The sequence below is a fragment of the Anser brachyrhynchus genome (genome assembly GCF_964034855.1).
Source record: "Anser brachyrhynchus genome assembly, chromosome: 9".
Lineage (NCBI taxonomy): Eukaryota > Metazoa > Chordata > Aves > Anseriformes > Anatidae > Anser > Anser brachyrhynchus.
In genome coordinates, this window is record NC_137703.1 from 1,294,994 (window position 1) to 1,535,301 (window position 240,308).

At 44.8% G+C, this 240,308-nt stretch overlaps 5 protein-coding genes and 2 long non-coding RNA genes across 24 annotated transcripts; 3 read left to right on the forward strand and 4 right to left on the reverse strand.

Annotated features, from left to right (window-relative positions):
• Positions 1-30,924: 30,924 nt before the first annotated feature.
• LOC308199914 lies at positions 30,925-33,473 on the reverse strand. The gene is made up of 2 exons (XR_013955090.1): positions 32,505-33,473; positions 30,925-31,790 (listed from the first exon to the last, which is right to left on the reverse strand). It is a non-coding gene; the product is annotated as an uncharacterized lncRNA (long non-coding RNA).
• Positions 33,474-44,678: 11,205 nt separating this feature from the next.
• On the forward strand, positions 44,679-86,571 carry MME (membrane metalloendopeptidase). Of its 8 annotated transcripts, none has more exons than XM_080604731.1 (23): positions 44,679-46,784; positions 50,165-50,334; positions 51,790-51,825; positions 55,119-55,280; positions 56,554-56,634; positions 57,386-57,481; positions 57,587-57,705; positions 58,740-58,805; positions 61,403-61,537; positions 63,661-63,762; positions 65,791-65,927; positions 66,027-66,120; positions 67,460-67,588; positions 68,541-68,639; positions 69,688-69,768; positions 70,717-70,820; positions 74,004-74,062; positions 76,702-76,821; positions 77,159-77,292; positions 79,517-79,582; positions 82,807-82,902; positions 83,086-83,162; positions 85,148-86,571. In XM_080604731.1, exons 2-23 carry the CDS (start codon positions 50,175-50,177, stop codon positions 85,245-85,247), a joined length of 2,253 nt encoding a protein of 750 aa, XP_080460857.1. In that variant the 5' UTR covers positions 44,679-46,784; positions 50,165-50,174; the 3' UTR covers positions 85,248-86,571. The 8 variants fall into 8 exon arrangements, with proteins under 8 accessions (XP_080460857.1, XP_080460858.1, XP_080460859.1 ...); XM_080604732.1 differs by having other exon boundaries at positions 44,680-46,067; XM_080604733.1 differs by lacking the exon at positions 44,679-46,784 and adding an exon at positions 46,904-47,454.
• A 5,994-nt stretch (positions 86,572-92,565) lies between these two features.
• On the reverse strand, positions 92,566-187,040 carry PLCH1 (phospholipase C eta 1). 11 transcript variants are annotated; one of them, XR_013955086.1, is made up of 28 exons: positions 185,106-185,934; positions 176,945-177,062; positions 155,608-155,754; positions 154,455-154,698; positions 152,182-152,311; positions 150,292-150,462; positions 144,438-144,531; positions 142,407-142,610; positions 140,739-140,859; positions 139,288-139,459; positions 137,003-137,110; positions 134,754-134,915; positions 132,589-132,660; positions 129,656-129,747; positions 128,826-128,926; positions 127,876-128,055; positions 127,672-127,779; positions 126,492-126,616; positions 125,956-126,040; positions 125,208-125,354; positions 124,740-124,819; positions 122,994-123,354; positions 114,720-114,815; positions 106,275-106,348; positions 104,454-104,687; positions 97,984-98,057; positions 92,839-92,938; positions 92,566-92,755 (listed from the first exon to the last, which is right to left on the reverse strand). XR_013955086.1 is itself a non-coding variant. In XM_080604716.1 (24 exons), the coding sequence occupies exons 3-24, from the start codon at positions 177,021-177,023 to the stop codon at positions 117,804-117,806; spliced, it is 5,094 nt and encodes a 1,697-aa protein (XP_080460842.1). In that variant the 5' UTR covers positions 177,024-177,062; positions 185,106-185,219; positions 186,095-186,145; the 3' UTR covers positions 116,671-117,803. The 11 variants fall into 11 exon arrangements, 10 of the variants coding, with proteins under 10 accessions (XP_080460842.1, XP_080460844.1, XP_080460845.1 ...); XM_080604716.1 differs by lacking the exons at positions 92,566-92,755; positions 92,839-92,938; positions 97,984-98,057; ... (1 more) ...; positions 106,275-106,348; positions 114,720-114,815 and adding exons at positions 116,671-119,914; positions 186,095-186,145 and having other exon boundaries at positions 185,106-185,219; XM_080604718.1 differs by lacking the exons at positions 92,566-92,755; positions 92,839-92,938; positions 97,984-98,057; ... (1 more) ...; positions 106,275-106,348; positions 114,720-114,815 and adding exons at positions 116,671-119,914; positions 186,095-186,116 and having other exon boundaries at positions 185,106-185,215.
• LOC308199915 lies at positions 186,953-188,379 on the forward strand. The gene is made up of 2 exons (XR_013955091.1): positions 186,953-187,086; positions 187,294-188,379. It is a non-coding gene; the product is annotated as an uncharacterized lncRNA (long non-coding RNA).
• Positions 188,329-192,752, reverse strand: LOC308199909 (protein C3orf33). The gene is made up of 5 exons (XM_080604769.1): positions 192,561-192,752; positions 192,424-192,483; positions 190,955-191,108; positions 189,887-190,047; positions 188,329-189,476 (listed from the first exon to the last, which is right to left on the reverse strand). Exons 1-5 carry the CDS (start codon positions 192,639-192,641, stop codon positions 189,210-189,212), a joined length of 723 nt encoding a protein of 240 aa, XP_080460895.1. The 5' UTR covers positions 192,642-192,752; the 3' UTR covers positions 188,329-189,209.
• A 2,314-nt stretch (positions 192,753-195,066) lies between these two features.
• On the reverse strand, positions 195,067-205,834 carry SLC33A1 (solute carrier family 33 member 1). The gene is made up of 6 exons (XM_080604739.1): positions 205,023-205,834; positions 201,188-201,378; positions 200,352-200,536; positions 199,294-199,411; positions 198,939-199,154; positions 195,067-197,300 (listed from the first exon to the last, which is right to left on the reverse strand). Exons 1-6 carry the CDS (start codon positions 205,762-205,764, stop codon positions 197,133-197,135), a joined length of 1,620 nt encoding a protein of 539 aa, XP_080460865.1. The 5' UTR covers positions 205,765-205,834; the 3' UTR covers positions 195,067-197,132.
• A 198-nt stretch (positions 205,835-206,032) lies between these two features.
• On the forward strand, positions 206,033-233,029 carry GMPS (guanine monophosphate synthase). The gene is made up of 16 exons (XM_080604772.1): positions 206,033-206,193; positions 209,462-209,643; positions 212,931-213,045; positions 214,634-214,731; positions 215,620-215,723; positions 216,677-216,870; positions 217,175-217,340; positions 218,884-219,035; positions 219,659-219,832; positions 221,469-221,574; positions 222,618-222,733; positions 223,242-223,367; positions 224,510-224,625; positions 226,282-226,412; positions 228,101-228,273; positions 229,807-233,029. The coding sequence occupies exons 1-16, from the start codon at positions 206,167-206,169 to the stop codon at positions 229,906-229,908; spliced, it is 2,082 nt and encodes a 693-aa protein (XP_080460898.1). The 5' UTR covers positions 206,033-206,166; the 3' UTR covers positions 229,909-233,029.
• Positions 233,030-240,308: the final 7,279 nt, after the last annotated feature.

Below are 240,308 nucleotides of genomic sequence, written 5' to 3' on the forward strand. Positions count from 1 at the left end.
TTAGAGAGGCTAATGTTGAAATGTTCTGGATTTGCTACTATGCTATCACTTGCCTAAAAGTTTTGGCATTACACGGGTATCTCTTCTGCTGGACAGGGAGAAGGGATAGAGGTGAATGGCTGATCTGCAATGCCCCTGCTCTTGAGCATCCACAATGGTGGGGGAGGTGGGGAAAGATGGACATCGGCAGTTATTTCAATTTGTTTTGATTTCCTTCCTAGTTTGGTAGCTGGTGAGCATCAGGTTAATGCAATGTTTGTGCTTTTCTTTACGCACTACCAGGACTACTGGCACAGAATATGTGCTAATTTTCCAACTTGCTTTTCTGTTTTCTCATCTCTCTTAATTACCTGTAAATGTATACTGCCAGTATAACCTTTCCTCACTAAATATCTCTCAGTTCTGACTTTACTGCTTTCAGCAGAAAGCCTGGCAGCAGAACTATGTTAGATAATTGCATGTACATACAAAAATAAATAGATATGACTCACAAAAGAAACAGATCTTGCTCAAACACCCCATGGTATGAACATCAAGTTCTGTTTTTTGTCTCAGACAATGGAGTTCACATTAAGTTTCATGATTAAATAGTAAAATTGCGTGGAACTGATCTGGCCGAGTAAGGCAGGAGTGACAGTTAGGAGAATTTCTTCACTAGAGACAACTTGTTCTTAAATGAAATCCTCCGGTCACAACTGAGATGTGAAGCCAGCAACTACCTTGGAAAACAAACACTATTAATAAGCACATTAGAAAAATGTTCCTAATTGGGACATACTAATTTTCCAAGTGCAGATTTCCAATTGACCATAGTCATCTGACGTTCTGCATGCAGTCTCATCTCGCCAGTTAAAAAAACCTTCCCACATGATACAGCCTCTGCAAATGGAACAACTGCCTGTGAAGTCATGTGGATGACACAACTCCTAGATGTGCAGTCAATAAAGAAGCTTTACTTCAAAGGGCTGGAGAGTTGGAATCAGTTTAAAAACTTACAAGTGACAATCAAACTAAAAATGCTGCTCAAATCAGCTGTTTGGCCTAAACACTTTGATATTTCCGCAGAGACAGATAAAGGGATATGGATATTAGCCACGTTCATGTTGCACTGCATAAGATGTGCATGGGAAAATACCCCCCACCTCCCAGCAGCAGTGTGAAAAATAGTGTGATGGATTAGTAAAAGTTGTCTGAAGAAATGGTGATAGCGATGTCAGGACAGCCATATGCATGCCCTCTCCCAACTCATCTAGCTACCTAATTTACTAAGTAATATATTCATTATATTGATTGACATAAAAACTAGGTATTTTCCCCTTATTAAAAAATTGTATTACTGTAATGAATCACATATACTCACTTTCAGGCAAAACTAGACTCACTGTGAAGTTTCATCCTGTTAAATTCAACAGAATTACTTAAGTGATTCCTCTGAAGTTAGTACTAGTTATCAGTATGTCTAATGTCAAGTGCTTCCTGACTTATGCTGTGCTTTACATAATGAAATAAAAATTAAATTTTTACTTAGTATGAGGTAAAATGCTGCCTTCCCCAGTCTCCACTCAATTTATGTATTTCCTGTGTGCATTTTCCAGAGCAGGTATTTTTCTCTTCCATATCTGGTTTCCAAAACCAGATCTTCCTGCTGTTTAACAGTGAAGACTGGCACACCACAGAAGTAGAATAGCAGTCACAGCAAAGAAAAATGATGCTTTAAAGGACCACTAATAAGTATATTCAATATGGAGGAAAAAAAAAAAAAAAAAACTGCTTTGAATTGGAAGAAGCTAGGATAAGTACTGATCAGTTCCTGTGGATTTCAGACAGCCAATTTTGTCAGACATAATTCCTCCAATATTCATGATAGAACACAGAGAAAGGGGCTGGCAGCAGAATATTTTTTCTCATCTACCACCAGCAGCCATAGTTCTTGTTATGCTAGGGATAGAGACTAGAACAAAAGTATCATCTTCATGACAGCGAACAAGTATATAAGTACTTAACACAAAATCTTACCATCATTTAACTCTATGCATTTGAAAGAGAAGAAATTGAAAAATTAATGTAGAGTGAATATAATTTCTATTAAACAAAAAAAACAAACACAAGTTTGTACTATGACTTAGAGCAGAAAAACACCAGCAAATAGAAAAAAGCCACTATAATAAAATCCGGAAATGTTATGCATAAACTTATGTATCCCTTCCAAGCAGTACTGACTTGATCTTGAAATGCTCAAGGTTAAAACTTGCTATACAAATTATTTTTGAAACCTCAGACATGTCAACATTAAGGGCATTTTAAGAAAAAATAGAATTTCTGCATAAGAGGAAAAAGATCTCGGAAGAAAGATCCACACGCTGTCTGTGATTATCATTGTTAGTCACAACCGTGTTCACCATGCGCTCGAAGTTAAGCACATGACAAAATCAAGCGGCACCTTACTGCTTTGTTGGAACCAAGCAGAATGCCTGGCACCTTACAGCACAAAGTCCTCAAAGGTTCTACAGCTCTTCTTAAAGGACAGACTGGGCTCCGTGCCCCATGGAAAAGGTGGAATGGTGATCACAGGCAATTTTAACCTCAGCAATTTGTAAAGTGAGCAAGCTTAGCAAAACTTGTCTGGTTACTTTCGCGGCATGAAGGAGTAAAACTAGGAAAGCAAGTTCATGAAAATACAAGAAAATAGGAAGTACAAAAAGCATTAAAGATTTTTGTCCTAATGCTAATCCAATTAAAATTCCACGTTAAATTATCTCTAAAATTCCATAAGCATTGCAGTATTGTTCTAATCAACAATAAAGAGCATAAGCTCCTGGGTTCCAGTTCCAGCAGGGCACTTAATCAAACGCATTTAAGCAACCTACAGAACTTAACATATCTTTGAATGAACTATATGTACATCTGTGGAATCAATGTCACAACTTGCAAGCTTTTTTGTTATGCCATTGTATTTGCATCAGAAGGATGGAAATTATGAAAGTTTCTCATCACTAGAGGGAGCTACTTTCACATATTAATACACTGAGCTAAATGCAAACACCGAAATTTAAAATTAAAATAACATAACATAACATAACATAACATAACATAAAATAAAATAAAATAAATAAAATAAAAACTAGATGCTCTTTGCATAAATTGCACAGTCATACTGTCTGGTTCATATGGTCCACCAGAGCTGGGGTTAACTTGCAGGTCCAAGGATAGAGTTTATGTTCTCTGGCTTTGAAAGGAGGCTTTAGGAAGGGAAATGTGTTTGTTTTGTTTTGTTTTGGTGTTTTGTTCGTTTGTTTGTTTTTTGTATCAGATGTCTTTTCTGTTTAGATTAGTTTAGCAGGGAGTGATGTACAATGGTTGTCTGTCCTTACGTGTTACACAGAAATTTTTCTTAGACTTGCTGCACCCAGATTCCACATGGAACAACATAATAACAACAGCAACAAAAGGAATTGGCCAGTTATTCATAGCTAATCACATAAAACTACATCTTCCTAATTATTCTCATTTTCTGTAATTCATACTTCCGGGTCAGATTTTTCCCTTCCGTCTCTTACACAAAAGCCGTACTTAAATTCAGATCCCCCTCTATATCCATTACAGCAAGAAGTCCAAGGAGCCTGGGGTGAATCACTCTTTTCAACACAGGCAATAACAGAATGTATTAGTAGTCTCCATCACAGCACCCAGCACAATAAGCAAAACAAATCCACAAGATAATTTCAGCAGGACTGTCAGCTGCTGCGTTATTAAAGATGTTTTAAAAGGGTGTAGTTTCTTTGCCCAACAAGATGCTTTGGGGACTTCCAAACATGTAATTAAGATGTTTCAAAAAAAAAAAACAAAAACACTACTATTATACACATTTCTCAACCTGTAGCCTGTAGCTTAAGGCCTGGCTCCAGCTGTTCCGATGTGGGCTGTCCCTGAGGTCAGAGTCGGTTTGTCATCACCTTATGGGGTTTAGTCTGCACTGTGTGCACACAGTATCTTCACTGATATGCAGATGACATTCAGATAATCACCAAACTTTACCCCCCAACTACTTGAATTTAAAAAACAAAACAAAACAAAAAAAAAAACACTTATACAATGTTGGCATGAGGTGAGTAACTGACCTAATTCCTCAGAGCCTCATTACACAAAGTTGGGTTGCAGCAGAAAATCACTCGACGTGGGCTGGGAGGATTAGAGACCACACATAAGGCTTCTGTAGATGCTCAGGAGTCCTAACAGCAGCCCTTTTTTCATCTCACTGTAACAAGGATGAGTAAGTAACCTGAAGATACAATGCCTATACCCTCTCTTCCAGTGACTTTATCAGTCCAAATGTGACACTCAACTGGCTTTCCACATCCACAGATAAGCAGATCATTTATTCAGGTTCCAGCTCACCCAAGGAATCAAGAAGAAAGGCTGGATTACTTCCTACCTCTTAGAGGTGACATTATGATACGCGTATTGTGACACATTTACTTAGATTGCAGGTATCTTGCGTCATGATTCATGTTTTCTTTCACCTTATTTACAAAGCAGACCAGCAGACTGGCTCTGCCCTTGGTTGCAGTGGTGTTAAATTGCTGGGGAACAGACTAACCCGGGTTTTGTTGGTAACACCTGACCAGAAGCACAGTGAGACTCGGTGGTGCTTGGCCCCTCTCTGCTTAGACCAGTGAACCACTTTCTGTCCCCCTCATTCTGCCAATGGTACAAAAACTGCAGGGATCTCCGGAGCTAAAACATGTTTGCTCAGTTCTGCTGCTGCTGCTACCGAGTTGGCTTGAGTGGGTTTGCAGGGCTGCGAGAGGGAATTTGGCTGAAGGCGTTTTCTTTTGTTTCAGTGTGGCATTCATGCTGCTCACACCATAGCAAGAGCAAAACAAAACCAATTTGTGAAGTCAATTCTTAAAAAATCATATCTGCCAAATCAGAGATGCCTGTGTTGTGCAAGTTCTGAAGGCAGCTGGGGGAGTTCAGCGACACAAAACGCTGTTTGTTTTGAACGCACTCCCCTTTGGTTAAGGGAACGTCAGAGATCTCCCCGAAGGCTCTGACAGGAGAAAGCAGCTTCTTGTCGCCTTTGGGGCTCAGCGGGAGATTAGAGATGCCCAGGGACCGTGTGATTCAAACCAGGTCTCGGTCACCTCTGGGACACCTCATGCATTTCGGTTCCTAAATCAAAGTTCAGATGACAGAATTTCTAGATGGACTGCCTCTGCTTGGGAACCCAGAAGAGACTGTGTTTTGTGACAAAATCAAGTATACACACGGACTGAACTAAGGCTGAAGAGTACAAGAAATTAGTCTGAAATCAACATTTTCTGTGTATTTTTTTTTTTTTCTGCGCATTCTCTTTATTCTGGATGAGCAGATGGGAAACGTAATTTTCTGGACCTTTTCTCAGAAACACGCTGTCTGATGGAGTCTCTTCTCCTTTTTGGCATGATATCTACTACTCGCTAGTATTTTTTCTCCATTCTTTTTTTTTTTTTTTGAGAGGCTTTACATGCTACAGGCGTAAACCTTAAGCCTGAGCTGAACCTCTCGTGAGAATGGGAAGTGTGGGGAATGACAGCTTTTACACCCAGCTTCTGGATTCGCATACCTCCTGGCCTGAAGGCTGTCAGGCCTCACTCCAGCTGCCTTTATGGTCTTCTGAGTCCCCAGGAGGAATAAACACAACACTCCGAACATCCCTGCTCCCACTTCCCCTTAGTCATAGCACTATAAGGAAACCACTCTGTGGGGTGGAATTAACACATGGGTTGTAGAAATTGTTTGGACCCAGGATGGAACTGGGGTCACAATTCCTGCTCTGACAACCTTCAGTTTTTTCATGTTGGTGAGTTTTGAAGGCAGCAGGTAGTAAGTGCTAAGCATAAAACCACAACAGCAAAGAAATGCTGCCTAAAAGCAGAAAGTGTTTTAATTGGTTGTCCTCAAGCTTTTGTTCAGAGACTGAGTCTTTTCTGAGATATTAAATCTACTGACTTGATGGCTATCAAAATGTTTTTTAACAGCTGTCTGCCTCAAGTCACCTCCTTTTCCTCACCAAAAGAGGACACGCTGTCACATTAGCATTCTTCCTAGCTGAAACACCAGCTGCAAACTGCAGAAGTTAAAAGACGTGGCTGCAGCGTGAGCATTAAGGGCAGATGGAATATTTTGCTTCTCAGCAATGCCTTGAACAGAGTAGTGCTTTTCCCACCTCTTCTGTGATTACACAGGTGACTACTGATGATCCTGCTCATCTCTTTATGTTCATTACTGAACATCGCTCATAGTTAATGCTGGACATCACAGTGATGGCTGCTGAACAGACTGGTGTCCTTGTGCTTGAGGAGATTTCAGTGTGACTCCCAACACAGATTTTTGTTGACCCAGGTAAATAGAATTAAACACTTTTTCACACGAGAAGAAACCTAGATATTCTTGTACTTTATCATTCATACGCAGGCGAAGACTGACAACCACTACTAGGCCTTATATTCCAAAATAATCAGTGCTTTCTTATGCTGTCAGACAGAATTCAGCACGGCCACAACAAAGAGACAATGAGCTAACTGAGAAGGAAAAAACACTCTTCTTTTTAAAATATCCCCTGACCTCTGGAAAGATGGAGTACTCACCACTTCGATTCGGTCAGCATTATTCTTGTGTAATGTCAACTTCATGAGCTTACACAGATTTTCTTAATGATTCTGTATGTTTATTATTTTTAACAAGGAATCTTAGGATCTATCATCTACTTTTAGGCCACTGTGTTACTTTTTTTTACACTTTATTATGGAAACAAGTAATTGTTTCTAATAAAACCTTGGAAATTTCTGCATGTGCTTTAACCTAGCCATAAAAAAGTTACTTAAACACTGGCAAGGACTAGAAGAGATCAAAAAAGACAATAAAAGACTTAAAGATTCTGCATCTTTGCAGAATTGGTCTCAAATAAATCTCTAAGCTACAATACTAAATTAAGTCTAACTTATATGCCAAATACATGAAATGCTGTAATCAAATCAAGGTTAATATCTATGAAAAACACATTCTATGATTCTTTTTTTTAACTGCGTGCTCTATCAGAAATAAATAAAATCCTCCCCCACCTGATTCTAACTTAATTCTTTCTCCCTCATCTGCAGTAATCAATGAACACTCAAAGTTACCTAAATTCTTTGTAGGCCATCAGTGGTCCATAGATACTTCCATCAGGGCTGTGGATTTGTTCTTCTAAAGTATTTGTCAGGGTTTGCTGTAAAAAAGGCATATCTAAGAGTGTCCAAGAGGTTTTTTTGATAACTTAAGCTCTCCCTGCTTGGCAGCTCCAAGTCCTGTTCTCCTGTGTGTTTCTCACCTGCAAATTTAATCATATTAAAATTTGCTCTTGCAGGGAGGGTAACATTGCACAGAAGAGTATCACTATGTACAGATGGGAGCAGCTGGAGCTGAAAACAGCACCAGGAGGACTCAGTGCTAATAAGCATAAATCCTGAAAGAAGAAATAAATATCAGTGAGAGAATGTGTGGGAGATAACTCTGCACTTCCAGATTTTCATGTGGGAGCCAGCTTATTTTACTCCCTCTTAATGTAATGATCCATTGCAACTTAATACTGTATTGGTACCAAATGAAGGGAAAAGATAAAAGGAAGGGAAGTGCCACTTATTGAGAGAATACGTATCTAAAATCTGTTCCATTTCTTGTCAGAACAGAAGGGACTGTAGCATAAAGGCTGGAGGTACCTCATGACCAGCATGGTCACATTATGTGTAGTGAATGTCCCCGAGAGAAGCAGTCTTGCAAAAGAGAACTCTCAGGTGAATTTCTGCATGGAAATCATCAATTCAGACTTAGGGGGGACATGTCCAGAAGTGTGTCTACTCCCTATTTCGTTCACCTCACAATCCATAGTAAACATATCCCTGCTCTTTCCTCAGCGTGCACTTGGGGGCTCTTCAGGTATACATACACTCACCTCTGCTGAATGCAGCAGAAAGCAAAAGCAGAAGAAGTTTTCAAAGCTGCTAAACTGAATTAAGTTGTTTTGAAAGTTAAACATAAAGTAATTTGGGTAAGAATGACTCTTACCTATAACACTAGTTCAAACAGTGACCCTCCTTGTACATTTTCCAACATTTCATCTGCACAGAGATCCACACTGCTGCCAACTGCCTCAAAAAAAGACGAAAAAAACCTTTAGCTTGTCAGAAGGGTAAGGACAAACCTCTCGTTATTCTCTCTACCAGTCCCGGTTACTCCTGGACTGCGCAAACACGTTCTTAAATTTTCCACAACCTTCCAAAGGTGAAAGGAGATAAAACTAGCAGAGAGAAAGAGCAAACATGGTTACAAGACACTGAAAGAGCTTTGCCCCTTTCCTTTCCTTTCTTTTCCTTTCCTTTCTCCTCTTTTCTTTTCAAAAGAGAGATCTAAAATGGCATTTAATGGCCAAATGTACATGGAAGGAAATGGAGTGAACTAGGGCCAAGCACGTGGGAATCTGGATGTGGGAGAAAGGTGAAACCACCGAGTGGTACTGCTGGGGAGTCCTTCATGGGACGGGCAGTGAAGAGAAGAGATGGCAAGAGGCAGCTGCAACATACGATTAGCAAAGGGCCAGAAGTGCATCCCATAGCCAAATGTCTCAAGTTATAACAGACACCTTGATCTCTGACCCCAGGCCATAATATTCTCACGGGGGTTCAGCTAGGTCTCTGCTTCCGAACTGCTGCTGCCTCTCTGGAGCGTCTTCCAGCAGGAACTCCTACCACTGCTCAGTGGCGAGACGGGGAGCAGAGGTGGTTGTTGATCTGTGCAGCTCTGCAAGCGGGCGGCAACACGTCCAGCTGGACCAATTCCACCACTGCCGCTGGGGGATTTTTGATGTTCTAGCTGGATGGTTTCATTCTCTTCCTTGCATTAATTCCCACAGCCCTTATGGGTATTTGCAGGAGGTCCTAATGACTAGCTGGCATAATTATAATCCTTCTTTTCCATAGATATTTGTTGTACCAGCCAGAAAGTAAAATTTAATTCTTTTTGACATCTTCCAAGCCAGATTTTACATGTCTTTCATCTACGTTTCAGCCCCTGGTGTGTGAAAAAAGTAAGGTAAGCTGAGCAATCGGTATCCCCTCAAGTACCTTCGCACAGTTCCTGTGTCTCAGGAGTTACATGGGCTTGCACAGTTTGGTTTAAACTGAACACATCTTTAACTGCAGTGCATGGACACATTATATCTTGAGTATTTTTTACGACAGAATATCACCAAAATTCTGTGGGAGTTTGACCAAATCAGAAATGAGTAAGGGCTGAATAAAAACTTCAGGACCTAGTTCATCGATCATGAAATCTCTGGAGACTTGAAATGCAGAAGTGGCATCCATGAGTTCAAACAAATCTAAAGTTAAACATTGATGTTTCCAGTGGAAGTTCATGTGACTGACTCAATCAAGTAGGTCTTCTCATCTGCCAGTACCCAAACTAATAAACCTGTACTGACTGCAGATTGCGCAAAGACTGCTCCCCTGACCTGAAAGCGGCACCGTTAGCTCTGTAGGTACGGCATCTTCAACTTCAGTGTGAACTGCAAAACCACCTGAGGACTCAGACATTCTGCCTAGATCATTGCTGTTATCTCTGCTAGCCACATTAAGCTCTAAACTGTATCCACGTATGTTTAAATGAGTTGGAATCACAGGAATATTCTCAGTTACATTACTTTTAATCTCCTATTTGATGGCTCTGGAAAATCTAGTTGAAACTGAAAGCCTTGGCAGCTTGTTACAAGGAATCTCCAGACTTCCAGAACTCTGTCTTTCAGGATTTTCTGTAATACCAGCTCAATTGAGGAAAATGCCTTCAGGTTCTAGACATCTTTCTTAGGAGGGAATTTACTGCGATTGCCACTTCCCCGTAACTCCACAGGTATCCTGATTGCTGTGTTACAAATTCAAATGCACAGCTTCTATTTGCAGCAACATTCACGAGTATCTATGGTTCTACATTTTTCCTGTTATTGGCTATCAAAACTTCCAGACATGAATTAATTCCTGTCTGTGAGGAAGAGAAAGATTTATGATCCTCATCGATAGATGGGGAAACCGCATCTCAAAGCATGATGAGGTCAACACAGCTGTGTGCAAACAGAAACTGAGCTTGCAAGCAAGGAATGGATGCAATACTTTCCAAAAGCTATTCCTTATTACTGCCCCATTGCCATTATCATCTAATTGGAAAATTTCTAAGGGGCAGTAGTCCCATTTGGGACAGCTGGATATGCATTTCTATACAGGTGATGGGGAAGACAAAGAATTTTTAGAAAACTTTTTTGCCATCACTCACTTATGAACAGTGTGGCCACATAAGGCTATTTTCCAATAGGCAATAAGAGCAGTGCTAATCAAAATTGCTAGATTTTGAAGTGAGAATTTACAAAGAAAGGAAAAATGCTGATGATGATTGTGTGCTATCTTTTTGTTCTCCCCTATTTTGATCAGCTTCAAATGGGGACAGACATGAATCTAGATGACCTTAGCTGCACCCTAGACTACACTGCAGAGGGATCATGTCTCTCAGTGTTTTTTTTTTGTGGAATTCCAGCTAAGTACACCAAGGTCTACCCCACCTACAAATACATGCAAACTTACATTCTAACATGCCCTTCTGAGTCCATTTCTGTGCAGACAGTGACTTAAAAGGAAACCCTCTGGCTCACTGTTACACAGACAAGGTCAGAGTTACACCATGTACTTCTTCCTGCACCTGGCAGCTTTGCAGGAATGAAAGCCAAGAAACTAGTGCAGACAGCTCTAGCAGCAGCTATCCACACTGTGAATGTCTTGGCACAGGGGGTCCAAGCTAGAAGGCACCTCAAGCTGCAATATGACCCATTTATGTGTGGCCCAAGAGAGTACTGTCTTTGATTAAATACTCTACACTGCTGCAAAGTATTTATACTGCAAACAGGGATTTCTTCAAGAATGTGTACATATATGGGAGCTGGACTGTAGAAAAACGTACACGGATTTGAAAACAGGATGACTTGACTTTACTATTAATTCCAGCTCATCACCACTTGCCAGAAGTCAGTGCCCCTTCAGCAGCTGTTTCAGGACCCAGATGAAAAATAGCTGGCAATTTCAAGCCAGCCAATGTTGACAGTGCTAACTGCCAATATTACGGGCATGACCTTAGCTGGCAGATCCAGTGGATGCTCAAAAATCTTGTGTGTGGAAGTAGGGGCTACTCAATTTTTCACTCAAATATTAAACAAAAAAATTTCAGCTGATTTTGATGTTAGCCTGTTTGAGGAAATTTTGAATAAAAGCTTAAAAAGGACTGTGAACATAGATTCCACGTAGTCTCACAGTTCAAAGAGATGCATATTGATTGAATTATGAGAGAAATACTCACCAAAGCTGTTCACTGCATAAACAGAATTCTGGTATCCCAGGCTGTAAAATCACCCTTTCATTAGCATCAAATTCACTCCACTGTTTTCTAGAAGCACAAAAAGAAAAAGAAAAAAAAAGTATAAGTTCGAGAACAATAAATTTTGCAGTGAGCTCTGCTAGTGTGAGTGCTTCTCCATCAATCCCTCTTTCTAACTGTTTCTAATAATGGGATGCATATTCACATCTATTAAGTTACAGAGGTAATTTGCACCCACTTAGAACTCCATTTGGAGAAGTATAAAAATAGCTTGGTAATAGGAATCTGGACCATTTCTTAAAATGATGATTGGAAATATAACCAGAACAATTATTTTAGTTTCACTAATAACATGAAAATCAGGCAGAAATGTGCCTTTGAACATTCTGTGACAATCTCTTTATTTATTAGGGATGTGAACATGGCTCCTGCAAAAAGTTTTTTCACTCTTATGCTACTCCTTCCCTCCTCAGCTGATCATTACAAAAGAAAGGAATGATTTTGAAAGAAAGCAGAATCTCACTGTGATTGTTCCAAGATATCTTACGATTCAAGATCATTGAACTTTCCATTTCAATTACATGCTCAATGATAGCACCTGCATCTCTGCTACCATTATTTCACCAGGATGTCAGCATGTATGCTTGTAGTATACTAGAAAATAAACACAGAATATTATGGATAAAAAAAATACAGCACTTGAGAGAAAGGGAAGCGAGTTATAGTCTTCAGCACATACGGTCTGTTTGTATATGTCAATCCTAATTGGGTTACTAGATCAGAGAAATAGTTCACATGCCTTTCACTTCTGTATTGCTTCACAATAATGTCCCAGAATTTTGATTTCTGGAACCTTCATTTATTTTCCTTATAGACTAGTGAATATTTTACCTCTAATTGTACACATACGAAATTTGGTGATACATACACTTCATCTGAAATAGAAGGCATAGTCTGCTCTGCGATTTCTAGTATCTACTGAAGGAAACTGTTATCATCAACTTTTATAATTTCAGCCCTGTAAACTTTCAGCTGAACTTATTTCTTCACACAATGTCCAGCTTCAGTGCAACATTGCAGCCCAACAGATTTTCTATATTTAAAAGTAAGATTTCTTCCTTGTTTAATACTTTTTGTGAGGATGTATGAAAGGAATTTCTTCTAAATAATAAACAATCACAGAATTAGATTTGTATGTCTTCATTGCGCTGTATGATAGCTTTTCAATATTTGCACCAACTTACTTAAAGATTTTTCTGCTGAAAACTAGAAAGCATTTGTATTACATTAAAACCCAAATGAGGGATTTATTTTGCATTCCTCTTTTTTTTTTTTTCTCAAAGACTTTGCAGAAAAGCTAGGAAGAGTGAAACATCTTTGCAAAAGGTGAACTAGCATTGTCTGCTTAAGGCTATCAATGAGAGCATCATAGCATTTTGTATGTAAATGCTTGCTTTATTTATATACAAATGTTGCAAAAATATGCATCTTAATTAAAATGTTAAAAATTAACAAGTTCTAACTTTTCATAAAGTAAAGACCGAAGGACAATAGAGCTTTTCCCCAGGGATTCCTCCACATCCCTTCTGCAGTACTCTGGAACAATACTAGAACACTTTGGCAGTGGCAGTGGCTCCCTCTGTAAACTTAATTCCAAAAGTTCTTTGACTGCCAAGCTAAATATACAACCATTAAAGATTTTTTCAGTGGTGGGAATCATTCCACCACCCAAGCTTATCTTTAATTCACATGTTCTTCCTCTACAGAACAACAAACAGCCTGGTTGGTCTTCTCCGAACAAGAAGGTTTTTCCTAGTTAAAGGAGCAAAAATAGGAGGATATGGCTTGGTTGAAGAACTTTTGTTTAGTTTCATGACAGTGTTGCCTCCGTAAGTCCCAAATGCAAATTCCAGACAGGAGCTATCTGTCCTTTCCCTCCTTGCTGTTGCCCTTCTCTTTGCAATCAACTAGAGCCCAGGGACAAAATGGCCTTCCAGGCAGCGCTGCTGAAGGAGGGGCTGAGGATGTCTCAGCCTTGCTGCAGATGGAGTAAGTGGCACCAAAGTGTGGCAGGACCCTAAGTGCAATATAGTGATGCTTGTATTCGAGATGCGGCATCTGAACTGGTGCCGCACCCAGGGGGTACAGCTGAATCAGCAAATGAAAAAACAGATAACTGCGGAAGGTAACAGAGGAGATGCCCGCAGGTTGAGAAGACACAACCAAGCAGGAAAATTAAAGGGTTTGAAGCCAAACCACTTGAATCACACCTCTTTGCAGCTATAGTTGTCATCATCCGTATGATTGCTACAACTTAAAAGTGTTTGAGCTTGATTTGATCCCTGCATGACAATCTATCAAATCCAGGAGTCAGTACTACCACTCTATCATAACTTCCCATAAAATTCATGGGTATCAGACAGTCACAAGTTCTCCTAAATGAAAGGGCATGAAATTAAAACCTTCCACAATTTTTGGTAATTCTTTCAGTAAGAATGCAGTACTTCAATAAGCAGGTGTGCATACCATATGAACAACATTCATATACCCTGAGTTATAGCACTGTAGTAGCACTGTAGTTTTACTTACATCTTTCACCACGTCCCAAAATTTTCTTTTTGCTCTCCTCATTAATCATTTCTTTCAGGCATGCCAGTGTGTCTTCGTGTCTCTCCAAAAGAAGTCCTCTTTTCAGGACATATCTGTAAAACAATTAACAAATAATTGTAAAAATAGTAAGAGTCATTTCTGTACTTCAGTAATAATTTTCTTCTTTCTGCCATCCAAACTTCAACACTACCATCAACTTATCCTCCAACAACAGGAAGCCTACAAAGAAAACCCATCAGGAGAAATGAATGGCAGAATGAGGTGTTTGCATGCAGGTTGCTCTTTGTCTAGAAAGCAAAAATGCAAACTGTCTTCTACATAGAGAAGCACTTAAAAATATGATATGCAAGTGCGAGGCCTCACAGGAATCTAATGTTAAATAAGTTAAGAGCTCAAATAAAAGATTTAAACAACATCTGTGCTGCAGAACAATGTAGATGCTGGTTAATCACAAACCTGAGCTAACTGGGATGGCAGTTTTGTTACAGCCAACACCCCCGAGCCCGCTGTGCTGCTTGGAGTCTGCTCTGCTTGCCAGGGCCAGGAATGCTCTGACACTGGAGCATTCACAAGAGTTTCTCTCCTCTCACAGCTCACGGTCACAGCTTTGTGAACACATCTCTGATTTAACAACGTGCTGTGGTGTAGAGGGATTGGTTTAGTGGTTCTGTCTCAACATCACTACAGAAAAGTGGGTGAAAACAGGTCCTCAGAGGTCCCTGTCCACAGCAGGGCCACACAGTGCTTAACCCAACCTTGCCATGTTCACAGCGGGGCCACACAAGGCCTAACCCAATCTTGCTGTTGCCGATAACTAAGCTGCATTTCCTGAAGGGTGGCTGACGCGTCCCAGAGAAGACTGACCTTCCTCCTGGGCAGTCAGCTCCTTGCTCGGTGGGCTTATTGTGCGGAGCACTTGAACCGGGCCGCGCTTCGCTATTTGAGGCACCCTAAGCAGTTTCCTTTGTTTGCAGCGAACAGACCTTTATTATTTCTAAGCAAAGGGCTGTCTTTGTGCTCTTCTGGAGCACCGCATCCCTGGTGCCTCTGGCAGGCGGAGCAGGGCAGGTGCCGGAGGAGCACACCGCACCTCAGGCCGCTGCCCTCGCAGCGCTGGAAACACTCAGGCTCTGAAGGGATGATCTCAAACGAACATGACAGTACCTGAGGCCAGATGCACGGGAGGGGAGTAGGCACAGGTTTCTCCTTAGTCCTATACATATATTTTTTTAAATAAACCATTCTCTTGCATGCTTGCTTCAGGTTCAGACTGTCAGTCATGCTACAGCAGCAGTGCCTCAAGCTGCTTGTGGCTCTTCCAAGCAGGTACTTCTTTTGAGACTCCCAAGATTACCAGTCCCTTTGCCTGTTACTCCATTCCCAGACCTCTTATGTTTTCCAGCTTTACTTGTTTCCATCTGACATTACATTCTCAAATTTCAGTGGGCAAACCAATAATCAAGCCTTAAAAACAAGCAAAACAACAACAAAAAAAACACCTTTGCTTCAACTCCATAACTACCCAATATACAGTGGATGTGCGTAACGCTCATCTTGCACTAAAACAAGAAGCAAACCCATTCACAACAATAGACCATGATAAGTGTACAATAAAGGTAGTAAGGGAATCAAACTTAATTTTAGCCCAATTAAAAGAAACCTAAATTAAGAATTTCAACTACTGGAAGTTATATGTGACAGTTGTATTACATCACTGCTACTACCACGCTTGACTTGTAAAAACAAAAAATAACATCCTCAAAATCCATGCTTCAAAATAATAAATATATGAGATCACATCAAATTAATTTGTTCTCTTGAAATACACCATTGCAGTGATAAAAAGCGGTGGAAATAGTCTTTTATTGCAGCTTACAAAAATGTTCTTAAACATTTTTTATTTTTATTTACTTGTTGGTCCAGGGTACATCAAATGCATCAGCTTCATCAACCACAATTCAATAAAATGGAAGCTGGAAGCATTACAGAAATCAAAATCCAATCCCTTGGCAACAGCAGAGGAGCAAATGTCCTGCCCGGACTTCTATAGGTGGTAGTACTTTATATATTTTTACTGTCACCTGATCACCATGAGAGCAAATTCTGGGATCTAGTTTTATGCCATATATCATTCTAACATCATAAAACATCTGGTTTAATAAATGCACTTCTGTGCACTTCTGTGGTCGGTGGTATCCATGTCTTTCAGAGGAAGAGTCCCTTGTCAAACGTGAAGGGGAATCTTCTGAATATATACTGCCAGGGAATGATTTAAAACAAAAAGGATTCCATCATATATTTAGCAAACTATTCAAAAAGATCACCTGCCCAGATTTAACTCTAGTTTCTGCTTTTTTGGGCTTTAATATGAAACCCAGAGATAGCATTAAAGAAAAATCTAAACTGCTGTCAAAGTAAATGGTTTAACTTCTTACAGTTATGGAAGACCTACTAGATTCAGATACAGATTTAAGACTTTTTAACCTGAATAATTCCCGCTCAGAAAATATGCTCAATGTTTTAAAACCAAATGCTGCTAATTGGACTGCTATATTGCAGGAGCAAGAGGTCTGTGATTAGCTTGTAATAAACTTCAGAGGCTTTCTTGTGGAGGAATGCAAAAATGCATCTAATTTCATTTACTCTGAGCTTTAGATCTAAATTCAGCTAAAAGCTTACAGCTCTATTCAGTCAATTTAAAAATCACATCAGTTTGGTTGGGGAAAACAAAAAACAACAACAACAAAACTCTGTTTGGTTGCACACTAGTAGAGATGCAGAAAACACTGCATTGCAGCCCACTTAAGGTTGAGCTAAAAAAGAGAAAAGATTTGTGAAGCTTCACAAAACTTCCATAAAGCATGAGCTAAATACTGAGCTGGTGATAAAGTCTCAGAATATGTTTGTGGAATGTGACTTAATGGAACGAGTTTTACTGGGAGCACTATGGGCAGTCTGAGCTATTATTTCACAGGGTTTAGAAAGCTGAACACTACTCGGATCTCCAGGACGTAAATGCATTAGCAGAAGTTTGTGAGAAAGCTTTTACAGAGATTTCTATACGGCAATTAGCTACCTCCCTTAGTCTTTAATGTCTATAGGAAACAATTATATACAGTTAAAGAAAAAAAAACAATAAAGAGTGAAAGTGAAAAGCATTATTAAATGATTTTCCTTCTTAGTGATGGTGTAACAAAAATCCTTCAATATTCAATTCTTACTGGATTCATGGAGGAAATTCAGCACAAAGCAGGGCCCAGCTTTAGGCCCTGAACTCCCAGTGCATGTGAAGTTCAGGATGTGAACTCACTGGCCAAACAACACCAACACACACGGTAATTAAGGACACTAATTAATTCCCTCTCCATGAGGGAACATTTCCCTTCCACACTCAGAACTCACCTTGATGTACACATGCTACTCATGTGACCTAGGTGGCCTGTTCTTTTCTCAGACCTAAAAGATAAACCTTATAAAAATCATCCTAATGCTAAATAAACATTTACAATGAAGTTTTTATTTGGAGGAATCTAACAGCAGTTCTATACCTATAGACAGAAGATGTAAGAAAAGATTATGGAAGATGGAAGTGAGGGACAGGCCTGAGAACGTTCCTCCCTAAGCTTTTGATCCCAACCTCAGAAGCACTGGCCAAGTTAGCAGTGCTGTGCTGAAGAATCAAACAGAAAATTATTTTCTCTCCCCATCCTGTCTAAACAGTTGAATGAAGTAAAATACCAAGAATAACCAAAAATGTCTTTTCTCAGGTCACTGTGGCTGGGTAGTAACTAACAGACACAAACACGTCCTGCAGGACAGCAGCAGGGAACCATTCCACATTCTGATTTCTAAGACAAGTCTATTTGGGCATTTTTTCCTCAAGAAAACTCTTAATCTGGTATTTCACTTTTTCCAGGTAACAAACTGCTACTGATTCCAGTGAAGAGAGGTAGTGGTAGCCCAAAGTTAGAAATAAAACAACAACAACAAAGAAACCAAAGGGGAAAAAAATAAAAGAAAATAAAAATAAAAAGCATTGGATTTAACTTTAAGAAGGAAAGGTAATACGTGATGACATCCAGGAGGACAAACGCATCGCCTTTGATAGACATGGGGCAGAGGGAAGATGAAATCTTGTTTAATGGCAGCGAAGGGGAGTATTTCACTCTGAAGGGCTCAAGTTCTCTATTTATAGTGCAAATAAAGTAGATGCAAGCATAATGTGATGCCTCCTTAAGTGCCTGCCAGTGACGTCCGCAGCCACCCTGAAGGGCTTTCCCCCAAGCGCTCCCAAGCCCGTCCCCACTTCGTCCCCTCCTCAGCACCCCAATGGAACCAGCTCAGGGGAGCAATCGTCCATACCTGATGGGCTGAACTAAAGCAGAGGTGCAGCAAACTGTTGATCAACATAAAACAGCCCCCAGCGCTCTCATAAAATGAGCTTTTTGAAGTCAGTCTTTAATAATAATAGGAGCTGACAGAAGAGGCAAACACGCTGTTTATTACAAGAAAGTCTCCCACTCCCTCTCAACTTCATGCCTCCCATCTTTTTCCTGTACAGTGCACAGCTGCATATGTAAAAATATCCAGATGAAGAAACAGGAAAATACTACTCTAAGATAAATGTGCTCACCTCTGTGACGGTTTCTAAGCATGGTATGATGCAGCTAACCATTTCTACCCTTATAAAATGATCATGAACTAACAGCTGCAAAAATAACCTGATTTTTTTTTCTTATGTGCAAGACTTTATAGTAAAATTATCCTTGAAACCCACAGTAAAGCACTGTAGTTTGCCATATTTCAAATACGTATGAAGAAAATTCTTAAATGTTCAGTTCTTGCAAGCACAAATATTCCCTTTAAGTCCTTGGGTGTAAAAATAATGTTGCTTTACCAGTACATCGAACATTTATTTAAGCATTTGAAAATAGCCTCTGGTGGTAACAAAATTATGGTCTTTGCCTCACTCTTATTTTCTGTTTGTAAGAGGAGTTTATTTCCCTCTGCAACATGAAAGTGCTGAAATCCAGCTCCTTCATAAGCCAAAAAGTCTATAACAAGAGCAACTGCCAAGGACTAGGAACAAAATTTGAAACTCATCCACACTGCCCTTATCAAGGGCCTGATTCAAAGTTTCCTGAAACTTAGTTTTCAGTGATTTTAGTGGAGTTCAGAGCAGATGCCAAAAAGCAACAACAAAAACAACAGAAGAATAAGGCATACACATCCTATAAATACTTCTGGCACTGAGTAGTCCTTCTATAGGGCGTAACATCTGTAGGATTCAGAGCAAACCTATAAGCCCTCAAAGCAAATGACACAAGGATATGAAACTCTCTCCATTTCCACCATCACCATAGTATTGCTTCATATGATGTCTTCTGAGACAACGTGTCAGTGCATTATGCAACAGAAAAATTAAACATTCAAAGGTTCCTTTTCCAGACTGGCTGCGTCTCTTAATTCATTTAGCAGCAATGATCTCCCAGGATTCTCTTAAAAAAATAAATGGGTTAAACTGATGAAGTAATTTTAATGTGTGTTGACAAAGGTCCAGAATTAATGTACAATTACATTAGCTAAACTGGGGACTACTCTGCTCATCCCCCATAGAAATGTTGTCTTCTTTTATTATTTAAAGCTTCTATTAGTATATATTTATGTGCAGAGGAAAGAACTATATCAAATGCTAATTCACTGAGAAAACATTTCTGCATTTTCTACAAAATGACACTGGAAAAGCCATGGAAGATGTATTCGTTTCATTTTGAAGTTTCTTCTACACTGAATTTGTACACAATCTTTTTCTTCTCCCCTTTTATATCACTGCTTTTTTTTTTTTTTTAGGGATGGGTTTTTCTTTCTGCTTTTTCTATTTTTTTTCCTTCTTTAGGGATGGGAAGTGGCATCGGTTTTGCTGCTTTCTGCCAGCAATGTGACCGAAGGCTGCAGCAATGTGACGAGCTGCTCTGAGGCCCGCTCAGCCTTGTCAGCCCCACTCTATGCTAAACGCTTCGGCCTGTGCTAAACTAAACGGGACTAATTTAGCTAGTTCTGAGTTTATTTTTATATATATGGATCGCTGCGCCAGTAAATTGTGAATCCCACCCAGAGTGCCAGAATATAGGTAAGCCTACTCGCTAGGCCTGTCGTTTCAACATATGCAAGCAGGTATTGGTAGGGATGGGCTTGCTCTTGAAACATTGCTTTCTAATGACCGAAGCCATGGAAAAGCAGATAACAGTCTCTCTGGTAAACTAGGGAGGTTTTGTTAAAGAAATCAATACCATCTTGAAAAGAAGTTTGGACAGAGCATTCATTTATGTCAATGATAAAAATCAGTTTTCAATCCCTGTGCTTCTAGCCCCACAGTGACAAGCAGTGAAGTACAAGCTAGAACAAAACCTCAAATTCTGATCTTTCTCAGTGATAAATTGCCTATCTTCACTTAAGAGTACAAGGTCACATGGATTTTGTATCTGGTACTGGAAGATAAAGCAATGCTTTAACGGTCTCACCAAGGAACTGTTTTCTTAAGGTCAAAAGATGCTTAAAGAATATTATTTTCAAAGACATCTGGTGAGCCCCCATTCCTTTCCCAAAACCCCTCAAAGCACTATTTCACCTCCCACAGTACTGCAGTGCTTTGACTACGCCACTCTCACTGCAGATACGTTGGCCTATTTCTTGACTATAAATTGCAACTATACTTTAACTGAGTTAGGAGGCAAATGTGTTGTAACAGTCTGCCAACAGCATGATATTTGTGGTGTAAAGGGATTTTGAGCTGACCGCATAAGGAGGAATTCCATTTTGGGGACCTCAGGTTTTAAACTGTGACACCAAAGGCTGCCCCAAAACCCTGTGATGGATACAGACAGTGTCATGATTATGGGGAGAAAATAAATAAATAAAAAAAATAAAACACATAGGAAAAACATTACTCATTCCAGTAGCAACACAATATAAAACAGCCCAAAACTTCCAGCATTTTTACAGAATCATGCAAATTTCTTAAGGAGTGGGGTGAGAGGAGAACCAACCCGGTTCGGACAGCCCCCCTCCACACACCACGAACAGTATGTTTTTTACTTTATCAGTGACAGGACCAATTCGACCAACATCTTCTCAACAAGTTTGCAAAACGTAGCTTAGATTCTTCTTCCCCTACCTCAGAAAATGGCAGCAGGCAAGAAAGAAGAACCCCCCCCACCCCGTGTGAGCTTTGTGCTCTGGGTCAGAGCACAGCCAAGGACAGGAGCAGTGAACGGACACCTGAAGAGGCTGCAGCTGTATGAGCTGTGTGTCCAGGAATACCCCACCCACACATCTTCATGGGGAGTTAGCAGGAATTCGTCTCAGCAAAAGTCCGTGACACTTACCTTGTGTCCAGCATCATTCATGCCACTGGTTCTTCTCCATTTAACCCAGAAATGGTAAAGAAAAGTTAAATACATTTGTTTTTCTGAAGTTCAAAGAAAGAAAAAAAAAAGAAAGTAAAACTTTTTGACCTTGAAGAAGGGCTTACCCCTCTCCTAGTAATATATAAAATAAAATCATTACTACAGAGTTAGTGACGTCTCAGACAGGACTACACGATCTCTCCCATAGGATTGAAGACCGATCTACCTCAAATTCTGGGATAATACTAAAAACTGTCAAAAAGATGCAGTAAAGATATATCTTTATAATAAACGTATTACATGCTTGCAATGACTGATGGCAAACAGAAGAGTTGGATGTCAAATGACATGAGAAGGTTGAAGAGCTTTCCTTTATGAATCATCAATCCAATTTAGAATATACCGTTTCAGTTTATTTCAAGCTGATGTGTTATTGTCTTGTACCTTAGCACACTCTTCCCTTGTTTCAATGCAGACCGAGAGTTTTTGTGAAGATAGAAGTTTCATTTTAAGAGCACCTATTTCCATTTCCTGTATTCTTGAATTGAAGCTCAGGTTAGTAAATACTTTTATATATGTATATATACATATACATAAATATATATATATATATATATATATTCCTGAATATTAAACTAGGCCCTGACTGCTGCTGGAAACACCAGGAATTGCTAGGTTGCCATCAGAAACAATGAACTGGGATTTAATTCTGTATCACTTTTCCCTGTGTCCATACCGCTTTAGTCTATACTTCTTCCCAGATAAAGTTTGGAAGAGTGGAAAGAAGACTTTTACTGATAAAATGACCCATTTACGTGTACTATAAACACAAAGTTACAGGTTGAATTCTGATCAAGACAGCTCTTCTAGGTAGAAATTTCCTGGTGAAAGAATGCATCAGTCTTGTATTACAAATAATCTGAACATAAACAGATTTTATTGTTATTGCTTTAGATAAAATCTTTTTCCACTTTCCAACAGTTTATATAATTTCACACTTACAGGAAAAAATCCAAAAGTTTTTCAAATGGGATTCAGTCACAGCTGCGCTATCATAAATCCAGAAAACTAAAATGTGCTGTGAGACAGTTTGGTTAAACATCATTTTATTTTCCTTCACACGAACCGGCTAGTATAAACATTAACAGCAGGGCTAGGGAACTTTTTCAGAACATGTAAATGGACAGAAAGAGACAGCAAAGACACGAGGAAATGCAGCAATAAAGGAGGCTAGAAGAGGAGACTGCAGAGCACTGCGGAGCCAACGATGGGAACGAGCAGATGAAGGGAACTGATGCTCTGGAGCCGGATGGGCACTGGGGGAAGGAGGGAGGGAAGGAGGGAGGGAGCGTATTCCATGCAGCCAGCTGCGATCCCAGGCTGATGGTAACGAGAGGAACCCAATGGAAACACTGAAGATAAAGATGGGAGCAGGAAGAATGTTTCACAATTGCATCATCTGTGTAGTTGAGAGGGACTTACATTTTCCAAGAAAAAAGTGGTAGTGAGCACCTTGTAGTCCTCCCAAATCAGTTACAGCATTTAAGCACCATCTTCTCTCTCAGAATGCCATTCCTCAATCCTGATCAAATTCTCTGTCCTTCACGGAGCACCTCGCCTTGCTGCTGCTCCGAGTTCTGCACAAAGCACGCGCTCACAGAGCAACGCTGCTCATTTATGGCTAAATAGTTTGAAGCACCTAGAAAAAGGGCAAAGCCTTTGCTTCATTTTTGCAAAATGATCACCCTGGTCAGTGACACTTTGACACTGCTGCAGCTGTTCTATCTGGTGCAAACAGAAGGAATAAGATGTCATTTATTGCTCAACAAAAGATGTTCTGTGTGACTGTACGTTTGGGGTCTGTGATAGTCTTGCTGCCAAACACCTGCATTTATTCAGACACGTGTGAAAGAATTACATTGTGATTCATATTTATCTTCTCAGACACCAACCACAACTAGGTAAACCAGTGAAAATTAATTGGGAAATCTGCTTCAACATTGCAGGTGTAACATTCTTCACGCATCACATACAAGTCTAAATAACTGAGTTAAAAAAAAACAAACACAACAATTTAGTTCAACATTTGGGCAACTTTGCTATAGCAAATACATTGCTTGATGTATTGATGGATAATTTTGTACTTTCTTCAGTTTTGTCTTTTCTTTCATATTTCTCATGTCAGTTATTACTTGCCTCCTTTCATATGACTAGCTAGATTTGCCCCTTGGTTCTGCTTAAAGTGGTGTAACATTTATTATCTTAAATAACTGGTAATCTATACAGGTATTTTTATAAGACTTCTTCTGACTCGTTCTGTTTAGATCAAAGCTATCTTATCAACAGAGAAAATGAATAGAAGAGCTTCCAATGAGAGCAGTAATAAAAGAACTTTCAAAGAGAGCAGTGCTGTGCTCTATAACTGTAAGAGTGGCCAGGTGTGATTATCCACCTTAATTTACCAGTTTACTTACACTGGATGTTTTGTTCAGTTAAGGCAAGAGAGATTAAGCACAGAAGTGAATCTACATCTTTTGCCATTCTTCCCTGTAAAACTGCTGGCATACTAATGCTGCTAGCCATCTTGCCCTTCAGTTTTTGGAATTCCAGTTGAGCCCTTCCCTGCCACTGGCACCTAAGCCATCTTTCCTAAAGCTACCGAAAATTATTTGAGCAGTGGCCAGCTGCACTAAGAGCGAGAGGCTGAGATTTTCCTCACAGCAAGCAGCCCCAGCCAGTTAACTGGCGGCATTCAGCCTGTTAAGAACTACCCCAACCCAATCATCCTTTTTCTATGGTATACCGAATGACTGGTCACCCAGAACCGCTCTTGTATGTGAAATGAGAAAACAACTTGAACAGTTCACCTGGCTGAAAATGAGAAAAGTTTGAACACACATTATTAAACTCAGTTGGTGTTCAAGGACCGTGAAATCATATTGCATCATTTCTGACATTTACACACTTCCTCTTGTTTTGTTCATTGTGTTTGATAAATGACTTCCATATGTATTTTGAATTTAATGAATGCATCAGAGACTGTTTATTTTCCATAGTAATTACTCTGCAGTTTAAAAACACAATGCAATTCTTATTTTTTCTCTTAAATAGAGAGAAGGAACGAGTACTCTGGGTACCAGCTTCTGCTATGTTTGGTCATTTGTTTTATTCAAGAGGTTTTCCAAGAGAAGCAGAATGTAAGATTTTGCACTCCATCTGTAATACATGGTAGAACTAATTCCAACATTTTCTTTAGGAATACCCATGATGCTGTGAAAATTTCAGGGGAAAAAAGCTAGAAAACAAGTATTGTTTAAGTCTATTAGACAGAAATTTTTTTACTCCTAACAATCATGGTCAATTTACAACAAAAAGGCTAAAAACTTGTATCTTCTATTTTAGCCTAACGTACTCTTAAAGTTTCCCATTACTCTTCACCAACATTAATCTTTATTTTGAAGCCCTTATAATTATGTTTTAATAACCACTTCTCTCATCAATGGATACAATGAATGTATTACGTTGCTGAGAGAGACAGAGAGCAAGCGCGAAACAGCATCACCAGAAAGCTTCGTAATTTTTGTTAATATTTGCCTTCATTATTTCTGAATGTGTTGTCTTCAGAGTTTTGTTCAAGTACCAAAAATTTACACCAGCCTAAGTGTAAAGGAATGGGAACATTGAAAGTCAAATTTGGCTTCTAAAATCAGAATAATGTAAGACATGAATACAAAAAATAAGCACAGAGATGAAGAGGAGGGAAATTACTAAATCTATTGCTAGAGCACTGTCAGAAACAAAAAAAAAAAAAAAAGCCTTTTCATCTAGTACTGCTCTTCCAACACTGACTTCATTGTTGGGGATAACACTGCCAGAGGAAAATCCTTTCCAAGTATTTTATTAGTAGTCCAGTACTTTAGTTACCAAGCAATCTTTCATGAAAATTTCCTTTCCATCCTATATTTTCTAGGAATAGGGCTATGACCACTTTATCTCAGTGCACAGGTTATTTTTGAAACAGCTGCTGAGGTTGACATGGCCAAGAGTGACTCTTTCAGCCACCCCACCTTTCATGTAGTCACATGCTACTGATGTTCACGCTTATTTTGTGTGTCTCCACTCTTGAGTTACACACATAAGAACAACCACATTGATATGCCTGTCTTTTCCTTAAGTGTCACAAAGCTGCCAGTGTTTCAGACAACACAGTCCAACAACAATTCCCATCAAGAAAAATGCTACAACTCTTGCCATATTTGGGAGCACTTTCTTTGAAACTGAACCTAGGTTTGTCCCAGGGAAGCACCGTACAAGGAATGTATATTGCCTGATATGGTGTGCTCAATTGTTAAGCACAGCAGTCATTTTATATCTGTATTTAATTGGGCAGCTTAAAAAGAAGCACAACTACTGAGCAATTTTGGCAAAAGATTCAGTGTACTGTCAGTATTTATGGTATATTTCCATTCTTAAACATATTGATTTATATTTAAAAAGACCTTTGAGTTCACCCATGTCATTTAAATAGGATTTTCACAGCAGCGATGCAGATTCCATAAGCTCGGACGAAGCTTACCCAGCAGTTGTTACAGCACAAGTGTGGGAACGCCTGTCAAAACAAGTTCTCAGGTAGCATATGAAAACTTTCCCTTCATCCTCCCCAGGGCCATGCTTCGTTCCTCCTAAGAATCACATGAAGATATATAGGAGACTTAACAGATAGAGAATATTTAACAGCTGCTTCACATACATTGGTTCTTTTTTGCACTTATCCTTTTCAAATATCTACAGAGCAGCCGTGCATAGACTAAACTTCAATTATCAAATCCAAGTATCTTCAACCAGACCAAATAAGAAAAGATTCAAGACCAAGTATATCCTTACACTTCTCCATTAAAAATTAACTTTTAAACAGGACTTCAGCATCTGAGGAATACACAGCAACATACAGAAATTTCTTGTGTAAAGTGCAAATATTCAACCTAGGAGCAAGAGCTAACTAATATAAGAAAGCTAACCAGAATTTTGTACTTATTTAGTCTTTACTCTCTCCACTCAACATGCTAGCTAGAATGCCAGGTATGGGGTTAGGTTTTAACATAATAAAACCCAACTACAAGGAATTTAACTAGCTTAGATTGGACCTAAAAGAATCCTCTTACAAAGACATTGGCAAAGCCACTTCATCACTGACATAAGCCAAATTTGTACATGTAACCCCAGGGCTCTTAATCTAGTTTTATGATTTTGTGTTAAAAATCCATAATACATCTACAATCATTTGAGTGTCTGGATTAAAGTCAATTATGTGGGAATTAATATAATTCTGTCAACTTCAATGAATTCACATCCACCTTGCAGTAATCCTGAATTTAACTGAAAGTACATAACTGGAACATGAATCAGGATGCAGAGCATATGGTACACTTTCAGCTGTATTTTGGAAAACTAAACGACTCAGATATTTTCCCCTCTGATTTTGTTCATCACTTGAGTGCTTTTTTCTCGGTTTGCTCACAGAAGCAGAATTTATACATCTGTTCAACAGAAGGCTGAGGGTGTTGGCCATTTGACTTTGTCATTCCATTTAGAAACCACAGTCCACTATCCAGTAACTCAAACGAGCTTTCTATTAACTATCCAGATACGTGGCATCTGCTGCCCAAACCATATCACAAGGCTTTTCACCTGTGTACATCTACCTCTACTCTGCTGCAACAGCTGCTCATGCTGAGATTTGTCTTCTCAATGTTGTTTTATTCCCCACAATAATCTAAGCCAATTAGAAAATCAAAGTTGTATGAAATAGAATACTTTTTTTTATTATTATTATGTTTTTTAAGCTGAGCACATACTGAACAGAAAACTCGCAGACAGTAGTGGTTGACTGCAATTTAAGACACTATCTTTAGGAACTGAGGCAATAGCTGTGGGAACTCTCTCCAAATGTCACCATGTCCATGATCTGAGGCACCTAGTTGGGAAGTTTCTCAGCTGCGAACTTTTTCGCAGTGTACCCTCTATGCCTTGAATCAGGCGTTTATACTTCCCCATCTTCCAGTGAGCCAATTTCCCAATGTTCCAGGCAGACTGAAAAGCCCGGGCACTTAAAGGAAGGATGGGTGGAAGACTAAAGGATTGAGCTTCATCTACTTTGTCACTAATTGTCTGGTGTGAAGATTGAAGGGTGTTCTGCACCAAAGCTGATTATACTCAATACTGATCGTGACAACTACATAAAAGCTATGAGTGCATGTTATAAAGGTGAGTTCCATGAACAGTCAAAACCATGTCATTTGAACTATTGAATTTTTAGAGTTCGAAGGATGTTCACAGATATATATATATATAAAGAAATTTGAGACCTTAAAATAATGCTTAATATCATTCAAAGTACCATGTTTCCCACATCAAAGATCAGAGGATACATGATCAACACATCCAAGTGGTCGAGCATTTAATACTGCCTCTGTGAGGATTCAGATTCACAATGTGGACAGAAAATATACTGGGAAAAGGAACATGACATCTTCAAAAATAACGTTACCAAGCTGCCTGAATGTTTTATTATTTTGCACACACAATGATCAGAAGTGCACAACAAATTTAATTTGTTACCTCATAAAACCAGCTATAAAACTATCACTATGAATTATGTGTATGTAGAAATCACAAACATTATCAAGGATGTGTAATTTTAGGTAGAAGCTTATTTTTAAGATTCTTTTGGCAACATGCAAATGTCTTCCTTGGATAAACATTCATAAAATGGCTAATAAATTAATACCATATAGTAAATGGGGCAGGTGGGCCATTTTCAGAGGCTCAAGCGTGAAAATCAAGAAAGATTTACAACAAAAAGCCATGACAAAGGTATGTATAGAATAACTATTTGGACAAGATTGTTAAAGTGAGATTAACAACCAATCATCAAGAAAAGGTAAGAGGAGGAGAACTTTTTATTTCTGAAGATGCCAACAGCATCTAGTGTCACTGGACAAAGGCAGACGTTATGAAAACTGTTCAAAACCCTTTCTGGACACTCCACTAAAGTGCAACCAGGCGAAACTGCTTACTAATAGACTGTGCTGTTATTTTTTTTTCTAAAAATAAATAAAATAATAAAAAAAATCACACTTCAAATAACTATTTGAATGCTAAGCGGTCTTCAGCTTTTGTAAGAGAATTTGGCTGAACTGTTGAAATGGCTTGCTGCACTTATGCATCAGTTCACATCCCAAGGCCATCATCTCACAGAGTGCATAACTAAAAATACAGTGTCTCACAGACGGGGAAAAGGGTCTATCTGAAGAGATTATCACTTACAAAGTTGACACAGAGCACTTGTGCATACTGAGACTCTGAACTTAATCTCGTCTCTAAACCACAGGAGCCTGGTGCATGGTAATTTAGTACTGTCTGGAAAAAGAAGTCCACCCCATGCAATGAAAGCGAGGCTTGTAATCGTCTGGCTCAGTCTTTATAATGTCACCAAGATAAACCCCTGGCTAGTAAGAGTCAGACGCTCACACAGCTGGAATCCTGGTCCACTCCAGCACGTCACCCCCTGTGTTAGTGACAGGGCATGGGCTGAAGCGCTAACCCTCCAGCAATGAGAGCCAGAGCAGTTACAGTGCGAGTCAAACGGCTGAGGATCCCTAACCAGAGCTCCGGGAGGAGCAGTGCAGTTAAGGGTACACGGCCAGAGGATGTATGTAGCCTCCCAGCTTTGGGAGGAAAAAAGTGTAATGAAAATGTAAGTATTTCTTCAGCTCCTTTTAGCAGTCATCTGGCACGTAAACAACATAGACAGGTATTTAGCAGTCGTAACTGACTGAAAAAAAAAAAGAAAACAAGCTATTTCTGCAAGCATTCAGATGACTTTGTCACCACTTAATATATTTTAAGTATGACAAAATCTATTAAAGGCTCAGAAAATTAATATCCTCCCTATTACAGAGGCACAACAGAAATCACATTACATTTCGTCTCGGTGAGCTTTCAGACACCCTCATTTTAGTTTTGCTGAAGATCACTCATATTTATCTCAAGCACAGACAAATACAAATTATTCTGAAAAAAACAGAGGGGGTGAATGTTAAAGTCTGCAGACACTTCTGTTTTAGGTTTCAAAGAGTTCAGCCCTGAGAGCTTTCACTAATCATATGTAGTAGAGTTGGAAACAGGCAGCCTCTAAAAAAGGCTTCATAGGACAAATGCACTAACTTCCATTCAGAAACCAGGAAGAATTAAATCTTCCACTCATTTTGCCAATACATTCTCAACTCCTCATTATTTGAGCAAGGAAAAGTGTTACAAAGCCAGCCTCACAGTGGTCCATGTGAGAATGTGATTGTGACAGGAAGGAAAAGACACCTCTAGCACAAGCTCTCCTAATCAGAAGATCTTATCCGTCACAAACAGAAGAACAACTTTTGTTAACTTTACAGTCATGGATGGAAATTTTGCAGTTATCTGCATTATCAGTAGATACTCAAAAAACAAGAATCCTTCAAAGCAGTCAGCAGTCTGGTCTCTGCAAGGAGTCAACAATTTCCACCAACAAAGCTCTCAGTTCCTTCCTGCACTATGAACCGTGCATCTCAAAAGTGACCAGACTGGAAAGAGCTTTTGTTCACTCTGTGCAGTGCCCGGCTTTGTGATTTACACAGTTTGCCTGCAACTAATGAACTGTTTGCAAAATAACCAACAGTGACATGAACTTACATCAAAAACTAAGGCAGCTAAGATTGCTAACTGGGGCACCTACTTCTAATGACACCAAAACGCTGATCCAAGCGTCACAGATACAAAAGAGAGAAAGGGATTAACAATTGCAACTAAATCCTGTGCTTGGTCATAGAGAGAAAACAGACTGTGTGACAGCCAAAAAACTGCACTCTTTCTCCAAGGAACCAAAAAACACCTTAAGACAATTGTGGAATTTCCACCTGAAATATAAAGTTGCAGTGTCTTTTTGTCTGGTTTTCATGGGACAAAATCACAGCATCAAACTCAAGCTTAAACATCAGATATTGAGAAGAGGGGGGTCTGGCATTTACTTGAACTGTATTCAGGACAATGATAAACAAGCTGTTGTGGTCTCTTCAGTATAAATGTCAAGTAAACAAAAATAAACAGCATAAAACTCCAGCAGTTGGGAGCGGTAGATATTCTCCAATGTCCAAAAGAATGTGAGGCACTGAAGGGGCAATGAAGTCATTCATATTCCTTATACCAGGATGTGCACCGGGGAAGGAAAAAAAAAAGCCAGAAAAACAGCTCAATTAAAATCCCAGAAAGCCTAAACAAATGAGAAATGCTTTTGTGTGGCTGAACTAACACTTCGACAAAAGCTGTCGCTCTCCACTAGCTCTTCTCTCAGTCTGAAGATGTTAGGAGATTGCACACCCACAGGAATCATTCTAGAACTTGAGTCCTGCCTCAGCACTGCCCTTTGTATTTTAACAGTTGCTCCTTACGCTAAGAACAGTCTAAAACCACTTGGCACCACCCCCTGGTTTCACAGAATTCAGGTATCTACAAAAGAACTTTCTGCAATCCTAGGCCCGGTGACATCAGCTTTACATAGCGTAGTTGGTCAGACGGCAATGCAATACTGCAGAAAATCACAGTACAACCAACAGCATGAATACAGCTCCTGAGGGAAGCTCTGAAGGAGAAGAATTCCAGATTTGGACTATCTGGAGCCCTAACACCCTGTACTTCTCACCTCAAAGTTCAATAGTCTGCTGTGCTCTGCAGAGAGGTAACCTGAAAAGTGGTGGTGGATGTTCATCGGAAGAACCGCGGATTTTCTGTACCAGCATCAAGTAAATCTCATCCTGAAGTCATAAGGCTTCAAGTCATTTTAGGCCTGACATTGATTTTTATGTAATTTTTGCATTCCATACCAGTGGTCAACAATATCTGCAAAGCTGCGGCTTTTGTTGTGTGACTTCCTCAGTTTCTGAACCCTAATGACCAAGAACTATGGTTTTCACACACTTGCCACGTCAGGCCTTTGTGATAAGGAAAAAGAACCAATGTTTTGGTCTTTGATTGACATGAAAAAGTTTCATACCAAAACACACTTTACTTTGAGGAGCTGGTAAAAATGAGCTCAGGCCAGCTGTTCTCACTGGTAGGAGTTGCATTAACTTATTTGTTATTATTTACACTCCTGCCAGCACTGATCACATTCAGCTCTTGGAGACAGTTTGGAACTTTCTCATTTTTAAACATGCCCTCCTTCTATCCCAGACATGAGCTCAGCATTGTTTACTTGTGTTCCTGAAGACACTGGAGCCTGTGAGTGTGCTGTCAGAAAGGTGACCAAGTACCCTGGGAAGACAGAAGAATTTTGTTTTCTTCAGAGGATATTTGGATGAGTGCTTTTTTATTTGCAGTGTGACTTGAAGCCTGTTACCAGTGCAAACACGGTCTCAATCAGTTATAAAGAGGGTCTAGAAATCTTTGGTGGCAATACTGGATATCACGCTCAGGATTTGTTTTCTTTGTGCACCGGAGTGCAACTGGAAAACAGTATTATGCTTAATTTCTGTATTAGTTTAGTATCCACTCTCACTTCCCTAAAATAACATCCTTTATTTCTAGTCCCTAACTGTCACCCTGGGGAAAAAACCTCATATAGTAAATTATGTTTGGAAAATGTATTTAAGTGGCTGTCAGAAGTGCATAATTTTAAAATAGTAAGAGCAAAGGCAGAGTGCTGTGGCATTTGGCAAGAAAAAAAGTTCACTCCGAAAAAAACTCTTTCTTCGTACGCACAATAATTTCCCCAAATAAATAATGCCATTGTTATTTATGGGATGATACAGATCTCTTCTGAACACTAGCACAAAAATTACAATTAACTGACATGAAGCATAATTTAGCTTGCATTCTCTTGATTAAGCACCCATTGGCAACTGCTTCTGAACTATGAGGATTCATAATTAACTTGAGATAGAAATCCTAAATCTAAATGAAAAATACTAAACCTAAAAGCAGCAAAGAGAAGATTCTTTTATAACAAGATATATTCAACTTACATACCTGGCATCTTTAATTTAGGAACATGGGCTCGTGAGGAATGGCAGAGATTTGGCTAGATTACAAAGTTAAATATTTCTATATTCATCAAGCTTGATCACGAGCAGCCCAAGGTTGTACCTTGTTCCTTCTCTTAAGTTTCTGCACAGGGAATCTTAAGCAGCTTCTCAGTTGTACGTACACCTCTCCCACAGATCCATCTCACCCCACATTCCACTGAGCCTATTTTCCTTCCTAAGTTTTCCAAACAATCACTCCCTCATCTCCTGGAGAGGCAACCAGGAACAGGGCTTGAAACTGGAACAGAATAACACCTGATGAAGTAAGCAGCTTGGCAAGCAGGCCTGTAGTTTAACACACACCTTTCTCTCGGAACTACAGCTGGCTTTTTATTAGCAATACAGGTAGCACAATTCACTCACAGAGTACAGACCAGTGAGAGACAAACACCCACATAAATATACACTGACAGAAAATAATTAAGACAAAGCAGTCACCCTGTTAAGCTGAAGCTCCCCGAAAAACATCTTTTAATTAGGAAACTCTTATTCATCCTTCCTGAGTGCAATTACTACTTGACACATTGTTTCCCTAAACTTCAATTTACTTCCCCACCCACCTGCCTGCCCCAACACAGTTGAACTAGAACAAGAAGCCCAAAAACATGTATGCTGCAACACTGCCTAGCCAGATGTTCCCATTTTAAGGTTTTTCTCAACAGACAGAACTTAAAGTTTCCTAGACATATTTTCTCCACGTACTCCCTGTAAACTCCCCCCAAAATTCAGATCTAAGCAAATCACGCACAAAGAGACAAATACTATCTACCAGCATGCCCTGACCTAGCTCCAAGAGCCCAACTCTCTTCCTTCTGAGCACACCATCTTTCTCTCTTTTATGAAGGTTGAAGTTTAACTACATTCAGATGTACCTGTTTCATCTCAGGAGGTACAGCTGACATTCTCAACTCTCCCAAACCCCCCACTGCTGTGCTGCACAGCAGGATTACTTCTACAGTCACAACCAGGACAGCACAGCTGAGAAAACTTCCCTTAATGGAATGAACTGGCCTAGACTCTCACCCCATTTCTTCTTCATAGGAGCCGTTAAGCAGCGAATTACCATGAAAAGTTACTGGCGTAGGGCAGGGTAGACTACATCAAGGTATCATCATTCTACATCTGCTGCTTTATCTGCATGGCAATGTCTAGCTGCAGCCTACATTTCTACAAAAGCAGTTCCAGAAGTACACTGTTTTCTTTGCTAAGAACATCAAATGTACCAAATGCTTATGTGGATATGACAGAGAATGAGAGCGGCATGTATAACCAAGTTATATCAAATTCAAGTATTGCCATATTTTATTTATTAAAGCTTCAACTTATTGATACCATTACAGCAGTCTGTATTATGCACACAGCAAAAAGCAAGGCACATGTGTTACCCACCTCCTGTGTGGGACAGTCCTGAAAGGCTCGGTGATATTCAAACATGTGCCAGTAGGACCTTACTAGGAGAAAGAATGGAAACATTCCCAAGTCAGCCTTTTCTTTTTTTTTACATCTCTTAATGTTCCGCCCGTACGATGAGCAACTCTATTGTATTTAGTAGTAACAAGAGAGGGGTTTGAAAACTATTCTCTTCTTCTGGTGGAGATTACAATACAGAAAACACAGGCTACGTACTTATTTTAAAGTACATAAAACAGGAGAGCAGCTCGCAGGATTCCTTTCACCTTACTGAAAGGCACTAATATATATATGTATATATATAAATCACTAAAGCTCCATTTCATTAGTTCATCAGTGGACTTCATATAAATAAGGGCTAATTCCTCAGTTTGTATTAGTTGACTTAAGACTCAGCTTTTATGTCTTGGACTTGGGAATTGCATGGTGCACGTCCCACCCCAAACCACTCTTTCTGCTTTAAAATGTATTAAAATTTTATTCTGAGATTAAGTTCTTGCATTTTGAATTCATCTATCCCAGACAAGCTTTGAAGATATGCCTTTGATGGTCTTGGGGCTGTTTCTCAGTCTTCATTCTTCTAATGCTGAATGACTCACACTTTACCACATGAGGATGTCCTTTAACATTCGTGTTGTTGTGGCAGCACTCCGCATTTCAGAGCATCCATTTCATCACAGGCATTGCTCTGTTTCAAATAACTTCCATTTCAATCCAGTCAATGATATTTCACTATTCTATTATATGTGGTCATCTCACATTTAGTCAAAATACACCATTTCAGCAGGTCACATAGGAAATGACATAAACTAAACAAAAAGTCCTAGTAACAACAGCAACTGATTGATAAGGAACCAGTATGTTCACAGGGCCTTATTTAAACCCATTTTCCAGTGCATTAAGGCAGGGAAGAATTTAAAGGACAGACCAGATTTTTCCAAAAGCATATCAATTATTTATGAGTTTGAGTTCCAATTGAAAGTAGGTGGGAACTCTGCTACAAATGGCTCCAGCTCTAGAAAATACAAATGCTCACTGAATATACCATCAAGTAACCATAGAAAATTCTTCAGAAGACACAAGATCCAGAAATGTTAAGTTCTTCTGGGAAAGAAATAATTCCAGTAGGTTATACTGCATCATCTTAAATGGTACCCAGAAAAAATAGTGGAAGCATACACAACATTAGAAGCATAGTACTTCAGACCCTCTTGCATTCTTTCTTTTTACAGTAAAAATGCAGCTAGCCCAAGTGAGAGTATCTTAGAAAAATGCAGCAAAATTGCTCGCATGCAGAGATACGATCAAAGACAGGTTTTCAGATGGACATCATGCTAATGTGAAGGAAATCCACTGAAACTCACTGTAACCAGTATTTTCAAACTTTGAAATTTTGTTTTCAGTACTTCTGTGCAATCAGCTTGCGGTGACTTCAAGGACACCTCTGCCCATCTACCACTTATTTGAATGTTAACTTGGCTTCCTGTGTCCTGAATTTATTATGCAGAGCACTTGAAGAATTTCACAAGGGGTAGAATGGAAAAAGGCTTCTTCTGTCAAGAATAAAATATTAGCATTTCAGAACAAAGGATAACAATGACTGTGTTTCCAAAAGTATGCAAGCTTCCATTTGCTTCAATCTTGTATCTTATTTTGGCCATCATTAGAGAAGAGTATTAGAATTTAAAAAGGATATGTGCCAGGAGCTCCTTTTACCACAGTATTTTTTAAGTTATTACTGATAGATCATCTAATTGGCCCCAGGGAAGTCATGATTTCACAGCAGGGTATTAATGCACTTTTCCATTAAATCAGAAACACACAAACAAAGCAGGTCACAGCTTAATAAAATGAACAGTACAATTGCATTTGTAACACAAGTGTAAACTTTGACTGAAATTTTCTATATGTATTTTTTCAGCTGCAATAAATGCAGTAAACATTTTCATTAATTTTATTTTAGCAAAACTTAGTCATAGAAAGCCAGTGGTGTCATCTCCTCAGGCATTTTCTTATTTAATCAGGATGTTCTTATACCAGCAACTGAACTCTTTAAATTTAGCAAATGGTCCAGGGAGGTAAACTTAAAACTTCAGAGCTTCTGAAAGAACTTCAGAACTTTTAAAGTTTCAAACGTTCAAAGTCTTTTGAGTCAGCTGCAATTGTGTGGGAGAAACATAGCTCAAAAAGGAACAACACTGAATTGCATCTGTTCCTGAGCCTTACCAACATCAGAGAAACCCCTCTTCTTATTGTTTTCAAAGCTTTCTGTGCATCTCAGCTCAAACAAATGAATTTTACGTGCATTTTTATTTTATTAGAACCTCATACAGAATACTAATTATCATTACTATGCTGGAAAACCATACTGTGCTCCTCCACAATAAGATGAGAAGAAATTTTGAAACAAAATATCACTTGTTTGTACCTTTAAAATAACTAACACTGGAAACACAGAATTCATCTTAACAAAGCTATGAATAGCCTAAATGGATAACAGCTAATTCAAATCTCTAATCTCCTACAACGCTGCAAGCAGAAAAAGCTAATTTTTAAATCTCAAACCAATTTGGACTGTTCTCTCTAATTGCTATTAAATCGTATGAAAGATTAAACTTTTGTTTTAATCATAAAACATCTTAGCATTTTTATCCTTCGATCTCCACATAACTGAAACATCATGACCTCTACCTCAGCAGCGGTTTTGTTATAACTGTCATAGGCTTCGTTCTCTCAAGCCTTAAATAGGCCGGCAATAGGAAAGCTGTAGCCAATACCACCACTGTCACAGATTGTTTCAGTGTTTATGTGAACTCTAGCAAGTTTTCTCCAGTGAGTAGGAGGCTCATCACGGGCAAAATAAATAAATAAAAACTGACCATGTTAGTATACATTTAGGTCTTGTCTTACACACAGTTCTACATAGCTGATCTTATAAAACATATAGCACTGATCCATTTATCATTCCAGCAGAATCAACCACCTTTAACACTTCATCAGCTTATTAAGAAACCAATATCCACATCAGGCAATGTTTTAAAAGAATAAAATAAAACTTTAAGAGAAAAGGTAAATAGCTTTTCTTTGCCACCACCGTCCCATACCAACTAGGATGATCATCCAGGATATCTACAGTTAAGCTATCCAAGACACAGCAGGGTGTCCAAAGCTGTCCCACAGAATGTAATAGACAAAAGCCGGGAAAACAGGACTATTTACAAACATGCATATGAATTTTATTTTGGCTCAGACGTCTCTATTGGACCAGAATATTATTTACTTAAGAGAAGCAAATAATGATCTGTAACCAAAAGTTAATAATGAGGGCACCAGCATACATGCGGACAAATAAATTTTGTCTCAGGTGAAAACAGATTTTTATAAGATTTTCTAAATCTTCACAAATCATGTGAAGCAAGAGAGGACTTCCACCCACCCACAGCAGGTAAGTACTCTTACGGCCCTTAACACCAGTTTGCTCTTGTTAGTTTTCTCCGTCCATAAGACCTCTGCTTGACAAAGGCAGATACGCCATGTACCATCATTGTCACCACCAGGGAAGAAACGGAGACAGTTGAATTATATTTCTCCATGCCCGCACCATAAGACCGTGGCAGCCCCCAGAATAATACAAAAGCATCTGCACAAGTGTGCGCGTGCGTCTACCAGCTTGGAGCGATTCCAGTCACCAAACTCACGCGGCACAGTGCGGCAGAACTGAACTGGGAACTTTCCCTGAACTCCTTCACCCCGGCTCCAAATCACAGCGCAGCTCCTGCAGCCTTCTCGCGGCGCGGTGCTGAAAGGCACGCTTCCTTCGGCAGTTCGCTGCTTCCTCTTGCTCGCGTGTACCCGGCCTCCTTCACCATCACATACAGCACTTCGTATGTGCTATTTGCTCTTTCTTTTTGGATAGGAAGGGAATATATTTAGCTGGTCAAGAAACCAGAAGTCTTTTTTAATTTTAACATGGCATTCCCTGGGGGGCTATCCCACTGAATGAGAGAGAATAATAACACGCTTCTGGAAGGGGCTTGGTGCTTCAGCCAGATTCTCCATTCTCACTTCCGCCTGAGTCACTCTCTGATCCCCCAGGCTTCCACGCAGCTGGGTGTCAGATTATTTTGGCTGGGAGTTGTACTTGCACAGTTGGTACCACCTGCTGTAAATTCTTCAGTCCTTGTTATCTCTGCAGCAGCTCTTGGCCTTTCAAAAGCTAATTCCGTGAAGAAAGAGGAAAGGACAGTTTGTGCTTGATGTTTAAACAGCAATTTTGTTTTCAGAAACTCTTCAGATTAATAGTTTTGATTATATTTTAAGAACTCACAGCATGACACAATGAACTATCAAATCCTGTTGCTGCTATCAGTTAAAGAAAGCCAAACTCCATGCTGTTAGGTCGGATGATCGGTGGTACAAACCTAATGTAGTGCCAAAGACTGCAGTGGAACTGCTTTACCTGCAGGTAACAAAGCTACTCTGAAGTTGTGTAAATAAGGGAATAAAAGTTCATTGTAGCTCTCTATATAAAGAGCAAGCTGTTAGGCGCAAGGCAGGCTGTAGTACATTTCTGTTATCCCACCACTCAGAACAGTCAGCATTTTTTAGAAACACGTTTTTAGCACTGAGGATACCATCAGTCAAGTAATTAGGGAGGTAACAGAGATAGCGTCGGAGTAGTTACAGGAACAGCTGAATTTATATTCCTTAACAAGACGTACTCAAGCTCACTGTAACTGCAGGACCTGAGTATTACACAGGACTGAACAAATTAAGTATCTATGAGTGCATTCAGATTGCTGCAGTCAGGAGATAAGGGTATGGACCCAAACTACTTTGAGAGAAAAAGGTATATTTTACAGTTAAGAGAAAATCTGAATTCAAGCAAACCAAATTTCACAAGTCAAACCCACTGCTAACCCAAAGTAGATCCGAACAGCTCAAATTTAAAGAAAGTTCTGCACTCACTTGGCTGTACAGGTAAGTGGACCCAATTTAATACTGTGTGGTATTTACAGAGAAATCATTGAATGAAGAAGAAACTCATCATGCTTTGGGCATCTTTAACCTGGTAAAAGGAACAGCAGCATTATGCTACTGTGAGAAAACTGACCATTTGTTCCCTGCCTTCCCATTCCCCTACCTCCACCTTGTCCAAAGTTTAACCAGAAGCACTGAGAGGTGGAGAAGGGGGAGGAAGGTATTTTTGGTTATATGTAGTTTGCCCTTTCTCTGTGGAAAGTAAGCAACAACAAAAAAGTTAGCATCTGTCCTAAGAGTCCAAGCAGCTACGAGTAAGAATAAACCGTTACTTCATAATTACATCACCTGGCATTTAACTGATACCATTTCATCTCCTCAGAAGACGGAGATGTAGTGCCTCAGAATCTTATAAATGGCAAACAGGTTGGATTAAGGAAAGCAAATACTTTATGATTTTTGTTTAAATACAATTATGTATTCTAGGATCAGAAAGTAGTGCTAGCCATATATACCTACAGTATGGGGCACATATAATGCCTGGTTAATATGTATTTTAACATTCATGTATCATTAAATATGCAAATAAGGTCTCAGAGAAAACACATCATACGATTTAAACTAGTCACGTGTTACCACAATAGATTTTTTTTCCAAAATGTATCTCTGCATTAAAATTATAAAATCCTTGAAACTTTTCCTTCTTCTCTGAAAAACAGGCATTCTTCTACTCCTTATCTCTCAGTCTTGTGTGTATTTAGAGACACCCTTGTCCAAAATCTTTCCCTGCCTAAATAGGTGGTGTCGTTAAAACTTCTAAAGGAATTTAATAGGTCTGAAAACTCTTAGTAGGCTACTAAATCCGTCTGTAAATCCTAGTAAATTCTCAAACTGCCCATTCTCACAGGGATAGATGGCCTAATTACAAATCCATTAAACACTGAGTTCAAGGGTTTGCTTTAACCCTGAAATTATTTGATCTGCATAACACTAATAGCTTCAGTGAAACAGAGCATTTAAAAAAAAAAAAAAAGACAACCAATAGGAAAATAAAGTGAAAAGAGGGTCAGAGAGTACAGTAACTAAGCATATGAGAAAAGTAAATGGAAATTGAAAAACACTGTGCAGTAAGGAAACAAACACTTTCAGATACAGGGGAAGACTTTCAGCTAAATAAATAAATAATTAAATAAATAAATAAAAGAATATCACTTGCATTGTGTAAGCGTTTTTTAGCCAAGTGTAAGTAAATCAAGGGAAAATATTGAGCTGTTGATGCCATGCCACCCCTCTACACAACAATACAGGACCAGTTCTTTGTCGCTGCGCCCGTGTTTCCCAGAGGTAGTGTGCTTCATCAGGGGCCAGACCCAGCCTCTGTAAGTGACCAGCTGTCACTGCAGAACTCCACCAGAGGCACGATGATGCCTTTTAAGCTGAACGTAGAGCAGGTATTTGCTTTCATGGTAGGTGCTGTGTTTTATGCATGCTCAGACATATGGTACTGCACTTATGCAGCTAAATACCACACTCAGGCACCTAACTAAAGGGCAAAATTTTTCAGGGCTAAATGATATCCTATGACTTGACCTCACGGTTACAGTTATTAGAAGCTTTGCCACGGGCTTCAGTGGAGGCAGGACGAGTCCTCACTGAAACAATCAATAGAGATTTATTTGCCCACTTTCAGACTCATGCATACCAAAGTTTTGCTCCTCCTTACTTCAAGGCACTCCACAAAAGCTACTGTATACCATACAGAAATAGAAAAACTAATCTTATTTGATGTGACCCAAGAAGGATGGTTTGGAGCAGGACAAATCTCACTGCGCTCTGACAGTCCAGAGTCAAGGTGTTGGTTTTTTCCTCCCATTTTCTATACAATGCTTGTGTTATGCAAGCCTTGTACTTTGCCATTGATGATTAAGAAAAGACCAAAAAGAGACATTTAAGTAATGGACTTTGTTCAAATTATCTCATTGTCCAGAGACGTGCAGCCAGCTAATCTGTGACATTGAAACAGAACTTATTTTTCTTGCAGTCTATTTGCTTATGTCATTCAGATGGGGAAAAGAAACTTTAACCTAGTATGCAAACAGCAAGAAAGAAGAGAAAACTGACTACTAATTTCCTGCTATGCCAGGCAAGGTGAGGTTACTTACTGTTGTGATGGATTGTTTTCCAGTGACTTAGACAATATTTATGAATATTTTTAATCTCTCATCCTAAATTTAGACATTTCTTTCCTCTCATTTTAAATACCTTCCAGCCTTAATAATCCTCTTGATTATAACTCTACTCAACACTCTGAGCAAACATAGCCTTCAGTGTTTAGTATGTTTATTAGGTTTGCAGTATGTCAACGGCTCATCTTTTTAACATAATGACAATGAGAAGAATCACACCCTTTGGTGAGGTGTAACCTCATTAGTGGCTGTACCAGTCTGACATTTTTCCACCGTACTGATAAAATACATACTCCAGGATCTGTTCTTCAAAGAATTCATCTCTCCTGATAAAAGGCTGCTTGTCTATAAATGGTCAAATGTGGCCAACACATGATACGGATGTGCAGTACTTCAGCAGAATGCCATCCTATACATAACACCCATGAGCTTGCCAGGATGCTATATTCAAGCATCCACATTAACAAGGCTCATTTAAGACTTTACACAGTATCACTCAAAATTTCTAGTGCTAAATGCAAGGCCGATTATTGCCCTTCAGACCACTTCAGACCACTCAGAATCTGTTCTTTTCCTGGATATTATTAAAAAAAGTAGTCTGTCTTTCCCAAGTACCACACATAAGTTTTCTTCACCTGTTGGTGCTTTTACACCTTGGTTCTGAATCAGAACAGTTCCAGGCAGCACCGAGCCAGCACTCGGGTAAGGTATTCTAAAAGTACCGTTATCACAACGAGGACAGTTCAGCAGGCACATACCCTTACAAAATTCACCAGAGCTTGGAGAACACACTTGATTTGAAACTTGGAGGAATCCAAAACAGCCCTCTGTTTTCTTTTTCAATAGAAGTACTTAATTGCACAAATCTGTTCCAACTCACGTACCCTCTGTCACCAGGATAGGACCTTTCGTAAACTCACTCCGTGCCTTCCAGTCTGAAGCCTGAGTAAGGCTGGTCAAATAACACTTCCTAGATGACCAAGACATATGTGGACTACAGAAAAGATCAAAACAAACAAACAAACAAATAACAACAAAACTAACAACCACACACCGCCAAGACCTGTGTTCGTATATTTTGTGGGTTGAACTTTAATTATCTTGTACGGACTCACTAGGCATTTCAACTCTGCTTCAAACAGTCCAATATATTATTAGCCTTCATCTCATTATTCAGTAGAATCTAGCTTCTATCATTTAGCCTGGAGAAATACAAAGCATGCATACGCTTTTCAAGTTTTTAACTCAAAATATTAGCCACCATCGTGGTCTGCACGTATCTCCCCGTCCGTGACTTGCTCTCTGTCCAGTGCCTGCTGCTGCTGTTGGCATCTCCTGCAGGAGCACACCCTTGGCACCCCCCGCGCCGCCCGACCCACACAGGCCCCATCTCTTGGCGCCTGCCTCCACTTCCCTGCCCCGGGGCTCCTGGCAAGATCCAGCTCTGCGAGAAAGGCAGACAGGAAATTACCAGCCCTGAGGCCTGAGAATAATAAAGATGATGTAAATTCTAACAAAACAAAAATCCAAGTTTAAGCTTTTGAGGTGATGCAAGCAGCTAACTTCTCCAAAACACAAGTGTTTATGTTTAAACATGAAATACCTCCTCACGAACAAATACAAACAGGCAAGTAGGGTGGGTTGTTGTTTTCCTGTCGGCAACGACGCTGCGCTGATTCCTCACCAGGACTGACTCCCAAGGCACGTTCCCTGCAGCCCCACAACCCCGCCACATTTAAGCGCACCCGAGGCAGAGCCACCCCGCTGAGGGGTGACCTGAAGGGCCCTGCTCCTGTACCGCGGTGCATCCGGAGCCCTCCTCCGACGCGGGAGAATGGGCACAGGAGTCACTTAGCTTTGCTGCACTGGGCACCTCGGCCTTGGCCACCTCAGCCTCTGCCTCAGCCTCCGCCTCGTCGGCCTTCCAGAAGGTTCGGGGTGCAGCACGGCATGAGGTGCGAGCTGCCCACGCCTTGGCAGAGGCAGCGCCGCCTCCTCCTCAGCGCCACGCAGCCGCTGCCCTTTCCTTGCTGCTGAGCACAGCTTGCAGCAGCCGGAGCAGTCACGCAGCTCGCCGGCAGCCAGGCCGTGCTGGCGGCTCCCTGGGGTAAGCACAGCCGAAGGGCACCGCGAGGGAGATGCTGGGCAGAGCCCGGAGCATCGCTGGCGCGGCTGGCGCTGCATCTGGGGGGCTGCCACGCTTGGAAGCCCAAACACTGGCGACTACTCGGAAACATCATGTGCTATTGGCAGCGTACGCGTTGTACGTCCGTGGTAGTCTCTGCTCCAGTAGCTGCTGGACTGAAGGCCTCTCTGTGCTTGTATGCTTTTTGCAAAGCTGTGGTTTTGAAGTGAACCGGAAAAGCCCAAGTGTGACTGAGCTTTGCAAAGTCATACTTGAACTGTGCAGGAAACATGGCAATTAACTCATCCAAATCCTGTCTCTTACCTCTTGCTTCTGTGCATACATTACTAATAACTTTTATGTGTTAGCAAATATCACATACAGTCTTACCTTACTTTATTTTTTACCCACTTCTTCCACAAAAAACACGCACTGTTTTCCAGTACCACAACTATGATCGCCAGTGTGGCGGGATCCTAGGACCCCCAAAAGCCTATTAGACTGTATTAATTGAAGCATTGTGCTTTTAGGCAGGCTCAAAAATAGCAAAAAAAAGCACTGCTTTTTGGACAAACATTTTTTCAGGCTTGCGAACACCTGCAAATCAGTTACGGTACAAAGACTGTCAGCTACAAAGACAAAGCTTTGTAATACAATACAATTAGACCTGAATAATTTAGGCACTGAAGCATATATGTGAGGCCTAGGCTGTTTACTTTCCTAAATGAAAAATCACCCAGACTTGGATTCATTATAAATGTACCCAAAGAACCCTGCCTATATTCCCAGCGTGTTAGACTCTGGCATCTACATTCTCCCACAGCCCCACCGCGTTCACCGTGCCCCAGACCAGGGACAGAAGGCAGGAGATTTTCCATTTTCTTTTGCTGCCTACAACATCGGACTTGACAGGGAGAAGAATGTAACAGGATTAGGATGGGCCGTCACAGTCACATAGGCAGCATTAAAGTTGGCAGCTGTCTGCTTCTTGAACGTTGACTTTGTTACTTTGGGAAAGTGAGCTTTCCCAAAAGGAAATACAACGAGTATCATCAACTCTGTTTCACAGTAATGTAAATGAGTCCTAATTTCCTAAGTGTCATCCAGAGGTCATACTGAGAATAAGGTCTTACTGCTGTCAGTTATTGTGACGCAGTTTGTTTTGCTCAGGGCCGGACAGTGCATTTTGTGTGTTCCGAACTACCCGCGGGCACAGTTTTTGGAGAAGCTTTCTTCTCTAGCCACTGATTTTTAGGAGGTAGTAGTACCACTATGTCATCTTAAGTTAGTATAGACCAGAAACCTTTATTTTGCAAAGACGCTGATTTAATGACACTGTGTTGATTCATTAACTGTTTTTTTTTTTCATTTTCTGACTCTAAATCGTCCACTGAGTATTATTTGGTTCTTTAAATTTACCACGTATTTGTTTCAATTTGGTGGTTGTCCATCAGAAGTACAGAGAACTGTCGGCAGTAGCACCAGACTCCATTAAACTTATCCCCGAAGGACGGACCTGCACACGCTTAATCCTGCTGTCTTTCTCACCGAAAGCAGGAAGATTACTCAAGCATAAGATAACTCAGAAGGGTCATAAGGACAAACCATTTATTATCATCTCTAAGTGTGAGGGTTTCATTATGTTTTCAGTTTTGGGGTGAGCTTTCTGTTGTAGGTTGGGGGGGGGTGTTTTTATTTTTTTTTTCTCATCTTTGTGAAATTATAATACCAGAAAGATGACAAAGCTGAATAAGAAGAAAGAAAATACTTAGAATTTGACAGTAATTAATGCAAGCTGTGATGTGCTCTTTGGTTCATCTTGGCATGAGGGTGTACCTTATCAATGCACAGAGTATTTCCATTAATAGAATGAGGCTGTACATCTTCTCTTATCTCTAAACTCAGAGGGCATACAAAATAATCACATACACTCCTGATCTCAGCTAGGAATTTGTAGAAGCTGCTCACAGGCAGAGCCTGAAGGTCACTGCAAGAAGGAGCTTAGTGTGTACACCACCTACTGAAAGCGCGCGAGGCAGCTGAGGCGCACCTTGGTGGGTGGCAGGGGGACAGTCCCGCGAGCCAAGGAGCGCACGCGTTCGCAGGGAGCTGTCAGCAGCGGGCAGCTGAGGGGCCAGCCTGCAGCAGGAGCGGTGTGGCTGTGCTGACCGAGGGATTTTCCAGCTCTATCGCAGGCTTACAACATAGTCTGCGAGTACAAGCTTCCTCTTTCTCTGATTGTCCGTGGGAGCACAGATAATGGGTTTTAGACAGGATACTACACTATTTACTTGGTGGGAGTTTTCCCTAAAGGAGGCCCACACAGGAATTACAGTACTTGAATCACAGGTCATACCTCCTTTAGCCTTCAGATATACCGATGTCCGACTGCTTTTCCAAGCACGAGGTTCTCCAGGAGTGGAAACTCTCACACTGCACGTCAGGCATGTCAGTTCTATCGGACTATTAAAAGATTTCCAGTCGAGTGTCTCCCTTTTCTCTCCCTTTGCGGTGAATAAGGCAGGTTTTTGGTTTACCTAAAAATTCTGAAGGAAGTCCTTTTGTTGCCATTTTAGTTGTCTGTCCACACACATTACCCTCTGCTTGTCCAGCTTTGCCGTAATTAGGGCCGTACAATAGTCTTAATGACTCATCTGTCCTTGCATTGATTGGTGAGATTTTGCACTGGTTGTGTCGGGGTGACTTGAAGGCAGCAGGTAATGTCAGGACTGACCTGCAGGAGCAGATGGCTTCTTCCAGTCGCTGGAGTGGGACTCTGCAAGAATTAATGCAGGAAAGGCTGCAGGTGAGATGCTTACATTAATTTGAACGCTGATTCTGGAAATGGTAGAACCAGCATTTTTCCCACTCTTAACTGTAAGAAAATGCAACGTTTCTGTTCTCTAGACTTTTTTTCTTGCCTACTTTGGGTACTTACTATTGCCTTTTCTGTTCAGGGACTAAACCCTTTTTTGTTCTTGTTCCTTCTTCATATGCTCATTTTGCAAAAGTGCTTCATTTTTACCTGCTCTGCTCTGCTGATACCTGGTTGCCCTCCCCTCTTCATTGCATGCGCTCCGTGGACCACTCTCTGTGCAGTTCCAGCACGAAGCCACTTCTCGGTTTCCACTTTTCTAAGAGCAGGGGAAGGTTGCCTCTCGCAAGCAGTGGATGTTGCAGCGTGTGTAGTTGGTGATAAAAGATTTCAGAAATTTCAGCTGCCGTTCGTGCCTTAGAGGCAATATGGGTGCCTTTAGGGAGGCAGCAAAAGGGAGCAGGGTATCTGGCTCGAGAGAGAGGAGTGGCAGCGGCTCGTACTGCTTCTTCTGGCGTTTGCCTCTTCATTAGTAAAAATGAAACTATTCGCACGAAACTTAGTAAGAAGGAAACGAGTATCTTTTGATATTGGCTGCCTGATAAATCCGACGGTAGCTCAGAGCTGCCTCTCCGGGCACGAAGTTGCAGCTGCCTCTCTCGTGAGCAGAAATCCTTGGGTGAGCGAGGACCTCAGAGCCTGCGGAGGGTACGTGCCTGCTTTAACTTGGCACAGGCACCGAGCGCGCACGGGAGCGAGCCCCGCGGCCGTGCAGCCGCTCGCCCTGCCCTCCCCCCGGCAGCGGCCGGGGCCGGCGGCGGGGCGCCGCGGGGGCTCCCCCGGGCCGCCGGTGGGGCAGCCCCGGCCCGGGCCGCGTGGGTCGCGCCGCCCGCCCGCCCGCGGCCGCATCCTTCCCCCCGCGCCTCCACCGCGGCGCCCGGGGGAGGCTCGGCGAGGCGAAGAGCGCGGCTCGGTGCCGCCGGGGCGGGGGGGAGCCTGCTCGCTTGTTCCCTGCCCCACCGCGTGCTTATGAGCGCGAAGAGGAAGGAGCCTCCAGGTCACCCGCACAACCGCTCGGCCGCCGGCCACACCACGGCTCCCCCGCTCCGAGGCGGCGGGCAGCGGGGAGCGCCCCCGGGCTTTGATGTCCCGGCGATGCCGGCGCCCCGCGTCCCCGCCGCTGCCCGCGGGCGAGCCGGGCGCTGAGCCCCGCCGGCGGCCGCCCGGCGCCCCGACGGCCTGAGCCTGCCTTCCGCCGGACCGCCGCTGCCCGCCGCCGCCCCGCCGCCGCCCGCGGGCCCGGGGCGCCCCTCGCCGCCGCCGCCGCCCGGGGATGCGCGTGGCGGCCCCGCGGCCGGACCCCTCCGAGCGGCGCCCGGTGAGTGCGGGGACGCGGGGCGGGACGGGGCGGGCGCCCCGCGGGGGGCTCGGGCGGGCCCCGCGGGAGCACGGAGCCCCCCGGCGGGGCTCGGGGCTCGGGGCTCGCCTCCCCGGCCGGCAGCGGCCCCGGGGCCGCGGTACCGACCTGGCGGCCCCTCCCCGCCCGCGGCCCCTCCCGCCGGGCCCGGGGCGCCCCCCGGCGGCCGCCGTGCCCCCCTCCCCTGCGGCACGGAGCCCCGAGGGCCGCCCGCCGCCCCGAGGGCCCGGGGGCACGAAGGGGCCGGGTGCTTTGGGGACGCTCTGGAGGCTGCCCTGAGAGCCGGGCGTGCCACCGGCCAGCTTCAAGCGTGCGCGTCCCCGAAGGAAAAGGTGGCTAATTAATCCCCCGTGCCACCTAGACCGGGATCGGACAAAGTAATTTCGGCTGTCTGTTGTATCCAGGCTTTAGTTGGTAGAGGGAATCACGGGAGCACTAAGAAACGTAAGAAAACCGTAATACCTAACCTTGTATCTGCTTAAATTAGTCTTATACTTTTGCTGCGCTTGCAATTAGCGCAGAAAGAAGCTTTTGCCTGGTGGTCGTTGATGCAGACGGGATAAGTTCTCTAAATAACCAGAGGTAAAGATTAGTCAGTGGGATGCCTTTAAACACGAGGAACACTCCTGCAGGAGCAGAAAGATTAGCTCACTTGGAAAAACTTAGCTGACTGCAAGGAACATATGAGCACATGAAAGGTACAGGAGTTCTTGCTGCCCTAATAAACTGCGTTTTCAGTGCTTTAAAGACACTTTCAGAGGCAGAAGGCAAACATCATTTCTTACATTAGGCTCCAAGTATTCAGAGGATTCTGGGCACTGGTCAGCATTCAGTCCGTAGAAATAACATTTTCTGCTGCTTTGTATGATCAAAGAGAGAAGGGTATCATGGTTAACTTGTCGTTACATTACTTACAAATTTCTAGCTCACAGTTAATGCAGGGCAAGTTTCTGTACATAGCTCTCACTTGTGCATGGTTCTGTGGGGTTTCAGTCCTGTGTCTCAGAAACCACTTGCTGATTTGGCCAAAAACCTACTCTTCAGAGCAAAATAGCGGCCCATGAGGAAAGTGCAAGTGGCTGAAATGGTACCTGTAGATGTGGAAAGGCAGAGGCTGGGCAGACCTTGCGGGACACCAGCCTCCGGAGCTACAGAAGACCCCTGATCCTGGCCCTGCTGGTCACTTCCCACATCCTGCTGGCACCAGGCGGTAGTGACAGAGGTGGAGATGAGACACTCAACTGAAATGTTTTCTCGTTCATTTGGATAAACAGTGTCAGTGTGATAGTGTCCAAGGATCCACTGAACCAGCTATTGCATAACCACGTGGAACACAAAGTCTCTGTTTACTTAGGTCCATGATACTGCATTATTTAATATTTTTGTTTTATTCATAAGCATACACACTTTAGTGACATGTTTTTGCAGAGGAGGAGCTAGCTTGTGAGGTGGGCATGAAAAGGGGGGAAGAGATAATTGAAACCAAGGAATAGAAATCAGAAACAGAAGGCGCTGAGAAGAAAAGACTGGATGTCTGAAAGATTGTAGCAGCTTGAAGAGACAAAGATGAATCCAAGCCAGCAATACACAACTTGAAACAGCTTCAAATAAATGAAGTACAAGTCTTGGGCTTGAATGGATGTAGAAGCTGAGAGGGGTTCCCTTACTGCTGTTACCCCTGCGTACAAAGAGTAGGGGGGAAAGGGTGTGAAGAATACAAGAGGATCTCCAGGAAATGCTGCGAATAGAAGCTGTCAAGTTTTCATTGTGAGATACTGAGGACAACAGCATTGCTGTGTGTATAGGAATACGAATCTCTGCCAGCAGAGAAAATGACCTGGCCCTAAGCAAATGGGAGTATACGAAGAGAGAGAGCAAAGAATTATACAACAGCAGCGCTGCAAAAGGTAGCCAGGTGATCTTAACGAGCGACAGAAGTACAATCTTAAAATCTACGACGGCATTCACATTCCATGAGTGAGGATGAGTCTAGTCGCCCCCGGTTTTGCATGTACGTACCGCAGTTACTTCTAATTTACAGTGTTCTAACCTCAAACGAGAGGACTTGGTTGCACTTCTTTAAAGATCACTGTAAAGAGTCATTATCTTCAGTGTGAGTGTGGCAAGCTCCCAGCAGAGCCTGAGGGTTTATTTTTTTATTTTTTGCTATTTTCGGTGACAGCTGTAAAGCTGTAGTCAAGAATTGCTTACACGATATTTTAAAAGATGACAGCGAAGCACAATGGCATATTTTGACCTTTGGCAGCAGATAAGTAATTGGCAGATTAAGTTAATTTTTATTCAAGCAGGGAAGACTTGCTTTTGCTTGCTTGTGAACTCCTGTACCATCGTGCAAGATTAAATTACATAGGGTTTGGTTTGTTGGCCTTCCCTTTCTGTTTGGTGGCCTCTTCATGTGAAGGAACACCACTCTTCTGTTCTCCATAAATGACAAGTAGTACATGGTATGTACCGTGTGTGTGTGTGTGTTTGTCTATGAGAAAAGGATGTCATTTTTAATGTCATGTCTTTCTAGAAATGTTACAAATAAACTGTGCAAGTGTGAAAATTCACCCAGGAAACATCTTTGTTACTGTGCTGTTGAGAAGCCAATTTCAAGACCCATGATTCAGCGTAAGTCCTCCAGAGAATTTTCCTTTTTCCTTTTCAGACACTAGGTTATGGGCAAGTCAGAAAGCCAGATGGATATAACTGAAATGAATACTCCAAAACCAAAGAAGAAACTGCGATGGAGTGGCCTGGAAATAGGGCTAACTGTTGTAGTGATTCTGCTAGCTATTGTAGCAATCACAATGATAGTTCTGTATGCGACTTATGATGGTGAGTACATTTAAAGTGTCTTTCAATGTACAAATACATACTAATGTAAAAGTATTTTAAGTAATTATGCAAAAGTGCTTCATCAGATAGAATTCAGCTGTTCATACTGGAAAAAATACTGAAGATTCAATACATTAAAATGTTGTATTAGAAAAGTCTATGTTGCATGGTATATATAACTGCTAGACAGAAAACATTAAGAAAAAATTTTAAATGGTCAGCTCAGAAGTATTTGCCTGATAGTGGAAGACTGTACCTTGCCCACTGTATAAAATTAAATGATTAATAACAGCTACATCATAATTGTATCTCGTACATATGTGATTAACAGTATGACACAATTACATGAAATGTAAAGCTGCATCCCCACTCATTATTGCTGGGCACTGACACAAAATTGCTATTTTTCCAACTAGGACTCTCTAAGTTAATTTGTTCATGCAAGGTTGTGGTAAACACAAACCATCTGCTTGTTCTGTCTTAGCAATATTTCTGTTTGTAATTAATGCGTCAGTAAGCAGAAAAATACAAAATACAATGCTTCTGAAGAAAACCAAACTACAGTGTTTCTTCCATATTCCTGTATATGTACAAAAATCCTATTTTTTTCCTTTTTTTTCCTATTTTTTTTGCAGCTATTGCTGCAAAAATTCTTAATGGGTATAGTCATATGAAAAGGTTTTGTGGTTCACTGGTCATACCAAAATATTTGAAAATAATTCAGTTCAGGCAGAAGTACTCTGATAATTTTTGGAAAAGACAATGCAAGGAAACTCAAAATTCCTTTTTGTGTCAAATTAAAATGTTTCGTTATATCAGCAATGAAATGCTTCATTTCATTTTAAAGTACATAATAATTTTAATTTAAGCTTTTTATTATAGTATTATTTGATTATGGAACGGCAAAATGCCGTTTTGAAATGAAAAATAAAAAATGCTGTATTTCTGAGGTCTCAGAAGGAAGTATCTTCATGTTCTGGAACCTTTTGTTTTGTTTAAAGGGCTTCAGAATGAATGTCTCAGGATTTTCATATAATTCTTCCAAAATGTTTTTGTCTTTGTTGGGAGTTGCTAAATTCAAACTAACTTTGCAACTCTCTTCAGCACGTGTTCTTTCTTTCCTCCAAACTTATTCTTTCTTTTTTTTTTTTGTAAAAATAATATTTTTACCATCTCTAATTGAATGATAGAATATTTTCTTCTGACTACAAAAATTGTGCATGATGGGTGACTAGCACTGAGTGACCCTAAAGGGATGAAGGTAATGGTATTTTTAGAACCTGATCCTATAAATATTCGCTTTCTGAATATATGGTGTCCTTTTATCTTTATCTTACTGTACACTGCAGTTAAATGCAATTTCTAAGGTGACTGCCCATGGAAGTAAAAATTACAGGAGCTTTTATTATATTGACATTCAGTAGAAATTAAAAGTATGATTGTATCCTTTTTTAGATGGGGTTTGCAAGACATCAGACTGTATAAAATCAGGTAAGAATGAAAATATATACCTTTTAAATACATTTATGTACTTAAATATATATATATATAAGCACATAATTTTCCCAGCTAACTGCAGTCAAATATGGCACATTGAGGCATGAGATCTGCTCACCCAAAACTTTTTCTTAGCATATTTCTTCTACAAATGTAAAATCTTGTGATGTGATTTGTCAGATCTTATAAAGTCATTGGGGTCAGGCTAGTTCAAGACTTAGACTCTCCAAGGAATGCTGTTAAGACTTGGTATTTGTACACCATACTGTAGGATTCTGGGGAGGCAACCAGTGTATCTAATGAGTTATAATCTCTATACTTAAGTTTTAGCTGTTGCGCTATACCTAAAATAAGATAAAAACAGATGCAAAAGCAATGACACCAAACTAGAACACTTCTGACCATATCATAACCTGCAGCATTAAGACGTGTTTCTGCCTAGCAAGGGTCAATCACCAGAAGCACCTAAAAATCTGTCCGGTCTATTACACTGCTGTAGCAATGATGTCTTTGTTTTCCTTACAACAAAGGGAGCAGTTAGGATAAGGGGCCCCCCACATGATGTTCAGGTGTGTTAGCCATTACAGAACTGTAATTCAATTCCAAATACTGCATCTGAGTGTAAATTATTTAGAATGCATAGCTCTAAGCAAAGTTTGGAGTGACCAGCTTGAATTTTAAAGTGTTAGATTAGTTATTTACTGAGCCAGGTTTTCCCTGTCCCACCGTGGTATAATGCATTTAAGGCAGAAATTGCTATAGAAGTGCTGGGCCTCCTCTACACCTATATGATCATTAAATTCTTTAAATGGGAGTGTTGATAAGGAATTACTCACAGAAAAGGCTAATTCAGTTAGGTGGTCACTACAGTGAGTGAGTTCTTGACTCCAGAATCAGAATGCTGCGAACCAGGGGTCCAGAATGGTTAGCTAGGGGCTGCTCAAGCCTTCAGCGCTCAAAGAATTCACAACAGAGTTCACAAAGCTTTTCAGAACTGTATCATTTAATAACAAAATTAATCAACTTTAATAATAATAAAAAAGTCCTTAAACAAGAGAAAACTGTTTTTTGCTCCTTAATCTTACTGGGATGAATCCGTAAGTGTAATATTAGTTCAAATCAGGATTTTGTTCCACATTTAATTTGAGTTCTCCTTCCAGACCATGTAGGATAACAGACAGCCAAGTTAAATACACATAGAAAGCAGGAAGTATTAACTTTCAGGAAATATAATTAGGTATAGGCATTAAGTGAAATGGTAATGCCTTACACCAGAATTGGCCAATATTGTGATTTTTTTCCCAATGTATTTCAAAATTTTGCAATAGGAACAAGCCACTGAAAAAGAATAAAGTGCAGATACTGACAGAATTTATAGTACATTTAATAGAGGAGCTTCAAATAAATGACCAGAAGAAAAAATGCAATGTAAATTCAATTGGTTATATACAGGGTACAATGTGAGTAACTGCATGATAACGTTATCAAAGTTTGTGAAATCTATTGCAGTGTGGCATTTAAAGTTACCATGTAATTTGTACACCTAAACATTTTTTGAATATGCTGACAAACTCTGCTAATTTTCCTGAGCTCAAACAACACAGACTGATGAGAATAGGAAATTTTGATCTCTCATATAAATTTTGCCTAGGTAAGCACATAGTGTTTCTCCCATACCCTCCCCAGGTCACTGGTTGTTATGCCAGCTTTTATTACTTTATTTGTAAGCTGTTAAAGCAACAACTGGCAATCATGAGTACTACAATAAAATTAATCATTAAAAGTAATTGAGAAGGCTCTGTATTCTTTGGTCACAGTTAGGAAGTCAAATAAACAAGTAAGAATATGAATCAACCAACACTGGTTCATCAAAGCAATACTGAGGACGAAGGAAATGTGTACTGTGTATAAACTTTATTTGTAAAAGTATGTATTGCCCTGCGTTAGAATTAAAAAACAAAATATTCATCAGTCTCACACTTAATATTTGCAGGGCAAAAATGTCTCAATGTACAGCCTTGAACTTATCATAAATCTCCCCTGGGCACAAGTATCAACTCATAAATAACTTAGAGCATGTTTAGGATTCTGTCCAGCATAAGTGGTCCCACTTCCCCTTCAAAGGGGCAATTCACGTGTCGACACCAAGCATATGTTTCAAGGCTTCATTGATAACAAAATTACATCAGATGTTGGCCTCAAATATAACTTTCTTTAGCCAACTGAAGATCCCAAGAAAAGCAGGTGGGAAAAAAAAAGCCAGTCAACATAAATACTACAGGCTGCCCACACCTCTCATTTCCACCAGCATAAGAGACACGGAAAATATTGAAAATACTGGAGAAATAACTATAAATATTTGACTCACCCATGTGGGAGGAATGAACACTTATAATCACAAGCCTCACCATTTACTAAAAATAATGTCTGAAAAACGGGAAGGATATTCAGTATTCTGGCAAATCAGAGGTCTCACTAGCTGTTGCTTGGCTCCTAGCATCTCTCCTTCCCTTAGTGCTAGCATACTAGTGGTGAAAACAAGCTAGGTGGAATAAGTAGACAAAAAAGAAAAAGTGCAGTAAGTTTATGAACAGCAGCTGGGAAACTGTCATCAAGAAAACAGGTTTAAAAAGGGAATCCTGTGTCACGATCAGTCACTGACCAGTTAGTCTTTGACCAGCCACTTTAATAGGGTCAAGAGGGACATCAAGAGGCAGTGTCAGTTCTAGAAAAACTGTAGAATAGGTCTAGAAAATCAAATGTCAGTTCAGGAAATCATTAATAGGAAAACTTTCCTGACAAGAATTTAAACAGTGAAAAAAAAAAATCATTATTGTATTGAAATAGATTAGATTCAGCTAAGCCAGCATCATACCTAATTACTTAAGTTACATCACACTGGATACTTAACCTATATGTCTTGTGCTTTTAATTTCTCTTTTCACCACGTTTCAATACAAAGAAGTATAAGTCAGTAAATTCAACATTTTATAACCAAGTAACCACTCACAATAAGTAGCAACATTAGAGTCAGTTTACCCATCAGCAAACACAGGCAATAGAAATGTATGTGTGTTGTGCGCAGTAAAAGAATAGCAATTTTTTGTTTACTGACTAGTACTTTGCTTGGTCTAGAACACGATAGTAAACATGAGCCTATTCTAAACTAAAGGAAAACTACTTGTTATTTTCCCCATCAGAGCAAAAAAAGAAAAAAAAAAAAGGGGGGGGGGATTCACTGCTTTTGTCTAAAAAGTCTTCACACCTTGATTTGTCTTATATTACAGCAGCCCGAATCATTGAGAACATGGACACGACTGCAGAGCCTTGTCATGATTTTTACCAATATGCCTGTGGAGGATGGCTTAAGAAGAACGTCATTCCAGAAACCAGCTCCCGTTATAGTAACTTTGACATTTTAAGAGATGAACTAGAAGTTGTTTTAAAAGGTCAGTAGGGTTTATGTTTGTGGACTATATAAAGTTTCTTCTTTGGCTTACATGTAATCCTAAGAAGATGTGGTTATCTAGCAAAGCTTAAAATACTACTAAATATTTCAGTTTCTTTATGTTCAGTTCAGGATAAAACCACTACAAACTGTTTGCTCAGAGAATGCTTTGGAAGTTAAGCTGTTGTGTCTGACACTGGGGCAGAGCTGAATAGACCTGACCTTTCTGATATCTGAACTCTGTGTGCTCATCTGCGTATTATAACTGAAATCTGTATCATTACCCCCATGAACTAACAGGAGCAGTGAAGCTAGGTGACAAAGAAAGAGGTCTGCCTGTATCCAAGTCAGCTGAAATGCTGGAAATTGCTCTCTGGCAGCCCTGTCCTCCGTATCTGTATTCCATCAGCTACATCCTAAATAGCAGGCAAGCGTTTTTATAAAGAATCACAACATAGACTTACAAATACTTCATTTTCCACAAACTAATACCATCAAATTATCCACATTCGCCTTTTTCAGACACAAGTAAGTCAAAGAAATAACTGAGTTTATACTCATGAAAGATTCTTCAAAGCACTCTATGGACTCAAAACCCGTTCTCTCCTTGCAGAGCTTTTAGTTTTGCCAGGCTTGCAATTCGTGAATGTCGCGGTCTTCCTGAGGCTTCGGTTCCTGTGGAACAAAGCAGTTGTAAAGGAGAGGCAAGAGTGGGCTGCCCCACAGGGGAAGGCGAGCCAGAAGCCAAACGTGACCGCAAGGCAGGCAGGGACAGAGGCCTCATAGAAAGGAGGCAGAGTCCCACAGGACCCAGACCAGACGAGAAGAGCAGGTGCAGTGGCAATGGCCAGGTTCAGCCAACAGCTCAACCCACCGTTGACGCTGTGAGTCTTACAGGCTGCTGGTCAGTGCAGTTGGGGCCTCTTGGTACACTTAGGGCCCCAACAGCAATGCTCTTCTCCAAACAGATCGGTCATCTAAAAACTATCACTGAAAGGTCAAGGCAATTCTCTTTTGCAGAGGATGATGTACAGAATATCTATTTCACACCTTTACGCTCAACATGTTATCACAGGCTGACATAATTGCAAGGCATGTCATCTCCAGAGCTTTTCCCCCCTATTTTTCAAATAGTGAAGCTTCCCTGGAATTTGAGATGGAACAAAAGCCCTGATCTTCCATCCTCTGGTGCTCAGGATGGTGTCCTCTGTGGTTCTTTCAGTTATCTTTCCCATAAAGATCAGATATTAAGATGTATGTGCCATCTGTTTCAGATGTCCTCGACACACCAAGAAGTAATGATATAACAGCAGTGCAGAAGGCAAAAACTCTGTACAGTTCGTGCATAAATGAAAGTAAGTTCCTCCTGAATTTAGTGCATATAGGATACATAAATATAATCTAAAGAATGATATCCAAGAAACCTATCTTTCAAAGTCAGTTATACCTATATACATATAGTATCTGAGCAGAATTTTTTAGAAATTCTTGGTGAGAACTAAAATATACCAGGTAGAGGGTCAAATAAGAACGTCAACAGTAAAACTAGTACCGTATCTCCTATTTTACTTACTTTGATATTTTAGGTTTGATTACATTACTCTTGAGTTACCAGTTTGCTTCAGATATTTAAACTCAAATCCTTTCAGTTAAATATTAATTATTTTGTAGAAATTATCAGAGATGAGGTGGAAAATAGCCCGTATATTATGTTTCTTTAAAGACACAGAGATAATTTATTTCAAGAATTTGAGCTAAATGCTGTCACTAGAATGAGGAGCAATAAAACAGCAGTGCTACTAATTTGTTTTTATAGTTTCCATAAAATTATTAATATTTTTAAAGCTATTATTTCAAGCTCTTTGCAGAGTCAAAATAACATTTTTTAAATGTCATCTTCCCAAGGATTTGCATAAGTTGTTTTGCAGTCATGGCTGAAACATATTTTAAAAATTAAAAGTTGAAGAAGAGTCATACATCAGAACATAATCCTATTGTGGTGATGGAGAAAAGATAGCTCAGGTTCAGAATTCTGAACACATTATAATAGTATACCATTCATATGTTTTAAAATGTCATGCTAATTCATTTTATTTTTTCCAAAAGCTACCATTGATAGCAGGGGTGGAATGCCTTTAATCAGACTGCTGCCAAATGTATCTGACTGGCCTGTAGCAACAAATAACTGGGAGTCTTCCTATGGTAAGATAATTGGTGTTTATTTCCTTCTCCATTAGAATTTCTAAATGATTGTACTTTCCATTGTTTACCAAAAATAGAGATTGAGTATACCTTCCATTTGCCTAGGTGCTTCTTGGACAGCTGAGACAGCTATTGCAGAGCTGAACTCCAGATATGGGAAAAAGGTCCTTATTAATTTTTTTGTTGGCACGGATGATAAAAATTCCACAACACATATCATTCATGTAAGTCTACCTGGGTGGCATTGCCTTGCTGATCCTGTAAGTGTAGCGAAAGAACCAGAAAGCACAGCCGTAAATGTTAGCCAGCAGTAACGTTACTGATTTGAAGTTTACCGGTCAGTTGTAGATAAGTTTGTGAATCTCCGTAGTTGCTTTTTTTTTAAACTTCCATTATCAGTTTGACAGTATATTCATCATCCATTCTCAGGATTATAAATCTTTATTCTGTGCAGTCATACATTGTTGTTCTCAGTGAGATGAGAATAACTGAGACATGTATAGATATACACACAGCTTATATGTACACTGGACAGAAGACAGACATGATCTACTTAGATATGCATGCAAGGAAATAAGTAAGCATGACTTTCCTTCCATGTAATTCCGGCAGAAAGCTCTGTCACTGAAAACCTGGCTATGGCAGAGAGCCCACAACGAAGGGGGTTGTGTTTTTACAAGGTATTCAGATGCCAAAGTAGTAACAGGACCTGCAGTCAGCTGGCACAGATATGAAAATGGCTGAGGACATGTGCTTAAGGAGCATGCCGAGTGTCCTGCCTGTAAATGTAAGATGAAAAATGGACACTCTGGAAATGGAAAGTCCAGAGAAGACAGGATGGTGTGTGGTGAATCTCCACCAGCTACTCCGGAGACACAGCTGTTACAGGTGCAGTGACGAGGTAATCTTTCCTGTAAATGGGTGGACAGATCCTTGACTACTTTGCATGTAAGAGTTCCACAGATGGAGTAACTGCCCTGCTTGTCTGGGGACTGCTTTGTTTTCTGTACATCCAGCATTTTAGCACGGATTATATATAGCATGTTCAGCAACAGAAAAAGAAAACTGAAGAGAGAGACAAAAAAAATAAAGGGAGAGTGGAAAGAATTAAAGGAGGGCAACAGGATGGGAGAGAAACTCCCCTTTGGCAAGAATTTTGCAAGAGTGAGGCATCAGCAACCTATAATTGGCCAAAGAATAGTACAATGCTATGACATTTTGTCCTTAAGCACTTCTAAATTTTTGTTTGACTTTACAGATTGATCAACCTGGACTCGGCCTGCCTTCTCGTGACTACTATGAATGCACTGGTGCATACAAAGAGGTAAGATGGAGCTGACAGATCACCGACTGCTTTAGAAGCTTTAGCCTCTATTTTCAAGGCAGGTGTACCCTCAAGAGTTGGGTTGGAGTCCCTCAAAGAGCAGGAACAGTCTCTCCCCAAAGAGATTGTAATGCCAACCCTGGGAGTCCTCTGGGAAACCGAAATAGAAAGGTAATAATGATGAGAATTTAAACAAGGTTGATCTACAGGTGGGAAGAGAATGTGTGACAGACTGGAGAAAGAAACTCTAACGTGGGTAAGTGTGTCAGAAGACAAGAGACCAGAGCTAAAAGGAAAGGAAATTAACAGGATATAGAGGAATGAGATTAAGGGCAAATAGAAATAAGTTGGCTAAGAATGGGAGGGAGTATCACAACTGTCCTGAAGTTTTGGTATTATAATACTATGCCATTAATGCTGGTGTCCCTGTTTGACCTTCTGGCTGCACTAGAAGCCAAGTGTTTTTTGTCTCGGCTCCAGTTGCCAGTACTAACCAATTGTCTCTGCACTGGATGAGACGACTGCATGTTCCTCTAAAGTCACTATGCCCCCAAAACCCCAGCCTGTCTCATTTCCTTTATCTCCCATTCTCTTTGTTTCCTTTTTTAATAACTGAACATTCACGCGGAAGAAAAGTAGTAGTTTTCCACGCAATTCATATATGATTAAGCAGGTCAGAAGAGGAGCAGCTCCTTGACTTTTTAGGACCCCTTGGAAGGAAATAATCATGAAACAAGCAGGTACAGTGAGACCTGTCAGTGACTGGAACAGCCCCCCCAGGGACCCCCATCACTGGAGGTTTTATATGCAAATAGACAAGGTGCTAGATAACCTCATCTAGGATCCCTTTTCCCATGAAAGGTTGGACTTGATAATGTTTTGTGGTCCCTTCCAACCTGAAGCTTGAGTACCTCAACTGAGAGCTGTTCCTCCCTTCCGTCCTTGCACTCTGATAACCTGTGTTTGGCTCCGTTTCTTGCTGTCTCATTCTATCCTTTGAGCTGTGCACATTAAACAAGGCACCTGCCTCCTGCACTTTAACCTCTGCCTTTGTCAGGACTTCACACCACAAAGTGATAAGTGGAGTTTGGGAACAGATTTTTTATTTTTTTTTCCTGTAAGATGCATGGATCCTGTGCTTATACAGGCGTTACTCTGACATCTAAGTTCCCACAAAATATCCGAGTGTATTTACACAGTCTGTCTGAAATTAGCTGACAATTCTTTGACTGCTACACGACCATGCAATGATCCTTAGGCCAAAAATAAAGTGCATTGATTGGTACCTGAAGACTCCTGTTTACTTGCTGGTTTGGGGTAATGTCTGCATTCATTTTTTTGCATAAATTATACACAGATTTGGGTATTTTGAAATGTTATTTTAAGGCTTGGTGCGCTCTCTCTTTTGTGACTTAATGTGGCTGTCAGTGGTTTGATGGGCTTTCTCTCTGACAAAATAATCTGTCTTAATTAAAAATAACACTGAGAGTTCAGTCCTTCAGGATGCTGTGAGCCACCTTTCTTTTTGAAGTCTGTTGTCAATACTTTTCATGAGCTGCTCAGAGTTTCCCAGCACACACAGCCTGTTACAGCACCGCACTGTTGGCAGGCAGGGGAGGCTGACATCGGATGGATGGCAAGGAAGGCAGCTATCCGAACGGCTGTACAAACGCAGCGTTCATTAAAAGGGCTGCAACCCACTGCCTTAGGAGCTGAACATACCAAAATACGTCTCTTAATGAAGTTGATGCCATGCGCCTTACTAATCCAATTTTTATCACTGTTTTAGTAGATTAAGGTATTTTGCCTAAAATAGATTTATTATTAGCTAACTTAATATGTATTTTTGATTTGCATTTTAAAAGTATATTGAAAAGAGCATTTCTGCTTACAGAAAAATTAGTGTGACTTATCAAGGAGATATTAGAATAAAATTAAGTTCCATAAAATATAATGATACCTTTATAGATATTTGACAATGTAACATTTAAGAGAATATACTTGTATATATCCATTCCTATCCTTGGTAAATTCAGATGTATTAAATTTAATATATTCAATAGTATATATCCATAGTGTACTTACCTATACCAAACTTAGGTATAGCAAAAATCTATATTCTAAATGTTCCAGGCTGCAGCAGGGAGGAGCTACACTGCTTCTGGGAGTAATTTTCCCACAATGCTAATCCTACACAGTCCATCAACATTTCTCTTGGTTTTACGTTTCTGGGAACACTGCTCTTTGGAAGCAGTATTTTTGGAAGTTGTAATTAAAGTGAGCTAGAAAAAACACAGGTGGTGGTTTAAATGTGGACCTACCAATGTCTCATTTTAAATAATGAAAACACAGTGCAGTAGTTGACAGTGTTTAGGTTTGAGCAGTGCTACAAATCACACAGCAATTTTCCATGAGGGGCTTTTCAAATTTCTATTTGTGATCTAACAGTATTTTGGAGTAAGTTACTGTAAAGTTACCTAAAAAAGGGGTGAAGAACCATAGTTCATAAAAATGAAGATGAAATCTTAAAGATAATCAAAATGTGCTATACTTTGAAGAGTTTTGTCTTTAAATTATTTGTATTTTTTTTCCTGCAGGCGTGTTCTGCCTATGTTGATTTCATGATTTCTGTAGCTAAACTAATCCTACAAGAAAGAAACATTTCTTTCAATGAGACGCAGATTTCTGAAGAAATGAAAAGAGTTATGGACCTGGAGAAAGAGATCGCTAATGTAAGAAAAAACATTTTTAAAGTATTCTTTAAATAGCTTTCTTCTTAATACCTAAGAAAGCTAACTATAAACCAAGTTGTTAAGTTACTTGCTCATGCTACTTTGTGGGACCAAATGTTGACCAAAAATATATGGGGCCTGGAACACCTAAAAGGAACACATAATAAGACGTGCCTTCTAATGAGCAAGGGGAAATATTTGAGTTAGCTGTTTTCCAAATAGCAAAATATTTTATCCTAATCTCTTCACAGAAGCCCTTCAAGAGAAGGAGAAAGCAAGAGACAGGCTTGGTTTCTGTTCAGTTTTAGAAAGTATGTTTTGGGAGATGCTTTTGGGGCCTCTTTTCTGTTTGTCCTTTTCTTCACATGGGCTGTTTGATTACCAGAGCAGTAGATTCCCAACCTTTAGCCTGCCACAGAACACAAAGTAATGTTTGTCCTACACAAGCTGCTCCACAATACCGATTGTTTCAAGTGCATTTTTAATCAAGCGCTGTTCTCCAGAAAATATGCCCTGGAGAAATAGCTAGAATTTAAATTTGCATGGAGAAAAGCAAGTGGAAATTAAAGCATCCATGAGCAAAAACATGGCCTGTAATTATTAAACATTTCAGAAGGTCCTGAAGCTGAAGATTACTGTAAAACAAGCCAAATAGCTTCAGCTATTTTTTAAGTTACCCTGATAGTAAGGGCATGTGTTTGGCCAAGGTAGACATTTCCACCGCATTTATATAAACTAAAACCATATGATTTTGATTTATTTCACATTTTCCTGAGAAACACTTCTGGGCTTAGATCGGAGAGAGAAAATTATTAAATGAAAAAGAATTTATTGGAGAAATATTTGAAATGGATTAAGAAAGGAAGCCGCAAATGAAATTTCTCTACAGCAGTTGCTGCTGATAAAGAGTACAGGTGGTTGTGGGTAAGTTGCTACTGCCTCACTTTTTAACCTTTTCATCAAAGCTAGAAAACGTGGCACCATCCGGAATGTTACTAGAGTAGAGAAGGCATTGTGCTCTTGGGAATTGGTGAAGAAAACAGAATAAAATACTGAATGCACAATACATTAGGGAGTAGAGTAGGAGAGAGGAAAACAAAGATAAATCTCTTTAAAAAAAAAATGGATAGAGATAAAATCAGAGTTGGCATGACTGATTTTTTCAAATGAGTTGAAATCGGCGGGAGCTACTGTTCTTGCCCCTGACTGAGTCAAGTGGAGTACTCCAGGCAGCAGTGATATGGATTCTCCCATGAATTACTTTCGTGGATCACAAGATCACTCTTTTCCCACAGTCACTTGTGTGCCTGTATGTTCTCTCCTTGCCATCAAAAAAGTCGAAGTGAAAAGGGGCTCGAGTACAGGGTGACTGAGCGCTGATGCTGTCACATGTTACGTCCACGCTAAAAGGGATACAGGAATGCACATCAGAAGCATCCAGGCAAAGAACACACTGCTGTTTGAGGAAAAGAACAGAAACATATTCAAGACAGAAATCAGAGACCAAGGGAGTAGTTTGGAGACAATACTACTGAGTCCTGTGGTTTTTTTTTCCTCTCCCTAATTTACATTGTCTGTACCCTAATCCCAGAGACCTCCTTGCTGACATTTCCTGTCTGGAGACTCCAGGGATAAAGTCACCTCGTAAAGCACCACTGCAGACACAGTTCTCTGGCAGCGAGGCAGTTTTATTGTCTGTAACAAATGGCCTAATACAGTCTTTCCATTAAGGTATTAATGTATGCACATTCTTAACACCACACCGGTACAAAACCATATTGCCTAGACTAATGTGAAGCTTGAGTGAGTTATGCCTCCCATCCTACAGTGGTTCCAGAAGGAATATATTAGACAGCACGTACATGCTGATCAGAATGCACGCGCTGTGTTCCTGCCACAGCCCACAGGCCACCTTATACTCAACAAATACATTTCCTTGATTCCCTTCTCCCACGGTTTTGCACCTGCGTATATACACGTGAGATGCTTCACAGCTATGCAAACTTCTCACGGTAATGTATTAAGCCAGAATTTTTTTTTCTTTTTACTTCTACTTACTAAAATTCCTATGAACTGACTCAATTTATGTAGTAATGTAGTAATCTCATGATTAACTTTGATAGGCAACAACAAAATCTGAAGACAGAAACGATCCGCTTCTGCTGTATAATAAAATGACACTGGCACAACTCCAAAACAACTTTTCATTGGAAATCAATCATACGGTGAGTGATCAATAATCTGGTATTTTAACCTCTAATTTATGGCTGATGAGATTAAATGATAATGCCTGACAAATTTTTCTTTAAAGACATTTCTTTCTTGAGCTTAGACACATTTGAAATTAAACAAGATACTTGAATTGCACAGTGTATTACCTAAAAGTCTGCTGACATTAAACTATATGTAAAAGTCTGTACCTGCTGTTCCTGCAAATTTGAAGGCAGATCTTGCCCCTCTGCATCAATATGAGATGGAGAAAAACGCAGCCACCAGTTCATTCAAATATGCTGCGCTATTGTGTGTGACTATTCAGACCCTCTCTGTTTATCCAGAGCTACAGATTCAGAACAAAAAGTCCTGGTTTTCCACCATTCCCTCTGTCAGATGGGCTCCCAAAGCAAGCAGAAAGAAGCCCAGGATGACACGACCGTACACCAGGAAAATTCTCCCCATTCCTCCCACTGTAGCTCCCCCAAGATGTTTCAGCTCTGAATTGTCTCCTATCTGAGCCATGTGCTGTTCGCACAGTATAGCCTTTAATTCAAGTAACCACAAAGTCCAGCTAAAGAATATCAAAAGATTTGATAACATGGGTGAGCCTTCCCAGTAGCATCATGTCTTACTAGACACGCACATGTTTATGATAAGCGACTTCAGAGTCCTGCACGCAGACAAAGACGCTAACAGATGGCAAGCACTGTGCTCTGACTGGCAGCAGTGTGTTAACCGAGCCTTCTGAGGCCAGCGAGGTGCTATGAAACACTATTATTACTAGCACAGCTTCATAGTCTCTGCTATTTTTATTGACTTTAGATTCTTCAACTTTAAATTATACGGCAGTTCCATTCTGCCTAGCTTAATCTGTTTCATAATTTACCTTCTCCCACAGATCTTACTTTGAACAGTTACCATTACTGTCAGAATGTCAGAATGCAATCATAATGTCAGAAACTAACTTCTCTTGCTCACAGAATGGTATTGCCCTGGTTATTTTTAGTTCCCGGGGAGCACTGCAGATCAGCAATAATCATCTGCTCTAAATTTATCCAAAAATGCACAAAAGACACATGATGGGAGTTGGTCGTGTTGTTGTAATGGTCTAAGGATAGTACAGCAATTATCCCTAAAATTAGCTGGAAGTTTGCTGCTTCTCTTTCAAACCTGAAGAGATCTATTCCTGAAAGCTTATCTACTTTCCTCAGCTACAGAGTTTGTCTGATAAAAGACGTTACCTCTTCCAGTAAAGCTTTCCTGTCAAAAGAACCGTAACACCGTATAACCGTATTGACTAAAGAAACCATACAGAACCATGTAACACCGTACCGCCCAAAGGACTGCAGGCTGAGGGATCTGTCTCAAGTGGTACCATGCAGATGAAGGGAAGTAGATTTGTCTGCCACAGCTTGCTGCTATCAGATGCTAACAGATCTGCTACCAAATCCATTTCATTTTTCAGTATCTCGTACTACAGCATACAGAGGAAAATTTGTTGGAGTGGGTATTCGGTGTGTCTGTTTTAAAGCCTATTAAAATAAGTCATTTTATGGACTTCAGTGTACTTCGGAGAAAGCCCTTACTATATGCTTGAGAATGTACTGTCATGTATACCACAAATTTCTCATTGCCCATACCATATTGAAAAATAAAGCTTTTAGTCATGGTTTGATTTAGAAGTTCATAGCCAAATATAGCAAGAAGGCAATTGAAATTTTACTTAAAAAATATATATATATATCTGCTTTTCCAGGCTAAATGGAAAGGGCCGTAACATTTTTAATTGTGTAAGACTGAAAACAAAACAGTATCTGGACTCTTTCTGCTAAATACCACCATATGTTAATGAGATTTTAGAGCACAGTGGATATAAATTATCTCAGATCAGTTATTATTACAATGATGCCATTTACAAGTGGTGAAGCTGTTAGGAGAACTCAAGTCAGAGCATTTGTGTTATGCAAACCTATTTTTTGAATAGCTAAATACTGTTTCTTTAGGATTTAACAATATAATAATGCATATTGCTTTTCCAGGTGTTCAACTGGTCAAAATTCATAAATAATATAATGTCAACTGTACAAATTAATGTTGAGAATACAGAACATGTGGTTGTTTATGATCCAGAATACCTTACCAAGCTGAAGTCTATTCTTAATAAGTATACTCCCAGGTAGGTATGTTAGGTTTTTTTGTAATTTGCATTTTATTTACAGTAAATTTCAGAAGTCTAAAAATATTACCAGCTTATTATTGTTGTTTTATTATACAGAGAGCTTCAAAATTACATGATCTGGCGATTTGTAATGGATCTGGTAAACAGCCTAAGCCGTAACTACAAAGACACAAGGAATGCTTTCCGTAAGGTGCAGAAATTCATCTCTCTTTTTCACGTCCATCCTATATAAAAATTTAATGTATTTTAAATTTTGTGCACAAAAGCTATATTTGTTTGCTGAAGCTCCCGCTGGAGTGTATGCGTCATTTATATGATATATGCTTAATAGCTGAAGTGGGTCTGAAAAGCACTGTTCTGATACTTGGTCTCTGTTATTTCCAAATCTAAATTAATCCATTTATGATATGGTCATTTTGATAACAGTCATATTCATTTGCAAACAACTGCTCTACAGTTTTGATCGACTTGTTAGAAACTCTTCAGCATTTAATGTAATAGATTCAGCCAAACAATGTGAGCCCAGTCTTGTTTTTCAGTCATTTGATCTTGCAGATATTTTAGTGCTTTTAAGGAAATGTTGAGCAATCCCACAGATTGGAGATAGAAATCTTCTCTATTTCCCCAGCTGAACTTTCTACTTTGTAAGTTTGCTGAGCTCCATTAATAAAGATTAAGGCCATTTTGTTTTATCTGTTAGTTAAAAAGGAAACACTTTCACACACATATGCAGCATTTTAAGATTCTGCTTGTTACCAAAAAAAAAAAAAGGGGGAATTACTGGAGGCAATTAATGGACATTTAGTTTGTTCAGTTTTATATATCTGAACACAGTAGTCTTATTCATTGTTTATTTCTTTTGTTCCTGCTCTTTAAAATTGTTATAATATGAAGCTTCACATTTGCTTAGCCTGCATCATCAAGGAATGCTACTTTTTGAACTCTATAAACATCCAGCACTACATCCTAGCACTTCACTGAGGAAATTTCTGGACACACACAAATCCACAGCCCTGCATTTCAATCGCGCGTTACTTTCACTAATACGGCAAGAGGCAGGTTTTTGTTGCTGTAGAAAGCAGTGTGTTCCTCTACCCGCAACGCGCCGTTAGTGCTGTCGGCTGGGTGGGAAACCACGGAGGGAATGAATTTTTGCTGTGTAATCACAACGGCCCTGTCTGAGCTGGAATGGCGATACAGACCCCTGCAGCAACAGAAATGCTGTGTCAGCATATTCCTCTCTGACCTCTCCTATTCTTCGCTTTTAGAGTAGTGTCTTCTCTCTACCTTTCATATGTTGAAAGGATAAAGAATAGTGCTAATGATTCTTATACTTCCTCAGACTGTGAAGGATGCTCCCCTCACAGAGTGAGTCCACTTAACTGTGGTAAATACAAACATGAATCAAATACATTGATTTAAGGTCAGTTAGGCTCCTCTGAAACACACATCCACCAGTCAGCCACTGTTCTCCTTTATCTTACGCAGGCCCAGATGTCACTGTTTTATCTGATGTTTGTGTTTGGCAGGCACTTTATGGCACAACATCAGAAACTGCTGTTTGGCGGCGCTGTGCAAACTATGTCAATGGCAACATGGAAAACGCAGTGGGACGATTATACGTAGAGGAAGCATTTGCTGGAGACAGTAAACATGTGGTAAGGATTTAGCAAACTTAACCCGTGTGCCATCCAAATGTCACCTAAGTGTCACTTAACATGCGGTTCTTTTAAAAGCTTGGATTACACTTTCAGTTCAACTTTTCCGTAGAGCAGGTGCACTTTCTGAAAACCCTAACCTTCAGGTTTGCTTCTCGGTCGCTGCACCGCTGGGGAGTAACAAGAATGCCTGGGCTCTGAGAGCCACTCCTTTGCACTGCGCGCTTCTGCAGCGCTTCCTTTGAGCTGGCCTGTCTTCAGTGCAAACGGCCACACTGGGAAGTAATGTGAAATGCAACTTGGGTACGTGTGCGCGCTTGGAGGGAGAGAGACATCTGCCTGCTCCACGTGTCCTAGGAGCCGGCCTGGAGCCTAAAGCACCACCACAGCCGCAGTAGTGAGGGGCCACGCGTCAGCCGAAAAGCACACGCAAGGAACAGCGCTTCCTAGAACCGACAGTCCCTGCTGCTTCTTTGCGACTGATGCTAGTTCACATCCTGCCAACGCGGGGCACAGGGACAGTCGGTTATCGGTTCTTTCTGTTTGTGTTCAGTCACACACTGCATTGCTGAAAATTAACCTGAAAGGACTTAGTTCCTTCCTGTCACTCCGACTGTAATCCAAGCTTAAGATATACCATTTCTTTGTGGTAGGCACATATAAAACCATTTCATCAGACGCATAACATCCCACAGATGGATATCTGACAGATTTTTTGTTACCCAAATAATTCGTATTGTATTGTGAGCTCGTGCCCATTCCCTTTCCTCCCATAGGACAGGCCAAAAGCACTCCTTAACTCGACCTCCAGATTTTGAGTGTGGTCCATAAACGGCACACGCTTAAGCAGCTACTGCAGGAAAAACAAGACTGTAATAAACAAACTACCGCTGCTGAAAAGTAACTTGATCATTTTATGTGGATAGGTAACATACTAATGTTTTCTTCCAAGGTTGAAGAAATGATTGCAGATATACGTGATGTTTTTATAAAAACCTTAGATGAACTCACATGGATGGATCTAGAAACCAAGAAGAAAGCAGAGCAAAAAGTAAGTTAAATATTGGAAATACTGTGTATTTCTGTAAAGATGAGCATACCATTTGTTAGGTCTCCTGAAAAAAAAAGAAGCAGTAACATCTATCACTATGTTACATATATATAAAAACACGTGTTCATACAGGCACAGCTGCTTATAGATTTCTATATCGGATTCAAATTAATTACATGCGAAGGGGCTTCTCTGGAGATAAGCACACAAAATAGAAAACATCCATACAAGAGATTAAGACCTTTCAGGCAAATCAGTGATTAAGGGGATCGATAATCAATGTCTACAAGAAAATAATACTGAAATTGGGAAGGAATGATTTATGGTGATTTGACCAGCTATTACGTGCAATAGGATGAGAACAAAAAGTCAAATCATAGACTGGACACCTTCAGTGAGCTCTCTTTTAAGGGTAGAAGTAGTAGCTGCTATAATCATTTTTTTCTTTCTTTTTTTTTAATTGATTCTGGCATTGTCATCAAGTACAAATCAATATTTAACTATCAAATGAAACTGAGTAAAGTTTGAGTTAAAAGACTTTGTTCAGGAGTTCAAATTGCCAAAATTTGGGAACATTTAATAAAGTATTTCACTCCAATGTAGATGTGGGAGCTAGTTAAGAAATTTGGATACAGACTGAAGCTGAGTTTCTGAAAATTTGTAAATGTGATTCCCTATAACATACAGAAGTTAAAAAACTTCCAGTCGTGAATTTTATTTCAATTTTAAATGTTGTAAAGTATGAGAAATATTTTGGGATATCTACTATTTTTTAAACCAGACTTTCAACTCAAAAACATAGCTGGAGTATGTTTGTTTGTCTTGTGCACGTTTCTCTAAGTTTACTTATAAAAGAAGGGCCAATATATTTTCTGGAATTTTCCACTGTTATAATTAACCATAAACCTCACAGTGATTTCAGTGATTAAAGAAGTGTACAAAAACTATATATAATTGAAGTTCTGGATTTTCTACAGTTGCTTCCACACTACACTTATTACCTAATTCCTGATTGATTGCTATGGATATCAAATTATCTTTTCCCTAGGCAACAGCAATTAGAGAGAGGATCGGTTATCCAGATGAGATCATGACTGATGACAATAAGCTGAATAGTGAGTACCAGGAGGTAAGTATCCACAATAGGCAGCATAATTAGAAAAAGGTCTTAAGAGAGAAATTGTGTTTTTGTCTTCTTAGCCAAGCCAAATCATATGCATCTGCACGGAATAACTCAATCTTGTCTTGAGTTGCAAAGGAGTAAGTAAGAATGTATTAAAGTTCAGTGTGGTGCAGCTGATCCAGAACCGATGGTGATGTGTATTTGATGGTATTTCAAGGGAATGTATAAATTCCAGAGGAATTATGCTAGAATAAAACATAGAGACAATGGTGTTCAGTCAAGTATATCTAAATCTGCCACAGATTGATTTAACACTGGTTGACGTGGATGTGGGTACACTTCACTTAGTAACTGCACCTGCCTAGCCATGAATGGGAATCAGTCCCTGAAGTACAATGTGGACAACCTGTATAATTTAAACTGCACCTGAGCTTTCTCACTGCAAATGTGTCCTCGGTATTCTTTTATGATGCAGGTTCATTTTAAGAATAACTCCATTAGCGTATCAACATCCATGTATGTTCAGGTAGAATTTACCTTAGAAGGTGAAATTTTAATTTTGAAAAATACAGACATATAATTAGAGTATGCTTTTAAAACACAGTTTAAACCTTGTTTATGTATTCTTTCCAAGGTAGAATTGCAGTTTATTAGGCTGGCAACTCCCATAAATTAGGGTCAAAACCAACAAATGCTCAACTTAATTCTAAACATATAAAGAGGGAATAAAGATCTCTGGTAAAGATTATACAGCCAATAACATACATCCAGTTACAGTATCAACTCAGTGATATGGCAGAGAACTGTGAACCATGCTTTAACCCTAGATAAAAAGTACTCTTAGAAATGCATTGTTTAGATTATAATGCCGAAGACTAGATTTTCCAGCTCTATCTGTCTTTAACTGCAAATCACTAACACGGCCGCTAAGTATTTTCTCCTCTTTCTTTTTAGTTGAACTTCAAAGAAGAAGAATACTTTGAAAACATTATTCAAAATCTAGTATTTACCCAGAAGAAAAGACTGAAAAAGCTCAGAGAAAAGGTGGACAAAGAGGAGTAAGTACTTTAAAATACCATATATAGGTTTACACCCAGTCTCCACAGGAGGAAGTACTTGGTTGGAGGGTAATCATCAATGCTTTAATGACCTACCTGCAATTTTTCCCCCATTAAGAGAGCCAGTAGGAGGGCACTGCTATCTTCTCAAAGGCTGAACCTACATTATCAAGAAGGGCGATGAAACTTGGGGGATGGTGTGGAAGGTTAAGTATTCTGGAGTAGGTCTAGTCTGGCCTCTCAGCTCCTGGAGCGGATTAAGTGGACTCCTGGAGAGCAGCTTTTCAATTAAGTTCATCCGAAAGATGAATTTCATCCCCATGTGTTTTATTTCTGTTGCTCAGAGGCTGCTGTGCAATGCCAAACAAGGCACGATTAAATGAAGATGAGCAGGAATTTACTTCAGAAATGTTCTCATGCTCTGAATTAAAGTACTGATGTAGATGTACTAAAAGACTGACACAGAACATTCCCTAGCTGTGCTGGCTACTCGTCCTGTCCCAGCTCTGACCCATTAAAAATTAATTAAGCGAAATCAGAAAGAAGACTGTGGTCACCATAGGCTATGCGAACTTTGCAGGACTGGTCATTTGAATATGGGCTGCAGAGATGGATTTGTGTAGAGGAGAGGATAAGAGAACTGGTTTTGTTCAGTCTTGAGAAGACAAAGGAGGGGTTTTACTGTTGTCTTCAACTACCTAGCGGGAGGGGATATAGAGAAGCTTGACTCTTCTTGGAGATGCACAGTGATAGAACGAGTGGGAACAGACACAAATTAGAATATGAAAAATTCTGACTAGATATTAGGAAAAACTTTTCACCTTATGGGGTGGTGAAACAAGACCCAGAGAGGCTGTTTGATCTCCGTCCTTGGATATACTCCAGTCTTGAATGGACAAGCCTATAAGCAACCTGATCTAATTACTTTCACATGAGACCATATGACTTCTAAAGGTACTTAGCTGAATTATTATATGATTCTGTCTTTCTGTTTTTAATTACTTTATCATTTTCATAGTGCTGTTCCAGACTTTTTTTTTTTAAGAAAAACAAAACAAAAGAAATCATCTCGCATCTTCAAACTTTTACCTTTTCAGAAGATGACATATACTTCACACCTCTGGAACGGCCATTATGAAATTTCCAAATACTGTCAGAGTTTTTTCAGAAATATAGTCATTATTTAGATAAATAGTTCCAAATATTGCTTTTTCTCTTCAGCATTTACACATCATTAACTGTAAATATATGTTCCACCTAACAGCTATCTCACTTTTGTTTTATTTTAACTTCAAGCTTTGTTTGAATTTTGCTTGTTGAATTACTTCTCCTTAATTTAGCACAAGTCCTGTTTTGTTCCCATAAGAGTATATTAGTTAGGAGTAACTACCATAACTACCAACTCTAATTGCATTCAAAAATTACCTTAAGTAAACCTGGAAGTGATCATCAACCTTATAGTTGAGGTTTTTAATATCAGCCACGAGTGATCATCTCCTGATAGGTATCATTTATTCTGCAAGTTAATTTTGAGTTCATTGAGTAATAGCCACTGTTGGGGTACAGTTCGCTGCTTATGATTGGTTATGCAATACAGTTACCAAATAAATCATTTACAACTTCACTCTGTTAGTCCAAAGTCTCCTACGAAAAACTTTTCAGTGTACTGTCAAACACTATTTATTAAGTATAATAAAACTGCCAGGGTCAGGCTTAACTGCTTATGTAAAGGGAAAAACCTGTTTATTACAAATCACCCTAGGAACTCATAGCCTATAAGCCACTACAGCCCTCAGCCCTCGATCAAAACCAGAGATGCAAGACTTCATTTTTACTTTTCTAGTCCTAACAGTTCCCAGATCAATGACTACCTCCCAGAACTGTGCTAATATGAGGCACAACTGAAGCCCATAGAACCCGATAAAGCACATACAGCTGCACATGCTAATCCACAATGAGCAGTAAGAACATACGAAATGAGAGAAAAGAAAGTGATCTCCTAAGAAGAATTCAAAAACCATCAGCCTGTGTATTTCTTGGTTCTGCTCCTTGGCTCTGTAAATTGAACTGTTATTCTTAGCTTGGACCCCCATTGTTTCCTATGTTTTGAGACGGACCGAAAGTAAGGCGAAGAGTCTTCAGCAAGGAAAGGAGTTATTACTGAAGTTAACCTGTAGGACTGTGCGTCAAGCCTTGCCACAGATCTCATGATGATCTTTGCATGTGACTTCATTCCTTAAGGAAGTGTGATAAAGAGAAAACTGTAATAGTTTCTAATGTGGTACTTGAGATATCTGGATATATATATGATGATGATAAGCAATGCAAAAATATGGTCTTGAAAAAAAAATTTACATCATCCCCAAATGTTTAGATATCATTATGACCTTCGTTTCTGTGTTTCAGTGGTTTTTTTTGTTTGTTTGCTTGATAGGTTTTTTGTTTTTGTGTGTTGGTTTTTTTTCATGGAAAAGTTTGCCTGTACAGTCCTGCAGTAAGAGCAGAAATGAAAACACAAACCAAGTATCATCATTAAGCAGTTTGGATAACTAAGGGAAGGACTACTAAAATGGTTGAGGGATCGGAGCACCTGAAATACAATGAGAGGCTGAGAGCACGGGGATTGTTTAGCTGCAAGGAGAAATGGCAGCAGGGGGACAGGGCGTGTTATCAGTGTGTGGAGATACCTGATGCGCAGGCGTAAAGCAGATGGAGCAGTCTCCTCAGTAGCGTTTGGTGACAGAACAAAAGACAACGGGTACAAACTGCTATACAACAAATTCCACCTATATCTAAGAAAAAACTTCTTTTTAACAATAAGGGTGGTGAGGCGCTGGAACAGGCTGCCCAGAGAAGGTGAGGGTGCCCCATCCCTGGGGGTGTTCAAGGCCAGGTTGGATGGGGCCTTGAGCAACCTGGGCTGGTTGGATGTGGCAGGGGGTGGAATTAGGTGGGCTTTAAGGTCCCTCCCAACCCAAACCACGCTATGGTTCTACACTCATCCTGAGCAACTTTCTCTAGTTGACCAGGCTGTGAGGAGGGGCACTGGATTCATCAGTCTCCAAACCTGCCTTCAAACCTCAATTATTCTGAGATTCTGTGATTTCCATTTCTAGGTTTGTATCTGTAGTCGCTAACTCTGCCACTGAGAACTGAAATTCTAACTTCTTCTGTTGTTCCTAGGTGGATAAGTGGAGCTGCTGTTGTCAATGCTTTTTATTCTGCAAGTAGGAACCAGATAGGTAAGGTTTACCAGCTTACTACCTGGATACATTTTTAATGGCCAAGTTATATACATACATATATACGCATGTATTTTAAAAATATAAGTGAAATGGGGGTTGTAGAAGGGTCTCAGTAGAGCAAACTCAGAGGTTTCACCGCTTGAGATCGGTGGCCATAGAGTTTTTCGTCTCCCCATGTTTTGAATCACTTGCAGAACAAGGACAGAAGCTTGAGATTCAGACGTGAAAGCGTTAGTACAGCAAACAGCTTATTCTCAGCTTCTGTGTCCTTATCTCCTGCACTTTCCCATATACAGCTGTAAGATCCTCTGCTAGGAAGTCCAGGAATGCAGCCTCACGTGAGCCGTCCTGAGCATGGAACCAGCAGCGTACTCCTGGAACGCACGCTCGTTGTTCAGAGCTGCTTACGTCCCAGGCAGACAGCAATCCTACGGGGCTCTGTCACCACTTTCTCTAAGGAAAAATAATTGTGGCAGCTGGAACAAAACATTTGAGGCTTAATGAAATCAGCACTTCCCAAAAGACAAACTTTCCTCAGAAAATCTCTCACCAGCTACCTTAAGGATCTAGTTATGAATCACAGCATAGAAGAGCTCCCTACTAGTACTAGGGACGGCAAGACAGTACAGTCATTTTGGTAGTGGTAAAGCTAAGTGAGCATTTTGAACATATTACTGAATATTAAGCATAAAAATCTGCCCAGAAGGCCTTATTAGAAATTGTTTTGCTCAATAATCTGTAGAAAACAAATCCTGATTTGGAAGACTGAAGGTGATGGCAGTTAATCTGAGCCATAAATTCTTACTTCATCTTTCAGCTATGGCATGTCCAGATAATTAAAGCAGTCTGATCTTTAGAATGATGTCCAAATCAGATTAGTAATTCTATTCTTTAAAAAATAACCTCTAAAAAGGAGGTTTTTGCAGGATGTGTAGGAAGTTTAGAGCTCTGTTACTGCATTCCAATACGGCTGTGATTCCTGCTGTTCCGTCGGCAGCACTGGTCCTAAGGAAGCCACCCAACCCCAAACAAATCGGCTGGGCTGCCACTAGTAAGGCAGCCCCCCGTCCGTTCCTTTGGGTACCGGCTACCCCTGGCCTGCAGGCAGGTGTGTGAAGGGGAGCTGGTTCAGCTAAGCAATGCTTCGGCCTGCCTGGGGGATACCGTGCAACACGGGCACTCCTGGCCAAGGCGTTACCGTCTGCAAACACATCCAGGAAGAAAAGCAGCATGTTCTTGTCATTGGCTGCATGGATTCTGAGGGAAATAATCCATGTGTTTTTCCTTCCTTGGATGTTCTCAAAGCTCCCATGTAAGCTGCACTTCCATTTCCTTTCCTTTCTACATCTCCGCTTGAAATCTATCCCGCTAGACGAAGAAGACCTATCCACTGTGCTATGTAGCAAAAGATGGGGAATAACTTGTTTTCAGAAGGACAGGGTTAAAAAAAAACCTTTAAATTCTGACATTTTATTCTGAAAATGGATGAGGTGACAGGGTGTTAATTATTCTGAACTGAAAGTCCTGGGGAACTGCCTGCCTCCAGGAAGGGAAGATGTTCCTGGCTTTTCAAGCAAAGGGCACACTGAGCTCCAAAGAAGTTACAGCTGTGTTTCGAGCCAGCAGGACCGATGCCTATCATTCTGAGGAAATGTCTTGCTAGCAGTAATCTTCACAAAAAAGACTAGCCTTCTGATGCTGTACTCCAGATATTGCTCTGTTTTGCCAGTCAACAAAGTAGCCCATTGCACAGTGTGGCCTTTACACTCTTGTCTTTACTATCAGCATTTTCTGATAATAACGAACATTGAAACATTCCGCTCTTTAATTACATGCCAAAGTAACAATGACACAGAATTACCATGACAGCAGGCAGCAGTTTACACAGGGCAGCAGAAATGGTTTCTTTTCTAACCTGTTATTTTTCAATTTTCTCATGGTTCTTTCTTCTCTTGTAAGAAATGCCTAGAACCGTACCGGGATTTACACTGAAACACAAGAACAAATCTTCATTTATAAAAATACCACAATTGCAAGATTATTTATTTTTACTAAGCTGTTTCTTAAAAGTGTAAAAAAATAGAAGTGGGTGAAAAGAAGCTCCTTGTTCCAATTCTTTCACTGCTCTCATGGCCTTTTATTATTATTATTATTCTAGTGGGAGTTACTGATATTTTCAAAGGAAGAACAAATTCCTCTGAGATTGATTTCTGGTGGGGGCTATGATCAAATAATTTATTCATTCTAGGGGAACACCCTCCCATCTTCCATGGTGTTGCAAGGTCTATTTAATAATGCTACAAGAGTCTGAGAGCTCTAAATGCTGTAAACTGGAAAAGTACAGCTGCTCCTTCGCAAAGCAAAGCAGTAACAAATGCTTAAAGTAAATCTGATCATGATTATGCAAGCGTCTAAAGAACTCTTTTGCTTTACCCTAAGCTTGGGGAGGAAGGGGAATGGTCCTGCTGATCTGTTTCTACTTCCCTACAGCCATTACCACATGTAAATACAATTACTGTTGCTGGTAAATCTGAGGGAACAGCACGACTTTGTTTGAAGCCTGCTAAAACGGTCTGTTCACACTGTACACATGGCATAATGAGGCAGTACCTTAATCATGTTGGCTTTTTTTGCAGTCTTTCCTGCTGGCATTTTACAGCCCCCTTTCTTCAGTGCATCCCAGCCCAAATCTCTGAATTATGGTGGCATAGGCATGGTCATCGGTCATGAAATCACACATGGGTTTGATGACAATGGTAAGTTACTGAGTTTCTAGTTACAAAACTTAGAGCACATGGGAAGTTTTACACACATGATCAATCCAGCATCAATCACAGGTCAGAACTACGCCAGACTTCCTAAGAGAGCCTTAATCCAACCTTCTAATTCAATCTGGATTAGTTTGTTTTATTCCTTAGCTGGAATACAGTTGGTTTAGAAAAAAGGAAAATTAAGAGCATCATATGTATGACTTCCTCATTACAGATATTTATTTATTTATTGCCCGTGTGATTGTAATTACTTGCTACCCGTCTTAGTGCATCAAAAAACTTATTTTCCTGTATACGTAATTCTGCTAAAATATTATTACAGGCAGAAATTTTAATGAGAATGGAGACCTCATAGACTGGTGGACTGAAGAATCAGCGCGCAATTTTAAGGAGTTATCCCAGTGTATGGTGTACCAGTATGGAAACTTTTCGTGGGACCTAGCAGGGGGACAGCAGGTACGTTGCATTTATTTGTAACTACCAATGTTGTTTGTAATGAGGGAACACAAAATCTTATGTCCTAACTGTGCAAACCCTTTTCACATAAATGGTCTCTTGGCATATGGCCAACACTGTCACCCCCTACACCACAAAAAGAAAAGAGGGAAAACAGTAAGAGGTTGTTAAAGATAATGGTAAAAACTCCACACATACACCAATTGTGCTGAAAGAGGCAGGACTTATGTTCCAAAGGAGTGACAGTCCTAGGAGCAGTTGCCCTAGAAGCCTTTTTAGACCCTCAAAGGCTATTCTTTATGAGGGAAAACAAACACACACCTTACAAGTTTGATCCTCATTTCTCTAAAGCTTGGTGTGCAAATAATATATACTCCCGTGAAAGCAAATCCTCCCTGCTGCTTTCTCTCTCTCACAAGTTTCTTGCTCTTTCCTGAAGATAAACATGTGGACTACAAAGCAATAAGGTCCGAGGAGAACCGAGTACAGTAGGACTATGAGGAAAAGATGAAATGCAGACTTAGGAGAGGCAGCCAGTCTAAATGTAACTGCATTTATAGCATTCTGCAGGGCTAAAACTATTAGGCGTTTTAGGCATACAGTGTAATGGCTGTGTCTGGAAGCCCTAATTTCATGAGAACAGTGTGCAGGATCGGGTCTGTTTTGTGTCCCAGCAAGACGAACATTAACTCAAAGGAACAGGTAAGAGTGATTTGGGCACTCCTCTTGCCGAACAGGAAACCCGTCCTGTTCCTATTGAATGCAAGCTGCAAAACCACCACAGGAAACAGCCAGGTCTGTCTCCATAGCACAGCACTTCATACCATGTCATTTTGAGGATGACCAAATGCCCTGCTAATGCACCCCCATTACCTCTAACATGTAAGCCAGTTTAAATCATCTAGAAACAGCTTAATTACCTTCACGGCTCTCCCACCCTAGCGCCACAGGGCTGTAACTGATGCAGGCTGGCACTGCGTGTTCTTCAAATCTACAGCTAGCAGCTTTCAGCCATCGTTTCTGGGTGAGGTGCCCTTATTCTGTCAGCAGAGGCACACGGTGCGCCAGGACAGTTCTCGGTTCATGCTTCTGCACCTTCCAGAGGGAAGTCCCAGGGCAGCTGCTGGGTCACCGCCGCACAGTAAGAAAGGGAAGCAGTCCACCACTGTGGCGCTCACCTGCATCGCATGGTGGCAGAGCAGTTACCTTCAGCGCCCACCTTGTTTATTTTGGACTTCACTGGAGAACCACGCAGGGCGCTGCACAGTGCCACCACCTATTTCTGTAAGGAACAAAGTTCTTGGGTGGGACCTCCTACAGTTAGGTGGCCAACAAGAAAATGCTTGCAAGAAGGTGCTTCTCTGACTACCACTGGGTGGCCTTTTTAGAGGCTGGCAATATATTCCTCTTACAGAACAGGGAAAAGGAAAAGCTTCTTGCCCTGAGGATTTCCTAAATCTCTTTTTAAAACTGCTGGGACTGACAGAGAAGCCATTAAAAATAAAAGAGTGTTTTTTTGGCAAATTTATCTGCCGTTTTTCACACATCATATTCAATCTAATGATGATTCTAAGTTTTGTAGCTTTGAATATTGTAGCCAAAAGTCCAGGATAAAGGTCAAAAGTATAATCACTTAAAAATAAAATTATAGTTTCTCTATTACCAAAGATTCATCATCTTTAGTGATACTTCACTGCTTTACAAGTACTGTATTAGCTAAATAGTTATCTTCTATGCATCTTGCTACCAAAGAGCTACCTAACTGGCCTAATATACAGGAAAATACTTAACGACTTCCTAGCAGATTTGCTGATGTCTGTTAACCGATAATTTCAACTATCTGGAGTTTGGATTTAACTTAGGACAGATTCTGCCCACTTCTAGCTGGAACTGTGGTAAGAAGATGATGGGTAAAGACATGGGGAAAAAAGGAAGAATGGATGAACAAATGACTAAGCATCAGAAAATCTGAGTAACAGAGATATGCGATCCTAGAGAGCTACCTGGATGGGGGAGAAGAGAATTAGGGAAAACATATCTGCATGGATTTTGAGACTAGGGAGGCAGACAACTTTCAGAGACAGTGTCATAATCTTCTGCTAAAGCTTCACATTCTAAGGGAATTCTCCCCTCTAAAAGTGAATAAAGCACAAAGTTTGGCAAAGTTTAGAGGTCCTGGATAAGTTCTTTCAGAAAACCATACTTTTCGCTTTTTGTTTTACAGCTGAGTGGAATCAACACCCTAGGAGAAAACATTGCTGATAACGGAGGTGTTAGACAAGCATATAAGGTAAGAAGTATCCATTTTTCTATTTTAGCTAAAACCATCATATATTACAAAAATGAATTTCAGAGTCTTTGAAGAAGAAACATTATTTTTGTGTTAGGGACAGGACCAAGCTGTTGTATTTCATCCTATTAATTGTTTCAGGATAGGTATTAGTTACTGCTAGCACACTCTGTATCTTTTTCAAAAATTTTTTTTATACTTCTGTGAATAGGGACTTGCAGAACGAAAACATTTAATGAATCAGTGTCACACTTGGACCATCACCTAACTAAACTGATGATACTGAGCAGCTCTGTCTGCCTTCACCAGCCTTTTCACGCCAGGAAGGAGGGCTAGAATGATTTCTTTCTAAGCTCTGTCCATAAACAGTCTCTGCCTACATGGAACACTACTCCTTGTTCAAAATGTCATCTCCTACAAGTGACTAGTGTCCCCTAAACAGGTATCCAAAGATGTCAGTGACATCTGGACTCCTTGCGATAAGCCCTCCATGGGGGACTTGTAAGCATTTTGGTTTTCCTTTCCTTTCCTGGCCATTTTCTTGTTACTTACAAATCTGACAGTGCAGGCCATCATAACGTGGTCCTTCCACTCCTTCCCTGAACACCTTGTTCTGTAGCAAAATACCCCACACTTGACAATGAGACCGCTATTATTCCTCATGAAGTGCCTGCTGGGATGCATGGGCCAACTCACACAGCACAGCTTCTGCAAACAAGGCCGTCAGCAACACTTACACCACTAGAAGTATAAACGTCTGAGGGTAAATACATAAATACAATCATAAAGGAGAGTTTAAAGAATGACTTGGAAGACTAAAAGAGGCATCTGTATGGCATACTGCATCAGTCTTATCTTGAATTGTCAGAACATTTATGCATTAAAAAACCAACCAAACAAAAAGGCAGAGCAGTACAGACCCATGAAAGGCCATTCTCCTTCTGAAAGGAATGGGCGTAGGCAGAGAAAAAGTAGAAAGTCAGAACTATTTTAAAAAGTAGAATTGGCTATCCATACTTACTACGACATTATATGAGTAGTAGAAAAAAGGACAAGAAGGGACCTTGAGAGCCCACCCAGTCCCCCCTCCCAGCAGGCACAACCAACCTTCCCAAGAGCCAAACCTGCAGTAAGGGAAGATCTGCCACCTCCACGCTGTAGTGTGAGCGCCATCGCATCTCTGCTTTCAACACTGGGAACGCAGAGCCATCTATTCCTTCCTTTTCTGCAACCTTTTACATACTTGAGGACTGTTACATACTTGAAGGCCCAGACTTCTCCTCTTTAGACTAAACAAACCCCGTTCTTTCAATCTTTCCTCATAGGTCATGTTTGCTAGACCTCTGCTCATTCTTGCTGCTTTCTTCTGGACTCTCTCCAGTTGGTCCACATCTTTCTTTAAGTGCAGTGCCCAAAACTGGACAGAGTGCTCCAGCTGAGACCTGGCCAGTGCCAAGTACAGGGGAAGGATTACTTCGTGTGACTTGTATAAGACATTCCTGTTTATACATCCCAGTATGATATTTGCCCTTTTTGCAGTATCATGGCACCGTTGGCTCTTGTTCAGCTCATGATTGACTACAGTTACAGGAGCCTTGTCACTAGACCTGTTAACCACTCATTCTTCAATTTGCACTTGTGCAATTGGCTTTACCCTTGCTGTAGTTTGGCACTGTCTTCAGTCAGAACATTTCTCCGGTTTGCCAGCATCTTTCTATAAGTAATAACATGCTAACAATTTACTGTCTGACATGTGGTCTTCATGAGAAACATGAAAGCAGCTTTTATTACTATGGAAAGTTTTAAAGTCTTCTCCAACTGTTAGAAAAAAATACGTTTATTTCTAGTCCATTAAAAAATTAAAATTAGCTAACAATTAAAAATATACAATACAACATTTAATAATTGATAAAACTGATCTTCTCCCTGCAGAATCAGTTTTATGCTAGTAAAACTGGATCCTGGAGCTCTGCATTGTATACAGGAAAGCCTATCTTACTGTAGGTGTATTATTTTAGATGCTAACCCAATAATTGGCAAAATAACATGATATTTCTTTGATAAACATTTGAGAGGAAAGCAAACTGTGAACAGGACACACGCATTCCGTAAAGTCAGAGATTGTTGTTGTTTTTTTCCTTCTACTTTTGAAGCATTTTACCACACTTTTAACTCATTAGAGAAGAGAAGGAACAAGAATAACTCATAAGAACAAGGGTAGGAGGGAAAGATGAATTAGAGGAGGAGGAATGAATCCTCTGACCACACCTTCATTGTCTTGGAGATCATTTGTGCCAGAGGCAGGCAGGGACACCCGGCAAAGGCACCGGGCTGGGGATCCCCATCCTGGGAGTCCCTGGATCAAGAGAGACATTTCAGCTGGGCTCAGTTTGGGACTGTGCCTTAGAAAGCAGCTCAGCACCATGCCTTTTTTTTAATCTTACCATGCAATATACGTATTGAGGGAAGCAACAGTAATGCCTAACCACAGAACCCGCAGGAGAGGGAGCTGCTGCAGGTGGCTCTTTGCACAGGCAGCTCCCAAACGCTGACGGGTCGGAGGCTGGCTTGGCACGGGGCGTGCTGGTGCCTCACTGCATCTACCCCTAAGCTGGTGCAAGAGAGCCTCACAGCCATTTCCATTACAGAACATACTCTGTTACTCACTAACCCTGTGAAAGGGTTTGCTAGGAAAATACGTAACAGTTCAACGGAATTTGATACATTAATTATTATAAAGTTTGCTGAATAGTATTCTGTAGCTACCGCATTTCAGAAAAGTCCTCCTTTGCATTCTTAATTTCTTCCCCTATAAAAAGATGCATAGTTATGCAAAAATGTGGTTATCTGGGTGTACCCGCCTTGCTGAAATTACTCCATTAGCCTTCTCCCTACCCCTCACATCCCCCCCCCCATAAATTGCTTTATTTAAGGTTGTTTCTTTTACCATTTATTCCAACATAAGTCAGGCAGCAGGAGACCTGACCAGTAGTCTAAGAGCCTGCTCATTGAGCAACCTGCCTCAGTTCAGTCAGACCACTGGCACTGCACTACTAAGAAATGGTCCTGGTTTTTATGCTTAAAGGTGGCCTGTGATAAGATGGATGGCCAAGGTAGTTCATGATAAATTATGTCAAAGACTCTGTGATGTTCCTCCTTGTCATCATTTCATTTTGACTGTATGGATTAGAAGTTGTAACATTGCTACACAATTCATTTTACAGGCCTATGAAAATTATGTGAAAAAGAATGGGAAAGAGAAACTTCTTCCTGGTCTTGACATGAACCATCAGCAGCTGTTTTTTCTGAATTTTGCACAGGTATTTCATACTGTCTTTGTTTGATGCTTACTGTATCCTTTTTTAAAAACAAAGAATGCACTTTTTGATACGTTCTAAAATGAAATTTAATCTCAAGAATCAAGATATCATAGTGAAATGACAGCAGGACTCATCCTGAATGATCTTATTGCTAACAAATTCTTTTCTTTGTCACATGTGTAGGTATGGTGTGGAACATACAGACCAGAATATGCTGTGAACTCCATCAAAACTGACGTGCACAGCCCAGGCAAATTCAGGTCAGCATGTATAACAATCCTCAGTGTAATTCCCTAGGTGCAACACAGCTTTTAGCTACTGAATTATAAAATCCAGCACAAAATGCTAGGTTTCATTTACCAGGGTTGATTTAGGCATATAGAAAGCTACACAAAATCACCATTTGTTTTCTCTTGCAAGAGTAACAGAAGTGAGGTTTCGGTGGAAGATTACTTACAAACCTGTATGTGTTGGGACAATAAGCAAGAGGGACATACCGTAAACTTGGCTGTTCAGTGTGAATTATTAGGACCAGACGAGGATCTTTTCATTTAAGTCAGAGCAACCTGTTCTTTAGTGGTATAGCTATTAGCTTCGAATCACCCCTGGGGCTCACATGCACAGTAGCTGATTTTGCTCGATATGATTCAGAGCGTTAATTCCAGCATCTTTCTTTCAATGGCTTTTCCCCAAAGAACTATCTCATTTATCCCACACGCTTAAATATTTGGTGAAAGCAGTGACTGTTCCTCCAGTTGCTCCTTGACTGGCATTTCACTGTGGGTGGGTTTTATACCATACGCAGACCTCTCCCAGAGGCAGTTTGTGCAGAACTCCTGCAGTCAGCTGAGTTCAGCCACGGCACTAAGGAGGCTCTACGGCGGTTCTGCAGAACTTTGCCTCCTCCTTCCATACCTAATTTCTACGAACCATGGGTCCCCTGAAGTTCACCAGATCAGCATCTTCACGTAGTTGTCTTTGTGTATATTCTAGGCACATTACATCATGTATTGTGCTGCTTTACATCAGTATGAAAGGCTGTAAAGTATATACCCAATTACACAAATATTAATGAGGAACCATACTAACGTTTTTAGAACATGAGGCAATTTTCAGGATGAGGCCTACCTAAGAAATCTGAAATAGAAAGCATTTCAGTATGCTTTTTGTTTGTAACATATGCAAATAGACCCGAAATCCTTCTTGTTCTGTTTCTGGCGAACTCGCACTTCAGCGGTTCTTGGCCACAGAACAGAGAAGCCCTGCTAGATCACTGAAATACATAGCCCAGAAAAATGGCTAAAAAATAGAAAGTTACCTCCTGCACTGCTGCTGAGACCAGCTGGGAAATATTTTCACATTTGATCTCGTGGAGCCAGTCAAATCGTTGCAGATGTCACCTGCTGAACTTCACCTCAACTTCTCTGGACACTTCCTGGTTCTCTTGAACGTAATCATTATGATTATTCACAGAATAATCAAAAGTTACTCAGAGAAGCAGTCCTTCAAATAATTCCTGGTCCACAATCAATGTGCATCAGGATTTATGTCTGACATTTACAGCTGAAGCTGTTTTCTAGCACGGGCATGTGCATGCTGTGTTTCCATTCCTGAAGGAATGAGCAACTCCCCTCAGTTACATTCACACATGTTCACAATTACAGATACAAAAACCACTTCAGCTGCTACGTCCTCATACTCACTTGAGATCTGCTGTTTTTATGAGTCTTTTTTCCAGGAAACTCCTTCACTGGAACATTTGTGAAAACGCCCAGAGAAGCAATATGATATTACTTAAAATCTGGTTGGTGTAAAAACGTAAATGAATATTCACTGAAAAATTATACCTAATTCCTCCACCTCGAGGTCTTGTTTTCCCTTTAGCGGGAAACTTATCAACAAAAGATAGCTATGGAACAAAATCTCAGCGAAAAACAGGCAGTAAAGCTGTTGGTATAGAAATAAATGGAAGTCTTGTGAGAGCCCATAATGAGGAAGGTCTGGTCCTGTATTTCTGGGGGTTGCAAAAGGGAATACAAAACTGGAGGGAGAAGACACAGCCACCACTTCAGGTGAAAGGGAACCAACTGTCAGAGCTGAGAAGTACGTTCATTTCCCACAGTTTTTTGGAGTGATGGGGGAAAAACGTTATGAAATGTGGATCTTTGGTTTGCTTGTTTGTTTTGTTTTTGCTTTTAAACAAAGGGAATTAAAAATGCCAAGATGTTCTTGTTTTGTTTTAAAGGGTCATAGGATCATTGCAAAACTCTCCGGAGTTTTCCGAAGCTTTTTCATGTACCACGAAAAACTACATGGATCCTGCTAAAAAATGCCGAGTTTGGTAATGGAGCTGCAAGCCTTGCATCTCAAGAAGTTTTCTAGAAGAAGAGAAATTTTGAACTACTTTTTAGAAGGGGAGGAGGGAAGAAAACTGAGGGAAACATTCTACAAAGTCACCGTAATTCTTAGTAAACAGGCAAACACCAAACAATCACACATCAAATCAATCTATTTCTCCAATGAAGGACTAATACCAGTGCAGCAGTTAGCTGTTCTAGCTAATCAGCTGCTTTTCCTACCACTGAACCCTGCAGAATCTAAATCACTTGGCAGTGTACAGTAACATTTCACTCATAGTTAATCCTGTTGCCCATGGGTCGCTGGCAGTTTTGTGTTTTTTTCTTGAAATGTCAAAGTACGATGCATTATCTCCCACTGGTTGGTGAATGCATAGTTGTGATCAAGCAGAGGAAGAAAATATTAAGTAACACATGGTTTGAGACATCATAACATGATAATGAGACAACAGTTGGTATCCTGTGTCAGACTTTGTACCCTCTGCTGTTACGATAAATCTGTTCTACCAAATGCTTTCATTTCTACTTGAAACCATTTATACAAGAGGAGTCCAAAGACCTGCTGTAATTAATTTCTCACTAATTACGCCAGTGTGTATTATTTGAACTCACTATTTACAACAGTTTATCTAGTACTTTCCAGCCAAACTGAAATTGTAGGTAATTTATTAATTTTTGAACGTGTAATCTGTAAGATTGCGATCTAAGACCCTTTCACGGTTTTCTAAGCTTTTTCTTGTTTTCTCTAAAGTTGGTCTTTTTAAAAGTTTCTAGCAATGTACAAACCATAGTTTTTATATTTAAATCTGAGCTACACTTTTGACTTGAAGTATTGTAATATATTTTATCAGCATCTGCATAGAACTGGGAAATTTGATTAAAGCATGGTATTAGGCAATAAGATAGAGTCTACAAAACAGAGCTCTTCCATGGAGTACACCAGCAAGTGTACCATCACGTACAGTTTTCAGGCTGACTTTCTCAGTGTCTAGGGTTTTGATCCTGCACATAATTTGTACATGTTCTGGTCAGTGTCAGTCCTCACATCAGTGAAGCTGCTTGCAAGAATGGAGCTTTAAATAAGATGGTAATAGGCTTTAAATCTGCCGTGATACGTGTTGGACATCCTCATGCAGATTGCAAAGGAACTTACTGCTTTGTATACCAAAGCAAACAGATTTCCAAAAATAAGTAGCAGATACCTCAGATGACTGCTACAATAGGTACATTTGAAAACCTATGTTCCTTTTAGCTTTTTGGGTTTGTCATCTGATAAAAACATTTTGATAATAAACTGAAATTATGAGCCAAATGCAATGCGTATTCCTTATAGGAATTATAGAAACACAAAAACCATATTGTCCCTGTAAGTGAACTTCTGTACCTGCCCCTGAGCACTGCACCCTCAACATCTATAAAAGCTGACAAGGAGAATTGAAATCACTTTGTTCAAGTTTCAAAACCAGATGTTAATAGGTTATTTAGTAGCCAACGAAATCACACCAAAACCGAACGCAATAAACTTTCTCTTACAAGAGACATTAACCTGATGGCGTTCAAATGAAATTCAATCTTTCACAAACTCAGGTCCACAGGCAGAGTATCCAGTGAAGTTTTTTTTCATTTCTGAACAACTTATACACATAAAAATAGTCACATCTTGTTTCATGCTAGCTCCTGCTCAGGGAGCAGGGAATTCATATATGCTAGGTACATACCACAAGCACAGTCACCTCTTTCACTGTTGCAGTAAGAAATAAAGCTACCCTTATGGAAAACACCCAGCAAAGCTCTGGCCAGAGCAAGAGCAGCTCTTTTCCTAGACACATTTAACAGCCGGCTTTAGGCACATCATTGGACCCAGCTTTTACACTCATGCGTGACAGGACACTTTCCCTGAAGCCCCCATTTCATCACTAGGTACACATGCTCACGCACCTAAATCACTTCCAGAAACACCACCTGAGACCCCCCCTTCCTTCCTCTACACAGCTGTGGGCTCTGGTAGCCGCAGGCTCAGGCACGCAGGAATGGGTGAGGCTGCTGGCTCCTTGTTCCCCCACTGGAATAGGTGGGGAAATAAATGAAGGCTCGGCTCTGCCCCTGGCTAAAGCAGCTGAACGAGAACTGTGCGGATAGCGACCGAAACAAGCCCTGGCAGGACACAACTACACTGCGGGACCAGGGGAAAACGAGAGTGATTGTGCCTCTGCAGTACAGCCCCCACCCCCAGCGCCTGTCGACAGCAGTCCTGGGGCCGGGCAGATCACCCACCACTTCTCATCAATCCAGTCTTCGGTTCGTACCCTAAAGTCACCTGGCACAGCAGCCAAGTGCAGCAAAACCACATAGCGGCATTTAACAGGAAAATAAAATGTACCAGGCGTGTATTAGAAGCCAAACTCTACCCAGTGACACGATTTCCTCACACATGCAAAAGCGAAATTCAGGTCTTCATAAGAGAAACGTAGCACTAATAATTTAGATGCAAGCTGTCTGACATTAAGCAAGCAGTGACAATCAGAATATGACTTTCATCACAGCTTGCAAACTAATTAGTGCCAGTGAGGCTTCGTAGAATGTTAATGTCAGGGAAGTATTTATAGACATGGCATGAAAACCATCACCCAAAGGCTTCAAAAACAACAAGGAACTTATAGGATTGTTGCCAGCTTCTGCAGAAGCTTACAGTTAGTCTCTCGGGTTATAAAGATGTCTTTGGACTGTTTCGGTTAATGTAACTTCCCGCTGCGGCAGCCTGATGAAACTTCGGCTAATACATACAACGCAAATGCTGGCATTAGTCAGCTCATTACCAACGCATTAACGAAGCAGGTACCAAACACACACCACCCGTAACCATCACTAAATAATTCAGCCAAGGAGCACAGATGCAGTGATTCCCCATCAAGCAGCTTCGCTTCCTCTGCCCAGGGAGGGCCACGCATGCTGAAGCCAAGGGCAACCTGCTGCTGAGAGGTGCTGAAATAATGAAAAGGAGGGGGTTGGAAAAGGCCGTCACCTCTGCTTACGGAGAACTGGAGCTCAGGTGATGCCAAACAGCTCTTCAGACCTCAATGGCATTATACCGATAACCAACGTCCTGCCCAGTGTCATAACACAAACATCCCGTGGCACGGTGATGGAGACACTGAAGCTATTGCCATGCAACAACAGCAGTACCTTAATTTTGGTAGAAATCCAAAGTGTATTTGGGAAATAATAATAAATTAGGGTTTTTTTCTCTCAAGTGGAACAGGATGCTTGTGCTTTAGGGGAATTAAAAAAACCCTAGAGAACGTATTTCCCAATCCACCCCTGCTAGTGTGGGAAGCTTCAGCGGTGCATTGTATGGTTTTGTAATGAAAAGGCGCATGAGTGGGTTGCACTGGAGATGGATGCAAAAGGCCGCCTTGCATAGTGGTCAGTGTTCTTTAAGCAGTGTGTAGGGTGCATATTTTCTCGGAATAATCCTCTTTTCATTAGTCTACAAAAGTGACAGGAGCTCCTTTTCCACTGAACAGCACTCAGCTCAACAATATGCGAGCCACCCTAGAAACATCTTTGTTTTGCCCTGTCATTGCCCTTTGAGCAGTGATTTCAATTCACCATCTTATGGATAAAACCGTAGGGGGAAAACATAAATAAAAATAATAATAAAAAGCAAACATAGATACTGGGAACTACCTAACAATCTGAAGAGAATATGTATTTATTTGTCTTTTCCAAACGAGATCGTTCTGCTCTCAACCATCAGCTAAAGCTAACACTGTTTATGTTTTAGCTCTGTACTTTTAAATTTAAAACATTTGATGCCTGATGTTGTTAGACACCTGAAAAAGCTGCTCGGGACATCTGGACCTTTCAGAACTGTGTATTTTCATCAGTGCCTGGTACATAAACACGTGTTCATTCTGCTCCAGACTCGGGAAAAGGCGCGGTTTGCACGCCCCTGTGCTGGCGGTGGCTGTGGCCAGGCGAGTGGCACGCCGCAGCTCTGCGGGCCGGAGCCGGGACCGAAGCCACGAGGCAGCTGCAGGGGAGCTGCTGTCGGCTCTGTCACACCGCTGGCACAGTGCAAACCAGGCACAGCTGACGAGCTGCTCCAGTAAGAGCCTCGCTGTTTGCTTTGTCCGCTCGCAAAGGGGAGAACGAGCTCATGAGAAAAGACAGGTTGGAATTTAGCGTAAAGGCCGTCACTTCACTTCTCAGCACAAGGGTCTCCGGGAAAACCACCAAAAAGTTGACCTACTTGGGCACCTACTTCTCTGTGTCTCCAAGGGCCTCCCAGTTGTCTAGAGTTTGGACAGCCAGAGCTAGTAGCAAGACTGTCTCGGTCTTAGAAAATGAGGCATTGGTCCCTAAAATGAGATAATGTGTGCTCAGACTGGCCTCTTAGAGAGCTTATACGGTAGGTGTACGGGTGGGTTAGAACGGGTGGTGTCACGTGGAAGCAGCGGCCGCAGAGGTTTGGACTCTGCAGCTCTCCAGGAGCCTGCACGGTTTATCCCCTCAGGACAGCTGAGGAAATAGGACTGCCTGTGAAATGAGCTGATGTCAAAGGGGCAAGATAGCTCGGTGTTACAATTCCCAAAACTAAATGTCACACTTCAGTGCTTCAGCTAATAGCTGCTGGAGTTGCAAAGGGATTTTCATGGTTGTGGTTGCACCAATGCCAAACACATTTATTTTTTCCCCCACCTCCCTAAAGGATAACAGACAGTGACCACAGATGGAGACAGGATGTCTGATTAATGTGCCTTCCTCCTCTTCTCAGAATTAATTCAGAGTGCCTGAGCAAGAGTCACAGAAGTTTCTTACCCAATCTCATCAAGGGGTCATTAAGGTTTTTTCCACATTTCCTTAAATGTACATCTTGTTAGAATCACCAAGACAGAACAGAAAGAACAGAAATATTTTGGTATAAAAATCTTCGGGCTCAAAACTGAGCTATCTGTGAAAATATAGTAGTTCAGATTATCTGATCACTTCTGATTTTAAATGAGCAGGTCACTGGACAGTCTCAAGGCACATTACATAGCAGGTAAATATAATTAACTCCCAATTATAATAATCAAAAAAAGGCAACCCCCTTGTACAAGATAAACAGGATGCCACTTTGAATCTGACCTACAATTTTAGACACGCTATGCTACAGAACAGACCTCCCAACCTTAAACATGCCTGATGTTTTCTTTTTGAAGGACGTACACATTTCTGTTTCATTACAACAGATTCCATGAAATTTTCCCCATAAGACTAAAAATACATCCCCAGGCCTCACAAGAAGTTAACTCCTGCATGATTCTGAACAGCTTGAGGTCCCTTAGCTAGCAGCAGCTGTTTTAAGTTTGATATTCATTGATGCCTTACGTAAAGCCAACTTTCTAAGGAAAGGCATTGAGTATTGCACCAAGGCTGATTTGGACAACACTATCATACCTTCAGAAGACTGCGCTACGCTTTGGTATGTCATGCAATGCCTCCTAGCATTTGCATGGTACAGCCTGCCTCACCTGAAGACCTGTGACCCTCCCAGCAACTGCTCTTGTTTGAGAGGTGAGAGTCCGAACTGCCTTGGTACTGCACAGGAGCATGCTGACACCAAAGCACAAGAGCTGGGAAATTCAGAAAATCAGCCCACCTGTCCTTGGGATCAAACTAAAGAAAAGGTTCTCTCGTGCCTCTTCCTCCTCTTAGCGATGCAGGAAACATCTAGGAGGCTTTAAAAACATGCAAAATTAAAGCACTAAACGTATGACTGAAGGCTTCAGTCCTTTCTGCTAGTCCACAGTGAGGTGGAGATCATTAAAGTGCAACATGTTCACATGAACATTGGAGCAAGACTGACCACAGAGCCCAACAGCACGGCTGGCTGTCGTCACATACCTTGTGTTCATGGTCTGCAGCTCACCTCTCTTCTGTACTACAGACTTCTAACGCTGCAACAGTATTAAAATGATGTATTTCTTCACGTTGAAAGTAGCACTCGCCTGCTTTTACCACCAGTCAGTTCCGCCTCTTCTCTGCAAACAGCCTGCTGGCTTTCCTGAGAGTACTTACAGCTGTGGAGAGCTGCGCACCTGATGTCAGTCACCCTCAGGCACCAAGGCAGCACCACCTGTCCTCCTGCTGCAGGCCTGAAGGATGTTTGTCCATCTGTTTTCAAAGGCCTCCAGTAATCAATAATATTGATTATTATGCTTAAAAAATTCTTCCAGCATGTCTGTATCTTTACCATAAAGACAGACTGTATCTCACCTGCTGGTTCTCCACTAATTCCTGCCGCGTGTGTCACCAAGAAAAGGTTATTCCCTTCTTTTTTTTATTAAGGTTTTGAAGAATTATGTTTTCTTCAGTCTTCTCTCTTTTAGGCTGAACCACTTCAGTGTGTTCATTTTGTCCCTGGTTACACATTATAAATCCCTGGTTACACATTATAAATCCCAGTTTCCTGTTGCTGCCCTCCTCTGAATCCCCAATCCTTTCGAACAGTTCCTGAAAGGTGTAGAAATTTAAGTTTCACCTTTTGCATTGCATTTTTTCCAGACCAGTTATTTAGTTTCATTCTGATCTCTAACACTGTTCCCCGATATCCCGTTTGCTGCCAGCAGAGGGGAGCTGCCGGCACACCACAGGCCAGGCCTGGCATGCCAAGCGACGACCTCGATCCAGCCTCGTGGCATTTGATTCAACACGAACCGGATTGGATTCCGATGTAAAAAAATACAAGATTGGACCCTGAATATCATCTATACAGAAAAGACCAGCAGTTAATTTGGATTTTATCTACGCAGTATTAAATAAGAAATAAAGTTTTTAGGACCTAGAATGTCCAAATCATACATTTTAAGCTGCTTTTCCACCAGGTAACTTTTCCTACCTCCCTTTCATTTTCTAGAGGATTTTTTTTTGATTTAGATAGTGGTACTATTTGATTGCTTTGTTAAAAAAGGTAATGTAATTTCAGAAAATATATTTAGACACTTCAGATCTTGGGAAAGGGAGAGTATACAGCCACAGTATTTTAAATTTTATATATATATAAAGTTTACTAAAAAAATTAAAAAATTGTCTTAACTCATTTAAAAGTTTCCCATATAGACTGAGATACTCCTTCCCCAGCTTGGCACATCTCACAAATGAGCTTAACTCATGTTTTTTTCTACCATGGTACCAGTAACTCTAGGAATGCTGTTTCCAAAAATGCTTAAATTCAAGATGGCAACAACAAAGCAGGACGGAGAGCAGGCAGGTATCTGACCTACCACTGGACTCCAAAAACCACTCACTCAGTTACAAACCATTTGAAAATCAGGAAATTGCTTTAATGATTCTTCCTGACTAGCATTTCACACCTTTGTTGCAGATAAAAATTATACACCATATCTAGTGTTGATATTAAACATAACTCATTTTATACGTATTTTTGTCATTCAGCATTCCAATTTAACTTTCAGGTTCTTCCAGTCAACATCATTGGAAATTCTTCTGTCCTGTAACACAAAGAAAACTACATTTAAAAAGGTAGCAATGCACACCAAAGCAAGCAGGGGTGGATATGATACAGGTCACTTACTTCTGTCAGGAGAAGACGATGTAAACCATTAGGGCACAACCCACGATCCAGCCAACTGCAAGGAGAATAGGTACAACGAGACGGGAAAGTGGGACTGGGGCTGAAAGACAAAAGAGGATCTTTTTCAGAAAGGTCACATTACAAAACCGTAGTTATCGCAGAGCAAAAAAGATACCTGTGAGCTTGGGCCACATCTATGACTGCTATTTTTGGCACGGAGTCACCATGTCTTGGCACACGTACTACATATACGTAGCAAAGCCCCAAGAAATTTCCACACTCTGGGCTCTGCAATCAGATAGGCCAGAGGCTTAGCGCTTCCAAAAGTACCAGAGTGCAGAGAGGAGACAGAAACGTGCTTCTGTCCTTGGGCTCCACGGGTCATCGGGGGAACATCTGGACTGGACGGCACTGATGGCAGCTCCCCCGGCAGATTCAGGCTCAATACCCTGACAGCACCTTCCACAAGCAAGTCTCATGAGGTTGTCAACAGTAAATTAAATATACAGTGATTAGTTAATACTGTACCTGTTTAATTTAAGGTCGGTGTGCCTGGGGCCACAATGAGGGGATGCTGTGTGAGTTCCCACACCCCAAACATCCACGGGATGTTTGCCAGGCACCGTGCCGCAGGGGCTCACAGCTCTCAGCGCTTTCTGTGCACGGTGCCTGACTGAGCCCTCTCCTCTCCTCTTACTAGAGTGATACGTTGTAGTTACGGTTCATGCAATTATCCACCGAAAGGGTTTTCTCCACGTTAAAGGAAGAAAATAACAGAAAAGTTTCCGATGTGGACATACCGCCTGTCTGCCTGAGTCGGGCCGGACACAAAGACGTGATGTCCTGCCTGCCCCGTCCGGCAGCACCAGGACAAGCTAATAAATAACATGGAGACACAGAGGCAAGTGCCGGTGGTGGTTCTGCAAGAAGCATGCGGAAAGCAGGAACAGGCCTTTAAATAAACACGTATCTGTACAGCATCAGAAGTTCAAAGACCCTTCCATCAGTTTGCTGCAAATAGCAGAAGGTTGCCAGAAAGCAGCATATCAGCGGCCTTTGAGGTTGTATCAGTTACCAACATACTGCAGCACGTTAAAGTACATCTTTCTGCAGTTAAAAGAGTTCCAGGTTTTTTGAGGGACTGAGAAATAATGTAAAACTTCACAACACCTTGCATAGCTTAGGTATGCCATGATATAGTTTAGTTTAGACATGCCATGATATTCCGTGGTGTATCTATGGAGAGGGAAAGAGAGCATATAGACAGATCATCTGCATGTGCTGCCATTGAAATATAAAGCACATAAGCAACCATGCAGCACAAGAATAAAACTCTGCTCTGAAATCAGGTGTCCTTCTGCCACAGGGGAATCCCTCACCTGTTTCCTTTAAAGACTGACCCTTGGTAAGGGAAAGCTAATTCTGCTGGGAATCACTTCTTTCCTTGCCACTTTTTCTGAAGGTCCTATTACAAATAAAGGGCTGGATCCTACTGGAGTACATGGAAATATTTTGATAGAGCTCTGCTCGCTTGCCAACGTGTCTGCTGAACATGGTGTTGTGTTATACGAGATGCACTTTCAGTGCAGGAAGGTGAGAGGAGCAAGCAGTCGCTGACGGGCCAGCAGGAATGCTGCGCCCAGCATTGGTCAGGAGGCAGCAAGCAGCTGGCTCTGAGGGATAGAGTTTCATGGGAGCCATTGGGTGTGCTTGTGTTTCACAGTTTAAGAACAGAAATGACCGTGAGATCATTCGCTGTGATCTCCTGCACGTCATGGGACAGATACCCTGAGCTAGAGTAAGGTGACTGCGTGGAAGGCTGCATGTTATGCCACGAGCAGGAGAGGCTGAAGCATGACATACGGACATGGCTAGGGGATGTCTCAGCAGGTAACCCATTTGTTAGGCCTCAGAAGAAGGTGACAAACTCCAAGGTTCCAATATTTGGTCCACGGGAAAATTATCCCAAGCGTAAATCTGACAATCGAGTGCCACCCTTGCCATGGAGCAGGGCTGCGCACACCGGCAGCCAGAAGGAGCCTCGGCACGGCCCGGTTCTCAGGCTGAGGTGGTGATGAGGTGTGGAGGGACAGCGGCAGAGCAGGACTCTCCTAAGGAGCTGTGCTTTGGAAAGAAAGAAATTACCCTTTTACTGGCCCCTGCAGGTAACCAGCCAAAATCCTAAAGTGGGAGGTGTCATTACAATCATTGTTCTTATGGCTGCAAATGAGAGCAAAATAGCGAGGGAAATATGAGTCGCTGAGCAGCAGTCACGAGCATTGCCTCCAAACAGACCAAGGAAACCAAGCCCAGCTTCCAAGGTTTGAGCCAGAGCCCGCTGAAATCAAAAAGAACAATTCTGGGTGGCAGCAAGAATGAATAACGGAATCTTGCTGTGATCCCTGTACTAAAGTTGGCGTTCTAACTAAGAATTACTTTATTTTTCCCCCCATTACAGTAATTTTTCTCTACTTCAGACATGAATTTATCTCAGAATAAACAGAGAGGAGCCGGTCAGAGCGGCAAACACAGCACTTTTGCTGTGCTGCAGGAGAGCTCCTCCGTGCATGCCAAACAGACTCTGAGCACCGCTCCTGGAGCTGTCCACCACGGGATGCCCAAGGAGCAGTGACACCGAGGAGTCCTCAGCCACAGCCTGCAGCAGCAGAGATTTCCAAGCTAGGTACTCCCTAAATATACTGATAAAATTCATCTCGTCTCGTTGTTTTTTTTTTTAAGACCTTTTATCCAGAACTATACATTTGCTTGGTTTTACTGCCTGTACTTGGTCGAAACTCCTACCAACTGCCATGAGCACAACAATGCCTGTGGTCTCACTGGGCTGCCTTTACCCCTGAAATGTCTGAGCCCAACAGCACTGACAAGGACGGGTAAAAGAATTACCCCAACACACTTGTAAAAAACTCCCACTTGATTTAAACAGGTACAGGCCTGGCAGGTGAAGAGGTGAAGTTTTCCCCTGTGCAAGCTTGTCAAGTTCGAAGCCACAGACTTATGCTCCTTGCTCCAAAACGCCTCAGGATTTTGCTGAAGTTTTCTTTGTGTTTCATCTCAGGAAGCGGCACACGGCCAAACTACTGCCCCCTCACTGTGATGGCAGCTTGAGCTCCACGCTAGGCAGCAGAAACCTGGGAGGGAAGGTGTGAGCAGGCCCAGGTGCCCCCCACCCCCCAACTAAAAATTCCTTTCACAAGGAAAAGTACTGCCTGAATAGCTGTGTCCACAGCTGACACCACATTTAAGCCTATAGCTCTTTTACCATCCAAACCTCTCACAGTGAAATAAATAGAAAGCGACAGTGACTACAAAATGCATTTTTATAAAATGCCTTTTTTCATCTTCAGTGGAACTGTGCTTATAGCAAATAATACATTATTAAAATTTCACTCTGCTCGGTCACTTGGGCTTTGTGGGGTTAAAATCTACACTAATGTCCACCTAGCATTACGCTCGGATTTCAGCTACACAGTATATTTAAATTACTGGCAAACATAACTCCTTTTGCATGGTTCAGTTTAATTATGTTCGACAACTTAAAATTGCAACTACAGAGGACTAAAGACAACAAAACTGGTAGAATTCAAAGATACAGGAGGAACCCAAGCTACTTTAAACTCGCCACTGTTAATGGAATTAGCTTTTAAACGCTTGCACTTTCTTACTAGAAAGTAACATACGGTGTATCAAGCAAGACTCACTACCTTACAAATAGCTGAGTATTTTCACTTTTCGTTGCTCAGAGTTATGATTTTTAAGAATACACTGTTACATTAATCACATTAACATTTAATTGTGCATCTTACCCTGTTCTGCCATTCCTCCCTCCGCTGGTTTTATTGACAAGATTTAAGGTTTGCCTCTGCAGTTGTTCTTGTGAGCCTTGGGATGCTTTAAATAGAGCAATATTTGGAACGTGCTTCAGCTGCCTTGCTTGCTGATGCCAGTTTTTGGCTATATGCATTCAATTGTTTAAAAAGACAGGAGTTCAAGGTATTCAAGCTTACCTCTTCCTATTTCTGCAATTGCAAATCTGTTTTCAAAGAAAGATGAGCAAAGAGGGGTCGTTATTTGGAGCGGAAGAAAAATGAGGATGAGGACAGCTTTATGGTCTCTTAACCACATGACAAATTTGTGTAATATTTATGTGCACCCACATACTTTGAACATGACAGGGATCCAGTTCAGTTTTAATCTCACACATCTCCTCTCTTCCCCCTCCTATCAAAAACCAAAGCCAAATCCTACTCAGTAATACTTGTATATGCAGTTCTGTTAATGCCATCAGTTATTTACTAAGCACCACCAGTATCCCGTACTTCACAAAGCACAGATGAACTGTTAGTGTCTAGCCTCTGAAAGGTTACAATGTACAGTCACAGGTTTTCGTTACTTCTCTGGGTAGTAGCCAACAAAATTCAAGGGAGGGACATTCCTAAAACAATCTGAGAATGATTTTGTCTTAAGCAGAATACAAGGAGGTTAATCAAAACTCATTGCAAACCGCAGTCTCTAATTCAGAAAAAGAAAAAAAAAATGGAGATGAGTGCCAGATCTCTGCCAAAAGGACAAACTGCACATCATCTTGTATCCATACAAGGAGTGCTCCATATAAAGATCCCTTGGAGTGATCCTGGCCACGGTCTTTGACCAATAAGCATAAGAAATTCACTCAGAGCTTACCAGGAAAATGAAATCCTGTACAGAACATTCAGAGGAACATGGAGGTTGCATCACACATCACCAAGGAGCCCCCAAGCAAACACTTTTGTTCAGGCATGGGAGGCCATTTTATCTGACTTTTAGCAAGTTTATACATAATCCCACTTCAGAGGTAGGCCTAGATACTAAATGAAACTGGGATGCTTCCTGTGTGCTTTTGAAGTGGAAAAGAACACAAATCGTAGTTCAAAAGCCACTACATATAACAGGTGCACAGGGTGTTTTGAAGTGATCTAATCTGGATGTTTGCAGAGTCCAGAGGGACTGATCATGTTCTCCCAGAAGATGAGATAGGGCTCAGAAACAAATAACACAGATCTTCTAAAAGACATTATTCCCATCTCATGTGTTTGTTGATTAAAGATTAAGTACTTTACATAAAAGATATTAAATTTCAGTTATCACCTTGCTTCAGAATTGGCTCCTCTTTCAGTGGCTGTGGAGATCACATCTTCCTTAGAGCTACTGTATCAGGCTGCCTGCAAAAAGGGAATTAAACCAAAGTTAGAGTCTAGAGACCAAGGTGGACAAAATACGGCTCTTCAAGCCATCACGATCTAACTTGATTTAAAGCAGATCAGAATCCAAGTAATTAATTTTTAAAGGACTAGAGTTGGTTATACCAGAAATGCAGTCCCAGCCCCTCCCAAGGGGGGCGGCTGATCCTGACCACAGGAGCTGCCTTCCAGCGTTCGCTTCTCGCTTCCCTGCCCGCTCCCTCAGCCCCTGGGCCACAGAGGCAGAGCAGAAGGGTGCAGATGCGTGCCCAGTGCTGCATCTACGAAAGAGCTGGGGGAGAGAACCTTCAAAATACCCATAGGAAAGGTAATTAAATGTCTGGTTATTTTTTCATGGAAGATGTTTTTTTGTCCTAGATGCAACAATGGAAACTGTGGGCCCCAGGCCACACATGACTTGTATCCATCTGCAAAATATTTTTATTTGGAATAAACAACAAAAACAACAAAAATGGATGGCAGTGGATTATCTTAAATACGATTATTTGTCTTGTTGTGATCTGTGCCTTAGAAACCATGCTAACGTACACAAAGTGATGGAGCAACATTCAACTCTGGCAAAACTTTACTGAAGACAGTTGTTTTATATCAACGATGAATTTAGCTTTGTATGGATTAGTTTTGTTGCTTACTATAAACAGTTCCCATGTTTTGGTCTTCTGAGTTTGTCACGAGTTCTAAGAAAATTACAGAAAAATGAGTGAAGCCAAGTCACCTGAGAATTTTGCATGAATTTCTGCCATCAATACCTTGATCAACCCGCTCCTCAGTCAGTTTGTGCTCACCGGCTCTTAGGTTCTTGTGTTTCTGCTTGTATGATGAGACACTGCCCACTGAAACTTATCAAAAAACTTCCACTGGTTTCTAGAGTTCGGTTTGAGCAAATATTGTATTGACATAACAACTAAAATGGCAAGTTCTCTGAGTACAGAAGTTTTCTGGTACGGCATATGCCGAGTATGACTCCGCTGCTGGCTTCTGCCCTGCATTCTTCAGCAAGATGGTTGCCCTGAAGAGATGCTTTGCTCAAGCACAGCATAAGGAACTGATTTTGTCACTGTTGTCCAAAATGGGCATACTCTTAAAATAAAATTTGGGGTTATATAACATTTTATTGTGCAATGCACAATACATAGTAGCGTGTCATCTTGAGACAGAATAAAGAGCAAGCTTTGCACTCTTTGTCTAGCTTTGCTGTAGAACAATAGACTTTTTGAGATAGAATCCGGTTTGTTATAAAAAGAAATACGAGTCTGATCCCCGTGTCATACGTTTATTAAAAACATAAAACACAAAACTCTGATGCAATAACTTCATTTGCTGCATAGCTTTTCCCGTAAGAATCCTATCTGGTTTTGGTTCTGCTATTTATATATATATACATCTGATCTAATGGAAATAATTTCTACCATGAACCATGTACTCCTAACAAGATGACCTGACCTTCACAGATTGGGATCTTTCCAGGCTTAGTTGCCCTAGGCAAGGACGGAGCGTCACTGCTGTTTGAAACGGTTTTGATAACTACTACCCTCATTTAGCTGCAAGCACAGTAAGGGTACTCTGCAAATCTAAAGCATGAGGTTAAGAATATGAAAGTTGTAACTTCAAAAAATGTAGTATGACAATATAGACATTATTTTAAACATCACATCTTCTGTTTGGAATGGAGGAATGAACTGCAGACATAACATAGATTTCAGTCCAACAGCCAAAAAAGCAGGGCGCCAGTTCCAAAATATAAGGAACCAGGAGAGTACACAGTGTTTGAGAAAAAATGCAAGAGAATGGTTCGTGGCAAATAAGCAGCTACTTTTTTACCAGCTGAAGAACAATACACAAGAAAAACAATTTCCTCATTTTGATTTGTGTTTCAAATTACATTATAATTGGCATATATTTTGTTTCCCTCTGTGTTTGTGCTGGAGTGCTAAAATACTCACTATTCATCGTCAGACTCAGATGGTTAACTGTGGTCGGCTATGAGATCCCGTTTTTTGCTGAGGTACTCAACAGATTAGTCTCACTTAAAGCAGTATTTTGAGCGATCTTGTTGACTTCGGTACCATTAACTGCTCAAAGCTAGGAATGCACTTTAAATGCTTTAAATGCCTTCAGTGCTTTAAGTGAACTAGGGCCAAAATTCGGAGGAGGAACCCAGTCAGCCAACGGGGCTATAAGTTGTTCCGGAAGAGAAAGCCATTGTAAGGGGAAAAGCAGTACCCGATATTTTAGAAAATACTAAATTCCTGTCTTCGGATACTTGTGGGCTTTGCCAAAAGGAAAAAAGTAAAAATAAAAATGGAGAGGCTGCTGTTGGAGTCACTGGCTGCCGGGCTGTTATGAATGCAGTTGTTCACAAACTCATCTGCTTCCCAGCAAAGCTGCCCGTGCCGCTGGCTGCGGGGAGCAGCCAGAGCCCTGGGCCGGCTGCTCAGCTGCTGCCCTTGTGCCAAAGCTTTGGTGAGGGCTGTGAAGGAACAACGTCCCTAGCTGCGTCCCTAGCTGCGCGCCAGTGTCCGCCTGGCGCTACGAAGTGCCTTACTCTGCTGATCCCTATCTTCTGGCTATTCCTGCACTTACAGGGTGGAACTGTGCGAGCCGACACCCTTCGAAGGACTGACGGCAGCATTATCTGAGCGATTTAACTGCTTCTGCCCCAAAACTGTTGGGGAAGGTCTCGGGAGCTGCTGGTGCTGCTGGTGCCCGCGCCAGGCCAAACGCCACCCGCAGCATGGAGGGGACCAGCGCCTGAGCAGCGGGCACGGAAAGTGAACGGGCACGGGGCAACAACGGCCTGCAGCCGACCCAGAAGGAACAGTGAGAAGAATCAAGCCAGCGCTAGCAGAAATGCATCTGTACGGCTCTTTAACCAGTCGACAAGGGCCACAAGGCCTACAGAGACAGTGCCACACCGTGCAGCTGGCAGTTAGCTTTCCTTTAACAACAGTGGGCACAGTCCAAACGCCAGAGACAGCATCTCCGAAACCAGCCACCTTGTTTTCACAGAGCCCCGGGCACACATCTCCGCTTCGGGCCCCCCTCTCCCTGCCCTGGTGCTGCTCCCCGGCAACGTGTTAGGGAAAGATTTAGCTATGAACAATCATGCATCACCTCAGTAGGAGGCAAACCCTTCCCCTTTTGTACCACATGGAGTATTGCTTCACAGCACAGCCCCCCCGAGGAATGCCAGGAATACAATAGAGAAAGCAAACAGAGGCTGCTTGGGAACTGCGGCACAGATGCGTTAGCTTGTGTTACTTCTGGTGGATTCGAGTGATTTAGTGTCTGACGTTTGAGAAGCAACAGCCAGAACACCTCATTAAAATACTGGCCGCTTTGCAAAAAGAATTGGCAATGTTTATTCTTTAAACAACTAATACGTTTAGAGTACACTCTAATCTTTGTAGTTTTATCAGGCAGCTGGATATCAAGTATGAGAATGCCAAGTTTAAGTTTTTGTAGCCGTACTTCTAACACCTAAAAGTCTACATGCAGCATTCAGTAGGTTGGCAAAGAAACATAGTTTTGCAAATCCTATACGATTTGTATAAATAACTCTAGGGTACACAGCTTTGTATTAGAGTAGAGGGACACATCAACTCATCTTCACAAACAGAATGACCCAAGTAATAAAATCTTTAAAACTTTGTAATATTGACACTAATTTTCTTTTAAATCATTTTTCTTTTAATTGAGCTTTTTACTTTAAAAAAATGGTTTACTACATAAATCAAAGGCCACATTTACATACCTTGACTTGTATTATTACTTTGCCATGCTCTCCTGTGACCTGTAGACTAACATGTGAGAATATCAAATTACTGCCTTCGGAAAATAGATGTGCATATGGGAGATCTGTCCAGTGAGAGGAATTTTCTTCTTAGTTACACCCATCTCAACATTTGAAAACTCCCTTAAAAGTGCTAGATTACTTCCACTCATATCTACAGCATCAGAATAACAGCAGAGCATTGACTTATTTGATAACTGAGTGACTGAGACCTGAAAAATTCCATTTTTAATAAATGGAAGCTTAATGCTTTAAATATTTAATTCCACACACTACTTCCTAAGGCTCAGGGTACATACCCAAGGCAGGACTCTCCAGCTGGATGCTGAGATATCCGATAAAAAAAGCTACAAATATCAATGGAAGTATTCTAGCTTAGAGAAGCAGCAGTATCAGTGGAGACATTTACACGTGCAATGTCATTTCTGGATTAGCTCCCCACTGGTCTCTAAAAACAATGGCTGATAACGATTTTGGTTTGCCTTTGCATAGCTTCGCTTCAGTGGCTGCAGAATGATTGGTAAATACCTTTCTTACCAGCACCGGGGTAGTTGCTGTGAATAAATCTGCCCGACACATTAGTTATGAACAGCGGCCTCGGCTGGATGTCTTAGAGCCGAGCCTCAGACAAGAGGCAAGATGTCCCACGAAGCGACGTGCGGCCGCCCCTGCCAGGTTTCAGCGCTCCACGGAGCAGCCGAGGCCTCAGCGAGCACCGTGGGCACCACAGTGCTGCCAGCCCACCATGCTGCCCGTCCAGGCCCCGGTCTGCTGGCACTGCACCGAGCAGGACCCCGAACGCCCGAAGGGCAGCCCCACGCAGGGTCTCTGACAGGACAAGTTTCAGGTAGTCTGTGTAAAACTTCCCTGGATTTCCTCCCCTCTGATGATTACCACTTCGGAAGGAAAAGCAACCCAGTCACGCACCACAAATCACTATGGGAAACGTCAGCTTTCTAGAGCACGCATGTTAGGATTTATACAAGTGTCGCCTGCTGGTGTGGCTTTTACAGTGACAACTGAAGGAAGAACTGGCATTTTCCTCATAACTTAAAGGCACTTAATGTGTCACTCGAATTTGCATTGAATCGAAACTTCTTGACCGAGCTGCTAAGCCCGAGGTAAAAATTCCAGCTCTGCCGTGCTGCATTTTCCGTGCGATGTTTCTGCTATCAGAGAACCCAGGAAGCCAGTCACCGTGTCTGTCCTTCTGCTCCGGCCAGGAGGAGCAGCGCACCCCGCGGGCAGCAGCCAGCCGGAGGAGCGGCGGGTGCCGTGCTTGGCCCTCAGTGGGTGCCAGGCCCGTGGCCGGCCCCACTGCCCCGTCCTGCTGGCAGAAAGCCGAGCGGAGCCGCAGGGCCACAACAGCAAACCCCAAACCCCACACTGATCGGCAGGACTGTGGCCACGGCCTATCCAGCAGCCAGCTGTTTGAGACCCGGCTGGTTCCTGCTCTCCTGGCCCGTTGGGCATGCTGCCCTCCTTCCCTGGTTCGTGAAGGGACTGTTCCTTTGGGTGAACTCACGTTTTGTGCTCAGGGTGGGTTTTTAACCTTTCCAGCTGTGAAACTCAAGTGGGGAGCAGAAGCTTCCCTCAGGTGGTGGTTGGGGTGGGGAGGCCGCAGTGGAGGAGGCCAGGAGCCACGGGGGAGGCTCCGACACGAGGTGCTACAGCAGCCCCATACCTGCAGCCCCATATCTGGTGCTCGTTTGTCTCAAGCGCTTGGGTTTCACCATGATGCCTTGGCAGAGACCAAAGAGGAGGAATCTGCTGAATATTCGGTGACATTCTTGGCCGTTCCCTTGTTCTAACTCCTTAAAACAATAACAGAATTGCTCAGCTGTGATGCATATTCCAGTTCTTGGTTCAGCCCTGAATTTCCTACCAGACTGAAGATAGAGCATTCAGAAACAAATGCTGGCTTGTATGATTCCAGCTCATGTGCTAAGCAAAGTTGTACAAAGGCTGGAAACATTTTGATTTGGTCTTATTGTGCCCTTTGAAAGAACACTGGATCACGCCAGCAAGGAATATAATGGGAAAGAAAAAAAAAGAAAAGAAAAGCCAAAAGGAAAAGAATATATTCACTAACAGATTGTGAAAAACTTGCTAAAAAGCTGCATTTATCTAATATTTGAATAATTAATTTCTTGATTTGGACATTTCAATTAAACATAAAACCTGGTTAAAGACAGAGCAAGATGATTTCAATGTCCTCTTTTGAATAAAATGAAGGATTTCTTCAGGAGCTTTTATTCAGTATTTTCCCATGTATTAAAAAGCTTCAGCATCATCAAGTATAAGCCGGACATGGAATTTGTGCCCTAAGGTCATACACCCTAAAGTGCACCTTCCCCAGCAGAAATCCATATCCTGCTCTTATCCCTACAGATGAGGATTCTCTTTTCCTAAAAATGGAAAAAAGCAAGCCTGAACAAGGGTGGCAGTTAGTGAATGGGGACAAAATCCAAGGCAAGAACAAAACAACAACTGATAAAGCCAAAATATCCTAAGGTCAGCAGGGAGACACTGAACTGTACCAGCTGCAAGGGAGCAGCACTTACATGAGTAGCTGAGAGCTCTGCACCGCCGAGTTGCCATTTCCGAGTGTGAGCTGAATCTGCGTGATGTTGGGGTGAGACTTGACGCTGTCCTCCTGTGGGCATGGGTTTAGCATTCTGTAGCATGTTGTAGACAGCTAGCCAAAAGACATTTTCTCTCTTGCTTGACTCGTGTGCACATTTGTCTGGATTTTATACCCTTGTGGAAACAACCACCTCTGTTCATGGTCCACCTACCTGTGGGAGAACATGAGACAGATCTTTGTTCCCTACCTTCTCTATAAATTATATTTTCCTTTTTAAGTGAATCCTCTGTGCAGGGGAAAATTTGTGGTTTTAAAATTACCAGAACACATCACTTATTAATTCAAAACAGCTTTGCAAGCCTTGAAAAGCCATCAGAACATTCCCAAGTTTCATCCAACCAGAAATAAATTTGTCAAAAAAATATTCAGCAATTGCTACTTTCATGCACAGACTAAAAATAATAATAATAATCTTATTTGCAAGAACAAAACTAGCTTTACTATGCTAGATAGGCAAACACTAAGTCCTTAGAGGAAACGTAAGGTGCAGAGCAGCGGTTCCCATGCTGGTGCTACAGTACCCTCTCGTGTCAGACAGTGCAACTTCAGGTTTTCAGGGAGCTCGGGCTCTGCTCTGTTAGATCACTCAGCTGAGACCGTGGGGTTACATGCACACAGAAAAGGTGGTGGGTTTTCTTTTTCTTTCTTTTTCCTTTTTTTCTTTTTTCTTAAATGAAATACTCTACACTTAAACGTCTCTCAGGAAAGATGTATTTACTGTTTGGGGGCTTTGAGAAGGACAAGGAGTGTTTCCTCCCCCTGCGGTGTCTGCCCCTGTTTAAAAGACTCCTGCTGCAATGACAGGAGATGAAGCGGGGCACCAGGACCTCACAGACCTCAACCCTCGGTACCCACCTACACAAGCCAAGAGATGCTCAAAAATGACTGAGCACCGGCATTTTGGCTGTTGTTCGGATTACGTGAGATTACATGATACAGCGTAAGTGGGCTTTACCTTGCCGCTCAAGGCTGAGGGGTTTATAAATCCTCATCCAAAATAAAACGGTCAGTGGTCATTTTTGTAAGGCCTTACTTGCACATAGAAACTCACCACTTTAATCACTCTGGTTTAAGTTAATTGCTGCACAATGTATGCAGAAAGCCTTAGTTCAGGAACAGGCTTTCCTCGGATTCTGTTTACTCTCATTTCATTTACAGTAATCTGAAATAAGCTATCTTTAACCCTCATAAAGAGCACATTATCTTTCATAATGGCTTAAGTGCTTTAAAATCATGTTGCAAGTAAAAGGGCTCACAGATAAGCTCAAAGGCTAAGACAAAAATGAAAAGAAAACACTTCTGGAGATTTTTTAAGGGAGATAATCTCTTAAAATAGCCTTTTAATAAAAAGTTATTTTGTAGTTGAAATTTAAAGCAAAATCCATGAAGAGAGTGAGTATGGGCTATACACAGTGTAAGAAAACAACTCTTTTAGGGGTATATAATGTATATTAGATTAGATTATTGGCAGATAACAGGAGCTCAGGCTCCTGTTCCGTGTTCTGTGAGTGTATCTCAGAACTACGGATTTATGTTTTTTATCAGGGCACTAATGCCTTTGCTAGTTCAGCAGACTCTGAACCAGTCACCAATTTTTCTAATGCAAAAGTTTACAACATCACCAGACATGCTAAAGTCAAAATATTCCATGTGTTACATGAATAATTACAAGTGTCAACAACTGCCAGCAATAGTTTAGAACACACTAAAAGCCCAAATGAAGCACAAATTCACTTACTTTTCCTCTCCACAGAAACTGATGCTGCTGATTGATTCAGGTATGTCCTGTGAGTACTGATACCATCATCTATCCTGCAAATAAATTATTCATGCAAAATGAGAATCGTAAGGTTCCAATGTTTATATTTCTATGGGCCTATGCAAAGGAAGGAAAGAATTTAATTTCGAAATATTTTTCTAATTTTTCAGACATTCCCTAAGTGGACTTGATTTCTTTTTCCTGGTAGCTATTTATGAGCAAGCAACTCAAAGTTTAGGTGCCGTCAAACGCCAAAGGATGTCTTCTTCTAAATGTATACTAATTAAATTAGCAGCATAGGTAATTACATTGACTTTATGCGTATATTATGCAATATTCCAATTGACACAATTAATATTCCATGTCATGTGTCATACTTCAGCTTCCTGTACTGAAATACTAACATTTCTTAACCAAGATGTTAATGATCTGTAACGCACTGACCATTTCCTTGATCATTTTCTCCAGCTCCTTCACCCTGGAGCTGACACTCACAAGCCTGGTGGCACCAGGCCCCGCGTGCAGGACACCCAGTGGCAATATTGCAGAGCATCGCTTGGTACTGCGCTCACTCCGGGTGTCGGGCACGTCTGGGCAGTGTGGCTCTGTGCACTTTTAAAATAAACTCAGGTGAATTCGATAGGACCCCAGAGACTTCCCGCTGAAGCAGCATCCTTCACACAACGTTTCAACTAATGTTATGGGGATGGCGCCAAGCCATGCCACCCTCTCCTCCTCGCTAACACAGCTCTGCTGCAGCAGGGTCTGCAAAATGTGTCAACGGCAGAATGAAGGACCTACTGAAACTAAAGTTCTCTTAAAAGTCTGCCCTTTGCCCTGTGCCTGACTCCTGTCTAAATGCCAGCCACATATTTTATATGTGTACATACAAAAGCCCTCCCCTCAAGCGGGCGTCCTGCCACCTTGCGCCTCACTGATTTCAATGAAACTGCCCCAAAAGCACGAGGTACAGCTGCCAGCCACTAAGGTCAGCATTTACACCTCTGTATGCTGCACCCTGGGCTCTAAAACCGGCACGATGAAGTAAGAAAACCCGCACAGCGGAGACACCTAAAAATACTCTCCCAGGAAATGCCGGAGCGGCTGCGACTGGGGGCGCGGGGCGGCACGGCCGGCTGCGGCCCCGTCCCGCGGCGGGTGCACGGGGGCAGCGGCGTGGGGCTGGTGCTGCACCTGGGTCACCAAATCCCCACAGCTTAATGGCACCTTCCTGGAGAGAGAGCCCCAGGAACGCGAGCCCTGGCACTGCACCAGCAACGTGTGCGGGTCGTTTATTGCCATTTTACAGCCTACCAACCATTTTGTGGGGGCTAGAGGGAACTTCCTGCTGTTAAAATAAAAAAAAAAACATAGACTATTCCTCATGCTAGTAAGTAATACTGATAAAAGGAGTTATTTTTGGCATTCTTGGCTCTATTTCATAAGCAGTGTCGGATAGCCTAGCCTTTAAACCGCAGCTATTTCTGTTCAGTCTGCCAAATCAATTATTTGCATCCTTTTCTGGCTGTGAGGAAAAGCTCTCCCCGTTCATCCCAGTATGTCCACCGAGCTCACGGTGAGAGCATCTGACCGCTGCAGTATCCAAGCACGGGGTAACAGCCTGCTGGCAGCCCCATCAATTACAGCTCCCAGACACGTGGAAGCAAGTGATCCCACCAAATAAACAGCCTCGTCTTTAACCACTGCTCCTGGAAATGCATTTTGAAATATAGCTTCAAATAATATTAACAAATTCCTGGTACTGCACTTATCCCTTATTTAAAGGGCTTAAGATATTATATCCCCTTCTCTTTGTATAAACCAATTCGGGTTATATAATGCATGTGGATTTGCTTTGACCCAATTCCAGACAGCAATATATTACTAAGCCAAGGCTGTACAATTGCTATTTGCTGGAAAGCAGGTCAGGATCTATTACACGTCAAAACTCTCAAACTGTCCTGAATATTTCAAATTAAAAAGGCAAGTAGAAAATAACCCTTGTGTTGGAATGATCCTGCTGCATTACCTCGCTCATGAATTTATATTGGGTGCATATTTTATCAGTTCGTTTGCTACTTTTCAACATCCAAGCTGCATGCGCAGCTTGTTGTGACAAACCAGGGCCAGGACTGCACAGCTACAGGAGGAGGAGGGCACCAGCAGCCGCCCCAAGCACAGCAGGTGAGGATCAGACATGGCAAGCCTGAGGAAGACACCCTCTGTTCCAGAGTAGCACAAGCCCAAGAATTTCTAAGCCTCATGCGTGCTGAAGGCAGGAGGGGGCACATGCTCCGGGCAGGACTGCTCCCTCTGCTCCTGCTGTCCCCACCGTGTGCAACCGTGCTGAGAAAAGGCACTTGGAGGTGAGGGAGCAGAGATGGAGAGGTGTGGAGAGGCAAGGAAGGGATGCGGGGCGAGATCTCACATGCAGTGGGCTTGGAGGCCTGCTGGTACTGACCTCTTCTCCAGGCAGGACACTGGAGTGTGACTGTCAGGAGGATGTGTGGCTCTCAGTGCTCATATATATATATGTATATATATACATACACACATATATATACATACATACACACGCATATATATTTAAAATAATAATAATAATAAAAAGGACGAGGTCTCTGGAGGAAAACGGGCTTCCTTCCAGCAACCTGAGGAACACAGCTGCCTTTTCTCTCTCTGTCAACATCTCCTGAGTATCCAAAAGCACGCAGGAAGTCAGACTGCTGATTTCTTCGGCTAACTCAGGGCCAGTCTTAAAGAAACCCATTAAATCCACTAATTTCCAGTCTCATCCTTCTCAGCACATGATGCCAAATGCTGCCCATGAACTCTATTAGTGGGCTGTGTGTTTGGATAGATCTGGTTTGTCCTCAGCCCCTCAGTTACGGCTGCGCCACGTGGTAGGAGCGCACAGACTGAGCTGGTCTCTGTTATAGGAACCACCGTGAAGCACAGTCCTGTCCAAGGCAAAAGCAGACACAAGGCTGCTCAGAAGCCAAAGGGTTTGGGGCACACGCTGGTTTGTGAAGGGGTGCCGTGGGAAGGAAGGGACGCGAAGCTCGGCGGGGCCAGACGCAGAGAGCTCGCAGCAGCCGCGCAGCAGGAGAAGGGCAGGATGGGGGGCGGCGAGCAGCGCCCGCTGGCACCCACGCTGCACAGCCAGCGCTGTCCCGCCGTGTCGGCGAGGGTACTGCCGGGGGTCTTCGGCTTCGTGGCAGAGGGTGCCTAAAACTCTCCCTCTGCACTTCGAATGCTTGCAGGGTAAGCACGGCTTCAGTCTGTCTAAGCAGATGCCGTTTATTAACTTATGTTTTATGTCACTAGCACTACTGCTACACTGAATTAGTTATTTATTTATTCCAGGCGTATTTATTATGCCATCAGGAAATTCAGTATTCTGTGTAACAGAGAGAAAAGAAAACAGTTCTCCCATAGCTACTAAAGCTTCACATGCAACAGTTTTCAAAACCAGATGAGTATCGGGTGGGCTGAAATCCTACAGAACTGTAACACTACAGGGGTACTGATCATTTCCAAATAACTTTTTTTTTTTTCTGTTGGACAACCACTCCTATCCAAAGTCATCCATATTCATCACACTCATCATTTGTGCCTCCAGCTACGTGAAAACTCATTGCATCACAAATTAATGGAGTTTCAGTGAGGCAAACTGATTTTCCCCAGTGCATGCCTGGAGCATCTTTGCGTATATCTCTACAGCAATGAACCAATAAAACCTTACCCATCCCAACCCCCCGGCTAGTTAAGGATTGTTCCCACAAACAAGGTGCTCTAAACAATATCTCCACAGCTAGAACTGACCTGCACCCTCTGCTTTTTATGCACCATCAAAGGACCGTCTGTAACACCTTTGGCAAAGCGCTGAACGTCAGATGAACAAATCCTTAACGACAGCAGTGCCTCGTACAGGCTTCACTGCGTTTAACCATCTAAAGCTCTTGCCTCTGAGCAGGGCTTGGCATGCTGGAATGCCGTCACGGCAGCATTCAACCAGAGAAAGCTGGATGATGTAGATGCTGCTGTCCAACAGCTCACTGATTCAGATGTGTATGAGGGTTATTTTGAAAGTTACCCTTTGTTTCCAAATGCAGATGCATTCACGTTTTGCCACTGAATTTTAATGTTTCTGAAGTAAAATATTCTGCATATGCTACTCCGTTTCCTTTTCCCAATTTTCCAGAAAGCTGGAAGAGTTTAAATGGGGCCAAGAGAGAGAAAAGCATCTGAGCTAGTTCCAGCTGTACCTCGGGAGCTTCTGCTTCGCTCTCTGTGAAGCTCCTGGTCTCCATAGTTACAAAAAGAGTTGGAAAATAAAGATCGGGTGTTACCTCAGATGCTCCTATCCAGAAGAACAAAGCTGCTGGGAAGCTCCCTGCCTGACTGTTCTCTGCCGCTGGGGATTGACTGGCCAGCTCCTAAGGATGACGATATCTGAATGCAGATGGGTTTTGTTTCCCTATGAGTGACACTATTCCTACGGAGAAACAGGTGTATTGAATCTTGACAACGTAATAAATTCACAGTGCAAAGCGATGTATGCCAGGTTGCCACATGGAGGGGCCATATGGACAGGCCAGAGCCGTAAACGAAAGTCCCCACGTGTTCTTTTCCAGCAGGATGCTTGTTGGCTGAAGGGGAAATTTGACTGAAGGACAGCTTGCTGGATTATTTTTCTAAAATCAAATAGAAGTTGTTTGATAACTTTTTTTTTTTTGAGCTCAGAAGCCTGTTTCACACAAATTGCAAAATACCTAGTAATTCAACAGCTCTTCCTCTACAGTTTGGAACAGCAAAAAGGAGAGGAACCAGGACATAGGCAACAGAAATAAAATTCTAGATGAAAGACCACCACCAAAGAATATGTGACTTCACTAAATCTTCCAAACCTGACACTCCTGAGCATTTCCTAGTAGTTCTCTTAACTACACTGAGGTTTGAACCAGTCCCAGGGAAATGAAGGAATCTATCCCAGTTTAGAGCTAAGAGTATTATTAAGGCTTGTAGTGACAGACAAGTAAAAACCCCAAACTGCAACAGGCACCAGGATTACAATACGCTTGCTGACAGAAGTCTGTTCTGCAAATACGAGACTGTCCCTGCAGCAAAGTCATTTGACAGTTGGCATTGCTTAAATCTGCCCCACAGAAGTCACAAAGCTGGGTCCATCCTTAATGTCTGAGCGAGCATCTTATTAAACGTTAATGGAAGTGTGCTGGCAGCTATCTCGTTATTCCGTCCAGCTCCATAAAGGTGTTAGCACTGCTCAGGGAGCCAGGTCACTGTCAGCATCCTACCACGCTTCTGCTGTCAGCTTCGCCCCGTGCCACCTCCACTCGTTTCAGCACGGCCCTGGAGCAGCCGGCAAGCTCGTCCTCGTCCAGCGTGACTGCGATGGGAGAGGGCTTCACCACTACGGAGAAAATGGCGTTAGAATTAGTCAAAGCACGTCTTACTTATAGAAGACGGCTGAGATATCGTGACAGCCAAGTTGCATTTCCCAACTGCTCTTCCAGAGGAGTTCTCTCCTTTGCGAGAGGAAGGGGACCACCACCTCGTTCCGGAGCACCCACCTCACACACCCCCTGCCCCGCCACGACGTACAGCAGCACGGGTGGGCAACCTCTTGGTTTGGCTGAACAGACCATTCATCGGCTCTGCTCTTGCCAAGAAGTTTTTCTTCAACCTCTCAGATGAAACAGGAGGAACAGTAACAGAATATTATCGGGGTATATATTTATCCCTTGAAGTTTCTCTGGTTTTTTCACTTTTTCCATACCCTCCCTTCAATGAAAGGCATTCCAACCACACCAGCAGTGATTTTTACGGCAAATGATCAGATTAATTTGTCTCTTTTAAAAAGAAATGCTTAAACAGATACCTGTCTGCATGCTTTTCTTCTATGGCTTTTCCCAGCCATCTTCTCTCCTCTGCCTCCTCTTTGTGCCATTTGTGACGAACCGAGCCGCAGGTAACGTCTGATCTACGCAGGCTACAACAGATCGCATTTGCGTTGGGCCAGCTAGCTGGCTTTTCCCAGCTACACAGCACAGCAGCACCCGTCGGCTCTCGACCAGGCGGTCAGGTATCGACACTGAGTTCTGCTTCCGCACAGCTCCCCTATTCATCCTTCACTCCCAGTTCCAGGCTCCTCCGAAACCTCTCCCCATGTGTGAGACGAGGCGATTTGTATGCACGGGCTGTGCGGTTGAGCAGATGGGTCTGACAGCGACGGCATATTCTTTCACAAAAAATGACAGGATAATAAGTGGAGAACTTGTTAAACTTGGCTACCACTAACGTAACTGCTTGTTTACTAATATTTCACAGCAAGCCAGACTTGCTGACAGTGCTTTACTTGCCAGCAGCTGAACGTGCTGGCAGCTGCTTTTTCTTAGGCTTAAAGAAAAAAGGAAGAAAAAAGAGAAACAACAGGGCTTTCTGGAGGTAGTCTGCCCCCCCCCCCCCCATACATATTATATACATTTGAACTTAAATAAATAAAGAGAAGCAATTCAGACCACAACGAGACGAGCCAAAAGTTGTTTAGAAATGAAAGAGCTCAACTGTTTTTCCTAAGAAGAAAAAAAATACCAACTGTTTCAGTACAGGTGTAAGGATATCCACTTATCTGAAAGCAGTAGGGCTGCGGCTGCAAAACAGGACTTTTTTGGTAATTTAATGAGAGACTGTGCAATATTAGAAGCATCCTGAAGCAATTTGTGTCCCAAAGGGATGGAGACGAGGAGGAGAGCTGCTCTCTGGCACGCTGCACAACGCTGCAGTGTGCAGCTCCTGCCCTCAGAGCTTCACTTCCAGCTCTAACAGGATAATTCAGGTTGAGAAGAAGCCATAAAGGCTTTAACAGACTTACACGTCGAGTAATCCTGCTTAGGTCAATGTAAAGTGATAAAAACGTCAAGCGTGCTTTCCGTTAGGATTATTCTTCTATGTTTAAGTACCAGCCTGCTATACTCCTGGCATGACAGCGCCCTGTTGCTCTAAACCAATGTGGATCTTAAAAACAATAGGCAAGAAGCAAATTCCCACCTGTCAACACCCAGAGAGGATAGCAAATACAGATGAGCTCTCCCAAGCCTCGCCACACTACTCTGCCTCTGGAAATGACAAAACCCTAGGACACGGGACCCGTGTCTGAGACCTCACAGCGAAAGCGGCCAAGCGCAGCCCCAGCTGGCACTGCCGGGCAGAGCTGGAGGATCGTCCCCCCTGAGGCCGGCGTCCTGCTCCTGCAGAGGAACATCCTGCTCCTGCCCTCGGGGTTTCTAAATCTGAGGTGGCTGAAGATCACCCAGCAAGCAGAGACTCATCCAAAAATGCTGCTTAGTTACAAGTCACTGGAGAGGCAATGAGTCTGTAGCATCCCAATTAGTTTTCTTGCCACCGTTGCATCCTTCCTGCTTGCTTTATGGGCATGAACTATCCTCTTGCAAATCCCCCCTCTGAGCGTTACCTTCCTGCGTAGCCTGCTTTGATAGGAACCAGCCCAGCACTCACTGGAGTTCAGCACCAAGCTTGCATCGTCCTCCCTCCCTCTCTGCCTTCAGCACCACCTGGAGCAGAACCGGCACTGCTCAGCAGCACAGGACACGGTTGGCACTGCCAGCACTGTGACCACGTACTGCTTAGTGAAATAGCATTGATTTTGGTGCTGTGGCTCTGGGAGGCAAAGATCTGCTTGGTCTTATTCCTGCTGCCAAGGCAATTGGACATACTCCTTTTACTGAACAGCAGGAGAGTCATTTTACCCATCTGGCAGGAAGAAATACCTCCTGCTGCCTGCCTCTGCAGCCAGGAGGAAGAAGAGAGATTGCTGGAGACCTCACCAACGCCTCTCCAGAATACCACGGGAACTTCGGAGGCTGATGGAGCCTGGAGCTGCTGGTCTGGTACAAAATGAGAAACTTATGCTTATGGCATTGTTTTCCACAAGTCACACCATCACTTTCCCCACAACTCTCACTTTAAATCAAATGAATATATATTTGATATGGACGGGCAGCAACAAAAATTGTCATCTCATTTATACTGTTATAGCTCAAATGAAATGCAGAAACTTAATGCCTGTTTAAAACTCCACATACAGAAGTGGAAGTCAACTGTTACTTTTATTTCTTCATCCTGGTAAACATTTAGCAACTCTACTACCTGCAACAGAAGGTGCCGTCAAAGCCATCCAAGAGATGCAGACCATTTCATGTGGCTCTGGGCTGTTTCCTTCTGCATGATGCCTACCAAAGACCTACAGCAGAGAAGGGCTCGCATCCCACTGGCCCGATAATGCATGAACTTGAATTGCTGGCAAAAGAAACACACGCTCACATCTTTTGAGTTAAAAAGAAAAAAAAGCTTTTCAGCAAGGAAATAAAAGGGACGATTTACCAGACGTGTGCATCAGGCCTTTTCCCTTCGCTCCTGCTGTCAAGTCTAGCAGTCCCCCTGCTGGAAAGCTGGCTCAATATTGTGCTTGGACGGAGGCTGCACATGGAGACCAAAGGCAAAGGAGACTGCTGAGGATTCCTCTTTCACATTAAAAAAAATATTAATGAGTAAATCTTGTTTCATTTTATGAAAGCATACATTGGCATCATGGAAATGCAGAAAATTCCTCTGCAGCCTTCCCTCACACTGCTGTGGCTGTAAAGGGATCCTGCTGCAACAGAAAGGTCTCATACGATTCCACAACAGAAGCACTTGGTGAATTTTAATGCAATTTTAACTCTTCTTCTCCTGGCTTTACTCACATGACCCTGGGATTTTATTGTCTTTGTCCCCTTTAGCCCTCAGAGGATGCTAGTAGTCTTATCCCAAACTCTTTTGTTTATTCTTTTAGCAGACTCCCTGCGTTCGGCTCAAACTTCCTAGCTGAGCACAAGCTCTCTGGAGAGGAGCAGAAGCTTTCTGGAGGCACCACATTTCTCCCCCTGCCATGACATCCCTTCAGTTTCCCCCTGCTCACGCTGCCTGAATGTGTGCAGGACGGAGCCAGCACCGCGGCTGCCTCCAGGCTGCCCTGGGCTCGGGAGAGCCGGCGGCAGGGCGGTGGGAACGGGCATCCCGTGCACCCCACGATGGGAGAGCGGCTTCCAGAGGGCTGCACGCATTCAGGTGGGCTGAGACTTTGCTCACAGACCAACAGCTGGAAGCAGAAATCCTTCCAGGATTAGCAATGCAGCTGATTAATGCGGAAGCCTCATTTTATGCAGATGCTGTTCGCACTCAAGCTGCGGGAAAACAAAGGGGTGTGCAGGTCAGTACAGCTACTATTTATTTAAATGCATTCCAAACAGCACATGCACCCTCACCTCGAAGACTAGGCGTATATTTTAAATATTTAATACTAGATTCCCAAGACAAAATGACTACAAGGGTATTAATCACCACCTCCTTTACTCAGCATTGCCTGTATTTGAAGATCAGATATGGCAAAGCACAAGAAACCTCAAGCATGCTTTGAATCAAACTTCCATCTCCAGAGCTATCCTTCTGAACAGCCTTTTTTTTTTTTTTTGAATGGTTTTTGATAAGTACCCAAGGAACTGACCCCCATCCTGGCATACATCTGGAGAACCTCTGGTTGTTGCTTTTATTTTTTAACACAAGATTATGAAAATTCGGTGCCCACAGTAAGAGTGAGAATGATTTGTGTTTAGTCTTCCATAAAGCATTTAGTCAGACGCTTCGTGATATCTTCAGGAGGACTTGAATGATACACGAAGATTTTGACACTTGCTGGAAGAGCACAAAGCCGGTTAAGAGCAGAGTCTCCAAAGGGAGCTGCAGACGGCGAGCCGGTGGTGAGCCCGGGCAGGGGCAGGGGAGTGCTGTAAGACTTAACGCTGGCCCTGTGCTGTATCAGTGACGTGAAAAAAAAAATGTTAAATCAGTAATGACCAGGATTTGAAGACTACACGGGAATTTAAGGAATGCTAAACAATAAACACAGCACATTTCTGACCTGGACAGCAAGGTAAGATGGAGGCAAGGAAAAGTACCTGAAAAAAGTACAATGAAGCCCAAAAGGAAAAAAAAAATGCAAATTATAATTACAAAACTAAATCCACCTTCTAAAGAAAGAACTTAAAAAGAAATCCTATTGGGAATTAGGAATAGGCAGGTAGTTAGACATTCTCAGTAAACTTGGCTTCCTATCCAGAGAAGAGAGGAGCTCAGCTGCAAGTTTCTAGCCCAGAAACATCACCACCACTTGAAATGACGGAATTTCCCCCTTTCTGAAAGTTTATTGCAAGCTCACGGCAAGACAGACGTGTGCAATCACTACTGGTATTTTAACCATAATTGCATTTGCTACGGTTTCAGTAAACATGTAACCAGGTGCTTAAAAATCTATTTTAATGATGTTCTCAAGAATAATACTCTGCGTTACAAAAAGAAAGAGGTAAAAGGTACATCTTTTACATATAAGAAAAAAACTTACAGTGAAGACAAAGAATATCTTTAAACCAAAATAAAGCTATGTTGCTCCCTGCAGGGAAGCTTCAGGTGTTTGAGATTACTCACTCAATTCACTTTCAATGTTCATAGAAAAAGGTGAAGGACAGTCAAAATAGTTACTCTACACCATGTCAGCTTTAAATATTCCACTGACTGTCAACAATTTAACAATAAAATTACAAATATACAGAAAACAGATCTGCTACCATATTGAAGCTACAAACACAACCAATAGCAAAAGTACGTAACAAAAAATGCAGAAATTAAATGTTTTCAGTTGATAAATGCTGGATTACTCCCACGTTCCACTCCGGCCTGAAATTAGCATTCCACACATGGACAAAAATAGAATACAACTGCTGCTATACTTCACAGAGTGGGCAGGAGACAGACCTATGCATCACCCACAAATCGGGACTAACCCTAGTTCTACAAATTGTTTCTTGTAGAATCGTAGCTCCTACACGGAAACGGAAAATAAACGCTAACAGCTGAGTACAGGTAGAGTGAAAACAACGGTACTAAGCAAGGGTCTGAGTCCTAGTTCAGAAACTGAACCCCAAAGGAATTACCAAGAACAGAAAGCACTACACTTAGTAGAAATTGCATGAAAGGCCAAAAGGGATCACAATTTTTTTTTCCCAAACAGTAGGATTTCAGGAAACAGGAAAATACTCTTGCATTCATTGCAGTGTTATGCTCTTGAACACAGATGTGCTCATCTGTTAAAACGCGGTGCATTACAAATACAGATGCTTATTGCATGCAAATAGTCCTCAGACTACTTCCCTTTATAATTTCTAAATTAAAGTAATACATACAGAAGGACGGAGCACAGTTTCTATTTACATAAGCGTTGACAGGAAAGGGAACATTAAATCACAGCCGAATCACTAGCATGAAATTGCATTTCTAAATAATTTAAACAACCCTCAAAACAGTACTTCTTGCTAAAAATCCTTCATTTCATTGAAATAGTTTGTAAACATTGAAGATGTACATTTATACAATCTACAGCCTCAGCAGGAAATAAATTTCTGGCTTATCATCACTGTTGGGTTCCAGCTGCAGAACGGAACTGCGCGCACACAACTGGTCGCTGCAGCCGTAGTGCAGAGCAGCGCAGGCGCCCTCCGGTATTCCCCGGCCCTCCACGTCCTCCCCAGGGAAGCTGCTCAGGTACCTGGCTATGTACGAGCCCGTCGAATGCCTGTTGATCACGTGAGGAGACGCCGAAGGCTTGTTCCGAAGCACGACCCCTGCTATGCTGCTTGTGTGAGAAGACCTTTGCTTGCTGGCGGCTTCCTGCCTCTCCTTGGCGCGGCTGGCGATGTTCCGCACTCTGCTCTGGCTTCTGGACGACAGCTTTCTGACCAGGGCCTTTGGGCAGTCTTCCTCGATCTGCCTGGCATACAGCATCTGGTGGCTGTCCTCCTGCTCCAGGGACACCAGTTTTCTCAGCTGTTCCGTCAGAGCATCTGTGGAATGGGGTCTCATGGTCTTCATAGCAGCAAGCTTCTTGTCTCTCATGCCGGACGTGACGAAGCTCCTGCTGATGTACTGATACTTACTTTCGAAATTGCAGGAAATATCCTCCGACGTCAAGTCACCGAGACTCTTGGATTTGCAAGGGCTGGTCTGTTTGACGGCTGAAGAGGGAGGGAAGGCCAAAGGACTTTTGAGCACCGATGAGCGTACGTTGAGTTGGGATCCCTTGGACGTACACATCGCATCTTTCTGTTTATCTGCATGATGATGGTGATGTAGAAAATCAACGTTTTCACAGACTGGAAAAGGGAGTTTACGCCCTGCAGTCCTGAAGCTATCTGAGCAGTCTAGGGCAGCAGCGCAGAGCTCGACGGCTGCGCAATTCCCAAAGGTCCTCTCACCGCAGCGCCTGCTGTCCTGCTCCTGCCTCAGTTTTAAAGGGGAGGCCAGCTGGCTCATGTCTTCCCGCCTGTACTCACATGCGGTTACCAAGAGATCCTGAGAATCCCCGTCGATTTCTACAAGACTGCTGCTTTCTGAATTCTCACCCGTGGGAGGGTCCACAAGTGTCTCCTCAAAGATGAGGCTACTGGAAGCAAGAGAGCCGGCAGACTTGGTGGCTTCCCAGCTCATTCCACATTTCCTTCTGGGATTTGCACTTGGCAAAGAGAGAGGTGAAGAAGAAGGTGTGCTAGGCGCGTTATTTTCTACACTGTTTGACTTTTTCTTGCAAACCAATCCACTGTGTGTCTTATATTCAGAAGGTGGCGTAAGAGACGTTTCGTGGATAATTGCGTACACAGAATACTCTGCAGTCTCGGGGCTGGAGAACAGGGCTGGATCTGGAGTTGAGAACAATGGGGATTTGATGGATTTTGTGGTAATAAAGTCGTTCTTACAGGGAGTGCTAAGTTCTGCAGTAAGCAGGCAGGGGCGCGCAGGCATGGCGCTGAAGGTCTGGCTGCCGGTGCCGTGGAGGCCTGAGAGCACAGTGAGATTGGTTTGGGCGTCTGTGACATCCAGCTGCCTGATCAGAGCGGAGACAGCACTGTCCAGCTCGCTCTCACTCACTAGAGAAACTTCCTCTATGAGGCGAGAAATGTCACTGTCCTGCATGGCTGAAGTGGAATGTAAGTCAGGAGCATCGGAGCGGGCAGGAGAGGAAGCGTCCGTCAGAGACGGACCCGCTGCAGTGCTTTTCTGGATGATGTCGCGGTTGAGATTTCCCATCTCCTCTACTTTTTCAGAAAGCAAAGTCCCCACAAGAGTTTTCTCCTCCTTAGTCTCTTTTGTGTCATCTTCCTTTTTATTGTCTGCACAGTTTTTGTCTTCTATTTTTTCTGTGACAAGCTCAAAACGAGAGGCCTGCACTGGAGGGCCAGTTTCACCAGAAAGATGATTTTCTTCATAGCCTTTGAGGTGATTTGTTTCAGCTACACCACTTGTGAAAACTGAATCTTCATGTTGTTCCTGGAGAGGTGGTACTAAGGAAGAATCAACTGCCGTTTCCTTCTGGGCCTTCTCCTTTCCAAAGGGAGAAGCCGAATTTGAAATATTTGCTGTTTTCTCAGAACAGATGAAAACAGATTCTTTCAAGTTCGTTTCCTTCTCATTTTTATTGCCATCACTGTTGGCTAAATTAAATAAGAAAGATGTTAGTTGCATACAAAATTTGCATTCTGGTTATTGACAACTATTTTGTCCTTAGACAGACGAATGGAAAATGCAAACTTAGGTACAGCTGTGACAGAACTCAATTATGGAGTTGTGCGGGCTTGGCCCAAATTATCTGTGTGATATGAAGAAATGGAAAAATACAACTGCAGGCACTTCACTGAAGCTTCCTTGGAATGTCTATTACATCAAGCACGTGATGTAATATTTGTTGCAAATAATGTCAATGAGGCACCATATCATAGCTTGCACATGGTATTACCTTCAGCTGTGTTCCTATTCAGATTTGTACTATAAAGAAGCATGGCAATAAAGACAGAACAAAACAGCTCTGTTAAAAACATAACACTTTGAAACAAGATGCATGCTTAAAAGAGCTCTGAGTAAAAGCGTCAAGTAGATGGACTCCACACAATGTTCTTTACATACAGTTATTTTGAGAGATTTCAATCCAAGAATTTAATTTTTGATCTTCCACCAGCATGCTGCATTCATAAGAGAGCAAGATTTGAATTTCATGAAAAATACACATTCGATATTTTTTCCGCCAAGATCTTACTTGTGTTTACATGCCAAATCCCAGCTCCAGACTCACTCCTAGCTATGAAGCTTTTAATTAAGCAGGGAATAGAGAAGAAAACCTGGTATAATACATACTCTTTCTTACATTCACTAGAAATGAGGTACCCTAGGAGCATTCGTTAACAGTGCCTGAAAACCCCCTGTTACGGTAAGAGGGATTTTTAATGAGCCTGGCATTAACGGCTGGTCTCCAAAATCTGAAAAGTTCCTCAAGCTTTCCACGGTGTGCCTACGTAAGGTTGGAAGAGATGTAAAATTCTTTGATTTGTAGAGGTCGTTGTTGTTTTGTGTTTTTTTCCTACAAAGGACAGAGGAGGAAATGGACAGCACCCAGCCTCCTTGGCATACATCCAGGCAGGACAGATCTGTTTAGCTCCAGTATTGTGGCAAGAAAGATCCCTGTTGGACAGCCAGCCCTCTCCATTCTGTACTGATTCCTGCAACAACGAACGCTTCGTTTGACTAGTACCTCCGTGAGGGTGGAGCCACCTCCCGGTCTGAAATATTTGGGCCGAAGTTACTTTGAGAATACCCAAGCCTTACCCTGAACATGCGTAAAGCTGTCACATTTTTTCTCACCCCGACTGAAGGTAAGTGCTTCCACCGGAGAGGGACGTGCCCTTCGGTACAGAGAAGCAGGAAGGTCCTTCAGCTACAGCAGAGGGCTCCATCTAGAACTTCTTCTTCACGTCTCATTTCTTTATGTCTAAGGTGGCCAGTCCTCCTCTATAGGGGTTACAGAGCAAGCCCTACAGGCACTCCAACGGACAGGATCTAGTCCCCTCATAGCTAGAAGGGGCAGGATTTACTCCCTGAGGCAACTTCTTGGGTCATCTCTTGGCCTGTGCTTTCTCAAAGGTTATTTTGCTATAAGTGAACACCCACAGCTTATAAAAAAAATAGGTGTGTAAATTTCTTCTAAATTGATTTTTTGTCTTCATCTAAAGCATCTTTAGGAAGAAATCTCTCTAAGAAATTATTGCATCCATTGATAAGAACGGCTGAGCTGTATTAGCTTCGCATGGTTATCCAGAGAAAATCATTCCATTTTAAATGCAGCATTTTCAGAGTTGACCTCCTTTTTCCTGTCTACAGTTTCTTCTCAGGTTGGTGGAAAAAATTGGTTTAATTTTGCTTGCTCTTTCTCTTAAGTAACTTCTTTCCTAAGGTGATGTCCAGATTATACGTTCATTCAAAGCCACAAACACAGGCAAGCAGAACAAATATGGCCTAACAACACCTTCCATCTGTGCCCAGTAACTATCTTATTCTAGAGCAACACCTGGGCTGGCAGAAGCTGCTGCTCCACAGCAGAGAACGCTGGGGGCAGAGCAGCACTTCTGCCCCTCAGCCCCCGAGCCAGGTTCCCCATGTGCTCTCCTTCTCTCACCAAGGCAGGCGGCCAGCACTTCTGGCTGCTCAGTGCCAGCAGGCACAGCCCTGCAGCGACCAGCTCAAAAGCGCTGAGCTGCCAGGAGCAACCAGAACCAGAGCACCCGGTCAGCCCTGCAGCCCCACAGGGATGGCGTGCATGAGTGCACGCGCTCTTTCCAAACAAACAAATAAACGACCCCCAAAAAGCAGCGTAGATGTCCTAGACTAGGTACAAGCTAAGGGTGGAGACAGCAGGTCTAATGAACTACAGCCATTGCATTCAAAGCTTTCTGGACTTATTTAAATATTCCAGTAAATCAGCTGGTAGGCAGGTCATCGAACATGCCAACTTTGCTGAAGTCAGGGGATTGACTTCAAAGTACCGGATTTCAAAGGCCAGGCTAATGTTGCTGAAAACACTTAGAAAAAATCCATTTTAAGAATTGTGTTGTGCATCAACAAAGACCAAGATTTTATCCTTGTACGCTTTCCATGTAACTTTGGTTACTTAATCTATTTACTTTAGAAGGACAGTATCGAGACTGTTGGATACAGTCTGTATTACTGTCACCCCTTTTACATCTATTTGAAAGTCTGCACTGGTCTTTACATACACTGTATCCAAAACCATATGTTGCATTAACTTCTTCCTCCTTGAAAACAGGGAGAAACACCATGCCAGCAGCTCTGTTTTCATAAGGAAATGGACCGTAGCAAACCAGAAATTGATGAAGATTAATTGAACGTGTTCTTAAAGAAAGAAACAATTTTTCTTTCTTACAAAGAGAAATTTGGAAAACATCCTTTTAAGACCACTTCCAGAACCTATTGTAATTTATTTGCCTAGTTTGGAGACAGCTTTCCACTGTCACCCCAAGTGAAGGGGTTTTGCTTATCAGAGAGTCTGAGGAGATTAAAAACGTATGTGAGCTGTTAAAAAATACTAGAGTCTCAGGCATGTGTCGTTTCACCCAGTAACTCATTTGAGTTAAATAGAACTACTTGCATATAAATTGCAGAACCGAGCCTTTTAATAGGCTATTTAAACTTAGTACACCAAAAGTAATTTTGGAAGTTTCTTACCAGATGTGTTTTCTTTTCCTTTGGCGTCCTGAGCAGTTTCATTATCCGGGCACGGCAGTCCTACCAGAAGGTATTTGTCCACTGGCATAGAAGCAGGACGTGCTTGCAAACTCCGGCTTGTACGCCTTACGACTCCTTCTTTGTCCTTCAGGTCTGCTGGCTCAGAGGTACTGTCTTTAATTTCCGTGGCTTCCAGAAAACCCATTTTACTTTTCTTTCTGCCTTTTGCAGGTGCACTAGCTGTGCGCCGGAGAATCCGGTCACCAATAGATCGCTTCCGTACATAGTGACCGCTGGTTTCAGCAGCGTTGTGCTTAGGGTTCTTGTTAAACAACCCTCTGAGTCCTATCAGCTGCTTATTCTGAAAAGACAAGAACGACCAAGTTTCCAAGTGAGTTCAGACTGCTACAGAAGCATGCAGTGAAAACGGTTGCTTTCTAAGCGTTTATGAATGATGAATACAAAGTTAAAACGCAGCAAAGCAAAAATTCACACCAAGCAATACACATCTACTCTGACCGAGGAACTATCAGCATAGGTCTCCATGAATTCATGCATGTCTGTATTTCTCCTCATTAGGATGGCAGCCTGCCACAATTACAAGAGAGGATTGCTCCAAGTCTCCTAATCAGAGGTGACAAGACTGTAAGAAATGTACCGCAGTGACAGGCTAGACATTAATTTGGAGTTCTATGCATGGGCTTCATCAAAGCAAAACTCAAATGTTTCAGAGTCTGAATGAAGAATGATGCAGTTCGGTAGTTACAGATCATGCGATTAGGAACCATTCGAAAATCTGTGCCCAGCAAGTGCAAAGTGCATGCTAATGAAGTCTACCTTTGTGGCTCCTAGAAAGTGCAATATTGTGTAACTGGGATTGAGGATTAAAGGGCTCCACTGAAAGGCAAAAAATGCAGATATGTTTGGCTAATGTTTTCAAGACCGTGACACAAAAAACAAGGTAAATAGTTCATCAACTGTAAATATCACTCCCATAATATAAGCATTCAACAACTAGCTTACCGAATACCAGGTTCTAGTGCAGTGCCCTCAACATTTACTGCTGAAGTAAAATTGATTTTAAAAAGAAATGTACTCACTGGATCTAGATGTGAAATAATGATTAGGTGGTAACAGTAAGCACATTTGTAATGCACGCATACTAAGACTAGAGTAACAGCATGTTACGCTTTCCTTGCTTACAGCCTGCAATTAAAAAAAACCCACCCAGATTATGAGCTATATCCTCCTGCTCCCTGAGCGCTCTGACAGAAGCATCTCTGCACTGTTATTGCCGTATCTCAGCTGGAGAGAGCCAAGGGTTTTACTGGACACAGGTGTGCTGTGAATGGGTGCCCTGGCTCAGTGCTCCTCAGAGAAAACACTAGGAATAGGGAATTGCAGTTTGCTTCCCTGAACACGGTGATGCTTAGCAGTGTAGGCGGGTATCTATACAGGTAACAGTAGAAATGAAGACATCAATTCAAGGACAACAGAGAAGCTGACGTTATGCTTTTCCATGGCTGTACAACCCGAATAACTTCTTTGAACTTTATTACTGGTCAGCGGCAGAGTGGGCTAGGCTCTACTAATCCACTGTACAGAATGCCACAACGCCCAAACCATAAGAAATATTTAGAAAAAGCACAAATCCTGTGAGGTTCTCTGGTACATTTAAACCCATTTTTATCAGAAGAATTAAAACAAAACAATCATACGAGTATGTACATTTCCAGATATACCTACCTTTCCATAGATTTCATTAATGGTTATATGAACAAATATGGATGCTTCTGTCAGTCCTTCCAAATACACATGGCGGTAACCTAGTAAAGTAATAACAGTGCAGTATTACGCTCAGCAGTATGCATTCTACTGAATAACTGGCAATGACTGTCTATAAAAGTGAAAGATATATAATAACTGCTGTCTTAAATAAATCCTATTATGCCTTCATGAGATTTCCAAGCTGCCCAGTACAAATTGCCCCAAAGTTAGAGACAAGAGCAGAAATTTCCAAAAGTGCAGCCATCCAAACTCCTTAAAGTAACGGTGAATACACTACACTAATGTAACAGAACTGTCCAAGATCACACGTGAAGTCTCAGAGAAACAGGCATATATCCTATGCTGAGACCTTGCCTTAAACTTTAAATTCAAAGGCCTTTGATCTTCAGTTAGATCTCTAACTTGAGAAAAACATGTGAGACTAACCAGGCACAAGGCTGCTAAAGGCCACGGTTCTTTGTCCCACGAAGTCTCGCCCAATAGGGTCATGGTCCCAAACGAGAAATCGGACCAAAGCTATTTCAGGCATGTGAATGGTAAAAGTGAGTGTTTCCTCCCAAACAGGATTAAACCCTGTAAAACAAACAGAGCAGAAACTTGGTGAAAAAAAGCCATAGCAAGTGCTAGCCTTAATTTTCAAGATGCACAGCAAGAGGCATTAGAAACAAGTAGACCAAATACAAAAAAGAATATTCATTATTTATTGCTCATCTAGATCTAGGATCTCTCATAATCTCCACTACAGAAATAATTGAAAACAAGAGAAATCTGTCTCCTAAACAGCTTTTACAAACAAAGTGGTTCTGGTTGGGTAGCTGGCAGGGATAGAAAGGCAGGCTGCTGTTTTGCAGAACTGTGGTAAGCATTCATTTCATTCGAAATTAAACATGTATTTTATACGTTTTAAAATATACTTGGAATTTCTGCCTAAAGGAGATTTAAGAACAATCCAGTAGATAGATATTGTGGTGAACAGTTCTCTTCCTTTACCTGTCACTTGCCTGTCTCCCTACACCAGATATTCTACTTAGAAAGCAGAATTAATTTAAAAGACAATCATTTGATTTCAACAGGTAAAAAGCTTCGCAATTTAAATAGTAATAACAGATACTGAATCATTTATAATTACTTAATATTTAACTCTAAGAAAAGGAAATCAGCTAGATTATCTTACCATTGTCATCAACCACCCTGGTCTGATCTTTACAGCAGTCAACAGGTAATCCAATAATTTCCACCTCGACAAAAGGATCTATTATCTGTTTTTTTTTTGGAAACAACAGTATTTTAAAAGCAAGCTAATGATACCAGTCAATGTTAATTCTCAAGGAATCTCATGCAGAGAATTGATTTCAGTTCATATAAGAATTCAAAAACTTTTCATCGTGTGAATTTTCAAGCAGCACAATCATGCAAAATAACTTCATGAACCACAATCATATGTGATTTGTAGTCTCAAGAACTATGGCCAGTTATGAGCTATTTTCAAAAAAAGTGAAGTCATGCTGAAAATACGAAACAAATTAGTTCATAAAGATCACGTATAGGATACAGACTCTGTGGGAAAAGGTAGTATTGGTGACCAAAAGCTTGACAGCATCTGAAATTATTGGTATATTTAAATAAGGTGAAAATTTATTTGAGACATATGCTGCCATGTCACTCTAGGACCCCAGGATAAAAGCATTTGTTGGTATCAGTGTAGTTTACCTCTCCTCTGTCACCCAACATTGAGTCAGGAGGCTTAGGTAGCTGCTGTCCACTGATTATTTTCAGAATGAGCTGCTTTTTGGGACTGGCAGGAAGTGGATCGGCAGAGTAGGGGTTGAATGTGCCTGAAAGTTGGCAAGGAAGGAGAGCAAGGGTAAGGAAAAAGATGCACTGAATAAATACCGTCCCCCAAGATGCATGCACCTAGCCAAAATTCAGGCATTATACAAACTTGCAGAGTATGGAGCAGCTGTTAATGAATTTTAAAACTTTTTCTTTTTTTTCCCCAATCCTTTCTGAGCTTAGCAGCCTTCCTTTACACAATTACAAGACAGAAAGACTACCCCCACCAAGAGGAGGGTTTTGCAAGATTTACACTCATTTGGAAAAAAAAAACTGTCTTCTATAGCATAGTAGCTTCAAAAAAACAAATAGTTGTATCCTAGATCTCCACTCTGACTGTGTTTCTTGCACACCTGCACAGATGTTAAGAAAAACAAGCAGCTAGGACTGAGTTCCTCAGCAACTGTGCCTGCTTGAAGTTCCCAAACTGCCTCTGCCACTTCTGGAATACCTGCCACTGTTTCTTATGGCCATATTGAGAAAATTGCCTATGGACACATTGAAAGAAAATTGCCTAGGGATACAAGAAAATTGCCTAGGGACACAATCAGATCCAAAATCCTCCAAATGTGGAAGGATTGGCACTGCATAACACTGAAAACCATTTGCTTCTGTTATAACGGAATTTTCAGGACGGAACCAATCCCTTTTAAAGAGAACAAGCTAATTCCACTGAATAGCTTGACAGCTGGAGCAAGTCCTGGTACGTGGTCCTGGGCCTTGCTCTTCTTGTTTGGCTGTCCTAGGACCTCCTTTTCTTTTTTTCCTTTTTAAACGCTTACTAAAATGGAGCCCTGGAAATATGTCTATAATAACTACAAGGAATTGCATACCAGTACTTATACAGTCTGAGAGGTAAACACCATTTTTTGAAGACAATATCTGAATTCTGAAGCAAAACAAGCTTACAGATATATGGAAATGTGAAAGAGATTCCACATATGTCCTTATTTGTTTTTCTTGCGTCTTAGCAACTTCTCCAAAATAACATTTTTGGAAAATGTTTTTTTTTGAAAGGTTTGACACTTACAGTAATAAATGTATAGTGGGACATTACCTTTGCACATCTGCTGAGGTTTGAGGACATAACCACAGTTGCCATTTACCCTAAATTTTGCTTCATTTAATTGCATCACACGTCCTTCAGACTGGTAGTTTAGTGCCACTGTTGAATGAGAAGACTCAGGTGTCACTTATAAAGATAATATTTACTTAGCACAAATACAAGAAGTGAGAAATTAGATTACTGTGCAGCACCTACCTAACTGGCAACCAACATTCCAGTAAGGTAAAGGGTTAAAGTTGCTGGAGTCGATCCGATATGCCGATGGGTAGACCCTTGTAAGCTGCTTCTGGTTGTAAAGCATGAACTGTTCGGCCTTCTGCTGCACTGCTTGGTGGGCTCTTGTTTCACTGAACGACAGCACGTTCCCTGTTGATCCTGTGTGCATTGTTAATGAACAAACAAGTTACAAAGCAATCCTGGGGAAGGAAGGCCTGAACTCAGACCTCAGCTATACTGGTATTAACCAAGGGGAACAGTAGTTTTAGCCCAAATTTACACCAATAGATTATCTCATCATACTCAAACCATATGCTGTGTAACTGAAGCGTAGCAGTTTTCCCTTCCAGGAGCGTCTTCTGTTCTACCCACAAGTTTCAAGACTTGCAATGAAAGCCAAACAAGCTCATGCTAATTGCTGGGGTCTTTTCTCCTGCACAACCCTGGATACAAGTGCTATGAACAACCTACAGAGAAATCTACAAATGGAAGTGTAATCAAAACCATCCTTCTGAGGAGCTTACAACCAGGGAGAAGAAGTGCCCACCAACAGGGATTGCATTTATTTATCACAATTCAACCTTATCGTGTTACTAGACACTATTTAAAATCGATAACATTAAATGATGACAACACTTCCCATAAAACTGTAAACCAGGAAAGCATTCTCCTGAAATTAAAAAAAAATAAATCATTTTTAATATTGCTACTAAAACATGATTATAGGAAACCAAGGGAAAAGGATATTTACTACAGAAGGGTGGGGTGGTGCTTTACTCTTTCTCCATATTTAAGTAAATGGAATAAATAACTTACTATTCTGCTTTTAAAATATCTTTGAAATACGAGGGAAACCCTGAGATCAGATATGCTTCCTATCAAAACAGAGAAGAAAAATGCATGTGTAAGTCTCGCACCAGCATCCTTACCGTCATCTACTATATCCTGGGCTGCCACGGAGTTTGTGTACACCACCAGGTCAGACAGAGCTCGGCACAGCTTCACAGTTTTTCTTCGACGAGTCAGTCTGCTGAATTATATTTAATATATAAAACAAAGCAGGAATTTTTCAATATTTAAAGCATATTTGAATCCCCTTTATGTTTTTCCATCAGTAATGAAAAACACGTGTGCAACTCGAGCTGAAAAGAAAGGTGCAGTAAACAGGGAACCCCATGGGGCAAGCCTCCTTCGAGAGGGTTCTGAGCAATCTTCGAGATGACTGTTCCCCTTCTACCTTCGGTCACAGCGCACAAAATTTTTCATTTACAACATAATGAAATGGCCGCACCGTGGCTCTTATAGACAAAAACAAGGCAGACAGCTTTGAGCTGCATCTGGAAAGGAACGTTTCAGTGACAGCAAATGCATTCTCGATGGTGCTTTTTTGATTGCTTTTTCTTTACATTCTCAAATGTAATAAAGTTGGCCGGGCTGTGATGTACCCTTATTTAGCCTAAGCAGTTTTTGTTGAACACTATTTACAGCATGAAAAATGTAGATTGGCATTTTTCCATTAGAAGAGTATTACTACCACATTTCTTTTCAGTTTAAGGGTAATTGCTATTTGCAACCTATGAAAATCTACACATTCAGAATATCAGGCTACAGCAGTCACAGCGAAATATACACCGAGAGCAGTGTCATAAATGCCTTGCTCTTATCTTGACTTATCTGAGGCAGTGACGTATACATATTAATAGTAATAACAATGCTCTAGCTCTAACCGAACATAAAATTGTGGTGATTCTTAGCTCACCTGTGGAGCTGCCCTGCTTCCTTTCCAGAAGAGTTTTGCTGATTTTCTTCATCGTCTGATGCGCTGTATTTGGATGTTGCCTTCCCTGCTTTCTGGTGGGAAAGAATTAAGCACAGCTGTGTCAGTGCATGGGGATGATTCTGTACGTTCACATTACCACGATCAGTGACAGGTGGGTTGGTGAGCTGCCACAGGTTCACAGCAGGGACCACCGTCCTGCATGGATGCAGAACGACCCCTGGGTGTTCAACAGCAGACAGTCCTCAGCAGAACAGCGAACGCTCCCAGGCATACAGGGAAGGAAAGCCAACAGAAAGCATCTGTGCTCTGGTCTCACTTCAAGCCCAGGGAGCCCAGCCACCAGCCGCGGAGCAGGTCTACCTGCTGGCCAGCAGCGGAGGCCAAGGTGGAAGAGAATCGTTTCTGCAAACCTGCCAGGCTGTTGCAGCCCACCACGTACACAAACAGGCTGTGTGTGGAGCTGAGCAGCAGGGAGAGGAGAGCTTTGAAGAGCTCCGCACTGCTCCACTGCCTCCAGTACGCTGGCACTGGTTCTGCCGCATTGCTAAGGGCCCGCACCATATTTAACAAATAGCACCACACAGTAGGATCTAAATGAACAGAGCATTGCTTTAACCTATGCTCCCCCGCCCCCCCGCAATTTAGGAAATGTAACAAATGCATTCACAAAGCTGAGAACACAAACAGCCTCTGGGCAAAACTCTCAAACATATTTTTTCTACTGCTTTTTGAGCTACGCAAATGAGCATTCAAATTATTCTAATTTATTACAGCGTACAGTAGAGCAACTAGCTATGATAAAAAGATTAAAATCTCAAAAGCACCTTTTTAAGCATCTACTCTTTCAGTTTCCAATTTCAACATTGCATCTTTTGTAACACTAACTATAGCTCAAACGAGAGTTTCTTTAATTCCCTTCTCATCGTGAGGTAATTCACAATATAACTGAAAGCTCCTTATCCTTCTGCTCATACAGCTAGATGATAATTGAACACAGAATTAATTTCTCCTGCTATGATAAACCAATAATGCTCATAATCTAGTACATGCTTTAGTTTGCTGTGTTTAGTGCTGAAATAAAGTTGACCACAGTGGAAACCATTTGCAGAGTTCAGTTTTGGAACCCAGAGGTGTGGACTGTGGATGATTCCCGCAGTTATCCTGCAGGAGTTACCAGCCTCAGCCTCTCGGTCCTCCACTGGCAATTTTTAGAGTTTACATGTGGGTACAGTTGGCACAAGAGCCAGGCTGAAAACATCCCAAGTCAATATCCCTGGTTGGATAATTTTACACCTGCAAAGATATCAATAACAACTATCCTTCCCAGCTCCCTTAAGCTGTAAAAGCATAAGGGGGAAGCTACTGGCTCAGCCTACAATATAATCATTAATTATAATATATACAGCCTTTTTTTTTTTTCCCCAGCAGAGAATGGGCTTTCCTACCTTCTATATCCCTTAGAATAACTAGTCCAAGTAATTAAATTGCTGACATGCTTTCCAGCCCTCGGTGTACCAGCTGTTTTTAGTGGCTCCATGTTGTGTCTGTGACATCTCACCCACAGACTTCTTCCCCAGCAGTGAGCACAGGGTGCGAGGTGAAGCACCCATTAGCATGCACTGCGGGTACTTGCAGATCTCAGCACATACGGACTGAGTAACGTGCACTTAGCTAAAGCCACTGAAAGAAATACAGCCAAGTTAGAGATGCAAGCTTGTAATCTAACTGTAAATACGGGTCCTGGTATTTGCTACTTAGAGAACTGTTGATGGCTTCTAGCTGGATTCACAGCAGGTAAGGTGGTGGCCGCTTAAATTCTATGATGTGTTTCATAATTGCTGCTTCTCCTGAATTGCTGTGGAGATTTCCAGTTACACAGCACGCTTCCTGCTCAGCTGCAGCTTTCACCACGGGCAGCACTGAAGGGGAACGCAGACAACCACCGGGCCGCAGCACAGCGACGGGGCTGTGGGCCCGCCTCATGGCTGCAGGCCCGCCTCACGGCTGCAGGCCCGCCTCGTGCCTCTCCCACCGCCCACCATCTGACGGCTTCCTCGCTTGGTGCCTGCTCGTGGGCCCTGCGAGGAGCTGTCGGGAAACGAGCTCGCGTGGGGCTACACGTTCATTAAAGCCCAGCCACGGGCCCTGCTGGAGTGAGGGAAGGGGAGAGATGGGTGACAGCAACACATCTGCCAGGCAAGGGGATGAGGAGGAAAGATGGGCACACGTCCCTTTTGGTGGCCGGTATCTGCTCAGATGCACGGCTGTGAACGGAGACCTCACGCTCGTGGGGACTGCGTCAGCTCTTGCTTGCTGCAGTGCAGACCCACTGAAGCGGACGATGCGACCCAGCAGCTACACAGATGTATAAATAGCGCACACCAAACCGCGAGGAGGTCAGAGAAGAGCCCGCTTTTACAACACGGGAGTGGTGGGACCAGAGCCACTGCTCAGTCACAGCAGACCCCGAAAACAAGCAGGAGGCCAGTAGGAAGCGCATTCTATGGCTCTGCTCAGGGTGTGAAACGGGTAAATTTGGACCCCAAATGAAAAACACCATCAGCTGGGTGGGAGGAGGTCTGGAAAACAAGAACATACTGAAGCAGTTGTTTACGCTGCTCCTCTGCTGCTGCAAGTCTGATCAGAAAACCAGCAATTCCTCTTCACTAATAAAGATTAAACTCATGGTCAGGCAAAAATGTTTTTGGTTTTGAGAGTGTCTGTCTTTGAATGATTCTCTGTACTCTTGGCAGCTATATTCTTCTTCTGAACAATAAAAATTATACCAAGTGTAACCAAGCAGTTCTTCCTCGTTGCCTCCACGCACACCATGCCTGTCCCAAGCAATAAGGCGTACTGTGTTGTAAGAAAAGTCAGACATAAACCAGCAAAAGGAGTCTCATTTTACTTACTTTGTGTTTACCGAAGTTGCCCATTAATGATCGACTATGAGACTTTTTTCCACCTTCTTTTGTGTCCAGGTTCTGTGCAGAGAGAGTGCAATAATGAGTATAACTAGATAGCTTCACAAGTATCTTTAAAAAGTCTGTTACAGTCTCTGAAAGACATGCCTTTAACCCCACAGTTTTATGATTCCTGATTTTAACCCCGAGTTTCTGTATGTCACTCTGATTCACTATTGTACGAGTACACTAAATGCACAAGAGAATAAAGGTAAAAGGGAAACAAAACCTAAACGCAACATACTGATCTCTGAACACAAATTTAAATCCAAAATCTCATTACAGGACTTTTCTCATTTCTTTACATAATTTTAGCTTAGCAATCCTCTAACAGTGAGGAAAAGAATTAACATTAATATTCAAGACAGCAACCAACCATGTAGAAAAACCAATTCGGCGAAAACAAGCAAACAAAAATGAAAGTGTACATAAAATAGCCGCAAAAGAAAAGGAGAGAAAAAAATATATATCTGTCTAGCAGACATGGGCTTTTCATAGGCAGCCTGAAGTCCAGGTTTCACATCTATAGGCATGTCCCTAGACATTGGCTTGATAATTCCTGACAGCTTCTAGCTTTCTTCTGTCAGAAAAGCACATCCCTTTATCTTTCAGAGAGCAAAATAAAGACCTAAAGGTGCTGAAGAATATTCCCCCACCACTCCACAGCAACTCCAACAAACTCGTTATTCACTGTCCTGTGTTGGACTTTACCTCTGGCTATTCTAACGATACAGGAACCAGATGGTTTCTTAACATCCAGGAAAGTCAATAATCCCTGTATCTACGTTCAATAAATTGTTCCTAGCTCCTTTCCTCCATAAAGCGTAGAAGCAAACCCTAGCAGATAAAGGAACAGTCTCTTTCAGACAAGAGCGAGTAGTGGTCAGTTTCAATAGCAAATCAAATTAAAACTTACAGTATACACTGCCCTTAAAAAAAAAAAGATAACTTGATAATTACTGGAGATTAGTACATAATTTTGCATTGTGAATAGTTCTTTTTTTGGGGGGAGGTACCAGAGAACATACGAAATATAATTATTCTAGCTCAAAATAATATTGAAATGGCTCATCTCTGATCATGTTTATGAACACACAGGTTGCCCTCTGAACTCCCACTTCTCTGACCTCAAAAAGGCCAAAGGGAGGAGGCAAGCTGACAGTTCTCATGCTGCAAAGCCACGATCTGGAAATAACCCTTCTTTCCCAGGTCAGATGGCTCTGTCCTTTGGGCTCTCACAGCCTCTGCTCATCGCAATGCAGCTTTGACCAGATATCTCAAGCATCAGGACAAGCTGAGCATATTTTCTGTAGTCAAGCCTGGCTTCAGGCAAAAGTCTCACAGGTCCATCCTTGGAGAAAGGTTGGCAAGAAATACAAAAAGCTAAAGAGTGAGAAGATGTGCAGAAAGCAGCACTGCACATACCTGACTTTGGAGACTTATACCAGTTAGAGTAGGCACATCCCTCTGAACAGTTCATTCCCTATTTAACATAACCAGGCTTTGCATCTGCTTGAGGTGAAATGTGGTGGTGGTGGATTCACGGTACAGACTCTACTGATGTACTCAAAATTCCAATACATTTCACTGTTTTGCAATACTAGTTTCATCTCAAAAGGGAAAAGAAACTTACCAATTCTTTATATAAGTCATATTTCTGGGTATGAAAAAACAGAACCTTGCTTAGGGCAGTAAAGCACGATCCCATGTTCTACTGCTATACAAAGCAGCCACCAGCATTGCAGGCAGCAGACAACACTGTCAGTTATCACCGCCAGCCTTGATAGGACTAAGGCAGTAGAGAGAGGGTTTTCCCCAAAACCTAGACAAAGACCAAATGGTTTGACAGTTGTTTGCAATATCATTGCTTGCTCAATTAATTGCTTCCAACTTTTACAAGGAAATAAAACAGGTTAGAACAAGATACTCCTCACATTTATCATTCAAATCCTCTCCTTGGAGATTTTTTTCTGAAACAATTCCAAGTTTCCATTTTAGAGGAAATACAACTCTCAGATGCTGTTAGTAAGCCATTGCCTTTCTCATTTAAGAAACATGCAACACATCGCCTTGGCTAATATCCAGTATGTGCAGGGGGAAAAAAAAACACCTACCTGTTTCAGGTTAACACTTAGACCTTCGTGAGTTGCCTTTAACAGTGCTCTCACAGTGAAGCTGTCAGGATCTTCTTTGTCCCTGATTTGCGATTCTTTTATCAGAGATTCAAGCTTTGTTCTTATAAAAGATTCCACTTGATGCTCTGTTGCACCATTACTCTGAAAAGCATCAAGAAATCCAGTTAAAATAGCTTACTATCTCCAGCACTTCTGGGACAGCCTGAGGGAGCGTTACACATGCCTCAGGCACTCCCAGCATTTCTTTTCACTGTGCAAAGAAAAGGTTCTTGCGTAATCCTGCTCCGATTGTGGCTTTTATTGTCACTGCCATCATCCTTTCTTTTCTTTAATCCCCCTGACACATCATTTGCACTGCCTCACCAAAGTACAGTCCAGCACACAGATCACCCCAGGCCCTGGTGGTGGCTCTGCTTCAAGCAGTCGCAAGCCTGACCCTCCTTCAAGGTACAGCGGAGTTCACAGCCAACGCACCCACACACTTCCTCAAACTATCAGCCCAAATACTATTAGATTCCTGCTCCAAGAAGTGAGACAGGGAAATAATTAATAGTAGCATGACACCAAACAGTCTCTTACGTAAGGTGCTTAAAACAAAAATGGATCCCACGGCACAGCAGCATGCACCGAGCATTCCTCTCTCCATGGGGCAGGAGAACTCTCCTGAGACAGGAGGAAACCAGCTGTTTGTACTGACGTGCTCCCTTTCTGGCCACAAAAGACCTACTGCATTGGCTTTAAGGACTGCAGATTTTGTCTTAGGTCTTTCTGCTCACCAGAAGTGCTGAGTTCATGTTGGTAAAGCATATGTGGATTACAGAGTGCTCCTCTTAAACAGCACAGGACAGTGAATTGGGCAGTGAATTCCCTAAACTTAAACCTGCAGAAGTGTTTAAAGATACTGTACTTAAAGAAGAACCTGTACTTTAAACCAATCACAATCCTAAAGATTTATGGGATTACCCATAATTAATACACAACATTTCAAATTCTATAGTAAATGCCAACAGAAATACAACAGTTGGAGACATTAAGCAGGCTGATTTATCCTACACTTCGAGCACTTACTGCAAGCAAAACTGTACTTCTGTATGAGACCGTCTTGTGGAGCATATGGCTTGAATGACATCCAAGTGCAACCTAACCTCTAAATTATTAATAAATTAATCAGGATTTTGTCTAGTAGGACAAAGGGATTTAGTTTATCTAAGAAAGCAAAATCTGTCCTTTTGTGTAATGTACACAAATCCTCCAAAAGGTGTTTACTGACTGTAGCATTTTAGCAACCTCATGGTAGGGGGAGAACCAGCATAAATATCTGCTTCCTATGAATCAGTTCAGATGGGGACTTCTGTCACCTGTAAAGCAAACCCCAAGCTACTTTGACAATCCTTCCATTGCCAATAGCTGGCATAAATGATACAGAGAAGTTAAAAGCTTGATATTCAAACCATAAACAGATAATGAGAGCTACACTAAGGAGCTTCTGTGTGGCAACAAGGCAAACTCACTGGGCTACATTCAGAAGCAAAGATAAACAATATTATACTTGCTAAATATTAATTTGAATTTGATCTATTCTTTCTGCATCTCCCTTGATAATATCTTCTTTGTTCAAAAATTTTGACTGGTGAAGCAAGGCTGCCTTCTGACTTGAAAAAAGCACCTGCTGGATAACATGTATTAGCATTGCACACCAGCTTCAGATTGTAGCCAAAAAAAGCATTAGTAAAACCAACAGCAGAAAAATAAACAGCAGGAGTTAGGAAATAAAGAGAATAGAAAACAGTTTTCAGTGTCAGAAAAAAAGAAACAGAAAGATTAAAAATAAAAATGTTTCACATTCCAATTTCTTTTCATTTGCACATCTCTTGATAATTTTCATTTAGAAACTGTGTAGCACTTCCATCATATGATTGCTTTGAGTACTAAGCATTTGTACCTGAAAAATCTTAGCATGCTTATTGTGCTGGCATCAATGATTTCAGCCTAGTGTAAAATACTTATACCTGTTACTTATGTGGTATAAATGAGGAACAGCCTGCATTTCTGAACAAATTCATTCCATATCTAAATGTGGAATGATATAATTCCTGCATCCTAAGGACCTGACTTAGAAATCCAAGTTAAAAACCTTAGTCTGCTAACAACTGTAAGCAGGATTATGGAATATGCACACAAGAAATGTGAAGATAGAGCAGTTCTGGGAAATGTGTATATGCACATACATAGCAGGACTTTAATTTGCAGTCATCTTCAATTTCATCAGCGCTATCCTCATCAGAAACTTCTCCTTCCTCAGCATCTGCTCCAAGACTGTATGGCAACTTCTTTCCCTAAAAACAAAGAAAATATTCATGATAAATGCACACATAGTCAGTGTTACGTTGTGCAAAGACCAAAATATCCCTTTACTCAACTATTGCTTATTTAAAGGTGGCCATAGTTTAGAATTCAGTTTCAGAGAATCTCATGCAAACTGGCTCAAGGGGTCATGTCTTCACAAGGGGACTTAAGTATTTCTGGAAGAGTTTGCTATTGAAAGATATTTGCAAACTCGTTCAAAAAAGCACGCTATCTCCCATCCCTGGAGCAACCCAGTGAGCGTCTGAATGATTTATTTTCAAGCTGCCTCCCAGATGCTTCAGGCTTACCCCCAGCAAGCAGACCATTGTGTACTTCAAATAAAACTCAAGAATCAGTAGTTGATACATTGTTATAGGCTCTGCATCAGAAGGGAAAATGCAGACACAGAAGAACTCACTGCGAGTAGCCATCATCATGAAGGAAGCAGCAAAATTTACTTTAATACTGCATGCTCACAACGCAGAAGGACCTTCAATTCAGTTCACACTTGAACGTTTACATGGGCTTAAACCCCTGTTACCAGAATTACTCTCCATATGCAGTAACAAAATGAGAATTATGGCCACCACTTGAAATTGTTTGGCTGATTAATCAATGCAGTGTTTCAAAGAAAAATATATAAAACTGTGCAAAAATAATAGCAAAAAAAAAAAAGGGAAACTGGCTTACTTCAACCAGATGTTGATTCCTAAACATTTTATCTGTTCTAACATGACTGTTTAACTTAAACAGAAGATGGGAGATAAGGCTTTGTGACAAGGCACAGTGATGCTGAAAACAGAATTCCTCATTCTAAAAACATCAGCCCAGCTCCGCACCGTTCTGTAACTATCCACACAGTTTCAGCCACTGATAGCTGAAACATCAATCTGAAGTTACAAACTCAAATGTGCTAGGAAGACCAGCGCAAAAGTTCATGGAAAACAGCGCAGTACTAAATCTCTTGCCTCTTATTCACTGCCAGTATTTCAAGCTAGGTCCGCTCTGTTTTGTCACGCGACTGACATTACCTACTGTTTTGTTCAGCTCCCTACGACGCTGACACTACCTGCTCACGCAGCTCATTAACCAGCAGTTACACAAGAAAAACACTTCAATGAAATTCAAAATCACAGCTGAGCACTTGAAGGTTTTCTAATTCAGAGTCACATCTCTACTATGTATCGAAATATGTTCGACCTAGCATCAAACCTAAACTGTGAATCACTGTAGACAGTTTGACATGGAGGATAGAGGGAAAAATGTTATCTCAAGGGCTCGCAGCAAAGTAATTGACTTTGTGTGTCAAAGTCAATTAGACAATCTAATAAGCTACAACGCTATTAATCATCCTCTCAAAGGCCTGCCTAGCATTTCTTTCTTATTAGATCCATCTTGGTCTTTGAAATTCCTTTCAGAGCAAATCTGTTTACATCGAGAGGCTCAAATAATTTATCTTGCATACAACACTTACTACAGTGCTCTAAGGCCTCCTCCCTTGCTGCTCTTTAGGTACCTTCTGAAGTGCTCTTTTCCATAAACACAGCTGATGAACCATGAAAATAGTTTCAGTTAGTGAACTACTGCTCATACCAAGGTGAGGAGGAAATGTGGGGTAATGCAGGAAAATGCAAGAAAATTTCAGCTGTTTTTATATTACTCCAAAATACTTTGTGCAATGGAAGACTGTAGGACGATGTTTAGATAATGCAGGGATATGAATGATAGGGAAATATATCCGCTAATAACATCAATTAGATTTCAGAAAAAGAAAAGTATCAGATAATTTTGTCACACTTCCTCCTATTCACAAAGATGCATTTTATATAATTTCTCTACTCTCCTGACTCAGTGCTAAGGTTTAAAAACCAGCATCTCTGACTGTAAGGCTCTTAGACAAGGTGCTGAAGAAACAGAAAGACTTTTCTTTACATTGCTGTTGATAACAACTCTTTGTTAAAACACTTAGAGAAGTATTCTGGGACACTTGTCAAGGCTAAGGCTTACCCTGTTTCAATGTGTCTGTGAAAAGCTCAGAATTGTAACTTACTGCATCTGTGCTCATCCTCACGGTACAGACAAACTGGCTCTCAAAAGCAAAAGATCTACATAAATACCACATGCTGACTTTTGTTGTATTTTGAACGCGTCACGAGTAGCAAATTACCTTCACTAGGATTTTCCCTTTCAGATTTTGAGGACTAGGAAGCTGCCTGGAGTCTCCGGTGACTATAGATGACAAGTCCAATTTGTCACCAAATATCTCCTTCAAGTACTGAGCAATCTTCTTCTGCTGTTGGATACTGCAATGATTCTCAATAGACAGTATCACTGGAAACCTAGAAACAAAAACCCCAGACAGTGTCATAACAGTGTTTTAAGACGGAAGACCTGCACAGCTTACCACAAAGTGCTTCAAGTAGTTTGCCTTTGCATTGTCAAGAGTCTGGAAACAGACTCACTTTGAGAGGAAGGACTTCACATAAGAACTCCCAAATCCCCATGGGCTCAGAATACCTTTGCTAATCCCTGCAGGAGGTTCTGCCCTCTCCTCCAACCCCGTCCCACTAGTGCCAAAGTTTGAAACGATTTGAACGATTTGCTTTTGTCTTAATAAGTGCAGCTACAGTGAGTCAGACCAAACCGCTGAAGATGACCAGACTGAGGAGAAGCAGAAATATTTGGCTATACTTTCCAGAATACTCTCACAGGCTCCAGGACTTCTCAGCTAAAGCCCCCTGAGCTAGAGCCTTTGTTCTGTATATAACTGCCTATTTCTTCCAAAGACTTGCCCAGTTATTTTTTTAAACTCTTGACAGCCCCAAAACTCTCTGGCAAGCAACCCTACAGCCCACCTACACATCATGAGGAACCACCTATTTCAGTTTTGAGTTCACCCCCTCCCAGTTCTACTCAATAAGACTAAATTTGGGTGCTTATATTTATTTATTTATTTAGCCTTCCCACACCCTCATTTTGGTGTCACTTTAAAGAAAAAAAAAAGTACATATTTTCCTTTTCTTCTCCCCAGACTACTCAAAATTTTATCTACCCACTCATGATTTTTTGAGACTGTTATGTGTGTGTGTGTACATATAAACATAAACATGTACATGTATGGCTCAAGTCTCTGCAATTTTCATAATGAACGTTGTTATATAGTACCATGGAAAGAAAACTCAAATTTAAACATTACCTCTCAACTCTGTATTTTCTTATACTAAGTATGAGACAGCTTTTCAATTCTCCTACTGAAATAAAGTATTTCCTTAGGTAGAGAATATTACGGTGTTGATTTTTAAGGAGGATTTCCCAGGGGAAATGAGTGGGAAGTTTTGTTCAAACAAAGAACCAAAATAATCACTTGATATTGAACAGTCTCAGTCTGTTCAAAGTATTATTGAGTTTACAATGCATGAAAGGTCTTTCTAACTTTGGTTGAACTTCCTAATTAGATTGACAGTATTGCTCATGAAGCTGATCAATAAATATGATACAGGGAGTAAGCAGGGGAACAGAATCAACTTTCTATTCCCTGTGTGTTTAAAGGAATACACGAACTTCCTGGTGTTGAACTTTGACATGAGATTAGTTACACAAAACAGACTCTGCACTTACTCATTTTTGACGAAAGCATACTTATTGATAGTTTCTGCCACATCACGGAAGAGTATTTTAGAGGTAAGCGTATACCCATGGTGCACTACCGGCTCTCCATCCGGACCATCCCAGCAATCCACTATGAAGACAAAAAAGCTGTACAATAAGAGATGCCCATCATCTTATATTTTTCTGCTGATCTTCTTTGCCAACAGAACTCGTGTACACCACTCAACTGTACAGGTGTCAAGAAGTTTCATTCAACCCACTACAACTTCCCAGTTAAGTTAACACTAACAAAACAGTCTTTTCATATACTAAACACAGTATCTGCAACCTGAGCCTGACTCCCCCCTTATATTAAACTCATTTTTTCCTCATATACAAAATTACAAAGGTGGAATAGATCAAGTAATGTTTACAGCTATCTATCAGGAAAGCAGCTTCTGCAGCCTTTTTTTTTTTTATATCTAGTCTTTTTTCCCCTTGCTGTTAAACTTGCCATTGATGACTAAGTGTGTAGTGGGAGTAGCACTGAGATCATCACACGCCAATATGAAATACGAATGGATTGAGACAATAATACTTCTAATGCATTAGTGTGGTCTGGATTTACATCAAACTTGTTGCTACTGCTGCCTCTATAGAAAGTTAACTTCACGAAAGACAAGCTACAGAGCTCTTACCTACACTGTACAGTACCTACATGAGTTCTGAAGTGAGGCAAAATAACATACTACTGTGCTAAAGTGAACTTTCCTATGGAAAAAAATAGAGTGACAGACCACCCAGTTTTTTCAGGTTAATTTTTCTGATCTAATTCATTCCTAAATTTAGATTATTTTTTTTTTCTTCCAGCGATGGGTTTTGTAATATTAGCCATATAAAATTAATACTGAGTGTAAATTTGTCAAAACACTGTTCCATCCAGAGGAAAATAATGTTTTGTTACTATTTAAATCAAACAATTTAAACAACAATCCAACCCCACCTCCAAGCTATCAGACAAATAAACAAGCAGCATCTTGTTTTCTTACGCCGGCATTCAGCCAACAAAACAGCATCCTATGTCTGTTGTGCCTGACCTAAACTGCATTTTTCAGCTCACATGTTGACAGAAGCACACACACAGCTGTGCTGGCAGAAGGCACTATTTGCTCACCTGTCCTTTTCCTCCAGGCACTAGGCATTTTTGCATCGGCAGAAGGAACTGTATATGCAAACACCCACTTTCCCCTTCAATTTGTGAAAGGGAAGGGTTTTGCTGACTCGCAAGGTGGATTAGGAAACCATGCCATGAAATGTCCTCCTCCAGCACAGGCAGCACTGCAGAGCCCACCGAGCAGAGCTGCTCCGCTGGAGCAGCAGGGCCCCAGGAAGATCCCTGTCCATTGCCTTCGTGGGACTTGAGCAAGAGAGAAGTGCTTCAGACAAACGTGGGACAACGGAAAGCGAGCACTGACTGAGAAAAGCTTAACAACAAAGTGGCTGGCAGGAGGAACCAGCAGTGGCTAAGCCATTTGTCTGAGAAGGTCATTCCCTACAGAAAAATGCTTGCTAGACTGCTAGAAAACAGGAGTTTACCACTGAAATTAGTAAGATAGTGAAGCATTAACACCTTAGGTTTGTCACTGAAAAGAAAGGTCTTTCCTACCTCTCACAGCTAGAAGTTACACCAAAACGTACCTTCGATACATCGACAGCCATCCTGCAGCACCCGCGCGTACATCTCCGCTCTGGACTGGGACAGCAGCTGGTCTCCCGTCAGGTACGTGTTGTGAGATGAAGCAATGAAATAGTTACAGAGGGGCTGATCCATATCCTGATGCACTTCGCAGTGCAATGGGTTGAATACGTCACAAGCAGGACTGCGCATGAAGTTGGTGAAACCTTTGAACAGAGAAAGGTTTGCGTGGATGCCGTGCATCTTCCCAAGCAAAGGATTTGCACTCTGACAGTTGTGTTTTCCCGTTATGCGTGTTAGTGTCAACCCCTGTCCCCAAACCAATGAATCGCATAGCCGAGATTCACCTTCACACCCCATATTTCCAGCACATCAGTTGCAGTCTGGGGCTTGCCTATTTCTTTGCAAACTGAAGATGTTGCATAGCCTCAGTCCACTGTGGGCACAAACCCAGGTAGGTCATTCTTTTTGGAATCCTATGGAAGTTTATTGCCTTCAAGAAGCACATGCTCCCAAGATCCAAATCGTGTCCCTACACAACTTGCTTTGAATTAGAAAATAAAATATAATCTAGAAAAACACATTCACGACTGCCCCCCAAAAAAATTAAACAAAACCCAACAACCTACACAATCGAGAAGTATCTGCAAAACATGGCAGTGAGCTAAGCTTGTTCAGAAATTAACCAGTTAACAACCAACAGTAAAACCAGAACTTAGCATTCAAGTATAAGCATAAAAGTGATGAATAGCAGCTACAGACAAAGCCAAATAAAACCACATATCTATACGCCCACTACCCAGCTGTTTTCAAATCAGGTGTCTCCTTCAGACCCACGGGATTTGAGGTGTGCACCACCTTTCTTTCGTAGGATACGATGCCTGGAAGAGCACAGGTTTGGTGTTCTGCAGATCCACAGAATGTACCATGTGGACAAGGTAGCAGCCACTTAAGGAACAGACAGCACGGGGGCCTGGGCTAGCCAACTCACTGATTTAGCCAATTTTACTCTAGTTTACAGTTTTCTCTATGCTGCAAGCTTATCTGAGAAGACGGTACTGGTTTATATCACTACAAATCCGATTAGAATCAAAACAAAGAAAGTTTTAAAAAATATCTCCTTTGAGAATGTGAAACGTAAAACATTTCAAAAGGACAGTGTAGACAATGTCAATGCTGAAAGCAACTCGAACATAAAAGGAGCAGCAGTAAGACTAAAAGGAACATAAAAGCTTACATAAATATTTTTTAAATGTCACTGCTTGTTCATTTTGCTTTCCTTATGTCAGTGTAAATTTCAATGAATTGCCCAGAGTCACGCCAGAAACTTATTTCAGAACTGGGAGGCTGCACCCAGGGTTTAAGTACTGTGCGGAGGAATATTTTTCCCCCACTCCCTAGAGAAATCACCATGTAAATTATTCTGCTTCATGAAAACTATCTTCTGGGCAAATTAACCGACCATAGTATTTAATCTGTTTTATTCCAATTCAGATTTGAATTTGATACCAAATTGGATTTTGAATAAATATGCCATCTACAATTGCTTTAGCAAACAAGGTGAATAAGTTACAAAAACCCAAGGAAAAAGCAACTGTTCCTATTTTACTTCACATAAGCATAAATCAATGGAGTGTACAGCAGTGATTCCAACCCTACAGAGAGAGAGCAGAACGCAAACTTTGATTTATTACTTCAGTTAGAACATATTGTAGTATAAACTACGTTTATACTGTGCTATACAAATACACAGTTAGCCATAAAAACATGCAAGCCTGCAGCCCGCGAATTACCTGCTGTGGCTATGATGTACGGCTGCGTGACGTATCGCTGCTCGAAGGGTAACTGAGCCCACCCACTGCCGTCTCCCATAACTCACAACAAGGCACCTGTGCTGCTGACTGCTGGTTTCTTATGTCAGCTACTGTCACAGTCATCAAATATTTTAAGATACTTGAAAATACTGTTAAGGCTTTTCTATTCCACTATAATTGGTCAGGACGTAAAAATAATTTAGAAATCAAATGCGTTACCTTCAATCCCAAGAACATTTTGCTCCTTGTTTTCTTCTGACACCTCAAACTTCTGTATGATGTCAAGACAATATTCTGGCGTCACGTTATTCATCTGCACAAAAAGGACAGTGTTGGTGCATTCATTGTTTCTACTGTGTGACCAGCATGTCAAAACCTGCTTCAGACCTCTGGGTCCCGTGGAAAACCTTGTAATCAAAGACTGAGTTCAGGCAGATGGGAAGAGGTCAGACCCTCCTGTAAAAGGACTTGATCTGATTTTTTGCCAGTTCTCCACAAGACTCGTGGATCTTACATTTCAGGAGAAAAACAGGAATGAGAGGTAGTGGTTACTGTTAAAAGTTGTCATTTCAGCTTAAAAGATAAAAAATTAGCTGCTCAACACAATTAATAATAGTTGCACTGGGCAATCGTGCTGAAATGAGAACTATGGTGTGATATTCCTTAGTACAATCTACTTAAACATGTAAAAAAAAGATTTGCCGGGGTTTGATTTCATTTACACACATTTTCCACTCCTACGATTTCATTACTTTCAAGAGACTTCACTCTCTAGGAGAGTAATATACACGCTATGAAATAAATAATTAGACTGTGAAATGAAAAGCAGCAGTCCTTCGGAAACAAATAAGAGTGTCGTCACCAGCTTCAGCTAGCCCCCAGCTGAAGTCCTGGCCAATGGGGCCAGAGCACCAGAGGTGCTTGTATCCCTTCTAAAATCAGAGGAAAATGGCTTTCATCACTCACCTCATCTCCTTTTCACCCCTGTCCCCCTAAATTTGTAAGGACCAAAGTGAAAACTCCGAGTGGGCACGTTTCCTCTACTAATTCTATCACAGGATGGCAATAATGCCTCTAAAACCTTTGGCAGCTTCTCCGTACCAGTGTTCTGCTTACTGCTTGCACTCTGCCCAAGGCAGCTCCAACACCTGCCTTCGAAAGAAGGCGCGGGGCAGGCTGGAAGCAGGGGGACGGGCGGCTCCTCTCTCCCGCCGGGCGCGATCTCTGCCCGCAGGGCTGCGGCAGGCAGAGGAGCGAGACCAGCCACCCTGCAGATCAGGCAACGTTTATTGTTTAAATCCCCAAACGGTCCCTTCGTGAAGTGTTATTTTTACAGACGGACTTCCCTCTCAGCTGGCAGAACCGATCCCATTCGCTCTGCTCTGCCTGCGGTCTCCAGTTAATTGCGCTTCCTGTTACTTCCCATAGCTCCCTGTTCCCGGCATCCAACAGCACGGAAATCTTCCCAAAGTAGGCTGACTCTCGATCTGGTGGTCTTCTGTGAGGGACAGATCATGCCAAGGGCTGAGCTCCCCCTGGGAAGTGTGGGTGCCGTGACCGACCTTATCTCCTAACAGCCCAAATGCGAAGAATGACCAGGGGACGGAGCACCCAACACCCAGCTGTATCAACGTTACGAGGACAGCTGCAGGAGGAGAGCGAGCAGTTCAACCCAGTTGGCGACTCAAGCTGAAAAAAGAAGTATTTACATGGCAAGAGAGGTTTTCCAGCCTTATACCTTCCCTCTGCTTTTCCTCTTGCCCAGGGAAGGCAAGATCCAGCCTGTTTGCCTCTCCGAACGTGTTATTTATATCTCCAGCTAAGCCGGCAACGTGAGACGCCTGCTGGAATTACACTGGGTAAGAGGAACGAGAACAATTTGGTAGAGAAAATAACTGATTATCCCAGCTCAAATAGATGTTGCTGTTTGATTGCAAGCACTATTCCGAGCAGCCCTCCTTCAGCACAGGCTGACCAGAATTAACTTTTTCATTATCCCACACCGCTCCTCGATGCCTGAGTGGCAGGGTGCTTGTGTGCTCTGCGAATGAAAATGTCTAATCTGGTCCAAAGCTGCATCTGTTAGGGAAAAGGCCACTGATTTGTGCTTTTTAACTGTAGCTTAAGAGAGATTATGTCTTAGGATACTAATATAAATTTGTTTTCATTAGGTTTTAAAGTCCTTCATTAGAAAGAATACCAAATAGCATGACTATCATCAGTGATTAAATATGTAGATACAGGGACTGCTGAAGATGGCCAACCATGGGACTTCTAAAATCTCTTGGATATGGGATCATTTTTTACATTCCTGGTTAAAGGCTTTCATTTTGATATGGCTACACTCCTTAAAAGAGTATCAGCCTTTGAATGACCAATGAGATCTTGTTTTTTTAAGTAAATGGACTAGCAATTAACCTTCCCAAAATAAAATTCTACATAAAAAGCAACATTACCCCTAACCTGTATAGAAGCAGGAAAAAAGAGCAAAATCACTTCTGATTTCATCAATTTCTTTGGAAGCAGGTCAGGCAAATCAATTGCCGAAACTATAATGACATCAGGAGGTGCAGAGCACTGCGGTGCCAGGCGATGGGAGAGCTCTCCCACAGATGAATGTGAATCTCCCTTTTTTCCCATTCTCATGGGAAATGAAATACGAGAAAACAATGTAAACCAGAAGAGTAGCTGGAAAACAAAAGTAGAAGAAATCAGAAAAGAACTGCAATGCTGGTGACAGGTATTCCTAGACAGGATGCCAACCCACTAGCCTGCGTCAACCATGCACTGACAGTTCAGCCTTCAGCTGTTCACAGCTAATTATTCTATAAGAAAATCAAAATATAAACAATCAAAGCAAATCTGTTCTTCCGATCTTGATGCAATATGTTGATATAAAATGTCATAACATATGGAGTCATGACACAAATCAGTTGTACTCATTATCCTTTTGTATAAGCACGAGAAGAGGGAAGGCATCGGCTTGCTTTCTGGTTGAGAGCCCGTGCCGCTGCACTAAGGGCTGCTGCAGAAAGCAGAAGGGCTGACCAGATGTGACCCTCGTCTCTTATCAACAGCCTCCACAGCCTCTCCTCTTTTCAAAGTTCCCCTACCAACATCGATATTCTCATCGTTTCCTACTCCTCCCAGGACGCAGGTTCCTGGCATCCTTCAGCACACGCTGCCTCAGCTCGCAGCCCGGCGTACGCCGACATTCCCTGACACACGCGGGCTCGTTACACTCCTGTAAAACCAACTCCAAGAGAGCACGTAGAGGTGGTGCAAAACAGCCATTCTCTTAAAATGCATTTAATCCCCATTTCTTACCACTTCTCATCAGATTTTCAGCATTTACCACGTCACTAATTGTTCCTGTGTGCTACATAATTAGCGTGGACGTGCAGTAGGAGTCGACTCAGACTCTCAAGCCGACTTAAAACACACCAGCCCAAACTGAATAATTAAGGAAAGCTTTACATAATTACACGTGTGTGTTCCCATGGCGTAATCGTTAGGAAATTACCCCCTATTCTATTCAATTAAAATGAGTGGGGCAATAGTTTTGCGGCCAGTTTCATCCAGGCTGCATGAAGGTCCTTTTAACCTTTTAACCACCGAGCACCGACTTGGTGCCAGCCTGGCGGCGTGCTGAGAGCAGTCCGTGTGGGCCTGCACGTGGGAGCACGAGGGCACAGCATACAAGGAGCAATAAGTTTTCCCGGAGCACACAGAGAGTGCTGCTGGAGGAAAGATCTCAGCAGGTTGTCCTATTCTCAGCACAAATAAAAGGATTTTGCAAAGTACCGGATCCCCAGCCAGCAGCAAGCGGCCAGCAGGCTCACAGGAGACCCTCTTCATACGGTCTCCCTTGCTTTCAGAGAACCAAAACCAAACACCTCAAGTTTGTAACACCAAAGCGGCCTTGTAACTGCACAAAACCACGAGCGAGAGCATCAAAGAGGTCTCTGCTGCTGAAATTAAAGCACTTGGTGTGACATAGACACAGCGGAAAGGAGAAGGGAAGCACAAACGCTGCAGCCACAGGTGGAGAGCCCGCACACGCGGCATCGCGATGGGGCTCCAAAGAGCCGGGCAGCACGAGGCCATTCCCTCCGCTGGGCGGGTCCAGAACCTGCTGCAAAGCTGCTCTTCAGCAGGGAAAACAATGCTTTCAGAGCCCATTTCACACGTTACTCAAAGACAAGTGAGAGCCAAACTGTCAGTCAAAAGACCCTGGAGATCCTGCTGTGGAAGCAATCTGTCACTTCGCAGGAGATCAGCTGCTGGGTGGGACCAGTTCAAACCCAGATCAATTCATTAGGAAAGGGCACTCCCAAAGGGACAACCTGCAGGCATGCAGCCGTGACTGGACATCCAGGGGTTGTTCCTCCCTCACAGATGCTTATGGCTAGGAGGACCAGCAGTCCTTCTAGGAAACCAGCCTATTTTATGCCTATTTTCTGCTCCTCTGACATTTGAAGCCAAAAAACTGCAATTTCAATTGCAATGAGCCGAGTTTAGCTGCACCTACATGGAAATAATCTGTTTCACAAGCTCTTAGGTGAGGGTAACAGGCTGTTCTCCTAGGAAAACCAGCTTAGCAAATTGACAAAAAAAAATAAAATCTTTTGTTCTATCCTCAGTCAGCAGAATATTCAAAAGTCTTGCCCCAAAATAGTAGCAGATGGAGTTGGACAGACCACCCACAGGTTTCCAAGCAGTCAGACAAGAGCAAAAGCCCAATGCTGTTTGGCTGAAGGCATTTTAGAGCTGCGTTATGGTCTGAACCATTACCAGCTTTTGAAGGCAATCTTGCCTTGCCTGAGGTCGTTGTTATCACATTTGTGTTCTGAAAACACACAAAGGTAAATGTGCTTCAACACTGCTAATAATGGCAAGTGAGAAGACAAGAGGGAAGAGGCAAAAAGTGCAAGACGCTTCTGAAGTACGCTGCCTAGAGGTTCACCTAAGGAAGTCACACTTCTTTTTTCCCCCCCCCTCCCAGAAAAATGTCAGCAGAGTGTTTACAGCTGACAGCCCTGCCTGTGTTCGGGCTTTTGAGCAGTGTGCACACAGAGGGTGGGTTCAATATGCCAGACTGAACAGTCAGCTTGGTTCTGCTGTTGCATCAGTAGTTTCCTGATGTCCTCCTGCACCCACAGACAGCGTTCTCTGCCTCTTTCATGTGTTTTTCCTCCTGCTGTTAGTGTTGGGGAGAATCGAATGGATGTTCTATTAATGTTTCTCAGGTGATGGATCATACGGTATAATTAAATATTATTAAATGTACTTACATTATCAAGTAATCTATGTATACTGGAAACCTAGGGAGTACATTGAACATTTAAAGGAATCGTTGAAGGGGAACCCTGGGAGGGAATAGGTACAACCTGACCTTGGATAAGGGCCTGGAGATGATGAAATGAGTTGAAGCAGAACCAAGGAGCGGAGGGAGCATGCGTCGAGTGAGAAAGGTGAAAGAGTTTAGCGGAGAGGAAGACTCCTTACTTCATCTGGACGACCACCTGGACGACCACCAGAGTGCGCCACGCATGTGCAAAGGGGAGGGGAGCTAATTAGAATGAAAAGCGAGGCTGATGTTGCAACCTGTAATGAATATGTATACCTGACGCAATATTGTATGTATAAATAACGGCTGGGAAGTAACGGGACTTGAAGCCAGATTTGGGCACCTGCCCCGGCTTCCAGCGCTGAATAAAGCACCTTCATATAATCACTTGGTGGTTATGTGGTTGCTACGCTAACACTGCTGTGGGTCCTTCCATGCCCCCTCTCCTACCACAGCCCTTCAGCTGTCCCTGGGCACTTCAGCATCTTCATGCATGTCCTCCCTGCAGCATCCAGGTAGTATCCTGGACATCTGACCTTTCTGAACTTTGGCAGGTGGGTGTAATACCCATCTTTACGTTGCACCACAAAAATATAGTCTTCCCTTAGAGATACAGATCTCTTGTAAAAAAAAAAATGTTCCCAACCCCCCTGCCCCAAGCTAAACGTTTTCCACATAATCCTTTCCCTATACTTGTATTTATATGCACGTACATTTCCATACCTTTTGTTCCACCTTTAGAAACTGAGCAAGTTCTTCAACAGTGAGGTGATCCTTCTTGTCACTGTAGCTTAAAAGCAACAAGTAGAGATCTCGACGTAAGGACATCATCTTGTAAAACACTGAAAATTCTTCAAAATTTAAGGTTCCTTGGTTCTCATCTGTGTCAGCTTCCTAAGAGGTAAAGACACTCAGGTAAGCGTGCTAGAACATAGGTGAATTCAGGGAATAAAGCAGAAGATTTATGTATAGAACAGAAATTTAATAAATTCTAATCTGCAAAATTCTGTTCAGACTCAAAGCCTACTACACACAGGCTAAAATAACTGCAAAATGATAATACTATCTATTGGATTTTTTGGAGAAAACAGTTCCTGCACTGAAGCCACAGGTTCCCTATGGAGGTCTCAATTCCACCTTCAGTTTTGAATTTGTTCCCCACGTGAAGAAGCACACCCTGGGCTTTTTCTGATCTGTTACTCTCCTGTACGTCTTGCAGTTATCCTGGACTACAACATAGCAAGGAACATAACAATTTCACCCCTTGGCTTCCTCTAACAGAGTCTGACATTTAAAAACATTCGGAACAAGCCACGGTCTTAAATTAACGGTACTTCCAGCTGCAGCACTCTGAGCCCCCGTCAGCTCCCTGCAGGGGGTCCAACAGTGCAGCAGCAATGAGCCTCGGCACCAAGAGAGAACCCCAGCAGCCCCAGCCTTGGTTGCAGTTTTTGTTTATCCTCAGAGGTAGCAAGAGAAGAAAGCAGTACTTAACGTACGTTAATACAAGGTTTTTACTGTGAACATCTGCCTAAAAGGATTGCTTTGGATTTCCAAAACACAGAATGTATTCTGGAGGACTGCTGTCAAACGTTATCTAGGTCCCCACAATGCCCAAACTTTGGGGGAGCTACAACCCTTGTTAAGTTTGAGAACGTAAGCAGATGATGTCGACAAAGTGAAATAAATGCGTACAGATGTGCTACTGCTCCCACAAGTAACATCTTTCATTCACAGCTGCAATACAATGTTTTTCCTCTCGTTATAAAACCCGTGGCCTTTTCCAAGCAGCGTTGAAGTGCAGGTCACAACGCCTTCTGTCAGAGCCCTTTCAACGCTGACTTGCCTTTGAGCCCGAGGGCTTGTCTCCACACAGGTTTACCAAGCCAAAATTCCTCTCTCCAAGGAGAGTAAGTATCCCCAGCCTTGCTATCACTTCCTTCTTCTCAAGAAAGCTCTTCCAGTTCAGGCTCAGTCTCCTTCTGGACCGGAGGAGCTCATGTAACAGCAGGTGCAATGAGCAGATCCAGTCTGTTTTCCATTCCAAGGACCAAGTTTTATTTCCCCTTCATAGAAACCACTCCGTTAACACTCAAGCATTTTGCTCTTCATTATGCCCTTCGCTTATCTTTCCTTCCTACATTGTAAACCATTTTCTACCAGCCCAACTGTAACTGTTTTCAGACAACAGATGTAAAATATAAAATAAAAATTATTCTGGCTAAGAGAGGAAGTTTTAAAAAGAACCATAATCACTTTCATAAAGCTAGTTTCTATCAAATAATTTTCCATAAAGGAAATGAAGAAAAAAAAAGAGAGAGATTTCAATAGAAGCAGAGCAACCATCACTGCCAATGTAGAGTAATTCAGGTCACAGAGATGAAAACAATAACACATCTAAAGAGTAGAATTAATAAATTGTCTTCTGTGGGGGTTGTCTTGTTAAATCAATGTTCTGATGCACCCTCGTCTATAAAAAGGCAAGACTTGGGTAAAAATCTGAGATGTTGGAAAGGACAGGGTTTTAAGTCCCAGCTTTCAAACCCTGTTGTGGTTCAGACCATAACTGTCACTGGTTTAGCACAGTACAGCCCCGTGCTAGCGGCCACCAACCTGAAACATCTGCCGGACCTTCCTGCGGGGCAGGTTCACGTTGAGTTTATGCATCAGCTGGTGGATCTCCTCAATGTTCAGCAGGCCATCTCCGTTCTTGTCAGCCTCCTCAAAGGTCTGTTTCACCCAGCTGCAAACGCGTCAAGGAAACGTACAAGAGTGTGGTCCCCTCCTAGAGGAGGGAGGCAGAGCAGCTGGGCAGGACCAGGACGAGAGCTCAGCTCAGGAGAATGACACTCGTCCCCAGCTCTTCTGGGCAGGAGGCTGATACTCCTTAGCAGAGCACCTTAACATCTGCTAGGGGAAAGAACTAGGCATTATTCAATCCAGCCTTCACAAACACATCTCTTTTTGAGTCAAAGCCTCTGGGCAAAACCTGTGAATTAAGATTCCCCACAGCCCGCATTACAGATGTCAGGGGTACACCCTGAAAGACTCGTTGATGGAAAAGATCTGGTGCGATCTGCATGGTTCTCCCTGTGCTGATGCCAAACCAAAGCTTTATTTTTTACTACTGTACCCCTTGCGGTACCACTTGCTATTGTACCTTTTATCTGGTATAACCAAGGCTGTTGACCTTCACGGAGTTAATATCTGGGGGCTACCTGCTTTGTGACTCACAGGACGCCAGCCCAGCTGCCATCCGGATCAGAGATGGCAACCTAATGCAAGTGGATGGCATAATGGAGACTTGGTGAAACCTGGCCAAGTACATTATTACGAGCCTGAGGTTTCCTTGAGAGCCTCATTAACAATGAAACACTCTTGTTTTTCCATGTTCTTTCCCCCAGGATTGTTACACAGTTCTTTCATCTGTACACTTGTAATTTATCCATCTCTGGACAACTTCTTCAACCACCGCCTTCCCTCTAATACCTCTGCCCTCACCTTTTATGTCAGGTGTCCCACAGAGCTGCAACAAGTGCATGCAATGATAAATTGCACAGAGAGAACGGACAGCAATCGTACATTTGCTGTTTCTCCCTGCACAAGGCCAAAATGGTATCAAACCTAGCAGCTGTCAAGGTCAGAAAACAGGCTGTGATTCTTCACGCTGCATACAGCTCGGCTCTACTAAAACTTTTCCTAGGACATTCTGCAGCTTTATGTCTGTTCGAGGCGGCATTGAAATAGTTCTTTCCCTTACCCTTGCTATGGACAGAAGTTTCATTTAAATGCATAAAAGTGGTACTGGTTTACGACAAATATTTGTAGTCTGGTTCACAACACTAGTTCCTTTGCTCTCTTATTTCTGGTAGTGAGTATATTCTCAGAGGAGAAGCTAAAGTAGCTTTCAAATATTGCTGGGCTTGCTCTGATATTCTCCTGCACCTCCCTTAATTCTGTGTGAACTCCGCTTTCTAACCAGTGAATTTTACCCCCTTTTTGCACATATATTCCTTTGCAGCTTTTCCTAAATTCTTGCTCTAGCTGGAACTGTTACTGGGTCATTTTGTCTCCCAGCTGCCGCATTTGATAACACAAACAAGACTTGAAGTGATGTTTCACCATACAGCAGATATGTGCAGCTCGGAAAAAGTCATGGATAAATATAGCAAGCTGAGTATGTGTGCAGCGGAGCATGCAATATATCCCCCAAACGGATCCGTGCCTGTCTCGTATCAGAATTAAACACTGAAAATATAAATTAAATACCGTGTGTGTATATTCTCCAGCAGGAGTATTTACAAGTGATCGTTTTGTATTCTTTCTCACGGCAAGAAAGAGACAGGTTACAATTATAATCAAGACTTTTTTCTCTGTTTAGGGGGAAGAGTGTTCTTTATATTTGACACGCTAGTAAACACTCTCTGAAAGAAAGCACATCAAGAAAATACTCAGTGAGCACAGTCTTTGCAAAAAGCTCATTTGGGTTACTGGGCTAAAAAGACATTTAAGGAGCTTTAAAGATTTGTCATTCTGACAATCAATGGAGGCTGAGCAGCAGGCACAGATATCTGACACACACCAACCAAGAGAAATGGAGAGGGCTAGGAGTTTACCAGAAGACCGGGCAATTTACCAGAAGGCTCCAAAAAAAAAAGTTCACATTTCAGCTATACAGAGGCCAAGAAATTTAAGTTTTCCATCAGTTCCCATATCTTGGGAACGATGCCTTCTAACGGGCCTTGCAATTTGCAGTGGGAGAATAAAGGCACAGTTGGGCAAACAAGACTTAGCTTGAGGTGAAATAACACCCAACACCAAATTCACTAAAAACTAAACAAGAAATACTGAATTGCAAGACATTGCTCAGGCTTATAAAAGGATACTGATCGTGTGTTCTCTGTCGCTTAGCTAGCGAGTCCTCATCACTTATTCCAGCCATCAAATATTTCAGCCCCGTGATCCAGGTGCGAGCTTCCTCTGGGTTGGAGGTAATCAGATCCAGGGACTCCAGGTGGTTGCCGTGGTAAATGGTGAAGCAGCAGCTCGGGTCAAAGTTCCCCTCTGCATGGCGGTGGAAGATTTCGGACTGCCGGCCTTCGGTCACTTTGTAAATGGAATCGATGACAACTGGGGGGAAAAGGGAAACCAAAAATTGACATGCTCGTGTAATCACCCAGTTATTTTCTGCTTTTCAGCAATTTTGAGTCATTCAGCCTAAAAGTCATTAAATGATCTTTAATATTAGATCTTCACATCACTAAGGGCTTTTTGACACCAAGGCTCGTCCCTGCCTACGCTGCATGCACAGAACAGCTGCCCTGAGGGCAGCCCTGCTGCAGGTGCAGGCAGGTACAGCACGGCTCTGAGCACTCCCTGCTGTGGGCTCCCACCTCCGCGCCTCCGAAGCCCCGTGCTGCTCTCTGCTGCAGCCCTCAGCTACCACGCACGGTCCCAAAAGCACCAACTGTCACTGCCCGCAGCCTTGCCAATTGCTTGCTTTTAAATCTCTTGCCTACAGGACAATTCTCTGAATTTCCAGTCCTTAATTTATTTAATACACTGCTGATTTGAATTTCTAGTTTAAAACACGGGAGCAGGAACTGTTTCAATGAGAAACGCTGCTACACAGTAACTCCAAGATGTAATAATACCTAAAGAAAGTTATCATAGTTGTTACAACAAAGAAACATCCATCTAAGCTTTTCTAGGTTACATTTTTAAATTGTGGTGCATACATCCTACAGAGATCAGTATACTTATTGAGTCCCCACTGAATTTGTTCATAATTCACATAAGCACACGGAAAATGTCCACATGCCACTGAACTACATTCCCTTCCTTTTACACTCCCAAGTTTTCAGTAGGTGCTTAAACTCTACTCACACTATTGACAACCTTCATTTTAAGTATCATAGCAAATTTAAAATAAGTGAAGAGGATTCATGTAATGAATCCAAAAGATATTGCTCAGTTTTCCATCTGTAATTCACACTCTAATACTGAGCTGCCCAAGAAATTAAGACATTAAAAATTTACTTTTTGCCTTTTCGCTTTTTCTGGACGGTCTCCATCGGATGCAGGTTCTGTGCTCATCCAGGTAGAAGAGACGAACGAGCCCTTTGGTTCCACTCTTCAGCTTAACCATCTGAGTCCCAGACTGCATAACACTCATGCATCTTTCAACTGTTAAGCAGAACAGAATAAATTCAACTAAACGGCCATCCAATTCCGCTAATAAAATGAGTTAATGGCTTTCAAACATCTCCCAGACATAAAACATTTGCCTTTCACCTTCAGTGCCAGGAACTGCTCACTACTGTGCCAGAGACATACCATTTCTTCGTCTTCACACCTAGACTCCACATCAGAAAATAAAGTGCATCGGTCAAAACACCTTCACAACAAAGGAGGCAAAGAAAACTCAACCAGATACTGGAGGAAAATATTTTGCAGTTGTTCTATGCATATTTCCTGTAAGTATTTTGGTTTGATATTATTAGCCACAGTGCTGTAATTTTAAGACCCAGCACTCTGCCAGCTTTGAATGGTAAGACCACTGTCCAAACTCCGTGTTCCCTTGGGCTCAGTAACCCCTTAGCTTAGATCTCGCTGTTTTGACACTGTTAGAACCGCTAATGGAATTATAAATACACAATCCCTCCCCGCTGCTACACACACATTTACAGCCTCTCTATCCTGCTACCGAATTTCAAGCACACACAGTGATAACTTCTCTTTATCAGTCCATCCCATCTGGGACAATGAGGTTTTGTTTCTCTTTGTTTTGACTAAGACAGACCCATCTCCTCCACTTCATCTCACATCTTCCCCCCCACAGTTCTCCAAACACTAGGATCAAGATAACCTTTCCCCCTGATCTCAGTACACATATATCCACCTTCCTAAATTCCCTTGGTTTTATCCCCATTGCCTCTCCTCACTTGATATCACTCCAAATTCACCTCCCGGATGGTTTGCTTACGCTCGGGCTGGCTCTCAAATGAAGGTGCACAAAGCACCAGGCAGACGAGCCTTGAAACAGCGAGGGACGGAAGAGTCATAACCTTGAAGAAGACAAACTGAGGCCAAGTACATCCCTAAAACTTCCTGCATATGCAGGAACTGAGCCTTCCACATTGCAACTGAGTCCAGCTCAAGTTTGCCTTGGATTCACGCCTTTAAAATAATTTAAAAATGTTTCCTCCAGCACAGGTTTGAGGCTGTCCCTAAGAACGGGGCCATGTGGAGGTGCGAACCCGAGCCCTTACCTAACCGCAAACCGCAGGCACGTTTTTATCTCACCATCAGCGATCCACTGCAACAAGATTTTGGCTTAGGAAGAGGTTTAGCTACGAGCTACTCCATACAGATAATCTGCTGCTTTGCACCTAATCCGTAATCAGTTATTAATGAAAGTCTTACACACAAGCAAGTTTCACAGAAGCGTTTCTGTTACCGTCAGCTCAGCCGCGCCAGAAAGCAAAGGGTCTCCCCGGGGTGTGGTTGAGCACCACCAGCAAAAGGCAGCAGAAAGGGGACTACGTTTCTTTCATGCAAGAAAAGCAGAAAATGGGCCACAAGCAGATAATCCCAACCACCAGAAAACATGGAAAAAATCCTAAAGGACTTTACAATTTCTTCTGCAGTTTCAATGGCCCACGTTTCTATATCGCATTTGTAATTAACACAGACGCATTTCCCATGCGCATTTTCAGACAGACTTGAGAACCAAAGTTACATGGAATAGATTTTAAAACACCGACACAGAAGAGCGGAAGAAATGCAGTTCCTGCCAAACACCACAGTATTCTCCATCTCTCGGATGCCACCTGCACTAAGCTCACTGCCCGAGAAAGCACCAGCTTTTCTGCTTGCACTCCTGCAGTTCTCAGAAAACACCACCCAGATGCAAGCATCTCGCTCAGAACAGCGGACGGGTAGGGAAGTTCACGGCACCACCCCTGTTGTGCGCGTGGCCATAGCAGAAAGCGCCACACCATCCAAAGGGCTGGGCTTCAATTTTAGAAGGCTTTTTCCTTTTTTGTTTTCCCTTTCCAGTTTACAAAGTACACCATCCCCTCCTTTCAGCTACCCATGACACCAGAAACAAGGTCTTTTGAAACCGATGTTAGCGTGCTGACTTCAGCCCCTAGCGGGGCATTTGCAAGAGGGCCCCGTGGGTCAGCACCTGAACGCGGCCAAGTGCCTCAGCAGAGCCAGGGCAGGAGAAAGCTGCAGAAAAAACATTTAATACTCTAGATAAACCAGGAATACTGAAATAAATGAATAAAAACGATGCAGCCCCTCAGTGCGGCCGTATGCTGGAACTCGGAAGCGTGACGTGCTTTCCACGTTACGGTGTTTTTCTGACACAAGCGCTACCTGTGCATTTTAATCCAAAGCCTGAAAATGAATAAAAGTTACAGGCTAGAATACAGCACAGTCTATGCTACAAAAACAAAGTTAATTAATCCAGAAATTCAAAAAACATCACACTTATGCATTGTATATTTGAAGATTTACTTTCAAATTAAAAAAAATAAATAAAAAATCTGAAAGCTGCAAAGTTACTTCTGTTTCCAGAGGTATGCAAACCTTCCTGAGAGCCTAAAATCATCCCAACAGACATCCTGCAGGTTAATGGGCTTTAACGATACCAAAAGACCAGGCTACTTTTACCCTCCCACAACAATCATTTAGAGCAAACCAGACCTGAATTCGGAGAGCATTTTTTAACGTTTAGATCGAGCGACGATCGCCTTTCTCAGTAATACACGCATCTTTGCAGAAGGAGCTGCTTCTGTACCGAACACCAAACCCAATACAAACCCATCTGTGCCAGCTGGACCTTCTCGGAGGCGGCCACGCTGCCCACCACCTGGCAGAGCCCTGCAGCCCGGAGGAAAGCCATCGGAGCCCAGGGCGGTCCGGATGCCCCCTGAAAGCTCTCACGCCGGGCAGACGCTACCTGTCGAGGCTGCCTCTCGCCGCGGAATAAATCTCGCTGCAGCCCGCGAGCGCTAAGCTGGAGCGCCCAGCGCTGACCGGACGCGGCCTTACGTTGAAAAGCCCTCTAATCCGCCCCAAATCAGCCGCTGCCACCTTCCGCCCAGCCCCGCTCTAATCTGTCCCCGTGTGCAAGCGGGTCTTTAATAACCAGGGGATCGCCGAGCGCCGCGCCGGGGAGCAGCTCTTGCAGAAGCCACCGCTGCGGTGCCAGGTTCAGCAGCCGTTCCCTGCCCCGGCCCCGATTCCTGCTCCTTTGCCACTCACTCGGGCTAAATGCCAACAGCGGTGGTCACAATGCACACGCCCGCCCGCTGCTGCAAGCACTGCGCGGCCTTTAAGGCGTGCCGGACCCTTCAGCGGGCACTAGAAGGAAAATATTTAGGGAATTAAAGCGCTCTCCCTAGCCATACTTTAGGTACATACCGGCACACCAGAGCAGTGAGAGAAGCACCTACGGGCCCCCGAGCACGGCTCCCCGGGACACAGAGGCGCAGATCAGTCCGCAAGCAGAGCCGCACGCGAGGCTGTGCCTCAGGCCCAGCCCTGGGCGGCTTCACCGGGTTAAAAATTCATATTTAGTTTAAAAAAATTAGCAATGGCAGCAGCAGGCTTGGGACTTTTTCCTGCTGTATTTTGGCTAGCGGTTATCCAAGGTAACGCTGTCAGCCAACTCTTAGTGGCAAAACTCCACTGCCAAGAGCCTCCAGCAAAGTCTTGGTAGAGCACAGGCTTTGGACAAATGGGATTTTAGCCAGTTTGATGGGGATTTCACTTTACAAACACTGCTTTCCATCGCCTGCCAGGAACCACAGCCTGCACGGAGATGACGTTCAGTCTCCTGTCTTGTTTTCATGGACTCGATGTTACGGCCGTCTGACAAAACGAGAAGATTAAATAAGGCATAAAGAGCATTACCAAACAATGAGAAGTCTAATTGTTAAGGAGGATATAAATTGCGTTTCTCAATAATACGCAATCTGCATTAAGCCAACATTAAGCTTGAGGAGATGAAATAAACCCACAGAATAGAAGTCAATTTCACCTGTAACATCAGCTCTTCTCTCTGCATTTTGACATCCCCCAGCTGTGCCTGCGCACTCGGTAGCTCTGGTTCGGCTAGGCGCTCTGTGGGAAGGCTGTCAGCCTGTCTTTGGAGAGGAACAGCACCAAAAGAGCCCCCTGCAGCAGGAGCTGTCCCACTGCCAGGACCGCTGTGGGCATCGCCTGTGACCCCTTGTGGTGCAGCTCCCCGAGATCCCACACCTGGGGCGCCCGCGCTGCCGCGCGGGGTGGGGGCTGCGGTGCGACGCCCGGACCCAGGCTGGGGAGCAGCCGGGCAGATGCGCGGGGCGCGTGCCCAGAAGCCGGCACTGGAGGGGTGCGCGACGAAACCAAGCGCACGAACCAGAGAACAGCACGGCATTACATTAACGCAATCCGCGGGGGGAGGTATTCTGGGTGAAACCACAACGGGAGAGCTCAGGCAGCGGAGATCACGCCGCCCCGCTCCGCAGCCACCTCCTCGTCACGAGGATGCTCGGAGCCTTTGCACTAAGGCCCCCACAGCCCCTTTACTGCCCGTCCGCCAGGGAATACGTCCCATCCAAATCCCACAGGGCAGCGGCAACATCTGGAGTGTCACGCAGCTTGCTGCTGATGCCACCGAAGCGTCACTGCTGCCTTGGCGAGGGGCAAGCAGCGAGCCCAGGACAACGAGAACTGCGGAGGGAAGCCTGGGGGACCCCCGCCCCGGGTCAGGCCCGTTTCCATTGCTGCGTTTCGTGTTCACCCAGAACTTCCACCTGCCCTGCGGTAACTCTTCCAACCCCTCGCGCTATTTCACTTTAAGCTCCTTAGGGTGGCTTTAATTATAAGCCCACAGACGAGCACTGACACGAGGTGGACAATCTCCCACACCTCTGCCAACCTCAGCACAGCCTCGTGAGCCGGCCGGGCGCAGCGGGGCCGCTGAAGGCAGCGCCACCAGTCCTCGGCAGGCGCTGCTGGAAATTGTGCGGGCATTTCCAGCCCTCAGGGGAGCAGAGAATCCTAAAGCAAGGGGAGCAACCAGCGGAACGCCAGCTGACTACTCAGAACAACGGTGGATGGCCTAAAGTCAATGAAAATCACTAAATCTGAATGACAACGCACGCCTGTACATTCACCAAATAATACGCAAACAAAAAAGGGGTGAAGCTTGAGAACGAAGGGGAGCAGAAGGGGAGAAAAGAAATTATCAGCATGGTTTTAATTCTTCTTAGGCCTGAGACCCATCTGGTGTGGGGCTTTTGCTTGTTTTTTTAAAGAGACTTGGGATTGGCAACTCCCAGAAGTTCCGATTTGGAGTAATCCGTATTTCCTAGTAACCGCTGGGTTAGCCTGCCATAGCAGGGTCGCTGGCTTGATGTTTCCAGGACAATCAATTTCAATGATTTTTTTTTCCATAGTCGAAGTGGGAAGCTTTAGCTGTGCACCTTCTCTCTGGTTGATACTTGACAGCACTGAGCAGCCATTCCTGCTGGGGGAGCACCCAGAAATACACCAGAAGAATCCAAACACTGACAAGCCTGGCAATGCAAAAAAACCCTCCTTGAGCATTTCTTTGGATGCACAGGACCCATATCGCTAAATCTGGTTCCTACAGCGAGCTCATCCTTGACAGAGCGTTGTGCAATACTGAAAATGGCTTGCTAGGGCAGCACCTTACCTACAGGGCCTGTGATCCCCTTGAGATCTACAGTTCAGGTTGTAACTGAAACCTGCGAGCGCAGCCCCCAGCCGCAATACGTAATGCATGGTTTGCGCCTCTGCTCGAGGATACCTTCCCTCCGCCAGCTCGGCAGACTTCTAATCGTTATCTTCAACAAATTAGCCCAGGTTTCATTCAAGCAGCACAAGTCACCAGGCTTTGGGACATCGGCTCCAAGGCTCTTCTGGAAAGAAGCTCCTTCAACAGGCTGCTCTGGGTGGACACGGCGCCCAAAAGCCGGCTGCGTAACAGCTTACGGGGGACCCTCACTGCTGGTTCCCGAAGTCACAGATCTCCTCCTCTTCTTGCTTCAGACACAGATCGCATCAGAGCTGCTCCGTTTGAGAGCTCTGGTGCCTCTGCAGCCAGCGTGGCTGAGGACTGCTACGTTTCCTAGAAGGGCATGGAACCGGTCGTTTACCAACAGTGCACAATCATTTACCCACACACGCGGCCAAGTGCCAAAATACACCGCCACTTGATTAGAATGAGCGAGGAATGTAGGTTTATTAAGCAAACGCCGTCACCAAGTTTGCACGCCCTGATCCAAGAGCAAGAAGCAGCAGCAGACGGGGAGAGGTGGCCAACGGTTCCCACTACAGCCCCCAACAGGACGACGGCAGGGCAGGCCGGTGGCAGCCAGGGGCAGGTTTCAGGGCGAGCAGAGGGCAGAGAGGCACCCGGCTGCCCGGGCAGCACCCTCACGCTGCCAGGAGGACGCAGGAGCACCAGACATCGCTCCGCGGGGACGCAGCCCGGCCCCGAGGGACCCCCAGTTCTCCCCTGAGCTCGGGGAGCTTCGCCCAAGTACCAAAGAGGACGAGAACGGCTCGCGCAGAGCTCGGCTGGGTCACCACGTCCCCCTCGGCAGCACTACGGCAGGGGCACCCCCCCCGAGGCCTCGCAGTGATAAAGCAGGCTCTGGCAGGAGCTGCGCCTCTGGGTGCAGAGCGGAGAACAGCAAGCCATGAGCTCTTTCCCTTCCTGAATCCTATGTTTGCCCTCTAAAAATACATACGTGCAGGAGGACCACGGGCTTGAGAGCCAAGCAGGCCTCCTTTTTAGCCCGCCTTTGTTGTAAGGGATTGAACATCTTTGCTCTTCTTTAGTCCTTGATGCACTGCCCCATCCTTCGGTGAAACACCGGTCCCACAGCAACCTACTGCGCTGCATTCGATTTGTTTATATTTTTGCCCTTTCCAATATGCCACTCCTTTATATTTTACCCCCCCCCCCCAACCTGTCCAAGAAAACAAAAGCAGAAAAACGCCGCCAGAGTGCCCCTACAAGCTTGCTCCCGTCCCCCTCAGAGACGTGCGGAGACGCTGCCGCAGCTCCAGCAGGAGCAGAGCCTTCTGCTGGCTGTGAATTTACCAGCGGGCAGCAGCACGTTGCGGCGAGCCTGGCACCTACCGGCACCGCAGCCTGCCCAGGATGGCGCTGGGCTGCCCGGAGCGCCGCTGCCCCCTCGGGCTGCCACACAAATCCACACAAAATCCACGTCTGGGGCTCCTCTAGAGAGCAGGAGGGGGAAAAGCGCGGCAGAGCTGAAGGTGGAGTTAATTAACCTTTAAATCAATGACCGAAGCCTACAGTTCAGCTGATGGTATGAATTAATTTATTCCCACTTCTCAGAAACAGTCATTTTCCTACCCAGCGTGGTTATCTGTTCCGTTCTCAAATTACCTCGGCCCAAGTCACCCACAGTGAGTCAGCCGTGGCCAAACAAAGAGCTGACAGTCTCGAACACCGAGGTGATTTTATTACTGAAAAACTGTGTTGTGCCTTCGAGTTTCATGCAAAGCGGCGTTCCCGCCGGCAGCGTGTGAACACGTCTCCGAGCCAGGCACCTGCAACACCGCTGGGCATACCCAGAGCCCGACCTGCGGGAGGCACGGGCTCCAGCGAGCCCTCCTGCCACGCGGGGCGGCGAAAAGCGAGCCCCTGGTTCCCCGCAACCTGCAGCTCTGCCAGCAAGGAGCACTCGCCCAGCACAACGCGCTGCCGGCATACTAACGAGCTGCCTTCTGAAAGGACTCCTTCACCACGCGTGCCCAAGCGCAGAAACAAACACACACGTTTCCCCTCGCAGGTAAGATCTGCGCTGGAAGGAGCTGGCGAAGCCTCTCGGCGGGCTCCAGGTTTTACCCCGCGCTGCCTGCCACGGCAGCACACCCACACCCTCACCAGCGGCCCCAACGCTTTGGTACCCGGACAGTCCGACCTTCGTGCCGCGGCTCCCCAAAGGCGCCTCAGTTCTGCTTCACGTGGTAACAGTGCTCTGCAGACTTACTGAAACAACCACACTTCACTCGGGAGCAGCAATACGCGAGTGTTAGGTATTCAGGAAGCACAGAACTTCGCTGCTGCCTGGTCCACCGCATCCCTGACCTGCTGCCCGTGAGGTCCTTCGCTCCTCCGGAGCCAAACACCCCAAGGCCTGAAAACTTTCGGAGCTGCCACGTGCATACCCTACTTTGTTGCGATGCTGTGGTGGATTCAAGCCGTTATGGAAATCAAACCTCTGGAAAACCAAGCTCTTCTCAGAAGCAGGCTGATGTCCTCAACAGCTGCTCAGACCTGTCTGTTCCTCACCCGGAGCTCATTCCGCTATCTGTCACGCGCTGTTACAGGGTCTCAATACCCATTTTGTAGGTGCTTGGATAGATTTAAAGATGCAAGAGTCCCAAAGAAGCACTGGCAACGGCCTTACAAAGGGCTGCTGCCAGGGTCCCTGCGAACAAAACTTGGCCCCAGCCCAGGCGGACGCTCCGAGGCCCAGTGCCACGGCTCAGCCCGCACCGTGCCCACCGGCCTCCCGCTGCCCACACGCCCCTGCTCACCAGCGTGCCTCCCATCCCCGCGGGCAGCAGCCACGGTTGCACTTACGGCCACGCCGCTGGCAGGCGGCGAGCGGCAGCGTCCTGCGGTAGCTCACGGCTGGGCGCCGGGCGGGCTCCGGGCAGCGTCGCGGCACCGCTTTATCCAGGCCCTGCCGTAACGGCGCGCGGATCGTAGCGGGCGCGATCCCACCACAATCGGTACGGGCAGGCCAACGGAGCCACCCGCCCGCAGACTGGGCGCATCACACCGGTGGATGTGTGTGTTTGTGCCCATAGGCTGCGAGCTGCGAAGTGCCCCAGGCTGCAGACGGCCGAGGGGCTGCGCCCACAGCGCCCGGCCGCGATCCCGCTCCTCAGTGCCCTGCCCCGCAAAGGCTCCGCGCTCCTCCTGCTGCCTCCCTTCCCAGCAGGAGTCCCTCTGGGCACTCCAGCACCAAGCCCGGGCGCGCAGCGGCCCCACACGCCTCACCCACAGCGCGGGACGAGACGGCATGGGATGGGACGGGATGGGACAGGATGGGTTGGGACGGGACGGGATGGGACGGGACGCTGCCTTGCGCACCGTGCTCCTGCCGCCCGGCCGGGCAACAAACCGAGGAGGAGCAACAGGAGCGTTCATCTGGCGGTTGCCGCTGTATTTGCCGATGGAAAAGGGACAACAAAATAACTTCAGAGAGGATTTCACCCTCAGCGGGACGCTTTGGCATGAAACGCGTTTATCTCTACATATATGTACACACCTACAACAGCTTCGGAAGTTAAACCCAACGCCTTTTTTCTAGGGCTGTTCCAAAAAGTCCCTTCCAATGCTCTGGTAAATTATTAAATGGGGACGTATCCATTACCCACCGTGCCCCAGCAAGCAGATGGAGTAACACCTGCCCTCCTTTACCTACCCGTGCGCATCAAAACTTAATGTCGAGCTTTGTGTAACGGAACCCTCCAAGATAAAAGCGCCGTGTCCGGAGCCGCAGCGTGCCCACTCCGACCGGCGAGGCCATCCCCGACGGGACATACAAATAACTGACAGCTCCTTTAGGCGGTCTCAGTTCTTACAGGGTAGCGGTGTCAATTTCCCACCACTTCCACTAGTTAAAAAATATTTGCCTTATAGTGTTATCCATGCTAGATACAAAGAGTTCTCCCCCTCTATATAGCATTTACCCCACAGCCATTTAGGGGCTTAAAGTACTCACTACTTTGCTCCCAGCACCGACTTAAATTGACCAAAATCAGACATTACAAATCAGAAGTTCCCCAAGAAAGTTATTCAAGATGTCTTCCTCTTTTGTACCAGTCCCCTACAGTTCTTGAAGAGATGCATCTTGCTCATCCACTGCTCTGTGATCACAATTTTACACATCACTTGCATATGGGTTAGCATTCTATTTATAAGTGTTGCTAGAAAAAATAGATACTCTTCCCCATGGAAAGCTATGCTGTGGCAAAATGACCAATAGATTAAAAGGTCAGGAATGTTTTTAAAGGCAAATACATTTGTAATAATTTAAGATAAAATGCAATCTCTGTTTGTCCATACTGCAGGAGCAGTATCTCCCATACAATCCACATGTTTGCATGGAGAAATGTATTTTCAATTTGAAACACCACCCCCCCCCCCAAAAAAAAAAAGAACAACACACAAGTTTTCTCTTAAATACTCAGGAATATTTGTTTTCCATTTTTAAAAATGTCCGAACAGCTACAGCACTGAAGAGTTACCAAGCACAGATATATAGTGCACCTGTTTTTCTATAAGCACTCCCAGACATGTTTTTAGCTCTTCCCACAGTAATTACAAACTCACACATCCTTACCTTTTTCTGGACTTAAATTTTTATATACTTCAAGGTCTGCCATTAAATTTGCAACTCTTATGCATTATTGGCAAGTAGAATGGAAATTCTCACTGCAGGAAAGCCTCGATTTAATCTTCACGTCTCCAGAGAGAAAACATTTGGGAAGCAATCCGTAGAAGTACAGGAGAACCTCGCCAGCGCGGCTCTTTATGGGGAGCAACGAGATCTTTGCGAGCCATAAGAGACAGAAAAACAAATCCAGAGGCAATACGAGGCAACTTCCTTCAAAGCCGAAAAGCACAGCCTGGTCGGGAAGCTGGAAGCATCTGCTCCGTGCTGCCGCCGCTGCTGTGGGAAGGCAGGAGCAGCGACTACTTTTGGTGCGAGCCGCGCACGCATGGTGCTGCGATTAAGACGCTCCAGGCATTAAGCGCCTGTAACACCCGCGAAGAAGAGCGGCTCAGGCGAGCACGGGGAAATCCCTCAGGCACCCAGGGACGCCGGTCGGGAACCGATTACCGTGCTTCAGCTGGAGAGCGGGCGAGTGACGCAGGCTGAATGCAGGCGAGGAAAAACACCCTGGCTCCGAGGAACTCCCCGCGGCTGCAGCCCAGGATTCTGCGAGGTGAAGGCGAGAACCTCGCGGCCCGCGCTCCCCTCTGCCACGTTTTGCGCCCTCTCCTCCCCTCTCTTCCCAGCCCGGAGGGGAACAGCCAGCTTTTGTGTTCCGCGGAACGAGGCCGGTCAGAGCGCGGAGCATGCAAATGGTTCAGCCTGTGCATCGCTGAGCATTCGATTTCATAAGAACAAGTCGCCTCCGGTGAGATGCTCAGCACCAACTCTCCCGGTAGCTATCAGAAATTACCACGCTACTGGCTAAGTACCGTGCTTGTTTAAGCCAAGTCAGTGCTACTAAAATCAGGTTTACAGCCAGCGTGGAGCAATGGGCAGAGCCCCTCAGACTTACTCGGACAGAGCCCCGGGGGACAGCACCGGCAGGCAGCGCAGGGAGGAGGCGGGCGCCCCGCGGCACCCCTCTGACTCGCTGCTCCTCCGCTCCTGCGCTGCCCCGCGGGCTCTGCACAGCCGCCTCTACGCCAGCACCAAAGGAATCCCCAGCGGCATCCTCAGAGACCGACAGCGGTACAGGAGGGCAGGATTTGTCCAGTTGTGCTAGGGAGAAGTTGGGTGATAGAGAGATTGGGGCAGGGGAGAGCGAGAGCAGTTCTGCCTGCTGGTCGCACCGAGGGCGAGACAAGTGGAGCTGACAGACGGGCGTTTTACTCACTGAGAAATCATCAGTTCTCAGCTGCTGCTAACATGGACACCGAGACTTCCAACGGGCCTTTCAATACTTAAAGGGGGCTTATAAAAAGGATGGGGATCTTTTAGGATCCGTTAGGAGGGAATTCTTCGCTGTAAGGGTGGTGAGGCACCGGGCCAGGCTGCCCAGAGAGGCTGTGGCTGCCCCATCCCTGGGGGTGCTCAAGGCCGGGCTGGACGGGGCCTCGGCCCACCTGACCTAGCGGGAGGTGTCCCTGCCCACGGCGGGGGGTTGGAACCAGATGGTCTTTAAGGTCCCTTCCAGCCCGAGCCATTCTCTGATTCTACGGCATGAGGGACTGCAGCACGGCACAAGACACGCCTCGCCTACAGCCAGCAGACACAACCCCGACCATAGCATGGAACGAGCCCCAAAGCCGCTGTAGGATCCCCTGCTGGCTGCACCCGAAGCTCACGCTGCTACCCACGCCTTCAGCTGAGGATGGCTGCGCTGAGCAGCCACCTTCTGCAGAGAGAAGTGCCTCTCGGGGCAGCCGTAACGAGGGAAATGGAAGAGCTGCTCGGTTACCCCCACCAGGGGTTCACACCTCAGTTCACAAGATGACTTCTCACCAAGTCATCCGTCGCTCCGAAGCCTCTAGACAGTTGTCAATACATTTGCATGCAAATGAATCGATGCGTTACCGTCACAATTCAACAACAAAAAAGAAATGAGCTGTCACCAGCCTTCAGTTTAATTCTTGGTACATCAAATTGCACTCGTAAATGTGTTGCAAGTATAATTGTGCCGCATTCCCAGCCTAGCATTCCGCTACACGTGATAGGAGCTACACACGAGCATCTCTAACACCCAACCTGCTCCGTAGGAAAGCTTCTCTCACCATTAATATATTCCTTATTATTCTGTCTTCAAAATAACGCTCATTTTACAAACCGAAGTGCTTCGATGCTACATGGCTTTACAAATTAGAGCACACCGTATGGCTTAGCGTGAACATTACAGCAAACAAATGAAGACTTCTACAAAATTTGGGGGGGGCATACGCCAAGTGGTATGAAAATACCTGTAGGTACACTCAGCTTCCAAAAAACAATCACCATGACAACTCTCCACTGCGAAGCCAGGTTCTACACCCAGCGCCGAGCCCTGTCAGCCGGAGTCGGACCTGACGCCGGCGCGTCCTCCAGGACACCGCGTCGGTTTGCCTGTCTGCAAAGGGAGAAGTCAAAAGGCAAGCAGCTCACCTCATCGCGTCTGACACTGCAGCTGCATCCCGCTGAAGCGGCGGCTGGGCAGCCCGCACATCCCTCCAGCTCGCTCTGCTCCACGCAGCCCCGCTGCAGCCAGGAAGGCGCCGCGCAGCGCAGCCTGCACCGCTCTAACGAGGGCTCAAGCGAGGGTGCCAAGCAAGCTCCCGGCACAGGGAATTATTACCCTGTCACACGTAATTGATCAAAACCGATGATCCCCATAGGACAACGGCACAAATTTTCAGCAGGCACTACTGCTTCATACGCATCTCGCAACCAGGCGAGATCAGATTTGGCAGGAACGGTGACACAGGCTCACGGGCCTGCCTCTTCTTCCTAGCTAGTTTTTCTGCCCCACGAGCCCTTCCCTGGGTGACTTTCACAGCAGCTTGCATGCTCAGAAGTCTGTCTTTTCAACTTTTTAAGCTGGTTTCATAAAACACATTACCCGTACTCCAAGCCTCATTTCACTGATAGTTTTTGACAATCTCAGCTACAAAAGCAATAGAACTTATTAAAAAGATGTTCATTCACTCAAAATCCATTTCCCCTGGACTGATATTATTTTCCAGTTCTCTTCATTTGCTGTTCAAACAAGGTTCGGTCATTAAACCACGGGAATTATCCTGAGAGATGAGACAGCAAGTACCTCGAGTGCCAAAGCACTGCCCCTGTCCTCTCGTCAAGAAGGGGGATTTCAAGCTTTCTTCTGATACCTGCAGGCTCTTCTCTTCCGCACACCCAGCTCCAGATACGCTTTGCTTCAGAGCACGCTGCAGCTCAGCTCAGCACCTCTGGCTGGGATGTGGGGGATGCTGGAGCTGCTGGGGCAGGACGCCGTGCCAGGGGCCCAAACGGCACCGGCCTGTCCCGAGGTCATTGCCAAACCAGTGCCGACGTTTTCAGCTCCCCAGAAGCCGCATTCTGCAATAACCCTGGCAAAAGATGCATGAAGCCAGCCACCGAGGCACTGCCAGCTCCTCCTTGCACCGGAGCAGAGCTGGAGGGGCCGCGGGGCAGGCAGCAGGCACCCCGCGGCACCAGGGCTGGCAGGTGATCGAGCTGATGGCTATGGGAGTCGCTGTGCTCAGGCCTCTCCTCCCCAGGCAGCTCCGGTCTCGGACTACAAAAACAGCTGAAACCCCCCTAGGAAAGCCAAGCAGATGCCTGTAGGCCATCAGGGATGGCAGCAAAATCTGCCTTTACAAACCCAAAGCAGCAATCCCAGGGTAAAAGTGCCGCCTCCTGCTTGCTGCTGGCCGCGGTGCGGGATGGGGAGCGGGATGTGGAGCAGGATTCGGAGCAGGATTCGGTGCAAGATGCAGAGCAGGATGCGGAGCAGCCCCACGGGGCTGGACCCGCAGCATGGCCCCTCTACAAGAGCCAGCAGCCCCGTGCCACGCAGCGCCCGCAGCACCCGAGCCTGCCCGTGGCACGGGGCAGCTGCCCCATTCCCAGTGGCTGAAGGAGGAGAACGGCAGCAATTACTGCCGGAGGCGTTACCTTTGCCAAGCTGCTGAAAACCGCGGAAGCTCGGTTTATAGATATTAAAAACTACAGCTTGCCATGCTTGCATTAGTGGGCAAAGGGACACGGCAGTGCAAGTTCTACTGCAGAATATTAATTTTCCAATAAATGAGAACATTTTTAACAATCAGGTTTTGAAATTACAGCACCAGAAGATTATTATTTTTCTGGCTCATCAGTTTTTCCTTTTTCACTGACAAAATGGATGGAAACTGGTACAAAGACTTCTTCTGCCACAGAGAAAGAAAAGCTGACTAGAGAACCTTTACCTTCACAGTAAATAGATAATGAAATAAGAAGATAACATCTTCATATTCATCATCCAAATTTAATATTAGACCTAAACTGCAATACAATCTCCTCCTGAGAACTCAGCTAGCTGTGAACGAAACTTCATGTTATCTGCACAAACAACTTGTCGCTTGTATCAGATTACGGCTTTTATCAACTCCACTCATCTGTCATTAACGAAGACACTGTTCTTTGTAAGAATAATACACAAATACACAACGACGGCAGGGGAAAAACACTCAGCATCAGAACTACGCAGCCCGAAGCACCGATGGGGGATCCACACGTGGAGCTCCTCCCGCCACCAGAGCACGCGCCAGGTGAGAGCCGTAGCTCTCAGAGGCAGTTAGGCACTAAAGGAAGCACGGAGGGGAAGTTTCCCAATATATTTCAGGAACTGCTTTTTAGCCTATGAGAACTTAAAATAAATTCTTTAAGGCCCTTCTTCTACGTACATTTTCAGTTTCATCTGGCTGTTTTACAGAAAGAATTCAGAACATGAATCTGAATTACTGCACTATTACCTTATCCTGCTTTCCCACGCATCGTTATAAAACTTCACTTGAAGTTGACCATAAAGATGTACGAGCAAATTCTGCAGTCAACATCTGGCGCTTTTAGCACTGTAGCCCCAAGCATGGGGCTTGCACGAGGCTTCAGCAGAGCTAATTATAAAGCTTTGCCCATCAGCAAACATCAAGCCAAACATACGTGCATTTCAGCAAACATTTCATACTGTTCCCCCAAAACTCTTGTGCTCTAATAAACAAAATTGACCATTTTACTGCATAAAACATAAAACGTAATGCATTTTATGTTCCCATTCATTGAACACAAAAGTTCAAGATCACTGAAGCAAAAATAAGCCTACAAGATCTTGCGTAAGAGCTCGGTTTCTCGGGCTGAAATGAAGGGAAAGCACTGCAGTAACACCTGCCACAGGCAATCTCTCCTGAAGCTGTCCGAAAGCGGTTGTGTAACAGCAGTAGGTGTTCATCTGCTAAAGGCGGTGCACAACCGCAGCCATCGCATTTGGGAAATCTGTGAGACGCTCTCTCAAAATGAGCAAATTCTTTGGGCTAAGCCCCTCTCCCTGCTCAGCTCCAGATGTTTATAAGCAGGCCATCGGGAAGAGGCTCCCGAAGGAGGAGCCGGGTATTCCCGACACCAGGGGCTGAGAGCCCCCCCAGAACTGCAGGTCAGCATTCAACGCTTTCCTCTGCGAGGCTGGTGGGGCGGGCAGCTCGCTGCGCACCATCGGATGGCGAGCTCATCGCTGACAGATGTGCTTTGTCCAGCGTCAGCACGGCCCGGGTGTTTGAGCAGCCTGCCTCGACGGGCCATGCGAAGGAAGCGGAAGCGTGGCAACTCGTGACAGCGCCCCACAAAAGCTGAACCTCAGTGGATCGGGACCTCAGTATCAAGGTCGAGAGCAAAGTTCCCGTTCTTGCTGGACCTGGGCACCTGCCCGCCTGCCAGGCGTGGCCCCTGGCTCAGGACATCCAGCCAGCTCCTTCCCAGGTGCAGGACGCGAGCAACCAAACCTCCCTCACCGACCAGTCTGAACGTGGCAAGGGCGTGTGAAAGGAGCGTTTCCCTTCGAGCGGGAGGTTTGCACCAGCCCACACAACGTCCGCAGTTAGTTCCCACAGGGGGTCAAAAGGAAAAATGGATTTTAAAAAATGAGGAGGAGTTATGAGATGGGAAGTTAACAAACACGAAGGTCTTGATGCAGCTTGGGGAAGCACTCACGTTGCTGACTGGCAGATGCTGGGAGCATGTTCCACAGAAAGGATTTAGGTATACACCATTTTTTCCTTTGTGCTTCTAGCCCCCAAAATCTGCTAGCAGAGTAGATGGATGTTTGGCCTGACAACACAGCCATTCCTGCACTGTTATTGCCAGCAAACAAACAAAACATGATCCACTTTTACAGCATGAAAAGCCTAAAAAAAAACCATCTCCCAAGCCTAGAGGCATGATGTACTTTGTACTTTGGCACTCTTTGCAACAGGAAAGAAAAGAAAGTAGGCTCCCCACGTCCGGGAGGCTATTCTCAACATTAGCCTGCCTGTCTGCTCCGTTCTACAAACTGCTGAAGCAGCCTCGCCGCGGCTCTGCGTGCAGCTTGGTGTTCTCGGTGCGCACACGCTGTACGTACCTCGCTGCTCCTGGAGAAAACTGACATTTTTGCTTCCAGGCAGAGACATCTCCCTAGAGTACAAGGCACAGCAGCGACTTCCACTTCTGTAACCAAAAATTTCAGACAGGCAGATAGGGATTTTAATATCCTGCAAGGGCAGTTATTAGCAGCTTTTCCTAATAACATCAGAAAATGATGAGAAATCCTCAGGCAATGCAGATGCACACAGGACTTGAGCACTGCACGTGTGAATGTTCAGTCCTTGCTCAGACACCACCTGTTAAAGCCCAGCAGGAAAGCACAGCGCCGTGTATCAATGCTTTCTCTCGCCTAACAACGTGCAAGCGTCTCAAAGCCCCGTTAAAATACAGGAGTGAGCAGTCTGATCTGCACACAGCAGCATTTCCCAGCAGGGAGTGGAGCCACTCCTGGTGCTTTTGCTGTTCAGTACCGGGGAGATGAACGGGGACCACTCAGCCCTCCGGCCTTAGATTTACATTTGCCGGCGTATTTCTTGCTGCTGCTAATTACATTTGCAACTTCAGAGCAAGGGCACAGATAGGATGCTTTTAACAATTCTTCAAAACTTACTGGCCTCTACCTCAAAGGAATTCAGTTCTTCCCTGCAACTATTTATTTACTCACGGATTTCAATTTGGTCTTGTGCCAACGTTCCCCGTCAGTTCAATAAGGTTTTTCTTCCCCAAGCTTACTCTTCGCAAGTACGTTTGTAGCCAGTCACAGCCCCTCGAAACCTTTGATCTTCTAAGCCAAATAAACCAGATTGATCTCGTCTCCCCTCACGCCCTACTCTATTCTCCCAGTCACCTCTGTCTGCATGTTCCCGAGCTCCCCGTGCTCAAACTCTGCTGAGCAGAACTGCAGTGGGCTGGGCCTTGCAGCACCAATGCCTTCATCTAAGAGCACGAACACCTTCAGCTTGCTACCAGCACTCAAAGCTGCATTTGTCTCCAGCTAACGCATCACACGAGCACGGTGCTGTCCTGCTGTTTGCTGTATCTCATACGCTTTGTCCTCCACCACCTGCTCCCTTGCAGCCAGTGGTCTCCCACGCTGGAGCAGATGCATTCGTTCCCTGCTCAACTTCCACGCGAGGTTCTGACATTGCTTTAGAGACATGGTGCGCTCCAACAGCCTGTACGTGCAGTGCCGTGGTGTTTCTGCCAGGCTTTTGTTTGCTTTTCTCCCCAAAACAAGATGTTTGAATGACTCCCAATAAACCAGGAGCTTCAGCATTCCCATTTAAGCAGTCCGCATGAGTTTCCTGTGTTTAAACAGCTCAGCTGGAGGTGAACAACTTTAACACCCCATGCTCAGGTTCTTAAAGCGATGCAAGCCCCTGAAGGGTGTGAAGGGAACACCACAGAAACACAGGTGAGCAAACTTTGCATTGTGTGCCTTTGTAGATGCTTCCAGTCCTATGGAGAAAGACGACCCTGACCTTTTAAAACACCAGCTGACGCGTTGGGATAGCTGTCTGCTTTGCACCTGAGGTGCGACAGTTCTTCCAGACTACAGGTCCAGCTACAGATAACAACCGTGCCACCGAAATGCGAACCTCCCAGACAAGCCCCATACAAGTGAGTTACTCCATTGCTCTGAATGGAAGAGCACAACTGAGATAATATGGGCAAGGCTGAATTAACACGACAGCCTACCAGCGGTGGTCAGGTCCCTACTGACACCAAAGTCTGAAAAGAAAGAGCTGGAGAGGCTGGTTGATAAAATTAGAAAGAGAGAGCAGTTAATTACAATTACAGAAATGCAATTTAAACAAAAGGTTTGTATTTCTGAGAGAAGAGGAAAAGATAATTGGCATAAGTAACTGACTCTAATACGATAACTACGTGAAGCTACTTCCAGAATTGCTGCGGCTAAATCATCTATTTGCCAAACATGTCATGTCTTCTGTTTAACGATTACAGAATATTAGCATGCATAAATGTAGAAAAATGAGCTAATCAGCAGCTCCACATGCTTGCTCTCTGGAGAGCCATGATCTCAATGTCAGAATACGAAAACAGTAATTAAAAAAAAAATCAGACCTGTTTAAGTTAGAAGTAACAGATATTAGAGCTGGACACATACAAACCAAACAACAACTGTCAGCAAGTCGCAAGGAGCTCAGTCACAGCACCTGTCCTGCTACCAGGTAGCACCTTTCCTACAGAGTTCACCTGAGATTTTCTCTCCCAATTTCCCAGTAGTGCAGTCAGGATCACCCCATGCAAGCCACGGCAAGAAGCCAGTAGAGACTGGGGGCAAGCGCCCAGCCTGCTCGCTGCCCCCACCCCGCCTGCACTTCGCCACCACCCTCTGTCAGGAGCTACGGGATCAGAGGGCTCCAGAAGGCAGGGCGACACAAAGCTAACCCTTCCAAAGCTCTGCCATCCCTTGGGGCTCCGTCAGCACAGTTCCGCGGCACACCAACTGCTCACAGCGTCAGGAGCAACGTGCAGACTCCTGGGGACACGCACACGCCTCCTGCCCAGTGCGGTTGGCGCTGCCACTTCCAGCGCTGTTCAGCAGGACTTCAGCTCCCTCTGCAGCGCCGTGCTTAGGCTGAAGAGACAGATAGGGAGCCCTGAAGGGCTCTGTCAGGGGAAAATAATGAATCCTGTCTGGTCCTGAATGAAAGACAAATAAATTAAGCCGCAGAATCTTTCTGGTCTCGGATTCCTGCTGATTGTATCTCCTACTTTAGATGATTACCACTTTGCAGACTCATCACTTCAATAACTATTCATGGATTACTGGACTCGGTGCTAATGGATCATTATCCCGCCTGCACTATTAGCGAGATGAAGACATTATGCTGCTCCGCTACAAAATACCACCTCGAGTCACAAAGCCTGGACCAGACTTTTCTCTCATTTCATCCGCAATAGGAAAATTGCAAATACATATCCCAAAACATAGCTGCTCCAGTTACACACGCGTGCTAGAGAGCAGACTGTTGCCTGGAGAGAAGCGTGATCGACGGGCATTTATCAAAGCATACCAAGAGCGCTCAGACTCGGGCAAGGGGGACCTGTGCGAGGCCATCTGGGAGACAACTCCCTCCTTCCATAGTGCCAGGGACATCTCAGACGGAAAGTGGTCCCACCAAAATCAGTGGGACCAGGAGCACCCTGATAAATCCCAGGACTGAACCTCAGTTTCATCTGAGAAGTACAACTGTGGTGCCTACACACGTCAGGTGTGTCACCACCCCCAGTTTGTCACTTTTTTCAGCGAAACCGTGTAATTCCTGTTTTGTGCAGTCACGACCGGATTTCACCTCTCCCCATTGCGTTTGTGTTTGCAATTTAAGCAACAGGCTTCCTGCAGCAAGGATTATATCCTTCTCCACCAGGGTTTCACAGCAATGTAAATGCCCTTACTACCCAGTACAGTGTATCTGGTACTACTGCCCGGAGTGTTCTCTTCAAAAATAAACACACACACACCCCCTCACTGAAACCCACTGACGGAGAGTTTAATGCAATGCAAATTCCATGATGATGCGATGCAGCATGGTACACGCAGCTGAACGGGCTCCAGAGGAAAATTTAAGGTAAGCAGAAAAATAGATGTCTTAACCCTTTACAGATTTGGGGAAATGGGGTTGGCTTTCAATAGTTAATTTATAGGCACTCCGTTCTGCCACTATTAGTGGTGCCATAGATCTGCCCTGAAGTAACAGTTTGTTAATCCCTGACTTCAAAGAGAACAAGGAATACAAAATTTGGGCCTCTAAGAAACACACGCTCACCAGTGAAGCTGATAGATAAAGTATAAGCAGAGAAAAAGAGGCCACGAAAAGAATTTTATACAGAACTATCTTCAGGGTAGCTCCCTGACTTTGCTTTCACGCAGACCTCAACACCTGCGTGATCTTCCCATGCAGTTTGCAGCGGCACGAGACCAAAATGCAAGTGGCTGGCAGTGGACTAGTTAGGGGGTCACTATGGGGAACATTGTTGTTGTTTTGCACAAACTTCTGATCAACACTTGGAAGTACTGGAAGACACTTCCACTTCCTCCTCAAAAGATGCATACCTGCAGGTTTCGCTGGAGCACTTTTAGAGGTGCCTCACGAGGAAGTTAGCACAGACTCATCGTCCCTTTCGGTCCGAAACACAACTGCCACCTGCACCCGGAGCAACCCTGCCTGCCATCGTGCTCCAGCCGCTGCTCGTCCCCTCCCCGAGCACCCACGGCCTCGCTAAACACGGAGCACGGTTTCCCTTCTCCACCAGGGACACACTCAGCAGCAGCAGCAGCAGAGGTGCCCTTGCAGCAGCCCTGTCCTCCCGCCCAGAGCTTTGGGGAGCCTCCTGGGGCTGGGGGGGACTGGAGGGGGTTCCATCGTGCCTCCCGGCTGTGCCGCAGCTGCCCTTCGCCCCGTGCACCTGGCCGAGCTGCACGTGATGCAGCGGGCCCTGGGAAGCCAGCACTGCGACTTGCCACTTACCGTGAAACATCCCGTTGTCCACCAAGAAGTGCCGGCAGTACTGCAGACAGCTTTTCTTATCCAGACTCCAGTAACTCATCGTGAGAAGACTTCCTGCTCACCATCAAAGACAGCTACCCTACAAAGGGAAACACAATGGGTAATTAAACGGGTTAATTTACAAGAAATGCATAACTACTAGAAGCACTACAAAGGAAAACACAAGTGTATTTATTGGAGCTCTTTATGCAAAGCAGTCCATTAGCTTCATACCGAGCGTTACAGCAAACGCAGCCCTTCTCTCCCCAGACACACGCACCTCCGAGGACACGCGGCGATGCCAGGCGCAGAGCGCTCGGACCAGCTGGGCCCCGCCTGCCAGCAGCACTCAGAGCCAGCGAGCCAAGAGCTGCTGTGCCCGAGCCAGTGCCTGCTGTTAGTCAACCCCGCAGCCCTGCAGGCGAGCATGTGGCCACGAGAGAGGATCGATTTAATCTATTTAATGATGCTGTCCCACATTTAACAACTGCAAACGCATCGGGCAACACCACAAAACAAAGCATACCCTCCCCAGTTAAACCTACCAAAAAAAAAAAAAAAAGATGAATCGATGGAACCAAAGGTAGTTAATTACATCCCGATTTTAGGACCACGTTGTGGCACTACGTGGACGCAGAGCCCCCGCAGCCCTACCCCTACCACGGGGCTGAGGCTCCCGGCACTGTCACCGGGTGAGTTTTGCCTCCAAGGCCGCCAGCAGCAGGCACACGGGCACTGAAATATCCGCGGGTGATTTGCTGCAGATGCTACCACCCATCAGAGCCCGGAGCAGACTGCGGTCCTTCTGGCCACAGGCCCTGGGGCTCTGCTAGGCCAAGCCCCCCGGGCACCAATATTGCTTGGACACTGCCACCAGTGCTTACAAACCCGAAGTGGGAAGGCCCAGTGGAACAAAGGGCAGCCGAGCGAGGGGCTGAAGCCAGTCGCTAACAACGAGGTGAGGAACAATCCCCCGTCGGGCCCCGGGAGCGTTTCCATCACGAGCCGCCCCCATGGTCCCACTGCCACAGCCCAGGACAATGCCAACAATTGGAACAAGGATTTTCAGAGACGCAAGGGGCACAAGTTAACTCATTAATAAGCTGGTGGCTGTAACGCAAGACAAGGCTGTGTTTGTTTGAGAGGTTTCACTGAACGTGCATTGAGGGGAGCTCGGCCTTCTGGTGTGCAGGTCGGGCCTCGCAGCCAGCAGGGCTCTGCGCAGAGCCACGGGCACAGCCGGACAACGCAGCGCTTCACGCTTCTCTCGTACCTGCTGCTGAAGGAAAACAAACAAGCAAAAAGGACACAGGGACTCCTTGGTTTTGACACCAAATCCCTGGATTCTCCTCCTCCCTTTGCTGTTTCAGCCGGGTCAGGATCCGTGCCAGCCGCCCCGCCACACTGCCCCTTCCTGTCCCGGGCCTGCTTTGGGCTCCCGTTTCACCTCCCTCCCACCTTCCCCTGGTCCTAGCCCAGCTGCTGTCTCGCCCACGCTTTGCACAAACAACTCCCTCCCTGTCCTGCTGCCTTCATCCAAGAGACCCCAAGCAGGACGTGAGGGCACTGCCCCACTCCTCCGTAAAGGCCCTGCCGGGGGGCTGGTGGCAGCTCCCCCCAGCTGAAGTGCCACGGCACGCTGGAAGCGCCAGGGCTGCAGATCTGCTGAGGGACGCGGACACTCTGCTTGAGTGATTTCAAAACGAAAGGGAAAACAAGTCCTCTCCAACCACGGCCAACGGGATTCACGCTATCCGTAACGACCAGTTCAGCCACGGTCATCTCCCGGGACCCGATCCCCATACTCCGCTACGAGGGAAAAGAAGAACTTGGAGAACCTCTCCCCTGCCAGAGAACATCTGCCTGGCCTGCGCAGCCCCCAGCTGAGGCTCGGGGCACCACGAAGGGCTGCCGGTGTCCTGGCACCCGGGCAGGTCCACCCTTCGCCGTCCTGCTGCACCGGAGCGGCCCTGCAGGCAGCACCGCGAGCAGGCACCGCGCCGTGCGGTGACCGCTGCGGTAGGAGCGGCTGGCGCAGGGCTGAGGCCAGCAGCGCGTTCTGCTCCCGTTTTGCTCCGTCTTCAAACCAGCGGTCTCCGTTACAGTATGTTTCGGGTATGGACCACACAGTGTTTGTACCAAAGGCACACTTTACTAAAATTTGGACCACCAAACTGTAACACCCGGTAGCAGCAAAGCGACACCCCCGCCAGGCTTCCGCACTTCTTGGACTTTCGTCCTTGCCAGGGGTGAGCTTTCATTAGAGCTCGCCATAACTAAGGCCACCCTTCTGGCATTAATTAGTAAGGCGCGAGCTGTTAGTGTAGAAGTGTAGGGATAATTTTATCGGCACTGCCCAGCCTACTGCCGGTCTTTTTGCTTTAGGCGTTAAAAAGCAAACACAGGAGTATTAGCATGTGTTAATTAGTAAAGTTGTGTCAAGGATTTATCAGTAAGAATTTGCACAAAATTAAGAGGCTTTCTCTCTCGGTCCACTCCCACAGAGAGCTCAGGTCGGGGGGGACCGAGGGGTAGGAGTTTCTGGCGATGTGAATGCAGCGAGAGCCTTCAGCCCCCCCGTCCCCTCCCTCTCCCGCTGACACAATGTCCCCTTGTCCTCAGCGCCACCGCCACGGCACGCAGAACAAAGGTTCTCCTGGCACTCAGGGAGGAGGGCAGGATCCCAAAGCGGCGACACCAGCTGACACAAACATCCTGCAAAAAGCCCCGTGACGCCCCCCAGCCCCTCAGGGTCTGGCTTTCTCTGGTACGGGGCTGTGGGAGAGCCCGGCCAGGACCGTGCCCTCCTCTGGTGTACAAAAACAGCAGACCAATGAAAAACAAACAAAAAACAGACGGGAAGCCCCCACGCTTTGGGGCAAAAGATCATCATTTCACGAGAACAAACGCTCAGGAATTTAGCATTTTAACGAGATCACAGGTTGCAAAAAGTGCATCTTGGCCACATTAGGCCAGAACGAGTGGTTACACAGGTAAGTTATTTTAACGTACGTAGAATAAGCTACTTGGGCATAAAACATCAGTAATTGTTTAAGCAAAAAAGGACAGTATTTTGTTAAAAAGTTACTAAAATAATTTCCGCAGGGCCAGCTGTGACCCCAACACGAGATGTCAGTGCCCTGAGCCCTGTTCCGCAGGAGATGTCCTCCAGAAGAGAAGAGCCCTGGCCGTGACTAGCTCCGCTGAACGGCACTCCACAGGTTGTTACTGTAAGTAAACTCATTTTGCTCAGAGAAGTTTGATACAAAAAATAACTCAGCTTACACCTGCATACGTATGTCCACGTAGATATATGTTGCCGAGATGATTTTCTTACTAAGATAGTGGGGGAACTCCTCACACAGGATATTTTGTTACGGGTTGTTTTACGAAATTGATTCCAAAATTTGCAGAGCTAAATGTAGAAGGTACTTCTGAATTCAGCGCAGGATGTATACGCTCTGTCTAGGTCGTGCTAGATGCCTCCTGGTACAAGGGGCTTAACACCAAGAACCCGACAGCCCCAGGGCTCAGTGCTCTGTACCTGCCCTTCCAAAGCTCGTCCGAGGGAATCGGTCCCACCGCAGCGCGCCAGCACATGGAGGGGGAGCGAAGCACGCTTGCAGCGCGGACTGCTATGGTTAGCTCTCAACTATTTCATAAAGCCACGGCGTAATCTAAACAGTTAGCTGCACTATTTCACCTGGGCACTGCGCAGGCCCCTAATGTGAAGGGGGAATTCAGCACGCGCCCATCGAGCGCTTGGAACCTGGTTCGAGCTCTCTGGAGAGCGCTCCCAAAGCTGAATTGGGAGTTAAAGCTCCGTGAGCAGTCCTGAATTGGCAGTTAAAGCTCCGTGAGCAGTCCGCAGGCTGCAGAGACTGCTAATCTCCTCTCTTCTCAGCTCCCTCTCCCCTTCTCATTGCTGAAGCACTTCAACAGATAACGTTAAGTCAATCTGACAGCACGAATGGGTCCTGCCAACAGGACACCAGCACCTCCCATGGCCAAAACCAGTCTGAAACCTCCAGAGAAAGCCACAGCTACCTTACTAAGTTTGTTTTTTTTTTTGTAAGTATCCATAGTATATACAGATTCTTTCTAGAATTTAAAGTATCTTGTAGTATAAATAAAAGGCTTTAAAAAAATCCCCCAAATTACACCCCCTTTTCAACAGCAAGTATTTATTCATAAATGTCACCAGCACAAAAGCAGATTATTGATAACAGCTGGTAATAGAAGGGAAAACCATCTAGTACCTGATCTTATTTTTATTCCTCCAGAATTCCTAGAATTCCTCCAGTTCCTAGAGGAATAACAAGTTTTTAGCTGGTTTATTTTCCTTGATAGCAGTCCCTGATCTAATTTGCCACGCGGCCCCGAGGACGGCTGCACTGGCACAGCAGCGATGGCTCTGAAGGTGGTGGCGGTGTGCGAGCCACACAGCAGGAAGAAAAATTTCCTGTGGGTTTAGCTGGAAGCAATCAGAAACTCTTAGGAGTCAGAGTTGTCTATACAAAGGGAAAAGCTCACAAGAGCTTGGATTTAGGACACAGATACGGCACATCGTGCTTTTTAGAGATACGAAGTTGAGGTGTGGCTTTGGGTTTTTTTTTTGGGGGGGGGTTGTGTGTGGTGGTGATGGCATGGGTTTTTTGTTTGTTTTAAACTGATATTTTGGTAATTTCCTTTTCAGGGCACTAAACATTAATCCTAGTCCCACATCCTTCACGAGATGAAGACAGACTGGTGTCAGTTTGCTTGTTTAAGCGAGCCCCTTGGGGCACCCAGGAAACTGTACCCAACCTCGCTCAGCCAGTGCCAGAGGTGTTGAGAAGAAAAGAAGAGGCAGAAGCCTGCCTCCCACCTGCTGCTAGCGCTGCTCCGGGAGGCCCTGCGCAGCCCCTCGGGGCACCCAGCCCACCCAGCCCGGATCCGGCAGCAGGGCTGATGCCCACCCCAGAGGGGCGCACAGACCTCGCCCCCTGCCCCAAACAAGCTCCCACCACGCATCGCCCACCCTGCGGTGGCAGGAGGCCGGGCTGTGCCGGGCCCCGTCCCGGACAAAGCGTCTTACCTGTCCTGCCCCGCTAACCTGAACCTTCCTGCGGCTGCTAATTCTGGCGGGGCTTTTGTTTCACTTCGCCGCTCGTTCTGGGAAGTCATGAAAAGCGTGTGTCAGCACAACTCGCTGCTGAGGAGGGCATTAGAAAGGATTTGAACTGACTCCCCATGGCAACAGACCCTGAAAAGGAATTAGCATTTGCTCCCGGCCCCTCCAGAAGCCCGAGTGCACTTTGTTTTCCTCCCGGTTAAGGAATGCTTTCCAGGAGGGCGGCGTGCAGCATGCTGCCTCTGCCGGGCATGGAAGCGATAAATATGAGTAAGTGGGTATGGATGGTTTCCTTCCACGCTTCCAGCGCTCCGCACACCTCTCAGCTGTCCTTGCCAGCTCTCTGCACCCTCGGTCACTAACACAAATCATTTGTTGGTTTTGCTGCCCAGAGGTTTCCCCACGCCGCGTGTTGCATGCAGGTGCCTTCCTACCCAGGAGGTTTCCACCCGCGCAGACGCAATCACTTCGCCCCAGTGGCGATGCCATTTTTAATGCATCACCTACAGCACGTCCTCTGACTCAGCTGTACTCCTTGAGACCCTTCTGTAAGCTCTCCCATTTCTTCTGTGGGATGAACACCACCACTCCCTTCAGAGCAGGCAGAGGAGCGCACAGCGAGCCCAGGACCGTCAGCTGTAGGAGCCATGTGCACCCACACGAGCAGCCCCGAAGCGCGGGGAATCGATTCATCCCAGACGCCGCTCACGAGCTCCCGGGGACACCTAGCTCACGCCTCGACTCTCCAGGTACAAGCAAGCACCAGGCAAAAATCCAACTCTACTTTCCGCCCTGGAGATAATTTTCCAAGGGTTTCAGTGAATTCAACTACTGTGCGAGGCCAAGAATAGGAACTCCCGCTCACGGCACTGCCCAGGGTGAGCTGCTGAGAGGGCCAGCAGAGGAGACTGCCGGTCCCAAGAACACGCCTCGCTCCGCTTCTAGCTGGAGCTCTGCTTAGCATCACTTCGCCATGCACACCTCTGCCTGGGGTGTGAGACAGAAGAGGCAAGTGAAAGGAGCGAACGTTCGCACAGATTCGACACAGCAAGAGCTTCACTGAGCAGCTGTTGGTAACGCAGCTCTAAGAGCTTCTGAAAATCCCCGACACAGAGCTTCACCTCTCTTCCCAGCAGCAAAACAGTGCTTTAAAGACCTGAAGTCACAATAACAAACACGAAGCGCAAGCTTACTTTGTTCTTACCTAGCTTTACTTAATAATTCTCTTTCTAAAGACATAATTCTGTTATAATAATAATAATTCTGTTTCTAAAGACAAAGATGAACTTTCTTTCCCGTGGGTCCTTTCCACCTTGAAGAACTCTTCCTCAACAGACCAGCTGAAACATTCTCCCTAAAACGCGGGAGGGACACAGCACACCAGGTCATGCCTGAGGGCACGCGTCTCTCACCAGGAGGAAATGTGATCACTTAGACAAGTCATTTTCAGACACGTTGCTAATATAAGACGAGGCCCTATTACCTGAAGTGTGTAATGCTGCCACTTCAGTAGCTGCTTCTGCTATCACTGAGCGTACAGCTGTTACTACAGCCAATGAAACCCTGGCTACTGCTGTGCTACGGCACGGAATAATTCAGACACTGATAATATACGAAGATAAAAATAAGATGCCTGGAAAGGGCTTATGCCAGCAGAGCCAGCCACGTACACAGATGATTTGTGTCTCGTACACTATCAGGCTACTTGCCGATCGAGGTGCAGTCCCCCCACGGAGCAGGGGTGGGGACCGCTGCCCCCACAAGACCCTCTGCACGTGTCATCGATCGATGCAGCTGTAGCTGCCAATAATCCTTCATTGTTTCCTGCAGGGACACTGCCAGGTTTGCTGCCAACCGGTCGGTCGATCACCCGCAACTCGAACTAAGCCCGAGCAAAGAGCCCAGGAAACGCGTCCAGCCGGGGCTCAGCAGCGCCCGTTTTAAGCCTGAGCAGCTGGAGCCAGCACTTCCTCCACTCCCCCTCAGGGACACGCTTGGCCACACTCGGTGTGCACGGGTACGTGAACTTTGTGTCAGTTCCAACAAATCGGGTCTGTAGCGCCGCATGGGCTACTTCACACCACAGCCTCCACTTGAAACTTCTTGCAAGCGACCCTGAGTTATTTCAGGCTGAAGAGACTCACACGGACATCTCTTGCCAGGAATGTTACACCTCTTTTAATACACGTGGCCAAATGCAATTAAAGCGGTTCTGTAATGCTCACCCGTGGACTTGAGCCCCCAGAAGTGCAGGCTGCATCCCCAGCATTGAGCACTCGGCTTTTTCTAGCACTGCAACAGGTGCCTGCTTCCAAAATGCTCTCAGCAGCTCTGCCTGCCTCTTCCGCTCCTCCACACTTCCCCTGCTCTCATCGGAGCCTTAGTAAGTGGCTATCCACAGGATAAATACTTCCCACTGCCTTCTGGATCCCCCAACGAGCCTTTCCACCTCCAGGCGCACGCACATCACTCTCAGCCACGCAGGCACACCCAGCCAGAGCTCCTGCAATGGAAGGCAGAGGCAAGCTCAGACCTCTGGAGTAATGCTGATGCCCTCCGTGTCCATGGAGACTGGAAGAAGAAAACCGCCGTCGTTAAGAAAGCAATCCCAGCTTTCTAAAACAAACAAACACGAAAGAAAAGACACAAACACCCCCTAGCAGTTTGGCCAGCCTGCACCACTGCCGGCCAGCCTCGGCCCCGCTCCGGCAGAAGCACCTCCTGCTTGTGGACGTGGAAGCCCAGACAGATTTATCCTCAGCGCAGCCCTGACCCAGGGGCACAAGGCAATCGATCTCCGCGCAGGGAGCCGCGCTCTGCTGGCGGGCGGCTCTGAGGCTCGCGGCACGCTGCTCACAGCCGCGCGGAACACGCTCTGCATCCTGCCACACCAGGGGAAAACACCGTAACGACTGCTTCTAAAGCACCTCCACCACTCCAGTGGGTTTGAAATCGTGGTTTAACCCGGCTTTTAAACTAATAAGAAGTTTCTGTAAAGCCCTACAAGGCGATAGCGCGCGGCAGCCTTACCTCCGCTGAAGGCACAGGTTGGGATAAACTGTCCTCTCAGGTAACGCAGACCTGTGGGCAGGCTGCTGCTTTCAGGAGCTGGAGTGCTTTTTGTCCCCTTAACTTCCAGACTTTCTTAAACGTAATAAAAATAATATAATTTAAAAAAAAAAATAAAAAACCTACTGTGTAGCCGCGCTCTTGGCTTTGCCACCTAGGTTATCAGTTTGAACCGAACCGGGTCTTGAGGGGCACTTCAGATTTCCTTGAAGGGATTAGAGGAAAGCCTTGCTTATAGAGAGATCACTCTGTGGCGCCGACAGAAACACAGCCTCGTGTACAGGCTGTCCCAGGAGCCAGCCGAGCGCAGGCCGGCTGCCGCCCCCCGCCTCACCGCTCCTCGCAGAGCCGCCTCGGGGCCGGGGCGCTCCCCGGCAGCCCGTGAGGCACCAGCCAGGCCCGGGCACAGCTCGGAGCCGCCGCCAGCGAGCCCCTCGGCTCTGCTTTTAGGGCGTGAGGATGTTATTCAGGCGCTGGGGGGTTTGATGGAAGCCGTCTCGGGACAGCTGAGGGGACCCGGGCACCCCCCCGAGCCGCGCGGCCCGCTGCGGGACCCGTCACGAACCTCCCGCCTCCCTCTGAGGAAACTTCACGTTTTTAGGAAGCCTTAAAAAAAAAAAGGGCAAAAAAGCGGCGTCTGGGGAACAAAAGGGGGTGAACTCGTGAACTTGTCGCGGGGGCGGTGCCGCGGCCGCGGGGAGCAGCGCACGGCGCGGCCAGGAGCGCCCAGACGGGCGAACCGGGGCGGGGAGGGGGGGCGGCGGCGGCGAGCGGCCGGGTCCCCGCCACCGGGGGCCGGCAGACAAAGAGCCGCGGCCGGCCCCGGGGTGCGGGCACCGCCGCGCTGCCCCCCGGCCGCTACCGCTCGGCGGCGACCCCCGGGGGCAGCTCTCCCGGGCAGCGCCCCCGGCCCCGGCCCCCCGCGCCCGCCCCCGGCGCCCCGCGCTCACCCCCGGCGCCGCCTCGCCCCGCTGCGCTCCGCTCCCGTTCAAACGCCCGGCGCCGCCGCCCGGCCCCGCCCGCCGCCGGCCGGGAGCTCAGGGGAAACCCGGAGCCGCCGGCGGCCCGGAGCGGAGCCGAGCCCAGCGCTCCGCCGCCCCGCCGCCCCGGATCCAGCCCCGGTGTTGCGGCGGCCCCGCGCCCCTTCAACCTGCCCCGCCGCGCCGCGCTCCCCCCCCCCCGCTCCCGCCCCGAGGGGCCCCCGCCTCTCCCCTCCCCTCCGCTCCTCTCCTCACGGAGCGCCCCGGGCTCGCCCCCCCCCCGCCGCCGGGCGCTGTGGTGAGGAGGCGCGGGCCGGGCCCGCCGCACCTGCCGCGGCCCCCCCCCCCCCCCTCCGGTCGCGGCCGTTCCCCCGCGCGCCCCCTGAGGAGAGCAGCCGGCCCGGCTCGTTGCTTTGCAGCCGTTAAAACCCCTCCCGAACTTCACCGGCCCTTCCCCTGCGGGAGCCGGCGGCGCCGAGCCGGGCGAGGGGTGCCCGCCCCGAAGCCTCGGGTCCCCCTGACGGGGGAAGGCTGCCGTGAGGGAGGCAGCGTCCGAAATCCCGCCTCGGGGCAGCCCCTTCGCGTACCGCGGGGGCCGGAGCGTGACCGAGACGCGTTTCGTGAGGAGCCAGCAGGCACCGAGCACTCGAGGAGCTTTGGGACAGGGGGGTCGGGGTTTGGGTGCTCCCGTGTGGAGCCGGGCTCCGGGATCCCGGTGGGCCCCTTCCAACCCGGGAGATTCCGTGGTTCAGCCTGGGAAGGAGGGGGAGAGGCGGCAGCGAAGAAGAGATTTACCTGAGGACGGTGACTTTTTGCTCTTCCTTCTGTGCAGGAGAAGCCTCTGGCCAGAGGCTCACGGCCACGCTGCGGCAGGGCCCCGCTCCACGCCTTTGTTCTCCTGTCAGGAGCGGCCGTGGGCAGGGCTGCGCCCACCGCTTTCGGGGAGGCTCTGGGAGAGGCTGGTAGTGTTTGTCACAGCCATTTGCCTTAAATACCACACCGGCAATAAAAAAACCTCTGCAGCTCTGAAGGTGGTTTCCTTAGTGGGCCATCTGGAGGCATCTCCTTTCACTCCCTGCAATCTTTGTAAGAAGTTGGCTTCCAAATGGTGCTTTCAGCTGCAGGGAAGGCGACGAGCTGAGTAGTGTAATTCTTGTCCTTACTCCCAGTCACACAAGGACTGCAACCTCTGCTTGGAAATACTCCTACGTGTGTTGCTGCTGTGGCTAAAGGAGATGGATAATGCTCCTCGAGGCAGCGCGGGGTGTCGCCATGTCATGGAGAAGAGCGCTTTTTCTTCCCCTGACCTCCCAGTCAGTTCCACAACGTGGCTCTGCTTAGCTGTTTGTTTCTGCTCCTGGTACGGGCTTTTCAAGACAGGCCTCCCACAGAGACAAGATCTACAGCCATTCAAGACTTGCACAGATGGAAAGCACTGCTATTTTTTTCTTGATCAGAGTTGTAGTGGTTTTTGTTTTGTTTTGGGTTTTTTTTTTTTGAGAGGGGGAAGTCTGGATGGAATTATATTTAATTATATTTCATTATCGCAGCAAAAGGCCATATGTAACTGTAGAGTTATGCTTAGTTTGGAAAAAGCTCCACTTAATAAACCAAAACACCTACAATTAACCACGAGAAGTAGTTTATGACTGTGACTGTGTGACTTCTCCATCCAAGTACCACAGCAGTGATTGACCCAGACCTGTAATGCATAAAATCAGATACTTCTTTTTATGAATTTTCTGGAACAGGCACAGATAGCTGGTTTCCAGCTCCGGTCAAGGTCTCCCTCTGCTCCTCCGTCCCACGTTGGTTCCCAGCACTGATACCTGTCCTGCAGGTACCTCATGGCTAGCTGCTCACCAGACTGTGCAAGAAAACAGCCTTTCGGTCCTTAAGAGGACACAGGAACAAAAGTAATAAAAAAAATCACTGACATACATTCTTACCGAGGATAAACGTTTTTTTTTAGGATCTCAGGATTCACAATTTTGCAATGAAGCCAGCAAGGAAAAAAAAATACATAACTAATACCAGGCAATGCTCAGATACTGAGATTTTCACACCGCACTCCTCTCCTTGGCATTTCATTGCCAAATAAATAAGTGGAAAGAAAAAATAGATGCAAAGCACTTCACTTGAGATAATCAGAAGTGTGGCAGATTGAAAATCAAGTGTTTGGTAAATAAAACGTGATGATGAACTTGAGAAATCAATCTTTATTCTGAGAATATTTACAAAAAATATACTTTACACCTACATAACACCTCTTTCAAAAATAAAGCACTCTGTGGTCCATTTTTTATATTTCCTATTTTAAGTTTTATCTTCTGGTTTTAGATACTTTTAGAACCATCAGAAGAAAACAGATTATTTTTTTCCTCTGATATAACTTGCAAAACTCTTTCATGTTAATTTTGTGTTTTACAAATTGGCATTACTAGCATTGTAGTTTCCGTTCTTTAATATACCAAGTAATTTTTTATTTTTATATGTTAGTGGTTATGACCCTATCAGCTTTTTAAGATCAACCACAACAAATTACCTTTTAATCTGGTAATAATGCAACCCGTTATTCAAGATGAACGATTTCTTCACACACAAATTATGCACAAACGTAGTATAGGAATTCAAACAAGCAGGTAAAGACGTGCTACAGCTTTTTCAAGCTCTGAAATGGAGTTTTCTAGCCAACGCCAGTTACCTAGCAATGACCTGTAACAGCTAAGCATTGAGGTGGTGCGCTTTGGATGGATACTTTGCACCTCTGAAAAGCAGCTGCCGACTGTTCTCACTTCAGTTAACGCACCTGTAGGTATTTAGCAGGTGGAAAACGGCACAGCTGATTTGGGACGCTGCTGGAGAAAATTTTAGCTTAAGGACGCTTCAATTTTGGTCCTGCATAATACAACTAAACTTCAGTCCCACACAGGTTATATAATATGGCATTGGGTAACTTTACGGCTTTTCTGTTCAAGACAAGGAACGCACAAGTTACGGCACTTTTTATCACAAATTTATATTTTACATAAAGCATGTAACGCAGATACGTGGCCTCCCTCTAGACAAGTCTCCCATTCTGCCTTTAAATATAACTTCTTAACCAGTTCACAAACTGTTTCAATGTCCGTACGCATTTATTGTTGCTTATACGGTCTCTAACTCTTTCAGAGAAGCTTTCTTCTTGCCATATTCCTTTATTTTTCTTCAAGGCCTTTAACTCCGCCTGAAGCAGTCTTTTGTGAAGTTTCCAGTAGAGGCGAGAATGATGATGTAGCCCTTCGATACGTGCTGTTCTGCCGAGCCCTTGTCTCAAGATCTCCTCATTTAAGCACACGCTGAGAAAGCGACCCTACAGAAAGGCACAGTAAATGCGATATTCACTTACCCTTTAAAACTGCGTGCGTCTGCACGCGTGCGTTCCCGCTGAGCGTCGCTTCTGGCTAAATCTACCCTCGTGCAGAAAGAGTTAAAAGAAATACAGCTGACTTTGAGAACGTACTACAAGCACAAGTAATCTATAAGAAAACATTTGATGGATTAAACATTAAGCTAATCAGAACGACACCATATAGCCTAGCACTATCAGACTGATCAGTCTACAAAAGTACTTGTTTTGGAGTCTGACTTAGTAATATAACTTTATTTAAAATTCCTGTAAAGATAATTTATAATAACTAATAACATTCTCATGTACTGACTATTTAATCACAGCCAAACTTAAAACTGCAGACTAAAGTCATTTTTTGTTACTATTTTTACCTTATTTACTAAAACACGGCACTCGAGTGCCAAGTCCTCCCTTCCAAGAAGCTGGAACCATACCATTTGCGAGGGTTTCACCTCTTTCTGTAACCAGACCGTGCCACTTGGAGCCAGCTCCACTCCAGCAAGTCTTACCAGCAAAAGACCTTTTGATTGCCCTGGACATAGATAAAGAGAACTTTTTTTTACTGAATGCCACAGTCAAGTGAAATGCCACACTTTGCACAGACCCTCAGCTGTCGTTAACAAGTTTAGTCCCACGGACTTAAAAAAAATAAATCCATTTTAGTTCCACAAAGCACTATTTATTTGCAACTAAGAATTTGATCTAATTCCCCCTTCAGTAAAAAAAAAATAATACTTAAAGATTTCACAAATGATATAAGCTATTTTGTGTTATTTTGCATACAAGTAGAAAGAAGTACTTTTGTTATCAGTCACCACTATTTTATCTGAAAGGGCAGAAACACTAGGAGAAGAATTAGCAAATTTCGTATTTAAATTAGCAAAATCGTATTTGCAAAGCGAGCACGTGACTGCACTCAGACCTGACGGACGGCTTCTGAGAAGCCAGGGCAAAACCGCCCTGCTGTACGGAACTGTCTGATCTTCATCTCTGAATAAAGGCATAATGGCAATAGAATTGTTTTTCTGCCAGTAATGAGAGCAGCTATGCAAACAAATTAACTGCCTGCGTGCTTGGGCTTTCGCTGCCAGAAACACATCACCATAATAAAACGCTGTACTGGCAAGCTCCTCCTGCAGCTCTCCTCTCAGTCTTTCTTATTCCTGTTTCCCATCTGTGAAGTACGGAAGGATCAGAAGGCAGCGCCACAAGTGTAACTTCAGCCTTCCTCTCCGCCTGCCCCCGCCTGCCCGCTCTGTGCAACGACAGCGCACCTGATGTCCCGCTGATTTCTGCCCATCTACTTCCAAGAGTATCATTTAAAATAAAATCTAAAAAAAGCAAATACTTTTGGTGTCGCAGTATTTGTGCTTGTCTAGTGGACAATACTGTTAGTGACATTTCATTCCTATCCTTGTTTTTCATCTACTTTTACTTACATTTCCTCTGTATTGATGTAATGATAGGAATGCTAATGGGAATGTGTTCGACTTGCAGACCTTTCTCCGTTACGTGATGTATTTTTCCCCGCAATTTGACATTCTTTTCAATAAACTCCGCGGGTATATCCAAAGCATTTGTGAACTTCGTTGTCTATTGATGGAAAGAAGAATGAGACACGGTTTAAAATATATACAGAGAGAGAGAGCAGTTTCAATCACATGAAATCCAACTTACGCTACAAACGATTTGGCAAATTACAGATATACTGTTACACAGCACGGACAACACAAACAACTAATTCTTTTCTTAGACAGTAATCAGCTGTAGAACCCCTTAGGTGCCCGCCCTTCCAGACGCTCAGGAATGTTCCCTGTTTTACAATATTTGCAACGTTGGGGATGGGCATGAGAGTAAGGATGGAAACTGATGTTTTATATTGACACGCATTGAAATTAACTTGATTCACCATGAAAAGAGTGTTTTAAAAGTGGCCTGAACGGTGCTAGAAGAGGGGTGAAAGCCAGCCAAGAAGCGAGTGTTTGAAGACACTGGCAAAGAACAGACACACCGAAAACAAAGGCAGAGCAGAGCAGAGCAGACAGAAGCAACAACACAGACTTTGATAAGCGAGGCAAAGAGGAGAGGGACAAAAGCTGGTGTGCACCTTTGAGAAGATCACAGGATGACTAAATTCGATACCGCGTCCCTTGATAACGGGAGGATTCAGAGGAGGGAGTTATCCGATCACACGGGAAAACAAAGGGTAGTGGCACCAAGGGCTTGGCCAGCAGCAGCCGCGCAGCAACAATGCAGCTGCAGCAGGGACACAACGCCCCGAATTTAGGGCGCTGATTTTTGGAGTTGTCACTGAACGAAACCTTCTGGGGACTCCTGGCCTGCGTCTGTAGCCCTGCGCGACGCACCCAGCAGCCTGCCTACAAGTGCCGCGTGGGCAATCCCGCACTACGTGCGGTTTGGGCTTTCTGGGGAGATTTTAACATAAAAGCGTCATACAGACGGTCTCTCACAGCAGACTGTATGCGGGGCTGCCAGGAGGGAAGTCAGCACTGACCGCTGGCCCCTCAGCAGCTGGAGGCGGCACACGTCTCAAGGGGTTAAGGGACCTGGGTTTATGCTTAAAAATATGGGAAAAGCACCTCTGCTCAGGGAAGTAGGGAGAAAGGACGAGGGGAAACCGCCTCCGTTTCAGTTCTGGTTGAACTGCAGGTACTTCTGCGCCGCGGGCCGCAGGAGGCGGCAGCTGGGGATGCAGCACCGAGGAAAGCGACTTCACGAGCAGAAAACCAGGGGGGGGGCTTCAGCGCCGGCGAGGGGCGGGCTGCAACCAGCCGCAGCCCGCTGGGAGAGGGGCGCTGCGGGGGGGAACCGGGAGCCCGGCCCGGCTGCGGGGAGCCCTGCGGGGAGCCCCCCGGCCCTGCCCCGGCCCCGGCCCGGCCGCACTCACCATGCGGACGCTCCTGGCCAGCACCAGCAGCCCGGCCGCCGCCAGCCCGGCGCTGAGGTTCTGCGGGAAGAGGACAGCGAGGATCAGCGGGGGGCCGGGGCCGGCCCCTGTCCCCGTCCCGGCCCCGGCCCCGTTACCCGCAGGAGGCCGAGGTGCCCGTCGGCCCACTCGGAGAGCCGGGCCAGGCCCTCCCCCGCCGCGCTCCGCCGCTCCGCCATGGCCGCCTCAGCGCCCGCAGCGCCCCCGCACGGGGCCCGCCGGCACCGCGGGGCTGCACCGGGCACCGCCGGGGATCGGGGGGGGCCCGGGGGGCCGCTGACGAGCCGGGCAGCGTCCCCCACGGGAACCCGAATGCGGGGCCCCTGCCTTTGGGCGAGCCTGCGAGCAGCCCCTGGCGGCGGCTGGGGAGGGCGCCGAGGCCTTGGCTCGGCTCCGGCTCTACGGGGCCGGGCCGCGACCTTCGTTCAGGTGAATTCAGGCCGATCCCAGCCCCTCGTCCGCATCCTCCGGCCCTGGGACAGCCCTTGCCGCACCTCGGGGTGCTCTCAGCAAACGGCCTGAGAACGTTCCCGTATTTACCGCTGCTGTTTATTCGTTCCCCTGCCTCCGTTTCTCCCAGCTGAACCGACTGCACAGCTGTGCAAAGATCCACGAGGTCTTCAAAAAAAATACAGTGCAAGGAAATAATCACACACAATATAAAGCCCTACCTAGGCTGTGTTTACACAAGCCTTTCACCTCCATTAAAGCCCAGCTCAAGGTTTCTGCGTGAGCAGGCGGTACCTGAAATAACGTCAGTATCAGCCACGGCTCGGGATTTCAGGAAAACCACAGATCCCGTTAGGAATTCATAACCCAAGGCACCGACAGAAACCTGCTTGAATCAAAACATTTTACCTGATGTTGCAATTAAAACAATTCTTAGGCTACTGGCTGCGAGGTGTCTTGAACAAATAAATATTACCACTATAATTTTCTTCAAGGAAAGTGGTGAAGCTGTTAGGTTTGGTTTATTTACTAAGCATGAATATTTTAAGATTAATAATAAATACAGAAATAGTGCAAAATCTGGGTTTCAGCAAAAACATATGCACACAGCTCTTAATAATTTGGAAGCATGCTGCTGACTTGCTAAAGCGTGTGTATTGGGTAAAATGCTAACTACGCAGCATCGTCTCGTTTGGAGAGGTGCCAGAAGAGTCGGACAAGGCTGCTGCCTGCAAAACCTTGCTCCGTTCCCTGCTGCAGGGAGAGGCTCTGCCTGCCGACGCTGCGCTCTGCAGCTTGGTGACAGAACTCTCCTCTCTTCCCTACTTCACATCAAAAATCACCTGAGCATCACCTCCTTGTAGTTCACGGCGGCGTTTATCAGCGTGTATAACCACATCGAGAACATCTGGAAGACAATAACCAAAACAACTTTACAGGGAAACCGGGAACTGTTGACAATCACTGGCAGGTTTTTCAATGTCCATAACAAAGAGGAAGCGTGCGGTTGGGGTGTTACCGTGAGCCGTAGGTGGCGGTGACGGTATCGCGCTGCCAGCACCAAGGTTCCCAAGGCATCGGGTGGGCGAGCTCCTCGGCGCAGGGCAATCCTCAGCCGCTTCCTCACCGGGACGCAGGCTGGAGGCGGCAGCAGCAGCAGCACAATCCCAGCTCGTGCAGCCTGGAGAACCTTACGCTTTGCCCTGGACCTGCTCACTGTGGGCACTACAAGTACAGAACTGAATTTTGGAGCAAGTAGTTTTTTCTTTGGCAAGTCTCAGGGAACAACAACGAATTAATTTCACAAGAGCAGGGGAGGATGACTTTCCTGCATGGCAAATCCAGCACAACATCACAGCTGTGTCCAACGGCACCGCAAGGGCGAGCTGTTCTCTGCCTCTCCTCATGCTCCGCTGCACCCCTCTCCCCCAGGACCTGGCTCACTTCACAACGATCCTGCTCAGCAATCTAAACCAGGACAAACCCTTTACCTACAAAAAAGCATTTCTGCCATTTGTCTTTTGCTAGGAAGAAGTCACCTCTGAATCCCCGCCAGACCCATTCAGGGAGGTGCAGGGATGAAGACGTGGCTGGGGAGCCACGGGACAGCTCCGACAGGGGCGACCTGGCCAGAGCACCAAGCTGCCCAGGTGCTGACCTGGATCAGGAAGGGAAGCCGGCCACACAGACATGCAGCACACACCCGTCTGGTCTCCAAATGCACTGAGGAGCCCCTGTGTTCACGTAGCACCACAAAGTCCCTGCAGCTAATCAAGAGACTAGAGCAGTGCTTGGTCATTTTCTCCAGTTCCCATTTCAAAAACAGACTCTCAAGCAAGAGATTGAGTTCTTTCTTTTCTTTTTTAATGTTAAAGACTTCTCTCATCAAAAAAAAAAAAGAACAAAAAAAATCTTTAAAATAGGGATAGTAAACCTGAAAGATTACTAGATCCTTTCAGCAATCTGCTGATGAACTGGCACGGTTGTAACATTTGTGACTTGTGTTACAAACCAGCAGCACTGAGAGATTAAAAAAAATACCCTGTCTGTTGGTTCCTTCTCCAGTTCGAAAGAGGAAGAGAATTACTTATGCTGCGTTTCATATAACAATTGGAGTTTAATGTTGCTGTTGAAATCATCTCATGTATCAGTTAAGCAATTCCCAAGGCGTTTTTATTAGAACAGGTTACACTGGCACCTTCAGACATACTGAAACAAAATTGCAAAGTAAAAGCCAACTGTAAAACATTTATGAATTTAATTTCCTATATTCCGCAGTCTAGAAGATCTCCCTCAAAGCCAGACAGGTTGAAAAAACACTCTAGGTATGGACGAGCTGCTATGGAAATAAGTGGCCCGTTGTTACCGTACAGACCCAGACCCAAAGTGCCTCACTGCATACCGAATCCGGTAGCAATGATCTGGCTAGGACTGAAAAACACACCATCTTCTGCCTACAAGCCTCAGATCTATTCTCAGATTCCTCTTGTGCTTATGCAGAGATACAATTGGAAGACTTCGCCTGGGGAGTAAAAACTGTGCTTCTGTTCAGCTTGATTTTTTAATCCTGCTGTCCTTGAAACAGAGTGGGTGTGCTGTTGCTGGACCACAGATCACAGCCGGGGGAAATCAGCTGGGGCCTGCAGCTCTGGGCTTGGCTTCCTACCAGCTGCTCAAGGCTGCCGCTTTGAGGAGGGAAAGAAGAGCCAGAACAGGCGCCAGTACCCAAGGAAACACCCGGTCACTGTCCTCTTCTGGCACCTTCTTACCCAGAAGGTCACACAGATGCTTTGTGCACACCGGATCTCCCCTGCAGTCTGCCCAAAGCTGGCGTAATTTACTTTTTGCTGAAGCATACGGTAACAAAAGACCCACAACCTGTCTCGCCAGGAGCTGGGAACGTGAAGGTCATGGTGCAATACTTCCAGTATTGACAAGGCAAGAGATAGAGAATTAAAAAGAAAATCACATACCTTTCAAAGGTATTTTTGTATATATTTTTAATAATGATGTACGATATACATCCACCGATATACAAGTGCCCCTCCTCTAGGCGTACAGTGTGCTTGCTGTACATCACTAAGGCACTCAGGAAAGAAGTCATTCTTGATAAATGCAACAGGAAATTTCCACTATAAAGAATCAGTAATAAATTTCTATAGCAGCTCTACCACAGGATGTAACTCGTTTGCATTCTGCAACAGCAAGTTGTACACCAACTCACTGGGAATTTGGCAAGTTTGTTGTCACCAAGTCACTTTCAAAGGCACTGCTCTTCTTTTCTTACCCCTGGCTGGGAAGAGAGGCATTTTTTCCTCACACTGATCTTTAATCTGTTCAAATTTTAGTGACAGAGGAACCAGCACTACCACTTCATTCCATCAAAATAACAACTGCCTCCGGAAGGACCGCGTGCCTTCTCCTTTCAAAGCCTGTGTTTTGTGCGCTAGCTGCTACGCTACGCGGTTTACACCTTCAGGACTCAATGCTCAGAGTATTGTGCGTTACTCTTAAGTCCTCCTTTACATCATTTTTTCATCAAGAAAGAATCCTGAATGTAAATCAAAATGCTGTGAAACAGAGGAAATAAATTAAACGTAACTTTGTTTATAAAAATATTCTCTTATAAATCTTTAAAGCTTATAAAAGCCTGAAAATATATTTAAAAGAATCTCTGAAACATTATTTCATCCTTTGAAATGTGGTTACAGTCCAGAAAGTGAGAAGAAACAAAGCCCACGGACATTTTACATTTATCTTCCCACGATGAATTCCGCAGTACGATGTGCTTAACCTACAAGTCAAAATGCCTTTCACATCCTTCCCCAGGTCAGCTGCCCGTGCCAAAGCTGCCTGATCAGAAATCAAGAGCTGGAACTCAGCTAACAGCGCTGCTGTTTAGGTAAACGTGGCACGAGCAGCTTTTCCATAGCTACTACATGGAAAGCTTGGGTGTTGGTTGTATCAGAAGCCACGGCTCTGAAGCTAGAGCATGGGGACACGTAGTACACAGGTGCCATTTTCTTATTACTTTCTCAACTTGTGTTCTCAGACTGGGAAGGCAAGTGGTGTCACATACGCACACACCACTGTCTCAGCCACCCGCTTTTTTCAGCAACTTGGCATTTAAAAATACCTATACTCCTGCTTATTGGTTATGGGATGTGTCTTTGTAATAAAACTAAAATAACCTGCCTAGTCCGTCCAATATTTAAATGGCATCAATTGGTCCTCTTGCACTTCCACGAAGACTGTCCTTCATCCTGCAGCTTTTTCAATTTGGGCCCAAATAGGAACCACCAGGCGAATCCCAGAATGACACAGACGACGGATTCCACGTAGTAACCATCCAAGGTAGTAACGCAGGAACCGCCGGCTTTCGTGCAGAGCTGCAACACAGAAGCAGAGGCATTAAGTATTTTCTGGGAAAAACAGAAAGGCAGGCTTTCTAGAAGTAGGCATTAGGTACAGTTTAATGGCCTTTTAAAGGTCATGTCTAAACATATTTTGTTATTTCTCTTTGTTTCTGATGGAGTTATTAAAAGAGACATTTGAGATTACCATTAGTGTGAAATGTTAAACTGTTATAAAACATTTGGGAGACGGAAAGTACTGGCCCAAGGATCCAACTCTACAAAACAGATGTACGATCCCTGTTCTTAATCCCATGAAGGAAGATTTCTTTTCTGTCCATCCAAATTGCTTCTTTAGAAATGAGAGCCTTGCATCTCACCACACTGAACCTGCAAACAGACAGCACAAAGCCAGCTGCCTGCAGCGTATGTCTGAGGAAGAACAGGCCTGGGATGTGCTTTAATTGCAGAACTGAAAGGCAAACTCAAGCATTTAAGGGGTAGGTATACAGCATGTGATTGGTTTTGTGATTAACTTTCAATACTGCCATAATCCCAAAACAAAGCAATCCTCTGAATCGAGGTTCTGCCAGCATTTGCATTATTCTGAGACATGTCAAAATCAGATTAGGAGTCAGAAGGGAGTGGTCGTGGAACATTTCCAACAGGGAAGACGTGGAAAAAAGATCAGAGGAGTGAGTTGAAGGAGGAAGGACTTAAGTCCAACAGATGCCAAGGCACAGGGAAAATAACTGGTGCTAAGCTGAGACCCGTGCTGAAGCAGCACATGTTAAGAGGAAGCAGTTTCTCCAGTCAAAACTGGAACTCCAGTTCAAACAAGTCCAGTCTGACTTCTAGAAGAGTGTGGTCAGAGGACCTCTGCATCCCGAGGAGTTCCATAAACACAAAGGCATTCAGGAGTGAAATCTCAGTCACGAGTAAGGGAGAACAATGCCACACAACAAAAACCCCCCAAACATTTCCACCCTTCCAAACCTTCGCATTACAACTTCTCACTTGCTCATGCGGAGGTGAATTTGAAACACTGCTTTCCAGGCAGATTTCCGCGCTGTTTGATCTGAGTACAGTAGCACAATATGTTCTCTGTTCTCTTCCACAGGGCTCCCCGGAACCGGGAAGGCTGCCAGTCACACCGCTCAGTTTCAAATGGAAAGCAAAGATCAAAGGCAGCAAAGTAACGTCACGGTAGAAGGAATCAAGGTATCAAGACAGGAAGCCACCAGAAAGACAGGCAGAACAAATAACCACCACAAAACCGAAGGGACCCGGGGACGGACAGCCTGCCAAGAACAGAGCGCCTCGTCACACAGCTCCAAGCTGCGCACACTTTACTCAGGAATGCAGCCACCACCTCCCTGCACTGCAGAGCGCGGCACCAGCCTAGTGCTGCCGCCAGCAGCTTTTCATCCCCACCAGAACAGAAAGGGACAATTACTCCGCAACTGCACATCTTTGGTAAAGATGTCAGCTACGAAGAGTGCGCAGACAAAGGCTGAATTTTATCAGTTAGGAAAAAAAGTTTAATTACTGGGATTTTTTTAAGTGTAAGCTATGCTCCGTGAAGGTTTTCAAAGGTGGAAAGAAAAAAATACTAAGAGAAGCCATTTCATGCAGCCATAACTGAACAGAGACCTTCACAGCCTCCAAACTTACTTCTGCAGCAGCTGGGGTTCCGCAGGCCTGCTCCTGGGCCCCTACGCACTCTTTCACCGTGAGCGGGTCAACGAGCCAGAGCGCAACCGTGGATGGCCAGTTCCCTCCCAGGTTCGACACGGTGTTTAGGAGTGTCATGTAGGTTCCTCCGATCAGCGGATCGCTAACCTTGGCGTTGAACGCCATTATTGCAACGTACATGCTATACAGCGTGACCTGGAGGGGGTGAGAAAACCCACAGGTTAAAGGAATTCTAGGGTAGCTAGGAACAAAAGCAGCTAATGGCATTTACGGTCCTCTAGCTGATGTGAAATACCCTCCTGGTGCCCTTTGCTTCCCACGCGGTGTACGTTACCTGATGTAAAGCATAACTCAACAATACTACGACATAGTAGTAGACAGGAAATCCTCCTTCGTGTTTTACTTTAGGAGTCCACCATACCAAAAAAGCAAATTCTAGTCCAAACAGCAACCTGCAGGAATAAGAGAGAATTTGTAACTCAAGTAATTTTGTCCACGTGTTCCTGTACCCTAATAGAAAGCAACTATCAAACATTTGCATATACAATATATATTAAAATAGCTTTAACTAAATATAAACAATTTCTATCTTGTATAGAATTATGTATTTAGTATTTGACAAGCACTGAAATTGTAAACATTTCATACCTAAACAATTCTTCCTTCCATATCAGCATAACACTGCCAGATCTCCTACACCAGCTTCTTCCCCTGTCCCTCACAGGGAAGTTTTTGTTGTGGAAAGCAACACACAAGAAATTCAGATGGAGAAAAATTTACCTGGCTTTTTTTTTAAATGAAAGCATACATCATTGCCTAAGAGCACATTTAAGTAATGGTACAGACAGAGCACTGATCTACTGAATAATGGCATTAAGTAATTTCCTGGATTCATTGGCTTTACATTCCTACAGAATTCCACGGGCAAACTCCTATATAAACCACTTACAAACGAAACGTCTCACCTGTATCAGCCTAATTCACCTTCTTTTTTCTCACTTATCTCAGCAAAGCATGCATCTAGTACGTGTTCCAAATGATTTGTCGATGCAGTCTGCTGCTCTCACGTTAGGCAGTACATGTATTTCCAGAGACACAGTCCCACATCTACTCAGAACGATTCAGGAAGAAGGAACTACTGACACTGCGTAAGAGCAGGGAAGTACTGCCCTATGCTGCTGTACACGCATCTTAAAACCCCTGCTCATTGTGCTCTTTTACTTGTGTCACCACGTGAATCATCTCCAAGGCACAAGATACAGAGAGTTCAACTTGCTACGGAAATTCTGGCGCGCTCTTTCTTCCGTCTGGAACTTACACAAGAACTCTTATAATTGATCCAAGTACACAAATTACTATGTTTCAACAAAACCATTTTTTGTTTGTTTTTACCTAAAAGGCATAGCTTTGTAGAAGGTGTTCAGCGGCTGGGGGCCTGCTGTGTATTTGCTGATAATCAGAGGCAGTATGATCTGTACAGGAACCATTGGAACTGCCAGCAGAGCTAAATGCTCTTTAGGTACTCCTTCTTCCACCAGTTTGAGTCCCGTTACAGCATCTGCTGCTGAAAATCCAACCTGCAATACAAGTTAAACAAAATAAACTGGGGAAAGCAGCAACAGTATGGCTAGAAATTCAGTTTACTTGGCATTAAGTACACCGAGAAGTGATACAGCACAATTCACTTGTGTTTCTGATTTCCAAACTAGTTCTGAAACGTATTCTACACTTGCACACTATTCTTGTCGTCAGTGCCAGAACTATACCAAGAGCAATTAACACAGCAACAGTATTCATACCCGTACCTTAAAGGCCTGTTGGTATCCATGACTGCCAACAGAACGTTGTGAAAACCTAGTTTGTACAGAGTTACAGATTCCGGGAATGTGATTTAGGTGAAAAGAAACATTTTCTGTGCTTTTAACTGCAGCCTACACAAACTGCCTAACTGTAAGGATGCACATTTAAAAATAAATTAATGTTACATTGCAATCAAACTTTTCTTTGAGCACTTACGTGCTTACACGAGCATTAAACTAACGCTTTCTGTTGTACAAAGCTACTTAGCTCAACCATACAAGGCATTGTGTTTCCAAATTTCAAGTGAAAATTTGGAACTGATGGCAACCACTGGCGAAAGTGAGCAATAAGCTGGACCACGGGGACTCAGCAACCTTTCAGATTCTCGTACCATCAGCACCTGACAATTCATGTACGTGTTTACCTACTTTTGCTGTGAGAATCAGGAGACAGAACGTGAGAACTGCTGGCATCTTGATTATTGAGAAGAGCAGCTTGTATGTATCGGTGATGCCTTTGGTCTCTTCCTTTGTTGGTGTTAATTCTTTGTTTTCCTTTTTCAGGAGGGCAACAAGCGTAGTGGTAATCAAGAAGACAGCTCCCCAGAAAAACAGGAAATCTGGAATACAAAACATATTCTAGCACCCACGACAAGCACTTCATTAACAGTTCACTGAAACGCGCTTGTTCTGCTACCACACAAAGCACAACCTAATAAAAAAAGTTGAACAAAAGCCGTACGCATTGACCCACCTGAAAAGAAGCAACAAAACCAAAGCACAAGCAGACAGCTACACGCAGCAACAGACAGGGCTCCTCCCTGCCCCTCAGTCTATAACCACGTTTGCTCGAGGTTTAGACACAGCAGCAACCTGGGTCACCTCCCTCCAGGTCTGTGGAGCACCAGTGAGCGTGTCGGAGACCAGAAGTCAAAGTGGACTTTCTGAGGAGCTGCACAGAAACCCACTAAAAGCGAATAAAGGAGGAAAAAAGGCACGTTGAACAGTTACAAGACAGGATGGGAAAAAACTCTGGAGGAAGAAGCCATTCGCCCCTCTGCAGGTGACCCATCGCAGCCCGCAGCCATTCCGCGCCCCGACCCTCCGCTCCGCATATCCCCCATCCGGAGGGAACCACGATCGATACCCACACGAGTGCAAAGATGTCCCGACAAAGGTTCCTACACAGTCACTAAGGAAAGCGTCACTCAAACAGATCTGTTTTAAGAGGACGTCCTATTTGCTATCTCCTCAGTGCTTGACATTAAGCAGAGTATCTGCTAAAAGGCAGACTGGAAGGCAGCAGCAGTGAAGCACGCTCACGTTTTATGGCAAGGACTTAGAGAGCTCACTAGCCTAAGACAGCCCTACAAAAGAGGCAAGAAGGAATTCAGTAACGTGCAGGGACTGTGACAAAAGTACCCTTTTATCCTTCTGATCAGAAGCAACCCCAGGAGCCTCAAGATAACGAAGCAAGCAGCAAGGGCTGGTGAAAGGGCAAAGACAGGGCAAAGGTTTAGTCAATCATTAGCTGCTTTGGATTCGCAGCAAGAAAGCACCACAAGCATGGACGAAAACCTGCAAGGCTCCTTTAGCTATTCCCTACCATCCCCAGTTTACAATAAAAGTGGCATTTGAGATTAGTTTCTGCCGCTTCCACATCGCTTATTTTTCCCTTTTCAAGAGTACTCTAAAGGAGAGAAGACCCCATAAACAACGCTGTCAGATTGCTCTCTCCTCTGTTTAAAAAAAGAAGCCCTGAGCGTATCTTCTGAGTAAAAGAGCAGCGTTCAGAGCCACGCTGATCTGCTGCCTACACGAGGCAGTACCGTGACAACAGTGCCGAGTGCCACCGCGGCAGCGGGACACCCGCAGCGTGCGGATGGAATGGAAATAGCTCCGAGCATCATCCCACAAACACTCATCAGGCCAGCCCCGCCAGATGCAATACAGCGCTGGCTGGGGTGGCTGAAAAAGGCCACATACAAGAGTCCAGACTAAAACGACTTTCTTTTCATAGCAGACGTTTTCTAGCACTGCTGGTGCCACCAGTGCTGCCCACCGCCCCATCCCTATTTTGTCTCTGCCCTCCGTGCTACTACCAGGAGAAGAAACGGCTGTGCTGGGGCAATGCAAACTTCAAAGCTCGATCACAAGTAGAGCAGGCTGCAAAAACGTCACGGAGGTGTGGGACAGGACAGTTGCTTCATCACAACAGCTTTAAGTGATAACGCAGCCCCACATCTCCTCCCAGGAAAAAGAGCGCTCCCCTCAGCTGCCTAGTCACGGTTGTTGCACCTTCCTCCTGCAGCCACACCTCACCTCTGTCCCTTCACGTGCCACAGGCATTCACGTGACTCCATGAAAAACTGGAGAGGAACCAAAAGACGCGGCCAGTCAGCTTTTAAAGAAAAAACAACGTCCTTTGAACAGCAAAGTGCAAAGCTCATATACGTGCTAGCACAAACAATAAGCCCACTGAAATGAGTTTTTTTTCCCCTCCAGAACTTCAGCCTGAAGAAGGTTCTAAGACAGCGCTTCTTCTGATGAGCAGCATTACATTTGTGCACGCTGCTTCCCACAGCTAACAGGAACGATGAAGGCTGCTGCTTCCCAGCTACCTGAAGCTGACTCGGCATCACGAAGCTCGGCCTTTTCTTTCCCTTACCAGCAGTCAGTCCGCAACAGAAGTGCTCAGGGAGCTGAACGGGCACAAAGCCACCCGTCGGCACCGCAAAGTTCGCTGTGCCTTTGGCTGCCCGAAGCAGCTCTCCCCGGTGTGAGAAGCAGAGCGCCGCTCGCCGCTGCGGCTGCCTCAGGACAGGCGAGGACACGGGAGCTGTGGCACGCCGTCACGGGGACGAGGGAAAACAAATTTCTTGAAGGAAGGCAGTTTTGTTACCCAAAAAACATATCCTGCAACTGTAGTGTCAGAGTTATTTGCTTTTCTTACTCCACCCAGGTTAAGGCCCCACACAGGTTAAGCAGGCTGTGCAGGTACTTTTTGGTTTTAGCTTTTTTTTAAGGCAGTATTCCTGTAATAGCAAGAAATCCCTTTATAAAAGCAGTACTGAAAAAAAACCACAGCCACCAAAAACCCGGCAAGTGGAGCTAAGCAGACAAACGAAGCCTCTTTAAGCACACGAGTGATTTCCAAGTTGCATCAGCAGCAGAAGACGTCAGCTCGCTGCTGCAGCAGGAGGGGAGAGACACGGCAGCACTGCTGAGCAGCACAACAGGGGAAAGCAAAAGCAAGCAATACGTCAGCGGGGTTACTGTGAGGAGTGCCCCGTGCTTGTCGACACGTGGACAAGACATAAATAAGGTCACCAGCAGCAAGGAGATGGGAAGGTTAGTTAGCAGTTGTAGCGGCTGCACGACACACAGCAGTCTCAGATGCCGATGTCCTCATGGATCAGTACGATCAGTTTGCTACCTACAGGGCAGGAAGCAAAAGCGAGTCTTTTCCCACCATCTCACATCAGTTTTGGCACGCCTCTTCTCTTACCTGGTACGCCCAAAGCGATCAGAGAGGAAGAAACTAAACCCGTGAGAACTTACTCTCAGCACTGGCCTGGTCACTCCGAAACTGCCCCCAGAAACAGTGCTGGCTTGTCAGATCCTCCCCAAGCTGCGCTGCCTAACCTCGGCCTCCCAACACACACACGGACTTCTTACAGATCTTCTGGCAACGCACCTAACACCAACAACACCCAAACTTTCTGAGGAAAAAATTAGAAAACATTCCTAGACCAGCAGCTAGAAAAGGATGGATCACCAGATCCAATTTAAATCACCGAAGAAAAAGATAACCCTTAATTTACTTAATTAAGACCTTCCTTTAGAGGTTGGCAACGTGGCCAAGCCTGAACGCTCATCATTTCTGTTTCTGTAAGCAATACCATTTGGGAAGTGGTTTTTTTTTTAAAGCTTATTTCCTCTTCTCTTTCTCCCAGAAGAAGATATTCTGAAGCAGCCTCCTTAAAGGCAGGCGAAGCATTTGCATTTTTTAGAACAGCAACCTATTCTGCGGTCATTAAACTAGGAAGCGTTTAAAAAACAATCAAGTCTCTCCAAAGCGCTTAGGTCAGCCAAGTCAATGACCAGGCAGATTTCCCTCACGCTTCAGGCCAGAGGAGCCCGGCGCACTTGCAGCAGACCCCACCAGCCTCCTCGCGGTTCGGGAGGCCAGAGCTGCAGGCGGAGGCAGCGAGCACCCCCAGCCCCGCACCACCGCACGTGGGCCGGGGCACCCGGGCGCTACCTGAGAGGGTGACGATGCCCCGGGGCTGGGGCTGGAAGCGCAGGTACTTGTTGCAGAAGGAGGGCGACTCGAGGGCGAGGAAGAGGACGTTGCCCAGGAAGTAGCCGGCCGTCTGGCCCACCGAGTTGCAGGTGGAGGCGTAGCCCACGTTCTCCCGGGACAGCATGGTGAGCGCCCAGCCGTCCACCGCGATGTCCTGCGTGGCCGCCAGGAACTCGAAGAGGAAGAAGGTGGCCGTGAGGGCCACCACGTCGGGGCCGCGGCCCTGCCCGTCGCCCAGCAGCGCGTCCACCCGGCGGGACAGGCCGATCATGAAGAGCCCCAGCACGTACTGGGTCGGCACCAGCCACGACTTGCGGCGCCCGAAGCGCCGCACGTACACGGCGTCCACCAGCGGCGCCCACAGCAGCTTGAGGCTGAAGGGCCAGAAGACGAGGCTGAAGAAGGCCTGCTCGGTGTAGCTGGCGCTGCGGCTCTGCAGGATGAGCGGCACGCTGCCCGCCAGCCCCAGCGGCACGCCCTGCAGCACGTACAGCGCCAGCAGCAGCAGCACGCTGCCCAGCTCCGCGCGGCACCCCCGCGGCGCCGGCACCGCCGCCGGCAGGCCCAGCTCGGGGGACGGGGGCGGCAGCAGCGCCTCGGCCTCGCCGCCCGCCGGGCCGGCCCCGAGGAGCGCCGGCGCCTCCAGGCAGTGCGGGTGGCTGCCGGGGCGGCGCTGCCGGCCGCCCTGCTTGGCCGACATGGCCCGGCCCAGCCCGGCGCGAGCGGAGCGCGGAGCCCCGAGCTGCTGCCGCCGCCGCCGCCTCACCCTCACTGAGGAGACGCCGCGCGCCGGCCCCGCCCCGCCCCTTCCGGCCTCGTGGCTGCGCCTCATTGGCCCGCGGCGGAGCGGCGGCAGCGGCGGCCACGCCCCCTGAGCTTCACCCCGCCCCCTGAGCCCCGCCCCCGAGCCCCGCCCCGCCCCCTCCGTTACGCCACGCCGCGCGGCCCCGCCCCTTCCGGCCCCGCCCCGCTGTGGCCCCTCCCCTTCCGGCGGGGCGGGCCGGCCCGGCGCGGCGGTGGCGGTGGGCGCTGCTCGGCGCTGCTCGGCGGCGGCTGCTCCGCGCGGTCCCCCCGGCCCGGCCTCCTTCCCCCCCCCGGCCCCATGGCGCTGTGCAACGGAGACGCCAAGGTCAGTACCGGGCCGGCCGCGGGCCCGCTCGGTGCCGTGGCCGCCGTCCTGCCGCGGGCACATGGTGCGGCCTGCTGGGTGCCCGCCGCTTTGTGCCGCCCGCCCGTGGCGCTGCGGGGCCGGGGCCGGGGCCTCCCGCCGGGCCCGGCCGCGGCAACGAAAGGAGCCCGGCAGCGCCCCGCGGCCCCGGCAGGAGGAGGCCGGGCAGCGTCTGGGGCCTCCCGCCGGCATCCGGGGCGCGGAGGGAGGAGCCGCGGCCCCGCTGCGCCTCTGGGGAAACCCGGCTGCGTCCTGCCGGGCGACCGGGGCGCTACCGTGGAACCGGCCCCGGTATCGGGGGTGCCGGGCTCCGGCGTGTCCTGACCCGGGGGTGCGGTGCCGAGGAGCTCCCCCTGCCCGGCAGCGGGCTGCTGCGGGCCGGCGGGGCGCGGGGCTCGGCTCCTGCCCCTCAGGGAGCTCCAGCCCCTCATCGGGCCTCAGCTCCAGCCCCTCCTCGGGGCTCAGCTCCTGCCCTCCTTGGGGTCTCAGCTCCAGCCCTCCTCGGGCCTCAGCACCTGCCCTTCATTGGGGCGCAGGGCTCAGCTCCAGCCCCTCAGGGAACTCCAGCCCCCCCGCAGGGCTCAGCCCCCCCGCAGGCGCCCCGAGGGGTAAGGCGCGCGGTGGCCTGGCCTGGCCTGGCCGTCCATTACCTCGTAGTGCTTGAGACCAGCAGCCCCTCTTCCTTCTCCCGGTTTCGGAGCGGCCGAGCCGAGAGGCCAGCCGAGGGCAGAGCCGTGCCGTGGCAGCGGGGCTGGAGGCGGTGGCAGGGGTCAGCGCGCTGTGCTGGGGGCCTTGGGTCCGTGCTGCCCTGGGAGCACCGGGGCTGGGGGCACGTCGGGTTGTTGTAGGCGGCGTTGGGTGCGTCAGGCACGGAGGGCAGTAGGAGTCTCTCACGTATGAGATGGTTTCGGGTTTGGCCTTGTGATTTAAATGAGCCGAGTATAGATTTACCCCCCTCGGGGTGTTTAAGGCCTGTCCCACTCTCCCAGGGCAGCAGGTGGGTGCAGCTCTGTGCCGTGCCCAGGTGCCTGAACCACCTTGCAGGCTGTCAAACCAGGCGTGGCAGAAGTTCCCAAAGCCAGCCATTTCTATGGGATTTTTTTGGAAATAGAGCAGGAGAAGAGAAGGGACTCCAGATAAAACCCTACTGAGGGGAAAAAAGAGCTTTTGTCAGAGCCTGGAGCCTCCGCACCAGGCAGAGGGGCTGCAGCCCGGGCTCCCCACGCCCCGTTCCTGGGGGCGTGGGGCTGCCTGGGGCCCTCCTTGTCCCTCTGGCACGCACAGGGTACACAGGCGCAAAGGCTCAACTGCCGCGTCGGCTGCGCGTTCACGGCATCTGCTTGTTGTTTTTTTTGATGTCGTTAAACGGAGTTTCCCTCGTTAAATTTGGATTCAAAGCCTCGGAGCCACGCCTTTAAAGAAATAAAGCCGGATCCTGCCTCGCTCCTTCCTGCCTTCCTGTGATTTATGGTGGTGTTCCTGCCGGGCTCCCTGCGGCCCGGCGCGTCGTGCCGGGGTTCGCTGCCCGCCGAGGGCCGCCTGCGGGTGATGCTGACGGGCGCTGGGCGCGAGCCCCTTTAGTGCCCGGGTTAAGCGGCGGGGATGTGCGCTGGGACGTGCCGCGAGGAGAGCGGGCGGCGGCCTGGGAGTGCCGGGGGGTGGCCGTGGCTCCAGGCCCGGTGAAGGAGCAGTGACCGGGCCGCCCATCGCGTGGTTCTGGTTTTTTTTTTGTTGCGTTGCTCATCTCGCCCCGTCCCTGCGAGGAGATCCGTGCTGCTCCGTTAATGCAGGACTTGCGCTGGGGTTTAGCCCGAACACCTTCAGCACCACCTGAGGAATAAAACCGGCTGTATGACGCTGGCTTCGGAGATCCTTGGGAGGGTGTTAAGGGGCTCCCAGCCAAACTCTGGCGACGAGCTATTACCCGAAGCCTCAGAGAGCCGTCTTTGAGAGCCACGGGCTGATGGAGAAGCGCTCCCGTGGCTGCAGCCCTGTGTGAAGGGGCTTCTCCCCGAGGGCTGCGCGCGAGGGGTGCAAACCCTCGCCCATCGGTGCGGCTGAGCTGGTGCCAACAACAGCTTGGTTTTATTCCTAACCTCGTATTTCTTACCGTAGAACGTAAAGCTACCCCTGCGGAGGCGGCCCCCCTCTCCTTACAGCCCTGCTGTGCTCTGAGGGCGATCCCTGAGGGCAAACGCGCAGAACAACCCTAAGGTGCCATAATAAAAGCCTGAAATGGTTGCGAGCTTCAAAATGTGTTCTGTGGTGGTGTTTGCCAAGGCAAAACCCTTCCCAGTTTTTCCTTCGTCGAGTTACATTGGCAAGGGATCAGCGTAAGTTTGAAGTTCAGGAAAAAACACCCCGAGGCGAGAGGTTTCGTGAGCAGCAGAGTTTTTTCTGCACGAATTTCCTGGTGTCTGACAGCACCGTCGGGTTCACGTCCTTCCCCGAAGATCCATCTCTCAGTGAGGGCATTTCTGTGGAGCGCTGCCTCTCCTCACGAGGTCTCTTCGACGACCGAGAAGCCCGTCCTTGGGTTTTCTCGCCCTTTGCCGGGTGCAGCTGAGGCCGGGCAGCCAGCTCGAATGCGGCAGGGTCGAAGAGAGCCGTCGCTTTGTCCCGCTGCGAACTGCAGCGCAGCCTGCTCGAAGGCTGCGTCCAAAACTCGCTTTAAAAAAATCTTTGTACGAAATATTTCAGCAGGGGCAGTTGTTCTCGGTTTGTCCTGTCCGCGCTCTCCAGGAGGTTGTGTCAGGTGAGAGCTGGGAGGGCGAGGCAGCGCAACGGGGGAAACACGTTGTTGTTCTGGCTTCGCGCTGTCCCGCTCGGAGCAAGAGCCCGCGGGGCGCCGGGCTTTGTGCAGAGCTGCGAGACGGAGGAAGCCGGAGTGGCTGCGGTGGTGAGCGGGGCGTATTGCTGCTTTATGGAAAGCTCTGCCTTAACGAGGGGGAAAAGCTAATGAGCTAATCCGCACCGCGTTTGGTCTTGGGGATGGGAACGTCATGTTTGTGCGAGTGCCTCCTGGGAGGGACGTGCTGCGTGCATGTACCGGCCTTCCTAAACCCGAGGATTCTTCATTTCCAATTTCCTCCGTTAGTCCATATCACCTTAATTAACACGTAGGCACCCTTAGCGAGCTTTGCAGTCGCCGGTCGGTTTGGGAGGCCTGCCGTGAAGCCCGCGGCGTGCCGCGCGTCGCCGCGAGGCGCTGACCGAGCCCTCTTCGCAGCCGGAGAACGCGGGAGGAGAGCTGAAGGACGGGCAGCACCACTACGAGGGAGCCGTCGTCATCCTGGATGCGGGCGCGCAGTACGGGAAAGTCATAGACCGGCGGGTGCGCGAGCTCTTCGTGCAGTCCGAGATCTTCCCCCTGGAGACGCCAGCCTTCGCCATCCGCGAGCAGGGCTTTCGGTAGGTGCCGCCGCTCGCGTCCGCGCCGGGGGACGGGGCCGCGGGGGTGGCGGGCCGATCGCCTGGCTGCCGCCTGCCTTTCGGCGCGGTGCCGCTCACGGCTTGTCTGCAGAAACAGCTGGGTGAAACCCGGGCAGCGGTGTTCCTTTCGTGTGCTCGCTTCGTGCTGCGGTGCTGTAAAATGTCATTTTAATCGTCTTCGTTTACAAATGCGATGTAAGAGGCTGCATTTTTAATATATATATATCTGCAGAAATTGCGATGATCTTGCTGTTTTATCTGTTAACCAGGGCAGCTATTACAGGCACAAAAACAAGTTTTATGAGTTTCTAAAAATGATTTCCTTAGCCTGACGATGAGAAGCTGCCTGTTGAAATAACTGTAACTTGGATATTGGAGAAATTGTGAGAAACGATGCCAAACCATTTCTGGGAAGCAACTGAAAAAACTTAGCTGGAAGTGCCACGCGTTGTGTGCAGCAAGGAAAGGTCTCGCAGTTATGCAGTGCTTTGTACAGTTCTCTTTGGTTTTTTATTTGAAATTTTAAATATTTTTTATATTTTTTATTTTTTATTTACCCTGCTTGCCAGGGTATGCCTCTTTCTTTTTGTGGGGGGAAAATAAATGTATGTTATTGTCAGGTGTTTAATATATTTTAAATAAATAAATACCCTGAAGTCTGCAAATCATCGCAGACCTTACTTGCTAGGTAAGATGCGAGAAGCACGTTGTATGCGTGTTCCTCACTTGTGCCACACAACAGATGCGGCAGCGCTGTGTTGCGGAATCACATTTTCCTAATCAAGGATAATTAGTGAGCCGGTAAACAGTGCAAGTCAGGTGGGAACTTGACTGATCTCTGCGAACAGAGGGGAAGACCCAGGAGCTGCTGCAGCTATCAGCCAGCCGCCCTGCGAAAAGTTTCTTTTAGAAATATTCTAACAAATACGTCCTCGTGTCAGATCTTGTTTGTAATTCTCCAGCAGTCGAGTCTTTGAGAGATGGACGTACCTGGTTACGGCTTTCAGGAGAATTACTGCACCTCCTCTTTGCCGGTTTTGAGGTGTGAATCGTGGCGCTAATGGTGCAGGGCTTTGGGCTTGTGCTGTGCTTCAGTGGGTTCGCAGTGGGAGAGGTTTTCCTCCCGTTCTGTTCAGAACCGAAGACTCCAGCACGATGTGGTCAGACCTGTGCCAAACAATTGCCGTTTAAAATACGGCGAGTGCTCTCCGCTCAGCAGGTCACGTCTCGAGCTTGAGGCAGTGATTTCAGCTTATCAGTCACACAGAGCGGTCAGTAAACTTTGGGTCCCCGCTCTTGGTCAATCATTTGCATGCAGGAGAGCGTGGCGAGCACCGGAGCTGGCCCTTGGGTGCCTTTGTGCAGTGACCGTTGTAAAAACGCGCTCACGGTTTTCCTGCAGCATTTCGATACAGGCTCCAGGTGCCGTGGGGGTGGTCTGGTTTCCGAGTCACAGCGCGTGGCATCGAAGATAAAAGCTGAACAGGCCTGGGAGCTGCCCTCTGGTCCGCGCTAAGGTTTGAGATAGGCGGCGGGATGGAAACCTTTGCTGAACTGTATTTACATCCTGCGTTGGCAGAGCCATCTCCGCAGCTCTCGCAGCTGCAGGGCACTTCCCGGTGTTCCTGGCCGCGGAGGTGTTGTAGGTGCAGGGTGAGGTGGCGTTAGCCTGTGAACCCAGACACGTTTCAGACCTGTGCCATGGATCCTGAGGCTTGGGTAGCAATGAATGCGTTTTGCTGTTGGCGTTTTGATGTGGTTCCTGACGGCCTTTGGTCCATTGCAAGTGGGCTTCCCAAGGCTGGTTTAGGCTGCTCTGGAAGTGGTCGAAGCCAAACCAGAGCCAGGTACGTTCATACCAGAGCACGAAGGTATGTACCAAATTACATGGTGCTGCAATAAGACTTCCAAACCTGCATCCCACACTGCAGTGACTTCTGAGGACAGCTGAGAAGACGCAGGGCGCAGCTTGGGCTGGCTTTCCCCGTTTTCCTCTCGCACCTCCCAATTCATTTTTTTTTTTCTTGCAGTATTCAGATTGGAAAACCTTTGTGTTCTGTGGGATTTTCATTGGCATTTTTCATTTTAAAAAAACTTTAGCCACACCTATAGATTAAATTCATGTTAAGTAGCGCTCTGCACCTGCAGCTCTGGAGCAAATGCTTCACAGAACCACGGCGGGGCTGCGGCTGGGGGCACCTCCGGGTCCCTCTGCCCCAGCAGGGCCACCCAGAGCAGGGCCCAGGGCCACCTCCTGGTGGCTTCTGGAGGTCCCCAAGGAGACCCCATCACCCTGTGGCACCCGCCCGGCACAGAAGCATTGCCTGGGGGCCGGAGGGAGCTCCCGGGCTCCGGAGGGAGCTCACCTCGTGCCCACCGTGTCTTCGTCCCGCAGAGGTGCCGCCGACGCCGTGTGCCACCACGTCTCGACGCAGCGACACCCCCTGCCCGCCTCAGCACAGCCCACTTCTGCTGGCTGAAAATGGAAAAAATGTTTGTGTCAGGGCCCGCGTGGCAAACCCTCCAAATAACGGTAGAAAAAAGGTTTTGTGAGGTGTACTAAATCCCACAGACGTAGCTTCCCTCCCACCCCACGCTGCGTTTCTCGCTGAGGGATGTGATGTCCCCGACGGAGGCAGCGCGGGGACGCTGCTGCCCGGGGCCGAGGCCTCGCCGAGCCTGCTGTAGTGCAGCGCCTGCAAAGCCTCGCGGCCAGCCTGTGCTCTCTCATCCCCTTGTAAAAGGTTTAATTTTCTCTTACAGCTCGCGGTGGTCACTTCCGACATTAACCGCTTGCACGTTTGCCAGTCCCAAGCCCCGGCTCGCGCCATCTCGCAGCGCAGTCGCTGAGAGCTGGGGGCCGTGTTCGCAGCAGCTCCAGAAATTCAGAGATCTCTCTTCTGAACGCAGCTCTCCTCCAGATGGCACGAGCAATGTGAAGTGTATTTATGTCTTAATGCTCTGTGCTTGATACTAGCCATGTTGCTTCCCTCATAGCACTTGGCTAGGAACTTGAGTCATGGTCACATTTTAAGACTGCTTATATTTGACTTTGTTTAAACTGATGAAATACTTCTCTGGTAAACTGCTGTTTCTGCCAGCTATAGCATAGCAAAGCTAAACTATCTGTTAGAATATCTGTATCAGAATCTACCTTAGAATATACAGAGTTATTAAGAGTGTTATAAGTCAATGTCACTGCTCAAATAAAGAGGTTTTAAAGTAAACAGTGCTTTTGAGTTAATTAAATTATTTCTTGTCTGCAGAGCTATAATCATATCCGGAGGACCAAACTCCGTGTATGCAGAAGACGCACCATGGTTCGACCCGGCGATATTTACAATAGGAAAACCGGTTCTTGGGATCTGCTACGGAATGCAGGTGCTGTGCAGAGAGCTGTCTGCCCACTGCTGCCTCATTTCTGACACTAGCTAGAGCTGAACTGCTGCAGGACCTGCTTTTCCAATCTAAGCGCTATGCCACGTATGCAAAAGATATTTTTAAGGTGCTAATTGGTCACTGAGCATACTGGGCATTCCTCTCTTGCTTCTGCCGTATCAACAGCTTTTCTCCCTGTTTTACTGCTCTGAACTGAGTTCCAGACTGCGTTTTTTATCACAATTAATAGACCTTGCAGTCATTAACTAATTCCATCTAGTTGATATTGAAAAATACGTCCCTCATAAACAGAAGTAGTTTTTCCCTTTGGTTTTCAAGTGCAGAATGTTTCTAGCATAGTTCTGAAGAGTGCTTAAAAAAAAAAAAGTACAAAACACCTATTCCTCTTCCAACTTCCTGGTGACCCTGCAGTGATCTAGTAGATCCAAGCCGAGCGAAGAAACAAATTCTCAAGGGGGCGTAGGACAGGTTAGGTGCGTGACTTCTGCGTGTGCATCTTGGTGTTTTTTTTTTTTTTCAAGGTTAGCAATTTACTGGGCCTTCAGAGGTGCTGAATAATGGCTGGAAAAACTCCTTGAGAAAGGCTGGTAATTATGGAAACAATGTTGGCACTCCCTGTTCTAAAGGGAAATGTGTGTTGTATTAAAATGGAAGTGCCTTAAAATGTCAAGCAAATTAAAAACCACGTTAGCTAGCCTAAAGCAGGGGCGTTTCTCAAGGCTGACTTTATGGAAGGAAATCAAATGTGCGTGTTAACACACCACTACTTTTATTATAAAAGAATGGAATCAGTCAAGCACAGCAAGTATAATACCAAACTAGATCTAAATAACTTCTCACAGCAATGAAACAGCGTAGTCGGGTGGTAAAACTAACTTTTTTTTTTAGGTTAGCTCTTATATTTGAAAGGAAAAAAGTCTTTAATTTGAGAATTCTGAAATCTGAAGTGCAGATACCTCATCGTGTTGTTTGAAGTTGGATTTTAGAAAGAAAGAACTTGTTGAGAATTGTACTACTCTGGTATTACAAAGATTAGTAAGAGTCTCTTTGGGCACAAAAATCAGACTGACGTTGCCTTATTCTCCAGAGCTGAGCAGCAAGATTTTGAGAAGTTTAAGCCTACCTGAGCTCTTAACGAAAGGGTAGATAAGACAGGTTTTTGTTCAGCAGCTTAACTATTTTTCTGACCACGGGCATCAGGTACTCAGCTGATTTGCAGGCAACCATTTGTAAGTGCACGTAGATGTACGCTACAGAACAGGCGTTATCTTGCAAATCTCTACTCGTTGTCCACCACGATGGGTTTCTGTAACTCACTGTGGGCAGCAGCAGTCCCTAGCTGTGCCGACAGAAGGCCAGCAAAAGAGAATGAGCCCAATGCAGGACAATGATTTTTGAAAAGAATTCTCATCATTTCGCAAAGTGTGATGTTAGATGAGAATAATCATGGAAAACTAGCTTAGTATGTATCGGCAGGCAAGAGCTGCTGTCAGTTGCAGACAGAGCTATAAAGATTAAAGCAATATCAAATGGTGCCATGCTTCTTCACGTACGCTTCTTGTTTCGGCAGATGATGAATAAGGTATTTGGAGGTACAGTGCACAAGAAGAGTGTTAGAGAAGACGGAGTGTTCAACATTACTCTGGATAACACGTGTTCACTGTTCAGGTACGTGCACATTTTAAGTGATCAAAGCGATATAGGTAATACCGGCCTGGAGATTGGTGCCTGGGCGAGAGGAAGCATGTGTTTAGGAAAATGAAATTGCACCCATGCTCATCGTATAATTTCTAATAATTTCTAACCTTTACAACTGTGACTAAGCAAGTTACGTGTTTAAACAAATACTTACACATAACTTTTCAACTAACTCTAGAAACTTGGGTATGTTTGCTGGAATTATAGTATAAACCCCTTATTTCAAGGTAAAATGTCTCGACTGAGGCACCATAAAGCGTACCGCAGCACAAAAATGTGTTAAGCTCTTGCATCCTTCTTGGTTGTGCATTGCTCTATGTTGGCTGGCACCTACCTAGTTTTTGAAAGGTAAGAGAAAATCTGAAACCATTAGTTTTCCCTACCTTAGGAAGAAATTAGATATCTTGGTAGTTTGTCAATGCCCCTCAGGTTCCTTGCAATAATCATGGTGGTTTATTCATTCCTAGAGGTCTGAGTTTATTAATCTTTTTCCCTCTGCAGCTACTGTAGAACTGCCTAAAGTCCAGGGTGTCCAGAGCTGTCCTGAAGACATTTTGATTCGATAACAAAAAATTTGCTTAAATGAAATAAAAAGCAGGAGTCTACATGTCCTGACTGACTCTAAATGGCTGTGTGTGTCAGAGAGGGGACATTTCAGTGTTGGAGTGTTTTAAAACAACTGCAAGAAAAACATTTGAATTCAGATGAACCACCTCTTGCATGAAGGGTGTATTGTACAGGAACTTAGGGAGGCTTCAGTGAAGGGATCTCGGTTGGAGATGGCTGTTTCTGGTAAGGAAATCCTGCACGTGTTTAAAAAAACGCGTGGCTGATTGGAATGCTTTTACCGTTTCCTAGGGGCCTTCAGAAGGAAGAGCTTGTACTCCTCACTCACGGAGACAGCGTGGATAAAGTAGCTGATGGATTCAAAGTGGTTGCGCAGTCTGGGAACATTATAGCAGGTATTTATTTTATACTGAAATTGTCTTTTGGTAGTCTTTGTTAAAGGAAGGAATTACGTCAGACAGTACCTAATTGGAACCAAATGGGAATAGAATATTTCCATTTTTCAATTGCCAAATAGTTGAATTGTTTTAAACAAGTTCTTGTATGTGTTTGCTTCCATGCTGTGTTGTCATGCTAATAAAGAAAGAAATAGACATGATAGATAGAGTGGTCTTGTTTTGAATTAGTGGTTTAAGGAAAACGTAACTAGATTTTTACAGTTCGTTTATGTTATTTTAAAGTATGCATGTATTGTTTCTCTTCAGAATAAAATACTGCGTTCCCTTCAGATAGGGGAGAGGAAAACATGTACCACAGTGTGTGCAGTGTAAGCGGAGGGGTTTTTTTGCACTGTAATGGTACAAATCAAACATGGTTTAATTATTAAAGCTTGATTAACTCATTATTGAAGTTAGAGAACAATATTTTACATACTGCTCTTAAATCAGATAACTAGAGAAACTAGACAAATCCTGTGTATTATGTAAATTCCCTTTTCAGATTAATTACGTTAGAAGGGCAACTTTTCGACTTCAGAAAGAAAGATCTTCACTTCTTGTACCAGGAGTGTTAGTGTAAAGCTTGGATGGCAAATACCAGATTTTCTGAATTTCTCAATAGATCTGCTAATACAGAAGCAAGCAGATTCCTGCTGCAAATGCTGTCATGTCATTAATCATTTACAGAAAACAAATGAATTGCACATTTTGGTGAATGACTACAGGGAATGACTTCCTAGTGACAACTCTGAAATGTTTCAACTTGCCTTTTTTATTTTAACGTTTTTTGAGGACATGCAGTTTTAAAAGTAAAGCTTAATGGATTTGAAGCAAATGTGTTTTTTTGCTGCGTGGATATGCATTTCACTTCCAATTTTTTTTGCTATCCTCATTTCTTTGCACCAATTAAGGTATAGCGAATGAATCTAAAAAACTGTATGGAGCGCAGTTCCACCCTGAAGTTAGCCTTACAGTGAACGGAAGAATGATCCTGAAGAATTTTCTTTACGATATTGCGGGATGCAGTGGCACCTTCACAGTGGAAAACAGAGAACTTCAGTGCATTCAAGATATCAAAGAGAAAGTGGGTTCATCAAAAGTCCTGGTAAGTAGATCAAGTTGAAGTTGAAAGATTATTTGTAAAAATCTGACAGAAATGCTGACACGGTTAATCTGGGTAACTTGAAAAATGCAGAATTGTCATGATTTGGGTAATACATTAAACAGGTTTGAGAAAGCTTGTACCCATTGCACAATTGGCTCAATATGTTGTTTGACTTCTCATTTTCCTCCAAGTCATTGCTGGGAAATCAGTAGTTTTTCATCCTTGTAACAGTATCTGAATTATTAGTTAACACTTTCCCACTAAACAGCTGAACATTTTTTTTTTTCCTTTTTCTCATCCTTAGGTTTTACTCAGTGGAGGTGTGGACTCGACAGTGTGCACTGCTCTCCTAAACCGAGCTTTAAACCGCGATCAGGTGATAGCTGTACATATAGATAACGGATTTATGCGCAAAAGAGAGAGTCAGTCTGTGGAGGAGGCACTCAAAAAACTTGGTATTCAAGTTAAAGGTACCATAATTTCCTTAAATATCCTTGTTACCCCTAATGATGTGTCTCGTCTCCTAAAATGTACATTTAGTATTCTGTTTCATCGATTTGAATCATCTTTCATGGTTCACAGACTACGTACCAAAGCACGGGTGTTAATCTGGAACAATCTAGGCTATCACGAAACTTCAAACCTAAAACATTAAGCCTAACTCGTGTGGTGGGAGCACACCCTGAACTGACCCATCTCTTCTGTCCCTGGGGTACGGCAGCTGGTGGTGGGCACGGTGGGGCAGCTGGGGCATGCCTCTGCTGCTGATGCTCGGTCGCTGTTCTGCAGGTGGCCAAGCAATCCTCTTCAGCTGCTGCAGAACTCATTTGATTGCAGTTTTCTTCAGTAGCTTGGTTAACAGTCCTCCACTGAGGCTTTACCTCTTGTCCCATATCTCTGCTTTTTAGCACTGTGAGCTCATTTGGGTGATTCAGTGCCGTTAGAGCCAAAAATCCCTTCCCAGGGCTCTTTTTCACTCGCCCAGTTTCTAAATGGGTGCTCTTCAGTTGCTTTTGGAGTACCTCGTTGAGAAGCAGTCTTACGACTTCAAGCACTACATTTGAGAGGGTGGAAGGTGCCTTGTCTTGGCTGATAAGGTTTAGAGTTGTTGGTGCCCAAAGAAGGAGGTCAGAGAAGACATCTTACGTATGGATTGTGCGGATGATGAGAGCTGCTTTCTGCTGTCCAGCTGGTTTGTTTTATAAGCTATAGCTGCCTCTTCCTGGGGCTGTGTGTGAGTGGTGTTGTCTAGTCGTTGCCTCGTGTTTTGGTCAGGAAGCGTGGCTCTAGGTGAGCGATGCGTTCCACTAGGCTGCCAGTGTGAAACAGCGCAGGGAGCTTCCACAGCAGCATCTGGCAGCTTGGCCAGCAAAATCCTGACGCGGCGAAGGACGGAGTTTGTTCTGCACGCATCAATACAGGATCCTTTTTTGTTGTTTTGTTTCAGTGAAAAGCTAGGCCTTATTCTTGCGTTCTCCAAACAGATAAATCTGGGTGCTGGCGGGCTGCCAGAGTGACACACGAAGGGAATCCCTTTACTGGAAATGCTCCTTCTGGAGGTCGTGGAGTTCAGTGCTGGTAAAAGATGCCAGAGAGCCTCCTAGCTGATCTCTGCGTTGAGAGCCTCTCTAAATAAAGAGGGATAATGTACCGTGAGGAAATAGCGTATCATTTAATTTCAGTTGCAGAAAGGCCTTGGGGAAATAACTATCCTGTAACTATTTAAATAAAGCACCTATCTAAGAGGGGAAACAAGAACTGAACTCTCATCCTGTTGCCTAGCCTCATAATAAGAAAAAATTGCCCTCTAGAGTATGTTAATAAAAGAAATAAAATACTTTTGTAGCAGTTAATTGTTGAGGTATCAAAGAGGCCTATTTAATGCAAACAATAGTTAAATGACGGAAACGGGTTTGTTGTTTTTTTTTTTAAACAGTAGTGATTCTTATTTTTAGCAATCTTACGTACAAATCTTTATTGATTTTGGCAACAAATTCCCGTAATTTCATGCAGTGGTGAATGCAGCTCATTCGTTCTATAACGGTACAACAACTCTGCCAATCTCTGATGAAGACAGAACTCCACGTAAAAGAATTAGCAAGACCTTAAATATGACTACAAGTCCTGAAGAAAAAAGAAAAATTATCGGTGACACCTTTGTTAAGGTAATGTTTATAATTATTATTATTTATTTTTTAATGATTTCTAGATACATTTTTTACCTCAGACTATTTCATCCTAAAGCTCTGTGCACTCAGTGGCATCAATGGTCATACAAGTTGTAGGTGACCTAAGATGTTAGTGCTTTACCCTGAGCCTGAAATTTTTGTCAGTCAGTGAGTGGTTATAACATGAGTAACAAACACTGCACTAGACCCACCATCATCTTTAGGTATAGTATACTGGTGGGCTATTTGTTTCTGTGGCGTTAACATAAATGTACTGATTCTTCACCAAACGGGTAAGTAACTCGAATTTGGGCACACTTCTGTTGTTTCGCCATTTTTCATGTCAGCTATCAGTACTGGTGATGCAGGGAGAATATAATGCTTAACGAGCACTGGCGTTCCTGTGCTCTGAAGATACTCTTTCCATTTGCTATTTAAAAAAAAATAGAAGCATGGGTTTAGGGGTGAATTGGAGCAGTAAGCTACCGTCATGGTTAGTCTTTGTGTTTATTGTTCCTGTTTCTGCAGCTCAGTAGCATTGTCAGGGGCAATCTATTTAGACCTTTGATAACTGAAAAGTAGATCAAAACTCCTCTCTTTTTCTTCTGTACATCTTACAGATTGCCAATGAAGTTATCGGAGAAATGAATCTGAAACCTGAAGAGGTGTTTCTTGCTCAGGGTACCCTCAGACCTGATCTCATTGAAAGTGCTTCCCTTGTTGCAAGTGGCAAAGCTGAAGTCATCAAAACTCATCATAATGACACAGAGCTGATTCGGAAGTTAAGAGAGGAGGTAAATGAAAACGAGGATACTGGTGTTTCCTTCTGGTTCTCACAGATAGGAAGTTGATTACCAAAAATGTGCTGGAAAGTTTTGCTGGTATAGCTGGCCCATGTTGATGTGGCCCCATAACTGTGAGGTTGTTTAGGTTCTATTCTAGTATGTTGTAATTCATTACGCCTCTTTCTCGTTGCTACATTCTCACAGTAGTCAGAATTCTTTCAGTATTGTCCAGCATTGGATACTGGGGAAAATATCAACAGATTGAGTGTGGATTCCTTCCGTGTGAGCAATGCTGTTCACAGTGGCAAGCTGAAAACTTTCTCCTTGCTCTTTTGTGTTTTTAACACTCAAAACAAACCTATGTCTCAGTAAGGAAGCAAAACCACTACCAAATGCAGAACAGTACTTAAAGGCTTTTCAGACAATTTTAGTCTGATTCAGCTGGAGTTCATGATGCAGTGGATCACTTACTCTTCCCTTTGTATCCTGTTCAGAGCATCAGTCATTAGGGAACCTTTTGTAATGGCATGGACAGCCCAGGTCAAGCACCTTAGGGATTTAAGCAACAGCAATGAGGATGCTTTAGTGAAATGATTATCAGCTCCAGTTGAAATTCTCCTCTTGAACTTCTTGGTAGCGTTCAGCACGACAGGCCTGGAATTCTCCTCCCTTGAGAAAGAATGAGAACAACGCATTTAAGTGAGGTGAAAGCTAGGGATGGCTCTTTCAGGTGCCTACAGGGATCAGCTTTCTGTTCTTAGGCAACTTCTGCATCAAGTCACCGGTAGCCTGGTCAGCTCTCTGCCAGCAGTATGCTGGTGGTGCACAATCTGTTTACCAGTTGTCAATTTAAGAACCCACAAATCTTTCTGAAATGGCTCGCGTGTGCACCTGTGGATAAAGATGAGGAATTTGCAGACAGTACAAACACAGGAGATTGAACTGGTGACAGAGGGCAGTCTGAAGATGTGCAGCCCAAGCCTTTCTGATTGTATTCACGGTGGATTAGCGTAGTCCAAAGTCCAGAAAAGCTTTTTGAATACATTTCTCATGCAGCAGTCTTAAATATGAGCATATAAAGCAAGCGTAGGAGACTGCACCATTTTGCCTTTTCTGGCATTAGAATGGTGAAGGCTCTAGCTATTATAAAATACTCTAAGAAAGAACCAACACGTGAGACATCGCATAGCAACCCTGCTGGAAGTTGCTCTGTTACTTGTAAGTGCTACGTAAGTGACCAGTCACAGGAGACAGTTACCTTGAATGATCCACACCTCCGATATTCATCGCTCTACGAAGTGTTTTCAAGGCTTTTAAGAGTGGTTTGAACATCTGGTCAAGAGAAGAATAGTCTGAATTTCTGAGGACAGTCAGAACCAGATTGGCCTACAGGTGTATTTGCGCTGATTGAGCCATTGATAGTTTTGGCACACACTTAAACTTTCCTGTCTAATCCCCTCTCCTGTAACTGTTCTACAAAGCCTACATTCACATGAACTTTCCTTTCCAGTGTTTATGTAAGTGTTGGCAGCTGATGCTGTGAAAAGCAGGCCAATTTGACTGCCGTTACCTAAACATTTGAGGCTTTTTGTTTAAATATGTGAGCTAGAGTGTAAATCACTCTCTTTTTTTTGTTTTGTTTTAGGGTAAAGTAATAGAACCACTGAAAGACTTTCACAAAGATGAAGTACGAGTGCTGGGAAGGGAGCTTGGTCTTCCCGAGGAGCTGGTTTCAAGGCATCCCTTCCCAGGTATGAGAGTCCGTACTACTTAGTGAAAGGCTACGGGTGGCCTCAGTACTGTTTAGAAGATGTTTAACCTGCAGAATAAATTTATGTTGGAGCATAAAACTTACCTCTAAACATAGAACGAAACTGATGGATTTACTGAGGTTTTTACTTAAGCAGGATCTTTTTCCAGGAAAAGTGTTTGAGAGCAGCCTTATTATGTATAGTGATTAAAAGAAAAGATTTATAATTGAGTTCTTATAGCTGTATTTGTTTCTTTTTAGTTGTATAAGCCAAAGCAAGAATTATCAGTGAAGTGCAGCTGAATGCTGTCTAAGCTGTCAAATGTGTCTTACTTGAAATAATGGCCAATGGCTGCCTGCCTTTCTAAGGGGCAGTTGCTGTTTTGAAAACGATTGCATGGAGAATAACAGCAACAGTTCTCGACCAGAAAGCATCAAAGTATATAATAAAACAAAGTCCACATCCTTTTAAGAGGGGTATGCTTTTCTTTTCGTGTTTTTTAAAATAGTCCTGCAGGGCGTGTAGTAGTCACTGGCAGAGTGCATAGGCTATCCTGCTAATGCACCAGCATCGCATGACATTAAAGAAACTGTATTCAGGCATTTCCAGCAAATTACATTTACTTTTGGATCAAGTAGTTAAAAGGTTGAATAGCCTACAGGGGTCTTTAAAACAGTGGAGACTCAACTATGTTATAGCCAACTCTCATCCAAGCTGCCTAGCAAAGGGAAGGAAGAGGTTCCCGTTTGCTTTAGCTTGCTACCCACCACGCTTTGTCACCACTAACTGCTGCTTTACACCAACAGCCAATTTAAAGTGTAGGTAAATAATGCTTAACTATATTGATCAGAAATACCGTTCCAGAATAAACTGCTTGCTTATGGTTCTGGTTTGTTTTGTAGGGTAAGACAATTTAAGTGTAGGTATGATGGCAAGCGATACTGTACTTGATGACTGACCTGATGGTCCAGATGCTGTTACCTTTTTAGATTAAAGTCAGTTTTCGTGTTATTTAGCATAGTTTTTTCAACTTTACACTGCAGGTCCTGGTCTGGCAATCAGAGTGATATGTGCTGAGGAACCTTACGTGTGCAAAGACTTCCCTGAAACAAACAACATTTTGAAAATAGTTGCAGATTTTTCTGCAAGTGTTAAGAAGGTAACAAAACTGCTCAATTCTAGTATATATATAGAAGTAGGATTATTATTCCGTAGTGCACTGCTGTAAGGTTTAAGGTTCTGAAAGTTAAAAACTACTTATTTGTGCGCTTTGGGAATAATGCATTCCAGAACTCTGTTGAAGAAACACTGAAGGGGAATGCTTACAGATGCTTTTTCTTTAAAACATGTCGGATTGCAGTGTTCCGTAACATGATACTGCTTTGTTCTGTATCTGAAGTAGACCACAAGCGTGAGAAGTATAGCTTTGAGAAAGAATAAACATAGAAAAAGAGCTTCACGTATGGCCTTGAAGAGCTTCAGCTTAAAATATGTGCAATTGCTTTCACTAAAAAATTGTTGGTGAATGAAAGGTGTCTTGTAAACAGTTCCAAGGGCTAAATGTGGACTAATTTTAGGCAGCTACTTAATTTTATTTGCACTGTTTAAGTTCTGTTTGAGCGTTTGAGGGCTTTAGTTAAAAGTTATTTTTCTGCATCACTGCACAGCCACATACTTTGTTGCAAAGGGTCAAAGCATGTACAACTGAAGAAGACCAGGAGAAGCTGATGCAGATCACAAGCCTACATTCACTGAATGCCTTCTTGTTACCCATCAAAACCGTGGGAGTGCAGGTAAATTAATTCATTCTAGGGATATTCTTAAAGCTGCTTCCTAGCAGCATGGTAGACTGCTGTGAAGCCTCAGAATTGCTGCTGTAAGGTTAAAAAGAAAGGGCTTGACTCTGTAAAATAAATGTCAAAAGAAGGTGATGCCTGTGTCGTCATTATTTGTCAGTGCTGGTAGTGCACAGATGTCAAGAGATCTGAAGAGACACATGGGTAAATGCCAAGTATGGTATTTGAGGATGTCGTTACTGTTGAATAACATTGGTCACTTATCATAGACAGTTTCTTCAGGCAGTTCATAATCTTGTAGACCTCTGCCATAATCCTGTTGCCTCCTTCAAGGCTGAGGAGTCCTAGATTAAGTTGGTCAAAAAAAAAAAAAAGGCAGCTTTCTACATTTGAACATGCTTGTTGCCCTTTCTTTAATTTTTTTTGATTATATGGTATTCTTACCCCTGAGAGGAAAGGAACCAGATCAAAGCAAACTCCAGGATATGGGAACACTTGAATCTGTATGGTAGCATAGTGTTTTATTCCATCTCACTCCTTTGCCAGTGCCATGGGAGTTTTTGTGGGTGGTCCTTTGTATTCAGCTTGTATTTCTGTCACTAAATGCTGAGCTGGCATTCTCATGGAAGTGCTTATAATAGCTTGGAGAATTTCTTTACTCAGTGATCATAGCTGTCAGGTGTCTTTTTTGCATTATCAGTATTGTATTACAACTTCTATTATCAGCTGCTTAATCTTGCGTCTTTTCTGTAACTCCTTGCAGTCAGCTTCTGTCACTCTTTCAAACAGCAATATCACCAGCAGATTTCTGCACTTTGTCGCTGGCCTTCCCCAGATGGTGCCCTCAAAATACCAATATGCAACCAATCCCTGTGGTCTGACCACCTTAGCTGAATCTTTCCATTCTGAAAACTTTCCTTTCGTGTGCTTGTGTCAGCTGATGAGAGGTCTGCCTTACTCTGATTTTTTCTGACTTATTTGGTGTCTCTGAGCATACTGATTTCAGCAGCTCAGTGTCTGCTGAACGTTGACACGAAGTATGGTCCTGTAACTCACAGGATGAATGGGGAAGGTAGTGTGAACTATTTTGGCAGTGAAGTTCATGTTCAATTACATATATATATATTTTTAATTTATAGGGTGACTGTCGCTCATATAGCTATGTCTGTGGGATCTCTAGTAAAGATGTTCCACACTGGGAGTCTCTTATGTTTCTTGCCAGACTCATACCACGCATGTGCCACAACATAAACAGGTAAGTGTTCGCTGTTCAGAATTGAACTGTCTTTATTTCTGATCTACTTAAAATATTGAAGCTTAGCACTCACAAGCACTCTCCTATTTAATCTATGGTATAACTTGTGCACATAGTATGTGTATTATGTGGAGGTTACACATGCACAGTCAGTCCAAGCTTAGGTTTATTTCTGGAATTACTAACGTGACAGATCTGAAAGTTTAGCTCCTCATTTTAAGCACTTGATTAGACAACTTCTGATATAACTTAGGCAGAATCTTTTTTGAAAGATGCCGAGCCTGTTGATGAGCTGTGATATCATGCGGCATCTTGCTTTGTGTCAAAAAGGGAATTTACATAGGACTGTCAGCTCCAGCGGTATAAGGAAAAGCTCCAAAGCTGGGCAGTTTAATCTTAATTGATGTTTCTTGTGAATATGCATTTTCTTCTGAAGTTGCCTAGAGATTAAGTCAGTTCTGGAGAATGTAAATCCTCCTGGCCCAGCTGTAGACTTTCTGACAAAACTGTTTATAATTGCTTACAGCAAAACTTAATTTTGTCACGTAAGTGACACCTGCTGAAAGAGCTGCTGTTCTTGGGGTGAGACCTTCAATTGGAAGAAACTTTTTAAACTATGTGCAGAGGGAACAAAAGAAGGCATGAAATCAGGATTGCGTGTGCAATTTAAAAGTTCGTGCTGCATTTACGGCATCGCTGTCGTCTTTAAGCTCCTTTTGGATTTAATACTCCCCTCCTGAATATACCACTTCCCTGGCACTTCTGCTGTATCAGGGTGTGTTTCTCAGGTTTTTTTGTTGGTGTTGATAGAGACATTGAAGGGAGCTGGGAAAGCTGGCAGTTTGAGGAGTGCGCTGAAATACTTGGGCTCCTGCCCAATTATGCTTGCAGGCTTTATACTACAAACAAAAATCTGGAATGTGAGGTTTGAATATTTTCCTGCTTTGGATTTTAGACGAGTGTTCTTGGTTTGTATCTACAGACTCAAATAACTTGTGTGAATGCATCATGGTAAATCCTTTTGTGAGGCCAGTCGGTCAGTGTTGTACTTTGCTTTTTGTTCGTGAATGTATGAAACAGACTAAAAAAATCAAGTTGATGTGACTGGCTTGAATTCAGAAGATAATTTAACAGATGTAGTGACACAGATTTGTGAACAACGGTGTTAGTGCCCTGTGATGAAAACACAGCTATTCCTTAACAAATAAGGTTTACTGTTCAATGATGTGGCTTTGGTGGTTTCCTCGTAGGGCAGAAGATAGAAATTGTAAGTACTTAAGTAGCTTTCTTAGCATAATCTTAACTTTTACTGACATCAGAGTAAAACTGAAAAAACATCTGCGATACCACCGAGTTAATATTTCAAGAGAATAATCCTCTGAAAAACTGAATAAGTAACAGTGGGGCTATTGCCAGGCTCTAGCAAACCAAAATAAATTAGTACATTTGACTTGCATAGCTAGTACTCGTGTTTATAGAACATATCCATTAAGTTATATTAAGTTCTAGCTAGTGGCTAAGGAGCAAAATCAAATATTCAGCTTTTTTTTCAGGTTTCATTATCTTTTCTGCAATACTAACGCTGTAGTCTTCAAGCAATCTGTTTCGTTCCACTTAAACAAAACGTGTTTTCCTACCATCTGGCTTGTTTTTCAGGGTTGTGTATGTGTTCGGTCCACCAGTCAAAGAGCCTCCCACCGATGTCACACCCACGTTTCTGACAACAGGAGTCCTCAGCACTTTACGTCAAGCTGATTTTGAGGCTCACAATATTCTCAGGGAGTCTGGTAGGTATTTTGCTTAGTCCCATGAATTAGACTATTGTTTCAAGATCCTTCCCACTGCGGCTGGAGGTAAACTTTCTCACAGCCGGGTATTGCCTCCTCCTGATCTGCTTCCAGTTCTCCCACACAGGACTCTCTCTCAGTGTCTAGGTATTGTCTTCTCCTGGTAAGGGCGGAGGTTTGCCTCTGAAACCTTGCACAGCTCAGAGGTGTGATACTTGACTGCAGCGTAAACTTCTGCAAAAACCACTGCTAGCCACCAGAAGGTCAACCAAACACCAAAGCAAAGAAAGTCAACCAAATAGTCAAGCAGACACTTCTCCTTGCTGATGATCGCAGTCATCAGTATTTGTATGAAGTAAATGAACCAGGTAAAGACACTTGGCATGGTTTCAAAACCGTGCTTTTATGTGGAAAGAAGAGACCAAATACTAAGTCCTTAATGGTGGTGGTGCAAACTACCTGTGCTGAAGTGGTTTCATGTTTTTTAATTTAAATCAAATACTGTATTTGTAAATCCAACCACCTGAGGCTAGTAGATGGTGTATTTTAAAACCCTTAACATCCAGGGACCATTCAATTCCTTTCGGAATGTGACAGGCCGATTCTAGGAATGTAGGAGTTCTGAGGTTCGGGTTCGTTTTTTGTTTTCTTTTTACTTAATAACAGCTGAAGATGTGATACGCATGGGGAACAGTTCATCAAAAGCGTATATTTTGTAAAATCAAGTTACAAAGGATATCTTTTTTGAAAATACCTATTCTGTTTGCAAGGCTCTCTTACCGTAATTTGTACACAAACAGCCTCAAAATGCTTATGATAGTGCTGTCAGTCACGTCTGTAAAATCAGAGATTTGTCTCACTACCTTTTGGTGATGCTTGGCTTTGAGTGAGTCAGTCCGCACAGTACGACTTGGGTTATCATGGAGTGAAAAGAATCCTCGTGCTGACAGGTCAAGCTGATGCACGCAGAGTTGTGAGGCCCCGTGTCAGCGTCAGAGTGGCTTGGCACTTTGCCACGCACCCGAATCTCAAACCTCTAGGTAATTTCAACAGCGAAATCTGGGGTTCTGTGTACTGGCTTTCAGAAGGACGTATTAAAGCAAACAACAAAAAGATCATCCGGAGTTACCAGCAACAGAGAAAATTAAACACTTTCTTTTAAATATGTCAAAGACATCAAAATACTTTCTCTGGAAGTTACAGTGGGAATTGCTAACTGTTAAAGCACTCCCCGTGGCAGTTGCTCTTGTCTTGGTTTCACTGATGAAGACTGAAAGTTTCTCAAAAGATACATTTTTTATGTGAATGACTGTTTGTTGGGCTTGATGTGGGAATAGCTGGAATTGCATGCTTATGCTGTGCTGGAAGGAAAGTAGATCCTGAATTGCAACCACGGTCAATTACGGGGTTAACAGAGATTGTCTCATTTTGTTCTGCATGCCTGCAAACCCTGAAGATTATTCCAAGTGGCAATTCAGTGTATACACCACTAATTACATAATTGGATAATCAGTGGGATCTTCTGAGGCGTGGTAGTGAAAAAATCTTAGAACTACAGTGGATCTTTCTGTGTTACTGGAGCTCATAGTATAGCATTTAGGTACCTGTAGGGAAGCGCGGTAGAACTTCTATCATGTTTGTGGTTTTTAAACCAAAATAAAGCACTTTGTACTGATATTTTTCTGAAGGTTACGCCGGAAAAATTAGCCAGATGCCAATAATATTGACACCGTTGCATTTTGATCGAGACCCCCTACAGAAACAACCTTCTTGTCAACGATCCGTGGTTATCCGAACTTTTATCACGAGCGACTTCATGACTGGTATTGCAGCAACTCCTGGTAATGAGATTCCAGAAGAGGTAATACCAATACGGCTGTTCAAGTTCCTTTTCAAAACGATCTGGTGCTGTAGGTGACTTGTTTCGCCTTTCTTCTCCTTTTCTTGACTGCTTGCCTTGATTTTGATTCTGCTGGGAGAGGATGTCGTTTTTGCTAGTGTTGGTTAGGAAAGGTGTGGTGGTGTTCTGGGAAGAGCTAACAAAGTGAGAAGCTGACAGTGGTTTGCGGTGGAAGTGACAATCTGACTTTCAGGCTTTCCGGCACAGCTCAGCCAAAATACCATTATTTCAAAAAAGAAAGGCTACCCCAAACATTCCTGAGATTTTGAAGTGTTTATTCGCATTAGGGATTGGAAATGTCCTGACTTCTGGAATTGCCCTTGATGCCTGCTTTAGCTTTTATTGAAACCTGCTGCTTCGCATCTCAAAGCCTGCTGTTTCCAGTTTAGGTTGCTGAAAGAAATCGAGTTTCAGACGCTTTTTCTTGGAAACTTTATCGATATCCAGTTTCAAGTACTTTGGGTCTGTTGGTGTGCAGCGTAGGTGAAGAACAGAACTGACTTTTTTTAACATCCTTGCAGAGCAGATAAGGCATTGTGTTGTAGCTGTATGCAACTTAAGCCTCTCCTTCAAGGCACCCGATCCATTTAAAAGGAAATAGTTCAAGATGAAGTTATGTGATCCATTATGGAGTTAGGATTCACTTGATCTGTCAGTTTATACAAAATACATCTAACATGTAAAACAATCACTGTAAGGCAAGGTGAGATTGTGGTAAGAAAATAACAGGGGTTGTGGAAGTTACATGCATTGATGAAGGAAATCATATTTGATCATTTTTTTTTCCTCATGGAGAGCAATGCATTGTTTAATTTTTGCTTACAGTGCAAAGCAGCGCGCCGTGTAACTGCCGTTGTTGAGAACTGGGTGGAGTTCATGGAAGCCAAACGTCTTTTGTTAAGGATCACTAAATGTGCGGGTTCCAAACCCTTCTAGAATACTTTTGCTGACAGCAATCAACTGTGTGCTCTGGAGAACAACCATCAGTGGAAACTCTTTCCGATAGATGCTTCTTCCTGATATTTTTTAACTTTAGAGCTCCCTTTTTTGTTTTAAAAGTTCATCATTGCACTCAGGCTGCTGCTTTGGTGGGTCAGCTGGAGACGGTGGTCTGACAAATGCCTGAAAATGGTTGATAGCAAAATCCAGCAGTATATAGTAACATACAACTTCCAAGAAATCATTTGGAAGCTGAAGAGCTGCTACCTTAAGGGGAGCGTATTGTGTTTGGTGCTGGTTGATTACCTGTGCCAGAAATCAGCAAGTTCTGAACGTGGCTGCAGATACCATGAAGCTAGAGGTTTCCTTTGAATTGTTTTCATTTCTTAACTGGTGGTAATATTCTAATGGCTGCTACAGGCTTTTTCTCTCCTGTTCATAGCAAAATTAGTATGAACAAAGTTTTCCTTTTTCGTCTTTTGTAGGATAGTCTTCATCAGGTCTGCGTTACGTGTTTTTTTCTGATTTTTTTTTTCTTTTTTTCCGCCACAATAGGTTGTGTTAAAAATGGTTGTGGAGATAAAGAAGATTCCTGGCATTTCTCGGGTGATGTATGACTTGACATCAAAACCACCAGGAACTACAGAGTGGGAGTAATTAACTTTTTTTATTGAAGTACTGTGTGCAGTCTAAACCATATCAGAAACCATTCCCAGTGTTGACATGCAGTACTGTGAAAGAGTGACTGGAGCTGCTGCATCCCATCTGACTCCTCTCCTGGAGCGTAAATCTGCAGTTAAGAGCTGTGTGGGAATAACTGAGCGGGGCTGAGGATTTGTACGGGTAAATGATCATGGCAGCGTTGCCTGTGCGCAGACAGATTCCTATCGCTTTGGCCTTTGTCTTACTGTTCCTTCGCGTTCCCATGTGGTTTATTGTAACTGTCATTTCAACGTCTCTTTGTTTTTGTACACTGTGTAAAAAGAGACAGTTTATTTACTTCTACCAAAAGCATTGTTACAGCCTAAAAATGTAAAAAGAATACTTTGTGACCAACTGCTTTTGAACAGATTTATTATAAATAAATATTTTGCCAAATGGAGTAGTGGGTACTGTCGAGTTGTGGAATTAATGTGTATCTGTTGTGTACTGTTAAGCCTGTTCTATATTGTTTGACGTATTAGCCCATGGCAATAATGTTGAGTTCCGAAAGAGCAATGCTGAAATGCGATGAAATTACTTTCTGCCTGTCTGTCTGTCCTCGCTCCCTCGTGCATCACTTGCTAGGTGTCTTGGTTGGTAACAGGCGTGTGTAGGCTGACTGATCTCCGCCGTACGCGTCCTGCACGCGTGTGCGTAAAGTCGCAGAGCGTGAGGTATCCTGTGTGCTTCTGGGGACTCTGATAGGAGAGTAAAAGTAGCGAGAGTGCAGTTGTAAAAGCTGTGGCACCAGAGCTCCTGGACATGCAAATCCTGTTTCTGTTCTCCAGTGCTTATGCAACAGTCCCCTCACAGCCTGCTGCCGATGTGCTTGCGTTATACGTGATGACAGTTTATTTTCTACACTTTTGCTTTTACGGGATTTTTTTTTTGTATGTATTGTACTTAGCTTGATTTTCAAATCCTGGTAGTCATTAGTGTGCAGTCACAGTACTGGAGGTGACATACCCGGTCGATGTAGGTTCCTTCCATCCGTGTATTCTGCTGTTTATGTAGTTAAGCAATAATTTGAGAGATGGTTACTTTGGACACCTGTGCTTTTCTGGTATATCGAGGCGAAGCTACTTCCATCCACCTAAGAATGTTGAGCACGTCCTGCAGCTGCTGTCTGTGGAGGTGCAGTTTGTGTCGCAGCTCTGCCCTGAGCAGCTTTCTGGGGACCTCCGCCAGTGGAACTGCTCCTGCGTACCCAGGATCGTCCCTTTTACCCCCCGCTTCTTGAACAGTTGCCTTTCCTTCAGCTGTTCAATAACATGGGGTATTTCGTGGCTGTAGCTGCTTGTATTTCCCCTTGTATAGATTTGTGAACTGGAATAACAGTTGCCGGTGTTTGTTCTGTATTCTTTTGTTCGCACATGTTTTCCTATGGTTTTTACATTTACCGCCTACACATAATGGAAATTTAATTTCTGCTTATCGGATATGGCTAATTTGTGCAAACGTATTATTTTTGCCTGTATTATTGAGAGATTGCTTTTCGCTGGGGGGAGGAGGTGGCGTGTCCCAGCCCCTCTGCTCCGTGAAGCCACTTCTGCCGCACGGCTGCAGGGCAGCGCAGCAGCCCGGCGGTGGGTGCGCGTATCCCGGGCTCCGGAGAGCTGCCTGCCGGCCACGGCTCTGCCCCGGCAGCGTCTGTAGCGTCTGGATCTCAGCTGCCTTGTTTCTAAAATGGGGCAGCAGTTGTCACCCATGTCCACCATGACCTCTCTGAGCTCTTTGATGAGCTTTTTGCTATGTAAATGGAGCGTTGTTAATACACCACCTTTTCTTACTGTAAAAGCTGTCGGTCAAAGCCCCTGTAAATGCAGTGTTTGCTTTGGCAGAATCCATTATTCCAGCGTGGGTTCTGTTGAAAGCAAACTTTTTATATGTATCTCATTTCAAAAGAAGCCTCCTTAATGAAATCATGGCCTTATAGTGCATTTTAATTTTTCATCAGAAAAAGCTGAGGATAGTTGTTCTCATTATTGTGTTGGTATGTCGTACGTAAATGGTGCAATGATGAGAAATAAATCCCGGTGTGATGCAGAAACACTTCAGCCTTTCAGTGCTGTAGCAGTTGTGGCTTTTTGTAAGTAGGCTCGCTCTCGCTGCTGCTGCCGCTGCCACGTTGCCGGTTACCTTGACAGCAAATAGGGAAAACAGAAGGAATTGCTAAAAAATAATGCAGGAGAATATAGAGCACCTCTGAAACCCCAAACTTCCTCAGTTCTGAGTGAGACGCTTCTAGTTTATCCCCGTGTAAATAAATACGCGGTGTAGAGCCCCATAGTTGTGGTGCAGCTGGCAAGCACACGTGGGTAGCGATGGCCATGTCCGTGTGTCGGGGCTGGACCCCCAGGCCCCCCGACTGCACGCCTCCAGCGCGCCGGGGCTGAAAGCTGTCGGCTGCACGCCGCGTGCTTGTCGGTCCTTTGGGTCGCACCTTAACTACGGGTGTGCCGCGTAGCTCCATCCTGTGTGGCATACGCTTCCAACATCTAATCACGTTGGTTGCTTTCATGTCTAATGAAATGGAGCGTGGCAGCAATTCCTGTACTCCTTAGGAACCTACTTTTTTGTTGTTTTTTTTTTTTTTTTTGAAGCCAGAAGGCTGAATATTGAAATGTTTAGGCATAAACTGTTGCACTATAAACAAAATGTCTTACTGAAATGGGATTTGTGATCTTGCCCCTGTTGACACCTGTGCCATGCGTTTTGGAAGCAGCGGGTTGTTCTTAGGAAGGTCGGTGGTGTTATCCCAGCGGTTCTTGAGTGTTTTATGGAATCCGTGTGTATAGGACAGCCAGACGTGGAGAGAGACATAAATGCTTGGTTCACTTTCTTAAAAGAAAAAAGAAAAACCACCTATATTTAGCACATAGTTTACAGACTAATAACCGTAGCTGCCCTGTACAGTTGTTCACCTCAAGTCTTCAGTAAAACATGTCAGCAGTTAGAGGAATTTGTATTGGGGGCATTCCCCGTCATTCTCAATTTTTAACATTTTTCTGCTTGTGAAATGATAAAGTACTGTGAGCCTTAATTTTTATCCACAAATAAAAATATTATGTTTGAACGTTGGTGTGGCTTATTTTTTTAGGGCTTTTATGCTGTAGATGGCCGCAAGCCTGCGTGGTGGCAGCCGCGCTCCCTGGCTGCTGGCCGTGGCAGGGTAAGGGGCACGGCTGTCCCCTGCCCTGGTGCCACCCTCTGCATGCTTGCGTGCCGGGGTAGAAGTCCCTAGTTCCTAAAATGCGTGCAGGGCTGATCTGGGGGTAACGTGGCAAATGCGCGTGGCCCCACGGGGACGAGTGCCCGGCGCCGACCCTGGGCTGAGCGCTCGCAGGCCCGGAGGTGGCTGAGCCGGGGCTCGGGCTGAGGATGCTCCGTGTGCTCTGCGGAGCCGGCGTGTATTTTTAGTTGTTTCTGTAGCGCCCATTGCCATGGTAACGCAGCATCTGAGCGGGCAGGTTCTGGTTCTCCAGCGGGCCTGCTGCTTGTGCTGCTCCGGTGGCGCCAACCCACCCGGCCCGGGGGTCGGGACACGGCTCCTGGCCCCGCAGGGCTGGGGCTCGCCAGGGCTCGTGGCCACCGCGCTGGGGCTTGCCAGTGCCACAAGCTGAAGGTGAGCCCCTGGACTCACAGACCCGAGCAGGAAGCACTTGCAACGCGTCCTTGGAGCACCGGGGCTGCTCACCAGGGAGTCAAACGCTCAGACCCTTGTAGAATCAGCAGATCAGCCTTTTGGTCTGAAATGGATGCAGAAAAGGAACTAACAGCGCGGGCGGTTCCGCACCTCTTCTTACAGCCCTGGGGCTGCTGCGTGCGTTAGGCACGGGTCTGAGCTGCTCTTCGCCCTGGAAAGTCTCCCCCTTTCTGGTCACGGATTTCTTACTTGCTGCCCGCTCTTGGTGCCAGCCAGAAATGGCACCGGAGGCTCGGCAAAGGGAAAAACTGCGTTAATGAACCTCAACAAGAATTTCTCTTTTTACTTGGATATGATGTTTGGCTCTGAGGTTATAGCTAAAAATTCTACGGGAAGATAAAGGGCTGCAGGGAGCCTCTTACCTCTTCATTTTTTTTTAAATTTCAGCAGGTGGACTCACTGGGATCTGAGGTGTGTGGCTGGGGCACCGGCGCTGGATGTGTGCGGCGTGCTGCAACACCAGCGCTCCTCTGTGGTTCCTGACGAAATACAGCGCTTGTTACCCTCTGCCACTTTTAATTGCACGAGTCTTTCAACCACGTGTAATAAATCAGGGCTGAGCAGCATTACAATGGAGCAGCACCCAGTGCTGTTGGTCACTCCCAGGACAGCCCATGGGCCCCTTCCCGTGGCGCCCAACATCCCCTGCCCAAATTCTCTCTTCTTCTTCCCGCTCTCCCTCCCCGACTCCCCCGGATGAGTGTGGCGGGTGCTGCCGACCAGCTCTGGGACAACCTTTGCCTTGCTCCAGAAATGCATCTCGCTGTGCCTGCCAGAAGAGGGCCAGAAACGTGCGAATACATCAGTACCAGCTTCGGGTGTGCTGGATACTGAAATTTCTCTTTAAAACCCCAAGTACCTCGATATATGTAACCCTCGGTTGTGAAGAGCTGCAGAGATTTCCACCGATTTCCCTGACGCTGTTCTTGTCGTGGCTCCCTCGGGGCCGGAGGGCTGAGCACGTGGCGGGGAGCTCGGTCGCCTTGTGGCTGGGTGGGACGGGGCAGCGGTGTGGGAACGAGTGCCAGCCCCACGCAGAGCAGCGAGCTTCGTCGCTTCGTGCTCAGCTGTGATGGGAGCACCCAGGTGTGCCCTGATCCTGTGCTCAGAGGGGGCTGCGCGATGCAGGGAAACCGCAGCTGGTGCACGGCCGCGGTTCACATTCACCCACGGGCTCTGCTCCCCGGGAGCCCCTGGGGTGTTGGTCCTCGTGCTGCTGGTGGCAGCTGGGGACAGGGACGCTGCGAGGCCGAGGAGCCCCGAGCCCGCTGCGTGCAGGTCGCTGCTCAAATGCCTTCTGAGCGGGGGGAAGCACTTAGAAGCTGTTACGTACCCTAATGAATCCTTCCCTGATGAGGTTCCAATTACCTTAAGTAGAGGATAGTGTGGAGCGAGATTGCTGCTAGCCTAAAGGCTATCACTTAGACTTTTGCTAATTGGATCCTGCATTTGGAAATTACTCAGCTCCTATGGGACGAAATCTATACGTTCACTGAGCTATCACTTACAGATATTTTCCAGCTCAATCTGTACCCGTGTATAGCTCGCCTTTTTCTGCTAAAATCCTCTAACCAGGACCTGCCAGGCTATTGAGTGCTGTCACTTCGTCCTGCTTGAGTCGATCTGTATCTCTATGCAAATAGATTTTAGGGGTGTGTACACGTAGCTGAAGAATTTTTGGGAATGCTTATTGAGAGGAGAGTAAGGAATCTGAAATGCTGGGGTGAATTTTAAGAGAATTTCAAGAGGATGACTTTTAAAGCAATTTTGTTAGCACAGCTGGGGAGTTGATGGACCAGAATTTGCAGCCTGTGTGGGAAAGGGGCACGAGACATTCCCTGGGAAGGCGAGAGGGCAGACGTCCCCGCGCGGCGTGGCGAGGCACCTGTCAGTCAGCACACACGGTGACCCGAGCCAGCCCACCCTGACAGGGAACCGTTCAAGAGATTTTAGAAAAGGAAAAGAAAAACACGTCTAAAATGCAAACTGGGTGAAGTGTATTAATTCACCATGGAAACCTAAAGCTGCTCTGAGTAGAAAGCACGTATTGGAGGCTTTTATAAATGTTTCTCTTATTAAATCGGAAAAATGCTAGGTTCGACTAAAGCAACGTCTGAGGCAGAGGAAAATGCAGTCAGTTGGTGCTGTGCTGTGGGTGGCCAGGGTGGGAGCCAGGGGGGTGTTCTGCTTTAAAGCTGGCGACGCCGATGTACAGTGCTTGGTTTTTAGTGGCCGTTCTACATCTCGGCGTTGCTGCTCGTTGTAGCGACGGGTGCTGTGACCTCGCTTCGCTCCAGACCATTATGGGTTGCACATTTAATACAGCTGAGTGCCGGCAGCGGGGGGATTAAGTCCCTCGTGCGGGGGCAGCTGTGCTTTGCAGCCGGCCGGGCTGGCGGTACCGCTGCTGCGGGGAGCGGCGCCGCGGGCGTTTTGGGGTCACGCATCCAGCTCGGGGATAGCCGCTGGGATAAAAGTGGATGTTGCAAAGTGCTCTGAAAGGAGCTATAGGCACCTTCAAAGCCTGGAGTAAGGACGTCGGTTATAACCTGCGGTAAGTTCCAGGCACACAGCTCACACACGCGTGTTTTTGGAGGCCCGAGCGGCGCCTGCCCGTGCCCCACCGCAGCCAGCGGCCAAGGCTCCCCTGCAGCCCTGGCCCCGCCGCAGCTCGGCCCAGAAACGCGCATCAATGTTTAACAGCACCTGGCGGCTTCGCTTGCAGGCAAGCGATCCTCCTGCATGTTTTATGGGGTGGGCGGGTGTCCTTACCTGGCGGGACGTGCGGCCTCCCCGGAGCGGCGCCCGATAGCGTTACCTACCCGGGTGACACGTTACGGGAACGGCCGTGGTCACGGCAGCCTGCCGTGAAAGGAACAATGCTCCGTTTAGGGAGGAACAAATTGCGAGCAGGTGCTTTTAGAGTAGTCTGCTTCTATAGTGACTGAAACCTGCTCAGGGCCTTGTGTTTGTGTTTCTATGGCTGAGTGAACAATAAACACGAGAGACTGGGTGAGCACCGTGTCTGTAACACAAGTGTTGAAGAATATTTTGCTTTCGTTAGCCAGCTCCCAGGTGAAAGAACTCAAACAGTCCTGTGAGGCTTGAAGGTGTGTAGCTGTAAAGCAAGCCTGCGCCGCCTGGGTTGCTCTGGGTTGGTTTAAAGGCTTCTGGAGCTGGTGGAAACCCTCTCCTTCTTGGGACGTGCTATGAAGTTTAGTGACTAATGAGATCACATTTACAACAGGCACAAACCTAGGATGTTTTAGCAGCCCGCGGTTTGAGTTGTTTCTCTAGAATTTTGCACACTTCAGTGTGCAAGTTTTAGTGTCACCTCTGCTAAACAGGCCAGGCAACACACAAGCTTCTGGGGAAGGGTAATTTTATAGGACTTCTTCCACAGGAGAATGGAGCTGCTTTCTTAAAACACACCTAAAAACATCTTTCTTACCGTGGGCACGTCCTGAAACGTGGTGAGCCCGCGCCGTGCTCTCCCTGTGAAGGAGACAACCCAGCATGGTGAGGGCTGCTGGGGGCTGCAGCTCCCCGAGGAGCTGGGCGGTGGGGGCTGCTGCGTGGCCAGAAATGTTCCCCGTCCCTGTGGAGTGTCCTTTACAAATGTTCCCCGTCCCTGTGGAGCGTCCTTTAGAAATGTTCCTCGTCCCTGTGGAGCGTCCCCTCCCAGGCCCTCTGTGCCACCCCATCAGACCCTTGAACAAGCCGTGTTCTTGTGGGCGCAGGGCCGACGCCTGAGGCCGGGATGTGCCCACAGCAGGGGGCTGTGGAGACGAGAGGCGGTGTTCTGGTGCTGCACTGCCCAGCCTCACCCGGCCGTTCTGATCCCTCTGCCTCTGAATGCAATGTCTTTAAAATCCTACTCGTCTTCAAGTGTGGTTTTTTTGTGTGTGGTTTTGCCTTCCCCTCTCTCCAGTCCTGCTCCTGAAGTGCCTGGTGTGGTAACTTTCCAGCGAGAGGGAAACCAACCTAATTCTAGCGTCCCCTCCTTTGACACGCTCCCCAGACACGTCGGTGAGAGCCCCCCCAGCTTTGTTCTGGCCTGGCGGGCGGTGGGGTCCCCGCGCTGCCCCAGCCCGTGGTGCCGGGGCTCCTGCAGGCCGCGGGGGCTGCAGGCCCGGCACAGCCCTGGCCCAGCCGAGCTGGTGCAGGTGCGGGGGCACCGAGGCCGGATCCGTCGCGGAGCTGGGCCTGCCCACGTGCCTGTCTGCGTGCCCACGGGGCGAGCACACGTGGCCTCACGTAGGCTGGAGCCCGCTGGCGTTTAAAGCTTGAGCGAGCCAGCCCACTTTTCCCTGCAGTCCGCCAGGACGCCGTGTTTTGAGCAGGTCCCGATTACACGCCCAGTCCCTGCCCAAGCTCGTTTGTAGTTTTTTAGAGCTGCCCCCCCCTTGCTTTTGGCAGACCGGGGGCTGCCGCGGTGTGCGTTTCAGCCTGCTGACGTGCAGGACGCCGTACAGATGTTTCCATGAAGAGGTCGCGGCTCTTCTTTCGGGTTAAGCTCTGCGGCCACATATCTAATTACGGCTTTGTGGCCGGCACAGGGTTATAGCGGGAGGAGGGCGCGTGCTGGAAATCAGTTTAAATGATTTGAGGGCAGCGGCTCGGCGCTCCCCTCGCGCCAGGGCGAGCCGCGAGGATGCTGGCGGCACGCACGGGCACCGTGGGGAACAAGAACGCCGAGGAAGCGCTGAAGCTGAGGAAGCAGTCGGTGCTGTCCCTGGGGAGCCGGGACCGAGCCCCGCGGAGCAGCGCCGACAGCGCCAAGGACCCGCGGCTGAAGCCGGCTGCGGCGCAGCAGCGGGCGCGGAGGCTGGCGCTGCTGCGGGAGCTGGAGATGAGCTGGTACCTGCGCGTCTGCGAGCTCTCGCACGAGCACACCGTCGCGTACACCACCGGCATGCCGCACAGGTAGGAGGTAAAAAGTAGTAGTAGTAGTGGTAGTAGTAGTAGCAGTAGTAGTAAGTAGTAACAATACAAAAAAACCCACAAAAATAATAGGAAGCTTTTTGTCTTTGTGATTCTGACATTTCCAGTTGTTTGGGGGGCTTTTTTTCCCCTGCATTATGATGAATGCGAGATAAAGAACTGGACATTTTGCAAACTCGTTTCTTGGCTTCCCAAACTTCTCAGCCGAACCCACCTGTGACGATTCAGACTCATTCCTCACAGCCGTTTTCTCCGAGTGACCGCAATTTCATCAGACCTGGGTTCAGGTGGTGTGTGAGGGCTGTGTGGGTGACATGAGAAGATCGCGTGGAGGTGTTGGCTGGTTCCTTCCTTTCACCCCAGACCCGGGAGCGATCTCGATGGCCTCCAGAGTCTGATCTTGCTCCTTTAAAATGTTAGGGGATCTCGGCATTAGTGGAAATTAGATGTGCGGCTCTAATCTCTTGGCCAGACTAAGACCCTTAATGAAATAGGACCTAAATACAGGCGGATGCATGCTGTTGTCTCAGCCCGTCTGTCCCAAGCAGCAGGAGCGTAGGGATGAGCTCTGTTGCACCTGCTGGGAGTGATTTCAGTGACTGGAGAAAGGGGGGTGTTTGTTCAACTCGCCCTGAGAGAGGAGCCTACTTTCAGAGGCTGGTCTTCAGCCCGGCTCTGCACAAAGGCACCCACAGCAGCAGGGATTTCAGCCTGGACGTCAGGCAAAATCCTCCCGAATCTCGGGGAACGGGGGTGTTTGAGGTGCCTGGCACAAACCGAGACTTGCAGCTGTGCTAGGGTTGAAATTAATTAAAATGCCATCAGAATAAAAATTAGAAATGGGATAACTTGAAAGAAAATTGATAGAAAACAGTGAGAGGTGGGGAAAGTGGCTGTTAAACGCAAAACTATCTGTGCCTGCCCGGCCCTGCGCTGCTTAGCGGCACCACAAAGCGATGGACACGGAGGATGGCTTCCGGGAACAACAAGGTTCTCGTGGTGCTGAGCTGTGTGAGTCCCTGAAACTCCAAACCAGTGAAACTTATGTCTAAAAACTGCAGAGGAGTTGCAGAAGTATTTCTTTGCCTTTGGTTCATCTTGCTTTAGAGGCAAGCAGAGAGCCGGACCTGACAGGAGGTAAAACAGAAGGGGACTGTTGCAGGAGCTGGGGATGGGACCAGCCCTCCGCTGGTGCCCCAGCACCCCAAAGCCACGCTTGTAGGGAACGGGTAGCTGGGTAATCCACGTTTCCATGCAAAACTCCTCTCTGTGACATTGAATTATAATCTTTTAAAATATGTTCGTTTTTAGAGATCAGTCCTTGTTTATCTGCTTTGAAAGCTTTACGGATTAGTTGAGTTCATGATATATCCATCACTTGATTATTTAACTTATTTTTCAGTTGTATTTGGGATTGAAAGGAGAATCAGAAAATGGGTTGAGTTTTTAAACCATAAGAGCCCAGAAAATCTGCCTGATGGTGCATCTCGTACCCTGGTCTGTTCCCTGGTAGCTGGACCTGGCCAGAGCTGGTTGCTGTGGCCCTGCTGGAATCACCTTGACTGGGGGGCTCTGGGTGCCCCCGAGGTTTGCACCATTTCTCCATCACCCCTCGGGGACGCAGACCCTGGAACCAGAAGCTCTCTGTTTGCTCTGGTAGCAGGATGGATCAGCTACAGCTAGGGGAAGGGGGAAGTCAGCAGAC

Excerpts from the sequence above, each read along its gene's own strand:
- LOC308199909 (XM_080604769.1), bottom strand. The coding sequence starts at position 192,641 with ATGGCGGAGCGGCGGAGCGCGGCGGGGGAGGGCCTGGCCCGGCTCTCC. Across the intron at positions 191,109-192,423 it reads TGGCCAGGAGCGTCCGCATG|ACAACGAAGTTCACAAATGC; the intron begins GTGAGTGCGGCC and ends TTCCATCAATAG. Across the intron at positions 190,048-190,954 it reads TACATCAATACAGAGGAAAT|GGCAATCAAAAGGTCTTTTG; the intron begins GTAAGTAAAAGT and ends ATCTATGTCCAG.
- MME (XM_080604731.1), top strand. The coding sequence starts at position 50,175 with ATGGGCAAGTCAGAAAGCCAGATGGATATAACTGAAATGAATACTCCA. Across the intron at positions 56,635-57,385 it reads CAGTTCGTGCATAAATGAAA|CTACCATTGATAGCAGGGGT; the intron begins GTAAGTTCCTCC and ends TTTTTCCAAAAG. Across the intron at positions 68,640-69,687 it reads AGAAGAAAGCAGAGCAAAAA|GCAACAGCAATTAGAGAGAG; the intron begins GTAAGTTAAATA and ends TCTTTTCCCTAG.
- SLC33A1 (XM_080604739.1), bottom strand. The coding sequence starts at position 205,764 with ATGTCGGCCAAGCAGGGCGGCCGGCAGCGCCGCCCCGGCAGCCACCCG. Across the intron at positions 201,379-205,022 it reads GGGCATCGTCACCCTCTCAG|ATTTCCTGTTTTTCTGGGGA; the intron begins GTAGCGCCCGGG and ends TTTGTATTCCAG. Across the intron at positions 200,537-201,187 it reads TCCTGATTCTCACAGCAAAA|GTTGGATTTTCAGCAGCAGA; the intron begins GTAGGTAAACAC and ends CTTGTATTGCAG.
- PLCH1 (XM_080604719.1), bottom strand. The coding sequence starts at position 177,023 with ATGAGTTACTGGAGTCTGGATAAGAAAAGCTGTCTGCAGTACTGCCGG. Across the intron at positions 154,699-155,607 it reads AAAAAGCGAAAAGGCAAAAA|TTGTCATCGATTCCATTTAC; the intron begins GTAAATTTTTAA and ends TTTTCCCCCCAG. Across the intron at positions 126,617-127,671 it reads ACCTCAGCAGATGTGCAAAG|GCACATTCAACCCCTACTCT; the intron begins GTAATGTCCCAC and ends GCCAACTTTCAG.
- GMPS (XM_080604772.1), top strand. The coding sequence starts at position 206,167 with ATGGCGCTGTGCAACGGAGACGCCAAG. Across the intron at positions 217,341-218,883 it reads ACTTGGTATTCAAGTTAAAG|TGGTGAATGCAGCTCATTCG; the intron begins GTACCATAATTT and ends AATTTCATGCAG. Across the intron at positions 228,274-229,806 it reads GTAATGAGATTCCAGAAGAG|GTTGTGTTAAAAATGGTTGT; the intron begins GTAATACCAATA and ends CCGCCACAATAG.